General features: G+C 49.3%; 5 protein-coding genes and 2 non-coding genes across 10 annotated transcripts; all 7 read right to left on the minus strand.

The window, feature by feature from the left end:
- Positions 1-667: 667 nt before the first annotated feature.
- ITIH4 (inter-alpha-trypsin inhibitor heavy chain 4) lies at positions 668-17,854 on the minus strand. 2 transcript variants are annotated; one of them, XM_055134176.1, is made up of 23 exons: positions 17,754-17,854; positions 16,792-16,952; positions 15,375-15,479; positions 15,111-15,273; positions 14,902-15,012; positions 14,254-14,382; positions 13,327-13,443; positions 12,968-13,136; positions 12,774-12,899; positions 12,456-12,637; positions 12,184-12,369; positions 9,082-9,221; positions 8,733-8,887; positions 8,462-8,488; positions 8,202-8,255; positions 7,695-7,796; positions 7,182-7,229; positions 7,002-7,028; positions 6,808-6,924; positions 3,874-4,048; positions 1,325-1,479; positions 1,146-1,242; positions 668-876 (listed from the first exon to the last, which is right to left on the minus strand). In XM_055134176.1, the coding sequence occupies exons 1-23, from the start codon at positions 17,835-17,837 to the stop codon at positions 807-809; spliced, it is 2,700 nt and encodes an 899-aa protein (XP_054990151.1). In that variant the 5' UTR covers positions 17,838-17,854; the 3' UTR covers positions 668-806. The 2 variants fall into 2 exon arrangements, with proteins under 2 accessions (XP_054990151.1, XP_054990150.1); XM_055134175.1 differs by having other exon boundaries at positions 7,002-7,229.
- A 1,859-nt stretch (positions 17,855-19,713) lies between these two features.
- MUSTN1 (musculoskeletal, embryonic nuclear protein 1) lies at positions 19,714-22,194 on the minus strand. Its single transcript, XM_055134180.1, has 3 exons — positions 22,062-22,194; positions 20,936-21,068; positions 19,714-20,794 (listed from the first exon to the last, which is right to left on the minus strand). Exons 1-3 carry the CDS (start codon positions 22,068-22,070, stop codon positions 20,688-20,690), a joined length of 249 nt encoding a protein of 82 aa, XP_054990155.1. The 5' UTR covers positions 22,071-22,194; the 3' UTR covers positions 19,714-20,687.
- A 1,505-nt stretch (positions 22,195-23,699) lies between these two features.
- STIMATE (STIM activating enhancer) lies at positions 23,700-71,522 on the minus strand. The gene is made up of 8 exons (XM_055134179.1): positions 71,307-71,522; positions 40,771-40,819; positions 38,722-38,817; positions 34,897-35,018; positions 30,686-30,798; positions 29,237-29,314; positions 28,626-28,775; positions 23,700-26,767 (listed from the first exon to the last, which is right to left on the minus strand). The coding sequence occupies exons 1-8, from the start codon at positions 71,464-71,466 to the stop codon at positions 26,651-26,653; spliced, it is 885 nt and encodes a 294-aa protein (XP_054990154.1). The 5' UTR covers positions 71,467-71,522; the 3' UTR covers positions 23,700-26,650.
- A 2,216-nt stretch (positions 71,523-73,738) lies between these two features.
- On the minus strand, positions 73,739-201,040 carry SFMBT1 (Scm like with four mbt domains 1). Of its 3 annotated transcripts, none has more exons than XM_055136228.1 (21): positions 200,751-201,040; positions 134,700-134,837; positions 128,269-128,363; positions 119,268-119,508; positions 115,354-115,442; positions 112,313-112,559; positions 111,170-111,264; positions 109,944-110,045; positions 108,418-108,568; positions 106,140-106,222; positions 100,725-100,851; positions 98,778-98,891; positions 95,991-96,033; positions 93,046-93,110; positions 89,945-90,084; positions 88,762-88,871; positions 87,142-87,317; positions 82,126-82,304; positions 81,696-81,941; positions 80,964-81,092; positions 73,739-79,728 (listed from the first exon to the last, which is right to left on the minus strand). In XM_055136228.1, exons 2-21 carry the CDS (start codon positions 134,725-134,727, stop codon positions 79,588-79,590), a joined length of 2,601 nt encoding a protein of 866 aa, XP_054992203.1. In that variant the 5' UTR covers positions 134,728-134,837; positions 200,751-201,040; the 3' UTR covers positions 73,739-79,587. The 3 variants fall into 3 exon arrangements, with proteins under 3 accessions (XP_054992203.1, XP_054992204.1, XP_054992205.1); XM_055136229.1 differs by lacking the exon at positions 200,751-201,040 and adding an exon at positions 199,427-200,056; XM_055136230.1 differs by lacking the exon at positions 200,751-201,040 and adding an exon at positions 196,649-196,680.
- LOC129404686 (small nucleolar RNA SNORA58) lies at positions 130,110-130,240 on the minus strand. The gene has a single exon (XR_008630055.1). It is a non-coding gene; the product is annotated as a small nucleolar RNA SNORA58 (small nucleolar RNA).
- Positions 201,041-208,306: 7,266 nt separating the features above from the next.
- LOC129404569 (U6 spliceosomal RNA) lies at positions 208,307-208,417 on the minus strand. Its single transcript, XR_008629962.1, has one exon. It is a non-coding gene; the product is annotated as a U6 spliceosomal RNA (small nuclear RNA).
- A 27,825-nt stretch (positions 208,418-236,242) lies between these two features.
- Positions 236,243-277,353, minus strand: RFT1 (RFT1 homolog). Its single transcript, XM_004615096.2, has 13 exons — positions 277,239-277,353; positions 272,502-272,587; positions 270,515-270,631; positions 269,131-269,320; positions 266,900-267,001; positions 260,475-260,609; positions 254,942-255,020; positions 251,498-251,548; positions 249,578-249,708; positions 248,111-248,255; positions 242,984-243,089; positions 238,434-238,683; positions 236,243-238,256 (listed from the first exon to the last, which is right to left on the minus strand). The coding sequence occupies exons 1-13, from the start codon at positions 277,299-277,301 to the stop codon at positions 238,089-238,091; spliced, it is 1,623 nt and encodes a 540-aa protein (XP_004615153.2). The 5' UTR covers positions 277,302-277,353; the 3' UTR covers positions 236,243-238,088.
- Between the last annotated feature and the right edge of the window lie 10,268 nt (positions 277,354-287,621).

Here is a 287,621-nt window from a genome sequence, read left to right on the forward strand (position 1 = left end):
GGTGGTGCGGGGATTTGTGCAGTGACAGTGCTCTAAACCGGGGTTTGGCACCAGCTAGCCTTGTTGCTCTACCATTTGAACTATCTCTTTGGCCTTTCATTTTATTGATCATCTACTAATCATCAATCTATGGTCTATCTATCACCTGTCTCTTATCTGTCTATCTATCTATCTATCTATCTATCTATCTATCTATCTATCTATCTATCTAGTGTCAGAGATCCAACCCGAGGCCTTGCATCTTCAAGGCAGTGTTGTGTTGTGTTGTATTGTGTTGTGTTGCACTGTGTTGTGTGTTGTGTTGTATTTGGGGGCCTCCTACGTTGGCCATCTAGGCCGGCTGAGGCCATGCTCAGCCTAGGCTCGGGGGCCTCCCGGGCAAGACCCAGACATGCTGGTTTGACCATGCTATCACCCCTGGGTCAGCTATGCACCTTAATTCTGACCCATCTCCCTGGCTCCCTGCAGTGGGTTCTTAAATTGGGAATCCAATTCCCCCAGTCTTAGTTTAATCTGTGTCTGGAGTAAAGGGCTGACACTGAAGCCTCCATGGGTCAGTCCCAGGCCTTGGCGAGCTGACCCTGGAAGATTCTACTGCTCCACAAGTGATTGGTGACTTGTGTTCCAGTGATGAGACTGAGGCCGGTGGCCACAGAAGCAGAGACACTCCCTGGGGTCACTCGGCCTATTTTAATTAGTAGTGGGAGGGGCGTCCCACCCGGCACAGTCCAGGCCCCACAGGCAGACACAGGATGGCATGGGGGGTGGGGGAGGCGTCTGGGGAGGGGCACAGGCTTCGGAGGAAACTACAGCTCCACACACCAGCAGGAGATCTCTGCTCCCGGGGGCCCCTCCTGGTAATCCAACTTTTGCTCTCTGGGGTGGAGAGAAAGATGGGCCGTCAGCAAGTCTCAGGAGGAAAGAGACAGACAGACAGACACGGAGGGTACCCAGAACCCCCCAGCCAGGCTGACCAGACGCAGAGCCCCGGGGACCCCACTGTGTGTGACCCCAGGTCCCAGGGCAGGAGTTTGGGGTGTGAAGGAGTTTCCTCTGGTCTCTGGCTGTTTCTAGCTCCAGACAAGAACTGGGGAGGGGGTGTCCCAGCCCCCACCCTCGGGCTCGTGGCCTGCCCGCACTGTCACCTGTGAGCAGAGAGGTCCTGTCCCTGAACGGTCAGCGTGCGCTTGCTGCCATCTGTCTCTTCCGGGGGCCCCCAGACCACATTCTGGTAAAACTGACCTGGGAGAGAAAGGGAGGGTCTCGAGGGAGAAGGACAGAGACGGGGGACACAGAGGCTGCCTGAGGGCTGTCGGCTGCATACCAAGCGTCCCACCGACGTGGCTGGAGAAACGATCAGTGTCCCGCAGAAGGAGCCGCAGGCCCTTCCTGGGGCCCTGCCACAGCCGCAGGCCCACGGTCACTCCATCCGGGATACTGAGCAGAAGGAGCCCCTCCTTGTCCATGGTCATCTTCACGCTGCGGAGAACAGTCGAGCCCTGAGCAGGGGTGAAGGCAGACGGTGCCGCAGTGGGCAGGGTTGGGCTGCAGGAGCAGCTCCTGTGTCCCAAGACGGGACTTACACTCACTAAGTGACAGAGGGCCCCCAGCACCTATGGAGGGGACAAATGTCCTGGCCCTCTTGGCCCTCAGACTTGGTTTCTCATGAATCTGATATAATTGGTGGGGGTTCTCTGGTTTGGGGGACCTCCCTCAGGCAACCAGGCCAGTGGGCCCGTGCTGAAGCCTGAGGAAGTGTTGCCAGAGACCCCCAGGGCCAGCTCAGAGGGCCTCCAGGGTAAGGAAGTATCTGCTGTCAGTGTTCAGACCCGGTCCCAGCCACTGAGCCATCTCTCCAGCCCTGCCCCCCACACACCTTTTATTTTTTTCTTAAATTAAATCACTGTGAGATAGTTACAAAACTTTCATGTTTAAGTTTTAGTCATACAATGATCGAACATGCATCCCCCCACCAGTGTACATTTTCTGTACACTGCATCCCTCCACCAATGTCCCCAGTATCCTTCCCCCGGCCCCCGCCCATCCTACCCCTGCCTCTATGGCAGACAATTTCCCTCTTACTCTCCTTCTACTTATGGGCATTGTAATTTGCAATACATATTCTGAGAGGTCACCATAATCCGTCCTTTATCTACTTTCAGCTCACATCTCCCATGCCAAGCAATCCCTCCAACTATCATTGGCTTAGTGGTCCCTTCTCTGTCCCAGCTGCCTTCTCCCCTGGACCCTTTTGTTTTTATGAGTAATGCTACTCTCTCACTCGTTTTGGGCCACACCTGGGACCATTCCCGGTGATGCTCCGGGGACAAAGCAGCACCAGGGATGGAACCTGGGCCTCCTCCCTTATGCAAAGTTGAGCCACCGCTAGTGCCACCTCCTTTTGATGATTAATGTTTGTTTATATTGGTTTGGGGGCTGCACCCGATGATGCTCAGGGGTTACTCCTGGCTCTGCACTCAGGAATTACTCCTGGCGGGGCTCAGGGGACCATATGGGATGCTGGGAATCGAATCTGGGTTGACCACGTGCAAGACAAGAGCCCTGCCTGCTGTACCATCTTCCCACCTATTGATCCTTTGTGTTGAATCTTGTTTATTAATATCCAGAAGGGCAAAAACAAACAAACAAAAGACCTTCTTCTCTCCTCTTTCCTTTTTATTTAAAATAATCTTCCAAATTCCTGCACTTCTACTTGTCTTGGGAATGTTAGTTGCTTTCTAGCACTTTGATTAAGACCCTGATCTTCCCCTGAGCCCCTTTCAAGTGGAATTTCCTGGAAGCTATGATGTCCTCAACGCCTGTGAAAGCCGCACTCTCTCCCTCTTTGGGACTCCGCTCAGGAGCATGGAGACTATCAGCATGGTTCGTAGGAATTCTTTTATCTTAGTTTTTGCTTTTGCGGCCACACCCACCTGTGTTCCGGGCTTACTCCTGGCTCTGCACTCAGGGGTCGCTCCTGGCAAGTGAGAGGACCACATGTGGTGCCAGGGATTGAACCCAGGTGGGACACGTGCCAGGAGAGTGCCCTACCAGCTGTACCATCTCTTTGGCCCCTCGTAGGAATTCTTCACAGGAATTATTCCATTTTCTGACCGGTATGTCCAAGGGACTTGGATGCCATCAGTCTTTCGATATTTACCAGGCAGTAGGAAACTAAGGCTTTCTATGAAACGGTCCTTTTCATGGGGGGCCTCACTCGTCAAGGGCCCAGGAGAGGACGGGCAGGTTCAGAGACAGGACAAGTGGGGGAGGACATGGGCTGGGCCCTGATCAAAGAGCACTGGGTCCTTGCACTCTCCTTGGCCCGTGTCCAGAGCCCCAAGTCACCCCAGAAGACTCTGGAGGGAGCAGCCTCCCAGGACAGGAGGCCCTCTCCGCGGCCCTCCAGCTGCCCGGGAGTTGCTGTTATGTGGGTCCTGAGTCTCTCACCAGAGTTCCAAGCAACGTGCCCAGGACAGTCTCCAGAACCAAGCCTGGAGGAGCCCCCAGTGTTACCTGGCGTCACAGAGGCTGAGCACCCACACCCACCGTCTCACGCTTCCCTGCACTCTCTCTGCCCCCCACCCCCCATCTCCCACTCAGTTCTGCAATCGGGGCTGGCTCCTGGCCTCCCGCCACCAGGGAGGACACTGAGCTTAGCAGGGTCGAACACCTGCCCAGGGCCCCGTGGGGTTCGCCGCAGAGCTGGCATAGTTGTGCAGGCAGCCACGGAATCCCCCCTCGGTGCTCTCGGAGCAGAGGGGAGTGTACAGGGCTCTGTGCTTCTCCACCTTCTGTGGGTGCAGCCCTCGGCAGAGCACCCCTACCCAGCCACCCTGTTCCTCAGGCCTGGTGCCCCTGCTCTGGGCTCACCCGGGCATCACGGAGAACAGCGTGTCCTTCCACTTGTAGGCCGAGCTCCTGCGATCCCGCATCACCACCACCTGCTCAGGGGTCGCCCGGACCTGCAGCTGGAGGTTCTTGAAGGTCACCTCGATCCATGAGAAGTGGCCCTTCTGCGCCTCGTACTGGGCCGTCACCTGGAGCCCTGGGAACAGTGGCCAGAGCCAGCTGGATGGGGGCGGCCTCCCCGCCTGGCCCCGCCACTCCTTGGCTTCCCCGCACACCCTGGCCTGCTTCCTACCAGCTTCTCTCTCACGCCCACTTTTCCTCAGGCTTTGTTTGGGTTTGTTTGTTTTTTTTTCTTGGTGGGGGGAAGGCAGAGGTGGCAGTACTCAGGGCTTTCTTCCGGCTCTGTGCTCAGGGATCACTCCTGGCGTGGCTGGTGGCATCAGAGGTGGTGCCAGAGACCGACTGCACAAAGCAAGCCCCTGACCCTGTGCTATCTCTCTGGCCTAAGGAAAGTTCCCTGACCGGTAAACAAACCCGCTGAGGCGTTGGAGGCGCCCCGGTTCTTGTCTACAGCCTCTCCAAATGTGTGGCCCTTCTGAAAGGGGACGTCCCACCTCAAGTCCAGCAGGGTTGAGAAAGCCCTGAGTCCCCAGCCCCAGGGAGCAGGGCCTGGCGCCATCAAGTGGGAGATCCCTGAGCTGGGGGACAAGGGAGCTGCAGGGGTGCTGGGTGAGCATCTGCTCAGTCCTTCGGGGCACCCGGGAGGTCTGGACAGCACCCCTCCTTCTCCCAGCCTCTTCCCACCCTGACAAGTCCACCAGTTTTGGCAGGCTCTGATCTGGTTTCCCGCTCCCTCTGCCCCGTAATACCCTGCTTCACCCCTGTCTCAAGGCCCCGGCAGCCTCCCAGCCCTCACACTGCTCTTGTCTCCTCTGGGCTCGGCTCCTGTGCTCCAGGGCCTGATCCCTGTGGTCACTACACTCAGGCTTTTCTGTCCCCTGACCTAGAGCAGTGCCTGAGAGTGAGCTCATGTCTGGACAACCTGGAGCACCCAGGTTCCTGATGTGTGACCAACCTGCACCTGTGGGGCCATGGAGGTGTGTGAATGTGACAGTGAGAGTCAGGGTGAGTATGAGAGTGAGTGTGAGAGTCAGAATGTGAGGGTGCGTAAGCGTGAGAGTGAATCAGAGTGTGAGTGCATGAGTGTGAGTTGGTGAGTGAGAGTGAGAGTGACTGTAAGAGATTGCAAGTTTGAGAATGAGAGTAATTCAGAGTGAGTGTAAGTGTGAGAGCGAGTGTGAGTGTGAGTGCATGTGAGAATCAGTGAGTGTGTGAGAGTGAGAGTGATTCAGAGTAAGTGTGAAAGTATGAGAGTGCAAATCAGAGTGAATGTGAGTATGTGTGAGAGTGTGAGTGTGAGTGTGAATCAGAGTGAGTGTGAGAGTCTGAGTTTGAGAGTGAGAGTAAGTCAGTGAGTGTGACAGTGAGAATCAGAGGGAGTGTGAAAGTGAGTGTGAGTCAGAGGGAGTGTGAGAGGGAGTGTGAGTGTGAGAGTAAGTATGAGAGTGAGTGTGTGCTGTCATACGAGTGTGATGTCAGTGAGTATGTGAGTATGAATGTGATAATATGAAGAGTGTGAGAATGTGTGAGCGTGAGCATGTGTGAGTGTGAACATGAGAATGTGAGAGTGAATGTAAGTATTGTGTGAGAATGTGTGACAGTGAGCATGATCATGTGTGAGTGTGCACGTGAGAGTGTGAGAGTGAGTGTGGGCATGTGGGTGTGAATGTGTGAGAGTGTGTGAATGTGTGAGAGTGAGTGTGAGCATGTGTGTGAATGTGTGAGAGTGTGAGCATGTGTATATGTGTGAGAGTGAGTGTGAACGTGCGTGAATGTGTGAGAGTGAGTGTGAGCATGTGTGTGAATGTGTGAGTGAGTATGGGCGTGTGTATATGTGTGAGAGTGAGTATGAGCATGTGTGTGAATGTGTGAGAGTGAGTATGGGCGTGTGTATATGTGTGAGAGTGAGTGTGAGTGTGTGAATGTGTGAGAGTGAGTGTGAGCATGTGCGGGGAATGTGTGAGAGTGAGTGTGAGCGTGTGTATATGTGTGAGAGTGAGTGTGAGTGTGTGAGTGTGTATGTGTGAGAGTGAGTGTGAGCATGTGTGAGTGTGAATGTGAGAATGTGTGAGAATGTGAGCATGTGTGTGAATGTGTGGGAGTGAATGTGAGCATGTGTGAGTGTGAATGTGAGAATGTGTGAGAGTGTGAGCATGTGTGTGAATGTGTGGGAGTGAGTGTGAGCATGTTTGAGTGTGAATGTGAGAATGTGTTGTGTGAGAGTGTGAGCATGTGTGAATGTGTGAGAGTGAGTGTGAGAGTGTGTATATATGTGAGAGTGAGTGTGAGTGTGTGAATGTGTGAGAGTGAGTGTGAGCATGTGCGGGAATGCGTGAGAGTGAGTGTGAGCGTGTGTATATGTGTGAGAGTGAGTGTGAGTGTGTGAGTGTGTATGTGTGAGAGTGTGAGCATGTGTGAGTGTGAATGTGAGAATGTGTGAGAGTGTGAGCGTGTGTGTGAATGTGTGGGAGTGAGTGTGAGCATGTGTGAGTGTGAATGTGAGAGTGTGAGCATGTGTGTGAATGTGTGGGAGTGAGTGTGAGCATGTTTGAGTGTGAATGTGAGAATGTGTGAGAGTGTGAGCGTGTGTGAATGTGTGAGAGTGAGTGTGAGTGTGTATGTGAATGTGAGAGTGAGTGTGAGTGTGTATGTGTGAGTGTGAGCGTGTGTGAGTGTGAATGTGAGAATGTGAGAGTGAGCGTGTGTGAGTGAGTGCGCAGGGTTGCAGCCGGTCTGTCTGTGAGTCCTGCCATCCTGGCTCCCAGGGGTCTCCCGTTGTGGTCCAGGGCGTGCAGGTGACAGTGAGTGGTCTTTGGGTCTGTTCAGGGGATTCACCTTGCTCAGGGTCCGAGAGCAGCTCCATGGGCTCCTGAGAGCCCTTGAAGGTCACACAGAGCTGATCCTCCCTCTGTCCAGGCAGCGGCAGGATGACGAGCGGGGCCTGGACGGGGGCTGGACAGCAGGGACTGTTCAGGGCCACTTAGAGCCACCACAGTCCAGAAGGGGAGGCGGGGGAGCAGCCACCGTACCTGCAGTTGGAGCTACCAAGACTGGTGCTGAAAGGAGCAAAGGTGGGTTTAGGAAGGGGGTGCGGCGGGGAGGAGAGGATGGGGCTGGCTGGGCTCCCTCTCTGCTTCCACCCCGAGGCCCCCAGGGTTTCCCTGCTACAGGGCCGGGACGGACTGCAGAGACTCTGGTCTGGAAGGCACCTGCGGTTTCCAGCTTCACACTGTAGTAGTCACTGGGGAAGGGATCCACTAAGGATGTTGAGGCAGGCATTTGTGTTGCACCAACAAGAAACACAAAAGGAAAAGACTGTTGACATTCAGAGTCTCATCCCGCACCCTCCAGCCTATAATCCCTGCACACATAAGCCCCCGCCCAGGAGATCTGCAGAGAAAGGAAAAATGCACGTTTGGGGGGCAGGGGTGGGTGTGGGTGGTCGTTCCCTGGGACTGAGTTTGCAAACTCAGTTTGCAGAAGGGACCCTGTTGGCTTTGTGAATGGAAGCAACCTTCTCTTTCCAGAATGTTCCATCTGGAGGCAGTTTCCAGTGGAATGAACCCATCCCAGTGAAAACAAAGGACATCCTATTAATGTCACAGACCCAACAACTGTGCCTAGGCCCACCCCAGAGCCGGGGGGCTGGTCTCACTCGATCATCTGGGTCTATTCCAGCACGGATGAGAGGGACTGGGGCCCAGGGCATCCCCGGTGCTCACCCATCTGTCTGGACATTTGTGGTGGGCTGTAGGAAAGCACGTAGGAAGAGCCGATCGGGTCCAACATTCTCATCGGCATGCCGGCTGACTTGAAACTCTTAGCTTGGAAGAGGGGTCACGAGCGGTCTTCTCTCAAGCAGACACATGACCCCCACTGCTGGGGCTCCTGGGTCCTGCTCCCAATCCCCTCCCCCCACCCCGACAGGAGAAATCCAAGGCTGGAATGGTGGGTCCTTCTTGAATGCACCCCACTGGACTGGCAGGCGCACCTGTCCCTAGCTCCACAGGGCCCCTCACGCCCTGGCCCTTAGAGATGCTTCTTTCAGGAGGAGAGGGACCCCGCGGCGCCCCCCAACCACTTACCTGACTGCTTACCCCCAACCTCCCACTCAGGCAGGTCCCAGCCCTGCCCCCCAGCCAGGTGGACCCATCAGAACTCCCCTGGCCCACACCCACTCCCCAGGCCGGTCAAGGCTCTGCCCGCTGCCCCTTGCCTGCCCAGCCTACCTCTGTTGCTGGGCCTTGGCGGGCCTGGGCTGAAGAGTCTGAGTGACGGAAGACCTGGAAAATCAGGGCCGGGTTTGCTCTGGGCAGTGCTTGTCGGGCCCCCCCGGCTGTCCTTAGCGGGCAGGACCGAGCCTGAGTGGCCGCCAGAGTCCAGATGAGCCCGTGACCGCGTGTGCTGCAGTGCGGGTGGCCTCGGGCGGCAGCGGCCCCTGAGGCAGCCACCCAGGCCCAGGCCGGACCTGGCAGCCCCCGGGCTTTACCTGGGCGCCTTCTGCTGTCTCTCTCTTCTGGATAAAATAACAGAGAAAGCAGGGGTTAGCCTGACTCCCCACTACTCCACGTGGCACAGAGAATTCAGGGGGGTCAGTAGGCCTTGCCTTCTCCTAGGGCCGCATGCATGATATGGGGTACCCAGGAGTCGGGGTGGCAGGTCTGGGGTCCGGGTAGGGCGATGGGGCGAGGGCGGGGGTCTGGGAGAGGGTTGGGTCACAATTGTTCCCAAGGGGCCTGGGACCCCGTGGTCACACTCACCCTTCTCCACGGGCTTATGGACGACCTGGGACTGTTCCTGGCCTTCGGGTTTGGTGACCACCATGGACGTGAGTGGCGTGACAAAGCTGTAGTTGAGCGACAGGCCCAGCGCTCGTGCCTCCAGGGCCGGCTTCTCTGCGTCTGAGGCAGAAACCCTGCGAGTTGGAGACACTGGCTCAGCCCCAGGGGAGCTCCTTCCCTCTGAGACCCCCCTGGGGTGCCCGCAGGTGGACAATGTGTATGCTCCCCCCTTTGCGGGCCCAGCAGAGGGCCCCAGGCCAGCCAGGCCCCGTTCAGCCTGGCGAGCCCTGGAGGCGGGTGCCAGCCCAGGGGCGACGCAGCCACCCACATCTGCTCCAGGAGCTGCTGGATGGTCAGGTATGCCCAGAGCCTCTCCATGAAGCCGTGGAAGATGTACTTGAGGCTCCGGAACTGCGCCTCCTGCTCGGCCACGCTGGGCTCCATCTGGAAGGTGATGTTCTGCATGGGCTGGAGGGGGGAGGCAATGCCGGGCTGTGAGGGCTGCAGAGCCCCTGGGGACGAGAAGGGACCCCGGGGCGGGTGGGCCTTGGGGAGAAGGGGAGGGTCTGAGCCCCAGATCGGCTCCCAAGCAGCTGCAGTAGGTAAGGCCGTGCCCACTGGGTGGGTCGGGGCCCAGGTGCAGCCCTCACTGGGCCTCACTTGGGCTGGGCCTTCAGGGGGGCGGGGAGGGGGGTTGGGGTCTCCTCTCCCCACCTGGGCCTGTCCCCTGCCCACGCTGGTGCCCCCTACTGGGCACTGTGCATGTGGCCCTGAGGGTGGCCCCAGGAGGAGGGTATTGAGGGTCTGGTCTCCCCGGGGGATGGAGGATTCCGGGTGCTCACAGTGGTATCATGTGTCTCTGCAGGGGGCAGCCCCTGCACCCCTGTGGGGCCACCCCCCACCTCTTTCCCGGAGCTTTCCCACACGCAGGCTGCTGCCGGCTGGTTTCCCTCAGATGAAGTTTGTTGTCGGGGGTGTAGGTGTCAAGCCCCCTACAGGCAAGCCACTCGGGGACCACCAGGACAGGAGACAGGCGTGCTCGGGATCCAAGTCAGGGCCTCAGCCCTGCCAGCAGGCGCTCTGACACCTGCGCGTCCTCCTCGCCCTGGACTAATACTCTCTCTTAACCTCGGCCTAAGAAATAGTATTTGTGAAATCTTGGTGTTGTTGGGTTTTTTGTTTTTTTTGCCCAAACCTGTGGTGTTCAAGACTTGGCTCTGGTTTGGCACTCGGGGATCACTCTTGGTGGAGCTCAAGGGGCCATACGGGGTGCCGGGGATTGAACCCAGGCCGGGTGCGGGCAAGGCAAATACCCTACCCACTTGACTCTCTCTCCAGCCCCATATTTGTGAAATCTTTGGTCTGTCTTATTCAGAACACACGTTCCAATAAACGTACTGAAACAAAGATGTGAAGGTTGAGAGGGAGTACAGGGGTCAAGGTTTGGTCCCCACACTCAGTACCGCACGGTCTCCTGAATCTCACTGGGTGTGGCCCTCAACTGTCACCACAGCAACGGAGCAGCAAAGCTCTGGGGGCGAGATGCTGCTGAGAGGGCCCTCGGGCCTCCTGAGCACCACTGGGTGGACCAAAACTAACTCTTGAACTAGCGCACCCACCCACCTATCCAACTAACTAATCAAGTCAATCGAAGATGCGCTGGTTCACTATTCACAACAGCCAGAACCTGGAAACAACCTGAGTGCCCAAGAACAGACGAATGAATAAAGAAACTATGGCACACCTACCCAATGGACTATGCAGCTGTTAGGAGAATGAAGTCATAAAATTTGCTTATAAATTTGCTTATAAATGACATGGAGAATGTCAAGTGGAATGAGTCAGAAGGAGAGGGATAGGTATAGAATGACTGCATTCATTCATTCATATATATATATAATGAGATTAATATCCAAGGTGAGGGTAAAGGAGCTAGAAGAACAGGTCGATGATTGGAAGCTTGACACAAGGGTGTCGGGTGCGGTGGGTGCTGGTGAAGGGCACAGGGAAAGGGATATGAGAGAGAGAGAAAGAGAGAGAGGGAGAGAGAGAGGGAGGGAGGGAGGGAGAGAGAGGAGGCAGGGAGGGAGGAAGGGAGACAGAGAGCGAGAGGGAGGGAGGGAGAGAGAGAAGAGACAGGGAGAGAGAGGGAGAGGGGGAGAGAGAGAGGGAGGAAGAGAAAGAGAGAGAGAGAAAGGGAGAGAGAGGGAGGGAGGGAAAGAGAGAGGAGACAGGGAGAGAGAGAGGAGACGGAGAGAGAGAGGGGACAGGGAGAGAGAGGAGAGAGAGAGGAGAGAGAGAGAGAGAGAGAGAGAGAGAGAGAGAGAGAGAGAGAGAGAGAGAGAGGGAGAGGGAGAGGGAGAGAGACGAGTGCCTGCCGGAGTGACAGGCGGTGTGGGGGCAGGAGGGAAACTGGGACCACTGGTGCACTGTGGTGGGAAAAGTACCCTGGGGAAGGGACGGGTGTTGGAACATTATATGACTGAAATTCAATCATGTACAACTTTGTAAATGTGTATGTCACTGTGATTCCATTAAAAATAAATACATAAATGGGGGGGATAAGATGCTCTGGTTCGTGAACAAGTGACTGTGGGTCCTCACGTGGGAAGCTCCTGGCCTCCGGGACATCAGTGCAGACAGCTCTGGCAAGTTCTCTGGGACCAGGTGCCATGGGAGGGGCGTCACCCCTTCACCCAGGGCCACACTGCCGCCTCGGCCCTGTCTCACATCATCGTTAGGATTGAGGCCAGGCTGGCTGACCGGGGGCAGACGGCGCCCACCCTCCCGCGTGGTTGCATCTGAGACGGGCTCGTCCCCCGCACACTCCTACTTCTCCCCCCTGCCTGCCCCCCTGCCTGTGCCGTCCACAGCCCAGAAACCTGCACCCCGTATCAGCTGGGAACATTCATTCATGCCTCCTGGTCTGACCTCTGCCCTCCCCCACCTCCCTTCAGTCTCGAGGTTTTGGGGATTGGGGTGGGGGTGGGCAGGAGCTTTCTGGAGGAGGCCCACCCCCAGGCCAGCTCAGGCTGCTCAGTGCTGCTCGCCCAAGCACCCGGGTTTATCCTGTCCGGGTGGCCTGGCCGCGCCCTCTCCTGGGAGGCAGCGTCCCCGTGGGTGAGCCTGGGCCTCAGGCGGCTCGGCGGTGAGGAGGAAGCAGCCTTCCCAGACTGACTGAGCGCCCCCTCCGAGGCTGGCACGAGGATGGGCGGGGATGGCAGGCACTGGTGGCCCAGAGACAGCAGGGACACAGTGGGACTCGGAGTGGGCCTTGTCACCTCTGTGATGCCCACCATGAGTGGTGGGAGACGGGACCACCCACCAGGGGCCACGGAGACTTTGTGGGGTAGGTCAACGGCGTGAACCCTGAGGCTGAGCACTGTCAGCCCCGCCGTGCTGGCCCTGGGCGACCAGCGGCCACGCTCACCTGCTTCCCGCTGACCTTGGCCCGGAGCACATCCGGGCCGCCGCCCCGGAGCTTCCCGGCCACCACCATCTCCGCACCCTGGAAGAGCAGCCGGAAGTTGTCCTGTGTGACCTCCTCCACGGCGTTGCTCGGGTACTCGAAGGTCACTGCTGTCACCAGTGGGTTGGCCACCTCCTGGTAGAAGTCCTGCGGGGTGGGCGGGGGGGAGCGGGCACCGTGAGGGCCGGCGCGGGCTGCTGGGCCGGGGCTGCCCCTCTGGGCCAAGGCGGCACCTGCAGCTGCAGGTTGGAGTCGGAGTCCTCGTAGATGCGCCGCGCCAGGCCGCCGTTCTCCAGCGCCATCTTCTCCAGGAAGTCGTAGCTGACGTCAAAGCCGAAGCCGAGGCAGAAGAGGCTGTACTGGCCGGCGATGGCTTCCTGCACGTTCTTCTGAATGTTCTGAGGGTTGGTCTCCCCTGGGGAGGGAGGGAGAAAAGGGCGACTCCTTCTTCCGTGGACATTCGTGGGGTTTCGGAGCCTCCCCTCCCAGCCACAGCCCCCTCGAGCCAGCGGGGCGGTGCCTGGGCGGCTCCCTGGGGGCTGCGCCCTCACCCTCTGTGGGGTCCCCGTCCGTGAGCAGGATGATGATGGACACGCTCCCAGCGGGCAGCTGCTCCTCCCGGTTGGCGTCATCCAGCAGCTTCACGGCCATCAGCATGGCCTCATTGATGTTGGTCCCTGCGGGCGGGGCACTCAGGGGGGCTCCTGGCCGCCTGCCCCCCTCCCCCTCCCTGCGGGACACTCACCTCCATGGGCCCGGATGTTGGCAGCGTACTGCTTGGCCTTGTTCACGTACTCGGCCGAGGCGGGCACCAGGGACGGCTCCCACTTCTTGGCGTGCCTGCTGAACTCCACGAGGTTGAACTGGTCTTCGGGGCTGAGGTCACCCAGGATCTTGATGAGGGCTTCCCGGGTCTGCTCAGGGGGAGAGGAGGTGAGGGGGGGTGTCGCTGGGGACCCCGTGGGCCCTTGGGCTGGCCTCCCCGGTGGGGGCGGTGAGCACACGGCACCGGCTCTGAAGGCCAGCCTGGACCCGAGGGGGTCGGTGCTTCCTTCCGGGCTCCGTGACATGGAGACCTGGCTCAGGGCCTCCCGCGGGACCCACCTGCTGGATTTTCTTGCCCAGCATGGAGCCGCTCTTGTCAATGACAAAGATGACGTTCTTGGGAATGGTGGGCAGGCCCTCAGGAGCGAAGTAGTGCACAAAGTAGCCGTTCTCGATCTGTGGGAGTGAGACACACGCCCCCCTCGCAGTGAAGGGAGCTGCCCCCCACCCCCGGCTGCCTCCTCGCTCGCCCTCAGTCCTGAGGCCCCTGATTTTTCTGCTCCAGCCCCTTCTACCCTGCCCCCAAACCCTTGCCGCCTCCTCGGGTCTGGCCGGCCCTCTCCTGCTGCCTGGCTCTCCAGAGCCTCACCTCCGCTTGCTCTACCTCCTCTCTCAGTATCTGAGGCACCTGATAGCCAGGTGTGTAACATGGTAAACCCAAGGTCTGTCGAGAGAGCAAAGACTCCCGAAACAAGGTCTATTCGGAGAGTAAAGGGAAGGCCCAGTGATGCCAGAGACAGAGATGAAGAAAACTACTGGGAGGGAGCAGGAAGCTGGGCTCAGTGCTCCAGCAGCCGGGCACGGAGGGACGCTGCAGGTGGAAAGGAGCTGCTTTGGGGCTCCAAACAGATTTTAATTTATTTTATGTTTGGTTTGGGGGCCATGGCTGGTGATGCTCAGCTCTCAGGTGGCCCTGCACTCAGGACTTACTCCTGGGAACTCTATGGGATGCTGGGGACCAAACCCAGAGTGGCTGCACCAGGGCAAACGCCCTACCCACTGTACTATCTCTCCAGCCCCTCTGAAAGGATCTTAGGGATAATACAACTCCTTGTTGTCACCTTCTCTGGCCCCTGGGACAGTGTTAAGGAGAATGATTTTGCCTTGGGCCTCTAACAGCCCCAGGCTTACGCCCTGGAGGATGGGTGCGTTTCCCTGTACCTCCATCTCCATCAGACAACACCCCCCCGCCCCCCCCCCACACACCTGAATGGAGCCCCCAGAGAGGCTCCGGTTCACGTCGTAGCGGACGATGAAGTGGCCGTCCAGGACAATGCCCTGCTGCTCTGGAGATGTTTGCTGCTGGGTGAGTGTGGGCTTGAACTGGATGTGAGCCTGCGGGGGCGGCAGAGGCTGGAGTTGGAGGGAGCAACCAGGCCGACCCAGCCCCACGCCCGGCCCTGACGGCGGGGAAGGTGATGGGATGTGGCCTTGGGTGCAGAGCCGGGGACGTTCCTCTCAGACCCGGGCTCAGGGGCTGATCTAGCCGAGTGTCCTGCTCTCTGTTGGCTGCAGCAGGGTCTGGGCCCCCCCCACAGGCCTCTGGCCAAGCCAGTGCCCCCATCCTGGGTTCACACCGGCACCCCTGCCCTACTCCAGGCCCCGCCCACCCTGTCGGCCACATGACAGAGCCCTGTACCCCCCACTCCCAATACACACTGGGTCCAGCTCAGAGGGAGCCCCGGGGATTCTGTGGGCTCTGAGCCATGCTGACCCCCACCCCGTGCCGTCACCAAGGCCCTGAGTGGCCTCAGTCCCCTGAGCCTCAGAGCTCCGGGGCTCTGTGCCACTGTTCCACCTGCTGCATGGTGGAACTGTGGCTAGCCCCTGACCCACACGCGGGGGCCGGCCCACCTTGGTCTCATTCTGGGAGGTGATGAGGGCCTCCGCCAGCTCATTGGTCATGAAGGAGCTCTCAGTCTCCAGGGAGCTGATGCCCTGAGGCTCGAAGATGTGAATGTCCATCTGGAGGCAAGACATGTGTCGGGGGGTCAGCCAGGAGCCAGGGGCCAGCCTGGCCGGGGCCAACCAGGAGGCCTCCTTAGGAGGAGGCGGCCGGGTACCTGCAAGTGCTGGAGCGGCTGCTGGGGCTGGACTTTCAGCAGCAGCTCGTACATGCCCAGCTGCCGCTGGAGCAGCTCCTCGTACACCAGCTCGAAGGTGACCTTGGCAGCAGGGGCCACATTGACCGACACCTGGAACTGTTCCGTCTTCCTCCCGGTGGCCCTGGCAGAGGCGGGTCTCAGGCTGGCGCTCGGGGCCAGATGCAGGTGGGCCCCGGCGCAGGACCGAGCCCTCCCCGTAGCCCCCCAAGCTCCTCCGCTCACTTGACCAGGCCAGCACTCTCTCCACGGGCCACGGCGGCGCTGTACTGCTCCTGGGCCTTCTCCTTCTCCTTGATGTTCCCTGGGTAGGTCACCCCGTCAATGACCCTGCACAGAGGCGAGGTGGCGAGAGTCTGGCGGGGAGGGGGAGGCAAGAGGCCCGCTCTCTGCCCACTTTCCTGGACCTCTCTCTGCGTCCCCCCCCGAGCCGCCCCTGCCTTACCACGCACCTCCCGTCAGGAGCCCGTGGTGCAGGTGCACCCCAGGGAGCGGGGTGGGGGAGGGGTGGGGGCAGAGCCCTCTGCACCCTCCACGCCCCTTCCCTGCAGGCCGTGCCAAGCTAGGGGGCGGGGAAGGTACAGCAGGAAGGCGGGAGGGAGAAAAGCAACCAGCTTGCCCCTGGGTCCCCCGACTTAGGGCAGGACCCTCCACACAGAGGCTGGTCTGGGGAGTCCAGGGGGACGGACCAGTCTTGGGGTCGAGTCGAGCTCGTCTATGGAGCATTCAGATGAGGAAGGAAGGACGAGTGAGGTGGGGCTGCAGGGTGGGAGCTGAGGGCAGGAGGGAGGGGACAGCCAGCCCCTCACTGCTCTCCGTTCTCCAATGAGTAGGTGTGGGGGCCCCAAGGCTCCTCCCCGATGCCCAGGGGGCTCCCGGCCAAGTCAGGGCACCCAGCCTCCGGCTCCCACATGCTGTTTCCTGCAGCCCAGAGAGGGGTCAGCCCTGGCCCTGAGCAGCCCGGATGGAACCTGGTGAGCTGTGGACATGGCCCCGTGTGGGTGGCGGACAGAATGCTCTGGCGGGTGGGAGCACCCCAGCCCTGGGGACCCAACTCCTTCCAGGTCTCCAGAGGCCCTGGGCTACATCGAGAAGCTCTGTCATTGCCCCCGCCGAGTCCACCTGACTGCTGGGACCAGCCCCTCAGGTGGCCCTGTCACTGCCTCTCCCCCGAGGCCAGGCAAACATTGCAAAACCCCGTGGGAGGACAAGAAAGGACACGTTGGGGGTCAGTATGGCTCAGAGTCCACAGAATCCCCGGGGCTTTCTCTGTGGTCTCCGGCCCGGCCCTGGACGCCAGTGTATGTGTGTGTGTGTGTGTGTGTGTGTGTGTGTGTGCGAGCACGTGTGCGCATGACAGCAGGGAGGCTGGGGCTAGCAACTGTGTTGCACTGGGGGTGGCCCTGGGGCTAGGGCACTTTTGCTCTCTGTGCCCAAGGCCCCAGCTGGACTCCTCCCAGGAACAGACCCCAAGTGACTTCGTTCTCTGCGTGCCACCCAATGGGCATTGAGGGATGGTGAACGGATGGACGGGCAGATGGGCAGGTAAAGGGTGGGACGAGGCCGGTGGTGCCCCTTCAGGCACACCCCCTGGCCCAGGGGGGCCGCGGGCAGTGATGATGATGATGGCCATGGCACTTACATAGAGAAGTTGGTGATGAAGGCTTTCTTGGGCAGCTCCATCTGGAACGTGGCCTCACGTGTCGAGTCAGCCCTGTTGACCACCCGGCTGGTGACCACCGTGTGCGCGAACCGGGAGGTGACCCTGGAGTCCACGGTGAGGCTGTAGATGTCGATGTCATTCTGGGAGTGGAGGAGGCGAGGTGATGGCTCGAGGCCACTGTCTCTCCCAGGAACGGGCCTGACGCTGGCCCTGACCCTGAGTGAGCCCGACATCCAGCTGTGCCTCAGACCCCCGAGTCCCACGGCAGGAGCCCCTCTGCCTCGCTGAGTGTGGGGCGGGACCCGAGCCCCAGAGTGTCTGAGGGGGACGCAGGCTGCAGCTCTGGGAGGGGGGCCAGGGCCCCCGCTGGCAAATGCTCTTTCAGCGTGGAGCCTTTGACTCCTGCAGAACTGGGAGAAACTGTCCCCCACCAGGGTGAGGCCATGGGAGGGTCTCCAAGCACTGGAAGTCTTCTTCATCCCCTTTTCCTGTTCCCGCTACCTGAGCCCACAGGGTAGCCCCCAGCCACCTGCTCTCTCCCCCTCCCCCCAGAAAACACACGCGTGCACACATGTGGAGCCTCACAGACGCTCGCCTGCTCTAGTCACGTGAGCACGCCCGGCTCTGCTTAGCTGCACCTGCGGGCAGCCAGGCCACACCGGCTCTGTGGCACGTCCCGGGCTAAGCCTTGTAGAGCGCGTGTAGGCAGGCTGCATCGCCACGACCAACCTGGCTGCATCCCGCCCTGCCCACACCTGGTGTGGCGAGGGGGTGTGAGAGGGCTGCCCTCCCAGGAGCCAAGACACTGTCCGTCCAGTGCCGAGAGCCGGTTCTCGTCCCTGTCATGTCCTCTAAACTGCGCGCACTTGGACCCGAAGCCACAGGAGCCCCCTCCCTGCCACACGCAGGCACACACACACGAGCCCCCTGACACCGGCTACCTTCGTGGCAGTGGTGGCCTGCAGGACTGCCAGCAGGGACAGCAGGAGCAGCCCCCGGCTGTGGGCCTGGCCGGGACTCTTCATTGCAGCTCCCGCACCTGTCCGGCTGCATCTGAGCCGTAGCAGAATTGGGGGTAAATTAATAACTTGTCCCCCTCCCTCCCCACCCCTGCGGGGGCGGGTTCTGGGAAACTGCTGCCAAGCCGGGAACTGGGCCGCAGTGGCTGATGAACTGGCTGGGCTGACTGGGTCTCCTGTGGACTTTGGCTGGACAAGGCAACCAGGGCAGGCACTGGGTGTTGCAGCCCCTTCTGAAAGCTACACACACACACACACACACACACACACACACACACACACACACACACACACACACACACACACCCTGACAAGCTTCCTGGGGATGAAGCGGAGATGGCCAACTCTCTCCGCTGGTCCAGCCTGCAGGAAACAGGGAGGAGGGCAGAGGGGGACTGCACAGAGGCTGTGAGTGTGGCCAGGCTGTGAGTGGGGCCCGGAAGAGAAGCCCTGGGGCTCTCTGCATGGTGCCAAAGCCGTGTGGAGATGCCAGTTCCGGGCTGAGAGGGAGGAGCCCTTCTCTCCCGGGCGTGGGCCCCTTGGCTCCAGCAGCTGGGTCTTTCTGTTCGACTGCCTCGGGCCCCACAGTAGAACCTGCAGTGGGGCAGCGTGGCTGGGAGCCCCCAGCAGGCTCCTGGTGTGGGGCAGGGGGGTCCTGCTCCTGGGAACTTATACACAGAAAGGAAAGTGAGCAGGGCGGGCCCCTGACCCCTGCAGGAGGACTTCAGGGTGGCGAGTACACCCAGGGGCCTTCGGGGGTCAGCAGGGCCCGCGGCGGCCGGGAGTCGGGGCTTACATGAGGAAGGATGGTGACCCCCCAGGGCAGAGGGGTCACCAGCACCTCTTCCAATTTTTCTTCAACAAGATTGAAGTGCTGCTCTTACAACAACGAGCAGGAGCCTGAAGAAACAGGGAGTCGCCTGCGGGCAGGTGGAGCCAGGGACAGCTCCTGGTCCAGAGTGGCCACGACAGGGAAAGATGCTTCTGGAAAGTGTGGTCAGGGGCCAAACGCTTGGTCGGGGAAAGGATGGCTTGGTGACACTGGCCTGGCGGTGTGAGTGTGTGTATACGTGTGCCCTACTGTGTGTGCATGTACCAGTGTGTATGTGTGTGTGCACACTTAGTGTGTGTTTGTGTATGTGTGTGTGTGCATACTTAGTGTGTGTTTGTGTATGTGTGTGTGTGTGCACACTTAGTGTGTGTTTGTGTGTGTATGTGTGTGTGTGTGTGAATGAGGGTGTGCACTAGTGTGTGGTCCCTCGGGCCTTAGGTGGGGCCCTGGGCAGGGTCACCTCCATCAGCCCTGCTGCCATCCATGCTGGCAGCGTCGTGCCCCGGGGAAGGGAGGGACCGTGGCTCCGAGTAAAGGCCTCTCTCCCTAAGCTTGACAGCCGTCAGAAGAAGCCCCGCCTTCGTGCGTGCGTCCCATCGCCAGCCCTCTTGGCTCTGGGTTCCTGGGGCTACACAGGGCGACGTGCCCCTTCAGCAGGCTGGGGGCCAGGAGCCCTCAGGAACCAGGGAGCAGGTTCGGGCCTCGCCCCCACGAGAAGCCTAGCTCCCTTGGGGTGCAGAGCCTGGGTCCAGCCTGGACGCCTCTACAGGAGGCGGTCAGGGGGCTGGGAACGTGGGAAAGGCGCCAGCAGCCGGCTCCAGCCCTGCCCGGGGATGGGCGGGCTTCCCTGGAGGGCCCAGCCTGGAGCCAGGCCTGGCAGCCACTGTCGGCCACCATCAGCCTGTCGGTGTTCTTGCCGCCCAGTGGGCCTCTGTATGCCCCTTGTGGCTGGAGAACCCGGAGGGTCCTGAGGGTCTTGTTTAACCTGGTCTAGAAGGTTCTGGATGGGAACAGAGAGGGGAACGGCGAGGAAGACAGACACACAGCAAGGGTGAGCAAGAAGTCCTGTTTATTGCCAAGCTCCAGGACAGGGGGAGAGCAGGCCGGTGCCCCCAGGGAGGAGCGCGCTGTGTGTGGGGGGGGGATGGGGGCGGGGGGACAGGGGTTTGCTCTGTCCCTGCTCCCACTGTGGGGTGGGGCCGGTGGGCATGGTGGGAGCAGGGTGGACCTATTTGTGCCGATACCAGCACAGATTTTATTCTGTGCTTCACTTCTGCGGGGCTGGGGTCAGGTGTGGGGCCCCTCTTCTCTGACTTGCCCGTGCCAGCCTAGCACCCCAGGAGGCGGGTCACGGGGTGGTCGGCTGTGAGCATAGCGAGTCCCTCAGCACAGGGGGCAGAGGGTTCCAGGAACTGAGCAGGGTTTTGTTTTCCTGTATCCTGTCCTACCCCCGAGTTTCCTGTGATGGATGGCCTTGGTGGGGCTCGGCCTTCTGCCTGCTGCACGTACTTGTGGAGGCCGGGTTCCCTGGAGGGGCTCCAGCTATCCTCCCCCACCCCCCTCAGGCCAGGGAAGGCTGGAGCTGGGCCCTGACCAGTTACATCTGGACCTGTCGCTGGGTCTGTGTCAGGCCACAGGCTCCAGCTCAATTCCTTTGAGGTACAGAAGGGGAAACTGAGGCTTAGAAGAGGGAAGAAAGCCTGAAGCCCCAGAGGTCCCTCAGGACGAGGCCTCTGCCCCCACAGCTGTGCTAGCACGAGGCTGGGACTGTGCGGGCAGCTGCCTTGTCCTCTGGGGTGACCTGAAAGCCCGCGCCCCACCCTCCCTGCCCCTGCCTCAGTGACCCCCCGCAACCCTCCCCTGCGGGACCCTCGTTGTTGCCCATGGTGCTGTGTGAGACGGGGGCGGGGGGCGGGGGGTGCTGGTCCCAGAGGCAGCGGCTGCGAGGCTGTCTGGCGTTGGCAGTCTGGGAAAGGCCCTGGGCTCCGGTCTCTGCGTGCGGCGGGCGGACCTGTGGGCGCTTCTCAGCCAAAGACACTCTTGGCGGGCTCGGCCCTGGGCTTCTCAAAGACGGTCTCAGTGCCCGTGCGGGCTCGGCTGAACACGGAGGGGGCGGGACAGCCAGCCTGTTCTGTGCCGGCCCGGGGAGGAGGGGTCAGGGGTCACCGCTTCCTGGAGGTGAAGGCCCCTTTTGTGGGGGCATCCCCTCCACCCCCGGGAAACGGCCCAGGGGCCGCCCCTCCCCGCTTCCCCACCGCACATGGACACTCACCGCACTCCCGCATGACCTGGTAGGTCTTGGACTTGATCTCCTGGTTCCTGCCCAGGCTCCCTCGAGCCCCCTTCAGGTCCTCCTCCTTCACGGGGGGCCGCTTCTTCTTGACGGGGGCTTCCTGAGCGCCAGCCTGGGAGAGCCAGAGAGACCCGCTCACTCCAGCCGCCTCCTGCCCCTCCCTCCTGCCTCTCCTCCCGGGCCAGAGACCCTCCCCTGCCCCTGCACCCCAGCCGTCCCAAGCACCCCTCCGCTCCCAGGAGCCCCTCACAGTGCCCAGACAGGGCCCCTGGGGTGCAGCTGCAGCCGACGGCCGGCGGGCGGCTGAGGGGCAGCGGCTCGGAGCCGGCGTCCAGGGTTTGTGCAAAGCGCCAGCGTGTTCGGGTGGGAGCGGGCAGAGCAGTCAGACGCCACGTCCAGCCGGAATGCGCACATGGCACAGGGGAAGGACAGTCCTGCCCAGACAGGCGTCCTGGGTCCATGGCCTCATTCCTTCCTAAGCCAGGGCAGGTGCGGGGACTCCCTGGCCTCTGGGGCTCACAACACCTCTCACCGGACACTGATGTGTGCCCACAACTCCTGCCCAGTGTGTACATACTCTCTCTCTCTCACACTCTCACATACACACTTCCTCTCACACACAACACACACTCACACTTTCTCTTTCCCTCGCACACAATACACACTCTCACACACACATTCTCTCACACATACTCTCACCCTCTCTCTCACACACACACTCACATATACTTTTTCTCACACACACTTTCTCACCCCCACCTCTCTCTCTCTCTCTCTCTCTCTCTCTCACACACACACACACACACACACACACACACACACACTCACATACACAGATCTACAAACATCCGAATGTCACACAGCCACCCCAGCAGCCCCGCACACACAGAGGCACCCGCCAAGGCCCCGGCTTCCCTCTCACGCTTCCTGGCGATCCATGAGCGCCACCAAACCCAGGCTAAACAGGAATTCACGGGGGAAGCCGGGGCCAGGGCTGTTTCCCCTCCGCCCCCAGCCACGACCGCTCCCCCCCCACCCCCGTAACCCCTGTGTCCATGCCAGGGATGGCAGAGTCCCGTTCCCGACCCGCACTGGACACTCGTACCTGCGACATGGTGGGTGCGGGAGCGTCCGTCCTGAGGCCAGCTGTGGCGGGGCTGTGAGTGCGGCACTCTGCACGGGGTTTATATAGCGCCCGCCCCGCTCCTTCCGCACTCCCGATGACGATTCAGTCCCACAGCCGCTGGCTTCAGAGTTTATTCTGGGAGATGAGAGGCCGGCCAAGCACTGCGGGGGGCTGCAGACAGTGGGGGGGGGGGCAGACAGCGGGGAGCCCTGCCCAGGGCACAGCTGCTGGTGCAGGTGGGAGGTGCTGGCTGCCCCGCTGCTGATGGATGTGGGCCCAGGAATCTGCAGGGCAGCCCCGCCTGCCTGGGTCTAGCTGTCCCTGCGCCATCGCCCACAGGGGTTCCCCCAGGAAGGGGAAGCCCAGGCCTGAGGGGCACAGCGCTGAGCTCCTTTCCCTCCTCCCCCATCCCTGGACTCCAGAGGAAGCCCAGGCTCCCCCGCTCACAGCCGGGGGTCACGAAGTCTGTTTCTGCTGACGCCCCGTCCCCTCTGGCGGGGCACCCAGAGCCCATTTAGCCAAGGGATGAAGAAAGTGGGTGGGTGGGGAGAACCGGAGGGAGAGGTAAGGCAGCTTTGGGTGAGGGGCCCGAGAGCCGGGCAGAGGTGGCAGAGGGCTGGCCTGACAGGCTGGGGTGCTGCCAGGGCTCCCCCGAGGTGTCCCTTCTGTCTCCTTTTGGCTAGAGGCCTCCACAAGTGGCGCCTTCGAGATGCAACCCCTGAGGAGCGTGGCAAGCCTCCGAGTCTGGAGGGTGGGGAGGCGCCCCCCACCACCCGACTCCCCCCAGCCTCCCAGTCAGATGCACCCAAGATCCTGTCAGTCTGTGATTATTTTTATCCTTGAAGGCTCCGGACAGACAGCACCCGACTCACCCTGACATTTGGCTGTTCCGGCCGCCCCACGGCCAGGCCACGGCTGCCAGGCTCCAGCCCAGAGACAGGTGCTGACATGAGGCACGCCAGGGGGGACGGCCGTGGGCACAAACAGACTCACCACGGGGCCAAGAGGCAGCTGAGGGCAGGCCCAGAGGGGGCTGAGCCTGGCCTGTGTCTCGCCGTGGGACACTCCGGGGCCCGCCACAGCCCACGCCCGAGGCAGGCGCAGAGCTCGCGTGGGGGTGGTCAGCCGCAGTGCTGGCCCTGTGGCGGGCGCAGTACCCGCTAGGCACATGCTCCGCCACTGCCACTGCTGAACGTCGCAAGAACGGGAACACAGGAGCCTGCCTGTTGCCCTCGGCAGGGGTGGCGCTGGCGTCTGCGGGCATCGAGCTGACGCCCTTCCCCACCCGTTTCTGGGAACTTCTAACTCATGAGGGACATGCTTTGGACACCCCCTCCCCCCAAAAAAAACCCCCCATTTTAACTCTAGAGACACACCACACAATGATGTTTCCTCTATTATGATTTTGGTTTAGGGGGTCACACTCAGCCATGCTCAGGGCTTACCCCTGGCTCTGCACTCAGAAATCACTCCTGGCGGTGCTCGGGGACCATACGGGACACGAGGGATCAAACCCAGGTGGGCCATGGGCAAGGCAAGCAGCCTACCTACCCACTACTGTCTCTCGGGCCCCACCATGGTTAAGTTTACAACAAACAACGAAAGACACAACAAACAGGTAGTCAGATACTGGACTTTTATTGTAAACCACTTTACAATATAAGTACATCCTCTTCCCTTTCATTTCAGAAATGTGCTCCCCAGGCCCCCGCGGACTCCCAACCTCCGGGGTACGGGGGACAGGCTGGGGAGCCTTCACAGGTCTGATCTCTGACACATTTCACGAAACAAGAAATCAAATGGCGCCCTCCTTCCCTCCGGCCCACCCAGGTGCTGGGGCCGCGAGCAGGTCCCCAGCGAGCTAGCAGGTCCCGCAGCCGGACAGCCCCACAGCCGGGGGGCACGAGAACCTTCTCCCTCTCCGAGCCAGCACCATCCGCTTTTTCAGCTGCTTGGGGGTGCACAGTGTGGAGGGCCGGGGGGGCTGCTGGCCGTCCCCAGGGTCCCAGCTCCATCACACCTCCGAGGGGCATTACCACGATTACCCCTGGGATGTGAGCCATCACCCAGGGGGCCCATCTTTCCATTTCCCTGGAGGGCCAGCACTACTGCCACCCCCCGACTCCCCACTGACAGGGAGAAGCCCAAGCTGAAGTTCCAGGGAGGAGGCCACCTGCAAGGTCTTCAGACTGTGGACCAAGAAGGCACTGCCTCCTCACTGCCAGCCCCCGCCAGCTCGGGCAGCCGGGGCCTCTTCCCCCCAGAGATGTTCCACCTCGCCAGGCAGACGGCACCGTGACCCTGACTTGTGTGTGTGTGTGCGTAGGTGTGTGTATGTGGGGGTGGGGGTGGGGGTAATGCTCGACCAAGGCCCAAATGGACAGCCAACAAGCGGTGGCGGTGGTGGTCCCTGGCTTCTCAAGTGCGTGGTCAGGGTCAGGAGAGCTGTCCCTCGTAAGGCACCTCGGAGCAGGTGGTGAGGAAACTTTGGGGTGGGGGGGACGGGACGAGACGGGATGGGAAGGGCAGCTCAGGAGGAAGCCCTGACCACGGTCTTTGCCATCCGCTCTGGAGGGCACTGCACCACGCCCGCCGAGATTGCAGGAGGGCTTCCGGGGGGATGCAGGCTGTGCGTGCCACGTGTGGCTGCGCACGTTCACGTCAGTGTGTGCGTGTGTGTCAATGTGTGTGCGGGCCAGCTTTTGTGAGGACGGGCCACGCAGCCCGCTCAGACGCTGCTCCAGGACTACCACGGAGAGCCGGGAGGCAGGGAAGCCACCGCTCACCGTGGCCTGCTCAGGCCCCCAGACCAAGAGATCACGTGGGGTTTACAGCCCCTCTCTCACCCAGAATGGAAACACCAGGAACCCCAGAGCAAGAGGGAAGCCAGGTGTGGTGAGGTTCGAACCTGCAGCCCCGAGACCGTGAGGGCAGTGGCCGTGGGCACGGGCTGCTCAAACCAAAACGGAAGGGGAGGAGCTGGCGGCACCCCGGGGCAGCCACCCAGGAACATTGGTCCCCGTTTCCCTAAAGTGATTCCCGGCCACCCTCCTCCCGCCCCCAGTTCCCCCCCACTAACACGGCTGAGAGCGGAAAGATGCGACTGTGACTCAGTTCCCCACCTCTTGGCAGCAGACGCCCCCAGACAAGTCACCCTGCAGTTTGGATCCTGACTGCTCAGTCTTGCGGAGCCCACGGGCGAGAGTCCCCCAGGCTCCCTTGTCCCGCCCCGGACAGGCACTGCGTGTGATGGGGGGACGCCTCTTCCCCGCGAGGCCCCCACACCAGTCAGAGCCACTAGTCCGCGTGAACACGCCCCTGTGTGGGGTCTGAGAGAAGCTTCCTCGGGTTTGTGGCCTCCGGCACCTGTCTCACAGCCCACGCCTCGCCGGTGCCACTTCTGTTCCTGCGTGTCCATGCTGCCTGGGGGTGGTGACACATGCCACTGTCCCGTGCTGCCCCCACAGCAGGGCCAGCACCCGGGCAGCCAGCCAGTCTCTCCCAGAGCCTCAGAGGGGGCCACTGCCCTCGCAGGGCCCCGAGTAGACGCAAGAAGCAACCCTCAAGCAGTGCCCTGCAGTGACAAGCACCCTTGGTCAGGCATTCTTCAGGCCCACAGGGAGGGGACAAACCCTGCCCAGGCCCTGGGCGCTCCCAGGCTGGGGGTGAGACGGAGTATCAGGCCTGGAGGCTCTGGAGAGGCAGGAGCACAGGACGGTCTGGGGGTGAAGGGGGTCTCGATTTCTTGGACACAAGCCCCCTATGTCCCCCACCTGGACACTCGGGCCGACTCCCTGAAGCCTGTGCCCCTGGTCCATATCCAACCCGGGATCAGTTGGAACCTGCTCCCTCCCGCTCAGCCAACCTCGGCCAGGTCCCAGGTTGCCGGTTTCAGACAACCGGCCACTTTCTCCGCCTGCGCCCAGGATCAGCCACCTCGTCTGAGTGGACATCACCTAACGGTCTTCCAAATCGAACACTCCCGACTTCTCCCTTTACCAGTTCACATCCCACGAAAGGCAAAGAAACCCATGTCTTTGGAGGGATTAAAAAGAGTTTTTAAATACAATAGTATGAAAATATAACTTAAAAATATAAAAGTCAACAGCTTATGGAAGACTTAAAAATCTATGTTCTGCCCCGTCGTCCCAGAGGGGCGGGACGCAGACTCGAGAAAGCGTGAACACGGGTGCGCTCAGAAAACCAGGCTTCAGGAGTCGGCACAGGGCCCGGAGAGCCGGAGAGCACTGCAGAGCGAGCTACGTCCACCCCCAGCATGCCTGGTCCTCGTGCTCCCTGAGCCCGTGCGGGTGCCCCCACTCGGACCTCCGTCAGATACTGGACGGGGCTCTGCCCTCCCCCGCCCCCCGCCAGGCCACGCCAAGCGGGGCCTGGACAACAAACAACGGCTCGCTTGCATATTTGGTCAGTATTTGTAGTGCAATGGGGCGGGCCCTCTGCAGCCCCCGCCCCACGGTGCTGGCTAAGTCACGGCGGCCTGGCAGCGGGCAGAGTCGGCGAGGGCGGAGGTAGAAGAGGAGGGGCAGAGGGGCGGGTGGCCCGGGCCCTCACACAGGCAGCCCGAAGCGGTGCTTCTTCTTCTTGGCGGGCTTCAGGGGCGTGAGTCTGCGGAGGTCCTCCTCCACGTCCGACTCCTCCATCTCGTCGTCGGCGGAGATCAGGATCTGCGGGGCGGGGACAGGCCTGGCCCTGAGCCTCCTCCGCTCAGGCGCTTCTCCCCACCCTGTCCGGGCCCCGGCACCCGCGCCCGCCCGCACCTCCAGGAGGGCCCCCAGGCGCACCCCGGACCTCACTGTCCCTCTCAGGAGGCTGAAGCCGGCCCGCGTGCCTCGTCCCCCCCCACCCCAGGGCCCGCTCCTCTCCGTACTGTCCACCTGGGTCACGCTGCCAGCAGGGACGCACCCTAATACTGCCCAGGTTTCTGTCCTCTCACAAAAATCCAATCTTTTTGGGGGTTGGGGCTTGGGGAAGCCAGGGCCACTTTTGGGGGTACTTGGCCTTCCTGTGGGAGCCTGGAGGTTTGGCTCATGGGGCAGGCAGTGCTGAGGGGGCCACCAGGGCTATACCTGGCGGTGCTGGGTAGAGAACATGCAGTAGCTGGGAATGAACTTGGGGCAGCTGGTGTGTGCACTCCAGCCTCCTCACCCCCCCCAACACACAGACATGCACACACCACATACACACCCACACACATGCACATACACACAGACATGTACACACCACATACACACCCACACACATGCACATACACACAGACATGTACACACCACATACACACCCACACACATGCACATACACAGACATGCACACACCACATACACACCCACACACATGCACATACACAGACATGCACACACCACACACATCCCCCACACTCCCATGCACACCCTACACATGCACATATGCACACACCCCATACCCATACACATGCACATACACAGACATACACCACACACCACACACATACCCCACACACATGCACATATGCAGACATGCACACACCACACACACACCCCACACCCCACATACACACACACACAAACCCTGCACCCCACACGCACCCTCCCCACACATGCACATACACATACACACATGCACATACACACAGACATGGACACCACACACCTCACACCCCCATCTGCTCTCAGGAGTCCCAGACCCTGGAAGCCGCAGAAGCAAACACACGCCCCTCCCAAACGGAAAAGACAACCGCTGTGGCCACACGGCTCTGGACCCTGGAGTGGCCGCCCTGAGCCCCTGTCACCACTTTGGAAGACAAACAGCACCTGTGCTCCCCTGAGCCCCCCAAAACGTGTGTGGGGCCAACAGGTTCATTGACGCCACCTGTGAGACCCCGTGGTGCCCTGCTCCCCAGCGGGGCACAGGCCAGGACGAGAGGCCCGGGGAGCAGCCACGCTGGGGGGTGGGGCGGGGCAGGGGGGATCTGCCCCTGGAAACGGCCAGCACCAGCACAGCCGATTCCCTCGCCACAGGTCACCATGCCCCTGCCCACCCACTCAGCCCCGTGTTTCCCAGCCCCCCCACCTTTGTGTGCTTCCCTGGGCACCCCAAGTCTCACGCCACCCACACCCCAAACCCTGTGTGCAGCTGTGGGGCCGAACTCGGCTTCCCGGGGCACAGAGCCTGCTCAGCGCCCGCTCCTTTCTAGGGACCACCTGAGGGCCAACCTCTGAACTCGGGAACTTGAAAAGGAGGAGCCAAGGCTCCCCTGGGATGTCCAGGGAAGTCCAGCCTTCTAGAAGTTACCAGCTGGCTTATCTCGCTTCTTCTCTGGCAGGCCACAGGGATTTAAACACATTAAAGCTTAAAGGTTCCCTGGAACAAGCCCCTCAGCAGACACCCCACCCCGCTGCCATCGCCGAGGTCCCAGAGCGGCAGGCCCGGGGCCGGCTGGGTACAGCCCTGGCCTCGTCTTCCTCCCCGGCAGCCGATGGGCGCGGAAGCCCCCCGCCCCCTGTGCCCCCTCCAACAGGGCAGGCAGGGGGATGGGGGTGGCCCCACCTCAGACTCCGACTCCTCGTGCGACGCTGCCCTCCGGTAGCGGACCCGGCTGCCGTTCCTCGAGTCCTGGCTGGCGCCTCTCTCTTCCAGCTTAGCTTTCGTCCTTCCCTTTCTCATGAGGAAATTGTCCACGACCCAGAACATGAAAGCCTGAGGGAGGGAAAGCGCAGGTCACATGGGCACAGGGCCCTGTCGCCCTGCGCCCTCTGACCTTCAACGTCGGCAGGGCCTCCGGGGAAGGGAGGCCTCGCCGCGGTCCCTGTCCTTCCTCTGTGCCCATTCCCCATTGGAAGCAGCCAAGACCACGCCCAAGGGCCGTATGACCAAGAGACCGGACAGCCTGGCCTGAGCCCTGCCCAGCCGGGGGCAGGAGGGGCGGGGGACCAAGGGGTCTGTCTCTGGCCCAGGAACCTCCCCCCAGTCTCCCCCAGGCACCAGCCCCCAGCAGGAGTGAACTGCAGAGGGTCTGCCCTCCCCTGGGACTCTGCAGCTGCAGGCCTGAGGGTGGAGGGGGGGCTGGGAGGTGAGTGTGTGTGGGGACACGGGAGACGCAGGGCGGGGGGCTGCAGGAACGCCAGCTGGAGGGGCCCAGAGGGGTAAGAGCCACTGACGTTGACAAAGAAGGGCACGATCAGCATGACGATGGCCAGCTTCAGGTCGGGGTTCTCGATGGGGTTCAGCAGGGCCACCTGGGAAGAGAGGCACACGGGAGGTGGGGGACAGGCAGGACGGGGGCGCTGAGAACATTCCACACAGCCTCAGGGAGCGGTTTGGCTCCGTGCCCCACACCCCGGCCCCTGCAGGAGCCTGGGGGGCAGTTAGTGCTCGAGCAGCCCCCGTCCCCTCCCTCTGCATGTGGGGAGCACAGCATGCCTACCCCCTACCCCTGGGGAATAGAGGGTGAGGTCTGGGGGCTGGAGGGGGGAGGGCCGGGGGCTCCCAAGCACTTGCTGGGGAAACCCTGCCCCCATCTGCCCCTGCAAGGCCCCTCCTGGAGATGCACAGCCAGCCCAGCCACCCAACGCTGGGGTCCAAGGGCGGGGCAGGGGGCGCTTTTCCCGTCTGGTGGTGGTCAGGGGACCCCCAGCTCCAAAGGCCAGACTTGGGTTCCGGCATGCATGCAAAGCCTGCGCCCTGACCCCACGACTCTCCCCAGCCTGGCTTATTTTCTTAAGAAATAAATCTGAGCCATAAATGAAAGCAAAAGGGAGGAGAAAATCCAAGCTGCCAGTTCCTGAGGCTGGCTCCTGGGCGGCTCCCTGGCAGGCATGTGGGGCAGGAGGCAGAGCTGACCCGGACCACCCGGGGGCCGGAGGGCAAAGGACAGGGCCGGGAGCCGTGGTTCCCACGTGGGGTCAGCACACTGGCAGCTGCTGATGGTGGCGCCGAGCTGCCCTGTTATGCCGAGGGGACCAGGAAAGAGGGGTGCTGAGTGCTCCTGCCCCCGGGCCGACGGGCTGAGGACTCGGGCTCACAGGAGCTGACCTGGGGTGCGGACTGGGCGTTCCTCACTATTCCCTGGCTCGAGCTTGAGCATCTCTGTGACGGGAGTGGGTGGGTACTCAGTACGAAAGGGACAAGTTGCCACTCTTCGGGGGAGGGTGGGTTCTCCTGGTGCTCAGGGCAATGTGCGTGCTGAGGGTGGAACCCGGCGCCTGCTCCAGCCCCGGGACCCCGCTCCACAGCAGGCGGGTCCTGAGGGGCGAGAGCGGTAGTACGGTGGGGCTGCTTGCCTTGCAGACAGCCGACCTGGGATCAACACCCGGCACCCCGCGGGGTCCTCGAGCACCAGCAGGAGCGACTCCTGAGCGCAGAGCCAGGAGTAACTCCTGAGCATCCCCAGGTGTGGCGCCCCAAAACACAAAACAGAATAAGAAAAAAAGGAGGAAAAAACAACAACTATAGCTGCCAAACTGGACCAAAGTTGAGTATACGGCCAGAGTTGGGGAAAAAAGAAACCAAACCCAGAGACTTTCCAACAGGCTTGGGGGGGCAGGGAGGTGGGGGAGAAGGACCGGCCTGGCCCTGTAGGGTGCTCGGGGAGGGGTGGGACAGCAGACCTTCTTCCACTGCAGTATGAGGAGGACGATGAAGACGACGGACTTCTCGAACACCATGATGATGATGTAGAGCGCGCACTGGCCCACCCAGGCTCCGCACTGCAGAGGGTCTCCTGCGGGGAGGGGCCGAGACACGCAGGCTACGTCCTCCCTCCCCCGCCCCGCCCCGTCCTGCCTTCTTCAGGCTGACGTGGCGGAGAGCCCCCCTCCCCAGAGCTGGAGCCCACGGGCCCCGAAACGGTGGGTGTTTGAAACCACATCAGAGAACAGGAATTTTATTTGAAGGGATCCTAAGCGGACCCTCAGACAGCGGGCTGGGCTCGCGGGGCTGTGTGCACGGAGTGCAGGATCTCTGGAGAAGCAAGACTGCTATTATTATCCAGTGTTGATGTTTCTGCCACCCGGCCATCCATCCCGCCTCGCCTCCACTCGGGCGGGGGGGGGGGGGACTGGACTGGACGGTTTGGAATCAACAAAGGCCTCAAACAGCTTCTTTGTCTCCTGTCCTGCCTCCCGCCCCGCCCACCTTGCTGTCCCCAGCTGGCTCAGAAGAAGGGAATGAGCCTGGAGGGACACGGACTGCAGGGGGGCACCCCAAACACCCTGTGCTGAGAAACAGAGACAAGAGAAAAGCCCTCGAGGCAAGGAGGGGGGGGGGCGGGCGGCTGTGACAAAGGCCTAGTGGAGACCCCATCAGTCACCCAGCCCGAGAAGCGGAGAAATCGAGTCCTCACTGTGGGCGGCCCGGGTCCAGGGGACTGGGTGCAGGTGGAGGACTGGCCCTTCCAGGGAACCAGGTACCCTCAGAGACAAGCCCCACTCCTGGGGCAGGCCCTGGGGAGCCACACAGCCTCCCCTAGGTAGGAGAAGCAGAGGAGGGGGGGCACAGGGAACTTGCTAGAAACTCTGCAGCTTCTGGGCCACAGTAGACCAGGGGGTGGGGAGGGACATTCCTGGGGCAGCAAAGGCCCCCTGCAAACCAGGGGCTGAGAATCTGGCCTGAAAACAAACTGCCGGGTTTCCCTTGGATTCTGCGGTCTGGGTGGGGATCCAGCCCCAGCCCACCGGCCGCCCCTGGGGAGCCGGCTCCTCCCGGGGCCGCAGGGACATACCAAGTCATTGCCTTTTCTGGAAACCCTCGGGAGAAGCGTGCGGAAGGCATGCAGAAAAACACTGCAGCCTCTGCGGGCATCCGGCCCCTTTCACTGTGTGCTCAGGGCTCGCCCGGGCCAAAACGCCCGCTCCGAAGCACGTGTTTGCCCCGGCACAGTTCTAATGGCATTTTGTAATCCGCAAACGGTCTGACCTCACTGAGGAAAGTTCGCAAACACATCGGATCAAAATAGTTTCTGGAAACCATTAAGTAAGACCATGGTGGGGGTGGGTGTAGTGGAGTGCGTGTGGGGGGGATGCAGCTCAGACACACACTGGCAGGGAACACCCCCTGGGTGGGGGCTGGAGCAGAGACAGCAGAAGGTAAGCCACAACCTGCTGGGTGCTTGTTACCCAAAGAAAAATCAGCACGTGGCGTGGACCGGGCAGAGCACAGGCGTCACCTCTACTGGGCCCGGGCCGCACCCCACGCACCCCACACCCCAACCAACCTGCCCTCCGCCTACTGGGCCTGTTTGCACGGACGTTCCCAGCAGAGGCCAGAAGCCTCCTGCTGGCCTGGGGCCCGCCTCCTGCTGTCCCTCCCCCTTCCCGCGGGAGTCAGCTGGTCCTGCCAGCTGCTCTCCTGGGCAGACCCAGGAAGGGGAAAGTCTCAGGCTTCACACTCTCCCCTCCCATTTGTAAATGTAATACTTCCCAGGGTCACCCCAGGCTCCTCCCTTTTATGAGCCGGGCACCCTTTGGGGCAGGGGTGGGGAGGGAGGGGGGTGAGAGTGGGTGTCTGTTAAATTAACTCCTAGGGTAACCTGCAGGGGGTGGGGCCCAAAGGAAGACACTGTGCGGGAGAGGCTTCCAGAAGGGGAGTAGGACCAGGGCAGGTGGCCCGGGGCTTTCCCTGGGGAGGGGCAGCAGGTAGCAGACACCAGGCCTGGCCCAGAGCTGCTGTGCGTGCCCTCGGGGTGGGGGGCTGACCCCCACCCCCAGCCCTGTGATCTGAGGGGCCACTTTGCCTTCTCTTCCCCGTCCAAGGCAGCACTGCAAAGCCAGCCTTTCTTCTTCCTTTCCTGGGACAGGAGCGCTGCCTGCAGCAGGTGGGGGTCGGGGGGGGGGGCTGGCAGACGGGGCAGCAGCTCTGGGGCCCACACGCTTGCCCGCAGCTTAGTCTTGGAACCGGGGGACAGTGCATGGCGTGGCAGAGGGCATGAAGGGCGCATAGCCGCAGACTCTGAGACGAGGAGCGTGTCTCAGGGGAGCCAGTGTGCCCAGTAAGCTGTCACCCCTTATCCAGGGAACCCACGCACTGCCCGAGGTGGGGATGGCAGGGCCTCGTGTGAGGGCACTGCCACGTGCAGCTGCTGGGCACGAGCCGGAATGCAGGCGGGCCCCTTGCCCAGTGGCCGCTGGAACCACGGGGCTTGTGGTGGGCAGGGCGGTCGGCCCCCGGAGTGCAACGAGGGGGAGCGTGTGAAGGGGTCTTTCTACACTTACTGAGAGAAGGAAGATGTGGGGAATGGGACGCTGAGTGGGGGGCTGGGTTGGGTCGGTTCCTGAAATGAGGCAGGAAGCCAAGTGAGTCTGGGAACCTCTGCTCGAGAAGTTCAAGAGGGGAAAAAAAAAACAAACCAAAAAAAACCCAAAACTGGATCATCTCCTAGAGGTGCCACAAGGAACCAGGAAGTCCTGGTTCCAGCCCACGGGGCTCAGGTCGGACTTCCGAACCGGGAAGATAACGAGTGTATTGTTTTAAGTCAGGGATTTTTGTGGTGACGTGTGAAGCAGCAACAGAGAACAACAGAGCCGGACATGGACCACGGGTCACCTGGACAGAGGAGGGGCGGGGGCGCCCAGGAGGGTCCCCGGGAGAGGGTGGTGCCCTCTGGCCCCCGGGGGGCTGTCGTGAGACACTCGTGCCTGATGGCAGAGGGGGCAGACCTGAGGGTGACGCGGCAAGGCCCCGGGAACAGGGGCCAGCGTGGTGCCCGGAGGATCTGACCTCATCTGCTCTGCATGCCGGCTGCACGGCGCTGAAGGGCAGGCAACTGGCAGTGAGTGGACCCGCCCCACCCAGCACCGGGCAGCCACGGCTGAGTCAGGAGTCTTCTAGAAGGGATCCGACCAGCCAAGAAGTGGCCATGAGCACTGTTCTGGGAGAAGCAGAACAGTGTCTGGTGTCTGCAGCAGGCCTGCCCCCCTCCCCCCACCCCACTGGACCCCCATGCACAGCGGGGTCACTCCCTGTACCCTTTCCCCCAGGGGGCGGCCGCCACCTGCCCTGGTGACACACGGCTTCCCCCGGCGTCACCGGCACACGCACCGGGCGTCGGACACTATCTTGGGTCGGTGACTCACCAGGCTTCCACCAGCAGGACTAAGAAAAGCCCTTCCTGAGCTCACCGCCCCTCCGCGGAGACAAACAATTACTTCAGATTTCTAGAAATACCCGGGTGCTCACAGCTGGCCCTGCACACTGGCTCCCCCCACGGCGCCAGTGCCCCTGGGTGCTGCGGACCAGATGCGGGGGCTGGCGGCGGGGGGGCCGGCAAGGAGAGCAGCCCCAGAGTCCTGCTGGCGTCTCCGCCCCGATCCCCGCTGGGCTCCGTGAGAAGCGCCCGCCTGTCCCGAGACAGCCGTGCCCGGCGGTGATGTGGCGTGAGAAGCTGTCACCCCTTATTCTGAGCCCCCAGAGGGCAGCAAGACCCCAAGAGGCGCCTCTTAGCAGCAGGCCTGGGAGGCCACATTGATGCTTCACTGGGGGTGGCCGGAAGAGGCATCTCACTCAGGGTCTGGGCGGACAGCACCCGCAGGTCCCCTGCTCCGGGCACGGCCCCGTTCCCAGCACAGACATGTAGCTCAGACCCAGAGCGGCCCCGGCTTCCCCACAGGGCAGGAGTGTGGGAGGCAGCCTGGCAGAGGCGTGAGGTGGCAACATCAGGCTGGCCCCCACGTCCTGGCCGCCTCAGCAGGGATGGTGTGTGTGTGGGGAGTTCTCAGGTCCCAGGGTCCCGCAGGAGCACAGGCTGGGGTACACAGCACGCACACAGGCCACCCCCCCACCCTGCAAGCCCCTTGGCTCCCCGACCCTGGGCTGTGGGTGTTACCGTATTCGCCAAAGCGCAGGGACTCCCACTGCTGCCACTCCACCAGGACGCTGACGGCGCGAACGCCCACGTAGATGAGCAGCATGCCCACCGTGGCGTCCAGGAGGAAGTTGATGAGGTACCTGCAAGGAGAGGCGAGTCACGGAGGGGTCCCGGGGCACCAGGCTACCAGCCAGGTCCCCGGAGGCCGGGCTGAGCTGCTGGGTGTGGGGAGGGGGCGTCAGAGGGCCTGGAGGTGTCCTGGCCAGTGCTACTCAGCTCAGGGTGCGCCAGGAACGTGCCCCCGGGACAGCGAGATGACACCCACTGCAGCTGGGAGCTATGGGGGACCCTCAAAGACCTCCACTATTCCTCCAGCGGAGACGCTGTCTGAGAGCAGCCGGAGAAGCAGGTGAGCAGAAATCCACAGCGGTTTGCTCCAGCTGGAGAGAGTGCCGGTAGGCCTCGCCCCACATGGGACCACCTGGGCCTGACTCCCAGCCCCCCAGAGGGTCTGCAAGCACCGTCAGGAGTAGCCTAATCACCCACCCGACCACCAACCCTCCCAAGTCTGTTCAGACACACAGAGGCTCAGCGGGCCGGAGCACACACTTTTGACTGTAGGAGGCCGGGTACCATCCCTGGCACCGCAGGGCCCCGGAGCAACTGAGTACCTGGGTGCGGTCCCCAAACAAAAAGAAACAACCCCCCCTGCTCAGGGCCAGAGGTTGTACAGAGGGAAAATGTTTGTCCTGCATGCAGCTGGCCTGGGTTGGGTCCCCGGCACCCAGGTGGTTCCCTGAGTCTGCCAGGAGAGATCCCTGAGCACAGAGCCAAGAGTAAGTCCTGAGCACCGCCGGGTGTGACTCCCCCCAAACAAAAACCAAACAAACAAAACCCCTGGTCCATGATTCTGCCCTTCCCTGCAGTGCTGTGGTGCCAGCGCTGTCCAGGAATCGAGCTCTGACGTTTCCTAGACCTGAGGCCAGGTCTGCAAACCCTTCCACAGAGACCACTGGCCTGACGTGGGGAGCTTCTCCCGGGGAGAAGGGGAAGCGGGTACGTGTGTGTGTGTGTGTGTGTGTGTGTGTGAGGGGTTGGGGAGGGCTAATGATGGGGAAGCACGCGCGCGCGTGCGTGTGTGTGTGTGTGCGCACTGTGCTGTGCTAGGAGAAATCCTCACTGCCCACCCACTCTGTCCTCTCAGGAATGAGCCCCTCACTCACCGGCCTCCCCTGGGCCCCATACACAGATCCAGCTGGGTTTCTGCCACCACAGGCCCCAGCGGCCCAGGCAAGGCAGGAGATAAGCCCCCTGAGGGCTGTCACTAACTCACCTGGGACTCCATGTGGCCCGGGGCACACCCGCCCCAGAGCCATGCAGATTCCTAAGGGGCTGTTCAGAAGCAGCCAGAGAACCTGCGGGAAGGGGCAGGAGGCTCTCCAGCCTGCCCTTCCTCCTGCGGATCACCAGGGGTCACTCTCAGACCAGTGCTGGAAGGAATAGCGGGGCCCTTGCTCACAGCTGAGCCCGGGCCCCATGTGAGGCTGCATCTTGGGACCACCTGATATGGGAACTCACATGTGTGGGCAGACACACACACACACACACATACACACCCACACACACACCCACACACAACACACACACACACGCGCCCGCACACACACAGCTGAGCACACTCATACATAGTCACATAAACACACATGCATATACACGCACACACACACCTGAGCATTCATACACACATACACAGAGAAACACAGACACAAAGCTACACACACCTGAGCATACTCACACACACACTTGCGTTCACACTCACACACACTCACACACTCTCGCCTGGACTACCCACTCACCAAACCCTGTTGCCTGGTATGTGCCACGCCTGGAGTAACGCCAGAGAGCTCTGTGCTCTGTCCCAGGCACGGCCAAGGGCAGTGGACACAGGCCTCTCTGGAGGCCCCGGGGACCACAGACAGGTCAAGTCCCAGTGCATCACTCCTGCACTGTGTGAACCTCCCTCAGTCCGAGGGACCCTGGCCTCAGGAGCCCACCGTAGAAGGGTAGAGTGTCTACACGGCAGGGCTGTTAGGGCGAAACCAGACTGCTGGCACTGATCGGCTTCTTCCTCCCAACATGCAGAAGAAGCATGAAATGTGTGTCATGAGAACTGCAGCCCCTCAGGGGCACAGAGGCCTGGACGTCGCCAACATCTGCCCAAAGCAGCACGGCCTGCAGGGGTCTGGCCAGGCACAGGAAGCGGCCCCTTCCCCAGCCAGCCCCGTGACTCCCAGGATGCCTGGGCCTGGCCCGCTCCTCACCCTCCGCCAACAAGGCTTCTCCTTGCCCCAGGCTTCCCCCGAGTGCCCCGCCGACACACACACACCCCACGTGCCCCCCCCCCCCCCACACACACCACGTGCCATCTGGGGCAGCCCCACAGGCTGACACTCAGGGTCTGTCAACAGCCGCCTCTGTCCCCGCCCGGGAGTCTGTCTGTACACACACACACACACACACACACACACACACACACACACACACACACACACACACACACACAGACACACACACACAGACAGACACACACACGACACACACACAGACAGACAGACACACAGACACACAGACAGACACACACACAGACACACAGACAGACAGACAGACAGACACACACACACACACACACACACACACACACACACACACACACACACACACCACGTGCCGTGCCGTCTGGGGTAGCCCTGCAGGCTGACACTCAGGGTCTGTCAACAGCCGCCTCTGTCCCCGCTGGGAGTCCGTCTGTCCACCCCCCAGCCCCAGCCCCCTTCTATTTCTTTGTTTTCTGTTTGGGGGCCATGCCTGGCTCTGTGCTTGGGGATCGTGCCCAGCAGTGCTCGGGGGACTCCCGGATCGTGGCCACAGCTGCCTGCTGGGCAAGCACCGTAACCTCGTGCTGGCGCCCTGCCAGTCAGTGTCCCCTGGAGGGCGTGTCCCTCCTCCCCCTAGCAGAGGGGCAGCGGCGGCCATGGCAGCCCCTCCCCGCCTGCTGCAATGAGCATCGGCCCCTGACGTGCTGAGGTGTCAGAGTGCGGAGGGCTGGGCTGTCTCCCAACCCCCTCCCCCAGGGAGACCCCCTTCCTGTCCCTCGCTTTGGGGCCACACCCGAACACCTCAGGAGACCGTGCCACCTGCCAGGTGTTGAGAGTCAGGGAGGGAGGCCTCATGCCCTCATCCGGGAAAAGCTCCAAGGCCACAGTGCCGCCCCCGCCCCCCCAGAGGGAAAGCTTGGAGGAGTCCTCAGCCCCCCTGTCCCGGGTGAACCCCAGGAGCCTCCCATCCTCTCTGTCCACCTTCTTCCAGCCAGGCGACACATGGGCAAAGGTGGCACAGCAAGAGCCCCAGACAAGGCAGGAAGGTGGGCAATGGCGGTGGGGGGGGTTTCTTCCTTCCCGTGCCCGCCCTCTGGCTGGAGGCAGTGACCCCTCAGAAGGGCAGGGACAAGCCGGCGGGCAGCCGGGCCAGGTGGAGGGCCCTGGGCACTGACAAGCTGGTGCTGTCCCTGGCTCTGACCCTGAGCGGAGGGCTGTGGGGTCAGGGGGCACCCCACCTAGCAGACACCCTGGGGCACCGCCCCCACTCCGCCCCCCCGGCCACCACAGGGAAAGCCATGGCACACACCGGATGGAGGAGGAGAGCTGGCCCAGGGCAAGGCTCGGGCACAGCCCCCAGGGCCCGGTGACAGCCGTGGCAGGTGCCTGGGGGGCAGCAACAGAGGCCTCGTGCTCAGAGCAGGGGCGTGGGGGGACGGGCGCCCGCCGTGCGCCAAGGGCCACTTACAGTGAGCAAGGGTCCTCTTCCGTGAGATCCGCCAGGTACACGTTTGCGAAGTGGATGAAGAGCATCCCTATGGCTTGCTTGGAGGTGTCTAGGAACCTGCCCGGCAGGAGCAGCAGGCGTTACCGCGGCGACGGGAGGCAGAGTGGGAGTCACACAGCAGGGAGGCTGCCCGGGACCGGGGCCAGTCTGCTGCTCACTCCTCCAGGGAGCCTGCAGCCCTTCAAACCCCTCAAAACCAAGGCCCGAGGCCCCCAAAGGCACTGGCACATTAACACATTTACAACAGTGGTTTTTTTGTTGTTGTTTGTTTGCTTTTTGGGTCACACCCAGCAAAGCTCAGGGGTTACTCGGCAGTACCAGCCAGATGCAGCCCCCTGGAAAGACGCTTTTGGGGGTTACCATGTTGTCCTACTGGGCTGGCTGTCTCCTTTCAAGTGACTTTTGGTTTTTTTTGGCTTTTTGGGTCACACCCAGCGATGCCCAGGGGTTACTCCTGGCTCTGCACTCAGGAATCACGCCTGGTGGTGCTCAGGGGACCATATGGGATGCTGGGGATTGAACCTGTGTCGGCCACATGCAAGGCAAACGCCCTACCTGCTGTACTATAGCCTGGGCCCCTGTTTTTTCCCCCCTCTCTCTCTACTTTTGTCTCTGGAAACTATTTCTTTTTATTGGTAAAATGTTTATTATGACATCATGATTTACCAAGTTGTTCATAACACTGTTGTTTCAGGCATTAAATGTTTCCACACCGATCCCACCACCAGTGCGCTTCCCTCCACCAGTGTCCCCAGTCTCCCCCCACCACCCCAGCCTGCCCCTTGCAGGCACAAACAAGTTTACTTTATATTGTTCGTTACAACACAAAAGCAATGGAAGCATCAATCTTAGACCAGCAGGAGTGACTCTGGGTCTCGTTGGGGGGAGGAAAGGGCCGGCTCCACCCCCATCCCGTGAGGCCTCACCTGTCTCATCACTGTTGGCCCCTACCTGACTGCCCACTGGCCTCTGGAAGATGGCCGCCACCGGAAAGGCCCCTCTGGCTACTGATCAGGCTGCTTAATGGACATCATATGCTATTCATAATCAGCAACAGGAAACAAATGGTCTAATATCGCCTTTTCCGTAGATCTGAGTGTTGGGGTAAAATCCTAAATAATAATGGTGGGTCTGGTGTCGACATATTGAATGCAATCAAAGTAGAGAGAGAGTAAAGTGGAAATCATCTGCAGGATGGGGGGTGGGATGGGGGCATACCGGGGCTCTTGGTGGTGGAACATGTGCACTGGTGAAGGGACGGGTGTCTGATCACTGTATGACCGAGACTTAAGCCCGAGAGCTTCGTAACTGCTCTCACGGTGATTCCATAAATTTATACATAAAAAAGGAGTGACTGTGGTCACTGTTACATCTCAGAGGATGTTACCGAAGTCGCCGTCTGAGGACCCGCTGTGCTGGCTGGTGTGAGCCGAGCCTGTGGGTCACTGCTCAGGCCCACGGAGCTCGGTGGCTCTACACAACTCAGAAGCGACTTCTGAGGCTTTCCCACCACGTGCGTGAAGGAAAAACAGCCACTTGGCCACTGTGGGGCCCAGAAAGTCATTTCAAAACAAGTCTTCACTGGTCTCCCCAGTCTCCAAGCCCAGCTTAGTTTGTTTTGGAGCGAGGACCCATCCCCAGTGATGCTCGGGGCTTGGTCCTGGCTCTGTATACAGGGGTCACTCCTGGAGGGCTTGGGGGGACCATATGGGACGCCACGGAGTGAACCCAGGTCAGCTGTGTGCAAGCAAGTGCCTATCCGCTGCACTATCGCTCCAGTCCTCAGCTTTTCTCTATCAGTATTATTATTATTTTGCCTTTGCATATGGGCCCTGGATCCCGGGATTTAAGGCAACCCAGCAGGGAGACGAAACCAAAGTGACGTGCAGAAGAGGCGCAGGCTGGGCCTGATGACCTGTCTGCTCACTCCAAGCCACACTGGTGACACGGAGGGGGAAAGACAGAGTTACTGGAGAAACACAGCACACGCAGTGACCGCCGAATACTTACCATATTCTCCATGGCCGTCTTTCGTGCTTTGGCTCTCGGAAGCGTTTCACTGAAAGGGCGGAAAAAAAAACTATTCAGTAGCTTGCCAGGGTGAAAAGGAAGCAATAAAAAGCACATTAGAGGTTGGGGTGCTGGGACTAGAGTGATAGCACAGCGGGTAGGACATTTGCCTTGTACGCGGCCAACCTGGGTTCGATTCCCAGCATCCCATATGGTCCCCTGAGCACTGCCAGGGGTAATTCCTGAGTGTATGAGGCGGGAGTGACCCCTGTGCATCGCTGGTTGTGACAAAGCAAAAAACCCCCAAAAAAACAAACAAAAGGTTGGGCTGCTGGGGGACGCTGCGTCTTGCCCACCAAGTCAGGGCACGTGCTCTTATTAGTAGGTGACAATGTCCAGCACACAGAGGGGGCCAGGACGGCACACCTGGGAAGGAGCTTTATAGGAAAATGGCCTTTTCTTCTCTGGGACTCAGCCGTCCCGGACAGGAGCTGAAGTCACAGGGGAGCACCTCTCACTTCAGGACGGGCTCTGCCAGCCCTCCGTCCACCCACACGCCCCAGTGGGGAGCCGAGGAGCAGGAGGGCAGACAGCGCAGTGGTCAGTGCGAGGAAGAGGCGGGGAGGGCGTGGAGCTGAGCGTCACCCTGGCCTGGCTGGAGGCAGCTGCTGGTCAGCTGAAGCAGCTCAGGGAGGGGGTGGCCAGGGCACACCTGCAGGGCATGCAGGGCACAGATGTCCAGCATGACCCGACTGGCCTTCGTGGAGGGGGGGACAGAGCTGGGCACCTGCGGCAGACGCCTGGAACGAATCCCAAGGAGGAGCAGACACAAGGGAAGGGGGCAAGGCCGAGCCCGAGGATTTCACTGGGACTGCTGGCGAGGGTGGGCACCAGGGGAGGGTGGGGAAGCCTGGGGCACAGGGCCAGGTTCGGTGCTTCCAGGCACAGAGGTCAGAGGGGCTGGGGGGCGGGGGTGCTCATTCTGCAAGAGCCTAATCAACCCGGCGGATTAAGAGCTCCTCAATCCGTGCCTTTACCCCAGTCACGCTGTTACTTCAAATTTGCAGATACAACTATTTGAGCAAAAAAAAAGGAAACCGAGTTTCCAAGCGTCCCCTCCACGGCTGAGCTGGGCCAGAGGGTTCCTATAAGCCTCCAACAGTAAGCAATGTGGCAGGCAGGACAGGGGGCAAGCCCAGAGGTGGCCTCGCTCCCCTGTGAAGCAGCAGGCACGCTGTGTGCCAGGGGCACAGGCTGGAAGGGGCGGCTGGTGCTCAAACACCTCCTCTCTTCTCTGGAGGACATGGCGCTGCTGGGGCCTGAGCAAGCACTGTCCTGCAGGAAGCCTGGGGGAGCCGGAGCCACAGTACAGCAGGGAGCACATTTGCCTCGCACACGCCCGGCCCAAGTTCTATCCCCAGCGTCCCACAGCACCGCCAGGAGTGATGCCTGAGCGCAGAGCCAGGAGTACCTGAGCATCGCCAGATATGGCCTCAAAAACACCAAAGAACTAACAACCATCAGAAGGAAGCCTGGGGCACAGAAAGCAGCGGCAGGAGGATGTGTAGCACGGCTGTCCCTCCTGACACACCACAGGAGCCAACGCAGCAACGGGCGTGGCAGGGCAGAGGGCCTGCCTCTGTGGGCGTCAGGCTGCGGGCTTGGCCCTCGCACCCCCAGCTCCACTGGCTGCCCCGACAGCGACCAAGTGTGGGACACCCGTGTGCCCCGACTGCGGCCACCTCCAGAGGCAGGCAGCTTCCTGTGACGTCACATCTGGTGCTTCCTGTGATGTCACGAGAGGGGAACACCAGGTGAAGCGGACAGTCTCACCTCTGGAGGTGGGAGGAAAATCGTTTCTTTACATCTTCAGAAACCGAGTCACCAGCTCGGGTTCAAAGCACTGCTTTGAAATGACACCAGAAGCCGGAGGGACTCGAGAAATGAGGGGGAGCAAGTGTTGTCCGGGCCTGGGGAACGGCTGGGGGCAGCACCAGCACCACCCCCTCACCTGATGATTCCCCGCTCAGTGACGCGGTGCCCCAAGTGTCCCCGCCGCTGGGACCGCCCCCACAGAAAGGCGCTGGGAACCGGGCGGGCGTGGGGCCGAGAAAATTCACGGAGGCACTCATGCACAAGAAGCGTGGGCGGGTTTCTCAGGGTCCTGGTCACACCGGAGGTGCGCAGGGCTGGCTCCTGTGCTCAGGGATCACTCCTGGCGGGGGCTCGGGGACATGCGGGGTGCGGGGACTGAACTGGGTCCACTGCGTGCAAGGCCAGCAAGCACTGAAACCCCTATGCTCTCTCTCCATCTCATCAGGTTTGTGTTCTTACAGTTACACTGTGTGTGTGTGTGTGTGTGTGTGTGTGTGTGTGTATGTGTGTGAGGCAGGGGAAATGGCTCGCATGGCAAGTGTGAGGCAGGAGTTCAGCCTCAGACCTGCCCATGTGGCTCCAACGTGATCCCAGTAGCTCAGCCATGTCTGGGACCCACGTCACACACACACACACACACACACACACACACACACACACGCATGCACGCACACTCCCAGCGCTGCCAGAGTGAGTGATCTCCCGCGCACCACAAGCAGGATTGTGCAGAGACACTGTGCAAGTGGACACCATGACGGGACCTGCTGGAGCACGTGGCCGGCAGGGCTGCCCACGCCAGTGTGGGGGCACCTGAGCACGGCGGCTGCGCATGCCTCACTACCCAGTGAACAAGGAAACCAAGAGTGAGGGTGACAAATCTACCACGTTGTGCTGGGGCGATAGATAGGACAGCGGGTAGGGCACTGGCCTTGCATGCGGTCAACCCCGGTTCAGTCCCCAGACCCCATGTGGTCTCCCAAGCACCGGCAGGAGTGACCCCTGAGTGCAGCGTTAGGTGTGAGCCCGGAGCACCGCTGGGTGTGGCCCAAACCAAACCAAAACGAAACAGCAACACAGTGACACCTGGAAGCAGAGGCCACCCCAGACCAAGCAGTGGCCTCCCAGGAGCAGGCACAGTAGAAAGGGGCTTGTGTGTGTGTGTGTGTGTGGGGGGGGTCCCTACACAAGCTGCAGGCCAGGTGACACAGGTGCTTCCCAGGTGATTCCCAGGATATGAAACCAGAGGCCTCGGAGCATGCTCAGGGAGGGGCCCCGTGGGACCGGCTCAGTTTCCTGTCACTCAGGATGTCAGCGGTGCCTAAAACCTGAATGCTTCTAACTCCTTCCCTCTGCTGAGGGCCTTCAGTGTGGCCCACCCCACACTCCTGGCGCCCCCTGCGACAACACAGGCTCCGCAGTCAACAGGGCCAATGCGAGCAGCCACCCACAGGCAGCAGCACAGGTTTGAGGGCCGGAGGGAGAACGGGCAGCTGGCACGGGGGCTGTGGGGTGCAATCCCCTCGAAGCGAAGGTCAGGGGAAGTGACCACGCTCTGGCCAGAGCCTCTGTGGACTTGGCACTGAAGCTGGGACAAAGCCAAGTCACAGGACCAGGGAGATGGCACAGAGGGCCCGAGACACTGCCCGCCCCCGCCCCCCGCCCCCCAGCACCAGAGGGTCAAGGCCCCAGACGGGGGTTTCCGGGGAAGTTACAACATCCGCCCACTGGCTGGTTGAAAGAACCCAGTCCAGGAACCCAGCACTGATAAAGAACAGATGACGCCCTGGGGCAGCGGGCAAAAGCACCCTCACAGGTGAAGCCACGAATCCAGGAACACCCAGGGGGGGCTGTACTTTCTCTAGATTCGACGTGATGGGAGCCCCAACGGCCAACGTCCCCGCCAAACCTCCTTAGCGCCCTCTGGTGGCGAGAAAACACATTGCACATGTTGTCGTTTCCCTCCCTCCCCACCCCCAGCTTCTTTGTGGTAAGGAAAAGGGAAGAAATCCCATCCCTGGGATTTTAAATCCCATCCCCGGTATCTTTGAGGCCTACCAGAGGTCACCTCCCCACCGGCCCATGCTCCTCTTTCTCCCTCCCAGGCGAAATTCTTCTGCTGGGCAGCTACAGACCACAGGCCACCTCAGGGACATCGCAGGCTTGGTCCCGGACCACCACAACAAAGCAGATGCTAAAATAAAGTGAGTCACACACCAGTGCATACAAAAGCTAAGCTTACACTCTTACGCCGTTCTCTTCTCTACTGCACGTGCATTAGTAGAGTGTTTACAGAAACCTTAATTAACAATTCATCACTCCCAGGCTGGAGAGAGGAATACGGGGGTTCAGGTCCTTGCCTTGCACGCAGCCGACCCTAGTCTGATCCCCAGCACTGCAGACGGTCCCCAAAGCATCACCTGGAGTGACCCCTGAGCACAGAGGCAGGGCTGCAAAGGACTGTAGAGCCCCCGAGCACTGACCAGGTGGGGCCCAAACCCTTCTCCCCTCCCTGCAAATTCTACCTTACTCCTAAAAACATCTGTCTGAGAGCTGCGTATTCCACTGTGTATATAAACTACAACTTTTTCATCTAAGTAGATGCAGTTTGGGCTGTCCCCAGACCCCGGCAATTGGACTTAGCAGCGCGTGAGCCGTATGAATCTGTTCCAGTATGTGCTTTTGTGGCCCTGGGCTCAGATGCCAAGGAGAGGAATCACTGGACCAAGTTGGAGTTCTACTAAAACATTTTTGAGATGTCTCCACACTATGTTCCAAAGAGGCTGAGCCAGATGATGTGCCACCAACGGTGCATGAATGAAGGCTCCTTTAGCTCCTGCCTGCACTGAACATTCTGGACTTTTTGAGGAGATCATTCTTACTGGGGTCACGTGGTATCTCAGTGGAGTTCTGATTTACGTTTCCCTGATTATCAGTGATGACTAAGACTTTTCCATATGGGGGCCAGAGCAATAGTACAGCGGATAGGGTGTTTGCCTTGCATGTGGCTGACCTGGGTTTAATACCCAGCATCCCATATGGTCCCCCAAACACCTCGAGGAGTAATTCCTGAGTGCAGAGCCAGAAGTAACCCCTGAGCATCGCTGGGTGTAACCCAAAGATCCAGGGCTGGAGTGACAGCACAGTGGGTAGGGCGTTTGCCTTGTACGCGGCCAACCCGGGTTCGATTCCCAGCATCCCATATGGTCCCCTGAGCACCGCCAGGAGTAATTCCTGAGTGCAGAGCCAGGAGTAACCTCTGTGCATTGCTGGTGTGACCCAAAAAGCAAAAACAAACAAACAAAAATAAAACCAAAGAGACTTTCCCATATGCCTGGTGGCCATCCTGTGTCTTCCTTGAGGAAATGTCAATTCATCTCCTCTCCTAATTTTTTTTTCCTCGCCATACCCCCATGGTGTTCAGGGATCACTCACGGTGCTGCTGGGGGGACTCTAAACAGTGCCGGGGATCAAACCCAGGTTGGCCATATACCAGGCAAGCCCCCTCGGCCCCTGTACTTTCTCTCTGGTCCTTCTCTCCCCACTTTTGGATGGGACTGTGGGGTTTTTGTTGTTGTTGCTGAGGCTTGTAAGAGCTTTACAGACCCTCAGTCTCAGCTCTCGGCTGGACGTGTGGTTTGCGAGTATTCCCTTCCACCCCGTGGGGTGTCTTTTCCCAAGTTTTTTTTCTAAGATGCAGGCGTTCTTTCACTGCAGGGGAATAGTACAAGCTCGACCTGAGAGGACGAGCTGAGTGGTCAGTGAACCAACCTTTTGGGGACTCAGGCCACAGGAGAGGGGCGGTGATGTGGGAGACTCGGGGAGGGGGAGGGCCCAGGTCTCTAAGAATCACAGAGGAGGAGCTGGAGACCCAAAGGCCTTGACCGTGGCCGCTGAGGAAGGGCCATCCTGGAGGGACCCTCTGCTGAGAGCTGGTGTCCTGGGGGGGCAGCTGGCCCTTGAGCTCTGGGGGCCCCAGAAACGCCTGCCCAGGCTGCTGCCCTCCACATTCCCGGGGCCAACCCATGGGGGAAGTCATCTGGCCTTGGGGATGCGCGTGGTTCCCCGTGTCAGCCGGCAGAGAAGCCACAGCAGCTGCACTTGGCGACACTCAGGAGTTGGAACATGCATGCACTGTGACCCAGAGACTTCACGACCGGGAATTTCTGCTACAGCGACACTCGTACCACCTCTGGCTGACAGAGCGGCACTGTCTGTAGTAATACAAGGCAACTACGCAGAGGCAGGGCTGGGGCGGCTGGGGGAGGCCCTCCCGGACACCCAACCCATGTGGTAAGCGGCTACACTCTCCCTCTTGCGTGTGTGCTGGCAGGGGTCACCTGCATCTCCACATGAGGTCCCCCCGAGGGAGAAAACTGTTTTCTCTCTCAAAGGCATCTCTCTCTCTCTCCTCGAACTTCATAAAAAAAAAAAAAACAAAAAAACCCAAAGCTCTTTCATTTTAAGGCCAGAGTGTAGCAGGTAAGGTGCTGGCTTGAGTCTGATCAGCCACCACATATGGTTCCCTGAGTACCTCCAGAGGTGGCCTTAAGCACAGAGCCAGGAGTAAACCCTGAGCAACGCTGGGTATGGTCCAAAAGCCAAAACCAAAATTAAAAAAAAAATTTTTTACTTAGAAAAAAAAAGTGGCTGAGTGACACGTAATAAATAGCCTTGTTCTCCCTCTTGGAGAACCTGACAAGCTACCAAGAGTCTACTGCCCGCATGGGAGAGCCTTGCAAGCTTCCCATGGTGTATTCATATCCCAAAACACAGTAACAGATATATGCATAACTCTCGGAGAGCCCAGCAAGCTACCGAGAGTATCCTGCCCACACGGCAAAGCCTGGCAAGCTACCCGTGGTGCATTCAATATGCCAAAAACAGTAATGATAGGTCTCATTCCCCTGACCCTGAAAGAGCCTCCAATTGTTGGGAAAGGTGAGTAAGGAGAGGCTGCTAAAGTCTCAGGGCTGAGTGTAATAGAGAAGTTACTGGTGTCCACTCGAATAAATCGACGAACAATGGGATGACAGTGACAGTGACAGAAAAAAACCAACAAAGTTTAAAGCCATCAAAATCAGTAAGGAAGGGGTTAGGTGTGAATGATAAACAATGGAATTCAAAAGCATCAAAGTGAGGCAGCGGGGCCAGAGAGGGAAGAGGGGTAAGGTACTTGCCCTGCACGTGGCCGACTAGTTTGAATCCCTGCCACCATGTACTGTCCCTGCCAAGCACGGCCAGGGTCACTCTCGAGTACAGAGCCAGGAACGGTCACTGAGCACTGCTGGGTGTGACCCAGCCCCTATGGCTACAGAGAAAACTAATACAATAAATGACAGTGCAGGCACTTGCTTAACTGGGACCAGTCATGTGTCAGGGCTTCTGGAAGGTCTCAGGGTGTGTCCCCATGGGAGCATGTACTCACAGATGGGCCCGTCCCCCGCCGTCCCCCGCAGGAGACACAGGGTACCACCACGTGTCAGCAGAAGAATCTGAGGCTCCGAGCGGCTAAGGTACCTTGCCACCTCTGACCCCCAGCCCCATCACACGAGCGGTGGAGCTGTGCCTCACCGAGGGGGTGCACAGCGGTGAGACGGATGCAGACAGCGTCCTCGGGTGTCAGCAGCAGCCCCCAGGGCTGGGAACTGAAGCCCAGAAATCCAGCCGGGGAGGGGGGAGCCCAACAATGGGGTGAGCAGCGGGTTTCTAGGACATGGCATAAGATTGATCCTGAACTTCCACACTTGGTGAAAAGTCAAGCATGTTTTCTTTTTACTTGAAAAAAAAAAAAGGTTTTAAAGTATCAGAGGCCTCCCCAGTCGTGTTTAAGGGGCCCGGTGGAAGCTCCTGGTTCAACTTGGCCAACTGGACCGGAAGGTTCCATCCCCAGGGGTGATGCTGCTGGCGGCCTGGGTAGTTCTATTATTTGTGTTTGCCGCAACTGCCAGTTGTACTCAGCCAGGTGTGGGCAAGCACCACACAAGGGCAGGGGCGACTCCGGTGAGTATCAAAGATGCCCAGACGGACAGTGGCAGGCCCTGGGGAGTCCCTGTGTGACAGCCAGCACCATGGTCAGCACTGTTCTGCTCCAACCCAGTATGCCTGCGTCCCCTGCAACCAAGGGTGCGGCCCCCACCAGCGCCACAGTTTAGACTGTGCCCACGCCATGCCAGTCGTGTGCCACCCCATCACGGCACAGCGAAACAGCTACATCAATGACCAAGGAAGGAGAAGGGAGAGTCCCTAAACCATGAGGGTTATGGCGGCACCAGTGGGTTTGTGTGTGTGTGTGTGTGTGTGTGTGTGTGTGTGTGTGTGTGTGTGTGTGGCAGGGGGTAGGACGGCCCATGGTTTCTAGCTGAACGATCTTTCTTGCTGAGACCAGAGAGGCACCCTGGGGACCTCCGAGTTCCACTGGTGGCGGGGATCTACTACCGTGGGTGCTCTCAGCAGAAGTGCTCGTACACAAGCCTTTTGTTTTGTTTGCGGCCACACCTGGCCCTGCTCAGGGGTCACTCCTGGCTCTGCACTCAGGAATCACTCCTGGTGGTGCTCACGGGACCATATGGGATGCAGGGGATCAAACCTGGGTCGGCCTCGTGCAAGGCAAGTGCCCTACTCGCCGCGCTATCTCTCTGGCCCAGAGGCCAACTGTTCAAACACCAGACTCATAACTATCCAAGACCGACTCCAGCGCGTCTCAACCCAGCGCTGGTGGAACCAGAATCTTTTCTTCCTGGACAAGTCACAGAAACAGCCAAGATGGGAGCTCAAAAGAGATGAGAGTCATCTCCTCAGGCCCAGAATGTGAGAATCCTGCAGCGGGGAGCAGAGGGCAGCTGGGGACACCTCAACCCTCGAGGGCGACTCTGACTGCAAGTGGGATCTTCCTCAAAGAAGTCATGGGTGCCCACGGGCAGGGAAACCTGAGAGCCGCCTGGCTTGCCTCAGTTTCCCACCTACCCTGGCCAGAGGCAATCAGCTGCACTCCTCCACCAGAGGCAGAACAGGCGGGCTGGGAGGAGGGGAGGGCGGGAGGAGTGGGGGCCAGCTCCCAGGAAGGCGGGCAGGGTAGGAGCCGGACCTGGGAACACCGACGTTCTGGGAAGCCGGTCTGGGGTACAGTGGCGCCCCCTGAGGCTCCCGTTCAGGCTGCTCTTCCAGCTGCTGGCAACTGCTTCCCCTTCCCCGAGGGAAGAACTGTGAGCACCCGAGGGCCTCGGGAGAGCCAGGGTGCTGGACACTGAGTGGCCTGGCCAGAAGTCCAGACAGGCCGGGAAGAAGGTCCTGCGGGCTTGGAGCTGCAGTTGCACAGAGTATGGGAAAGCGCCCAAGCACTAGGGCAGAGGGAAAGTGTTTGGGGGGTGATTTCTGGGGGCGCCTCACCACTGTGGCCTCCCTGATTATGGCCTGTCAAGACGCACAGGACAAACTTAAACTGACCCCAGAGGGTCGGCGTGCCCGGGCCTAGCGGCTCCTCACCTGGGGAGCCTGCCTGTGCCAGGGTCATGATGCCAGAGGAGGAGAGGAGATACAGGCCCCACCCGCTCCGTGGAACAATGGAACAATGGAACAATGCCCGAGCAGGGCCCCTCCGGCCTGTCGCTGCCGGATGCTGCTCCAACACTGCTGGGAGCACCAAGGACAAGGCCCAGAGCAGTTTCCTCTGTCACTTGGTCCACCCAAGTGACCACCAGGACAGCAGGGCCACGCCTCAGGACATACCAGAGCCTGGCACGGGCAGGTGGGCGCCCCAGGTAGGCCCACTCGGGCTCCGCTGGGAGGAGCAGAGTAAGCCTTCCTCTCCCTGCACGCGAGCGCACTTCTGAAGGCAGGGAAAGGGGAAGATCCATCAACTCGCCTCCTCGCAGAACAAGTCGGGGAAAACATTAAAAAGCCACCGGGCACCAAATGAGCAAGTCTGTTTCAATTATAGCCCCTGTCTGACTCCCACGTAACTCACAGGCTCATTATACAACCAATTAGTCAGAAATTCATCTTGTTGGACAATCAGGTCTGGATTGCAGGCACGAGGCAGGGCTGTGGATGGTCGATTTCCTTCCAGGTCCAACAAAGAGGGAGGGAGGGAGGGTGTGTGTGTGTGTGTGTGTGTGTGTGTGTGTGTGGTCCAACAAAGAGGGAGGGAGGGAGGGTGTGTGTGTGTGTGTGTGTGTGTGTGTGTGTGTGTGTGTGTGTGTGTGTGTGTGTTTGCGCGTGCGGGAATAGGGGGAGGGTTGGCAGCGGCAGCCCAGTGAGCCACAGAAGCAGAGGCTCCTGTTCACTGGCTCCCACGGCACTCTGGCCAGCTGTGGCCACAGCCCCGCCCCACAGGGTGAAACCCACCCCCAAAGTTCAGAGTTTGACTTTGATTGTTTCGCACACAAACCTGGCTCACCCGTGGCTCGTGCAACTGCTGTCTTGGTAGATCACAGGTCCTTGACGAGCAGTCAAGTGCCCAAACGTGTCTGACACTCACTGCCACCTGCACCACCACCCTACTGCTGCCCTATGAGAAATGATTCCACCACTCACGGGCTTGAGATGACAGACACCGACTGTCAGCTGAGCGGGGGCATTTCTGGCTCACGGTCTCCTTAAAGCTGCAAACTTTAGGGAGGCCCGGTCTGAAACCCTGACTACAGGGGGCTGAAGGACCCCTTCTGAGAATGCATGCATGCATTCATGCACACACATGCACACGCACACTACACACACACAGGATCCCTCCTGAGAACACACACATGTATCCATCACGCACACACGTGAACGCACATACACAGGATCCCTTCTGTGAAAGCACATACATGCATTCACGTGTGCACACACATACTCACAGGACCCCTTCTGAGAAAGCATGTGTGCATACACACAGGACCCCATGTGTGCATAAAACACACAGGGCACACATGCATGCATTTGTACGCAGGCACGCACGCACACACACACACACACACACACACACACTGCTGGTGGGTGGTCTTGGCTTCTCATGGCCTGGGACCCTCTCTAACCACCCTTCTTAACCTGCTGTGGGTCATGGGACTGGAGCCATAGCACAGTGGGTAGAGCATTTGCCTTGCACGGGGCCGACCCGGGTTTGATTCCCAGAATCCCATATGGTCCCTGAGCACTACCAGGGATAATTCCTGAGTGCAGAGCCAGGAGTAACCCCTGTGCAGTGCCAGGTGTGACTCAAAAAGCCAAAAAAAAAAAAAAACAAACCACCAAACTGTGGGTTGTGTCCCAGGATGCGTGGTCATGAAAAATGTGGCAACAGGAAAGAGTTTCTGAATGGCGCAGTGACCGACATTAACTGAGTATCAGGGGTGCCATGGCTGTGGGGGGTCCTGGCAGTGCTCACCCAGGCCACATTTCTCGGGCACGGAGGGGCAGAGTGGGAGATGCTGAAGCAGCCCAGGGTCTGTGTGACCCTGAACCCCATGTAAGCAGTGAGGCGGAGATGAGCCCGGACACCGGGGGGGGGGGCGGGGGGGGCGGGAGGACACGATGTGTCAGGAGTGACCCAGGGCCTGTCGGGCTGACTTCCAGGGAACCCTAACTGCACAAGGAGAGCGGGTGCCTGGGCGGGGCTCAGCTTCTCAGCTGACACCCTCCTGCTCCCCACAGGCCTTGCAGTCCAGTGGTCGTCCCAGGCACGGAGGAAAGAACGAGGCCCTGAAGCTGTCACCAGCGCCTCTGGGCTTCCCCAATTCTGACCCAACAAGTGCAAAGGCTGTTCTACAGCCGAACTCTCTCCTCACGCAAACCAGCAGCGTAGCGAGGCCCACACACAGACCAGGGCAGGTGAATTCAGACGAGGGCTCTGGAGGTGGGCGCGGGTCTGGTCCGCAGGGAATTTCCCAGCAGAGCAGGGGAGGGGGGAGGAATCGGCCAGAAAGAGGGCCTGGGGCCACAGGACTTCCCCGAACTGCCTGGAGAAGCACAAGCCACACAGCTGCACTGCTTTTTTTTCCTTTTTTCCAGTAAGTGTAGTAGTAAGAGTTTCTAAAAATAGGAAAGCAACAAACTGTCTCTCCAGCTACTACTTCGTTATCGCCGTTATTGTCAGGCCTAACTGAGAGCCGAACTATAAGATGACAAGCGCGCACAGGAAGCCAGGTGGTGAGCTGGCATGGCATTCTGAAGAGGTTTCCGGGGCTGGAGAGATAGCTCAGTGGTTAGGGCACATTGCACCCCGTCCCCAACCTGGGTTTGATTCCACGTGGCTCCCAGAGCTTTGCTGGGCATAACCCTGGAGGCCCGAGCACCACTAGGCGTAGCCTCAAGGCCCCGGCGCTGCCCAGGTAGCCTCAGTACCTCTGGCACTGCACCATCCAAGAGGCATCACTGAGAATCAGCAGTGCTGCTCCCAGGTGTTCTGAGCAAGTCTTGGACCCCCTTGCAAAGATGTGTTTCAGGGCTCCAGGGGTAGCTCAAGGGGCCGGGCGCTTTTGCAGGTGGGAAGGATGGGTTAGATCGCGACACTACATGTCCCCCTGAGCACCACCAGGAGTGCCCCGAGTGTCGTGTGGAGAGTATTCTCTGAGCACACACGTCACTGCACTGTCTTCCGGCTCGAATGACTGGCTGAAAGTTTCGACTGGCTCCCGTGTTTATTTCCTGTATGCCATGTCTTTGACTTCCGGCCACGTTAGCAATTTCCTTTTTATTGCTGTCCTTGGGAAATTTGATTATGATGTGGTTAGTGGGCTGACACTGTGTTTATTCTGCCTGAGGGTGACTGAACTGCTAGGAACCCTGTGTGTATAGTTTTCATCAACTTTGGGAAACTGCTTAGTGACTAATCTACAAATATTTGTTTCTGTCCTTTTTTTTCCCTACTTCTAGAAATCCTCAGACCTTTGCATTTTCCATGGGGCACTGAAGGTGTGTTTATTTATTTATTTATTTATTTATTGCTTTTTGGGTGACACCTGGCGATGCACAGGGGTTACTCCTGGCTCAGCACTCAGGAATTACTCCTGGCAGTGCTCAGGGGACCATATGGGATGCTGGGAATTGAACCCGGGTCAGCTGCGTGCCAGGCAAACGTCCTACCCGCTGTGCTATCCAACCCTAAGGTATGTTTATTATTTTTTTTCTTGTCTTCTCTCTGTGCTTCAAGGCCTAGTGCCATGTTTTCAAGTTCATGAATCTATTCTTCTGCAGAGTCTAATCAGGATCAGCCAGCAAATTGCTCAGAAATTGCATCTGCAGCTCCAGACACTTCCCTGGCTTCACATTTTACATCTTTCGTCATCTGTCTCCCTCATCAGGATCCATGCTTTCCTCCTTTACAGTCGTATGCACAGTTATTGGCACTGGCGTATGTTGTAAAGTCCTTTCCGGAGAGTGGCCTGTCTCCCCCACTTCCCAGTGCCTTTCTATTGACTGACTTTTCCCCTAATTATAGGTCACAATTTCCTGCTTCTTGACAGCCTCATTATTTTTATGAGGCTCTGCATTACGACCGCAGGGCGCTGTTCAACGTTTGGGATTTGTTGCCCTCGTGTAGAAGGTCAGGGGCTTCTGTGAGTGAGCGGTTAAGCTGTGGAACAGTGTGACCACTCTGAGAAAGGCAGAGACGGAACCCTGCCACCAAGATCCAGAGTTCCCATCACCGCCCCCCTCTCCAGTACTCACTCTACTATCACTCCGGCCCCCGGAAATTTGGGTTTTGCATTTACATTGATCTCCAGGGCTGGTGTGTGTGTGTGTGTATGGGTGTAGTGTATATGTGATATGTGTGCATGTGGTATGTATGTGGGTGTGTGTGTATGTGTGTAGGGTGTGTGTATGTAGTGTATATGTGGTATGTGTTGTGCATGTGGTATGTGTGTGTGTGTGTACATGTGTGGTACCTGAGATTCACTGGGCCACCTGGGTCACATCCCAGCTCTCACTGACTTGTACACACACACACACACACACACACACACACACACACACATGCTCTCAAGGCTCATGCCCCCTGTCCCCTGCTACACTTTGTTGTAGCTGTTGCTGTGATGGCTCTGGAGGGGCGACACACCCCTGGCTGTAGTGCTCATCAAGGAACACCAGCTGCAGTGCTCATGCTCTTCTCTGCAGTGCCTCAGGGACCTGTGGTGGTGCCGGGGGTCCACCTGGATCAGCCTCCTGTCAGCCAGGCCCGAGCTCAGCCACTGAGCCACCTCTCTGGCCCTCGGGGCTGAGGTCTGAACTATCAGCTCTTTCTTCCTGCAAGTTAGCACCCATCTCCTGGGAGGTGTCCACCCCCGGTGTTCAAGTCTCGCACTTGAACGGGAAAGAAAACCGTCTCCCAGGCCTGGAAACAGTTCAGCTAATGGCGCTTCCTCACAAACAGCTCTTTGTCTTGCCTCAGGAATTCCACCCAGTGCACACAGAGTAATGTTCCCAGAAAGACTCAAAGGGCCAGAAGACAGGGCAGTGACAAGGCGCGTGCCTTGCCTGCAGCTGACCCTGGTTCATTCCCTGGCACGGCATCCGGTCTCCCAGCACTGCCAGGGTGGCCCAACCCAAGCCCCCTGTCTCCAAGAGACACAGAAACCCCTAAGCAAATGCCTGGATCTTTCTACCGACACCCCTCTTTTCTCTCCACACTGTGACGGGCAAATTCTGACTGCCTGGGCCTTTTCAACTGTCTTCTCAACTCACACTGGCGCTGGCCTCATCACTGCAAGGCAGAGCAACAGTCTCTGCAGGAAGCAGCAGCAGCCAGGGCCTCACCTCACTGCATTCCTTCCCGGGACCCTCAGGCTGGGCTGCTGTGGTCCGATATCCATCAATAGCTTTTTTTTTTTTTCTTTTTGGGTCACACCCGATGATGCACAGGAGGTACTCCTGGCTTTGCACTCAGGAATTACTCCTGGCAGTGTTCAGGGGACCATATGGGATGCTGGGAATTGAACCCAGGTCGGCTGCGTGCAAGGCAAACGCCCTACCCGCTGCTATTGCTCCAGCCCCACCATCAATAGCTTTTGTCCTGTTCCTGGTTGTGTGTAGAAGCGCAAACTGTTGACTATTCCTTCACTGGCAAGCCACGTCATCCTCACTTGCGGAGGCTAAACTAATCCCCCCAGAAAAGAGTCCTCAGTTACGATGACAAGCCACGCTGGGTACCGATATCAAGTCAAAAGCATCTGGCTCTTTCCCCCTCTCCTTCCTTCTTGGTTCACCTGCGATGCCCAGAGAAAGCGCTAATAACGACTCTCAGAGAAGCGCAGGCACAGCCGAGTGAGCCCCAGATGCAGAGGCGTGAGACTGGGCCCCAAGCCCTGTGGGAAGGAACATGGCGCGGGGCTGGCAGGCAGGTGCGCCCAGAGCAGGGCAGGAGCCGCAAGCCTGGATTCTCGTATTCCTGGTGCTTCTGCCATCCGACACTTCATTTAACCTCTCTGTTCCCGTTTCCCGAGGTATGGAAGAAAGCGATGTCCCTGTCTCCCTCGGCTAACCTGAGATCGGGTGGGGTGGCAGGTAGTCCTCAGAGAAGACCGGCACCACCACGTCAGAAACCCGCCGGACAGAGCTGCGTGACACAGAACAGCAGGAGGGGCGCTTGCCTCGCACACAGCTGACCGGGTTCCGTCCCCAGCATCCCACATGGTCTCCTGAGCACCACCCAGGCATGATCCCTGAGTGCAGGGCCAGGAGTGAGCCAAGCTCTGGGCACCACCCAGTGTGCCCCCCCCCCCCAAAACCAAACCAAACCACAACAACAACAACAACAAAACGACTCAAGCACCTTCAGGGCCTCTGACCGACTTCCCGCCAGGGGACTTCAAAGACAAAACTGGAAACAGATCCTGTGCCCACTTGGTCTCAAAATATCTCCCTGGGGACCTCTTATTCATCACAAAGGGAAAACTGTAACTTCCAGTGCGGCCACCTGGCAGAGCCTCCGTGCCCATGTGGTCGTCGAGGAAAGCTCGATCCGCACCGGGATCAATCAAGCCCCGCAGCCTCAGGAGGCGCCCAGCGCCCCCACCCCAAACATGGAGCCTGATGCAACGATGAGCAAGCAGCGAGCCCCACCCCGGAGAGGCCACAAAACCACCCACCAGTGCACCCAACAGTGTCAGGGCTAGGAAAAACTCAGGAAGGCTCCTCGGTCATTCCGGGCCAAAGGGGAGTGGCGAGGGAGCGCAAAGTCCACACCCGGACAGGGAAGGCGACCGGGGCACTGGCCGGTGAGAAGGCCGGTATGCGGGCGGAGTGTGCACGTGGCCTGTGGGTGACCCTCAGCTGTGCAGCTACGTTTCCTTGGTTTTTCCGCCACTGTCCTGCGGTTATGGAAGAGAGCGCCTGTGTCCTTAGAGAGCGCCAGGAGAACGCTTTAGAAAAGACAAGACCTGCCTCTCACCACCTCCCAGGTCTCCTTGTTCTCTTCAGGACGGACGTCCTGGTAGGAAGCCCCAGGCCAGAGCCCCTGAGGGGCCAGCTCCCGCCTGGCCCGCAAGCTGGACCTGGCCCAAGGGCCTGAGGCTGGCCCGGGCCGACAGACCATAGACAGACTACCTATCCCAGAGACGTCAACGGAGAAGAAACAGTTCCTCGAAGGATGGGGAGGAGATGGCTGACAGGGGAGGGGGCAGAAAGGCATGGAGAGAAGGAGGAATGAGGGTGGGCGGGGGGGCGGGGACAGACAGGAGGACATTTGGCAGCTTCGGGCATGGAGGAGAGCAGACCTGGACATTCTGCTGCAGCCCCGTGTCTTGGTCACTTGGCTGGTGTCCACTGCCCGGGGCTCCAGGGCTCCTGGGTAAACTGTGGTGGCCACAATGTCTGCGGCACAGAAACAGCCCAAAAGGCGGGTGTGGAGGCACCCGGTGGAGGAGCCCCGTGGTTCCTGCTGGCTGCCAGGTGCCAGGATGCCACCTGAAGTCTCAAGCAGAGGCCACCCACCCCCCAACACTGCTGGGGGCTCCAGCCAGCCAGGCCTGGGGGGCATTTTGTTCAGCAGGTCACAGGCGACAGCCCTTCAGAACGCTCTCATTCACCTGCACAGCACCACAGCACAAAGTTCATGTCCGCAGTGAACCAGCCCGCGGACCCGTTATTCAGAAAACGAGTCCGCACACGTCTGTACCCAGACCACAGCCCCGTTCACAGCAGGGCCCTTGAGTCCGCGTCCACAGTGAGGCCCTCTGGACGTTCCCCTGAAGATTCTCCCGAGACAGGGTTTGAGTAATTACTTCACTTAAATGCACTGAAAGAAAACACATGTAATCTGCTAGCGGACAGAAAATGTAACACTCCTGCTATCTTGATTTTAAATAACAAGAACTGGAAAATTTTGTTGGTTTTGGGAATCATACCCACAGTGCTCAGAGGATTCACTGCTGGTGATGTTTGGGGGACCTTCTGGGATGCCAGGGGCCACTCATGGAAGGCAAGTGCCCTACCCACTACACTATCATCTCTCCAGCCCGAATCAGAAAATTGGTTCTGGTGTTAGAACCAACCCCCACTGCGACGCAGGTCTTGTACCATTCAGACACCACTTGCCACTGGAAATGGTTTGTCTCTGCCAATAGCAGGAAATTTCTCACCTTTGGGACCCGAATTACAAAGCCAGGGCTCGATGGAAAGGCCAGGTCACTCACGAGTCCAATCGCTTCCCTCCTCGGTGTCTCAGATGAGAGGCTCCCACAGGAGGGCAGCAGGGTCCCAAGCTGCCATTTTTGATGGCCAACCCCCAGCAAGCGAGGGACCCTCTGACCCCCTCTGACCCCACCCACGCGATGCTGCACACAGGCAGCCCCCCTCCTTGAACAGGCCGCCTGCCGGGCGTCCCTCCCAAACCCCTACGCTGACGTGAAACGTGCTCTCGGCCGCCCAGGCTGCACTGGGGAGGGGTCTCCCGCGGGGGCACCTCAGGACCACCACAGCTCCCTGCTTCATCTCTCCAGCTGGGAAGATCAGGGGTCGGCTCACACACCGGAAGGCCAAGGGAGGAACACTGGTGAGCCGAAGCGGCCCAACCAGCTAGCAACAGGGCGGTCGGTCAGGGGGCGCATCCTGAGAAACGCAAGGAAATAACAGGCCCGAGGCTGGGTGGCCTGTGTGTGCGGGCCACAGTGCCATGACTTCCCTCGTGGCCTGGGTGGCTGTAGAATGACGCATGCACACGGCAGCACTCCATTCAGCACCTGGGAAGGTTCTGGGAGTCGTGGGAAACAAGGTTTGAATGGTCAGCTACGGTAGGCCATTGTGCTTGGGCTGGACGGGGGGAAAACACACCAAAGTTCTGGCCACTTGCCTGGGCCGGTAACAGGGAGAGTCACAAGAACTGGGCACAAAGTCTTTAAAAGGAGCCACAGCAGGGGCTGGAGCGATAGCACAGCAGGGAGGGCGTTTGCCTTGTACATGGCCAACCGGGGTTCGATTCCCAGCATCCCATATGGTCCCCTGAGCACTGCCATGAGTAATTCCTGAGTGCAGAGCCAGGAGTAACCCCTATGCAACGCTGGGTGTGACCCAAAAAGAAAAAAAAAAAAGAGCCAAAGCAAACACCAAGGGCTCCAGCCTCTTCCTCCTTCCTCCCAGCTTCCTCTGCGCCAGGGGGAAGGGTGTGCATGGACCCCACAACAGCACAAAGTACTGCCAATGGGTGGGGGCCACATCTGAGGGCTGGAGGCTAAGGGGGGTATAGCTCGAGTGAGCAGTCTTCTCAGAGGCCCAAAGACAAGTACTGTTCAGTTTGGTAGCTACAGGATCTCTCTCTCTCTCTCTCTCTCTCTCTTTTTAGGTCACACCTGGCGGTACTCAGGAGTTACTCCTGGCTCTGCACTCAGGAACTACTCCTGGTAGTGCTCGGGGACGATATGGGATGCCGGGGATCGAACTCAGGTCGGCTGCGTGCAAGGAAAACACCCTCCCTGCTATCCTATGGCTCCAGCCCCTTTACAGGACTTCTAGAATGTGCAGACAACTGAGAGAGGACTTTTACTTGTTTTTGAGCCAGGCACAGCAGTGCTCAGGGACCAGACAGGATGCTGGAGATAGACCCCAGGTCAATCATGGTCAAGGCAACTGCGCTACCCGCTCGCTGTACTCTCCTGCCCAAGAGAGGTTCTTTTGCAGAGCCAACCCATCAGTGTGTGGGAGCACAGAAGGGGTCAGCAGACTGGGGAGCTTGGATCCGCCCTGGCATTAGCCTATGAACACACCTGACACGTTGGCGAGGGGGAGCAGCGCCCCCTCCCTGCACCCTTCAGGTAGTGGCTTCCCCTGGGCAGAACCTCCCTGGAACTGGTGTGCGAAGTACCTGACCCTCGGGCTAGCCCCAGGGGCCTGGCACAGAGCGATCATTGCACCATCTCCTTTAGGGGCACTGCCAGGGCAGAGCCGACCTGGAGGTCACTGGGTCCCTGTTTCTCCAGCAGCTCCCAAGAGACAAATAACTAGGTGAGCCTCACAGGGACCCCATAAGCTCTCCAAGGGGCATGGGGACAAACTGCTTTCAAAGAAAGGTCCCCAAAGACATAGCTCAAACAGAACCGGATGTAAACTCAACTCAGACCAGCCAGTGGGGTGTCACTGATTCCCTGCCCTCTGTGGGCTTCACTGGCCCAGTCTCTGACCCCCCGAGCTGGTGGCATGTCTCCCATGACTGAGCCTCCCTCCAGAATCTCTCCTGCAAAGCCGAAAAACTTCTCCCAGCCCCTGCACCCCGGCCCTCTGGGTCGCCACCACTGAGAGCAAGGGGTCTCAGCTCCATCACAGCAGACTGGGCCCAGGGCAGAGCCCGGCACCCCCCTTTCCCCGCTGGCCGCCTGCTGCCCACTGCCCGAGACTCTGCTGCCCCAGCCCCCACCATGGGGACCTCTGACCATGTCAGATGTCGTGAGCTGTCACAAGGGTGGGAAAGAAGCCAGAGGGCTGGCTGGACAGACTGCCAGACACAGGACAGCCCCCATCCTGCCCCAAATGCTAGCAGAGTAAGCGGAGAAATGCGGGGCCATGTCTGAGGTGGACGTGTCATGGGGTGGACGGCATGGCTGTCCCCTTAGGCCCGAGGGCCAGAGTTCCTGGTGTCACATTCTGGGAAAAACAACGGGAACTGGAAACCCCAGGTCCCTGCGAACGCCAACACCCCACCCCTGGAAGGCCTCTTCCTGCTCCGGGGCGGCAGCACGTCAGGCCCTGAACTGGGCTCTGGGGTACAAGCACCCTCCCGCTGGGGCCGACGATGAGCCTCCCCAATGCGCAGCTCGGAGAAGTGGTCATGAAGCGAAACTCAGGCGGCAAACAGCAGGGAGGTCAGGCCAAGATTTCCACAGAACGCAGAAAAGCCATCTGCACTCCCCCACTCACCGCAGCACTGCTGACAACAGCCAGAAGCCAGAAACAACACAAGCGCCCGAGAACAGACAAGCAGGTAAAGAAACCAAGGTACAGCTACACAACGGAACACTATGCGGCGCTAGGAAAAATAAAGTCACGAAATTTGCTTATATATGGATGGACATGAGAGTATCATGCTGAATGAAATGAGTCGGGGGGAGAGGAACCAACATAGAGTGACTGCATTCATTTGTGATATATGTATATGGACTGGAGTGATAGCATAGCGGGTAGGCATTTGCCTGCCACGTGGCCGACCCAGGTTAGATTCCTCCATCCCCCTCGGAGAGCCCGGCAAGCTACTGACAGTATCTCATCCACACAGCAGAGCCTGGCATATTGAATATGCCAAAAATATGCCCGTGGCGTATTGAATATGCCAAAAACAGTCACAACAAGTCTCACAATGGAGACGTTACTGGTGCCCGCTTGAGCAAATCCATGAACAATGGGACGATAGTGCAGTGCTATGTGTGTGTGTGTATTTATATATATATATATATGTACATATATATGTATATAAATAAACAGCTTGTGAATAATACCCAAAGACAGTAGAAACAAGGGCAGGGAGGAGAGGTCCATGGTAGGAAGTTTGCCACCAAGGAGGAAGGGAAGTGCAATTAGGACAGAGAAGGGACAATTATGACAATGATCATTGGTAATGATCACTCTGAACAGAACTGAGTGCTGAAAGGAGGTAAAGTGATAGCAGGATACCCTTTCAGTAACAGTATTGCAAACCACAGTGCCTAAAAGGAAAATGAGAGAGAGAGAGAGAGAGAGAGACAGAGAGAGAGAGAGAGAGAGAGAGGAGAAAATAGAGGGGGGAAGAGAGAGAAAGAGGGAGAGAGAGAGGGAGGGAGAAGAGGGGGGAGAGAGAGAGAGTGAGAGAGAGGTGCCTACCATAGAGGTCAGCTGGTCAGCTGCTTTGGGGGATGGGCAATTTCCACTGGAGGGAAACTGGGAACATAGGCTGGAAATATACACTGGTGAAGGAATTACACTGGCTACAGTGCTCAGGAACCATAAATGAAGCCAGGGATGGAACCTGGATTAGTAACATACAAGAAAGCACTTGCCTTAACCCCTGTACTATCTTTCAGGCTCTCAAGTATTTTGGTGTTTTTTTTTTTTTTTTTTTTGCTTTTTGGGCCACACTCGGCAACAAACAAGGGTTACTCCTGGCTCTGCACTCAGGAATTACTCCTAGTGGTGCTCAGGGGACCATATGGAATGCTGGGAATTGAACTTGGGTTGGCTGCGTGCAAGGCAAACTCCCTACCCGCTGTGCTATTGCTCCAGCCCCTCAAGTTGTTTTTTTTTTAAATTTTTCTTTTTTTTCTTTTTGGGTCACACCCAGCAGTGCACAGGGGTTACTCCTGGCTCTGCACTCAGGAATTACTCCTGGCAGCGCTGGGGGACCATATGGGATTCTGCTTGCCTTGCATGTGGCCCACTCTGGTTGGATCCTGGATACTGCAGAAGGCCACCCGAGTACCACCAATGTGGCCCAACGCCCTCCCTATCAAAAAGGAAAAAAATCAGAACAGCTAAACAGGAAAACATGAGGCACAGCAGGCAGGGAGCGAAACTAATAGGGAAGTGCTTCCAGGAAGTGGGGGGCAGGGCGAGGCCTCGGGCCCAGCGCCAGCCTCAGTCCTGGGCCCACACTGTGCCCACGCCCAGGCACTGCCACTTCCAAGTAAGCAGACCAGTGCTGGGCGCTGGCATGGGCACCCTGGGGACACGGGCACGCTGCAGGACACGAGCCCGCACCGCCAGGAGGACAGGGGGCAGAGCCGGGGGGAGGGAGGAGGAGCAGTTCCCGGGACGAGGCCTTGGCAGACTTCCCCCACTCACCGCCCTTTCATGCCCCAAGAATGCTTATGAGACGCCGGGTGCATAGGGATGCGGAACTGACACATGCAGCCAGCACTGATGGATCACAGATCAGGGAACGATGTAGTTTAATACTACCTCCACAGCCGGTGGCTGGGTGCCACGGGAGTCAGGGCGCAGAGTAGGTGCCGGCCCTGGGGTGGAAGAGACAGTACTGGGGCTAAGGACCCCCGCCCTCGCACCCCCAGCACGTAGAGGTGGGGCCCAAGTGTCAAAAATACAATGCAATGGAACAGGGGCTGGGGAGACAGAACAGCAGGTAGGGTGCTTGCCTTGCACGTGGCCGTCCTGGGTTTGATCCCCAGCACCCCACATGGCCCCCTGAGCACTGCAAGGAGTGATCCCCAAGTGCAGAGGTAGGAGTCAGCCCAGAGCATGGCCAGGTGTCACTCCCTCCCAAAGAAACAGAAACAATAATGAATAAAGGGCCAGGGCCTATAGGGCCGTGCTAACTGCAAGTGTCAGTTGTTCATCCCTATTCACCGGCCTGCACGGTGGGCGGCGGGGCGCTGTTTTACATACTGTGTACACAGCCTCTGAGAAGGGCCCGGAGGACAGATGTTGAACAAACAAGGCCTAGAGGCGTATGTTTGACTTAGTCCACAGAACAAATGACTTAAACCCTTCTGACACATCCTTCAATGGGGCTCCTGGATGCTCCCCTGCCCAGAAGCAGTTGGGCGAGGACATCTCCCTCCCCACCCCCTCAGGAGGGTCTAGCAGACCCTCAGATCTGGCTTCTTCACCCACAGTCCCAGAAAAGTGATTGCTCCCCTCTTCCTGGGGAGGGGGCTGAAGCCTCAGGGAAGAGCGGCCAGGCGGCTCAAGGGCAGCACGGGGCAGCAGCCGAGGGGCCAGGCCAGGCCTGAGTCAGGGGTCCTGCTCCTTTAACTGGAAAACTCCTGGGACACCGCCACATCTTTATGCGGATGTGACCCTGAACGCCAAGAATGTCCAACCGATCACTACAGCTGTGCAGGCAGGGCCAGGGGCCAGAGTGATAGTACTTCGTGTAGGACGCTTGCCGTGCATGTGGCTGACCTGGGTTTGATTCTTGGCATTCCATAGTGTCTCCCAAGTAGTGTCAGAAATGATCCTGAGGGCGCAGAGTAGGTGCGGGGCTGGAGCGATAGCACAGCGGGTAGGGCATTTGCCTTGCACGCGGCCGACCCGGGTTCGACTCCCAGCATCCCATATGGTCCCCTGAGCACCGCCAGGAGTAATTCCTGAGTGCAAAGCCAGGAGTAACCCCTGTGCATCGCTGGGCCCCCCCCAAAAAAAAGATCCCTGAGTGTAGAGCCAGGGGTAAACCCTTAGCACCACAGGGTGTGGCCCCAAAAACAAAAAACAAAAAACAAAACAGTAAAGATTTGATAGGCAATACTGACAAATGGACGTGTTTAAAAGGGTAAAAAAAAAATACATTAGATTATTCTGTAATTCAGAATATCCCACAATTCAGACAACTGGGTAGTTATTTAATACCAAATTAATAAAGCTTTATTATAAATAAAACAGAGCACCCTTAAAGATGATGATGATGGAGGGACCAGAGCGATAGCACAGTGGGTAGGGCGTTTGCCTTGCATGCAGCCAACCCGGGTTCAATCCCCGGCATCCCATATGGTCCACTGAGCAGTCAGAAGTAATTCCCAAGTGTAGAGCCAAGAATAACCCGGCGACCCCTGGATGTGGCTCCCAAAACGAAACAAAAGATAAATAATAAAGACAGGAAATCGGATAAATCATCATTAAAAAAATCTTCTAATGGGGGCTGGAGCGATAGCACAGCGGGTAGGGCGTTTGCCTTGCACGCGGCCGACCTGGGGTTGGTTCCCAGCATCCCATAAGGTCCCCTGAGCACCACCAGGGGTAATTCCTGAGTGCAGCGTCAGGAGTGACCCCTGTGCATCGCCAGATGTGACCCAAAAAAAGCAAACAAAACAAAACAAAACAAAACAAAATCTTCTAAAAGTACAGACTGGGAGAAACAGTGCAGAGGCTGAGTGCACCTGTCCTGCAAGCATACGGTTGTAAGTCCAAGACCTGGTGTCCCGCAGAGAGATCCCAGCAGCTCTGCTCTGCCATCTGCAGTCCCTGGTGTGGTGGCATATTCCTGGCTGCACTGGTGCCCGGTATGTGTGAGCACCACAAAGAGGAGTGCAAACCCCAGTGAGCAACATACCTCAACAGATGTGCAAGCTCCAAGGCCAAGAAGTGCGACCCCTGGCGAGCATGTGTGTGAGCACAACTGTAACTTATGCGCCTCAACTAAGAGCCCAGAAAGGAAAGCTCAGAGCTGGGGAGACGGCTCCAAGGGCTGGAGCACCTGCTTTGCACGGAGGATCCAGCACGGCACCCTATCCCCCGGCACTGCACAGTCCCCATGCACCCGTGCACACACAGCTCCAGCAGGAGTGACCACCCCCCAGCCCCTGCCCCAAAGGAGGGCAAACCTCCAGCACTGCGGCCAAGCGCCTGAGGGTCACAGACAGAGCCGTGGTCGTGGTTGGTGGTCGCTGCAACCACTAATGGTGGGGCTCCTGGATACAAATAAACAAATCAGTCATGTAGGGGAAAAGCAAGATGCGGGGCTCTGGCGCACTCCTGGGGCACGTTAGCACCTGGGACAGAAAAGGACAAGTGGTTCCTTTGCCATGGGTGGCACTGCGGACGGAGAGCGGAAACCAGACACAGTGAGAGTGAGTGCCAACTGCAACAGCCACCGTCCTGGGCCCTGATCACCAGGGGCCACACTCACGGAGCGGCAAGTTACCAGAAGAGGAACTTCGCCTGGTTTCCAGGGAGCACCCCAGTCCAAGTACTCACTGCAAGGGGGAAAGGCATCTCTACAGGTGGGAGCTGGGGACTCTCCCCGCCCCCAGGAGTGGAGCTCCAGACCATGTGGGGGTGGGGGGAGCTGAGTGACAGGCTTCCCTAGAGCTGTGATGCTTCCAGTGAGCAGGGAAAAGAACCAGATAAAACAGGGGCCAGAGTGATAGTCCAGAGGCTCTCGGGAACTTGCCTTGCATGTAGCCGACCCAGGTTCAAACCCGTCACCCCGTAGGATCCCAATTTCCGCCAGGAATGATTCCTGAGGAGCCAGAAACAAGCCCAGAGCACTGCTAGGTATAGCCTCCAAACCAAAACCAGCCAAACAAACAAAAACAAGATTAAAAAAAAAAAAAGCTACCGGGGGCAGGGGGCAGGGGACGGGGGCAATGCAGGTTCTCCGGAAGGGAACAGAGAGAACAGAGGAGCCAGCTAGCTGTAAAGACAGGGCAGACCGTGACTGCATTCTTCTCTACTCCTTATGTGTCTGGTGCTGGTTTGCTTCTCCTTTTGCTTTGGGTCATGCCTAGGTAGCTCAGGAGCTACTCCCAGCTTACTACTCAGGCCCGTGAGGTGCTGAGGACCCAGGCCTTCCACATACAAACCATGCCTTACCCACCGAGCTCTCTGGTCCTGTGCAGCAGTCTTAAAGAACCGGGAGAGAGGCACTGGAGAGACAGCACAGTGGATGGAATGCTTGCCTCGCACATGGTGGATCTGAGTCCAATTCCCAGCATCCCGAGTGATCCCCCCAGGCCTGCCAGGAATGATCCCTAAGTGTAGAGCCCAGAGTAAGTTCTGAGCACTGAGTGTGGCTCATAAAACAAACAAAAATGAATTGGGATAGAATAGGCCCAGGCAAGGCTAGCCTGGGCAGCAGGGAGCCAGCTGGGCCAGGGGCAGTCACCTGGGCCTCTTATTTGAATAGTTTATCTAATTCACTGATTTACTGGTGGTGCAGGAACTCCAGCCGGGCGCACATATCGCACATATGCAAGGCCAGTGCCTCTCCTGACAGCCTAGTCCCAGGGCCTCCAGAGACTTTTGCTGGAGATTAACATTTCAAAGCTGGGGGAACTGGTTTGGACTGGTTTAGGATGTTACTTTGGGCCTCTGGTGAAATATTTCTCAATGCCAGCAAGGGTTTTGGAAAACAATGGTCCCCCCACCCCCATCTGGCTACTTCCCTAATCTGTAACAGGAAAACATGCAGATCCATTTACCCAAGTTCCTAGATGCTGGCCTAGTTCGGGTCAATTCTGCCTGGGGCAGGGGGCAAGAGAATAAAAGACTGGGGTCTGATCCTCAGCACCCACTATGGTCTGAGCACCAACAGGAGTGACCCCTGAGCACAGGGCCAGGAGTCAGTCCTGAGCATCACCAGGTGTGACCCCAAACTGCACTGTAGCACTGTTGTAGCACTGTGGTCCCATTGTTCATCGATTTGCTCGAGCGGGCACCAGTAACATCTCCATTGTGAGATGAGACTTATTGTTACTGTTTTTCACATATTGAATACGCCACGGGGAGCCTGCCAGGCTCTGCCATGCAGGCGAGATACTCGGTAGCTTGCCAGGCTCTCCGAGAGGGACGGAGGAATCGAATCTGGGTCGGCTGTGTGCAAGGCCCTACCCGCTGTGCTATGGCTCCAGTGGCCCCAAAACTAAAAACAAAACAAACCCAGTTCTGCCTATATCAGACGAGACCCTGGCTGTGCACCATGAAGGAAACAATTGTATGCCTTGCACCCACGTCCTGAGAGAAAACACACCTAAACAGTGGCAGACACACCGGCCAGGACCAGCCTTCAGCGGGCAGCGGGGTGTGTGCTGACCACGTGGCTCTGCTCAGCTCGCTGGTCTGGGCTGCTCCATCACACGGTGCAGAGAAGGGACAGAAGGAGAGCGCCTGAGGGCTGGAGCACTGGCTTTGCTCGCAGGAGGCCTGGGCTGGTCTCTGGGTGTGGCCCCCAAATTAAGAAAATTAAAGAGAACCTGCTGAGTGGGCCGGTCCCAGCAAAGCTCCTGGTCACCGGAGCAAGGGGTGCCCCCAGAAGCCTGCCCTGCATCGTCCACTCCTCATTCATCCCGGAGCTGGCGCTCACCCACAGAACAAGGTGCCCCCGGGGCCACCTGCAGTGGTGGCCCGTGACAGTCTGTATGTCTAGGCAGTTTGAATTGGCCACGAATATCACTGGCAGACAAACTCTCGTCTGAAACCATCCGAGCCCCACCCCAGGGCTCCAGCTCGAGGCCCCAGAATGAAGCAAGCAAGCGCGGGATGAAAACTCTTTCTGAGAACCAAAATCCTCCCGTGACAAAACCCAGAGGCCAGGAGGAGGGGCCAGGGTGGGAGCAGAGCAGCTAAGGTGCACTCACGGCGTGCAGCCTGGCCCTGAGCCTTGCTGGGTGCAGCCCGAGAGTCCCCCAAACAATTCCAAGGTGGTCCTGGTGGTCCCTGGCCACGCAAGGCCTGGGCAGCACCGCATCCTTGGAACTTGCATTAAACTTCCGGCCAAGTGTCCCAGGCAGTGGGTCCTGAGCAGCACTTGGGGGGTGCTCCCCTCACCCCCAAGCACACAGCAATGTTACACTGAGGAGAGGGGTTTTCTGGGTAAAAAGCAACATCAGGAGTGGTCAGGGGATTCTCCCAGCTCAGGGAGGTGGGAGGGAAGGAAGAGCACTGGGTCTGTGTGCAGGGAACTGGCCCACACAAACAGGAGCCTGCGTCCTGCCTTCTAGCCAGTGACATGTGGGGGAAACAGAGCTGCAAGCACAAAAGCACTGGCAGCAAAGCCTGTCACCCCCCCACCCCCACCACACACACACACCCCAAAGAGGTTAGGGATGGCGTGTAACCTGCTGGGGGAGGCATGTTTAGAGCAGGCGTGAGAAAGGGTGGAACAAACTTCTGGCAGCAGCTCAGACTCTGATGGGGGGCAAAGGAGCCCTTTTTCCCCTTTTGTCATGGCACTGGGGATCCAACCTGAGGTCTCCCACATACGAAACACATGCAAAGCCAGTGCTCTGCTGCTCAGAGCTCACCCCCGTCCCGTCCCGTGTGGACTCTTGTCAGGGGAGCCTGGGGCTCATTTTAAAAATTGACTCTGCACTCAGGGATCACTCCTGGCGGTGTTTGGGGGACCATGTGGGATGCGGAGGATTGAAACTGGGTTGACTGTGTGCAAGGCAAGTGCCCTACCCGCTGTGCTATCACTCTGGCCCCTTGCTTTTTAATTATAAAAGGATAATTGCCAACGTGGCTGACCCGGCACGGTGCACCAGCAGGAACCAGGGCTGCAAGGGGGTGCGGGGTATCCATCTCGGGGTTCTGCACAGACTCTACACTGAGCCATCACCCCTGCCTGAGCCTGGACTCCTGCGAGCTGCTCTGCCAGACTGAGCACGAGAGCTGGGAGACCAAGGGCCCGGCAGAGCCAGAGCTTGCAGGCGTCGGTCCTCCAGGAGAGCAGCCTCTTCTTCCCGCCCCATTTGCTTCACAGCCACAGAACCACCTAGGTTTCCAGAGGAAGCGCGTCCCTGGCTGCTCCGGGCCGAGCGCCGGTGCCCCTCCCCACTCCTGTCCCAGAGCACGCAGGGCTCTGCCCGGCGCTCCCACTCCCGGCTGCTTCCCCACCCTCCAGGTGCGCCTCACACCGCGTGAGACTGGGGGGGTCCAGCGCGCACCTCCCAAGACACACAGGAGTCCCAGCGGTGGGTCGGGCCGCCGTGTCCCCGTCAGCAGAATCACAGCTTCCCCGGGAAATGGCATCTCGAGCCCGAGGGACTCAGCCAGGCCATCAGCATCCATCAAACCCTCATAAATGGCCAGAGTGGAGCTAAGAAATAGGCGGGTGGGGAGCAAAACAATCCCCCGGGCCTGTGGCTGCCTGCGAGAACTGGGGAGGGGAGGGCATCCTGGCGGGGGGCGGCGGGAGAGCGGGCGCAGTGTCCCCACACACTCAGACAGCGGGTTTTGGCCAAGTCATCGCTCAGGGCTCGCTCCGGAAAACAAGTGGCTATTTGTTCGGCAGGGAACGCGGTGAGGCCGGGCGGAAGAGGGAAGAAAGGGGGCAAACCCACACCCTCAGGGGCCGAGAGAAAGCAGGGGCTCCCCCACAAGCACCGACAAGGTGGTCCCAGGTTACACACCGGAGGCCCCACCTTTCACAGCTGCGGTGGCTAGGACTCTGAAAACCTCTGCTACTCCAGCAAGTGGACGGTACCAGAACCACGTGTACGGGGCAGTGTAAGGAGCAGTGTTCCAGAGGCTCGGCCCGCTGGCCCGGAAACAGCCAGGAGCAAGTCATCCTGGGATCAATGCCTCAGCTGCCGGCACCCTCCTCTCACCCCAGTGCAACCGAGGGACGCCTGCAGACCTCCAGCAAACTGAAGCTTCTGGTTCCGTTAATTAAGGGGAAGGACGGGCATTCAGAAAACACCCCCAACCTCCCACCCCGTGCCTCCATGTCCCACCCCGTGCCTCCATGTCCCACCCCTCACCCTGCCCAGGCACACTGGACAACAGGGCGGACCATCCGATCTTCCAGAAGGATCATCTGGAGCTGTCCTCTCCTGAGACCCTGCAGGAGGGTCACGGGGAATTCTGAGAACTCCGCAGCCCCTCTGACACCCTTCCCCAGGAGACCGCCTGCCCAAGTCTCACCGGAAAAAGAAAATAACTTGATACTGTGGACTTGGGAACGGGGCCAGCCAGCAGAGACTCGGGAAGCAACTTGATTTGGGAATCTCGGGGAATGGGGATGGAACAGGTGGGCCTGTGGATCCAGGAAGCGGAAGAGGCAAGGGGCAAGCAAGGTGGGCACACGGCAGTCTGGGTGGGTCCCGCCAGACCAAGTGAGAGAAGACAAAGGAGGGGGGAGTGTGGGAGTCTGTGTGTGTGGTCTGTGTGTGTGTGTGTGTGTGTGTGTGTGTGTGTGTGTGTGTGTGTGTGTGTGTGTGTGTGTGTGTGTGAGAGAGAGAGAGAGAGTCAGGGGTGGGGTGGGGAGCAAGGGGTGGCTGGTGGCGTGCAAGGGAGAATACAAAGCCAGGAAGGGACTAAGGGACTTAACAATGCTGGTCCAGCGAGGTGGCAGCGGCACCGGACTGCCAATGCAAGCTCAGGAGGGTGAAGGAGTGAAGGTGCAGAGGAAAGCCTCGGCCTGAGCCGAGCACTTAGCGGTGGTGTGCAAAGCGCCAGGAGAAAGCCAAGAAGAGCCCCCCAAAAGGGGGCAGAAAGGAGTGTGCCAACCTGGGCGGCGGCGGCCCCGACTGGGAAGTGGGGTGACCTCAACTTGGCTGTGACAGGTGGGAAGGAAGCAAGATCCCGGCGCGTACCTCCAGAGACAGATGGGTGCCTGTGTGTGTGCGCGAGAGACAGGGGCAGGGGTGACCCCTGGCTGGAGGCTGCGGCTAAGGCGCGGGGGCTCAGGAGCCTGCCTGCGGGTGGGGCGGGGGGTGGGGGCGAGCTCCCCCGCCCCCAGCCTCAGAATCCCCGCCCCGCTCTCGCGGGCGGGCGGGCGGGCAGGCGCTTCCAAGCCAAGGGTCCCGGTTCCCACCGGGCCGGGGTCCCGGACTCACGCATCAACGTGCTGAAGGCCACGACGCCGAGAAGCCCCTGCAGGAAGATGCCGAAACTGTGCATGAGCGCGCCGCTCTCGCAGCGGCCCGCCGCGGACGCCACCGTGGCAGGCGGCGCGCCCGCCACCCCGCGGCTCGCGTTCCCGCCGGGGCCCTGCATGGCGCGCCCGGCGCGAGGGGCGCCGCGGCCCGGCCCGCCTGGCCGCCTGCTGGGGGACGCGCCGCCGAGCCCCGCGCCGGGCACCCGCGCCCCGCGCCGGTCCCTCCGCCCGGCCGCCGACTCGGCGCCGCGCGTCACCCGACGTCTGAGATCGCAGCGCCCGATTGGTCCAGCCCGGCGTGGGGGCGGGCCTCGCCCGCTCGGGCTCTGCCCCGCCTCCGGGGCGGGGCTCCGGGCCGCCTCCGGGGCGGGACCAGGGAGAAGGCCAGGTGCAACAGGTGAGCGGGACCGCACGGGCCTCCGGGTTCCACCCCCGACGCGAGCTGAGTCTGGGACTAAACTTTTCCTCTCCGGGGTAAATCGCTCCCCTTGCAGAATTGATTGAATTGAGGATTTAATAGTCACTCTGGTTCGATTATGGATTGTGATGTAAGGCCTAACGATCTGCATTTTCAGCGAGCAGCCTGAATTCTTCTGGCGAGCATAAGCAACCCAAGACGGTGCACACGGGCATACCCCCTTCCAACGCAGATTCCTTCTGCTTTGTTAGTACCAGCGTCCCGACCAAAGATGTCTCAGATTCATCAATCAGACTCCAGCGGATCTTTTGCCCCCTACAATGCAATTTAAGGGCTGGAGAGATAGTCCAGCGGGTAAGCGGACTGACTGCCTTGCACCGGGACGATCCAGGTTTGATCCCCAGTATTGCCAGGAGCAATCCCGGAGCAGTGTCAGGACTGAGCCCTGAACACTGTCAGATGTGGCCCCCAAGCTGACAAACAAAAATTAAATGTAACCTAAATGGATATTTTAATCCAATGCCTTAGAAATGTATAACGTTTGTATTTTTAAAAAAAGAAAGGTTAACATATTTCCTTCTTGTCGAAGTTGAGTACAATTCACAAAAGAAAGTAAAATTGTTGGTGTTTGCCAGTTTCCAACCACTCCCTCTGTACAGACATTGACTTGAACCGGATCCTCTGATCCTGGCAACCTGTTCTCTCCTAGTCCTCCCCACCCCACACATCACACTCTGCCCTACTGGCTTTTCTCCAGACTTTTCCTAGAAGCCCAACTGCACTGCAGCAAGCACTTGTTGCTGGTGTACTTTCATTCCTGTACATACTGGGCAGTATTTTGTGAAGAAATACCATATCTAGAAAATTTTTTCCTAAAGCATAGCCACCAAGAAATTCAATTTTATAGATGGTAAGTGCTATCCAAAAGCTTTCTTGGTTCACAAGAATATTATAATTTGATTATCCAGAAGACAAAAATGTTGACTCCCTGGCCTTCTCTTCCTAGTTTTGTATTTCACTCTTCTGTGCCTTGCAGTGGTCTAGCTGTGGCTTCCCATGCCATGCTTTAAGGAATGCCTGACCCTCTGTCCTTACTTGCTTCCACATCATCTCCTGCTCCGCTGCCAACATCTCAGACTGTTCCATCAGATGGCTCTTCCTGCCTCTGGCACACACCACTGAGTGGGCGCCTCTGGGAGGGCAGTTTTCATTGACCCTGGGATCCCACAGTCCCTAGCACAGAGGACATGCTACAACATGCTGTTAAAATTAAACTGAGATTTAATTTATAAAATTAAAAACTCTCCACAACTATTGACCATAGGAATATACAGCAAGAATATCAAAAGGGGAAACTGCCATCACTGTCTCTGAAAGATCTTTAATGGAGATGCTCAAGAGATATAGTCCATACTCGGAAAGGACCAAGTAAGAGAATGTATACCTAGCGCAGAAGATATTCTGGTTGGGTTATAGGAAACAGCTCAGGCATCTTGCATAATGCCTAACACAAGGCTTTTGACAAAGCTCTGCTCTGCTCATCCAGGTGCAGAGGAGTCCAGAAGGCCAAGGTAAATGTCCATCAGCAAGAAGCGTGTCAAGAGCTCAAGGGCAGGAACGTGGTCATAAGGGAAATTCTGTTCTTTCCTTAGCTAGGCTACCTGAATCCAGCGGGGACTGGATTAGATAGCAGGAGAGGGAGGCTTCTGGAAAGGCTCACCTTATTAAAGCAGGAAAAAACTTTCTCCTCCATTCATAGATATGTCTCTGAGGTCTCACTGGAAAGTTTTAATAGATTAACTACTATGGCTAAAATGCCTTCTTGCTGTCAAATGAAGTTAGACATAGCTTAGGACCTGATTTCCTTACAACCACTTATACGGTCATACCATGTTTATGTATATTCTTGTTTACCAAAACAAAACAAACAGAACCAAAAAACCCACCCAAACCAAAAAACACACAGTAGAGTCTCCAAAATAGTTATTTTTTAATCCCTTGAAGTTATACTATCAAACTTGATGGGAGTTATTTTAATATGTATTCTTGTGCATATTTCTCCTTAAGTATATGTTATCCTCTTTTAAAGTTAAAAGAAAAACAGCAAGCAGGAAGGATACAATGCAATATGCATTTTTTTTCCAAACAAGCATCGTAGGGGAGGGGAAAAAAAGGACAAAACACATGAAACAAAGTGCATCTGTTGCAGTGAGTTAGTACTAGAAAGAGGCTTGAGGGCAGTGCTGTAGCCAGCTAGAAGGCCTGGCCAGCAAGCCACTGATTGTCTTCAGAGGATTTTCTACCAAAAAGGGGCAGAGGGAGCAGAAAAAAGAAATGAGCACTTTCAGAGCCCACGAGAACATTCAAACTACACTTTCCCAGAGACTTCTTGCAAAAGCAGTCATGGAAGTGCCCAGCTTTAACTTTCTAATTGCCCTCATCATCAGCTTCTGACTTTACTTGTGCCCCAGGCTTGCCCTCAGGGTTTCTACACTCTGCCTTCCTCCACCTGCAAGCGCTGAGGTGGAGTTAGCATTAGACGGAGTTTACACACATACATCCTGCAAACAGGCCCCCATCCGAGTGGCATCACGTCTCTAGTCAGTGCCATCTGTGCTCTCTAGAAACAGCCGTCCCCCTCTGCCTGTCCAGCTTAGGGTTAACACTTGACGGCTACCGGGAAGCTGCATCCTGCAAGCTTGTGTCTTGCTTCCCTTTTTAAGGCTGTCCCTCGGGTAAGCAGGAGTCCCACACAGACACAGTGTGCAGTCAGGAGACACATCTAGGTTTTTCAGGCCCACATCTCCGTTCCCCCAGCCCCTATGCCTAGTTATCACTTCTGAAAAAAATGAAGACGAGCGACATACCTGAACCAAGAAACCAGTCTCCAGTGCACTGACCACCCACTACCTGCCCTGTGTTTCCAGAGTAGGTACTGCCCCTCAGAGGATGCTGCAACCATCAGGGGTGGCAGTAGCTGCAAGGCCAACGGGGAAGGGGGTGGGGGTGGGGGTGGGAGGCAGGGTGTCACTTTGGGTTTGTTTGCTTTAAGAAAGGTTTCCAAGGAGACACTGCTCTTACCCCCCACAGAAGGGGGTGGTAGACAAATAAATAAATAAATCCGGGAAGCTCTGTTTTATACATTCACCCCATGAGAGCCCTCAGAGTCCAATCTACCTCTGTGGGCTGCGGAAACCACTCCAAATGAGGGGGCTGGGGCCAGACCCATTTGGAATGGGCTTTGAGTACTGAATTATTCTGCAAAAATCTCCAAGTTTATAAGTAGCTTTTTTGGATGAATCCAAAACTCCAAAGTATGTACATTTTCACACAATGGGTGAGAGTCATTAAAATTCACTAGCAAAATCTTATCAAGTGAAAAGGAACTGTGATTACATGAAAGTGATCTTCTTGGCTTCACAGGCGGCTCTGGCCTACAGTGAGCTTCTGAGTCAGTACTAGGAGCTTGGTATTCAGCTACCTACAGTGGATGCAGGACCAAAAGTAACTCACACTTAAAAAGGAGTGCCTGGTCCCAACCAATATTTATGCTTCATTCCTCTTAGTGATGTTTTTTTCCTTCATCTTCAAAAAGGCCAACTGGTAACACAGAACACTTTTGAACTTACATGTGTATATTTACACACATATACACTAACCTCAAGATATATCGCCAGAGTTGGTGGGTTTTTTTTTTTTTTTGCTTTTTGCTTTTTGGGTCACACCCAGCAATGCACAGGGGTTACTCCTGGCTCTGCACTCAGGAATTACTCCTGGCAGTGCTGGGGAACCATATGGGATGCTGGGAATTGATCCTGGGTCAGCTGCGTGCAAGGCAAACACCCTACCCGCTCCAGCCCTTATATCGCCAGAGTTTAAACCCAGAATGTAGTCCCACTGTTGAGGTTAAATTCCTAACACCTCTCTCAAAACTTCCGGGGAAATCAAAGGTGTCTTAAACAGTCTTTGGTGATAGGGGCTACATAAATGTGAGTTCCCGTGACAGTTCTCACAAAGTTCCCATCTACATCAATCTTACCTACTGGTGACAATTCCTTCATGTTCTGTGCCCTCCAGAAATACTTTTCAACTTGAGAGAAGATAATGGCTCTGAGTCAAACCCCACCTAAGGCCTCCTAAAGCCTATAACCTGTTTTCAGGTAGCACATTAGTAACTAAACTAATATAAAACCACAAGTAAAATGTATTCAAGCTCAGGCCTGAGTGATAGTACAGCAGGGAGGGCACTCGCCTTGCACACAGGCAGCCCAGGTTGTGAAACCCAGCATCCAATATAGGTCCCCCGAGCACTGCCTTGAGTAATTCCTGAGTGCAGAACCAAGAGTAAGCCACGAGCACCACCAGCTGTGGCCCCAAAACAAAACAGAGCAAACAAACAAAGCCCCCACAGAACCCCAAAAAACAACATCCCCCAAGTCCCCCACACAAAAAAAGGTATCTGGAAATGATGGTCCAATGGCATCTCTCTTAGAGTGAGAATAACTTTACTTCAAAGAGAAGAGTTATGAACTGGTTTTCTCTCGTTACTATCATAGTTCAATAAATATCAATAAAGCACTCTCCCCGGCATGAATCCCTCCCTGACCTTTAGATTTATAATGCAGTAGATATGGGGAGCCTCCTCCTACATTAAAAATAAAATAAAATAAAAAGCAGGCCAAAGACCAGTGTTAATACAATCTCTGCATTAATCATTTCAACTCTTTTTCAATGAGAATAAGGTGATTTATAATAGAAAATAGTATAGTTCCCAGAAGTTCATGAGATATAGGTAAAATGTCGTAGCCATCTTCACGCTAAAGGTGTCACTAATACACTAATATCATGATAACAGGTTGATAACTGTCAACCATTTCAAGTGAAGGCTCAAGAGGATGATGTAGTCTGCTCACTTGTTACCAAGGTTGCCAATTCAGAATTAAAACCGGATCGTGGAAATCTTTCTGATCTCAAGACAGGCTGTGCTGCCAGCTAGTTGAGGTGAAATCCAGACAAATGTAGTCCATTTATAATGTAGCACATAAATCTTTAAAAATCATTTAAAAACACAGATCATGTTCCTAAGTACAAGACACATTTTTGCCCCAAGATGATCAGCTATTAAAATCTGCTTTAGAATCACAGGAAATCAGACTGTCACTTCAGTCCAGTCCCAGAAGTCTTTAACATTTTATACTAAAAAAAAAAAAAGGCATCAAATTCCAGGACAATGATCCTTTCGTATATAATATCTGGAAGTGAGGGTTAGAAGTAGGTCATCATCCCTTAACGCACTACCTAATAAGCCATCTCAGCATCAGTGTTCACGAGACACTCAGAGAAACCCTACTATGTCTGTAAGAAGCTGAGCACGAACAACGATGTTCCTGATTCTCCAGACCCGACTACTCAGGACTCTGTGTGGTTCTAAAAATCTATGGTTTCTGGGAAAGTAGCGAGGATTAGACAAAGGAAGGTTTCTTCTTGTTTTGGTCAATTTCCTCTAGGAGGAAATCTCATTTTCCTGAGTAAGTCAACAGTGTTCATTAGTTCCAGAAATTTCCTGTTCCGCTTATCTACAAGAAGCCCTCCTTGACTGCTGAGCTCTTAGGGAATGTTATTATGAGATACGCCCCCTCCCAAAAGTCTATGTGCTGAATGCTAGTTGTTTCTAAGTCCCTTATCTTTGCTTTCCTTCCACAGGCACAAATTAATCAGAATTTGAAAAACTGAATTTCTGAGTAAGTAAATTCAAACATATTAACTTTTTGGGGGGAGGCGAGGGGGGGTCTGGCCCAATACATGGTTTATTTGTTGGTTTATCTCGACCAGGATCTCAGCAAGCATGTGCTTGAGGTTTTAGATGGTTCACTGAGGTGCTCGACCTCGCACACTCAGGGTAATGGCCATGGACTGGACTAAGCTCCGGCCCACCCTGCTCCGGTCTGCACAAGCCCACGCAATAAGGTCAAACATATTAACTTTTACTTAAGTGATGCTTCCTTCCAGTGCTCTGGTAGCAATCAAAATAGTAGATGCTCTAATATGACTTGGCTTGCAGGGCTTCAAGTGGTTCCTAAATTATCCAATGAAAAGAGGGCTCAGAGTATAGGATGCGTGTCAGTGGTCATAAAAGTGTGTGTGTGTTGAAGTTAAGAAAAGGTATAATCAATGTCAATAACATTATTTTATATTTGTATAGCTAATTAAAATGTACTCAGTATGTAGCTTAAATTTTTTTTAAAATATTGAAAACGAATAATTAGGTTATAAATTCGCAAATGACTAGGACAATTTTTAAAAAATACTCAGCAGAGCTGAAATGTGGCTCACTGGCAAAGTGCATGCTCTGCATGCATGAGACCTGGGTTTGATCCCCAGCACAAAAATAAAAACAAAAATAATCACACAAAACAAAAAAAGAAAATAGCAAAGCAAATCATGTGAAGGAGGTAACCTATATAATTTTTTTTCTCTCATTCTTCATGGCTGGTACATGGAATATTGCTAATTTTCTAATTCCATAATAGCGCTAAAAATCATAAATGAAAATTCAACCAGAATGGTTTCATGTCAACTTGAACTGGGTGAAAAGAAACACCTAAGATAAAAACAAGTCCCTGATTGTGATTCTGTTCAACTAAAAGGTTTAAAAATATAAACAACAAAAAAGAAAACAAGTAAAATCTTTGACTGCACAAAGCTATTACCCAAACCTTAACTACTTCTCAGCCTCCTCCAGCCACAGAGGGAATCCATACACGGTACCACCCTCCCAAACATTCCCTCTGTTGCCCCTTCTGTATGAACTGCCTGACAACGCAAAGGAGGGAAAGTGGGCCTTACTATATGTCCAAGAGCACTGACTGATAGTTCCCTAAAGTGAGGATTCTAGAAATTAAACAGTAAGACAAACAACTGAAGAGAAAAGCAAACACAAATAAACAGCAAGGACGCCCTCTGGAATCACTGGAGAGAGAGCAATTAGGCTGAAAAACAACAATCTATACTACTGTGAATCGGATAAACCCAAGCTGGGTCAAGGTGGAAAACCAGGGATCTGGTCAGTTAAAGGAAGTGGTGTAAATGCTCATACAATGTTTGCGAGAAAGCCGTGTTCCCCAGACTCCAACTTCTTTTTAGTTTAGTGTTCTTGGAGCTTCAAAGTGGCATCATACCAAAAATCCTCAGACATGGCTATAAGCTCTCTTATCAACAGAGGTAGTAAACAAAGGAACTCCTAAGAATAGGTTTTAAAATGATTCAAAGTGTGACTGTACATTCAAAACCCTAGAGCCACGTGATCATCCCCAAAATGAACTTGTTTTAATTTAAAAAAAGCTTAAAAACACGATGACAATGAAGCACTGATATGCCTTAGGCACAGTCCCAAATCAGTGCTGACTTAAAGCTATGTCCTCTCTTTCTAAGAAAGAGAAAGCAGAGAACAAAGTTCAATCTACAATGGGAAGGAACAAACAAACACAAAAAAATCCCAAAAGGGGTGCTTTCCAACAGTCTAGATTATTCTTCATTTTCAGGCCACATCACTGGAAATGCTTATTCTTCTTATGAGTCTTTTCTTCACAACCTTAATTTTTTAAAAACTGCGATCTGAAGAGAAGCCCCCATGGTCCCTGGCAGGAGAGCGACTTCGTGCAGTTTCTGCTCCCTCTCTGGATCCTCCTCCCCTGAAAGTGCAGAGCAAGCAAGCTGACACCCAGGGCCCCCAGCCCCAGGCCGTTTCAGCTCCCTTGGTAGAATGGGCGAAGGATTTGCTGTATTTGTGCTTCAAAGATACAGCTCGCTTTGGTTGTCCTTCTCAGTTGGCAAACTGCTCATAAAAAGCAAACTTGATTCTCTCTATGTGATGGCAAAGTTTGATAGCAGGGCCCAGTTTCAAGTCCATGCACTCTTGAACGGTGGGGAGGGTGAGAAGCAACAGGGCCTGCCCATCAATTTCCTGTGAAAGCACAAAATACAGATGATGTGCATGTGACTGGCACATGTTCACAACAGCCCTTGTTCACTATGGCTTTGTCAAAATCACTGTCCCTGTGTTTTACTTACATTTCTCTTCTCCTTCAAACTAGTAGCACACATTTTTTAAAAAAAACTTTGCACAGGCCTCCATAGTAATGGACCTCATAATTAATAAGGTCTTAACAAGGATAAGAATTCATCCTACAATTTCTGCAATAAATCAGTCTTGTAACTAATGACAAAATGTGCCCAAAAGAAATATTTTAAACTCTAACTTCCTGTAATACATGTATTTCGTTTTTTGGGGTAGCACCTATTTGTGCTCAGGCTCTGTGTTCAGAAATCACTCCTTGTGGAGCTTGGGGGATCATATGGGATGCCGGGGACTAAACCCACATTACCTGCATGCAAAGCAAGTGCTCTACCTACTGTACTATCACTCCAGCCCCCTCAGGAAAATCTTAGCTATAAATTTCAACGTTTTGTTACTCTGTAAATAAAAGATTGATAAAACTCTTCAAAGATGTTCAGGGTAGGGGCCAGAGAGATTGTACAGGGATTAAGGCATTTGTCTTGCACACAGCTGGCCCTCACTTGAACCCCTGGTGCCATGTGGTCCTTCCCAAGCACTATCAACAACGATCCCTGAGCACAAAACTAGAATTAAATCCCAAGCACTGCTATGTGTGGCCCCCAAACAAAACAACAACAACAAAAAAACATAAAGTAACAGAACATTTGCTTAAAATTGATCACCACTCCTTAGCCTAACACACTAGTTATTACATTTGTAGGGACCTTGGGCCATACCCAGTGATGTTCAGGGCTCACTCCTGGCAGTGCTGGGGTTGGCCATGTGCAAGGCAAGAGGTTTAACCCCTGCATTCTCTCAAACCCCAGTTATTATTAATTTATTAAAAATATACTATTTTGGAAAAAAGGACAATTAAGCATGATATGCTTGATTTTAAACCACCCAAACACGTGGAGAGAAGAAATAAATTCTGAGGAGAAATGGGACATGTCTCAACCATGAGAGAAGTCAGCAAAGTCACCCTTTTAAATCATCTTTCTACCCCTAAAAGCAAAACTAAAATAGCATTTGACCTATGTGACAGAAATACTTTTCCTAACACTTACAAATAAATTGTCATTACGCCCGAAGTACTTGGCTGCAGAGACAGACTCCTAAAGGGGCAGACGCCCTGGGATTACCTGGTCTAGGAATATCCGCGCTAGCGGAGCACAGTCGGTGGATCTGATGAACCGCACGACGTCCGCCACGCTCCACTTCAGCGGGTTACTGTCCAAGTGCAGCCTCTCAGCAACTTCGATCCTTATTTCCTTGATGGCCCACAACAAACCAAACCAAATGTCAGTGTAGGAGGTATTTTATTCTAAAGATGTCTCTCTCTCTAGACTCATAACCCTCCAAAGGCTGACTTACACATGACATGCGTGGCCTTTTGGGTTACGCCTAGCTTGGGGGTTACTACCGGCTCTAAGTCAGAGGTCACTGGGTAGTGCCTGAACTCCAGGCCTGTACTACTTTTTCTTTAAAACAAGAAGCCACTCTGAAAGAGACTCTCCTCCTATAATCTGAGACAAGAGACCCGCACTGCATTTGGAAAGGGTTAAAAAGGAACCCAGGGGAAGGATACTGGGAACACTGGTGGTGGAGAATGGGCACTGGTGGAGGGATGGGTACTTGAACATTGTTGACTGGAACGCAATCATGAAAGTTTATAAGTCTGTATCTCACGGTGATTCATTTCAATAAAACAAAATATATTTTAAGATGGGCTTTAAAAAAAATTTTTTTTAAATAAAAATAAAAATGAACCCAGACAACTGAGCTGAAACTGAGATAAGTGGAATGCCAACATCATTTACAAGCAGATGCTCGTGGGAACTTCCCTTTCACCAGTACTAGGAAAATCTGAGTACCTTTGGTGAAGGAGGTTTATTCTCATCATCAGAAAACGAAAAGGTGCGGAGCTCTCTCTTTCTCCTCTGTCTGTCGAGGGGCAGCGACGTGGAGACCTCGCTCTGGGTGGGTGAAGAGGAGCAGGACTTCTTCTCTGACAGTTCCGACTCCTCCTGCAGCTCGTCCTGCTGCTCAGATGTACTGCCCTCACTGAGGGAGTCATCCTCCCCTTCATCAGGGTCATCGTCCTCTTCACCCCCACTTCCCTGCAGGAAAGAACAATGGGACCACACTGAAATTCAAGAGAGACCATTCCCCACACCCCGAAAGCAAGCATCTTCTCCAGGGTCAGAGACCTGATGGGAGAGGCCGAGGTGCTTTTCCTGTCTGTACGCTAGTGCAGCGGTCTCCGGGCTCCTAGGTATGGGAGGGGCAGCACGGGTCTCATACCTGGGGAGAGCCTGCGGGCGTATTGTCAACAGATGCAGAAGAGCGCTTCTTCTTATGAACAAAGACATTTTTCCGCCTCTTTCTCCTCTTACTGGCTTTTTTCAGGACACATGCTAAGTTACTATGCCCGCCGGGTGGCCTTCCAATTCTTTTATTTTTCTTCTTTCCATAATAGTGTGCTAAATGTGAATGACAAAGGAAAATCAAGTTGCTTCAGACACACAAGAGATTCTATTAGCACAGCAGAAAACAGACTACATGTAAGGTTGAAATTCTATACGGTGAAATGATCTTACACATATAGGTATCAAATGTATTAAATGTATAGTTTGATCCTATACAGTGGAATGATCTTAAACATACAGGTATTAAATGTATAGTTTGATTAGTACTGACAAATGCATACCTCTGAATAATTCTTTTCCCTTCATGATGCGAACATCTTTATCAACCTAGAAAACTCCAAGTATCTCTTCTACTCATTCCCTTTCACCAGAAACAATCACAATTCTGATTTCCATCACTATAGATTATTTTTGCATCATTTAAGAAACCATTCAGTAGGTACTTCCTTTGTACCTGGCTTCTTTCACTCAGCATAATGTTTTTGAATTTCATTTATGCTATTGTGTGTATGCATAGCTGTTTCTTTTATATTGATGAATAGCACTCCATTACATAAACCAGTTGATTTATTCTGTTGATGAGCACCTGGATATTTCCAAGTTTTAGTTATTATTAAAGTGTAACAAACATTCTTATAACAGGCTTTTCGTAGGCAAGTTTTCATTTTCTTGGATAAATCACTAGGAATGGAATTGCTGGGCCAAAAGTGAGATATACGATAAACGTTTTAAGAAACTGCCAAATAGTTTTCCAAAAGGGAAATGTAACTTTATATTCCCACCAGTAACATTAAGAGATCTAATCATTAGATTACCAATACGCAGAATTGTCAGTCTTTACCATTTTAGTTGCCTTTGGACTGCAGCGATAGCACAGCGGGTAGGCGTTTGCCTTGTACAAGGCTGACGAGGATTCAATTCCTCTGTCCCTCTTGGAGAGCCCGGCAAGCTACCGAGAGTATCCCGCCCGCCCAGCAGAGCCCAGCAAGCTACCCGTGGCATATTTGATATGCGAAAAACAGTAACAACAAGTCTCACAACGTAGATGTTACTGGTGCCCACTCGAGCAAATTGATGAACAATGGGACGACAGTGATACAGTGATGCCATTTTAGCCTATCTAGTGGGTATGTAATAATTTCTTCTTGTATTTTAAAATTATAGGATACTTAGCACATTTTCATGTACTTTTTGGCTACTTTCATATCTTCTTTGTCAAAATGTCAATTAATTTTTTTGCCTCATTTTTTGGGGTGGTGGTGGTGATGGGGTTAAGGGGATTTCTGGATATGCGTGGAGCCCAGTGGTGCTTGAGTTGGTGGTGAAGCGACCCACCCTGGCAAGGCCTGGTAACACTTGGGGAGCCACAGAGAGCTGGGACTAACCCCAGGACCTCACACAGGCGAGGCACTTGAGATACATCCCCAGTGCTTTCATTTTCATTTCCTTGGGTTTGAGGACCAGGCCTGGTGGGGCTTGACTGTGTTGAGGGCTCATTCTAATGATGCTCAGGGGCCACACGCAGTGCTGGGGAATCAAACCTGGGTTGGCTGCATGCAAGGCAAGGCAAGCATCTTACCTTGCCTTGTACAATTTCTTGGGTTCATTTCATTTTTTTTAATAGTTACCGCCTCTCGAGGTGCTGGGAGAGGAGCACAATACTCAGCTCTTGACTATTACAGCACTACAGTAAACTGAGGGCAGAGAGCACACATTCTCAAGCTAGATCCTGTTTTTCAAGTTGTCATGGAGGGGTTTTTTTGTTTTGTTTTATTTTGTTGTTTTTTTTTTTAACAGCATCAAGATCAAACTGTACTTTTCTTCAGAACTGTTTTTGTCAATCGTAATTCCTTTGAATTTTCATTTACATTTTGGACTATACATAATAACTTGTACCTGAAACTCTAGCTTTGTTATATACTAAAACAGAATTTAACATTTTGCAAAAGCTAAATTCTTCAGAAGTGTTTAAATTCTTCAAAGGTATGTAGATACAGGGGCTGGAGTGATAGCACAGCGGGTAGGGCGTTTGCTTTGCACGCGGCCAACCCGGGTTCGAATCCCAGCATCCCATATGGTCCCCTGAGCACCGCCAGGGATGATTCCTGAGTGAAGAGCCAGGAGTGACCCCTGTGCATCGCCGGGTGTGACCCAAAAACCAAAAAAAAAAAAAAAAGGTATGTAGATACAAATCAAGAAAAACTATAAGCTCTCTCCTACGCTCCACAGGCTGGAGTGCATGCAGGAGGCCCCGTTCAGTCCCTGGCACCACACGGTCTCCTGAACACTGCTGGACGCAAGCCCCGAGCAAGGAGCTAGGAAGCATTTCCTGAGCACTGCCAGGCGAGGGCCGAAAACAAAAAAATAACAAAAACAAACAGGTTCTCTCCCAACAATCTAGGCTAATTTTAACTAAATCACTGTGAATAGATTTTTTAAAAAGCATAATAAAATCTGCACATCTCCCAAGGTTCCATGTGGTATGAGATGTATGAATAGAGTATTTCACTTAGCTACTAATAGTTACAACATGCTAAACTGCCAAAGCCAACAATAATAAGAGGATCCTTAATCTTCTATTTTCTTCAAAATTCATTAATTCATTCACCACTGTTAAGGAGTTTACAAGCCAAGTAAATAGAAATGCGAAGTGCAGCTGCTCATATGACTTGCAATACTGACCAGGAAGGTCATCACGTTAGTCGTGGACCCTGGGTCAGAAGCATAAGCAACATCTGGGAACTTTTTGGAAATGCATAAAGTCAGGTCCCACATGGGACCAGACAGATAGCGCGCAGGGTTTGCCTTGCACGCAATCAGCCCAGGTTTATTCCCTTAAAAGTGCATATAGTCCCCTGAGCAGTACCAGGACCAACACCTAAACAAAGTTCCACGAAAAATCCTGAGCACCTCCAGGTTCGGCCACCAACCTCCACCTCCAGGTTCGGCCACCAACCTCCCCCTCCACCGCCCTCTGCCCCAAAAAGCTAAGTTACAGAGACACACATATTTGATGATTCAGAACCCCATTTTTAACAAGATGAACTAAATATATGGTAAACCTTAAGAGGAACAAAATTAGAAATTCCAATTTAAAGTAAGGCATAATCCTACTCTGTATTCTTTCAAGTGACATCAGGGCTTATAAAATTTTTTAAAAGGTAGGATCAAAATTTTGTCTTTTATTAATAATATTTTGACGGCACTCCAAATTGAAAATTTTATCCTGTGTGACATTTTTTCTTTTCTTCTTCTTTTTTTTTTTTTAAAGAAGGGGTGGTAGGGGTAACTTCACAAGGGAGAAAGTAAGCAATGAGAAGGGAACAGGTGTTGTTCTGACAGGTCAGAAGCCTCCAAATATCCTTTTCCTACTCTTGGCTTTTGGGGACACATCCTGTGATGCTCAGAGGTTACTCCTGGCTTTACACTCGAGAATTATTCCTGGTGGCGCTATGGGATGCTGGAGATGGAACCCAGGTCAGCTGTGTGCAAGGAAACGCCCTACCTGTTGTATTGCTGTATTATCCCCTCCTGCTGTGCCTCCGGGGCCCCTCACTGCTGCTCTGCTGCTCCCCACTGCCACCGAGCAGGCTCCGCACTCAGGTGGTACACTTGCTGCCTCTCACCCCCACGCCCCAGCACCATCACCCAGATGTCTGCACAACTGGCTGGCAGATGGCACCTGTTTAAACTGCACCCCCCTTCCTAGCCTTTCTCACTCTCTTACTTTGCTTATCTTGCTTCATTCTCTCCATAGTATTATTTCACACTATTTCTTCCCTTATTATCTGTCTTCCACATGAAAAAGTAAACTTAAAGACAGAAATTTTTGTTGTTGTTGTTAGAACAATGGGAGCACACAGTGGGAACAAAATATTTGCCAATCATATAAATGGCTTATCCATCTTATTAGATATACTATATGTAAGATATCATATGTACAAGTTATATGTGTGTTGTCAAACTAAGTTCTTTTTTTTTTCAAACTAAGTTCTATGGATGAAATATGACTCAAGGTCTTTTTTTAGTATCATCTTCAAAACAAAAACTTTTTCCTTTTTTTGGGTGGGCCACATCTAGAATGCTAGGGGGACCACGTGGTGCCAGGGATCAAACCTGGGCCTCCCAAATACAAAGAAGCATGCATTCAGTTCTTTGAGCTATCTCTCCATTCTAGCTTTTACTTCCTTTCTGCTGTTTTAGTTTGTTTTGAGGCCACACCCAGTGTAGCTAAGGGGCTATCTCTAGCTCTGTGCCCAGGAGTGACCCTTGGAAGTACCCGGGGGACCATATGGAGTACTGGGGATCAAATAGGTTGGCCACATGCAAGGTGAGTGTCTCAGCCCTGTACTATCTCTCAGACCCTCTGGTTTTGCATTTTAAAAACTATAGCCCAGCAAGCTACCGGGAGTATCCCGCCTGCACGGCAGAGCCTGGCAAGCTACCCGTGTAGTATTCGATATGCCAAAAACAGTAACAAGTCTCACAATGGAGATGTTACTGGTGCCCACTCAAGCAAATAGATGAACAACGGAATGACAGTGCAGTGCTTCTGTAAAAATAAAGAACTAGAATGTAGCTTTGTGATAATGCACATGTTCCAGGCTTGAGCCAATCCCTGGCACCAAAGGGCTTCCTGGGTACTGCCAGGTCTGCCCCAGGCGCCCCCCCCCCCACCACCAGCAAGCCAGGATCAAAGTGGACTCTACAAAAATAAACAACAACAAAATACAAAACAAAAATGAAATATACAACAGAGAACATACAACCTGTAGTATAACATATTGCCTGGCTTTAACAGATAAAAGTGTTTGTCTACCTATATTGTAGATTAATGGCTGTAAGATAAAGCATTTTTCCAGGCTCTAACACCTTTGAGAAGATGACTCACTATATTTGGTCTTTGTAAGTACAGAGCAGTTCTCAGAACACTTATCCAGAACCATCCGTGGACCAAAAAGATTAGGACAGCACTCCAGTTTGATACAAGTTTGCCGGCAGAATTCAGTCACCCGGTCTGCTGTTTTCACTATTTCAACAGTAGCACGATAACTCTTTCCTTTGTATCTGCCATTGGAAGAGAACAGGCACCAAGTTTGATGAGACATGACGATGCAGTAGAAAAGTAAAAGCATGACCTGAAAATTATTTTTATTTCTTTTAAAATTAATTTTTATTAAAAACACTATGATTTACAAAGTTGTTCATCATACAGTTTCAAGCATCTAGTGTTCCACACCACCAGTGTGATTTTCCCTCCACCAATATTCCCAATTTCCCTCCCAATCCCAACCTGCCCTCTTAGGCACTTAACAAATTTACTTTATATTAGTTATTCCAACAAAACCTAAAGAAATGATAAAAAGAATGATCTGAAAATAAATCAGTAAGAGCCAATTTGTGATTACTATATGATTTTGACCTATATAAATAAGAAAACCAAAACCATTTAATATAATAATATTTTTATTTATTTATTTTTTGCTTTTTGGGTCATACCCGGCAATGCACAGGGGTTACTCCTGGCTCTGCACTCAGGAACCACCCCTGGCAGTGCTCAGGGGACCATATGGGATGCTGGGAATTGAACCCGGGTTGGCCGCATGCAAGGCAAACGCCCTACCCACTGTGCTATCGCTCCAGCCCCATATTGTTATTTCTTAATAATCCATATTATTTAAAGTTTTAAGATGCTGAAAATAAATTTGAGCATATTAGCAAATCAAATTTAAAATACAGTGAGCAATGAAAACCAAAAGCTTAATTATTTAAATTGACAAAATAACCTTTCGCCTTATTTCCTAAGCTTAAGATTTTCAAATAATAACCACCAAAAGGGAAAGTGGCCATCATTAGTTTTTCTTTACCCTCAGCAGTGGGTGGCCCATCAATCAGTATAATCTGTTAAATGTCATTCATCTATGACAGATCAAGTCAGAAACAAGAGTAAATGTTTGTAAACTTATTTATTTGCCAAAGTAATTTTATGACCCTTAAATCTAGTAATGAAACATGTCCTTGCATTTGTTTGCTTTGGGGCCACAGCCAGCGGTACTCGGGGGACTATGCAGTTCCGAGTGCACAGCCCGCACTCAGCTCGTGAGCTCTTCCTCTGGCCCAGTAAACAAGTTTTCTACTTCACCCCCTTTTCCCTTTTATTTTCACTTTTATGTCTTTCAAGTCTCATATTTCTTACACATCATTTTTACCATATTTTATAAGAACACTGTCTAATTACAGAATAGAAACATAAAAGACTTGGGCAGAGCAATAGCACAGTGGGCAGGGCACTTGCCTTGCACGAACAGCCAGCCACCTTGGGTTAGATCCCCGACATCCCATATGGGGAACTGGGGGGGATGGGTATAAAAGAGAGACCACAAAACTGCTTTTTCATCACAAATAGTTGAAAAACCACCCAAGGGAACATGGGTATCTTAATATTACCCGTGGGAGAGCTGAGCCTGTCACCTGCCCAGGGGGAGTAGGAGTAACACAGGGACCTACTCACTTGGCTTTGAGGATTTCCCCGCATCCATGCCACACCGAGTCTTTGTCCAGCTGCAACTCTCGAAGGACACGACTGGGTTTATAGGCTGCATTGATAAGTAAAGTAAGGACCTGGATTCCATTTTAAAATGAGAAACACGGGGTGGGCAAGAGAAAAGCAGATCATTAGAACCTCGCTATTTCCTAAAATATCACATAAGGTATGATGCTTGTCTTACCACAATTCCTATCTTATAACAACATTATGTAAGAACACTGAAGATACGCCAGCTGACTAGAGCTGCAAATTAGGAGAATAACCGGACTCATAAGTTCATTTAAAATGTTATGGTCACCCCCCCACCCCAGAAAAAAAGAAGGGGACAAAAGCAGGTGGAGAGAGATAAGTTGCCTCCCTAGCGCAGTAGGCAGCGCATCAGGTCTCATCATCTGAAAAGAGACAGTGGTGCTTGAGGTGCACTTGGCTGGCTCAGTTTCGAGCCCCAGCACTACATGCTTCCCGAAGCAACACCAGGACTAACCCCTGAGCACAGAGTCTGGAGTAAGCCCTGAGTACCACTGGGTGAGGTCCCAAAACAAACAAACAAAAAAAAACAGAAAACCAAACAAAAAAAAAAAAGAGCAAAAAAAGAAAAAAGAAAAAAAGTAAATCATTATGGTCAAGAAAAAGTAGGCTGCAGGAATTACAATTCACTTTAGCACATGTTTGGAAGGCTTTTCCAGGTCTCGCTGCACCCAGAAAGCTGTATTTATTTGCAACATTTTGTAGAGTGCTGAGGCTTTCTGAGGCTGGAGGAGCTGGGCACAGGAGCACCGGCTCCCACCTGCAGGGCAGAAAGGCCTCAGTCCTTTCCTGGGTTCCTGGCGGCACCAAAGGCTGGAAAGCTCCGTGACTCCAGCAGACAGGGGCGCTGCTCTGCCCCCCCCTTCCCCTGCACCCAACAGCCTCGCAGCCTCACACCCCTGCACACTGACCTTTGCTCAGTTCCCATGTGGGCTCTGGTGGGCGCCAGCAGAGGTAAGCCTGCTGTGTGTAGGAGCTGAAAGGTAACTCAGGTGATGCCAGGGAGCAGAAACAATCAGGTGCCCAGTCCCGTGTCCAAACATGAAAAAAGTTAGTCACTACTGAAAAAACGAGTCTCACGGGAATGACACGCAGATGGTTGTAGGAATGAGGTCCTTACCTCTCGAAGGACCAGAACACAGTTCCCAGGTCCTACACATTGAGGCAGCTCAGCAATTCTTCCTTTGTTAAGATATGGCCCTGAGAAACAACGGTGGTTGAAGTATATCTTTGGACAGCAGTATTTTCCATTAATCATAACTGGGAAATAAAAAGAAGCAAATAGTCACAAGTCAGTCCCCAGCCTAAGTGGCCGAAACTATTACTACTGTGGTTAGAAAACTAGTATATGGGGCTGGAGAGATAGTACAGTAGGCAGGGCACTTGTCCTGCTTGTGCCCAACCTGGGCTCATTCCCCAGCACCCCATGCGGTCCCCTGAGCCCACCAGGAGTGTGGGCAGAGCCAGGAGTAAGCCTTTTAGCACCTCTGGGTATGGGCCCCCTCCCAAAAAGAAATTAAATTAAATAAAAATTAGCAAATTTTTAAAAGCATACCCATTATCTTATCAAGTTAGAAAACATATTTTGAAGTTTAACACATTGTCTGAGTACCCTGAAAATAAAGATATCTATTAAAATATTTTTGTATGTATATATTTATTTATTTGGGGAAGGAAGTTGGGCCACACTGGTGTTGCTCAGGGCTTACTCCTGCTGGTGCTCAAGGGACAATATGCAGTGCCAGACAATGAATGGGGACAGGGGGGCAGGAGGGATGAGGGGTTGACCCTGTGCTAAGCAATTGCCGTAATTCCTGCACTATCTCTCCAGTCCCCCTCCCCTGGAAGTACTTTACATTTACAACATAGCTATAGCACTTATCACTCTGCTGAGATCAAATGATATCCTGAATTATGTATAGCTTAACTGCTGTATTAAAGGTGACCGGTTCAAACAATCCATTATTTCTAACAACAAACAAAGGAAATGAAAACTTTACTCCAATAATCCATGACAGCTCACAGAACTGGGAGGCAGAGGTATAATCCCAGGCTCTGCAAGTCCATCGTGAACTATTGTAGTGACCCCCAGCAGGGAGCCAGCACTAGCTCCTTAGTCAATGAGTGTGAACCAAAAGCTAAAGGAAAAAGAACCCGTGGTGATTTTTGATGGTAATTACACAATAATCTGGAATATTTCTAAGAAGTGACGGTAAATATTATCCAATACTATCCTCTTAAGCCATTAAAATAGTCTTATCAGCAGGCAATATTGTGAGTCCTTCTATTTCTGGGATTCTTCAGAGTACTGAAAGTACACTCTAACCATATCTTTTAAATTTTTTTAGTTCTATAAAGTGTAGCAGCCTCTGTTTTTCAGTATGAACACTGTATTTCAATGAAATGTTGTTGGATTTTTATTTTCCTTATAATGACAAGCAATTCAACTACTAAAATGCAAAAAATTCAGAGAGGGGGCCAGAAAGAAAGTACAGCAAGCAGGGTACTTGCTTTGCACATGACCCACCCAGGTTTGATTTCTGGCACCCTAAATGAGCCCTGCCAGAGTGATCCCTGAGTGCAGAGCCAGGAGTGAGCCCTGCAATCAGCTGGATGTGGCCCAAAATCAAATTCCAAAACACAGAGAAAACCCTTGGCTGAGGTCTTATGGGAGATATGTCTTATCCATAGTTTCAATTTATATTAGAATGGCCAGTGATATATCAAACACAAGAAACTATATGTGCTATATTACCTTACCTTTTGTTACCAAATCAAAACCACAATGAGACAATAATGGTTGTTTGAATGGTATTATTATTATTATTATTATTATTATTATTATTATTATTATTATTATTTTGCTTTTTGGGTCACACCCAGCGATGCTCAGGGGTTACTCCTGGCTTTGCACTCAGGAATTACTCCTGGCAGTGCTCAGGGGACCATATGGGATGCCGGGGATCGAACCCGGGTCGGCCGCGTGCAAGGCAAACGCCCTACCCGATGTGCTATCGCTCCGGCCCCTGAATGGTATTATTGAAAAGACAGGAAGTACCAAGTGTTGACAAGGATATGGAGAAAATGCAGCCCTTAGGCACTGTTGGTATGAACATAAGCCGGTAGGGCCATTACAGAAAATAATGAGAGCTTCCTCAAAAGTTTGAAATAGAACCACTGTATATGTTTGACGCCTTAAGTTTAACCCCCAGCACCAAAAAACAAGCAAGCAAACAACTACTATATGAACCCAGCGATTCCACCTCCGGTTGTCTATCTGAATGAAAATACTCACTGGGAAGGCACTGCTCAGCCCCATATTCATTGCATCATTGTTTGTAATTGCCAAGACAAGTAAACAACCTAAATCCCCATTCACGTATGAGTGGATAGAGAAAATATGATGTGATATAATGTGTGGATATGCGTGTGTGCACATACATAATAGGATCCTGTTTAGTCACAGAAAGAAGGAAAGTTTACCATTCATGACGGAAGGCCCTGAGGGTGTTGTACTAAGTGAAACAAGTATGAGAAAGACACATATAGGTAGGATTTTTTTTTTTTTAATAGAAGGGATGGCTAGAGAGATAGCTCAACAGGCTGTGCACATGTTTTGCGTTTGGAGGCCTGGGTTCAACCCCTGGCACCACATACTATCCCTAGCACAGCTAGGAGCAACCTCTGAGCACTGCCAGGTGTGGCCCCAAAACAAAACAAAAAATCTTTAAAAAGGTTCAGGGCCAAGCATGTGACTCAGTGTTGAAGCAGCTGCCTTGCATTTTCAAGGCCCTGGCTTGATTCCCAGCCCTACAACTGGATGTACAGCCCCTGACCATCACAACAATGAAGGGCCCAGAGAGGCCGCTCAAAGGGCTGAGTGCAAAGGCCACGTGCAAGAGGCCTGAGTTCACCGCCCAGGACCACATGGTCCCCAGAGCAAGACTGGGAGCCGCCCTGTGCGCACTGAGCTGAAATTAGCCCCTGACCATGGCTGGCTGTGGCTCAATCTCCCCCCTCCCTTAGCCCCCTATAAATAGCAATGATGGGAAGGGGTGTGATGGGAGGGAATTTTTATAAAGAGCATAAAAAAAACCAAACAATTATCTCACAATTAATAGACACCTCTAAGAAGCATATGTGAGAAATCAAGTATATCATTTAATGTGTTTTAAGTCCATTAAAAGAAACTAAATGTCCTTTTTTAAAAAAAAAAAATACCTGAGTCTGTGGAATTCAGCTCCTGGTTCTTCAGGCCTTCATGGACAGTCCTTGAAGACGGTATTCTGGGTCAAGAAAACACAACAAATAGTGAGAAAACTCTCACGGTCAGTAAAGTGTGAGAAATAATTTGTTTCAAACCGAAGAAAGCAAATATATCAGATCATAAAATCTCTACATCAGCTGCTTCCTTGATCAGGCGTGTGTTTGTGTGTATATCTGTGTATATGTGATTACCTGTTTTTTTTCTTTAACATTTCATTACAAAAAACTTCAAATGCCCTTGACGGTAAGAAAGACTCTACAAAGAATTCTAATGGACACATCACCATATCTGACAATCATAAATATTCACTTGCTTCAGCTGTTTTTCCCAGGCTGAAGTATTTTCTAGTAAGCTCAAGGTTAACATTTCACCTTAACATTTCACCTCCAGATACTTCATTAAGAGTCTCAACGACTTAATGCCCATTTCTTAAAATGATCCCAAATCCTTCAACTACACAGATGACAGGTGAACAACCACCACAATAACATGCAGTTTCTCAACTGTTCCCTGGTCTTTTGTACCATTCTCAGAAAGCTCCTTTTGAATTTGTCCTTTCCACTACATTCCCAGTGTCACTCATGCAGTGAGATGGGAGATCAATCTTTTAATTAATCTGACCAACATCTTGATCCTTCTTTTTGTTATAAAGCAAAATAGTATGTAGGGCTTGAGGTGCCTTTTAAATATTTTTTATTGGAAAATAACTTCAGATATACATAAAAGCTGTAGACATAAACCACCATGCTAATTGCCCTGTTATCAAACTTCCCATTTGTGAGCATTTCTGCATAGTAACTGCAGGCATCGTGGTTCATCGCCCTTAATATTCCAGTGAAAAACAGTAACTGTTGGGGCTGGAGCACATGCCTTGCACATGGGAGGCCCAGGCTTGACCCCTGGCACTGCACAGTTCTCCAACTGGAAGCACCCCCCCAAACACTATCAGGTATGGCCCCAGAACCAAAATAAAAAATAATAGCAATTGTTTTTAAAACTATGTACACATGTAATGTATACATTTGACATATAAAAAGCCAATGGACCGTGCTATTATACTACAGGTTCGAGTAATTTATTATTTTTAATATTTATTTATTGCTTTTTGGGCCATACCCGGCAGTGTTCAGGGCTTCTTGCTGGCTCCACACTCAGGGATCACTCTCTGAGTTACTCAGGGGACCCATTGTATTATTATTCTAGTCAGTAATTTGTCTTTTTAGAATATTTCCTGCTAAAATTTTGAATCAGGCTTGACATCTAAAGGAAAAGCCCAAGTCAAATTTGTTTTTAATCATTGTTATCTCACTTTTATACATGGCCAAGAATTTTTTGTCCTTTTCCTCAACTTCTATTGTCAGTTCTATTACTCACATACCCACAAAGGTCACCTATACATTATATAGATTTCATGTTCCTTAAATTTAATACATTGATGACCTAACCCTCAATGTAACTATATTTGGAGATAAGAATTTGAAGGGTAAATAAGGTTGGGGCTCTAATCCAATAGGATTGTTGGTTTTTTAAGAAGAGGAGGAGAGGGGTCGGAGTGATAGTACAGTAGTACAGGGTGTTTGCCCTGCATGCAGGTGACCAAGGTTGGATCTCTCCAGCACCCCATATGGTCCCCTGAGACACATCTCCCTTGAATGTGACCCCCAAGCAAAACAAAACCAAAAAGAGGAGAGAAAGCTCTCCCTTGCTTTCTCCCTTGCTGAGTGAGAACACAGCAGAGAAAAGGACCTTCTGCAAGATAAGAGGAGAGCCTCTGGCTAGGAACGTGCAGCCTCCAGGGGCGCGTAGAAAATTTCTGTTGTTCAAGTCACCCACTCTGCAGTATTTTGTAATGGCAGCCCAAGCAAACTAGTATAGAACTTAAGATCCAACGTTTAACGCGCGCGCACACACACACACACACACACACACACACACACACACACACACACACACACGTCAGTTAGCTTTTTAGCTTTTTTTTTTGTGGGGAGCACTGCCAACAATGCTCTGGAGGCTCCAAGGCTAGCAGGAGAGCAATGTGATTCCAGGGATGGAAGCCAGGATAGAACCCAGGATGGAACCCTACACACTCGGGCACTTGAGACACATCCCCAGTACTAACTAATCCAAGTAATTTTATTTTTCAAAGTAAAATTTTATTTTTCAAAGTAGTTTACTCAAAGAAATGTACTTATAAATGTGGGAGGGAGTGTGTGTGTGGGGAGAGAGAGAGAGAGAGAGAGAGAGATGCACAAGTGAACACTAGCTTCTCCAGAATGGAAACATTTACCCATATACTTTTTGTGGGGTGGTGGGAGGGGGTGTCCCTCCTGGTGGTGCTCAGGGGACCATAGGGGATAGAACCCAGGACTCCCAAAGCTTGTGCTCCAGCCCTTTGAACCATCTCCCCAGACCATGACCCTTGAATTTTTCAGAGCTGTATTGGTGAACTGTTTCTCAAAAGCTGTGTATGAAGCTGTGCTACAAAGGGCATCTTGAACGGATACACAGGTACTTTTTTGAGTCTTTTTTCTTTTAGAGTTGGCTTCTATTTCAAGATTTGTGTTTTCCACTGTGACAAATCATATCCAGACTTACAATTTTTGCCCTTCCTCAACACATACCAGTATAGAGATTCTATTTTCTTTTTCTTATTCAAATGCCACCAGGCACCAAAAGCCAAAAGACTATTTGTAGAATATTCCAAGAATGTTCTTTACCCTTTTGTATATTGCTCCAATTTAATAAATGCATACCCTATCAGAAGAAGCATGTAAATGTTAAATTAAATGGTAATGCTTCTGAGAAAATAACATCACAGGTGAGAAACTCTTATTATTTTCTTCTAGCTATTCTAACTTTCAAATGTCAATTGCAGAAATAGTATTGCATTACTTACTGTTTTTCTGGCTGAACCACGGCAATTTTCCTCTGTTTGTATACTGTAAGAAATTTAAACATATACATATATATTCAAGAAAAAAAGACAAAGGGAAAGTTTTGAAAGTGCTGATACATACATACAACTATCTAGACCATGGCACAGTTTTTGGTTATGATCTTTATCTGGAGGTCAAACAATGCTTTTGGGTCAGAGAGATAAGACAGGGGTGTGTGCTTGCTATGCATGTGGCCATTCCTGGCTTTATCTGGGTCCTACACGCTTCTCCAAGTACTGCTGGGAGGAAAGCCCAAGCACAGGGTCAGGAATAGACCCTGACCACCTCGAGGTTGGGCTGAAACCTCACCTTCTCAAAATAGTACTTTCAGAGTTTCCCAGGGTCATTCACATTATATAGATAGATAGACATAATTTTTATTAAATTATTTATTAATTAATTTATTTATTTGCTTTTTGGGTCACACCCACTGATGCATAGGGGTTAATCTTGGCTCTGCACTCAGGAATCACTCCTGGCAGTGCTCAGGGGACCATATGAGATGCTAGGAATCGAATCTAGGTTGACCGCATGCAAGGCAAATGCTGTACCCGCTGTGCTATAGCTCCAGCCCCATAATTTTTATTATTTATTTATTTTACTTTCTGGGTCACACCTGGCGATGCACAGGGGTTACTCCTGGCTCTGCACTCAGGAACCACTCCTGGCGGTGCTCAGGGGACCATATGGGATGCTGGGAATCGAACCTGGGTCAGCCGCAGGCAAGGCAAACGCCCTACCCACTGTGGTATATCACTCCAGCCCCACCCCTCATAATGTTTAATACTTATGGCTCGGGGCCATATCCAGCAGTGCTTAGGGCTTACTTCTGGCTCTGTGCTTAGGGGTCACTCCTGGCAGGGCTCAAGGGACTATATTTAGATGCCAGAATTCAAACCTGGGTCAGACATGCGCAAGGCAAAAGCCTTTACCACTATGCTATCTCTCTGGCCCCTTTATCCTCTATTTTCTAAATAGGAACAGATTGCCTGATTTTTACATGGGTGGGGAAAGGACACATTTTTTTAACTGAATCACCATGAGACACACAGTTACAAAGTTGTTCATGACTGGGTTTCAGTCATGAGACGGTCCAACAGCCATCCCTTTATCAATGTACCTACCACAAATGAGTAGAGATTTTTCATCAAATGATGTTAGAGAAACTTAATATTCATCTGAATAATCTTGAGCCCTTAGTTTATACCATGCATAAAAATGAACTAAAAATGGGTCCAAATAAATAAAATAAAGTTAAATATAAGAGCTGAAACTATAAAAATCCTCTCAGAGGGGCTGGAGAGATGGCTCAAAGGGTCAGCGCATACGCCTGGGCATGCGGGGGCCCTGGGCTGGTTCTTGGCACTGCATGGCTCCTGAACACAGACACCCTGGGCTGGAGCAGCGGCACCGGGAGTGGCCTACTGAGTACACTGCTTGGGAAACGCCCCCGCCGCCCCCTCATATTAAAGGAAACAGGGTGCAATCTTCACAACACAACACTGGATCTGGCACCGACACCAAAAGAACAGGCAACATAAGACAAAACCACACACTAGACTTAAATGAGAATCTTTTATATATCAAAGGATACTATTTTTTTGGGGGGGGGTTACTACTGGCTCATGCACTCAGGAATTACTCTTGGCAGTTCTCGGGGGACCATATGGGTTGCTGGGAACCAAACCCAAGTGCTATTGCTCCAGCCCATCAAAGGATACTATTAAAGAGAAAAAAAGGGACCCAAAAATCGGTAGATTTATTTATACATCATATGCTTGATAAGGGATTGACATCTAGAAAATACTTTTAAAAGGCTATAACAAATTTTTTTCATAGACAAAGGACTTAAGACAATATCTCCAAAGAAATACACTGATAGCCAATTAGTACTGGAAAAGGTCTCAATATAACTAATTATAAGGGAAATGCAAATTAAAACCACTCCAAGATAACATCAACAGGATGGTTATGATAACAAAAATAGCCAGGGGCTGGAGAAATAGTACCGCAGGTAAGGCACTAGCCTTGGCACACAGCTGACCTGGGTTTGATCCCTCTTCCCCCTTATGGCCCCCAAGTGCTGCCAGAAGTATTCTCTGAGTTCAGAGCCAGTGGTAACCCCTGAGCATTGTCAGGTGTGGCCTAAACACCCGCTCCCTGCTAGCTAGGGTCCAGGGACCAACTCAAAGACCCTAAGTATTTTCGTTTTGTTCTTTGTTTTTTTGGCCATTCCTAGAGGTGATCAGGAATAACTCCTAGTGGTGCTTGGGGAATGGTCAGGGGACCAAACTGGAGTTAGCCTCATGCGAGGTAAGTGTCCCAACCCCTGCACTACCCCTCTGATCTCCAGGCATTTTAAAGGTCAGATTATAAAAACACTCTTCCTTCTCTCTTGCTCAAGCTCTCTATCACTGGCTCTGAGACGCCCTAAGGAGGCAGGCAACAGAGGCAGGGAACTGCGTCCTCTGAAGGTCCATGAGGAAACAAACTGTCTGAGTGAGCGCAGGAGCAGACCCTGGCTGGGCGAGAGCTCCGGTTGACATCTTGATCACAGCCAGGCAAGAGATTCAGATCCCGAATCTGGGCCCCACCTGAGATTCCTGACAAATACTGATTAAGAACATCATTTGCTAAGAAGAAAAAGACCTCATTTTGGCCTTCTCTGAGATGTCCAGAGCCACTGTAGTCAGAGCCACATGGCAGACTATTCAGCCCTCACTTCTGACCCAGAAACAGATAACTACCACGAGTTCTTCTAGGCGCGCTGAGCGGGTGGCCATTCGTCTCACACCAGCCCAAAGGAAATATGTCCATGGACTCCGCACTCACAATACATTCAGGGATGGGCTTCTTGGAACCTGTTGAATTAGAAAAATATTTTAGACCATTAAACAGCCTTTTTCATAAACCAATCCTAGATAGCATTCCAATACTGCAGCAATATAGAATCTCTTGGGCAAGTTTCTTTTGCACAAGGAATTTGTGTTTTATCACATACTTTTTTCATATGTGACAAACATAAAAGAAAAATAGCAAACTGTCTCCCATACATAACTATGTAAACACCAAATAGGTAATTTTTATTTTTTTAAGTTTTTGGGTCACATACCCAGAGATGCCCAGGGGTTACTACTGGCTCTGCACTCAGGAATTACTCCTGGCACTATTCGGGGGTCCATGTGGGATGTGGGGGATCAAATCCAAGTCGGGCAATCTAGGCAAGTGCCTTACCTACTATACTATCTCTCCAGCCACCCCAAATGGGTAATTAATATCACGGTGACCCTCAGTTGGGAAAAGCAAATAAGCAATTGAAACTACCAATAGCACATTCAGATATTGAAAAGAAAAATAGTCAATGAAATAATTAGAAACCAAAACTTAAAAAAAAAACAGTTATATTCACAAGGTATATTGGTGTTGATATTTGAAACAAAGGAGCAAACCAGTAGACAGAGAACTGATGAGGAAGAGACAGGCAAATTGCTCTGCAGAGTTGTATAAAAGCCAACATCAAAGTACCAGAGAGAGTACAAAGGCTAAGGCACCTGCATGCAGCAGATCCCAGTCTACCAGGTGATGTTGGAAATCAGACTAGGGTAATGCCAGCATAACATGGTACTATGAGCACCACCAGGGAGTGAGAACTGAGCACAAAGTCAGAAGAAGCCTCTCTCCAACCAGCACCCCTAGGTGCAGCCCAGCACCTCCCAACCCCCCACCCAACACACACGTCTACAGTCAACACAGTCCTCTGATATCTTCATTCAGTGTAAATTCTACAAACTGGACACAGTACTATTTGCACTGTCTGCACTGTAGCACTGTCATCCCATTGTTCATCGATCTGCTCGAGCGGGCACCAGTAACATCTCCACTGTAAGACTTGTTACTGTTTTTGGCATATCGAATACACCACGGGTAGCTTGCCAGGCTCTGCTGTGCGGGCAGGATGCTCTCGGTAGCTTGCCAGGCTCTCTGAGAGGGACGGAGGAATCGAACCCGGGTCGGCTGCGTGCAAGGCAAACGCCCTACATGCTGTGCTACTGCTCTAGTCCAGTACGATTTGCAGCTGAGTAAAAAAGAAACTTAGGCAACATACAATGTAGCATTAAATACTCACATGTGATTTCCATCTACAAATCTGTCCAATCATTGATTAATGCTTTTATGTAAATTTTCATAATGTTTTTTTCTATTCTACATCCTTTTTGACTCTATTTGTTGGGGGCAAGCAAAATGTTAACCTCTCAGATAAGGGAGGCATTGATGTTCAGGTTCACATATTCTGATCACAACCAATTATAAGTTACTGGGGAGGGTTGGGGCCACACCCGGGAACGCTCAAGGGCTACTCCCAGCTCTGTGTTTCGGAGTGACTCTTAGCAAAGTTCAGGAGACCATGTGGTACTGGGGACTGGACCCCAACCTCCTGCGTGCTGAGCACACACTAGCCATTTGGGTTATCTCCCCAGTCCCAAACACGTGATATTTGACCTGGACTTTCCCTTCCAAGGCAGTAGGGAACAACTGCTGCAAACGGTTTCCATTCCACATTCATTTCCCAAAATTTGAAATTCAGGGTCAGGTAAACAAATGTTTAGCCTTAAACCTTATATTGCAAATTAGATTTCTCTAGACCAGACCTCCATTTAGCTAACATCGTACTAGAGAGGGGTGTTGGCACTGACCTTCAAGCTGGAGCCACAGGTAGGAACCTCTCACTGCAGTGATGGTGGCGACGCACACTTCCTCAGGGAGAAGCGGGTTCACCGCCTCAAGCTTCATATTCTCCTTAAATTCATGCTCAGGGACTGACTAGGAATAAAGCAAGCAAATATATAGACAGCGTTATCTCATGCTCATCCCCTCTGAGTCTTTGTTCTGCATTTAATATTAATCTTCACATTTTATATTGATTTCAATATTAAACTGAATATCCCCCATTTTCCAGTAGGTTGGCAGTCACACCCACACACTGCCCCGGCACCATGTAAGCCCATCAACAGCCAAGATCCAGAGACTGTAAAACAAAGCTCCTGGAAAGGAGCGATGCAGAGTCTCCTGCCCCTACGCCTGGCTGTCTTCACAGGGGCCCCGTGGCTTCAGTTTCCCTCCCTGCCCCGAAGCAGAGCCCCGGGGCGGAGATCTCCAAGCCTGCTCTGATCAGGACTGGGCCTCCTCCACCCGAATCCCCCTTTCACCAGTAGGTAGGCAATAACACCTACAAACTGTCCCAGTGCCATGTCATACTATCAATGGCCAAGATCCAGAGACTATAAAACAGCGCTCCTCGGAGGCACAGCGGCATTCGCAGTCCCACGACCTCTTTAGAGTCTAGTTCCCCCTCTCAGAGAACCAGGCAAGCTACTGAGAGTTTCCTGCCTGCACAGCAGAGCCTGGCAAGCTCCCCGTGGTGTATTCAATATGCCAGATACAGTAACAATGATGGGTTTCATTCCCCTGAGTCTGAAAGAGCCTCCAATGCAGCACCATTGGGAAAGACGAGTAAAGAGAAGCTTCCAAAATCTCAGGGCTAGGATGAATGGAGAAGTTACTGGTGCCCACTCGAGCAAATTGATGAACAACAGGATGACAGTGATACAGTGATATTAAATTGAGGAACTCAAAGGCCGCACTCTTTCCTTCCTTCCTTCCTTCCTTCCTTCCTTCCTTCCTTCCTTCCTTCCTTCCTTCCTTCCTTCCTTCCTTCCTTCCTTCCTTCCTTCCTTCCTTCCTTTCCTTTCCTTTCCTTTCCTTTCCTTCCTTCCTTCATAGTGCCTGGGGGCCACGAGGGTCACACATTGGTGGTGCTCAGAGTTGAATGCAGGACCTCACACATGCAACAGACGCTCTACTACATGAGCCACATTTCTGGGCCCTTGCTTTTTTTCTTAGTGAAACAAAGAAAACATGTCTCTCTCGGTGTATAGGCAGTTAAACCTGAATTATTATTCTGTGTGGCCCTTTTACCAATTGTGTAATCTGTCTCAATTTCTTCAGCTGTCAGATCACACTGGAAAAACACCTCTTATTTTGGATTATATTGCAAGGATCAGTGAAAGAGAGTACCCAGGAGCCGGAGAGAGAGTCGGCTGGCCAAGCTCAGTTCAGTTCAACCCCTGGCACCCCAGGTGGTCCCCAAGCACCATCAGGAGTGATCCCCAAGCATGGAGCCAGGATTAAGCCCCGAGCACCACTGGTGTGAACCAACCACCAACACCTCCGCCCCGGCCCCTGCAATAAATGAAAGACTACCTAAAATTCTGCCAGAACCAACAGCTCACAGCGTGGGCTCGCTTCCCTCCCTGAAAAGGGTTCTGTCATGCCATAAACACTAACATCTGTGAACACCAAAAAAGGCAGTCCACATAAATAATGATTGTCCATAGGAGGGTCACTTAAAATAAATGTTTTAGAAATGTGCAGCCTCTGGATCAAAATTGCTGTATTTGGTTGTCATCTCTTCTTTCGAAGAATCCAGAAAAAACTAAAGTTTGAGTTTTTTCTTTAGTAAACAAAATATTTTTATTGAGATGAATATGGGGGTGGAGAGAAGGAAGAAAGGAGAGAGGGAGGGACGTGGGGGGGACAGAACAAACATGCTTCTCTCCAGAGCAGCAAGCCAAGGGCACAAATCTCCATGATAAAGAATGTGCTAAATTGGGGGCTTTTTGGTGGGGGATGGAGGAGGGGGTTTGGGGCCACACTTGGCTGTGCTCAGGGATCACCCCTTACAGTGCTCTGGGACCAAATGAAGTACTGGAGATCAAACCCGGGTTGGCAGTGTACAAAGCAAGTGCTTTACGAGCTGTGCTCTCTCTCTGGCCCCAAGCTCGTGTCCTTAAATACATAGAGCTACCTAGAAAGACATAACGAGAGAACAGACATTGCAATTCAGAACAGTACCTAGAACTACCTTGATTAAAACTAAGAAACAGAAAACAAGAGAAAAACACTAGAGGCCTGATTCAGAGAACCGACATCTAAATAAAAGAACTCATAAAGAAGAGAAAGAAAATGCAAGGGAAGAAATCAAAAGAAGGGATTCCAGAGAAAGCAGAGAAAGGCACCATTGTACAGAAAGATGATGGTCACTGAGCAGCCAGCCCATGGGTGAAGACACACCACTTCCAAGACGCTGGGAAATGTGGTGACAAAAAAATGCTGTAACTTTACAAAAAGGAGAGCAAAAAAAGGTAAGTCATCTATAAAAGAGCATGAGGAAGAATGGCTTTTGATTTCTGAAGAACAACACAAGGTAGGAAACAGCTGATAAATGTTCAAAAGACTCTAAAGCACTGGGTCAGAGAGATAGGAAAGGGCTCAAGGGGCTTGCCTTGCTTATGGCTGACCCTGGTTTGATATCTGGCACCACAAATGGTCCACCACCAGAAGTGACCCCTGAGCAGAGCCAGGAATAAGTCCTGAGCACCACCAGAAGTGACCCTAAAATAAAACCAAATTCTAAGTGGGGGCCAGAGAGATAGCACAGCGTCCTGAGAGTTCATAGTCTGTCATCAGGAGGCGCCGGAGTGCCAGGAGTGAATGCTGAGAAGAGCCGGAAGTAGCACCAAACACTGTCAGAGCTGGCCTGAGCCATTATTCTAAAGGAAAACAACATCTATCAATCAAGTTAGTAGATCAAGGATATTTTCAGTAATGCAAAGTTTTTACCTTCCTTGCATCCCATTTCAGAAAGCTGAGAGAGAACTATTAAAGGGGAGTAAACCTTGGGGCTGGAGCAATAGCACAGCAGGGAGGACATTTGCCTTGCACGTGGCCGAACCAGGTTCGATTCCCAGCATCCCATATGGTCCCCCGAGGACCACCAGGAGTAATTCCTGAGTGCATGAGCCAGAAGTAACCCCTGCGCGTCACCAGGTGTGACCCAAAAAGAAAAAAAAAAAAGGAGTAAACCAAGAACTAGAAATCATGTAAATAAGAACCCAAAATCATGTAAGCAAACAAATGTAAACAAGAACCCCAAATCCTGAGATGGGGGAGACAATTCCATGGAGAGCACTGATCAAACAGACTCTACGTCATGCCTGGAAAGCAACTCACCCAGGGAAAAAGAGAACGGAGGTTTCTAGGGATTGTCTCTAAGGAAAACACGAGAACTGACAGTTTCCTGATGAGGTTTCCTCTGTGGAACAATTATGAGAGACTTCTGGAAGCATGGGAAGAACTACCTATCAAAACAAAATTAATTCCACACATTGCCAGGTGTGGCTCAAAAAAAAAAAAAAGTGTGAGTGGGCTATATGGCTCGCAGCATTGTACAGCAGGTTAAGGTGTTTGCCTTGCACACAGCCAACCTGTGTTTGATCTCCAGCACCCCAGATGGTCCCCCGAACACAGCCACAATTCCTGAGTACAGAGTTGGGAGTAAGCCCTGAGTATCATCAGATGCACAACCCCCCTAACTAAAGAAACCAATTGGGCTGGAGAGATAGTACAGCAAGCAGGTAAGGTGCTTGCCTCGCCCGAACCCCACCAAGTTCAATCCCCAGCACCACATATGGTCCCCTCAGCACCGCCAGGAGTGGTCCCTGAGCACAGTCAGGAATTATCCCTGAGCACCAATGGGTGTGGTCCAAAATCCAAACATAAGAGTAGAGGATAGCACAGCCTGTAGACCCTTTGCCTTGCATGCAGTCAACCCAGAGTTGATGCCTGCCATCCCCCAAGCACCGCAAGGAGTGATTCCGGGGTGCAGAGCCAGGAGTAACATCTGAACATTGCCAGGTGTGGCCCTAAAATTAAGTTAATAAAATAGTAAGGAACAAGGTTAAAAACTGTTATGTTGCTTAGGGAACAAACCTTGGGCCTCCCACGTTTAATGCATGAGCTCTACTACCGGGCTATATCCCCAGTCTCACATGGCGATCATTAAAAAAAGGACAAATGAAAAAAACAATCACAATATATTGCAATGCTCAGCTGTGAATATGTGAGTACATATAATAATGCAAATATTCCATTAAGATTTAACCAAAAATTAGAACAGAATTCTTATAGGAAGAAGAGGTGGGTAAGACAGGAGTAAGGTGATATTAATAGCTAATACTGATATACTATAATAGAGAAGCAATACACCTTGTCTAAAATTAGTGACTCAGAAGACATCAAAATATTATTTTAAAATTAAATGCATATAAACATCAAAACATAAAAACAACAAGAACAAGAAGTAAATACTTCTAGAAAGAGAGACAATATAAAGAGAGAAGCAGGGAAGCACATTTTAAATTTTAAGTCTTTTACTGTTTGGTTTTATAAGCCATGTGAATATGTTGATAGTGTATTTAAATAATTTTTCCACTGTGTTTTAACATATTCTCACATTATTGAACTATCAATAATGGGTGAGGGGGGCCTCTAGGTGCACAAAAGCACTAAGATGTCACTACTGCCAGTACCAACAAGAGTGTACTGGGGTTCCCCAAATACTGCTGGGAGGGGCCCCACAAACACTTCTGAAGGTTTAAGGATGTGGCTTAGTAGTAGAGTAGGTGCCTCACATATGTGAGGGCTTGTATACCATCCCCGGTACCTCAAAAAGATTTAAAAAAAAAAAAGGAAAGAAATGGACTAACACTTTTAATTCATATCATATTAACTAATAAAAATATTTTTAAAATTTTTAAAAATAAATTTTTTAAATTCAAATTTAATAAGTTCTAAATAATTTTAATTTATTCTTTTGTTTTTTCTTTTTGGGTCACACCCAGCGATGCTCAAGGGTTACTCCTGGCTCTGCACTCAGGAATCACCCCTGGCGATGCTTAGGGGAACATATGGGATGCTGGGAATCGAACTCGGGTTGGCCGTGTGCAAGGCAAACGCCCTACCCGCCGTGCTATCACTCCAGCCCCAGTTCTAAATAATTTTAGCTTTTTTTAATTTGAAAAGGACATCTTTCTTATTAAATTAAAAATTAACTTCTGGTATAAAGATTCCCTTGGACCAGTTTATTCTGAATGACGAGATATCTGTTTGGTTTGAGTAACAGAGCTGACCTCAGAGTAATAAACATACAAACATAAGAAACAGAGCCCCCAGGAGCCCAGAGCAGGGCCACGAGGAAAGCGGGTTCTCACCGAGGGAAAGCACCTCTGTGGGGCAGCTTCAGCACCACACTGTTTGAGGTAGTCGGCCCAGTCGAAGTCCTGGCTCGGGTAGCCTAGACGGGGACAAGAGAACAGTGACTCGCACCACACCACAGGGCTGCCTGGCACAGACTCTGCCACGTCTCTACCCAAAGCCTCTAACTTTGCTCATCTGATGCTTTTTTTCCTTGTTTTTGGTTGGTTTGTTTGTTTGTTGGGTCACATTCATCGATGCTCAGGGGTTACTCCTGGCCCTGCACTCAGGAATTAGTCCTGAGTGGTTGGGGCACGATATGGGATGCTGGGAATTGAACCTGGGTTGGCCACATGTAAGGCAAACACCTTACCCGCTGTACTACTGTTCCGGTTCTTGGAACTGATCATCTTAGAGAAGGGGTAAAACACCCTAAAAATGCAAACCATTGATAGAGACTTTTGTAAAACAGAGTCATTCTGGTCGGTTAGAAGAATAAAACAAAATTCTCTGGACACAGGTGTGTGTGCAGGGCTTCACACATTTTACCACTGAGCTACATTCCCAGTACCTCTGAATATAGATTTAAACTTAAAAGTCTCAAACCATGCAATTACCTTGAGCAATATTTTTTGTAACTAGCTGTTGGCAATTTACCAAAATAATTTCAGATAATTATGATTGGATCTGGTTTATACTAACAAATCCAGTTTTATTACCATTTCTATTATGGTATTGGGCTATAAAGGTAAAAATCTATAAAACTACTAAGTCAGTAAAGAATTTTCATAATGTATATGAATGTATACATGAATATAGTATATATATACATATATATATATATGGGCTGAGTCCGGCAGCCCCTAGCTCAGCTCTCTGCCCAATGAGACTGTTTTCCCCTGCTGCCACATCAACTCCTCATGGTAGATTACCTGCCTTTCTGACTACCTAATTCATCTCCAGGCCAAAAGATCTAGTTTAGTTATTGTGTCTGTGTATTCTCCTTTTCACGTAAAGGCAGCAGTCAGAATAAAGAGCGTGCAGTTCCCAGGGCTTTCTTGCAAAGTGGGAACTTCTGGCTGTCGATGTGCCCCGAGCCAGCCCCCTGGGCAGGAGTCTCCACTGTGCCCACTGATGAAGGAGAAACTGGGACACTCCGCCTTCCCCTTCCTGCTCCTTAAAGCAACTGCTTATGTGCACTTTTGTCCCCTAGTCACTAGCCCACGCCTGATTTTCAGCAAACATTCTGTAAATGCTCATCAGATGAATAACGCCTAACTAAAAGGCAAATGCTCTGGATTTATGACCAGTTAACACTGCCACGCCAGGGCTTCAGCTGTGGGCATTTACAAAGCTTGGCTATGCCAACAGTCTAAACTCCAGGATACAGACTGTCAAGCCCTTATTTTGAAATTTAATCAGATAACTGTTATCTCCAGATACTCTAAATTAAAAAAATAATTAAAATTTCAATCAAGTTCAACTAGGCTTTTTTTTTTTAAAGTTCAACTAGGTTTTATTTAAGGTATCATCTAAGAGTCTCAATCAGGGTCTGGGGAATTGGTACAGCGGGTAAGGTGCTTGCCTGCATGCAGCTGACTTTTGGTTCGGCGCCCAACATCCAATATCACATACAGTTGCCTGAGTACTGTATGTGATGTCACTAGGAGTGATTCAGGAGTCCAGAGCCAGGGGTAACCCCTGAGCATAGCTGGGTGTGGTCCAGCCTGGCACCCCCCCCCACGCTCCCACAAACAAAAAATCTTGATCAAAGGATCAAATATGATATTTTACAAATACTAGGAAAATAATACAAAGAAAAGAAACTGCTACTTTCCTAAGCATAGCCTCAGTGGACCCTACTCTGGACACAAGCCCGCTTCAGGAGTCTGCAGATTATCCCTCTCGGCTGAGGCCCAGAAACCTCAATCATCTCTACTATCCTTCCTCCCAGCTCTGGTTTTCATAACCAACCCCCCAACAATCAATGCACATCTTGTCCTCCCAAAACACAGAGGACAGAATAAATTAAGGTGCCATCAAGGAGCCTCAGGTTGGTATGGAAATACATGTCAAGGTGGGAGTATAGAATATTCTTTAACAGCTTATTAGATTAATTTCTAACTTTCAGATACGTAAATTGGTGGGACCTAGGTCACTCCTTATACTTTTCTTAGGTGCCCAAAAGCTTAAGGACAGCTTGAGCTGGGGCATGAGGAGAAAGGAGATAAGAGATCCAACTAAAGGCATCTGATGAAACTTCTTTTGAACAATCAGAAGGAAATCGATGCACACCAGGAGGGGGGCTGATGTGTAAACCATTCTTGAGACTCCACTGCACAGGGAAAATCCCAGGGCTGTCAACATGACACACAAAAGATCGTCGAGCACGCGTCTCCGGTCGCAAATCATCCATCTCCACCAGAAAGTACTTCTCATCAAAAACCTGTGTGACATAACACACAAAACAGGAAGATGATATTATGTGTATGTAGATAAACACAAACACAGAGTTTCACATGCCAAACAGGTAACAAAACTCAGTGTGAATTAGTAATGTCTTTAATTATTAGCGAGTAATAATTAAAGTACCTCTCAGTTATTAAATTCAATTTTAATATTCCTAATAAAATAATGAAGTAGGTACCTTTATAGCCTCGGAAACTTAGTTTAAAAGAGATTAAAGAACATGCCCCATGTGATATTGTCATGAAGCAGAACCTGGATTCAAATCCAAATATTTGGCTCCAAATAAAGTTTAGTTTAGCTTAATGAGAATTAAAGTTCACTATATACTAGATTTTTAGATCCTAGTCCACTTTTATTTATTTTGGTTTGGGGGCCACCCCAAGAGTAAGGCTAAAGCTAACTCCTGGTTCTGTACTCAGAGATCACTCCTGGCAGGGCTTAAGGGACCACATACAGTGCTGGGGATTAAATCCATGTTGGTCATGTGCAAGGCAAGCGCCCTACCTGCTGTACTCTCTTTAGTTCACCTAGTCACTTTGAAATGCCAAAGAGAAGGTTTTCAAGGATCGCCTCTGACTCCCTACTGTCCTGTAGCCCTTTACATTCCAAACAGTTTTCTGATGCCACTGCAGTTCAGAGTCCCTCCTTGATCCAATTTTCTTCTTCCAAAGCAAGAATTTAAATCTTTACAGGACAAATGACTTAGCATTTCTGATGATTGTACTATTTTTTGATTTCACTTTTGGTTCTACTTTTTTACAGGGAGTTTTTTTTTTTTTATTCTAAAACTGAAATCTTTTGGTTCTACTTTCTTACAGGGAGTTTTTTTATTCTTAAACTGAAATCTTCACTCTTATGCTTCAGTTCTCTCACTGAGTCACTCGAACTTAATAACTTGCTAAGTTCTCCTGGTTAGTCCTGACTGCAATCTTCCAGAAGATTCACATCTGAATCTAGGATCCTTGGCTGGAGCAAGCCTACTGGGACACCAATCACTTCATACTTTCCAGATACCATGACTTGTCAGGGGGTTAAAGCTCGCTACATAAGGATGGCTAAATCTGCCCCCAGAGAACATGCCCCCAGTCTTGTCCACTGCCGTAGTGACCTACGCAGCCTGCTCTGGTTGGCTGGGGCTTCCAGGCACTGAGGAAAAAGGGACCATGGGGAGCTGGACTGTGCACAGAACTAATTATAGCCTCACAATGTAGAAAAAAAAAAAAACCAAATTGGACTAGCAGGCTCTAATGATCAAAACACTACCAATTCCCTGAAATAGTCACCCTCACAGTAGTTCTTACCAAGAGTTGTCCCATAATTTTACCTTAGGGCACAGGCAAAGATGGCTTTACCTTAACAACTGTAGCAGGAGAGATCCCAAAAGGAGACCAGGGGTCCACAGCTTCCAATTTCATATTCACAGAGAATGAATGAGTGCTAATCACTTGTTTGTCCTGAAATGCAAATACCAAGAGGAAAACACTGTAATTTCACTTCAGTTTTATATATTCACATACAGCTGAATACTACTCTTAATTAAAATAATGGGACTATTTGGTTTCTGGTAAATGATCTGAGCCTACCATTTTCTTCACCAGAAAAAAATTCTGGGGGGGAACCTCAGGAAATCCAACTTTCTGTCTTTAGAACACAGAGGTACTGAGAGAGACTCAGCAGCTCACCGGAGATCTCTCCCGACCCCGAGCCGAGCCAATCCCAACGGGGCACCTCAGATGGAGCAGGTGTGCCCTCTCTGCCCGCTCCAGATGAAACCCCGGCGGCCACGAGCTTCCAGAAGCAGGACGCAGGTATGCGGTTCCAGGACTAAGACGCCAGGCCTCAGTGGTGGCACAGGAGTCGGGCTGTCACGCCCACAGTCTGCCTCCAGGCGCCATCTCAGCACACCAATGGCCTTGGTCCAGAGACTCCCAAATAAATCCCACAATGGATTAGCGCCCTACGGAGATGTCTCTGGGCCCCACCCATTTATGGTGGGGTCTCTCCATGATATTCAGAGTGAGCAATAGAAAATAAATTGTCTAGTGTCTGCCCTGGCAGGCAGGCTTAAATGGTTTAAATGGTGGTGGGAAAATTCGAGCAAACTATGATGCCTCAAAGTAGAGACAGAGTATGGGGATGGGGGAAACTGTCTGCCAGAGAGGCAAGGGAAGGGTGGCATAGGGTGGGGGATCCTGGGGACATTGGTGGTGGAAAATGTTGACTGATGGAGGGAGGGGTGTTAGATCATGGTATGACTGAAACTCAAACATGAAAGCTTTGCAACTGTTATCTCACGGTGATTCAATTAAAAAAGAAAAGGTACTGAGAAGGAAAATAAGTTTGTAAAACATATGTAAGACAGAAAACAGTAAAAACGCCTTTGGAGAACTTTTAGAAAATCTAGACTACCATTAGAAGGGAGAAAAGGCGGCTCATCATTCCAGCTTTAAACCTCTTTCCTCCATCAGACCGTGCACAGGATTCAGGGTCATTTTATGCTTTTGTACCGCCCCAAACTGCTTCACTCTTCTATGTAAGATAAATTCCTGTCTTTCATATGTTTTAGTTTGCTTTTTACCTTAAATAAATATGATGGTAATGGCTCTTCTTCCTCCGCTCTCACTTTGGCCAAGATTTCTTGCCACTCAGTTTCATTTTTCATATGCCTGATGGCTTTAGCAAAATAAGATAGAATACTTTAAGTTATGAGAAAACATATTCTACAACTATTTCAGTAACAGTCACATAAAATAAAAAGTAACTTTGTATGTTTGTGTGGGGGCGGGGGGGGGGGAATGGGGGTTGGGCCACACCTGGTGATGCTCAGGGACTACTCCTGGCTTTGCACTCAGGAATTACTCCTGGCAGTGCTCAGGGGCTAGCTATATGGGATGCCATGAATCGAACCCAGGTCAGCAACATGCAAAGCAAATGCTCTACCTGCTATACTATTACTCCAATCCCTAAAACCTTTCTGCTAGTAAAAGGAAAAGACCCAAAAACTCTTCACTCAAAGAGCTTGCACCTTACTTTTGTTACCTGAATAAATAGTAATTTTTGTGAATATACCAATGGTAAGAGCCCAAGGACTGCTGTAGCCCCAAATAATGCAATACAAACATGGAAGCTGGGGTAATAAATAATAATAAATACAAACTGACTTAAATAGTAACTCCAACTTTTAGTATTAATGGAATTTTTTTAAATCAACAGTTTGCTTCAAACTCAAGAATTCTTTGAATCCTTGAGTTTGATTCAAATAGCTATTTGAGGGGCTGGAGGGATAGTACAGCGGGTAGGGCGTTTGCCTTGCACGTGGCCGACCCGGGTTCGAATCCCAGCATCCCACGGCCAGGGGTAATTCCTGAGTGCAGAGCCAGGAGTAACCCCTGTGCATTGCCAGGTGTGACCCCCCCCCCAAAAAAAAAAAACGCAAATAGCTATTTGAATACTACATAGATTTTCCCTAATTTTGGTAAGAGGTCACCATGAGTTGGGGCAAAAGTCTATGAGGTATTTGGATATGTACAGCAAAGTATAAAAGCAACAAAATCTAAGAAAAAGTACTTAATTTAATAATTATGTGTTCCCTGCTTTTACAATTATCTTTACAAGCAAACAAGTGCTATTTTAACATGCAAAAATATACTTACGTCTCATAAATACCAATAAAACATAAAGCAACAACCTAATAATTAAAAGAAAATTTTACATTCTTTACCTAACGGGGGCTGAAGGTCATATCCTTGTTGAGCAGCCCAACCAACATGATGAAGAAACGGATCCAAGTAATACAGCCAGTGTTCCAAACGGTCAGAACTTTCAAGTCCTTCGTAACGTAGTTTCAGCCTTCCCCCGATGTTTTCTACCACAGTAACAATCCAAGTGCTTAAGGAGTCCCGGAAAGCCTGACATTCCAGCCTGGAACCTGGAGCAATGAGATCTAAAGGGTTCCTCCCATTACGGAGCTGCAGGTAAAACACAGTAAATACGTAAGTAAGAGCAGTTAATGTGACTTAAAATAATTTTTAATTTCGGGGGTTGGGGTTGGGGGGTGGGCCACACCTAGTGTTGCTCAGGGCTTATTCCTGGCTCTGTGCTCAAGGATCAGTTCTGGTGGTTCTCTGCAATCCGTATGTGGTGCTGGGGATCAAACCCAAGTCAGCCAAATGCAAGGCAAGTATGGACTATAACTTTGGTACCCACAGTATTTTTGTAAATCAGGATTTAAAGATTTCACGCTAGGCTTTTTTATATTTACCCACTCATATTCAGTGACACTGTGTTATCTGATACTATTCTCTATGTCTAGGTGACTTAAAAATGGGCCCAGGAGATGGCTAGGAAGGTGGGTACTGAGGCACGTGCAGGATGTGGGAGCTCTGGGTTCAACCCCCGACACCACAGGGTCTGCCAGCACTAACACACCACAACCTGGCATCACAGGGTCTGCCAGCACTAAACTAACATACCACAACCTGGTAACACATGGTCTGCCAGCACTAACATACCACAACCGTCTTACTATCATATGTATATTCTTTCTTTTAAACTGTTTTATTAATATTCTATATTACAAACATTAATTTAAAAATTGCATTACAAATGTATCCACTGAATGATATATCAGCTAGTTCTAAATTTTTACTTCTTTTACATGATATCTTTATGATACAGCAAGTGTTCTGATTATATTAAGAGAAGCTAAAGACATATTTCTCACTACTTAGGTATATATTAAAAGCTACAGTAAAGAATAAAAAGTAACACTGATTCTATCATTATAACTAGACTAATATTCAAATTTATGTTTTTTCCTGTTAAGAATCACTCTGTGATAGTCACATATTCACATGTATGCAGTAAAACATAAGAATAAATGGTACACAATCACAACTAGAGATTAGGGTGGGAGAATCACGGTCTGTGCCTAGTACGCGATTTATTAATTCATTTGGTCTTTAATTCATTAAAATTTTACTGGTATTGGGGCTGGAGCAATAGCACAGCGGGTAGGGCATTTGCTTTGTACGCGGCCAACCTGGGTTCGATTCCCAGCATCCCATATGGTCCCCCAAGAGTAATTCCTGAGTGCAGAGCCTGGAGTAATCCCTGAGCATCACTACGTGTGACCCAAAAAGAAAAAAAAAATTACTGGTATTTGGTATGTGCCAGACTCTGGTTAAACATAAAACAAGTAGTCAGAATACAACATACAGATGGACACGAAATAAAGTATTCACCAATCAGTCTTTGACGGGGGATGTAAATGGAGCATGGAACTAACTTGAAGAAAGCAAAGGAGTAAATCTTGTGACTTTGGGTTAAAATTCTCATGGATACGACACCAAAAGCATAAGCAACAAAAGCAAAAAAACAAACATACTTTTTAAAATATATGAAAATTTAACCTTTTATTCTACAAACAATACCAAGAAATAAAAAACAGGAAAAAAACATTCCAAAGATAGAAGAAAATATTTATCTGATCTGGACTTGTAACCAGAATTTGTAATTAGTTCTTACAAATTCTTGTAACTCAAAATAAACAGAAAAATCAATTTATAAGGGGGCATTTATTTCTCAAAAAGTCAAATGGCCAATAAACATACAAAAAGATGCCCAATATCCTGAGTCATTCAGGAAACGCAAACCAAAATGAGGTATTACTTCACACCCAGGGATACTAATAAGCAAAAAGAGAAGAGCGCAGGCATAGAGGAAGAGAAACTGAAATACACTGCATTTCACCTTTGCCACAGAGAATGTTACTCAATGACAGAAAGTAACTGTCAATCAATAAACAAATTTCACAAAACAATAGCTCCACACTCATTAATAAGCTACAAAGCTATACTAATTAGAAAGTACTGCTGAAAGTAAACAGTAAGAGTCTACAGTAAGTAAACAGTAAGAGGCCCAGTGTCTTCTGAGTAAAGGAGTAGAGGGTCTCAATTCGCCTGGTGTAGGGGTTCAAAGTGCCAACCCTGGGGTCAGGGTGTTGCCTGAGTGATGGAGCACAGACCTACACTCTGTCCGACACCCTGTGTTCAATCTCTGGTACTACATGGGCCCCCGAACACTTTCAGGCATGACCCCTCAGGGTGATTTTTTTTCATGGGCCAATACTGAGTTAGAATCAACTTCTGCTCAACTCTAGAACGAGAGTCCCAAAAGGTCATGCTTTCTACACAAGAATCCAAAAACTTAGGATCCAGAATAAGAGTAAATCAGGTAGGGCATTTGCCTTGCATGCGACTGACCTGGGTTTGATCCCTGGCAAACCATATGTGAGCCTGCCCAGAGTGATCCCTGGGTGCAGAGCCAGCAGTCAGACCTGAGCACCACTGGGTGTAGCAATAATATATATATATATATATATATATATATATATATATACACACACACATACATACATATATATAATCTATATTTTTGTGAATTAGCAATTAATTCAGAACAGTTTATTTTGTGTTTGTATACCCGGGATTGACCCCATGGCTTCAAACATGCAAAGCACATATCTACCAGAGAGGCCGTGTTCCTTGGTCCTCACTTGGAACACTAAGCAAGCACTAAGCAAGCCACTAGTGTGTAACTCCTGCAGGTTAAGTTTATATCCCCCAATACTCATGCTTTGGTCTATAATGCTTATTTGCGTTGGAGTGGTAAATAAGCAACCAATTTGATTCCTCGGACAGGAAATATCACTGAAAATGAGATTTTTTTTTCCACACTGATCCTGCAGGCAGTAATACTCACGCCCTCTAGCAGTGAAACAGGAGGACTACACGCTCCCCTCAGGGTCTGCTGCAGAAACTCGTCCCAATCAGACACTTTATCTCTGATGCCTAGATGAGGGAAGAAATGACCGATTACTCAAAATGTCAGCCATTGAACACAGAGAAACTAAAAAGAAAATAGAGACACTAAACCAATGAAAATAATTCAGAAGTGCATTTATTATTGAATTTCGAAAAGCCCAACATATTCTTTTAATAGAAATTAAAAATAACCCCCCTCTTAGGAGACAAAATAGCTCAAAGAGTTGGGGCACATGCTTTGCCCCAACATAAGTTTGATTCCTAATACCGCATGGTCCCTGAAGCACACCACTTTGGGATGTGACCCAAACAAAACAAAACTACAAAACAGACTCCAAACAACCCCTTAGAAATATCTATTGGTTAGGGTAGTTAAGAGTTGGATTCTGAACAAAAAAATAAGCCCAACTCTACTATAATCTTATCCAAAGGGTATAAACTCAGGGGCTGAGGAAACAGCAACGGGGTCATGGATGTGTGCTTTGCCCGCTTGGGATTCCAGTTCAATCCCTGGCATTTCATGGTCCCCAGCCCTGGAGGTCACCTGAGCACTGTTGGCATGACCCTGATAGCACCCACCCAGCATAGCCTTGCAAGCATGACAATCCCCAAAGCTTCCCATAGGGCCCAAGCATGGTCCCAGCAACTCTGAAGTGGACGGAAAATCATATATTGTGGCAGTGACAGACAACAGTATGTGATTTCCAGTCCACTGCAGCCAGGGAGTTGTGAGCAACTAAAAGTAATCGGCCCTGAGCAGGATTGCAACCTCTAGCAAGCACGTGTGTCAGCACCATAGTGACCCCTGGTGAGTATAAGAGCCAGGCTGTGTGCACGCACCACGAGTAAAGGGTACAAGCACCACCACCAAATGTGCAACCTACACCATGGTGATCGGCACAACCAAATGTATGTGTGACCCACATCACTGCAACAACAGCGCAGCGAAAGGGAAGCGATCAACATTAAATAGGCAGAGAATCAAGGAGGTTGTGCATGTAAAAAGCAGTCTTCGTGGCACTTAAAAAAGGGCAGGGGCAAGGAGATGGTTCAGAGAGCAGATACTCTGCATGCACGAGCTCTGAGTTCAACCCGCAGCGCCATCGTTCCCTGAGCATCACTGGGTGGATACCACCCTCCCCACCCCAAGCGGAGGCCACAGGTGTGTCCCTCCGACCAAACAAAGAAAGGTAGAGTTGAGCAGTTACTGTAGTATTTCAGTTTGGAAAACCTGCAATGTTGAGGACAGTGAGACAGTATGGTGTGACTCCCCAAAAAGAGAAGAAGAGAAACTGAAAGAAATATGTTATCCCCTGGTCTTCTTCTGGCAGAAAGCATGTTGTCAGTCTGATGATAATCTCATTTTCCTTTCTTTACAGAAACTTACGTCTTCCTGCCTAAATGATCAAGGGCCTATCTTTTATTTTAGAGATCAACAGTCTCCTTGGGTTCAGCCCCCAACACTGCTAAATAAATTGAACAAATGAAGTTCAATAGCTTTCTAAGCATGCATCTTAGTTGCTGCACTCAGTGACTTCATCTCCCTATTCACATTGTGAGCCTTTTCAATGTGGATTTCAAATCTAATTTTATTTCAGTGATGTTTTCTTGAATTTTAGAACTTTATTGTTTTGCTGCTTTCATTTTCTTCTTCAGGGGCACCTAGTGAATGTTAATCATAATTAGTATCTAAATTATTTTTCCTACATTCTTCCCTACTTGAGTGTGGGGGCCACTCCGAGCAGGTGCTCAGAGGGTTCAGAGGGCCAGGGCTCAAAACTAGAGCCAATTCGGTCCCACATGAGCCAGATCCTCAGCCCTCTATTTCTCCTTTTGATTTATTTAAAATTTTTTCCTCTTTGGGGGATGGAGAAATGGTACAAAGATTAAGGTATTTGCCTAGCATATGGCTGCTGCAGTGACCTTGGTTCAAACCCCAAGACTACAAACAGTTCCCCTAACACCACCAGGCCTGAGCACAAAGCCAGGTAAAGGTGGATTTTCCTATACTCTTGAGACAGTGAACCAGGTAGTTTCATGTCCAGAGCGTCTTCTTAATAGTGTTTTCTCACAAAATTTTAAAAATAGTCCACTAAGAGCCATAGACATGCTAAGATGCTGGGGACCCAAATCTTCCTATCTAAATATCATTCTTCATCAACAGAAACCAGAATTTCTTGAAGCAATGGTTGATTTCATGGCTGAAGCAGAGAAATGCTTTTTGAATCCCAAAATTAGAAACTACACTAAGAATGATGGGCACAGAGTACACAGATACATTGACCAGAATGAAGGAGTGCCCACTGACCAGATCTAGAGTATCAAAATAACTAAGACTAGAACTATAGCCAAGATCTGGAAACAACCTAAGTGCCCAACTACAGATAACAGAGACACTGTTGTATAAATGCACAACAGAAATATTTCTCAGCTGGAAGACAAGGTGTAATCTTGTCTTCTGCTACAACATGAATGGAACTTAAAGGTATTGTGCTAGTGAAGTAAGTCAGAAAGAGAAACACAAATAGATCATACCATCAATCACTCATAGATGGTATAAAATGAATAAAGCACAGGACTAGTCAATGTCCAATAAAAACAAACAATAAGATTCCAAGACTGAGGTTATCAAATGAAGGGAACAGCAGGAAGTGGTGATGGGGTATGAATACCATGGTGGTGTACTTGTGATAATAGTATAACCCCAAAACATAAAAACATTTACATTCTTGTAAACCAATGTTACATTAAAAAAAATCTAACCATTTATGAAAAAATGCAAAGGAAGGATTACATCCCACTGAATAAGAAACTTAAATCTATACATACATTTATGGTATGCATAAATGTATGGTATACAAGGAAAAAGAAAGAGCTTTCTATGGTAGAAATCCACTGATAAACTGCAAATAGAATTTAAAACCACTATTTGGTAATCATCAAAGTAGTAACTATTCAGATAAAAACTACCAACGGAGGCTCAAAATATCTTTCCATAAGATTTACTAATTTAAAAGGTTAAAAGTGATTTCACAATGGAAAAATCTAACAGACATCAACCATCAGTGATAAGAGTTGGGGTCATTCATTCCGGGACATAGCTGCAGCATGCATTTCCTCATTTATACAGCAGGAGGAATATATCTAAAGTATCACGCCTGCATTTTTCCTACCAAAAGTACACAAACTAAGTATAAGAAAACACCAGAAAAGCTCAAATTATGGGTCATTCCAAAATAAATAAATAGGGGCTGGAGCAATAGCACAGTGGGTAGGGCATTTGCTTTGCATGCAGCCGACCCAGGTTTGATTCCCAGCATCCCATATGGTCCTCTGAGTACCGCAAGGGGTGATTCCTGAGTGCAGAGCCAGGAGTAACCCCTCTGCATTGCCAGGTGTGACCCATAAAGCAAATAAATAAATAAATAAATAAATAAATAGCTGGCCTGTACTTTTTCCTTTTGGTTACTGGGTCACACTCAGCTCTGTATTCAGGGATCGTTCCTGGCAGGGGGTGGGGGACCATATGTGGCACTGAGGATCAAATCCAGTTGGCCATTTACAAGGCAAGTACCTCACCCATTTTACCATCTACCTGGCCAGCCAGAAAATAGTACTGAATAGAAATTATTGGGGAGAGGGTAAGAAAAAAAAGAAATTACTTAAAGTATATTATCATTATGGATATTTTCATTCAAAATGCTAGCCCCTAGACATTAAAATCTGTATCTCTTAAAACTGGACATCTATGCCAGGTGACACATTAAAGAAGGGAAAGAAAAAGCAGGTGACTATGGACAGCGCCAGGTTTCTGACAATACAGCCGAGCTTGGTAGGAAATATTGAGATTACCTTCCGGGGCTTCGAGGGTCTTCTTGTTCTGCTCACACCACCCAATGGGGTAGAGGCCAGCCTTCCTGATGTCACACCAGAAGTCGGCGCTGCGGTCCTCGCCATAGCCGTCATAGCGCAAGAGCAGCAGCTGCTCACAGGTGGTGATGACGGTGGCCACCCAGTACGTTTCAGGGTCTGCCTTCACAGCCACCTCCAGCTTCATCCCAGGTGCAAAGCCATTTTGCAAACGCGTGTCCACCTGGACAAGAAATGTTGCCATACTTCAAATGGGCATCTCTTTGCTGTACATTCCTGTTTTTTTTTTTTTTCTGAGTCACACCCAGGAGGAGTTACTCTTGCCTCTGCACTCAGGAATCACTCCTGGAAGTGCTCAGGGACCAAATGGGATGCTGGGAATTGAATGAGTCAGCCGTGTGCAAGGCAAGACCCTACCCTCGGTGCTATCTCTCTGGCCCCCAGTACACATTCTGATTGTTTGCTTTGGGGGCCACACCTGGTTGTACTTAGGAGCTATTCCTGACTCTGTGCTCAAGAGTTGCTGAGAGGGATCATGGGGTGTCCAGAACTGAACCAGAGCCTCCAATATGCAAAGCACGTGCTATATCTTCACCCAACATTCTTAAAAAAAAAAAAACCCCTAAATTCTGAAGCACTAAAGGTATTAATTTGCTTATAAGGAACCTAATACTAATACATTCTAAGTTATAGTAATGATCCAGACAAAATAGAATAGCAATAACTTCTGTTTCATCTTACTATAAAGAAATTTAATAGATCTCAATGTGTTCACCAAGGCAATCTGTTATAAGTACAGAAAATGTTTCCTATTAAGCACAATTTTTTTTTTGCTTGTTGGGTCACACCCAGTGATGCACAGGGCTTACTCCTGGCTTTGCACTCAGGAATTACTCCTGGCAGTGCTCGGGGGACCATATGGGATGCTGGGAATCGAACTTGGGTTGGCGGCGTGCAAAGCAAGCACCCTACCTGCCACTATACTATCGCTCCAGCCCCAAGTATAAAACTTCTTAAATGTCCATCATTTTAACAGTCTTCAACATATTAACTTTTCAAGAGGAAATTCCAGATAATTAAAAAGAAAATCAATGAATTAAAAAAAGACAAAATAAGTCATAATGACAAGCTAGCAAAATTATGTACAGTGTAAGAAGCTATACCTCTCAGTTTCTTGAAACACTGTTTACACTTGTCATCTGTGAATAATTTTAAAATTCTCCCTTTATGTCCGACCCAGGTTCGATTCCTCTATCCCTCTCGGAGAGCCCAGCAAGCTACCGAAAGTATCCTGCCCGAATGGCAGGGCCTGGCAAGCTACCTGTGGCATATTCAATATGCCAAAAACAGTAACAAGTTTCACAATGGAGATGTTACTGGTGCCCGCTGAAGCAAATCAATGAATAACGGGACAACAGTGCTACAATGCTAAAACCTAAAAATGTAGCAATATAGGTGATAAATAATATGGTCACAAAGGAATGCTTGGCAATTCTGGAACTATCATATAGCATATACTATGATTAAGTAATTAAATATATTGTGAGAAATAAGTGCCAGACTTCTGACTATGGGAGGAATAAGTAAAAAAAAGTCAAAGAGAGTTCTGGAGAGACAGTACGGAGATTAAAAAGGCATGTGCCTTCTTGTATGTGATTGACCTCAATTCAGTCCTCAGTACCACAAATGGCTCCCCAAGCACCAATGGAAGTAACCCGTGAGCACAAATCCAGGAGTAGTCCCTGAGCACCTCTAAGTGTGACCCTACCCAGAATGTATAGAGGTTGCTTTTTGTTTGGTTTGTTTTTTTTTTGGGGGGAGTGGGGTGTTATACCCAGCAACGCTCATGGCTTACCCCTGACCCTACATTCAGGGGTCATTCCTGACATTTGCTGGGGACTATATGGGATGCCAGGGACTGAACCCATATCAGCTGCATGAAAATTTTAACCTTCATTCCCCTACTCTCTTTGGGGGGCCATTCAAAGTCAGTGGGCAAGCATCCTACCCACTGTACTATCTGTCCATCCTAAAATTCTACAGTTTGGGGGGCTAGAGAGAGAACTTCCACACAGCTGACCTGGTTTGATCCCCAGCCTCCCCTCAGCCCCTGTGCCTGCCAGGAGTGACGGCTGAGTGCAGTGCCAGGAGGAGGCCCTGAGCACAGCGCTCTGCCCGCCCCTCCCGCGCTCCCCCACCCCTGCCCTGCTGCCGCCAAAGCCAAAATTCTACAGTTTTGTTTGAGGAAGTGTTAATTTCACTGGTTGTAAAATTATAAGTTGGTCAGTTCTTTTCCTTTCAGTAAAAATGTTTATTTTCCTTTCAGTAATAAATATATATATTATATATATATTATTTCACTCTCTTCTTATTTACATTGTTTCTGAAGAGAAATCTGGTATAATTTTTATCACTGTTTTTTGATAGTTGCTTTACCCCCCTTTTCGTCTCTCAGGGTTTTTTCAACTTTCCCCTGCAGTTTGATTATGATAAGCCTATGCTTGATATGGCTATGTATGGATATAGGATGCAGGATATCTGTCCTGTCTGGTGCTCTCTGAGCTTTCGGATTCAGATTTTGGTACCTATGATTTATTTCGGGAAATTCTCCATCATTATTCCTTCAAATATATTTTCTGTGTCTCCTTCTCCTAGTATTCTTTTACACATTACACATTTTTGGGATCAATTTACAATTCCATATTTTTTTCTGTTTACCTATTAGACTTTTTTTGCTCTTTGGGCCACACACAGCAGTGCTCAGGAGTTACTCCTGACTCTGCACTCAGGAATTACTCCTGGTGGTGCTCAAGGGACCAATATGTGATGCTGGGGATCAAACCTAGGTTGGTCACATGGAAGGCAAATGCCCTACCAGTTGTACTATCACTCCAGTACCTGTTTCAGTCCCTTAAAAAAAAAAAATCTTTTTATTACTACTTAGGAAAATGATTACAATAGAGTTAAATTTTACTTATTTTAAACTGTGAACCTAGGGCCTTTCCTTACAATTCCACACTGTCAGTGCTGGATTGGGGTATGAGGTGAGTGTGTGGTACCAGGGATCAAATTCAGGGCCTCGCATGCGATAGAACATGTGCTGCCACTGGAGCGATCTCTCACGCCACTCTTCAGTTCCTATGGACACGTCTTCTTCCTACCTCACCGACTGCCGTTTCACAGAGCCAGGAAATACACGTGTCAGTCCTCGGGGCTTCCGGGTACTGAAGGAGAGACTCCCTCACCAGGCAGCTGGTTCTATGAGCTAGAGTGTATGCTTCCCACGCAGGGGTCCCACGTTTCATCCCACCACCAGCAGGCTGCCTGCGCCCTACCAGACAAGGCCCTCCCAAAATTAATTAGAAACTAGAAACTTCTCAGTGATGCCCTCACTCCAAACTGAGAGGCCTTTAATATTCCAGCTTGTATTCTTCCCCCGTCCCAGGGGCAAAGGTCATTTCCCCATTTTTTCCCCCTGTTCTATTCTCAGACTGTAGTGAGTCTCATCTTTGCCCTAAAGTTTATAGGTATGCATCCTTTGTCTTTTTAAAATTAATCCTTTTCTACTCGCAAGTGTTAATTTCTAATTCATTTCTCATCCTTTTGGTATCTTCTTTCTTTTTCCAAGCTGGGCTGTAAATAACTCTTGCCAAAAGCTTGCATATCCATCTCCACTGTTCTGGAGATATCATTTCCGCAAGCTTTGCCTGCAAGATAGCCACACACAACCCTTCTCAGAGCCTACAGCCACACACGGTTCTCACTCTATCTTGCAGTCAATCACTGCATACTCATTCAGGTTTATGAATATATCTGAAGTTTGACAATAAGAATATCTTTATTTTCTAGCAGTAACAATTAAAACAGCATGGTACTGGAACAAAGGCAGAGCCATAGACCAATGGAACAGGGTGGAATATCCCTACACACAACCCCAAATGTATGACCATCTAATCTTTGATAAGGGAGCAAGAGATGTGAAGTGGAGCAAGGAAAGCCTCTTTAACAAATGGTGCTGGCACAACTGGACAATCACATGCAAAAAAATGGGATTAGACCTTGACCTGACTCCATGCACAAAAGTCAGATCAAAATGGATTAAAGACCTCAACATTAGACCACAAACCATAAGGTACATTGAAGACAATGTCGGCGAAACCCTCCACGATATTGAAGATAAAGGTATCTTCAAAGGTGACACGGAACTAAGCAATCTAGTAAAAACAGAGATCAACAAATGGGACTACATTAAACTAAAAAGCTTCTGCACCGCAAGAGATACAGTGACCAGAATACAAAGACTATCCACAGAATGGGAAAGGATATTTACACAATACCCATCAGATAAGGGGTTGATATCAATGGTATATAAAGCACTGGTTGAACTCTACAAGAAGAAAACATCCAACCCCATCAAAAAATGGGGCGAAGAAATGAACAGAAACTTTACCAAGGAAGAAATACGAATGGCCAAAAGGCACATGAAAAAGTGCTCTGCATCACTAATCATCAGAGAGATGCAGATCAAAACAACCATGAGATACCACCTCACACCACAGAGACTAGCACACATCCAAAAGAACAAAAGCAACCGCTGTTGGAGAGGATGTGGGGAGAAAGGGACCCTTCTTCACTGCTGGTGGGAATGCCGACTGGTTCAGCCCTTCTGGAAAACAATTTGGACGATTCTCAAAAAATTAGATATTGAATTCCCATTTGACCCAGCAATACCACTGCTGGGAATATATCCCAGAGAGGCAAAAAAGTACAATCGAAACAACATCTGCACATGTATGTTCATCGCAGCACTGTTTACAATAGCCAGAATCTGGAAAAAACCCGAATGCCCCAGAACGGATGACTGGTTGAGGAAACTTTGGTACATCTATACAATGGAATACTATGCAGCTGTTAGAAAAAAGGAGGTCAAGAATTTTGTAGTTAAGTGGATGGGCATGAAAAGTTTCATGCTGAGTGAAATGAGTCAGAAAGAGAGAGACAGACATAGAAAGATTGCACTCATCTATGGTATATAGAATAACAGAGTGGGAGACTATCACCCAAGAACTGTAGAAATAAGTACCAGGAGGTTGACTCCATGGCTTCGAGGCTGGCCTCACGTTCCGGGGAAAGGTCAACTCAGAGAAGCGATCACCAACTACATTGTAGTCGAAGGCCATGTGGGGGAAGGGAGTTGCGGGCTGAATGAGGGCTAGAGACTGAGCACAGCGGCCACTCAACACCTTTATTGCAAACCACAACAGCTAATTAGAGAGAGAGAACAGAAGGGAATGCCTTGCCACAGTGGCAGGGTGGGGTGGGGGGGAGATGGGATTGGGGAGGGTGGGAGGGACGCTGGGTTTACGGGTGGTGGAGAATGGGCACTGGTGAAGGGATGGGTTCCCGAACTTTGTATGAGGGAAGTATAAGCACAAAAGTGTATAAATCTGTAACTGTACCCTCACGGTGATTCTCTAATTAAAAATAAATAAATTTAATTAAAAAAAAAAGTATAAACTAGGAAAATAAAACATTCTATTTTAATTGAAAAAAAAAAAAAAAGAATATCTTTATTTTCTAAAAATGTGGTATCGATCTCTTCAAAGTGGCATTTTGAGTCCAGAATTTTGTTCAAGGAATTTGTCTTCCAATTTTCATTTTATAGCACAGCAGGTAGGGCGTTTGCCTTGCACACAGCTGACCCAGGTTCAATTCCTCCGCCCCTCGGAGCCTGGCAAGCTACCAAGAGTATCTCGCCCGCCCAGCAGAGCCTGGCAAGCTACCTGTGGTGTATTCGATATGCCAAAAACAGTAAAAACAAGTCTCACAATGGAGACATTACTGGTGCCTGCTCGAGCAAATCGATGAGCAACGGGATGACAGTGATACAGTGATACAGATGCATACATATTTGTAAATATTTATCAGAATGGTAAAAATTGTTCGTTATAGCAAGAATTCAAAAGCATCACATGATGGCTAGAAGGCTTTGGAAAAAAAATTACATATAAAATATATAAAATAATTTTAAAAGATAAGCCAATACAATAAAAACTATATCCTTAACTAAATACATAATTCCTAAGGCAGACTGAAGGGACAGAGACAACATGACATAAGCAGTTTTAGAAACAACACTTCTGTGCATTTTTAAAGGGAATTTAGATGATTTGGGAGATGTTTCAGAAGGGCATGTGCCTCACATGTGCAAGGACCCAGGTAGATCTCTGCCACAAATGGCCACCCAAACACTTTGGGTGTGTCTCTGGTGACTCTCTGAGCACTGCTTGTGAGGCCCAAAGCCCAAAATGTTTTAAAAAAAGAAAGAATTTAGAATAAAAGGTTAAACAACTAGACTTAAATTTAACTTAACAAAACATGCAGTGTTTTTTTATACTCTAAATGTATCACACAGAACAAATACAATTGCTCATTGATTAACCATTCAATTGGGTTATTAGGTCATAAAACTATATTTCAGAGAAACAAACTATTATTTATGTTTCGGCCCAATATGAGAGAAAGAAGTATTAAAATCATTTCCAATAAGCAAACAAACAGCCACAGAATGTTATAAATTATAAACCATTTTTGGGCCAGAGAGATAGCACATAGGTTTAGTTGTCTTGCCCATGGCCAACCTCAGTTTGTTCGGAAATAATAAAATCGTTTCCAATGAGCGAAGGAACAGTCATAAAATGCTATGTTATAAATCACAGTAAACCATGTTTAGTACACGGGTTTATGTGCTCGCCTTGCACTTGGCCAACTTCAGTTTTCTCCCTCACACTACATAATGGCCCTAAAGCACTGCCAGGAGGGAATCCTGAGCACAAAGCCAGAAGTGAACCCTGAACACAGCAAGTGTGTCCAATTCCTATCCCCCCTCAAAAAAAAAATTGCAAAAGCAAAAACAAAAATAGGTTTTTTAAGAGAAAAAGAAAACATATCATTATCTTCAATTTATAAAGATTTTTTTTGCAAAAGTAATCATGAGCAGCCAGATACCCAAGATATACATTGAATGGTAGAAAAATATATAAAACTTAAAAAACTTAGTATGTCAAGTTTTCTTAATGATGGTGGCAAGGAAAGGAAAGAAAAAGGGACTTTCCTTCTTGAAAATTCTACACTTAAAAAGCTCTAGGGCCGGACATTTAAGCACAGAGCCATGTGGGGACGCTCCTTTCCGGCCCCGCGCGAGATCGACCCCGGAGGCAACTGAACCACTTTGGACACGAGCGGCGCCCCCCAAATGCCTCCAAACTGTGTGCTGGGAGCTTCTGGCCCAGGCGCTGCCGTCGAGTGATGCAATTACAAAAAGAATTTTCCTTGGACTTCATATAGAAATCCAAAACCTCGCGGCTGCTATAGACCTAATATCTCTTGATTGTCAGCAACGTGTAATGTAAATGTTCCTTTTTGGCAGGGCTTACCGTGGGGGGAAACTCCAAACAATAGTACTAAGTTTTTTGTTAAAGGGTAAAAGATTGTAGCGATAGAATTTTAGGCAGAATTTTCCCTGGACTTTAACGGGTCGGACTTTGGTGTGATATCCTAACAAGAATAGTAAGTCTTTTGCTGAAATATTGAAGGCCACCAAAGTGGTTGCCATCTCTATAGACTGAACTAAGCCATATCCCCACGCCGGCTGAGAAGAAATATCCTTCTTTCTCGGGAAAAAAACGCCGCGTGGCGTTAACCATAGTATGATGTCCATTAAGCTGACACGGACCTGGTGGCGTGGGAATCGGATACAAGGGAATAAATTATTATGTACTTGGAACAGCGGGACGCTGGTGGAATCTTGAGCCGGGCCGATACCAGCGTATTACTTTTGGTTCCAGAAACTGCTTGCAGACATTCTACCAGACTATCAACTAAGCTAGAGCCCCACGCCGGCTGATGACGAGAAATAACCATCTCTTTTGGTTTGTTTTCCCTTTGTCAGGCAGCGTGGTGATTACTAAACAGGCGTGATCTCGGTGGCGCGGGACAAGGGGGGAAAAAAATAGAAAAGTTATGTAACAAACAGCGGGACTTAATATCTCTACATTCTCAGCAATGGAGAGCCATCAAATGCTTCCTTGACAGTGGGACTGTCTTCTCTTTTTTGGGGGGAAACCCTAGCAACAATAGTGAATTATGTGTTGAAACATGGACTGTAACCAAGATAAAGCGTAAACGAAGTGAAACTTATCACTTACAAGGGCGGGGACTGGGGGGGTGGGAGGGGGCGGGAGGTATAATCTGGTGGTTGGTGATGGAATATGGGCACGGGTGAAGGGAAGGGTGTTTGAGTACTGTATAACTGACATAATCCTGAGAACTTTGTAACCCTCCACATGGTGATTCAATAAAATTTAAATTTAAAAAAAAAAAAAAAAAGGTTAGTGTGCATGCCTTTCATAAGCCTGACCGTGAACTCAGTCCCCGGCACCACATGGTACCCAAGCATTAATAAATGAGCCCTGGAGGTGCCCAGACATTCCCAGTGTGGTCCCAGAGGCCCTACACATGCTGGATGGTGCAGGTGGCCCCTGACGCTTTTTTTTTTTTTTTTTTTTTGGTTTTTGGTTTTTGGGTCACACCTGGCGATGCACAGGGGTTACTCCTGGCTCATGCACTCAGGAATTACTCCTGGCGGTGCTGGGGGACCATATGGGATGCTAGGAATCGAAGCCGGGTCGGCCACGTGCAAGGCAAACGCCCTACCCGCTGTGCTATCGCTCCAGCCCCTCCTGACACTTAAGAGATTCAGCAGCACTAGAGTGCCCAAGCAGCACTACACGCTCAGGCCCTCAGTCAACTGTTTTCATGTCTGGCTGGCAAAGGGTCAGTCACTGAGACTGGCCCCAGGTTCCCTGAGCACCATGCAGAAGACCACCCATTTCTACCTCCCAAACCCTCCAGGGTCTCTACTGATAGTACAGTGAGTCAAAGGAAACGGTGACAGTGAGTAGAGAATCCAACTACTGCTTACATGTTTGAATGACCCATAAGGAACTGCAGAGGACCCTGTCTCTTCGAGGTAATCTTCCCAGCTTAATTCAACTTCTTCCACTCCAGATCCAGCATCTGGAATTAAAATCAAACAGAGCAAAAGTCATTTGTAAGCAAGTTCCAATGAAAGGAAACATCCAAAAACACAAATTTAGTAAACCTAGCTTAAAATTATTTTTAAACAAGCAAATTTAATACACAAACAAAGCTGTCAAATCTTCCTCTAAATGGTAGCATCTCTTAGTGTACTGCTGCTAATGAATCTCAGCAGTACAGAAGTGTGCAAGCTACTGCCTGCTGGGATCTTTCTGGGGCTCACCAAGACACATCAGGTAAAACTGTTCAAAGTATGATGATGACAATCACTTTGGGATGTAATTTAGCACCATTGTTAATGGACAATTTGAACTTAAAGTTACATTCTTACTTTCCTTAGTACTCTCTGAACAAAAATAGTCAATATTTTATCTAAATTCTAAAACAACATGGAGTTACCCTTCCTCTCCCTTTAAAACATACTCTAAGTATAATCTTCCACCATATATATATATATATATATATTTACTATTTCTCTACTTCAAGAGCTCGTCATAATACCATTTACCATTTAATCACACTTACAATAAAATCTAAAGTCTTTATAAGAACACAGAGGCCTTACATGACCTGGTTGGAGCACTACCACCTTGGGGTTTGAGAGATAGTACTACAGGTAAGGCGCGGACCTTGTATGTGGCTAACCCATCGAGATACCCAGCAACCACTCCCCATCCCCTGCCAGGAGTGATTCCTGAGCTAAGAGAAAGCCCTGAGCACTGCGGGCGTGGTCCCCAAACCAAAAAGCAACAAGAAAAATAGAACAAAACAAAAAGATTCAAACAAACTATAAAACAATAATCCTGCTGCACATTAAAAAGAACAGGGTTTTATTAACAATTTGGCTCCAGGGCTTAAAAGAGTGTCTGATACTGGCAAGTTGATAACAAATGATTGGTGAATGATTATGTGTTCATCACAAAGAAACACAAACCACCAACTGTCATCACAAAACACAAGAAGAAAAGTACAATATTTTCACCTCAGCACTGTTTATATTAGCAACAGACAAGCAATCAATAGGAGTATAGATAAATTATATCAAGTCCACAGTGGGGGACTACATACAGCAATTGAAATGAACAAATCACTTCTGTTTTGTTTTGTTTTGTTTTGTAGGTCACACCTGATGGTGCTCAGGGCTTTCTCCTGACTCTGTGCTCAGGGATCACTCCTGGTGGGCTCAGGGGACCATATGGGTTGCCAGAGATCAAACCCAGGTCAGCAGCATCCAAGGCAAGCGCTGTATGGCTGTACTATCTCTCTGGCCCTAGATAAACTAGTATTGACAAAAAAAATTTTTTTTTCATCTTATTAAGGAACTATCAACTATAGTAGCTACAGAATGAAAAGTACAGCAAGATACAATTTGGACTTCAAAACAAACGTCTACAGTGTAAAGGTTATAAACATAATCGTATTAATAAGACTACAAAACAAGTATGGAAAAATATATATCAACTTTGACAGTTCTATCTTTGAAGATGGAAAGAAGAAAGTTGGATTAGAAGGGAAACAAAAGAGGTTTATTGTTTTATTTTCTAAATGGAAATAATATGAAAACAAACTCTTTAAAACAAACATCTTTAGGAACATATGAATCATAACCACAACAAGGTATCATTTCACATCTATTAGGATGACTATAATAACAATAAAAAAGAAATATGTATTGGCAAAGATGTGAGAATTGGAATTTTTATGCACTTTTTTGGTTGTTGTTGAGAATGTAGGAGTATTTCAATTTACTCAGCCACTAATTAAGCTGACTAGACCTGACACCAACTCCAAATTACTCTTACATATACTGTCTCCCTGCCTCTCCACGAATAGTCAGTCGGTCTGTGGGTAGGCCCTCTTTATGCACTTCTGCTGTAAGAATCCAACAATATTGTGGTTCCTCAAAAAACTAAAAACACAATTACTCTATGACCTAGCAATTCATCTTATAAGTATATATCCAAAAAGAACTTAAAATAGGAATTCAACAAAGTATTGTTTGTTTACTGAGTCAAACCCGACACTGCTCAGGGCTTACTCCTGGCTTTGCACTCAAGGATCACCCCTACTGGGGTTTGGGAGACCACATGTTGTGCTAGGGCTCAAACGTGGGCCATGTACAAGGAAAGCACCCTACCTGCTGTACTATTGCTCCAGCCCCTCAAATAGGTATTTATAAACAAATATTCATAGCAGCATTAAACAATAGCCAAAGCCAGATTAAACCTGAGTTTAATGATAGATGGAAATATAAACTGCATTTAGACATGAAATTATAAAAAAAATCCCAAAGTTTGGCAACACATTCTATTCTGAGGCTATCCTTAGGCAGGTAAGGCATAATGACAATTCTGGTGAAAGGCAAAGGGGCAATTCACAGATACAATGTGTGTGAGCATGTGTCTACTGACAGGGATTGAACCCAGGGTCACACATGTAAGGCAAGTTTTCTACCATGGGGCATAGTGTGGGTGCTATATTTAGGGACCTACCCCAGAGATATTCTCAACAAAAATACAAAACTACAAATGTCCAGGGATTGGAAGGGTAGTACGGGGTGAGTAAAGTTTATATTTTGCACAATGCAATCCCAGGTCAAACTTGGCATCAAAGGGCCTAGTATGAACTCAGTTAATACAGTATCACTAGGAGTGGCCTCTGAAACCCTGATCATAGCTGGAGAATCCTCCCTCCGCTCTAAAAGAAAAAAAAATTAAGAATAATATAAGATAAAAACAAAAAGGTTATGATATTAACATCATTATAAAATAATTTATTTTCAAAACAGAAGAGACAAAACTAAGGAAATAAAGACTAAATTATTATTGCAAGCAAATAAAAACATCTGTTTTCCTTCAAAAGTTGTGTAGTTTGGGGAACCAATAAGTGCAACATCTGGAACACATATTTTATATGCAGGAGGCGTGGGTTCAGTCCCTTACACAGCATGGTCCCCCAAGTACCAAGCTGGAAGTAGGCTCTGAACACACAAGTTGTGGCCCCCACAAATAAATTAATTAATTAAAAGATTGTATATTTAAGTTATGTCTGTGAATAGATAAGACCTAAAAGAAATGACAATTTAGTATCAATAAGTACCCTAAATAACACAAAAACATGAGAGAAAAAAAATCCTCAGTAAAGTTTCAGGTTACAAGGAACAAGAAATATGTTTTTTTTTTTTTTTTTTTTTTTTTTGCTTTTTGGGTCACACCTGGCGATGCACAGGGGTTACTCCTGGCTCTGCACTCAGGAATTACCCCTGGCTGTGCTCAGGGGACCCTATGGGATGCTGGGATTTGAACCCGGGTCGGCCGCGTGCAAGGCAAACGCCCTACCCGCTGTGCTATCTCTCCAGCCCCAAGGAACAAGAAATATGCACTCAGACATGGGAAGCTTACTACCCAGAAAGCAACGATACAAACTATCAGAGAGAAGACTTCACAATTTTGTTTTAATTTTTTCTTCACATTTTTTAAGTACCTTGGTTTACACTACTGTTAATCATATTTTTTATGCATCATTAGTGCCAACACAGTCTCAGAAAAATAGGAAGGAAGGTTGGAAGCTAGTACGAGAGTTCACAGTGTGCATGGAAGATACTGGGGTCAGTCTACCACAATGTGGTCCCAAGCACCTCTGGGTGTGGCCCAGAAACCAAGGGGGGTAAAAAGAGTATTTGAGGGATGCAGAGATAATACAGGGGATAAAATGCTTGCCCTTCACAAGGAGTCAGGAATGGGCAGCCCTCCCTCCCCCCCATCGCCCTGTGCTTCCAGTAGCCTGGCAGTCACGCCCACGAGCCGCCTCTGGTGCCATCTAAGCTCAATAGTGGCCATGATCCAGAGACTCACAAATAAATCTCTCGGAAGAGAGCATCACAGAGCGATACGCCATGGAGATGCCTCCATACCTGGCACCAGGCTGTCTCATCTGGGGCAATCCAGAGGGAGGGCAGGTGAGTTCACCTTCCCGCCCCAGCTCAGCCCCAGCAGCCGAAAACCTCCAGAACTCAATCATCACTGTGCTCAAGGCCACTCTCCACAGGCTCAGACAGCCCCATCCATGAATGAATCTGCTGGCAAGCCCAGGAATGCGGGACTTGTGACTGAACTCTCCAGACTTGCCCAGAATTGGGAATGGACGACCTGCCCCCATCTCCCTGCCCTTCCGGCAGCCTGGCAGTCACACACAGGAACTGCCGCTGGCACCATAGAAGCTCATTAACAGCCATGATCCAGAGACATGCAAATAAATCTCTCAGAACGATATGCCTCAGGGATGCCTCAGGACCCCAAAGTCGCCATTCAGTTAAAAAAAAATTAAATCAACCTTAGCTATACTCAAAATTTTAGAATATCTGAAGTGGGCAGCCGTATTTGTAGCCACACAACATTTTACATATTGGTAATCTCTTATACAAGGGCTTACTGGCTCCAGGGTGAGATACAACAATCTTGACACATTTTCCCGTAAGAAAACTTTTTGGATCATTTTTAGCAGATTATTCATAATAAATTATTTAGGTCCTGCTTTGGGGGCAGGGTTTGGGGGTTGGCGTGGAAACATTCAAAATATGGTGGTGGGTAGGTGTAATGGTGGTGGGATTGGAATATTAAACGTAACCAATTATTGTGAATAACTTTTAAAAGTAAAAATGCTTGCCTTGCACCTCAGTTAGATCCCTGGCACCACAGAAGGTTCCCCAAGCACCAGGAGAGGTGATCCTTGAGCACAGAGCCAGAAATAGCCTCTTAGGACTGCCTGGCTCCACATACCCTATCCCTCCACCCCACACCTGCCTTGGGCAAAGTATTTAAAAATATGAATAGAAAAAAACTTCCAAACTGGGTGAGATATATACTTATAGTTTCAAGAAGCCAAGAGAACCTCACATGCTATAAACCCAAGAAAACCCATGCAAACATACAGAGGCAGGGGTGAGAGAAGCAGTACAGTACAGTGGACACAAACAGTGTTTGTCTTTCACACTGTTGATACAGTTCTATCCCAGCACCACATATGGTCCCCCCAAGTCCCACCAGGAGCGATTCCTGAGCAAAGAGCCAACAGAGCCATGAGTAAACCACTAGGTGTTGCTCAAAAATAAATAGTCAATTAATTAAATAAAATAGAAGGGGGTAGGAAAAAACAATACTGGAGTTAAGATACATCCTTGTATGAGGCTGGCCCTCGTTTGATTCCCTACACCATACGATGTCCTGAGCATCAGAAGGAGTAGCCCAGGAGGTATGCGCACCACACAGTCTGACTCTGGAGGCCAAGGCACCTGGGGTGACCTAGGCAGGCCCCCACGGCAGGATCTGAGCAGCACCACAGCATCCAGGCCTTGCACTGAAGCACCACCTGATAAACCAAAAATTGCCCAGAAGGAACCCACCAAAATAATAAACAGGAATGAATGGCAAAATCAAGACACTCTCAGATGAAGGTAAAACAAGACTTTTGTTACCAAGACAAACATTTTTTAATGGCTAAAAGAAATTTTAGAAACAGAAATGAAATGACAAAAGAAAGACTACTGTATAACCAAGCAATGATTCCTAAGTACAGAGTCAGGATTAAGCCCTGACTACAGCCAGGTGTGGCCCAACTTAAAAAAAAAAAAAAAATTTAAAGTCCTGCATGTTGACAGAGATGGTGGTTACAGGAATCTATATCCTTTCTAAAATGCTGCAAGACTATATACATTTTATACAGTCCTTTCTGGCTTTCAGACTATACTGTTATGAGATATTGATTAATGGTAGAAACTGGGCAAAGGGTCCACAAGACCTGCTAATAATATCTTTGAACTTTCCTATATAACCGTAACTATTTAAATAAATAACAAACAAATAATTACCAAAATTAAAATGCATTTTTATGGGGAGTGGGTGTTTGGGCCACATCCTGCAGCGCTCAGGTTTTACTCCAGGCTCTGCAGTCAGGGAATACTCCTAGCAGTGCTCAAGGTGGTGTTGGGGATTGAACCTCATTCAGCTGCATGTACGGCAAGCATCTTACATGAGGCAGAAGCCAGTTAGATCCCACTTATATTCCAGACCCCAGTTAGATAGTACATGATGTACTATCTCTCTGGCTCCAACGCTATAATTTTAAAGCTTTAATCATAAAATGCACTTTTAAAGCAAACCAATTATCCCATTAGTGCCAGGTTCTCTGCAGGTGCAGAGAAGGGTATCTCATGTCTTCAAAGACTCTCACATTCAGTGGCAGAAAGATAAGTCAGATAATGTAAATAAAATGACTCCACCCTCTGAAGAATGTATTCTATTCAGCAAGCCCAGTTACCTGTGTCAAGCTGCTGCTCCCCGTTCATGTCCACGGCACATGGGCTATCGCTTCCCCAAATGAAAGACAGGTTGTGGTTCCACTACTTGCAGATTTCAAGTGTCTTTTCAGTGAGCAGTAAGCGTCCAGATGAAAATGCTAAAAAATAAAAAGCAACACAGAATCAACCTGATGTCCATGTGTTATTTATTCATTTCTAAGATATGGCATTTAAAGGAGTTCAGAGGCAGATAAACAAAGTAAGCAGAACAGATGACATTCCGATGAGAAAACTCTGAGATTTCTAATACTAAAGACTGTGTATGGAGGGAATGGAGGGTTGAGGGAGCAAACTAGATCCAGGCTGAAAATCACAACAAATTAACGTGTATATCAACCACTAACCTTTAAACTTAGGTTATAATATTTAGCACCATGATATCTAACCACAAAACACCATATCCTAATGATTCCCTGGGGCCGAGAGGAAAGACTTAGCTTCCAATGCTTTTTTCAGAAAACAAACAAGATTCAAGATTTTTTTAAAAAGCAATAAACAAAAAACTCTCAAAAATCAGATAAATAAAGCATGGGGTGAAGGCATTTGCTAACTCCAGTTTGAATCCCTAACACCACAAATGGTCCACCAAGCACCGCCAGAGGCCACTCCTGGGCAGAGCCAGGAATAGCCCTGCGAGTTGCTAAGTGTGCTCTCCCACAGAAAGGAAGAGAGAGAAAGAGAGTGAGTGAGTTAGCAAGCAAGCACCCTCCATCCAGAGGTTACATGAACTTAAAGTACCACTGTGGCTCTCCCCTCCCTGCAGCCAGCCTCTCGGGAAGGAGGCCTTGGAGGCCCCTTTCAGCAGGTGGGTCCTGTGTGGTCTAGTGGTCTATTCTGTGCGCCTCCATACAGGCCTTCCCGGCACCCCCACCCTGCCCTGTCCTTGGAGCAGCCAATCAGTCCTTGCCAGTGGGTAGCTTCCGCAGGTATGATCCTGACCATCACTCTGCAGCCCCTTCATCCCACAGGATTTTCTCCCATCTCCTATGGCTCCCCATTCTGGAGCTGCTTGCTACCGCACCCCTGCAGAAGTGAGGTTCTGAAAAACGACATCAAGTCCAAGGGGACTGCTCAACCCACGGTGGTTGTCCTGCCCACATCTCAATAAACAGCTCATGGATTAAAGTGGTCTCAAAACAATTTAGGACATCACATATTACTTTATGTAGTTTTCCATCCCGTTTATCTAGAATATCACACAGAACAAGTGTAACTATATTATTCTACAGTTACACAGGTTTAAAAAAAAAATCCTGGGGCCGGAGCGATAGCACAGCGGGTAGGGCGTTTGCCTTGCACGCGGCCGACCCGGGTTCGATCCCCGGCATCCCATATGGTCCCCCAAGCACCGCCAGGTGAATTCCTGAGTGCAAAGCCAGGAGTAACCCCTGAGCATAGCTGGGTGTGACCCAAAAAGAAAAAAAAAAAATCCTCCAAAGTTAGCTCTAAAGTGGTAGAGCCCTGCCTTGCATGTGTAAAGCCCCAGGTTCAGCCCATGGCACTGCCAGCACTATCAGAAGGAAAAACAAAAAAACAAAAAAAAACCCAACTCTGAGCTCATTTACAGTTTTGTTTTTTTTAAAAAATAGCTTAATTGGGATAATAGTCCGTATGCCAAATTTCCTACTTTAAGTGTACTATTTAATAATGTTTAGTAAATTTAGACTAAAGTTGTATAACGATCACCATAATCCAATTTTAGAATAAATTTAAGATTGCTCTTGTGGGCTGAAGAGTTAGTACAAGCGTACAAGGGGACACCTGTCTTGCGTGTGGCTGGCCCTGGCTCGATCCTCGGTCGTGCGCCGGCACCCGAGCATGATGGGAGTAAGCCCCGGTCAAGAGAGGGAATAGATCCCAAGTCCTGCAGGATGTGGCCCAAAACCACACCCTGGGGAAAAAAACTGGTTGAGCTGTTGGGCAGTGCTCAGGCGTCAGTCCTAGCTCTGTACTGAGGGGAACCCTATGTGATGCTGGGATAGAACTCGGGTCAGCTGTGTGTAAGGCAAGCACCCTCCCCACTATACTATCTCTCTGCCCCACCTCACTGTTTTAATTGCTCTTGTAATGCAACAGAAGAAAAATATGTAATTAACCTATGTTTTTAAAAATCAGAGCTAATAGACAATGAGAAAACTTGGAAGCACAAATTGGTGTCACTTTGGTGGAGGGAGGAACTTAACGTAGAAACTTAAACTGTAAATGTCATCAATCTTAGTAGCACTGTAGCACTGTCTTTGTTCATCGATTTGTTTGAGCGGGCACCAGTAACATCTCCATTGTGAGACTTGTTATTGTTTTTTGGCATATCAAAAACACCACGGGTAGCTTGCCAGGCTCTGCTGTGCGGGCAGGATATTCTCGGTAGCTTGCCAGGCTCTCTGAGAGGGACAGAGGAATCGAACTCGGGTCAGCCACATGCAAGGCAAACGCCCTACCTGCTGTGCTACCGCTCCAGTCCATCGATCTTAGTAGTAAAAAAAATGAGATTTGGGGTGTTTATGGGGTTTATTTATTTATTTATTAAATCTCCTTGAGATTACAAAGTTATTCATGATTGGAATTTAGGTATACATTGTTCCAACACCAATCCCTTCACCAGTGTCTGCTTCCTTCCACCAATTCCCCCCATTCCCCCTTTTGCCTCCCACCCACCAGTTTGCCTCTGCAAGGAGCACTTTTTTAAATATATGTTTCTGCACTGTAGTTGACAGTACTGTTGCTGACAGGGTTTCATACACACATACACACACTTTTACCACATGACAGCACCTCCTCCTCCCAGCTGAATGCTTCCTTCTTCCACAGTCGTTGCCCCCTCCCTGTCCCATTCCCCAGCCCCTCAGGTGGCATATTTCAGTTAACTTTGATTTACCAGTTTTCATGCTTCTTGCTTTAAAGAAAATTCGTTTTGGGGATGGAGCAATAGCACGATAGCACAGCGGGTAGGGCGTTTGCCTTGCACGAGGCCGACCCTGGTTCAATTCCCAGCATCCCGTATGGTCCCCTGCGCACTGCCAGGGGTAATTCCTGAGTGCAGAGCCAGGAGTAACCCCTGTGCATTGCCAGGTGTGACTCAAAAAGAAAAAAAAAAAGTTTTGACTACATACTTTTAAATATTTAGATTGTTTTAAAACTAAATGTTGTTGTTGTTTTTTAAGAACTGGAGCAATGGAGTACAATAAGAAGAATCTGCCTTGCACACAGTGGACCTGGGTTCGATCCACCATACTGCATATGGTCCTGTGAGCACAGCCAGGAGTGATCCCTGAGCACAGAGCCAGATGCCCTGAGCACAGACAGGTGTGGCCCAACCCCTCCAAGCTAAATAATAAAATTAATGTTTTTCTCTCCCTCTCCAGATGGGCTGAGTATTACTAGGACTGGCCCTTTGGCACTGGTGGGAGACACCTCCGAAATGTATAAAGGACACATAATTAATGATAATTGTTACAGTATGATCTTTAACAAGGCTTCTTACAGTTTTTCAAGTTGCAGCCCCTTTCAGCAGAAGGTCATCTGGATGGGGGCTCCCCTCAGGTGGTGCTCAGTACGCACGGCTTTGTGCTCGAGACCACACTGTGACCGGGACACTACATAAGCCCTCCACATGCAAAGCATTCAGTCCTATCTCTCCTGCCCACACCTGAGAAATTTCACAAGATCCTGGGTATTTTGGTATATGGAATAAGTATACAAACAAAAAGGTTATGTTTGTATACTTGTGTATCATAACAAAAAATTATGACAATAACATTAATAAATCATAAGGAAATATATTTTGGAAAAATATTTTAATAAGAAAACTTATTTTGGAAAAATATTTATATGGGTTGTGACCCACAATATAAGAAGCTCTATAACAGTGGATTCTGTAACAGTAAGAAACCAGAGCAACTTTTCATCTGCTGAATGAGAATGAAATGTCACATCATCATGGCACTAGAAATGTCTATAATCATTAGAAAAACTGGGGTATATCCACAGGCACCTAAAACTACTCTCTATAATACAGACAAAAAAATAGAAAGTTCTTTATATTAACATGTAATGCAGAACAAAAAAGAAAGTTCTTTATATTAACCTTTAAAAAATTGGATTCCATTTTTCACTTGGCTTTGTGACTTCAAAAAAATAACTTACTTGTGTCCATGGATACATAAATAAAAGGGGTTATCAGTACTTTAGCTTCCTCATAGGACTACTATGAGGATAAGTAAGATAATCCAGGAGCAGTATTTAGCATAAAGCTGGCTACACAGTAAATGCTAAATTAATATTGTTATTCAAAATTGAACTATTCAAGCTTCTCTGGCATTAACACATAGCAAATCACCTCTACACATGACCATAAAACTTCATCCTGGTTTAAAGTAACAAAGCAAGTCCTAATGCTGGCTCACTAGGTTCTGAAGAAGTTATCCACTACTCATGTCCATAAACTCTTAGAATGTCAACATATTCTGTGCAGAGCAATGAAGCTTAAAATAATAAATAGTGACTACTTAAAGTCCAAATACTTAAGATGGAAAAAATTCAAATCATGTATAACTGAAAGTTATCTTTGACATTTTTCAATTTTACATTATTTTTCAATTTTATATTTAGATTTTAATCAATGAACAATCAGTTTGTTATTTTGATAGACCATGATAAACTGATGAAGATGTTATTTATTTGCTATGTTATACCTGCTTGACTTCTCTATTTATTGCTAGTATTGATTTACTGCTAGTCTGCTGCCTTTTTATGCAGTGTGGAAAAAAGTAAGTTAAATATCTAGGAGCCTAGAATGTAGAAATCTGGGCCACTTTTCATTATTTTCTTTAATTTCCTACTCCTGTTAGATTACTTTACTGTCTTCATTCCTTTTATCACTGATTTTAGTATTCTGATTCTCCCTTCTGACCATAATATATTGAGGTATTTATACTTATTAGAAATTAGTTCATGGAGAAGTTATAATAATTCAAGAGAAATTTCTATAGGAAGGATCTTTAGCCAAATGATTAACAAGTTCTAGCATAAGTAACTTCCAAAGTGCTTAGGAAGAAGACAAAAACTCAGTGACTCTCCAGAGATTCATTCCGGGCCATAGATGCAACAGAGCACACTGGAAGGAGCGCCAGCCCCAGGCACCACTTTGAGTTGACAAGTATCAGACAGTTCAGAGGATCTTCCCACTGGAATTAACTTTTTGATTTATACTCTTATCCCCTAATTCAAGAGATGGGAGTCCAGTAATAATTTCAAGTATGATGCTGAATATATTAAATACTAATAGTAGAGACAATATTTTTGGTTGCTAATTGGGCCTAGACTTCTGTTAGCATGTCATACTTCAATTGCTGAGTAATGTTTCCTCCCTTATCCTGCACATGATCTACCCGGCAGATCATGTACACACTAAATGGATTGTGTGATTACATCTACCAAACATTTTAGGGGGAGAAATCTATTATTTCAGAGATCATTTTTTTTTAAATCCACCACTATATTTCTAAGGAGTGTACACACACACACACACACACACACACACACACACACACACACACACACAAAACCATCTATTTCTCCAGGTATACAGATAGGGATGTAGATCAGTAGCAGAGCACGTCTTCCATATTTGAGACTCTGGATTTCATCTCCAGCACAATAATGTGTGTGTGTATATGTGTATGTGTGTAAAAAAAAGAACCAAAAAACAAAAACAGAATATGGAGGGAGGAAAAGAGGAAGTGACGGAAGGAGACAGAAGGACAGGGAGAAGGAGAGGAGAGGGAGAGAGACAGAGAGACAGAGACAGGCATGGTGTGGAGGGATGCAGTCAAACATCACCTCTGACAGGGGACAACTCAGTGGCAGAGTGCATGCCTTACAGGCATGATGCCCAAGTTCAATCCCCAGCACTGTCTCACATGCTGAATGCAACCCAGGAGTCACCACACTGTTGGCACTGCCATTGAGATTCCTGGTGCCACAATTATCTTTGCTACAACCACGTAGGTGAAACTCCATCATCACAAGAAATAAACTAAGAAATAGGTGAATTTTTAAAAAATCAATGCCTTGCTTACCTCTTGGAGAGTGAAAGGCAGAGACAAAGCAAAATGGAATTTTTGTGTGCCATGGGGGTGGCCGGGGCCCACACCTGACAGTGCTGGAGGGCACAGGGCTTTTCCTGGTGTGGTGCATATGGGTCACTCCTGACAGTTCCTGAGGACCATGCAGTGATGGGCCTGAACCTGGGACTCCTGCATGAAAAGAACACACTCCAGCCCTCCGATCCATCTTCCCCACCTAAAAGGGAATTTCCGCTTTATCTGTATGGCATATACTTTTTAAGGATTAGTAGTGCTTAAATGTTTGCTTCTGTGATTTAAAATTTCATTTTCAGGAGAATGGATTTATTGACATGAATATTATTTAGTCAGCAAGTACTACCAAAAAATTACTCTGTTGGACTTTATCAGAATATTAGAAACATATCTAAAGTAAACAGTACAAAATATCTAACATTATGAAGTTTTTTTCAGTAAGAGGGGAAAAGTAGAGAACTTTTCTAAATGCCAAAAATGATAGAGCTAAGCAGGGATGAAGACTTCTCTGAAAAGGAATGAGATGGGCAAAGAAGTGAAGGAGAAACAAGTGCTGAGAGGATGTGACGAATAAGGAGCCCTTGAAAATTCCTGATAGGAATTGGTGCAGATGCTATGGAAAACAGTATGAAGGTTTCTCAAAATATTAAAAATTGATCTACCACATGATTCAGCAATTCCACTCCATAGTATCTAGTCAAAGAATATATAAACCCTAGTTCAAAACTATACCTCATGTACAGTGGGTAATGTCACTTGCGTTGCTTTTGGATAACCCATATGTGATCCCTGACCCCCCATATGGTTCCTAAGCACTACTAGGAGAGATTCCTGAGCATTGCTGGGTATGGCCCCCCCACAAAAACAAAGATTGTTATTGGGGCCAGAGCTACAGTACAGTGGATAGGGTACTTGCCTTGCACATGGCCAACCCAGGTTTGATCCCCAGTATTCCCATATGGTCCCTAAGCCTGCTAGGAGTGATTTCTGAATGTGATCAGGAGTAAGCCCTGTGTATCACCAGCTGTGGGCGAAATAATGAAGAAGAAGAAGAAGAATAGTAATAATAATAATAATATACCTCAACTGTGTTCATTACAGATTTATAATAGACAAGATATAGGAAAAAAACAAAAGTCCAACAACAAATGAGTGGATAAAGATGGGGTGGATGTTCATAATGGAATCGTATGCAGCTATAAAACAAGAAAAATTGTGCCTTTTGCAACAACAAGGCTAAAACTAGAGGAGATTACAGTTTGGGGGAGGGCTTCTTTAGTGGGGAAGGTAAGGTATTGAGTCACACCCACCTGTGCTCAGGGATCACTCACTCCTGGTGGTGTTCAAGAAACCCTATGCAGTACCAGGATTTGAACTGGGGCCAGCCATGTGCAAGGCAAGTATCTTAACCCCAGTACTATCCTCTCTGTCCCAGAAGGGGTCATGTAAGTTAAGTCATTTAAAGGACAAAGATAAATAGTATAATGATGATTTCAAAAATATAAAGACATAAAGAAATAAACCAAGAGAATAGATAGTACCAAAGCAAAACAAACCCATGGATTTTCACTGCAATCACCAGATTAAAATCACCAGCGGGAGAGAGCAAAGTAGGAACAAAAGGGGCCCAGATGGTCCAATAGACTGTGATGTAGGGAGACTGGGACTTTGATGGAGGCATGGTACAGGAACTTACATTAAGGAGGTATGAAATTGTACCCCTAAAAGATACATTCTGCCATCATTACATTAGCAACTATACCTCAATTTTAAAAAAAAAAAAAGGTGATCAAGGCCAGAGTGATAGTACATTGGGTAGTGTGCTTGCCATGCACATAGCCAACATGAGTTCAATTCCCAGCATCCCATAAGGTCCCCAGAGCATGCCAGGAATAATTCTAGAGTGCAAAGCCAAGAGTTACTCCTGAGAACCACCAGCTGTGACCCAAAAATAAAATAAAATAAAATTTTAAAAAATGTTTTAATTAAGAAGGTGATCAAAGGGCTGGAGTGATAGCACAGCGGGTAGAGTGTTTGCCTTGCACATGGCCGACCCGGGTTCAATTCCCAGCATCCCATATGGTCCCCCAGCACCGCCAGGAGTAATTCCTGAGTGTAGAGCCAGGAGTAACCCCTGTGCATGGCTGGGTGTGACCGAAAAGCAAAAAAAAGGTGATCAAAGGTTTAGTGATGGGTGACATGAGCCAACATCTTAGAAAAGTAAACAATGTATGTGGTACCTGGGTAGGAACTTTTCATCCAGAAAGAACAAGAAAGTCAAAAGGACCGGAAGCGGGCCCTTGTGCAGCATGTCTGTGGTGATGATGATGGTTAAGGATCACGAAGGCAGAGATGAGGCAAAGGTACCAAGCATCCAGGAGAAGAGCAGAGCAGGCAGCAGGGCTATATATACACTTGCAGGCCGCTGAGAAAATTTTAGTTTGGAAACCATTAGAGGAATTTGAGCAGAGAAGAGATATTATTTTACCTATTTTTTTCAAAGAATCACCCTGCAGATCTATTTAAGTTAGCCTGTAAGTGGGCAAGAGCAGCAGCGAGCAGTCTGATTTAGATGGTCGTGGAGTGCTGTGGTGCTGGTGGCGAGATCCAGGAAGAAAGCAGGGAAAGTGCTGCACAGGGTAAAGGCTGTACGAGCCAGCAGGAACTGGGCTCACTGAAACGGCCTTGGCTCTAGAAATGAAATAACCACTAGCAGAAGAGGAGTGCTTTGAGAAGTGAAAACTAGCTATGGACATTTTCTTTACTACTGATGATTTGTTCTTTTTCAGGAAAAAAAAATTGCCTATCAAGAAAAGAACAATTATTGTACATATATATATATATACACTTGCACAGCAGAGCCTGGCAAGCTACCCATGACGTATTCTATATGCCAAAAATAGTAACAAGTCTCACAATGGAGACGTTACTGGTGCCCGCTCAAGCAAATCGATAAGCAATGGGATGACAGTGATACAGTGATATGTACACTATTTCAAATATATTCGGTATTTTCCTCTGGTATGCTTCATGTGAGCTTAATTAAAACTCTGAGGTTGTCAGACTATTCACTTTTTTAAAAAAAATATTAAAAAAATATATTGGGAGGCTGGAGCGATAGTACAGCAGGTAGGGCATTTGCCTTGCATGCAGCTGACCCAGGTTTGAATTCCAGCATCCCATATGGTCCCCTGAGCACCGCCAGGAGTAATTCCTGAGTGCAGAGCCAGGAGTACTCCTATGCATTGCCGGGTGTGACCCAAAAATAAAAAAAAATAAAAATATATATATATATATTGGGGTTGAAGCGACAGTACAGCAGGTAGGGCATTTGCCTTGCACTCAGCCAACCAGGGTTCAATTCCCAGCATCCCATTATGGTCCCCCGAGCACCACCAGGAGCAATTCCTAGGTGCAGAGCCAGAGGTAACTCCTGAGCATCACAGAATATGACCCAAAAAGCCAAAAACAAACAAACAAAAATTTATTATGACACCATGATTTACTCCACGATGCTCATCATACAGTTGTTTCAGGCATTAAATGTTCCCACACCGATCCCACCACCAGTGCGCCCTTCCCTCCACCAGTGTCCCCAGTCTCCCCCCACCACCCCAGCCTGCCCCTTGCAGGCACAAACAAGTTTACTTTATATTGTTCGTTACAACACACAAGCAATGGAAGCATCAATCTTAGACCAGTAAGAGTGACTCTGTGGTCACTGTTACATCTCACGGGATGTTACTGACGTCGCCTCTGAGGACCTGCTGTGCTGGCTGGTGAGCTGAGCCCCTGGGTCACTGCTCAGGCTCACGGAGCTCAGGGGCTCTACACAACATTCCCCCAGGTCCTTTTCTACACCTTGTGGGACTTGTCAGCTTCACAGTCACAGAATTCACACTTTTTCTTGGTTAACCATTCATAAAAGCAAAGGCATTTTCTGGGGGCTGGAGTGATAGCACAGCGGGTTTGATTCCCAGCATCCCCTATGGTCCCCTGAGCACTGCCAGGAGTAATTCCTGAGTGCATGAGGCAGGAGTAACCCCTGTGCATTGCCAGGTGTAACTCAAAAAGAAAAAAAAAAAGGCATTTTCTGATACCAACTCATTAGTTAAAATATCTTATTAATACTCCATTCTAATACCCACAAAATTTCCCCCAAAAAAGCATTTCAATGTCAAACTGTGTCTTTTTTTTTTTTTTTTGCTTTTTGGGTCACACCCAGGAATGCTCAGGGGTTACTTCTGGCTTTGCACTCAGAAATTACTCCTGGCAGTGCTTGGGGGACCATATGGGATGCCGGGGATCGAACCCGGGTCGGCCGCGTACAAGGCAAACGCCCTACCCGCTGTGCTATCGCTCCGGCCCCTGTCTTTTTTAATATATCTCTTGCAAATTTTCAGTGTACTTTTTATTTGATATATACCATACATTTAAAAAACTGACACTAGGGCCAGAGAGATGGTACAGTGGGCAAGGCATTTGTTTTTATATGGCTGACCTGGGTTTGATCCCTGGCACCCCATATGGCAGCCCCCACAAGCCCTGTCAGGAGTGATCCCTGAGCACAAAGCCAGGAGTAAGCTCTGACTAAACAATGCAAGGTGTAGGTCAAAAACCAAACCAAACAAAAACCTGGCTCTACACTTTCATACTATAATGAAGTTGAACATTCCATGTTAATGAATTTTTAAACAATCTCTGTTTCAAAGTTTATAACCACTTTATAGCCCAATTTCCTAGGCAATTGCTAATTAGCACCAGAGGATTAAGTACCTCCTATATGCCAGATACCAAAAGTACCCGATGATGTTTTGAAATTATCATTCACTGCACCAAAATAAAACACAAAAAAATTAAAAATCATGCCTTCTTCTGTATATTACCTTGTAAGCTAAAAACTGGTAGATCTTCTGGAATTAAACTATAATTGCACTGATTACAGGCTTTGTTTATAGAAGTCAAAAATATGAACACATGTTGAAACAGTCAATATGTCTTTGTTCTGATTAAATCAGGAGGCATTTGATTCACCAACATGTACCACTTTGACTATGAAAAAGGGAACAGACTATGTTCAGTTATGAAATGCCTTGAAACTGTTCTGTAACTTAATTGTTGCTATTTCTCAGCCATCTTGTGTCAAATGGCAGATCACAAGGTTCATCCCAACTCCACAAATGCTTGATAACCATTTATCAAGACCGGGGGCAGGGGAGCTGGAGAGAATAGTCAAGGGGTTAACATGCTTGCCTTGCACATGGTCAGTCCATGTTCAGTCCCTTGCCTTGTAAGTGATCCGTTGAGTGCAGAGACAGGAGTAAGTTCTGAGCATAGCTGGGTACACCCCCCATAAAAAAAAGAAAACACATAATAAATTCATGTGAGAGAATAAAAGACTCAGGCTGGGGAGAAAGCACAAAGAGCTGGAGACACATTTGCATGTGGGGAAGCCTGGGTTCAATCCCTTGCACCACATGTTCCCCAGAGTACCACCAGAAGTGATCCCCAAGCACCATGCCAGGAGTAACCCTGACCATCCCCTGAACACTGCAGGGCATTGCCAATAAAACAAAAAATGATGCAAAAGAAGGAATTAAAATAGAGGCTCTAGGATCCAGGGATGTAGCTCAGTGGGAGGATCCAATTAGGATCCAACCACAATTAGCATCGCAGGGCTAAGTTCATGTATGAGCTCATGCGGGGCACCATGTCACACCAGCAGCACTGCTCTCTATGACCCCTGTGCTTGGTGTGTAAGCTCCAGCACACACAGAGCACCTCCCCACACCCACACCCCAAAGTATCACAACCAGGCCTGTGAGCACTGAAACCAATATATGTACATGTCTATGGCACAGAGCCCATAAATCCTGAAATAACTCGATTCCAAGTGTGAGCTTTGCCTTTCCAGGAAAAAAATTAAGGGGTCAGAGCAGTAACACAATCTTGGGTATGGTGCTTGCATGTAGCCAACTCAGGTTTGCTCCCAGCATCCAACATGGTTCCCAAGCCTGCCAGGAGTGATCCCTGAGTGCAGAGTTAGGAGTAAGTCCTGAGCACTGCCAAAGGTGGCCCCAAGCAAAAAATCAAACAAAAATCTTTGATCATCAATCATCTCATCAAAGCAGAGATTTCCAAAGGAGAGATTAAGGGAAATCCTAGATTAGCACATCCTACAACATTAGGAGAAAACAACGTATCCCCATGCAGAAATTAAGTCTTCCTCTTCAAAATTACCACTACGCTTCATAGAACATTCTAAGAGAAGAACTCGCCTTCAGTGAGGCCTGTCTGTTCCACAAGTTTTGGCACTGCACTGGTCTTTCTGATTTGGCACCGTGCCGCCTTACCCCAATAAGCATGCAATGTAGGTCAGCAGAATGAAACTGGCAGTTCGTCTGTCCTTTATCTGATAGATTTTGAGTCTCAGCTCTCAATACTTTTTATAATCATCCTTTTTTTGAAATGGCTGCTGGAAAACAAAAATAGCTCTTGAAAAATATTTCAATTTTTGAAAGTATGATGCCTTACCAATTTGAAAAAAAGAATTTCCAAAATATCACAAAAGGGGAATAATAAACACAAAAACATTGTTTTCTAAGCAAAAGTCTTATTATTCAAAACTCCAACTGAAAAGCCATAACAACCTAACTTTTGTACTTCAGCCCAGCTAAACTGACATGTATAAATATAGGTTTGGGGGCAGGATCTTTTATTTGTAGCATAGTAATTACATGTGATACTTTATATTTCATATAAAAGTCCATTTTTAACTACTTCATTGCTTATTTTGTTTTGAGGATACACCTGGGAGTGCTCAGGAGCTACTCCAGGCATGGTGCTTGGTGGTCAGTCCTGGTGGTGCCCAGGGGAAGCAGGCCGGGCATGGACCCCAGACAGGTGCTCTAGTCCACTGGGCTCTCTCCAATTCTTAAATCTCTAACATCTGATCTAGCATACTATCTGGAACAGATCTGTTGGGATTTTTTTTGGGGGGAGGAAGCAGGGGGCACCACCCCATGCCACACAGGGGTGCTGTACTCACACAATGCTCAGAGTATCAGATATAGTGCTAGGGACCCAACTAGATTAACCACAGGCAGGGCAAATATATGCTTTAACTCTAGTACTACTAACTCCAGTCCCGACTGTACTGTTTAAATGACTGTCTACATTCATTTAGAAAACATGATTTCTATGTGCTGGATCTACATCGTTTAAGAACTAATTCTAAATTGATCAATAAGCACACAAGCCTTCCCTACACTGGACCCCATCACTTCAATTAGCTCTGAAAATTCTAACCACCTACTACAAATAGTTTCTAACAGGATGTATACCTACTTATGAAACATTACCAAGTTATGGTGACATTATAGATAAAACCAATCTCCAGATTACACGACATCTAATAGCCTAGTTCTCCCTCTTGGAGAACCTGACAAGCTACCGAGAGTCTACTGCCTGCAAAGCAGAGCCTGGGATATGGCGTATTTATATCCCAAATACAGTAACAGATATATACATACCTCTCAGAGAGCCCAGCAAGCTACCGAGAGCATCCCACCTGCATGGCAGAGCCTGGCAAGCTACCCGTGGCGTATTTGATATGCCAAAAACAGTAATGATAGGTCTCATTCCCCTGTAAGAGCCTCCAATCGTTGGGAAAGATGAGTGAGGAGATGCTGCTAAAATCTCAGGGCTGAGTATAATAGAGATGTTACTGGTGCGCACTCAAGTAAATCACCGAACAATGGGATGACAGTGATAGAGTGATGGTGACATTAGACCACTGTTTAAAGTAGATGCACTGATAGACTTTGTAATTCAACTTCGTAATTCATGGTGATTCTATTTTTAAAAATTTTTTTTAAATATTGGGGGCTGGAGCGATAGCACAGCGGGTTGGGTGTTTGCCTTGTATGCAGCCATACTGGGTTCAATTCCCAGGATCCCATATGGTCCCCCGAGCACTGCCAGGAGTAATTCCTGAGTGCATGAGCCAGGAGTAACCCCTATGCAACTCTGGGTGTGACCCAAAAAGAAAAAATGTTTTTTAATATATTGGGGGTGAGAGAACATATACAGAAAATCTTTTCATAACAATAAATCAGCAAGAGACAGCAGCAGCATAAATCACAGGTTAGGGGAAAAGCAAACAATTACCATTATATTCCCTACAGAATAGTGTTAGGTCAAAATTGCAATTTGCTCCTCTATAGCAGTTATTCAATCTGATAAGCAAAGCAGGATTTTTAAGAGCCAAGAAGAAAACTATGTAGTTTCCAACAGAAAAGTCTGTTCATAAGTCAGGTAATGAAGACAAACAAAAAAAGTTCAAGTTGCTAATTAGTTAAAACTGTTTGCCAATTCAACTGGGAAATAGTGTATTAGAAAAACTACTTACCTCAAATTTGTTTAATAGTCATTGTATGTACAATCAAATAGATTATAGATAAATTATATATCCCTGGTTAACATAAGTTTTTTTTAATGAAAGCAATCCAATAATTGAAGGACAAAATCTCATAAAACTAAAAGATCTAAGTATTGGCAATAAGAGCTTATATCACAATTCAAGAGATAATTTGAAATAGTATGTACTCCCTGACAGAACATAAAACCAACTACAAAAAAAGCCTTACAAAAATAGGTAAACCTGACTCAGACTGAACTTCTAGATCCAAAAAAAAAAAGAGCAGAGTCAGAGAGTTCAGTAGGGTGAGCACATATTTTGCATAAGTGAGGCCCTGGTTTAACCTCCATAAGTTCATGGTCCGCGAGCACTCCTGGAGCCCAGCACAGAGCCAGGAGCAACCCCCAAGCCTCACTGTACAGAGCCCCAAGACCCTATCCCGCAAAAAAACTAGTGACGAGGAAATTTTCTTGATTCCACACAATGAAACTCAAAATGAGGGTGCCGGAGAGACAGGGCAGAAAGTCAAGTGTCTGCCTTGATGGAGCAGACGCCAATTTGATTAACTGAGTACCACCAGAGGTCACCCCTGAGCACAGAGCAGGACCAGCCCCCTGAGCACTGCTGGACATGGCCTCAAAGTTCCCCACCACAGAAAGACAAAAATGAGGGGGGGGGGTGGAAATACCTCAAAATGAATATAAACATGAGCTAAAATTAGAAATATATGACAACAATCTTTTTTGACCTGGGTTGGCAAAGAATAAAAGTAATAAATTGGGATTGTACCAAAGTTGAAAATATTTTGCTCTTAAAATTTTTATTGGTGGGGCTGTAGCGATAGCACAGCGGCTAGTGAGTTTGCCTTGCACGTGGCCAACCCCGGTTCGATTCCCAGCATCCCATGTGGTCCCCTGAGCACCGCCAGGAGTAATTACTGAGTGCAAAGCCAGGGGTAACCCCTGTGCATCGCCAGGTGTGACCCAAAAAGCCAAAAAAAAAATAAAATTTTATTGGTGGGCCAGAGCAATAGTACAATGGGTAGAGCATTTGTTTCACAGGTGGCCAAAGCAGGTTGGATCCTCAGCAACCCATATGGTCCCTGAGTCTTCCTGGAGTGATTCCTGAGTGCAGAGCCAGGAGTAAGCCCTGAGCACTGTCAGGTATAATCCAAAACCAAAAACTTAACAAGACAAATATCTGTATTATGGGGCTAGAGAGATAATAGAACGGGTAAGATGCTTGTTTTGCATGCAGCTGGCCTGGGTTTGATCCCCTGAACCAAATATGGTCCCCATAAGGAGTGAATCCGGAACACAGAGCAATGAGCAAGTCCTGAGCACTGCCAGGAGTGACACAGGGTCTCTGAGTGAGGGCCCTATTGAAAAAAGAAAACCAGGAAGGAATGGTAGGACAGTGGGGAGGGCGTTTGCCTTGCAAGCGGCTCACACCAGTTTGATCCCCAGCATCCCATATGGTCCCCCAAGTGCCACCGGGAGTAATTCCTGAGTGCAGAGCCAGGAGTAACCCCTGAGAATTGCCGGGTGTGACCGAAAAAGCAAAACAAATAAATCATTAAAAAAAATTTTAACGAAAAGAAAAGCCTCGACAAAATATCATTCATTACACCCCAAGTGGTGCTGGGAAACGTAGGCAGCAACAGCAAAGAAATGAACTCAGACCTCTTTCCAAAAGTCAAATCAGAATGCACAAAAGTCAAATCAAAATGGATTAAAGGCCTCAATATCAGACCTGAATCTATAAGGTTTACAGAGGAAATTGTAGGCAGAACTCCATATGACACTGAAGTTAAAAGCATCTTCAAGGATGAAACACCACTGACCAAGCAAAGATAAACAAATGGGACTACATTAAACTAAGAAGCTCCAGCACTTCAAAGGAAATAATGACCAAGATATAAAGACATCCCGCCAAAAGGGAAAAATTATTTACCCAACACTGATCTGATAAGGGATTAATATCAAAGTATTAATATCAAAGATTAGTATCAAAGCAATAGTAGAATTTTACAAGGAAAAAAATCCAATCCCACAAAAAAAAAAAATGGGGAGAAGATAAACTTCAAAGAAGAACACAAATGGCCAAAAGGCACATGAAAAACTGCTCTACATCACTAATCAGCAGGGAAATGCAAATCAAAACAACACTGAGATACCATCTCATGCCACGGAGACTGGCACACATCAACAAGAACAGCCAGTGCTGGCGCAGATACAGGGAAAAGAGGACTCTCATTCACCGCTGGTGGGAATGCATATAGGGCCAGTCTTTTTGGAAAACAACATGGGAATTCCTCAAAAAACTAGAAATTGGCCTTCCATATAACCCAGCAATACCACTCCTGGTAATATAACTGTCACTGTCATCCCATTGCTCATCGATTTGTTCGAGCGGGCACCAGTAACGTCTCTCATTGTGAGACTTATTGTTACTGTTTTTGGCATACCCAATAATACGCCACAGGTAGCTTGTAGGCACGGTAATATAACTAGGGGCCAAAAATACACTGCAGAAAACCATCTGCACCTTTCTGTTCACTGCAGCACTATCTACAATAGCCAGGATCTGGAAGCAACCCAACTGCCAAGAAGAGATGAATGGATAAAGAAATCATGATACATCTACACAATGGGATACTACACAGCCATTAGAAAATATGAAATGTGCTTTTATACATGGATAGATATGAAGAATATCATGCTAAGTGAAATAAGTCAGAGAGAAGGACAGACATAGAATGATTGTACTCATAAAGGGATATATATATACATATCTATCTATATATATAGATATATATAAACAGTATGAGACTAATAAGGGCCAGAAGGACTGGGCCAAGTTGGAATCTTGCCACAAGTGTGGGGAGAGAGAGTGCCGTTAGGACAGAGAAGGGGCCACTTTGACAACGATTGTTGGAAATTATCATGCTGGACAAGAATGGAGTGCTGAAAGGAGGTAAAGTGATATATATGATAACCAGTCGGTACCTGTATTGCAATCCACAATGCCTAAAGGAAAGGAAAGGGAAAAAAAGAAAAGTGTTTGTCTGCCACAGAGGCAAGCTGGGATGGGGGCGGGGGTGGGAGCAGGTGGGCAGAAGGGAAACTGGAAACACTGGGGGTGGAAAATGTACAATGATGAAGGATCAGGTATTGAGACATTGTATGATTAAAACTCAATCATAAAAATCTTTATATCTCATGGTGATTCAATAAAAATGTTTTTTAAAGAATGTTTAAGAAACAATGAAATGAACAGCCAATAGAACACAAGAGGATATGAGTACAGAAATGAGAAAGCTACAAGCAGTTTTAGTTTTAGACAGAACTAAAAAATTTGGTAGGTGAAAAGAAAAATTCACTGACAGGCCTCAGCAACAGAGTAACAGCAGTTGAGGACAGAATCAGTAAGCTCCAAGATGAGATGCAGAAAACCTCCCCATAGTAGAAGATGGGGAAAAGACTCAAAATAAATGCCGCAGACAAAAGAACTGAGATAAATTCAAAAGGAACAACATTAAGACTTATCAGGGTCCCAGAGTCCCAGGAAGGCAATTCCGATGAAGAAGTACTGGTCAAAAAAATCATCAGAAGTTTCCAGAATTAAAGAGTACCAAATTCAAGAGGCCTAAAGGCTACCAGCTAAAAGAGACCCAAATAAACAGACTCCAAGATACATCCTAGTCATAACGACAAAAGCCATATATAGAAGGCTGGAGCGCCTTTCCGACCCTGCGCGAGATCGACCCGGGAGGCAACTGAACCACTTTGGACACGAGCGGCGCCCCCAAAATGCCTCCAAACTGTGTGCCCGGAGCTTCTGGCCCAGGCGCTGCCAGCGGGGTATGCTCTTTCCTCTCTCAACTCTTTCTTTTTGAATGCAGCGAGGCAATAGCCGGTTTTTAGACTATGCAGGAAGCCCGGGAAAGCCGATGGGGCGGGACTTCCGGATCCGCCCTGTGCCGGCCGACATTTAAGCACAGAGCCATGTGGGGACGCTCCTTTCCGGCCCTGCGCGAGATCGACCCCGGAGGCAACTGAACCACTTTGGACACGAGCGGCGTCCCCAAAATGCCTCCAAACTGTGTGCTCGGAGCTTCTGGCCCAGGCACTGCCAGCAAGTGATGCAATTACCAAAAGAATTTTCCTCGGACTTCATATAGAAATCCAAAACCTAATATCTCTTGATTGTCAGCAACGTGTAAATGTTCCTTTTTGGCAGGGCTTACCGTGGGGGGAAACTCCAAACAATAGTATTGAGTTTTTTGTTGAAGGGTAAAAAATTGTAACGATAGAATTTTAGGCAGAATTTTCCCTGGACTTTATATAGAAACCCAAAACCACGCGGCCTCGGCAGCCTAATGTCATCTAATCATCTGCAATATGAAATGGTTCCTTTGTAATGGGTTGGACTTTGGGGGGACCATAATAGGGTTAAAGTTTGTAGCGACGTGTAATTTCTGGCTGTACTTTCCCTGGACTTTATACAGAAATTCAAAGCCGCGAGGCCACTGCCATTGCCGCGCAACCTATTGTCATTTAATCATCACCAATATGAAATGGTTCCTTCTTAACGGGTCGGACTTTGGTGGGAAATCCTAACAAGAATAGTAAGTCTTTTGCTGAAATATTGAAGGCTACCAAAGTGGTAGCCATCTCTATAGACTGAACTAAGCCATATCCCCATGCCGGCTGAGAAGAAATATCCTTCTTTCTCGGGAAGAAACTCGGCGTGGCGTTAACCATAGTATGATGTCCATTAAGCTGACACGGACCTGGTGGCGTGGGAATCGGATACAAGGGAATAAATTATTATGTACTTGGAACAGCGGGACGCTGGTGGAATCTCGAGCCGGGGCCGATACCAGCGTATAACCTTTGCTTACAGAAACTGCTTGCAGACATTCTATCAGGCTATCAACTAAGCCAGAGCCCCACGCCGGCTGATGACGGGAAATAACCATCTTTTTTGGTTTGTTTTCCCTTTGTCAGGCAGCGTGGTGATTACTAAACAGGCGTGATCTCGGTGGCGCGGGACGAGGGGGGAAAAAAATAGAAAAGTTATGTAAAAAACAGCGGGACTTAATATCTCTACATTCTCAGCAATGGAGAGCCATCAAATGCTTCCTTGACAGTGGGACTGTCTTTTCTTTTTTGGGGGAAACCCTAGCAACAATAGTGAGTTATGTGTTGAAACATGGACTGTAACCAAGATAAAGCGTAAACGAAGTGAAACTTATCATTTACAAGGGCGGGCACTGGGGGGGCGGAAGGGGGCGGGAGGTTTAATGGGTTGGTTGGTGATGGAATATGGGCACGGGTGAAGGGAAGGGTGTTTGAGTATTGTATAACTGACATAATCCTGAGAACTATGTAACCCTCTACATGGTGATTCAATAAAATTTAAATTTAAAAAAAAAAAGAAGGTTGGAGCAATAGCACAGTGGGTAGGGCGTTTGCCTTGCACTTGACCGACCCGGGTTTGATCCCCAGCATCCCATATGGTCCCCTGAGTGCCGCCAGGGGTAATTCCTGAGTGCAGAGCCAGGAGTAACCCCTAAGCACCGCCAGGTGTGACCCAAAAAGCAAAAAAAAAAAAAAAAAAAAGCCATAGAAATAGAATACTGAAAGCAGCAAAATCAACGATGAAAATCATATACAAAGAAGTGTCCTTAAGACTTATAGCAGATTTAGGGGCTGGAGCAATAGTACATCGGGTAGGGCATTTGCCTTGCACGCGGCCACCTCGGGTTCAATTCCCAGCATCCCATATGGTCCCTTGAGCACTGCCAGGAGTGATTCCTGAGTGTAGAGCCAGGAGTCAGCCCTGAATATCATCGGGTGTGACCCAAACCCCCCCCCAAAAAAAAAAAAAAAGACTTATAGCAGATTTATCAAACACCTTGAGGTCCCAAAGACAATGATGGGATATAGTTTTTAAAAAGAAAGACTTCAATGAAATAAATGCCAAAAACACTTTACTGAGCCAATCTTTCAACAATACAAAACTTCACGGATAATCAATAGCTAAGGAACTTTATAGATTCAAAAACAACTTTACATGAACTGAAGGAGCTACTTTAAGACAAGACAAATCTCACAGGGCTGGAGCAATAGCACAGCAGGTGGGGCGTTTGCCTTGCGTGCGGCTGACCCAGCATTCAATTCCCATATTCAATTCAATATGGCCCCCTGAGCACTGCCAGGGGGTTCCTGAGTGCAGAGTCAGAAGTGACCCCTGTGCATCGAGGGGTGTGATCCAAAAAAGCAAAAACAACAACAACAAAAAGACAAGACAAATCTCACAGACACGCCAAACTTCTATAGGAAGATGAAATGAAACTGCATGAAAAACATCTCACTCAATGTCAATAGCCTAAATTTACTAATAAGAGACACAGAGTGGCAGAATGGATTAGAAAGTTGAATCTAATCTGTTGCTGCTTACAATAAACACATTTCACCAGTAAGGGTAAACACACACTCAGAGTCAAAGGTTGGAAGACAATATTTCAAACAACCCCCATTAAAAGGCCAGGGTGGCCATACTTGTATCAGAAAACATCAACTTCAGGTTTAAACAAAGTTAAAAGAGACAGAGAGGGTCATTTTTTTAATAGTCAAGGGATATGTACACATTAGGAAGAACTCACATTCCTAAACATATATGCACCAATCAGGGGACCAGAAAAATACTGGGAACAACTGTTGGTAGACTTGAAGGAAGACACTGATAGGAACAAAATAATAGCTGGAGACTTCAACACCACTCTGTCACATCTGAACAGATCAACTAGACTAAAATTCAGCAAGGAAATACTGGTTTTGAAGGAAGAAATGGGAGAGAGGGGGGTTTAGTATATTTTATATATGATTTTTCATCTCCCAAAAGCTGAATACACATTCTTCCCCAATGCACATCAATTATTCTCCAATAAACACATGATGGACCATAAAACATACCTTCATAAAGTCAAGACACGCCAAATGTCTTGACAGTTGATAGAAATCATATCAACTATCTTCTCGGACCATGATGCACTGAAAACAGAAGTTAATAGCAAACCCAAACGGATAAATAACTCAAAACACCTGGAAATTAAACTGTACTCTATTGAAATTAGGTCAGAAAGAAAATTGAAAGATTCCTGGGAACAAACAAGAATGAGAACATGAGCCACCTGAACTTTTGGAAAATAGCCAAGAGGAGAATCTCGTTTATTGCTATGCAAGCATTCATCAGGAAAAAAAAGAAAGGGTCCACATTAATAACTTCACTACACAGCTTAAGAAGCTGAAAAACAACTAACAAAAGGAGCCCAAAGCAGGCAGGAGGAAAGAAATAATAAAATTTAGAGCCAAAATTAATGAATTGGAATTTTAAAAATCCAAAAGATTAATGAAACCAAGAGCTGTTTTTTTATAAAAAAAATTAAAAGGTTGATAAATCACTAGCAAGATTCACCAAAATAAAGAGAACTCTAGTTACCAAATCAGACATGAAAGGGGAGACATCACAACAGATACCACAGAAATCCAAAGGCTCATCAAGGATTACTTCGAAAATCTTTGTGCAAAGAAATGAGACTCCAGGAGAAATAAACAAAAAAATGGATAAATTCTTGGACTGCTATAACCTCCAAGGCTGAACCAAGAAGATATGGAACACTTAAACAGTTCTATCAGTACTGGGGAAATATAAATGGTAATCAAAAATCTCCCATAAAACAAAAGCGCAGGTTCCAGATGGTTCACTAGTGAGTTCTTTCAAACCTTTAAAGATGAGCACTGCCAATCCTTTTCAGTCTCTTTCAGTAAATAAAAAAAACAAAACAGAAACATTCTCATTCTGTAAAGCAAACATTACCCTGATACCTAAAGCAGACAGAAACATCACAAGAGAGGAGAATTACAAACCACTATCCCGGATAAATACAGACACAAAGATTCTAAAAATACTAACAAAATGAGTCCAACAACTCATCAGAAAAATCATCCACCATGACAAAGTGAGATTCATCCTGGGGATGTTTAACACATGGAGCCAGAGAAATAGTACAGCAGGTAGGGTGCTTGCTTTGCATGCTGCTGACCCAGGTTTGATCCCTGATATCCCATATGGTCCCTCAAGCACTGACAGGGGCAATCCCAGATCCCCTGGGAGTACTCCATCAAGAAGTAAGCCCTGAGCATTGCCAGGTGTAGCCAAACAGAAATTTAAAATAAACTGTAAACAAGGGCTGGAGCAATAGTATAGGTAGGGCATTTGCCTGCACACAGTGGACACAGGTTCAATCCCCGGTATCCCATGTGGTCCCCCAAGCACCACCAGGAGTAATTCCTGAGCACAGAGCCACGACTAATCCCTGAGTGTTGCTGGGTGTGACCCCCCCCCAAAAAAAGAAGAAACTGTAAATAACATATACAAGTCAATCAACATAATACATCATATAAATACAAGGGAAAAAATCATATGATCTTATCAATAGATTTAAGGAAAGCATTTGACAAGATTGTGATAAAATAAATATCCCATTCGTGATAAAATAAATAAATCATTAAAATGCTCAATAAAATAGGAATTGAAGGAATAGTCAAAGTCATTTACCACAAGCCCACAGCAAACATTATATACAGTAGAGAAAACTAAAAGATCAGTTTTAGATCAGGCACAAGACAAGGTTGCCCATTCTCACCATTTCTATTCAATATAATACTGGAAGTACTTGCCATAGCCATTAGGCAAGAAAAAGATATTAAGGGCAGCCAGATGGGAAAGGAAGAAGTCAAATTTTCATGATTTGCTGATAGTATATTTAGAAACCCCAAAGATTCTACAAAAGAGATCCTAGAAACAATAGATTTGTAAAGTGTAAAACAATAGATTGTAAAGTGGTACAAAATAGATTTGTAAACAATGAATTTGTTTAATACACAAAATTCCATGGTTTTCTACATGCAAATAATAGAAGAGATTTTTTTTAAAAATCTCATTCATAATTGTGCATCAGAAAATCAAGGATTGGCTTTATTAAAGAGGCAAAGACTTAGAAAACTACAAAATACTACTTAAAGGAATGAAAAGAGGACACAAAGAAATGAAAATATATCTCCTGGAAAGGATTGACTGTAAACAAGTATTGTCAAAATGGCAATACTTCCCAAAGCATTATACAGATTCAATACAATCCTCTGTAGGAATACCCAAAACATTTTTCAAAGAAATAGATCAAACACTCCTGAAATTCATATAGAACAATAAACACTCCCCCAAATGGCCAGAGAAGTGTATCTCATGGTGATTCAATTAAAAAATAAAATTAGCCAAGCAATTTCTGAGAAAAAGAAGATGGAAAGCATCACCTTCCCCAACTTCAACCTCTACTACAAAGCAGCAGTAATTAAAACAGCTTGATACTGAAATAAAGGCAGACAACAGAGCAGTGCAACAGAATTGCAAATCCAGAAACAGACCCTCCAGTATATATTCAGTTAATCTTCCATAAAGGGACAAAAAGTATGTAGTGGAATAAGGAAATTCTCTTTAATAAATGGTGCTGGGAGAGCTAGCTGGTCACATGCAAGAAGTAAATAAAAGAACTCAGACCTCTTTCTAATGCCACACATAAAAGCCAAATCAAAATGGATTCAAGACCTTGATATCAGAACTAAATTCATAAATACACAGTGGAAAATATAGATAGAACTTTCTATGAGATTGAAGTTAGAGGCATCTTTAAGGATAAAATGCCACTGATCAGACAAGTGAAAGCAAAGATAAACAAATAGGACTACATTAAATTAAGGAACTGGGGCTGGAGTGATAGCACAGCGGGTAGGGCGTTTGCCTTGCACGCGGCCGACCCGGGTTCGAATCCCAGCATCCCATATGGTCCCCTGAGCACCGCCAGGGGTGATTCCTGAGTGCAGAGCCAGGAGTAACCCCTGAGCATCGCCAGGTGTGACCCAAAAAGCAAAAAAAAAAATAAAAAAATAAATAAAAAAATAAATTAAGGAACTTCTGAATCTCAAAGGAAACAATAACCAAAATACAAATACAGCCCACAGACTGGGAAAAATTATTTGCCCACCACTCTTCCAATAATTGGTTAATATCTAAGATACATAAAGCACTGATAGAACTTTACACACACAAAGACAACATACCCCATCAAAAAAAAAAAAGGGAAGAGATGAACAAATAAACAAAACTTGCTCAAAGAAGAAATATAAATGGCCAAAAAACGTGAGAAAGTGCTTTATGTCATTTAACATCAGGGAAATGCAAATCAAAAATTAAAACAATAAGACATCACCTCACACCACAGAGACTGAAATTCATCAAAAATAATAATAATAACAACCAGTGTTTGCACAGATGAGGAAAAAAAGGACTCTCATTTACTGCTGATAGGAATGTCAACTAGTTCAGCCTTTTTCGTAGACAATATGGAAATTCCTCAAAGAATTATAAGTTAATTGAGTTTTATGACCCAGTAAAATCACTCCTAGAAATATAAAAGGACCCAAAACCACAACACTGAAAAGACATCTGCACTCCTATGCTAATTGCAGCACTGTTCACAACAAACAGCCCAAATCTGGAAACAACTCAAGTGCTCAAGAACAGATGACTGGAAAAAGAAACTACGGTACATACACACAATGGAATACAACTTGGCCATAAGAAAAGATAAAGTCGGGGCTGGAGCGATAGCACAGCGGGTAGGGTGTTTGCCTTGCACGTGGCCGACGCGGGTTCAATTGCCAACATTCCATACGGTCCCCTGAGCACCGCCAGGAGTAATTCCTGAGTGCAGAGTCAGGAATAACCCTTGTGCATTTCCAGGTGGGACCCAAAAAGCAAAAACATTAAAAAATTTTAAAAAGATAAAAGTCATGATACTTGCTGATGCAGTAGATAGATCTGGAGAGTATCACGTGAAGTGAAAAGTCAGAGGAAGAGGGACAGATACAGAATGATCTCACTATATGCAAGATATAAAGAAACATAGAACAACTAATGCCCCAAATCAAAAGAAACAAAGAGCAGGAGAACTGGCTGGAAGCTTGCCATTGTGTTGGGGGTGTGAGAGAGGGACTGGTCAGGAAGGGGACTATTATGACAATGACAGAGGGAAGTGGTCACTGGAGGAGGCATGGGTGCTGAAAGGTGGTAAAAGTGACACACAGGATACCTTTCCAGTAACAGTACATTTGTGTCTAACAGAAAAAAGAAAACAAAAACAAGTGTCTGACACAGAGGCGGGCTCAGGGGTAGAATGGACACTGGGGACATGGGTGGAGGAAAATGGACAATGGGGAAGGGATTGATGTTAGAACAGAACAGAGTACACCTGAAACGGAATCATGTGCAACTTTATAATTCTGTAATTCACAGAGATTCCATTTTTAAAATTTTAATAGCAGGAAGAAAATAATATTAAAGAATGAGAAAATTAAGAAATTTTTACATGTGATAAAATATGATAAAAATAATCAGTTTAGAGATAAATACAATTAGTTCATTGAGAGAACTGATAAAATACTCAAGATATGCTATAAAATGATGAAATGTAGGGAGACAAAATTATGTGCATTTATCATAAAGTACAGATAAAATTAGCCAGTTATACATTTATCTGATTATATATTTTTTTTCTTTTTGGGTCACACCCGGCGATGCACAGGGGTTATTCCTGGCTTTGCACTCAGGAATTACTCCTGGCGGTGCTCAGGGGACCATATGGGATGCTGGGAATCGAACCTGGGTGGGCCGTGTGCAAGGCAAACACCCTACCCGCTGTGCTATCACTCCCGCTCCTGATTATATTTTTAAACAAAATACTAGAAAGTCTATGTTTCTTATGTTGAAATATGATTATAATAAAAAGCAAAACACAAAATAAAATTATAGTGATAAAATCAGCCTTTCAGAAGTTACAAATAGTAGTATTATTGTCTTCAACAAAAATAAAACACGTGTACAGTAACCAACATGACATCTGTGGATGCTACTCTCTATCGAGAAACTGCTTCATTCTCATCACACAAGAGATGACTGCCATAATTAAGATCCAAAATTCTATCAAGCTATGTAAAAAATACATCCTCTATTTCAGACATTTATCTGGAAAGTCAACAACATGTAATAATTACATATTGACTATATGATCATTGGATATTTCCAATTTCTAAGCAATCATAAACAATCTAGTCTTTCAACAGTTGAAAGTTCAAACTAGAACAGTAAAGAAAAAACATTTTACCTTTGGGATTCCACATTCTGAACTTGCAGGTCTAATAGGAGAGTTTAACTCAAAAGTAAGCAACATCATTGAAATCGTACCTAATACAAAAAAAATTCATGCTTCCTTCAATTTTGTGTTCTCATAACATAAGACACTTCTCCTTCACAGCACTCAGAGACATTTCCTGGGTTTTGTGGCTTTATCTGTTTTTCTGAATGATTTTTTCTTTTAATGTGCAAGGAGGGAGGGTGCTATTTTGTTTTGTTTTTGTGAATGAACTTCTTTTAATGACTAAGGCAGTTTTATTCCGCACATGCAGATGCACTGTTGAGCAAAGCCAGGACCTAATACAAGGGAAGCATGCACTCTACCACTAAGCTACATTCCATCCTGATTACACCAGATAATGAAGTGGCAGGTTCCAGAAATTTTGACACAATTTCCCTATTGCTCATACACCAAAGATTAACGTTGGGTCTTATCTCAAGTCCCTTACTAAACTTTCAGCTATACCATCCTTCATTTGTTTCTCCATGGGCAGCCAGCCTGGCCCCAGTCAATACACTACTTAAACTGAAATAGTCCGCCTGCACTACCAAAATGGGTCAAAAGGGAGAGATAACATTCTGTATATTTTTTTTAATTGCTGATAGTAAATCTTAAACAGTCTCATCACAAGAAAAACACATGGCGACAGATAATAACTAAACTTACTATGATGATCATTCCACAATGTACACAAATTTGTGGCACATCTGAATGAATACAAAGTTATACGTTAATTATAACTCAATAAAAAGGGGGGGGGGAAGGCAGGACAAAAGAGGCTGCCCTTGCCTTAGTATGAAGTCACCTCTTTTAAAAAAAAAAAAATTATTGAGGTACTGTAATTTACAAAGTTATTCATAGCTCCCACCTTTACAGTCAGTCAAGATCAAATTCCATATGTATGTATGGTTTACCCGACCTCAGATCTCAACCTCATCACACATCACTCCCGCCTGGGCTCTGGGGCCATATGGGGTGCCAGGGACCGAACCCGGATCAGCCGCATTGCGAGGCAAATGCCGTAACTGCTGTCCTATCACTGTGGCTCCTGAAGTCATCCTCTTGACAACAATATTCTCACAAAACAGGACTGAGGCAAGAAACAGTTCATCCAGATGTGCCAAATCTGTAAAAAGTGAATTTTTTATTTCCAGAAAAAATTCAGGTTGTTGGTTTTTTTGAAAAATCAAGAGTTTTCTTTTTAAAATTCTGTGGAGGGGCTGGAGTGATAGCACAGCAGGTCGGGCATTTGCCTTGCACGCGGCCAACCCGGGTTTGATTCCCAGCATCCCATATGGTCCCCCGAGCACTGCCAGGAGTAATTCTTAAGTGCAAAGCCAGGAGTAAAGAAGTAACCCCTGTGCATTGCTCAGTGTGACTCAAAAAGCAAATAATAATAATAATAATAATAATAATAATAATAAATTTAATTTAATTTAAAAAATTAAAATAAAATAAATAAAAATAAAAATTCTATGGAGTAACCCCTGAGCATCAATGGGTGTGACCCAAAAGGAAAAAAAAATTCCGTGGAGTAGAGCTGAATGACATCTGGTAAATTTTCTTACCAAATGGCAATAAAAACATAGAATTCCCAGATGGGAAACACACACCCAGGTCTGATAAGGTGTCCATACACTGAGAGCATCTAGAGGTCATATGATGGCTCCCAGATGCTTTGGACTGTCCACGTGACTGGAGAAAGGTACAGGAGACCTTGGTTTAAGCCAGGTTCAGAAAGAGAACATAATTTTACAATATCAGGATGATGACAATAGTGCAGGCAGGATATGAAGGTCAGAGCACAGAGGGGGACAGGGCAATGTGGGCCTGCAGGGAGATAACGGCTCGGGCGTCAGGAGCACACGCCTTGCAAGTCAGGGATCTGAGTTTGAGTCCTGGTACATGGCTTGCCACCTCCCTGCCCCAGCGAGACTGGTAGCCCTGTACCAACTGCCCTGAGCATCACCAAACATCAATGGGGGCTATACCTCAGCCTCCTGAGCGTTGCTGAGGAGCTCCCCACACCCCTGCAATAACAACAAAATAAAATAGTTTGTTTTGGGGGGGGCGGATACTGGCTTTCTCCTGGCTCTGTGCTCAGGGATCACTCCTGACCGAGCGCCATATGGGGCACTAGAGATTGAACCAGGTTGGCTGCATGCAAGGCAGCCCCACCCACTGTATCATCTCTCCAGCGCCCCAGCCAAAAGAACAATCATGTTTTCAAAGAATGAAATGTGTATTTCAGACACAGAACTATACCAGTAAGATCTGGATTAAGGGCATCAAGACCAAAACAAAACAAAACAAAATACAAGAATTAAAAAAAAACTAGGCTGGCAGTAACCAGAAAGCCTGATCCTCAAATCTAAAGAAAATATAGAAACACTCAAGGTTATTGAGCAGGATTAAGTGTCATTAAGGAAAGTGGCAGTATAATGATGGGGAGTGATGCTCAGTATGGAATCAAAGATCAGAAGGTATTTAATTAGCAATTCTAAAAAGACCAGTAACACCAGGAGATCTGAGAAATAGGATACTTGAATCAAATAATATGCTACAGTACTAAGGACTTTGACTTAAATAAGCTAATGCTACCCTTAGAGCAATTTATAAGGGAAAGGGTCTGCTAGTTACCTTATAACAAGCTTCTGCTCACAGTATTTGGGGCTTGGGGTTGGCACGCTTTAGGGTTTACTCCTACACTATGTTTGAGGACCATGCAGTCTTAGAGATCCAACACAGGGTTCCTGATGCAAAGTATGGACTCCAGCCCTTTGAGCCATCTCCACCACCCCTAGGTTATTTCTTTTTTATGACTGCCTGTGCATGTTTCTTTATGGAACTACTTATCTTTGGGGACAGGGAGAAGGACAGCTGTTAGGGGTTCTAGGGATCAAACCCTGAGCCTTAGGCAAAGGAAGGGCTCTCTGCTTAGCCCCACCCCTGGCCTCTGCCTACGTGTCTCTTACCCATCAGACTCTACTCCATGAGGGCATGCAGGGTGATGCAGATGGTTGCTTGCCCTGGTCTCCACTGCCGGCACAGAGGCCTGTCTGGTGTCTGGCTCTGGTGGAGATGCAGTGAAGACAGAGGAATGAACAGAGGAAGAGCACTCCTCCCCTTCCAGAGATACTGAAATGCTATTGGACCAAAAGTATTTTTATTTTGTATTACTTTGTTTCACTTGGGGGGGGGGGGAACTGGACTAACTGGTGACACTGACAATTACCTCTTTTTCAGAACTACCTAGACAAAAAGACCCCTTTCTTCACCTAGCCATAAAAAAAGGGAAAGTGAAGAGGGAATGTCAGACTCTGCTCCCTTCACAACAGTATCAAAAAGTCACTCCTGGGATACAAAAAGGGTTAATATCTGGCAGTGATTTTTTTCCCAAAAACTTCTATTTTCTTGTAGAATGAAATGGGACAAAGATAATTATGTATAGTAACATTTACAATGCTGAAGGAACAAAACCTGGGCCAAACACATTCAAGAAACCCAGAAAATGGTCAAATGAACAATGGAGAAATCTCAAAAGAACACAGAAGCCAGCCTGAAAAGGTCTCCACTAGCTAAATCTGGGCCAATTAAGCACAGATTTAAAAAAAAGAAAAAATATATATATATACATAGAGAGAGGGACTGGAGTGATACAATAGCGGGTAGGGCGCTTGCCTTGCACTCGGGTCTGCACAGGTTTGATTCCCCGCATCCCATATGATCTCCTGAGTACCACAAGGAGTAATTCTTGAATGCAGAGCCAGAAATAACCCCTGAGCATCACGAAATGAGGCCCAGTAACCAAAAAGGAGAAAAGAATTGGGGCCAAGGAGATAGATAATTCAGTGAGTAGGATGTTTGCCTTGCACATGATCAGCCCGGGTTTGATCCCCAGCACTCCCAAATGGTTCCCTGAACCACCAGGAGAGATCCTGAAGCACAGAACCAGGAGTAAGTTCTGAACACCACCAGGTGTGCCCCTTAAAACTTTAATAAGTGAAATAAGAATAACCAAATTTTAGCTCATTGGATAAAATAGGAAACCATGATAACATGTTTATATAAATTAGTGAGACAGTTAAGTAGACAGTTAACTAGATAGTTAAGTGAGAATAGCAAGAGGGGTAGGGCACATTAGAGGCCTATTTGATCCCTGGCATCATTATGACCCCCCCCAGGGGGCTCTGCTGGGTGTAGCTCTTGGGCCCCCCAACACCACTGCATGGCCCTGGCAGTCCCAGGCATTGAAGGGCCCAAGCAGGCACACATCACAGCACTAGTTCCCAGCCAAACCGGCCAAGTATTGCAAGGGGTGGCCCCTGGTATACACACTATACCCTAAGCACCCCACTGGGGACCCCTGCAAAAAAGAAAAACACACATACTTACCCAAAAGACAACTCACAAGTGGAAAAGCCAGTGAAGCCAGAAACTACCTTAAGCAACTGACGATCAAAAATAGAACAAACAGACATTTAAACCATCTTGTAGGCTACAATAAGGCACAGTGTCATTTCTGTGATATTTCCATCCAAGATATACAACTTGAGTTTAATCTCGAGAAAACATCAAACTCAAATTCTACATTCCACAAAATAACTGGCCTATAATCTTCAAATACATCAGAACATGAAAATCATGAAAATTTTAAAAAGGCTAAAACAGATGTAAATGCAAAGCTTGATTCTGAAACTAAATCCGTTTGCTCTTACTAACAAAAGGTGAGGGAGAGGGGAACAAACTTCAACATGGTCTGAGAACTATTTGATGGTGATAATGTGTATGTTAATTAACTGACTTTGAAGGATGCCCTTAGCATAGTAAACACATACTCCAGTATTCCAGAGTATCCCAACAGCAGATGGATGAGTTTCTGTCACAGGGTGAATGTGAGGATGAGTTTCTTCTATACTACACTCACAACCTTACTGTTTCTCTTTTGTGTCAATGCCTTTAAATATTTTTAAATGCCTGCTATCTCTTCACAATGCAAGTGATTGATAAAATATCAATGTATACATATGTATTCTTTCCAATGACTGTTCTCTTAAGAATACTGAGTGAATTCTTTCATTTGGTCACTAGAGAAGTAATATGCAATAGAGCTGCACAACACACACCCAAAAAAATGACTTTACACTTAATAACCTTAGCTTCAAACTTCGGAGTATCACATATAAATTCATGATCTGGAGGACTTTTTACTCTTCTGGGTCTCAATATCTTATAGTGGTTTTTATTACATCGCATTTTAAAGAGAATGGCTCTGAGGATGAAATAAGGTGGCATGTTTGAGAATGCATCCAGATAATAAGTACTCACAACTACTTCTCTCCCATTTCCAAGCAATCTATTTACAGCTTGCACATAGTTAATAGCTTGCATCTTAGCAAGTCTAAGAAATAGGCTACATCAAACAACTTTTTAGGTTAACTTTTTACTCCCCTACCATTGATAGATAAGGAAAATGAGCCTTTACAAAGAGATCCTATGCAAAAGCAACCCCCCTCCCCCAGGCCAGAAAAAGGAGTACTGCTCAGGTTCTAAGCACTCTCATTTCATATTCACAGAACTCTAAAGCAAGCATTATAATGCCTTTACAAGAGAGAAGCCAATGCTTGCTTAAGCAGGATTAAGAATTTTATTTAGGCACTATGTGTAGCCAGCCTATGCACATGGTGTCTGAATGCACATATCACCCACATCTCCCCTTTGTAGATTTGTATTTACATACCATCATACTTTAATGCTGGGATGTAGACTGGGGCTCTCTCTCCACTCTGGAAAAGTCCACACCTCTCTGGAGTACTTCTCTCTGAAGTGGCGCTCTCTCTCTCTCTCTCTCTCTCTCTCTCTCTCTCTCTCTCTCTCTCTCTCTCTCTCTCTCTCTCTCCTCTCGCTCTCCTGTGTGCTCTCTTGTGCGCTCTCTCTCTCTCTCTCTCTTGTTCTCTCTCTTTCTCTCTTCCCCTCCCCTCACTTGCTTACTCTTTCTCTCCCTTCCTTAAAACTTTCAAATAAAACCTGCGGTTTACTTTGAAAAAAATTCTTATTTAAATTCAGGTCACTCTGACTCCACTTAATTTTTTACTAAACGCTATTGTAACCATGTCACAAACATAATGGAGAAACATGAGGGGCTGGAGCAACAGTACAGCAGGTAGGGAGTTTGTCTTGCATGCAGCTGATCAAGTTTGATCCCCGGCATCCCATATGGTCCCCTGAGCACAGCCAGAAGTAATTTCTGAGTGCAGAGTCAGGAGTAACCCCTGACCATTGCTGTGTGTGACCCAAAAAGAAAAGAAAAGGAAGAGAAAAATGGGGCTGGAGTGATAGCATAGCGGGTAGGGTGTTTGCCTTGCACACGGCCGACCCAGGTTTGGTTCCCAGCATCCCATATGGTCCCCTGAGCACCATCAGGGTTAATTCCTAAATGCAGAGCCAGGACTAACCCCTGTGTATCGCTGGGTGTGACCCCCCCCCCAAAAAAAAATGAAGAGAAAAGAAAAAAAAAAGAATATGATTAAGGAGCTGGTGGTGTATAGCTCAGCTATAGCTCAGCAATAGAGCACTTGCCTTATATGTATAAGATCAAACCCCATGCAGAAAGACACTATACACAAATGTCTAAGAGGTTCTTCTGTGCCCTGCACATTCAACAAATTACTTGCTTACCCCCACAGCTCCCAAAATGATAACACTGCAGAGCATATACTTTTTTAAACTGAAACTTAACTAGTCTTGTCATTCATCAACAAACTCAAAACCTTATGATAATATTGTCCACACTTACCTACCATCTGTTACTAAAGACCAACAATAGTGCTAGGGGGAAAAAACCGCCAAAAGCCTGCCTGGTTTTAGCTTCTCTTATTCCTACTGTTCTGAGTGAGGCTGTTGGCCTGAAGCCCTAGGATCACAGAGAACTACTCTGGATTGTGAATGTGGACGAGAGAATGCTTTTACTCTTTTTTCACTGACCTCAAATTGAAATCTAAGACTTCCTTCAAATATATATGTGCAAATTGCAGCAATTTTAATAGTAACTCATCACAGAAAGAACGGATGTTTTCAAATCATATTACAGTCATTACAGTCCTATATAACTGATTTTAGGTGGGGGAAGAGGTTGGAACATACCTGGTGGTACGAGACAACTCCCAGGGAGGCGCGTGGGGTTCAGCTCCTGGCGGCACACAGGGAACCACGTGGTCCAGAAACAGAATCCAGAGCCCTCACATACAAGCGGGCACTGAAGACCTTTGAGCTCTCTCTCTGCAAGTATTTTTTCCTCTTTGGTTTCCAGTGTAATTCATTTACTTGAAATCATTAATATGAGAATGGGTCTATACCTGTTTACCACAACAGTTTACTAGGCTTTCAAAAGGCTTTTGAAAAGCCTGGTTTTGAAACACAAGGTCATAAGTCTGCAAATAAGTGAAATAAATATAAATGAAAGATCTGACTCTTAAATATATGAATCACCCATTCAGTACATATTTGATTCCTATGTTGATTCTACTATGCACAAACTGCAAAGATAAAGCATTACTCCTTTACTTCAAACTAACAGGAAGGAGATAAATCCAAGGAGCAAAGAAGGATGTCTTAAATCCTAAAGCAGGAGAAAAGAGACCTTTGACCTCCTAAATCCCAAAGGAGAATAAGAATAGAAACCTTTGGGAGAGATTGTCTCCTTCTTACCAAACAAAGACAGCACCTTAGAGCAGAGGAGAGAAGAATCAGAAAAACAATTCCAGCTCTAAATTGTTCCTGCAGCCCAGAGGGCTGAGGGGCTCAGGCCACCCCATCACCAAAAGGCAAGGAGGATGAAGGGAGACAGATTGCAAGAGGGAGTGGCTGGGCAGTGACTGGACAACTGCTGCCCCTCAGGGTAGTTCAAAGATCCAGATTTAACTCTCTCCATAGCAGGTGACCAAGGACTTTCTACTCCAGCTCTGGGAAACAATATTACACAAGAAATTTTCTTGGGGCCAGAGTGGTACACGGGGAATAGAGTGCTTGCTTGCCTTGGACCTAAAAAATCAAAACCTTAGTTTGATTCCCAGCACCCCATACGGTCCCCAAGCCTGCCACGAATGATCCCTGAGCACAGAGGCAACAGTAAGCCCTGAGCACTGCAGATGTGCCCCAAAGGCAAACAAAATATCTTTCTATTTTCATAATATAACTGGTAAAATGCACAAATAGATTAAGTGAGTCATGTTTCAAAGATGACATTCACTTAAAATTTTGTATAGCTAAAATATGTCATTTTGTTCACAGAACAGAATTTATTTCACAAGAGCTGAGAAAGTAGTAAATGAATCTCTCTCTATAGATATATATGTATATACACATATATATATATATATATATCAAGAAACATAACTTTTTTTTTTTTTTTTGCTTTTTGGGTCACACCCAGCGATGCACAGAGGTTACTCCTGGCTCATGCACTCAGGAATTACTCCCGGCAGTGCTGAGGGGACCATATGGGATGCTGGGAATCGAACCCGGGTTGGCCGAGTGCAAGGCAAACGCCCTACCTGCTGTGCTATTGCTCCAGCCCCAAAACTTATAAAGTGTTTAAGTGATCATTTAAATCTCCCCCAGTCATATCCGTATTGCAAACCATAAAGCCCAAAAGGTGAGAGAGAGAGAAAGAGAGAGAGAGAGAAGGAAAGTGCATGACACACAAACAGGCTGGGGGTGGGGGTAAAGGGGTGGTGGGAGGAGAGAAACTGGGGACACTGGTGGTGGGAAATGTAAACTGGAGGGAAGGGTATTGAAACACTGTATGACTGAAACCTGATCATGAACACCTTTGTAACTGTGTATCACACGGTGATTCAATTTTTAAAAAAATTTTTTAATCTCTGCCAGTCATATATTTTTTTAGATGAGGTACCAAACCAAAGATAGGACAGAGTGCTCACACTGCACAGGGTTCAGTCCCTGGCACCATAATATCATCCCCTGAGTACCACCAGGCGTGATCTCTGGGCAGAGCCAGGACTAAGACCTAAGTACCTGAGTGTAGCTCAAAAATACAAACCCAAGAGAGGTACCCCTATGCCACACACACACACACACACACACACACACACACACACACACACATTTAATTCCACAGTATTTGACATCATTACAAGAAAATACCAGGTAAAAGATAAAATTATCCTGGGAAAATACCACTAGCACACAGACATTATATTTTTGTCGTCATAATGAGCTTCACAATTAGAAAATATGTCTACAATGTTTTCTTGAAAATTTATCTCCTTCTACTATGACTGGATGCTGAAGCACTTTACAGTTATAGTTAGAACCACTGGAGTGATAGCACAGAAGTAGGGCATTTGCCTTGCATGCCCCCAACCTGGGTTTGATTCCTCCACTCCTCTTGGAGAGCCTGGCAAGCTACCCAGAGTATCTCTCTCACACGGCAGCCTGGCAAGCTACCCATGGCATATTCGATATGCCAAAAACAGTAACAAGTCTCACAATGGACACGTTACTGGTGCCTGCTCGAGCAAATCGATGAACAATGAGACGACAGTGACAGTGACAGTTAGTACCACTGAAAGGTGTTTGTTTTAATTTTAGGGGACTGGTTTGGGCCATACCAAGTGATGTTCAGGGCTTACTCCTGGCTCCGCACTCAGGCATTAGTTCTAGTGGTGTTTGTGGGATTCTGGAAATCGAATTCTGGTCAGCCACATGCAAGGGAAGCGCCTTACCTGCTATGCTACTGCTCTGGCCCTAGAAGAGTTTTTAAATATCAGGCACTTAAAAAAATAGCTACAGGGTTTGAGTGATAGTACAGTAGGTAGGGTGCTGGCCTCACATGGCCTGGGTTGGATCCCTGTACCACATCTGGTCTCCTGAACCCTGCTACACATGATCCCAGAGCAAAGAGTCAGTGCTTAAGCCCTATGTACCTGTGGGGGTGGCTCTAATAAACAAAAAGAAGAATGGGCCGTGGGGGCTGAGAAAATAGCTCAAAGACCGGAGCACAGGCTCTGCACACAGAGGCTAAAGTTCAATTCCCAGTACTGCAGGGTCTCCGGAGCACCACCGGGAACAACCCCCAAGCACCAAAGTAGGGGCATCCCCTGAGTATTGCTGGGTGTGGCCCTAAAACAAGCACACAAAAGGTGAGCCACTAGGGTGGCTCATATATGCAAGCCACCTCACTTGCATGTATGAACCCAGGGCTTAACACCCAGCACTGCAGTGACCAGGAGGAGTGCAGTGTGTGACCCCACAGCATACTGCAAACAAATCTTTTTGCAGAACATACAATGAAGCAGTATGCAGACTCCAGCGACTACAGTGAGGTGCAAGTGGACATCACAACAAATGTGGCCCCCAACACTGCAACAACAAAACACTAATTCAAAACAACACATGCATCGTATTTTTTTATTATGACACTGTTTATAATAAGCAAGATACGAAAATAACCTAAGTATTAATTAACAGAAAAGTAGAAAAAGATATGATATTGTAAGCAGGAGAGAGAGATCCTCAGGCTGAGCCAATGGTTCGCATGTGAGAGGCATGGGTTCAAACCCTGGCTATTTGAACACTATTATTCAACGATCCAGGAGTAACTCCCAGGCACATGGGTGCAGTTCAAAAACAAACAAAAGATTTTGTATAGCCAAAATACTGCATATAATAAAGCAATGCTCCATTCAGAAAGAATGAAATCTTGGAGTAGAGAGATAGCTCAGAAGGTTAAATGCATCCTTTGCACACAGGAGGCCCAGGTTTGATCCCCAGCACAACATGGTCCTCTGAGTGCTGCTGGGAACAAACCCAGATCACAGAGCAGGGAGTAGCACCTGAGCATTGCCAGGTGTGACCCGAAGAAAATTGAAAAACTAAAATCTTGACATTTAAATAACATGAATAGATCCTGAAGGTATTATGCTAAATAAAATAAGTCAAACTAAAAAGACAAATACCACATCTTTTCACCCAAATGCAGAATTGGAAACAGCTGCAAAGAACAGACAGGAGGTCTCTAGATCGAGGAAGGGGGTTGGGTAGGTGAAACCATTTGCAAAGAGGGCTAATTCTATCATGATGGATAAAAAACTAGACTTTTCATAGCAATTACATAGTAGTGAAATTATAATGGTGTATATCACCATCATCATCATCATCCTGTTGATCATTGATTTTCTCGAGTGGTCTCAGTATGTTTTCATTCATCCTAGCCCTGAGATTTTGGAAGTCTCTCATTACTTGTCCTTCCCAACAGTGCTGCATTGGAGGCTTTTTCAGGGTCAGTGGAATGAGACTTTAGTTACAGTTACTGTTTCTGGCATATCAAATACGCCATGGGGAACTTGCCAGGCTCTGCCGTGCGGGCAGGATACTCTCAGTAGCATGTCTGGTTCTCTGAGAGGGAAAACTAGACTATAAGAGATTGCAGGGCCATGAATGCCAACACACCTCCAGGAGCATTGTTTTATAGTCTCTGAATCTTGGCCATTAATGGGATTATATGGCGCTGGGACAGTTGTGGGTGTGATTGCCTAGCTACTGGAGAAAGGGGGATCTGGGTGGAGGAGGCCCAGTCCCAATCCGAGCAGGTTTGGAGATCTCAGCCCCAGGTACCGCACACCTGGGTTCCTCTGCCAGTTTCTTCATGCATGAGACTCATCCAAACGTGCGGAGAGGGGCTTTGAGCATGGGTGTGGCTGGGTTCCAGAGGTCTTTGGCTGCCAGGGCTCTGCTCGGAGTGGGGAAGGAAACTCAACCCACCACTTCTGAGGGGCCCCAGTCAAGACAGCCAGGCACAGGGGCAAGAGAGATATATAAAACTTAAACAATGTCATAAACTAAATACCGCCCCAATTTAAAAAGAAAAAAGTGGATGAGAAGTGAAATAAGGATAATAGTGGGGGATTCTTGACTTACTGGGGGCAGAGGTGCAATCTATACACCAAAAGCACAAACAATTGAAAAAATTAAATTAAAAAAAAGCCACGTTTTCACTTTGAGGATGCTATAAACACTAACCAAGTCCACTAAAATATTAAGTTTACCTTATTGCAATAGTTAATTTACTCATTTGTGTAACAGGTAGTTATTGGGTGTCTCTCACCTGGTAGGCATTGTACTAGTTCATGGAAATCAAATGGTGAGCAAAACACAGTCTATTCTCTGGGGACTTCAAGTCTAATGTAGTCTCCTATGTCTCTTCTAGGAAACTCAGTCTTACATACTTGATAAAGAAAACCTTTTCAGGATCCAGAAAGACAGTACAGTGGGTAGGGTGCTTGCCTTGTACATAGCCGATCCCCGGCATCCCATATGGTCCCCCAAGCATTGTCAGGAGTAAGTCCTGAGTGCAGAAGCAAAAGAAACCACTGAGTATCACCTGGTGTGGACCCAAAACTAATAAAGAAAACCTCTTCAGATAACAGTTTTGACAGAACTGCAAAAAGTTTGGCAGGACCATAAACTGTCAAGTTTAAGGTTGAATTTAAATAGCACAAGTCATAATGACAAAACCACACAAACTAAAGCTTCCACATGCCTCTTGCTTCCTCCATTACCTTATACCTTCACATTTATTTTTTATTTTAATTTTATTTTTTGTTTGTTTGTTTTTTTGGGTCACACCCGTCGATCCTCAGGGGTTACTCCTGGCTCATGCACTCAGGAATTACTCCTGGCGGTGCTCGGGGGACCATATGGGATGCTGGAATCTGAACCTGGGTCGGCCGCGTGCAAGGCAAACGCCCTACCCGCTGTGCTATTGCTCCAGCCCCTATTTTAATTTTATTTTTCTAAGGCTGTTCACAATAATTTACTACATTCAATATCCCAATACCAATCCCACCTCCATTACACCTTCCCACCACCATTATTTCAAATGTTCCCAACCACCACCCAAGCCTGCCCCAATAGCCCTAAATAATTTATTATGTATTGCTTGTTATGAATAATTTGCTAAAAATGATCCACAAAAGTTTCCTTAGAAGAAAGTGTGTGAAGATTGTTGTACCTCACCCTAGAGCCACTGAACCCTCATAAAGAGATTACTAACATGTTTACAGGTTGAATCTTGTGTGCTAATTTTTTTTAATTGAGATTGGTGGCCTTTTATGTTACATTCTATCCAATGTGTGCTACTCCTGGTACACCAGTGGGATAGAGTTTGAGATGTTGCGCAGCCGCAAATGGGGATGTGTGACATACACGTATCTCACAACTCTAATGTTGGAATTCCTCAAAGTCGGATACTGAATTCTCTCTCTCTCCCCCTCTTTCAACATAACACACACACATACATTCTCTTCCTAGACGATGTCTTGCCAATTTGTGGCTATAATAGTATGGCTATTACGAAGACTTACTCCCAGATCTCCGGACACATATATCCGACCACTGCTTTGTAATCACCATTTTAAAGCTGCACATGCAACCAAAACTGAACAAATACTTTACAAACCCAACACTCCCAGGCTTCCACATCTCCGTACTACACAAGTAACCAAGCCAGACTTCAAACTTGGAGACCTGTATCAATGACTCCCTTGTCTTTATCTTGTCCATTAGCAAATCAGTGGTTTGGGGACCACATAAAGTAGTTGTTTAGGCTCCTCCCAGCTCAGGGTTCAGGGGTGGCTCCCAGGCTTTTCAGGGGACCCTGCAGTGTCAGGGATGGGATTAGGGCCCTAGTATGCACTCCAGTCATTTGAGCTATCTCCCAGGACATAGCAAATCTGTCATCAGACATCTTGAAATCAAACATGCTCTCAAAATTCACTGCCATCATCCTAATACAAGACTTCTGGGCTGTTGCTCAGAGCCAGGAGTAATAAGCCCTGAGCATCACTGGGTGTAGCCTCCACAAAAAGAGGGGAGATCAGATCAATAGTATATTGGAGGTAGGTTACTTGCCTTGCACGTGGCAGACCCAGGTTCAACCCCCAGCATCCTATAAGGTCCCGCAAGCACTGGCAAGAGTAATCCTTGAGTGCAGAGCCAAAAGTAACACCCCTGAGCAATGCTGAATGTGGCCCAAAAAGGAAAAAAAAAAAAACAGTTGCCATCCATGGGACTGGAACTATGACACGGGCCTTGCATGTGTGAAGTCCTGGATTTGATGGCCAGTGCTTATCAATAACTTAAAATGTTGCATTCCCTAATCAAAAACACACCTGTGGCAGATTCATTAAGTACTGACAAGCAGTGAACATGAATATATGTAACAATCAAGTAAATCTAGGCCGCCGTAGTGTCTGAGAAAGAGATGCAATACTTCAAAGGGGAGTGGGATACAAGAGGTGACTTGAGTAGCATGTGGAGGAACGCTTATTCAGATCCCATAAATACAAGCCCATCACATCTTGAACAAGCTGGACTCTGAGTAATAACTCTGTAATAAGATTAGGAAAGGCCAGCATGATTCTTTAGGTGACAGAGATCTAATCTGAGACAGAACCAAGCCTAAACAGAGATTTACTGAACTCACGGAAATGAGCACTTAATCACACTAAGAGATCACAGCCACACTGAAGATATGCTTCCTGTAATGTTCCATTTCTAGGGGCTGAGCTCAGCTTTGTGGTTCAACACATGGATACAACTAGGCTAAACTGGGATTTAATTCTTAGCTTTCTAATGTTTCACTCATGATCTAAGATCTTACACTACGCTATTAATTTGGCAACATAGACTCAAACCACTTAATTTAGTTTGTCTTACATCTGAATTTATCTTCACACATGAATTAAATAAATACCACCTGTGCTATGTATGTAGTTTATGTTGGGGATTAACCCCACACCTAACTTCTAGACAAAAGATTTCCAAAGTTATTTCACCTACTGCCCCTTTTATAGGAAAAAAAAAGGTCATTCAACAGTGCCCCCCCCCAGGACATCTACCTTCTTTAAGCAAACAAAGTGACACCCCAATTGTATTTGCGGTTCCCACTGAACCCCCTCTGTTATTCCAGCATGCCCCTGAGAGGTGGTATTGCCTACTTTGGGAAACACTGCCCTCCCCCAAACACTAGGACTGAAATCCCCCTTATACCCCCTTGCTAGCTGTGCCTCCACATGCGAGCTCTCACCATCAGTTAGTTTGCTGCACTGAAGCCCACCATCAGAGTTCATGAAAACAGAAATTCATGGGCTCCGGTAACACCAACTCCCTCCTTTTGTTCCTCAAGTCTTTTCTTTTTAACACCATTTTTATTTAAAGACCATGATTTACAAAGTTGTTGATAGCTGAGTTTTAAGCATATAATGTTCTAGCACCAATCCTTCCACCGGTGTCAGTTTCCCTCCACCAGCAGAGTTCCCATGTTCCCTCCCATCTTCTCTGGGTACAATTCCAAGCATTACATTCCCTTTGAATGAAGCACCTGGAGTGGTTTCCTAGACAATGAGAGTCAAATGCAAAATTTATAGAATTCACAGAACAGGACTGGGAGCAATGGGTGAGATCATGTTCTAAATACTTAAGATATGGTAAAAAACACTACAAAATCCCTTGTCCTCAGGAAGATTACATTCCAGTGTAAACAAAAATACACCACATAGATAAATAAAATAGAACAGAATATATAATAATGACCATTTGGGGGTGGGGGCAGGCCGACTAAGCACAGGAAGGAATACAAAATGTCAGAAGGCTGGAAATGAATTTTGTGCGTGGTGCTGGGAATAGATCCCAGGGTCTTACACATGCAAAGGAAGTATTCCTCTTAACCAGCATTAACCCAATGCTGATTTACACCCCCAGCCAATGAGTTAAAATTTTAGATATGCAGGTTATTGATTTATGGGAAAGAATCCAAGTAAACTTAAAAAACAATCATGCACATATCTACAAGAAGAGCATTCCAGGCAAAGGAGCAACATATGAAACATCCCTATGGAGGGAGCCCCTGTGACAAGAGGGGGAATAGCAGGAATCCTCTATGGCGGGAGCAGACGGGGCCGGTGGGAGTCTTAGAGGCGATGGGGACCGGATTGTGGGAGCACTGTGGGTATAATAATCTATAGCCATAGGTTCCAAGCAGATAAGCTACATCCTCTGACTTACCAGTTAACAGAAACCTTGACTAGAGGAGGCAAGAGAGGGAGGGAAGGGGGCTGGAGCGATAGCACAGCGGGTAGGGCCTTGCACGCGGCCAACCCGGGTTCGAATCCCAGCATCCCATATGGTCCCCTGAGCACCGCCAGGGGTAATTTCTGAGTGCAGAGCCAGGAGTAATTCCTGTGCATCGCCAGGTGTGACCCAAAAAGAAAAGAAAAAAAAAAAAAGAGTGGGAGGGAAGCAGTTGCGACACTACTGACACAATACATATGAGATTGGATGACGTAGAGAAGTAGAGAGGTAACAGTGAAGATGCTGGGAAAATTGTGAATGGTTTCACTCCTATCTGATTCTTAAAATGTTAAGTGCTCATCTTAAACCTTGCTCCTTGAACCTTATATAAATACCTATGTCTATGAAAATATAACAGCTTTAGTTATGGAAAATTTAGCAACTGCAGGACTAGAGTACAAGCTTTGCAAGTGGAAGGCCTGGATTCAGGTCCAGCTCACCACATGGTCCCCTGACCACTACAGGGGTGACCTCCAGGCACAGAGCTGGGAAGCAGCCCCTGAGTTATGCTAGGTGTGGTCCCAAAACAACAACGACAACAAAATCACCAACATTTTCCAATTACAAGTTACCAATTTTAATAGCAAATATAGGGGAAATAAATGTTAGTTATACATTTTTAACATTTTATAGATTTTAAATAGTATAACAATACCTATGAATTCATTAGCTATCAAATCAGAGATAAAGTGTTACCATGGGTTATCATAATAGCTACTTCCAAGAGAAAATCATCACACATAAGTTTTCTCCAGAGCAAGGAAGTTTAAATCTAGAAATGCCAGGGCTGGAGTGATAGAACAGCAGGTTAGGTGCTTGCCTTGCACATAGCTGACCTGGATTCAATCCCTCACACTCTGTATGATCTCCCGAGCACTGTCAGGAGTGATCCCTGAGCACACTTTTGGGTTCAACCACAAACCAAAAATTTATTTTTTATTATTATTATTTTAAAAACTAGAAATACCTGTAAGACTCATCTCCTTCATTTTTGGATCAAGGTAATAATGACAGATGTTAACAAAGCTAAGTACTTCTTCAATCATCAAAATATATTTTTGGGTTAAGAAGACAACTCAAAGAGCAAGTGCACATGCTTTGCATGCAGGAGGCCGAGATTCTATTGCCAGGACTGCATAGTTCCCCAAGCACCACCAGGAGCGACACCCAAGCACCAAATCAGGAGCACTGACAGGTGTGACCCACACCCCTACCCCCAAATATATGCTTTAATAATGGATGGAAATATCTCTAAAATGTGTTGCTTCCTTATATAATTTTTTTTTTTTGGCTTCTGGTAACACCTGGCGGTATTCAGGGCTTGCTCTTGGCTCAGGGCTTAGAGGTCACTTCTGGCAGTGCTCAAAGAACCATATGTAGTGTTGGAAATCAAACTGGGATCTCTGGCATACAATGTATGTGTTCCAGCCTGTTTGAGCTATATCTCTGGCCCTACTTCCTTATTTTCTTAAGTGCACTTTTTTGGGCTGGAGCGATGGTACAGCGGGTAAGACATTTGCCTTGCATGTGGCCAAACCAGGTTTGATCCCCACCATCCCATATAGTCCCCCACACCGCCAGGAGTAATTCCTGAGTGCAGAGCCAGGAGTAACCCCTGAGCATTGCTGGGTATGACCCAAAAAGCCAAAAAACAAAAGAATGCACTATTCAGGATGGAGAGACAGGAAAGGGTTAAATCCGTTCAGGCAGCTGACCCATCTTGATCCCTGGCACTATCCAGTCCCCCAATCACCATCAGGAGTGATCCCTGAGCACAGAACCAGAAATAAGCCCAGAGCATCACTCATATGGCTCCCCAAAAAACCAAAAAAAAAAAAAAAGCCTTGCACTCATAACTCCAGCCTTTCAAAATTACTATTATTCTACACACCCAGGTGAAATGCTAGGCTTTCTAACTGCTGCCAACCTTTGTAGCTCAATTTCTATGCAGAAGCCTCAATCTCTATGCAGAAGCCTGCCACTGATGATCTCTGATAGAAGACTGAAAAATAGTTAAGAACCATACATGAGTAAAAGCAATCCTGAGTAAGAACCAAAGAAGCAAAAGGCTCAGCTTCATAACAAGAACTTCAAAACAATTAATGCCAAAAAATCAATTTTTATTGTTTGAGAGACTGAGCTGTGTTCAGAGGATTTTTTTTTTTAAAAAAAGCCCCAACTGGGGGCTGGAGTGATAGCACAGCGGGTAGGGCGTTTGCCTTGCACGCGGCCGACCCGGGTTCGATTCCCAGCATCCCATATGGTCCCCTGAGCACCGCCAGGGGTAATTCCTGAGTGCAGAGCCAGGAGTGACCCTTGTGCATCGCCAGGTGTGACCCAAAAAGCAAAAAATAAAAAAAAATAAAAAATAAAATAAAAAAAGCCCCAATTGGGGGCTGGAGCGATAGCACAGCGGGTAGGGCGTTTGCCTTGCACGCGGCCGACCCGGGTTCGAATCCCAGCATCCCATATGGTCCCCTGAGCACGGCCAGGGGTGATTCCTGAGTGCAGAGCCAGGAGTAACCCCTGTGCATCGCCAGGTGTGACCCAAAAAGCAAAAAAAAAAAAAAAAAAAAAAAAAGCCCCAACTGAGTGGCTGAAAAAAGCTGTATGTACAGCTCCTTAGGTCTGAGGATGGCTCAGTAAAAGAGTAACTATCTTGCAGGTAGGAAGCAGTGAGTTCAAGCCCAGCACTACACCATATGCCAACATGTCAAAAAGTCTGTGACTTCTGACACATCACAAGCAAGTGTGTGCAACTACCACAGCCATGTGAGCACTGTAACAAAGAATGAGAATGAACACCTAAACTAAAGCATAATAGCACCAGGACACAGAGTGCAAGCATGACAACCAAGGTTACTGCAACAATAACAATAAAGGGAGGGCACTAGGGGAGTTCTGCCCTCAAAAGTCATTCATCACTTTTGAGGAAATGCCAAGTTTAAAAAGCAGCCTAAAGAGAAATTAAGTTTCAGAGGCTGGAGTGACAGTATACAGGGTGGGGCAGAGAACTCAGATTCGATCCCCAGCGCCACACATAATTCCCCAGCCCCATCAGGAGTGATGCCAGAGTGCAGAACCAAAAGTAAGCCCTGAGCACCACTGATTGTGGCAAAAAAAACAAAACAAAAACAAAAAAACAGAAATTAGACTTCTGATTATCAGTACTATACATCAGTACATAAAAAAAAATTGCTAAGGCTGGACAGTCTGATAGGACTGGAATGCATGATTTGCATGTGAGAAGCCCAAGATCAGTCTCCAGTACCATATAGACTACTGAGCACTGTCAGAAATGAACCCTAAGCAGTGAACTGGGAGTAGCTCCTGACCACTGCCAGATATAGCCCAAAAGCAAAACAGACATAGACAAGATAATATTGACAATTCAAACAAGCAACAACTTACACATATAAATCAGAGTCCAGGAAGTACAGAGTTTAAGGGGCTTGCCTTGCATGGAGCCCATCCCTGGTTTGATCCCTGGCATCACACAAAGGCCCCTGAGCACCACCAGGCTTGATCCATGAGCAGAGTCAGGAGTAAGCCCTGAGCACTCCAGAGTATCATCCCCAAAGCAAAATAAATAAAAATACAGATAGGATGAGTCCATTCATGCTGTGGGTTTAAGGGACTTGCCCTGCATGCAGCCAATCCTGGTTTGATCCCCAGCACTGCTATGGTCCCCTGAGCACCACTGGATGTGTCCCCAAAGCCCGTGGGTATTAGTGTACACACACACACACACACACACACACACACACACACACACACACACACACAAAGAGGAACATTAGCTGTAATGAAAGGCTCCTCATTTATCCCAAAACCTCCTATATCCCACCCAAAATTCTTTAGTAATACAACATAAGCTCTGTTTTCTAATAATCCCTTTTCTACTATTCTACCAAAACTTTTTTTATTTTTTTGCAATGGCAAAGACTAAACCCAGGGTCCTACATGTGCAAGGCACTTGCTTTACTACTAAGCTACTCTCCAGACAATTTATTTACTTTTTTCTGAGCTATTTTTTGAGAGATGTGGGGAGCCACACCCAGTGGTAATCAGGCCTTCCTCTTGGCTCTCTGCTTGGGGATCACTCCTGCCAATGCTCAGGAGACCACATACAGTACCAGAGACTGAACCAGGGTCTGCTGTATGCAAGGCAAGCTCCTTAACTCTTATATTATCTCTGCAGGCCCCCAGCTATCTTTGAAAAAGTAGTAAGTGCCAGGAAAAATGGCTTAAAGGGCTGAGGACATGCTTTGTCTACAGAAACGCAGACATGGTTCCCCACACAAGCACTACCAAGGTGGCCCCTAAAACAACAACATTAGAATTAGTCTATACAAAAGGGAAGAGTCACAAAATGGAACCATAAATCAAAATAGCAGAAGACACACATAAAAGCAGTTACTGAGCATCATAACCTCCCTCAGCAATTAAAGGGCAAATAGGGAAAATCAGCAGATAGTAAATATTAAGATAAAAGCTGGAGATCCATTCAGAATAAATTATAATTCATGCCACCCCACATACAATTCAACGAAGTCCACCCAGCCACCCCCCACCCTCAAGCCCTGACTGCTGCTCCCTCCAGTGCCAGCTGGGGGCCTGCCTGCAGTTCCAACTATAACAGCCTGGGATCACTAGAGCGAGTTCTACCATCAAAGAGAAGGAGTTGGCAAGAATCTCACCAGGATGCTGGTGAGATTACTCCTAAGCAGCATTAGGAGTAAGCAGCAACCAAATCGAGATAATGGTCTATTAAGGGATTTGGAAAGGAAAAGTACAGAGTTACTTTCTTATTTTACACTGAGCCATTTAAAAATAAAATGCTGGGGCCAGGGATGTAGCTCAGTGGCAAAGCACATACCAGCCTTGCATGTACACAGCCCTGGGTTCAATCCCCAGAACTAAAAAAGGTGGAATATTTGAACATGTTAGAAATTCATACATTAACAATACATGAGTAAGTACCCACATTGCGCTAGCTCCCTTATTACACAAAAATCATTTCTAAACAATGTGCTACAATGATGGTAGTAGCACCACACCTCTGTCAAAATACCTTCCATAGCACTGCAGAGATTGTTCACTGAGATATAGTGCATGCTTTGTGTGCAGGAGGCACAAAAGACTCCAAGCACATCCAGGAATGACCATCCCCTTTCTGCCCCCAACTCTGTCTAAACGGAAGTAGCCCCCAGCACTGCCAGGGACAACCCTAAGCACAGAGCTGGGTGTAGCCACTGAGCGCAGTGGTCCAAAAACAAACAAAAAGTCTTCCATAATAGGTACTGTGTCATTTTGACATCACTCAAAACACAAGCTATTACTGTATCGTATTTAATCTGAATTCTGAAAGGGAGGGAACTCCAACTTTCATTCCTAAATCCCTGCACCACTGCTTGATTCACAGCTAGTCAATCTAAGTGAATTTCTGTGTATTTCCCCTGTGCACTTTTCTAACACAGTAGTGGTACTGCTACATGCAAGAAGGGAGACCATGAGGCTCACAAGAGAAGGAAATTCAGTGTCTTCCATCTGTCTGGAGGCTATAACTTCTAACTTGTATGTACACTAGCCAGTCAGGAGTGCACTCTAAAAATAAGGGAAAAAAGATGACTGATAAGTCATCAAAGCAAAGTCCCTATGTAAATTTATTACACAAGAGCCTTAGACAATTTGCTTGCACTTCAGACTTCTTCAAATACTGAGTTAAAATTATGGCCTTCATGTCATTTGTTTCTTCCACCTGTTCTTTAAGTCTGTGGTTTTCAACTGCCAGTGAACACAGTGAAGAGGTGTAAAAAAGGTTCAAACCACTCAAACCATCAATTGTCCAATTTGCAGTTTGCCCTGATGCTTAATAATCTTTTACCAAAAAAAAAAAAAACTTGATTAAACCCTAATTGCCTACTGATTTCTAAACTTGCATCTTAGAACTTTTTGTTTGGGCAGTACATCTGGTACAGTGCTTCAAGTCACAGCTGACAAAGCTCAAAGTCCATATAGTGCCAGGGGTCAGACCGGAGGCTCCCACATCATGGACTCCAACCCGCTCTCTGGCCTTCAGACCACTTTGTAAGAGTAACTTCTTGGTGCTGGGAATGTAGCTCGGGAAGAGAGCACAGGCCTTGTGATGTATGAGGCCCTGGTTTGATCCCCAGCACTGGAAGCTCTGTCCTTTTACCTTCACAGGTCAAACTTGCTCACTGGAAAATAAAAGGCATGGCAGAGGAGCCAGAGCAATAGTATGGCAGGCAGAATGCTTGCTTGCATGCAGCTGGCCTGTGTTTGATCCCCAGCACCCTCCACTCCCCCAGCAGGGCTCCCTGAGCACAGAGCAAGGAGTAAACCCCGGGCACCACCAGATGTGCCTTTCCCCAACCCCCAACACACACACACACACACACACACACACACACACACACACACACACACACACACACACCATGGCAGAATGAAGACTATAGTGGAGTGGAGCCACCTGACTCAGGAAAGCCCAGTAGGACACTCAGATTAAAAGCCCTTGCAGGAAAGGACTCTAGTGCTCACAAACCTGAAGTTCAAATTCAGCTGCTTCAAAAAGAACTGAGCTGGAACGGGGCATCAAGTTAAAAATTCCTTACCAAGGGGCTGGAGCAACAGCACAGCAGGTAGGGCATTTGCCTTGCATGCGGCCGACCTGGGTTCGATTCCCAGCATCCCATATGGTGACTGAGCACCGCCAGGAGTAATTCCTGAGTGCAGAGCCAGGAGTATCCCCGAGCATCACCAGGTGTGACCCAAAAAAACAGAAAAAAAAAAGTCCTCACCAAGTAGTTCAGGGCCAGGAGAAAGCTCAAAGGACTTGAGCACATGTCTGCATGCATATGACCCTAGGTTCTATCCCAAGCACTCTTTGGCCTCCAAACACAGTGGGGTGTACCCCTGATGGTCCCCAGCACTGCTGGGGTGACCCAAAAAGAGAAATCAAAACAAAAATCAACAGGTCTCAGCTGGCAAGGTAGATCAAGTGGTAGAGCACAGGCCTAGCATGCTGGAGACAAGAGCCCTGGGCCCCTGGGTCCACCCCCAGCACCACCTGCCTCCAAGTGGCATCAGGTCAAGAAGCACTGCATCCAGGGGCCCAAGCACCAAACTGTCAGGCCAGAACCTCCGAGCTCACTACCACAGGAGTGGACCCAAATACTAGCTGCAGGCCCAGAGCCCGGAGATAGTAGAGCACAGTGTGACACCCGAATCCCACCTTACATTGCAGGATGAGTTTGATCCCTGAGTTACCCATGCCCTCCCACCTCCAACACAAAAATGCTGGGCTGGGAATGAGACCTAAATAAAAAATTTTAAAGGGGCCAGAAATGTGCTTCAGTGGCAAAACACAAAGGTGCAGGAGACCTGGGTTCAATCCTTGGCACAGTGGTGGGAAGGAAAGTGAGTAGAGTTAAAGCCCTTCAACGCGACTTTCATTGATAAAAATGCAATTGCTGAAAGTCTAAAGATCTTCAGTTATCTTATCAAAAGTGATATTAAAAGTTAATATGACAGGGCCAGAGAGATAGTACAGTAGGTAGGGAACTTGCCTTACAAGCAATGGCCTGGTTTGATCCCTGGGATTCCAGGGGTCTCCCAAGCTCTAACAGGAGGGGTCCCTGAGTGAAGACATAGGAGGAAGACTTGAACACCACAAAGTGTGGCTTAAAAGTCTGTGTGTGTGTGTGTGTGGTGTGTGTGTGTGTGTGTGTGTGTGTGTGAGAGAGAGAGAGAGAGACAGAAAAATGAAGTTGAATAAAGAAATTTTACTGACCTAAAACATTAATCTCTCAAAACAGAAAAGATGACAAAATACTTTTTGGTTTTTAAGTTTTCTGAACATTCAGAACTAAATTACAGAACCAGGGGAACAGTATAAGCGGCAAGGCAAGTTGTCTTGCACACGGCCCACCCAGAAGGATCCCAGCACTACATATCATCCTGCCAGAAATGGTCCCTGAGCACAGAATCAGGAGTAAGCTCTCAGTACCATAAGGTATGGCCCAAAAACAAAGCAGACAAAAATACAGAACTAAACTAAACACTACACAAAAATCTCTATGCTTGGGAGACTTGAGGAGGAAACTATTCCTAAGGTCACTTGCAAGGTGGCAATTTATTCATAACTCCATTTAATACATGTGCTATTTGCCATGTGCAGTTCTCAGGACAAGAAACGCTGTGCAGATTCAAGACTGACCTGGTTCCTGCCTTCACAGAATTTACAACAGTAAACACAGGAAATAATGCTGCAGTGCACTGTCTCTTCTTCCACAAGAACAGTAATGTAAAACATCCTCTTAGCAGGTTTTCATATAGAGTGTGGCTTCAAAGACGTTTATAACACATTAAAATATTAAAATGAGGTTTTTTTAATTTGCGATTTCCCAAGAGTTGTGAATTACTACAAAGGATACCAAACAGCCGTAAGAAAGAAGTGTCTGAAAGAAGTGTCATCATTGGGCTGAACCCTCTACGGTGAAAAGGAAGGAAGTATAATGAACAGTACACTTCAAAGGACAGGAAACCCATGAAGCTGGATTATGGGAAAGTGGTACAAGTGAGCAGAAAACAAATCACAACAGGAATTACAATTCATTAAAAAAAAATTGGAGTAGGGGGGAGGGAGGGAAACAGGGGGACACTGGTGGTAGGAAATGTACACTGGTGAAGGGACAGGTGTTGGAACATTGTATGACTGAAACCCAACCACAAAAACTTTGTGTATCTCAGTGATTGCATTTTTTAAAAATTAATTTTTTTTAAAAAAAGAAGTTTGGAGTGGGCCAGAGAGATAGCACAGTGGGCAGGACACTTACCTTGCACACGGTTGGCCCAGGTTCAATCCCAGCACCCCAGATAGTCCCCTAGGCCCCGCCAGGATTGATCCTTGAGTACAGAGCCAAGAGTTAAGCCCTGAGCATTGGCCCAAAAACAAACAAAAAGTGTGTTTAAGAAACCAGGAGAAGGGCTGGAGCAATAGCATAGCGGGTAGGGCGTTTGCCTTGCATGCAGTCAACCCGGGTTCGATTCCCAGCATCCCATATGGTCCCCTAAGCACCACCAGGAGCACAGAGCCAGGAGTAACCCCTGTGAATAACCGGATGTGACCCAAAAAGCAAAAAACAAACAAACAAAAAACCAGGAGAGAGCACAGTGGTTGGGGTACATGACTAGCATGTGCCCAGCCAGGTTTTCCCAATTGGCCCCACATGGTTCCTTAAGCACTGAGTAGGCAGGGTGCGGCCCTGAAGGCTGTGGCCCTGGGAGTACCCAGCACCACAAAGGCAGCCTGCGTTAACCCTGACCCCACAGGACTCTAGCAACAGCACACCCTCAGAAACTGGCACTACACCAGCCTACCAGACCAAGAACTGTTGATGGTCGACCGAGTTTGATCCCAAGCATCCCATATGGTCCCCTGAGCATCACTGGGCATGGCCCAAAAGGCACATAATAATGATGATTATGATGAGGATGCTGATGTCAGTGGTGATGGCTGTGGTATTAGGGGTCAGAGACATAGTAAAGCGGATAGGGCACTTGCCTTGCATGCAGCTAATATTGGTTCAGTTCCCAGCACCCCACATGGTCCTGAGCCCCCACCAGAAGTGATCCCTGATGCAGAGCCAGGAATAAGCCCGAATAAGCCCTGAGCACCACCAGGTGTGGCCCATAAAACAAAACAAATAAACAGGGGCTGGAGCAATAGCACAGCAAGTAGGTCGTTTGCCTTGCACTCGGCCAACCCGAGTTCGATTCCCAGCATCCCATATGGTCTCCTGAGCACCGCCAGGGGTGATTCCTGAGTGCAGAGCCAGGAGTAACCCCTGTGAGTCACCAGGTGTGACCCAACAAGGAAAAAATTAAATTATATTAAATTAAAAAATAAACAAACAAAAAAGAATAAAGGCATTCTCGGCCAAAGAACCATAGCATGGTTGTTTGCCTTGTATATGGCCACAGGGTTCAATCCCCAAGCACTACCAGCAATGAGTGATTCCTGAATCCCAATACTGCCAAGCATAACCCACAAAATTAAGGGTATTCTCATATTCAATTTCATTATCACAATTAAAAAAAAAATCAGAGCTTTTAACAATACCTACTATCAGGTACATTTTTATACATTTTTATAAGTATAAAAGTTTTGTCAAAAACCTTACTGAAAAATTAAAATGTATATCACTTGAATTTAATATTTAAAAATTTTTAATTAATATTTAAAAGTTAATTTTTTTAAAATCTATTTGAGGGGGATTGGAAGATATAGTACAGGGGTTAAGCCATTTCTAGTTTGATCCTTGGCACCACATGGCCCCCTAAGCACCCACAGTGCAGCCCTGGGGTACCTGAGCACTTCTGGGTATGGTCCTGGGGGTCCCCAAGCAATGTCAAGTTGGTCCTGGTGGTCCGTGGCACAACCTCTGGCCCTAGCATTGAACCACCAATCTGGTGAATCAAATATTCCTAAGCACAGCAAAAATAATCAATTTTACGGCTGGGGAGAGAGCTCAAAGGGCTAAAGTGTATGTTTTGCATCCAGAAGGCACGGGTTCTATTCCTGGCACTGAGTGGCCTCCTAAGCTCTGCCTCCTAAGCTCTGCCTACGGCATAGGCCAGTCTGTAGGGAAATTTTTAAAAGATAAAATCAAGTCTGTTTAGAAAAACCTATCTGGATGCAGTGTTTTACACAGACATAGACAAGAGAAGAGACATAGAAGGATCATTTGGAGGCAACAGAACAATTTATTTCAGATATGTGGTATAATATACACATGATTTACATACAACATGCATTTTTATTGTATTATGAATTGAATAAACCTGCTATACTGTTTTTTTTAAAAAAAGAGCAAAACCAAGTTTATATTGTATATTTGTGTTATAGAAATGTGCCTTGAAGACAGAACTTTTTTAAAGAAATCCTTGAGCACCACTGAAGGTTTCAGCATTAATGGAGCTGGCTTTTCTAAAACTCTAGTTTCAGTTTCCAAAATGACTTTCTCCTATTACTCGGCAAGACTCAACACTGGCAATAATTTTATGGCTATCGGTCACAATTAAAAATAAAATTTCCAAAGGAAAACAATGGGAAAGAGGTGGGGGTGTGGTGTAGATAAAGCAGAGTTGGAATATGAGTGTGCCCTCAGGACACCAGGGAGCTCCAATCACGAGGGGGGAGGGGCGGGAGAGGGGAAGCTGTCCCGAGAACAGACGCCAGCTCCATGGTAAAGGACGAAGAGGTACAGAGAGACAAGCCACAGGAGAGGAGGCTGGCCGTGGGGCCCCTTCTACCCAAACTCTAGTTCTGACTATTTTACATATTGGGATTTCTAGAAATCTTTCATTTGAACACAGGGCTCCAATCAAGTTTCAAAGCCAGGAGGTGATTTGGAGGTGATAACCAAACAAACACCATCACTGCAGAACAAGGTAAAGAAAGAGCCTTAGGCAGATGGATCTAGCAAGTTTTTTTACAGCATTAGGATAGAATGAGGCCGGAAGGACTGACTGGGACCTGTGGATGCTGTGGTGACAGCGGGGCATTCACACTGAAGAAGGGTCAGAGATGTAGCTCAGCAGAGGGGGCAGGGACATGTCCCCTGGACACGTAGGAGGCCCTGGGTTTGATCCCCGAAACTGCAAAATAAAAGGAAAAACCAAAAGGAAAACATTAAAGGGTTCAGGGGTTCAGATCATAAATAACTATAACACCATCCATTTTTCAACTGTCTAGCTTTAGCTACAAGGTCATATACTCCTGACTACTCTGCTTAATAGTAGAAATAAAGGAAATGGAATAATCACTAATTAAAAGAAAACCATATTTCTGGAAAATTCACCAACATACCCATTTTTAATTTTAAAGAATGCCTAACAATTTAATTAGAAGCTCCAATTTCTGGTTTAAAAATTAATAGACTCTGGCATATAAGCCAAACTTTTCATAATACTTAGCTATCAATTCAAAAGTATCAATTATACACAATGAGGACAGACTAATACAATAAAAGAGATGCTTGCTAGTGCCCCAGGGATAGTATCTTGCCAAAGAACCTGATAGTTTCGGAAAAACCCAAGTGAAACAACTTTCCACTCTGGTTTTTTTTGGGGGGAGGGGCAGGGGGTTAGGAAACTACTAACAACTCTGATTTTTTGTTTGTTTTTATTATGGGGCTACACCAGGTGGTGCTCAGGAATTAACTCCTGGTGGTGCTCGAGAGACCATATGGGATGCTGAGGAACAGAACCCAGTCACTATGTGTAAGGAAAGGGCCCTACCCTCTGTACTATCTCTTTGCCTTTACTCTGATTTTCTTAAAACTACGTAATGGTCCAGGAATGTAGCTCAGTGGTAAAGTGCACACTTCACATGTTTGAGGCTTTAGGTTCAATCCCCAGGCACTAAATAAATAAATAATGTATTGGGGGGGGGGTGTTTGGATGGTTTTGTTTGTCTGTTTGTTTGTTTTGCTTTTTGGGTCACACCCAGAGATGCACAGGGGTTACTCCTGGCTCATGCATTCAGAATTACTACTGACGGTGCTCGGGGAACCATATGGGATGCCAGGAATCGAACCTAGATCAGTTGTATGCAAGGCAAATACCCTACCCTACCCTCTATGCTATCACTCCAGTCCCATAAGTAATGTTTTAAGGCACACAAACAAACAAAAAAAAGGTGAAGTTTCATGATACCAATTGTCAATTCTTCAAGGATTTCAAGAGAAATAGTCAAAAGCACTCCTACAGAGTCAAGAAGATGATTCAAAGGACTCAAGAATATCCTCTGCATACAGGCAGCCCAGGTTTAATCTCCAGAACTACACAGTCCCCTGAGCACCAAATCAGAATAATCCCCCAAGAGTCAGGAAGATAGTCCAGGAAGTGAGAGCATGCACAGCCTTGCTGCTGCCTCAGCTTCAGCTTCACCCAGGTGCTACATATGGTTCCTGGAGCACAGCACAGGCCACTCCTGAGACTGAACCAGGAATAAGTCCTGAGTGCCAATGGGTGTGGCCCCCCAAACAAAGAAAAAATTAAAGTCATCCCCAGCACTGCCAGATATGGCCCCAAAACAAACAAAAAAGCAGGTTTGCAAGAACAAAAGTGGGGCAGGGGAAGGTGGAATTTCATTCACACGGTATTATTAGGTGTCTGCGCTTCCCTAATAACAAATAGTATGTGGGCATTAAAAATAATACAGATTATGTTTGCTATTACATCCTTCAGTCATTCTCAAAGTGCTTAACTACTCAACTCTGATCCTTATTTCTGTCAAATCTGTTGTGTCTCTGTAACTGGACATCCATACCTATATTTCATAGGTACAGACCATAATAATCTAAAATATAAATCATATAGAATTACTATGTAAACCACTGAGCCTCTTTAATACTCACATTAATATTCCATTAATACAGAAGTAACAGTCAAATATGGCAAAATTCCAACTAATAATAACTGGTAAATGAGTCATTGAATAATCATGCCTCTCAGCCAGGTAAACGGCTTGTTTATAACTAGGACACTCAGACTTTTCTGGTTAAGTGTCCTGGAGAGGCCAACATTGTGACATCAACATCACAGAAAGGGACCCGACCCCTCACAAAACTCTCTCCCTAGAGCCCTGACTACACTGACTTTCATCCCTGTCTTCCAACCTACAGTCACACCCAGCTTCTATGCCCTGCATCCAATAAAGAACCATGTAGGTCCTTAACGCACAGAAGGTGAATCTGGACCTCACAGCTCTGGGGGCAACAAAGAGTCCGTCTAAGAAAAGTAAACAAGTTTTGGACTATGCGATTCTGTAACCAATACCTACCTGCTGTAGAAATTCTTATAAAAATGTATATTCTCAAAACCTCTGACACATGTCACAACATGAATGACCTCTTGAGGACATTTTGACTGAAATGAACAAGCCAACAGAGGTCAAATGCCATGTAATTCCACTTATATTAGATAACTAATCTGGTGAAATTCAAAGTTAGAGTAAGGAAGCTGCATTGTACCCACTTGACTAGTTCAATCCCTGGCACTATACATGGTCCCCCAAGCACCTCTAAGAGTAAGCTCTGAACACTACTGGTTACAGTAAAAATAAATAAAATTCACCTTTATAAGTATAAATTTAGAGGTGGGGGATGTAGTTCAGTGCTAGAACATTTGCCTTTCATGTGTTGAGACTCAAGAGTTCAATTTCCAGCACCACAAACACAAAAACGTATAATAAAAACATATGTGCCAGGGAGACAGTACAGCGGCTAGTGTGCATGCCTTGCATGCAGCCAAACCTGGCCTAGTCCCTGCACCACATAGCGCATTGCCAGACAGAGCCCCTAAGTCCTGCCAGATACAGTCCTGGGAGCCCCCAGCACCACAGGGCCCTGAAATAAATAGATAAACTGGGGTGTGACTAAGTGGGTTCCTCACATGTGTGAGTCCCCAGACACCATCCACAGTATTAAAATTAAAAAATTAAATATCAAAAGTGACAAATTTAGATTATGTATTTTATTCACTGTATGTATTTTGTATTTGTATTTTATTCTGTATGTATTTTATATATATTTTGTATTATGCATTTTATTCACTAATTTATTCACTATATCACTGACATCCCGTTGTTCATCGATTTGCCTGAGCAAATGCCAGTAACGTCTCCATTCGTCCTTGTCACGTACTAGTGTAGCCTGATTGCATATTGGGGGCTCTTCCAGGGTCAGGGGAATGAGGATCATCATTGTTACTGTTTTTGGCATAGAGTACAGTACTACCTGGCAAGGTAGCTTGCCAGGCTCTGCTGTGCGGGCGGGATACTCTCAGTAGCTTGCTGGGTTAATTTATTAGAGTAATAAAAATTTATCACTCATTGTTTACAAGGATCGAGACAGGTGATATGTTAAGTGTATCAGTATTGGGGTCACACAGCTCAATGGGAGGAACACATTTTGCATGGAGGAGGCCCAGGTTCAGTCCCCAATACCACATGGTCCCCTGAGCACTGCTAGGAGCAATCCTTGAGCACAGAGTCTTGCGTAGTCCCTAAGGACACTGGAAGTAGACAAAAAATTAAAACTAAATGTGTATCCATGTTATTACTACTTCAAGAATATTTTATAATAACATGAATAAATGTTTGTCAAAAGGGTATTTTAAAATTATGATTCCAGAGGCTGGAGTAGGTAGGACATCACCTTCCATGCAGCTGACCCAGGTTCTGTCCCTGACATCCCATATCACCCCTGAGCACTACTAGGAGTAATTCCTGCGTGCAAAGCAAGGAGTAGCCCCTGGGAATCACTGGAATTGCCCAAAAACAATCAAATCAAAATTATGATTCCAAAAGTTATCATATTATACTTTTGCCATGAAAAAGCATATTTTGGGACCGGAGCGATAGCACATGCATGTGGCTGACCTGGGTTCGATCCCCGGCATCCCATATGGTCCCCCAAGCACTGCCAGGAGTAATTCCTGAGTGCAAAGCCAGGAGTAACCCCTGAGCATCGCTGGGTGTGACCCAAAAAGCAAAAAGAAAAAAAAAGAAAAAAAGAAAAAGCATATTTTATAGAAACTGATCCACAAGAAGGAACATTAGCAAAAGCTAAGAAAATAAATATTCTAACCCAAGTAATAAATTAGCATGAGAAGAAATGAAAAACCAGTGGAAACTCAACAGATCTTACACAGAACAAATATTGCAGAACAGCCACTTCAAGTATTATTTTAAAACTAGAGTAAATAATAATAATAATATTGGGAATTAAAAGTATTTGTTGGTTAGCACTCTCAACTGAACTTTAGTTAAAATAACTCAAGCTATTTTAATAAGTGCTAAATTTCTCAACCTTTCTTGGGTTGTCATTCCAATTATTGTCCTGTACTTCCAGCAGCTGACAAACCACCTTCTCTCATCTAAGACCCTCTCCCAATGTCATCTCAGACCAAAAACCGACTTTCCCAGACCATGTAAGTACTCTCACCTGCCCTATCCATCCCAAATCTGTCTGGTTACAGTCGTCCTGCTAGAATAAGCAACATCACAAAAGAATCAATATATGCAGCCCTATTTGCCACATAAAAATGCTCCATTACAAACAGTTCTGACATTACTATCAAAACACCAAGTTCAACAGAAACTTGACATAAAAAACAATGCACTTTTTGTTTTTAAATAAAGTCCTTGAGTGATCACCTAAGATTTTTTTTTTTTTTTTTGCTTTTTAGGGTTCACACCAAGAAGTGCTCAAGGCTTGTTCCTGGATCAGTGTTCACAGGTCACTCCTAACATACACAGTGCCAGGGTTCTAACCTGGGTCAGCTGCATGCAAGACAAGTACCTTACCCACTGTACTATCTTTCTGGCCCTCACCTAAGAGCTTTAGATGATCTAAAGGAAACAGAATAAAATTATGAATATCCTTGAGTAAAAAACTAAAAAAAGGGGCTGGAGCGATAGAACAGCAGGTAGGGTGTTTGCCTTGCATGTGGCCAACCCAGGTTTGATTCCCAGCATCCCATATGGTGCCCCGAGCACCGCCAGGAGTAATTCCTGAGTGCATGAGCCAGGAGCAACCCCTGTGCATCGCTGGGTGTGACCCAAAAAGCAAAACAAACAAACGAACAAAAAAAACCTAAAAAAATAATCACACAGGGACATTCCAGTAGGACACTTCCCTTGCATACTGCCAACCCTGGTTCAATACCTGGCACCACATGTGGTCTCCCCTAAACCCTACCAGAAGAGATCCCTGAGAAAGAGCCAGGAGTGAGCCTTGAGCACTGCCACATATAGCCCCAAAAGCAAACAAAATACCCCCACCAATCATACTATAAAAATATTCAGGTGCCGGGGGCTGGAGCAATAGCACAGAGGGTAGGGCATTTGCCTTGCATGCAGTCAACCCGGCTTCGGTTCCCAGCATCCCATATGGTCCCCTGAGCACCGCCACGAGTAATTCTTGCGTGCAAAGCCAGGAGTAACCCCTGTGCATCACTGAATATGACCCAAAAAGAAAAAAAAAAATCCAGGTGCCTCTGAGTTATAGGCAAAGGTTTATAATCAAACACTTTGCTTGTTTATTTGAGGGCCACATCCAATTGTGTTCAGGGTGTGGCCCCTGACCCAGTGTCCCATCTCTCCAGCTCTTATAATCAAACTCTCTAAAACTTCTGCAGTGAAGTCATATTTTTCTATGAACTTGTCTTTGTTCTTATTCTCTATGCCACTGTCATAAAACTTAAAAATGAACTTGCAAAACCTGACCACATCCTTTCTATTTTAAGTCTTTTTCCAATGGGGCTAGTACAGCTTAAGTGAAGAAGCATAAAGTCAGATCAAAATCCCACTCCCTGAAGTCTAATGGTTCAGAATCTCCCAGGTAACCAAAATCCCCAGAGACTTCTACCCAATTTAACGACTATGTATAAGGAGAAGTATTTTTTCAATTATTAAGTATGCCAATTACATAGCAAATGCTTTGACTAATAAAATACCCTACTATAATAAAGCAGTATCATTTACTATTACAGGTTTTTTATTTTATTTAAATTCTTCTGAAATATTAATGAATAAATCATTACAGAAAGTAAGGTCTCATAAAATTATAAAACTTTTTGGTGGGTCAGAGTAAATAGTACCATGGGTATATTTTTATTACTCATTTTCAGGGGCTAGGGCACTTACCTTGCACATAGCCAGCCAGGGTTCAATTCTGGCACCCCATAATGGTCTTCTCCATTTGGGGAACTGTAGTCATTCATTTAATATGAACATAGTATGGTTATAATAGCACTGCACTCTAGCACTGTCGTCCCATTGTTCATCGATTTGCTCAAGTGGGCACCAGTAACATCTCCATAGTCAGACTTGTTGTTACTGTTTTTGGCATATCTAGTACGCCACAGGTAGCCTGCCAGGCTCTGCCGTGTGGGCAGGATACTCTCGGTAGCTTGCTAGGCTCTCCAAGAGGGAAGGAGGAATAGAACCTGGGTCGGCTTCGTGCAAGGGAAACGCCCTACTCGCTGTGCTATCGCTCCATACCATGGTTATAATAAAAACAAAAAATAATAAAATCTGGATAAATTATCAATTTTACACATTTTTTCTCCAGTGGGGGGCCTCCAGACAATCTACCAGTTCAATGCAAGGGCCAAGGGATGCTGCTAGGGTCCCTCAGTGCTGTCCAGGACTACCTGGGGCTCCAAGGCGGTGCTCTGGGACTGTCAGGACTGCACCTGTGATTCCTGGGGTACATGCTGAGTCAGGGATCAAGTCAGAGTTGGCCATATGCAGAGCACATGCCTTAACCCCTATACTCTCTACCTACCCTCTATACATTTTTAGAGGCAAATTACATCTGCTTCCACACCACCATTCTGAAGGTAAACCCATCTAATTACGACTGTAAAAGGAAAAACACCCTACAGAGGCAGTAAGACCACGAACAGGAAGTGTTTAAATGAGAAAAATCAAATGCTTAGAAATATTCCAAAAGAGAAAAATCCTTTTCATATGAATTTTACTTAACCTACCTATCTCAAATTTGTATCTTAAAATTTGTAATAACGTTTAAGCTAAATGTATTATAATGCAAAAGCTAAAATCTAAAAAGTCAAAATGGTGAATAATAAAATGACCAATTATTCTCTTTGCTGGTGATGCTATTAATCTTTAGATAGATAGCATCTAAATTTAGGTAGAGCAACTAAATCCAAATTTAGTTGCTGATCACTGGCTAACTTAAGCACAGAATAGAATTACTGTAGGTGAAGTACAGTGGGTAGGACACTTGCCTTGCACACAGCCGACACCAGTTCAATCCCCAGTATCCCATATGGTCCTTTGAGCCCCACTAGGAGACATACCTGAACAAAAAGCCAGGAGTAAGCCATGAGCACTGCCAAGTGTGGCCCAAAGCAAAAAAAAGAAAAACAGGAGTATTTAGCAGAATCATTTCACAAAAGAACTCTATAACTTTGTAGATCATGCCCCATATATCCCATATATCACAAGTCTGAGGCAATTCCCAATGTTCTATTACAAAGAATAAAAGACAAAGACCTATATGAGGAAATAACTAAAATCCACTTACAAATTCTCACTCCTCTCCTTTAGTAGGGAAACAAGATACAAAAATAAATTAAAAAGCATTTGTGAGAGGATATCCAAATTGCTTTAGTGGAGAATATAAGAAACAAATTCCTGGATGTCTAATATAAAAAAGTATCTTAATCATATTTAATGTTTTAATCACCTAATATAATTTTTAATTACCTTTTGTTTTTCTTTTATTGCAAGAGTTTAATGACTTGATAAACCAGGTGAATATCATGCACATATAAATCAACTTAATTGATGTCATTTAAAAGGTTGTTAAAGCTTTATACCCATTCTTTAATTCACTGAACTAAAAAAAAAATCAATTTTCATTCAATATTTTTTCAGCAAATTCTAAGCTTTCAGGAACTGATTCATCTACTGACACCATAAAACTCTAACTTGCTGGGAAAGTTCATGATTCATCCTTCAAACCCACGGTCTGCAAATACACCTGTACTCCAAAAGCAGGACAGATGAATACCTGGCCTGTGACCACAAATATTTCTAAGAACCACAAGTCCAAACCTACATATTATTGCCTCAGCTAAAAAAGTGATCTTCTGAATGAGAAGTCCCCCAGATCAGTTTTATTCTAGGTAGTAAAAAATAAGAGGCTTTAGGATCCCAGTAAAAATAGCCATAACACCAAGTTTACACACAGTTGCCGTTCAGCTTAATTATTAACATTGCCATCTCTCACCCTCAAAGGGCCTTGTTTTGAAACAAAACACACCAGTGGTGACAGAAGTCAATGATGGTAGCTTAGGGAGTGAGGAGATAGAGTGGGAATATGAAGAGAGCCCTTTGGGAGCATGAAAAATCTGCATCTTGATCTGGGTGTGTTTATCGGGGCATACACATATGGAAAAATTCACTGAATTGGGGGTCAGAGAGATAGTACAGGGGTTAAGGCACTTGTCTTGCATACAGCCAACCCCAGTGGATCCCGGGAATCACACATGGTCCCTTGGTGCCACCAGGACTCTTTTCCCTGAGAACAACAGGGTGTGGCCTAAACACCACCCTCCCTCAATAAAGGTCATTGAATTGTACTACTAAGATCTTACTGGAAGTTATTCCCAAGTAAAACAATTTTAAACACATTTTTAAATGTATGTACGATCACATTTTAAAATTATGCATGTAAGGGTAATTAAAATTATCCTAGATACAGCTACCAAGATTTTTTTCTAAGTATATTTTAGTAGCTGCATAATGACCACTTTTATGGACTTCCTTTCAAAATGTGGGGCTAGAATGGTAGTAAGCAGCAGGAAGATGCCTTGCATATATAGGGTTGACCTGGGCTCAATCCCTGGTATCCCATTTGGTTTCCTGAGCCTCACCAGGAGTGAGAGCTGAGTGCAGAGCCAGGAGTAAACCCTGAGTGCACAGCTGGGTGTGCACCTACCCAAAAAAAATTAAAACTACAGACTGTGACTCTTCAAAAAATATTTTATTTTAAAAAGTTGCAAAGGAACTAGAGGGATAGTACAGTAGGTAGGGCACTTGCCTTGCACTTGACCATGCTAGTTCAATCCCAGCACCCCAAATGATGCCCAAGCCCACCAGGAGTTATCCCTGAGCACAGAAACAGGAATAAACCCTAAGTACCACCAGATGTAGCCCAAACACCAAAATAATAAGTAAAATAAAAAGCTACCAAGGGGACCAGAGAGATAGTACAGAGGGTCGGACACTTGCCTTGCATACAACCAACCGAGGTTCAATCCCCAGTACCCCGTATGTTTCCCAAGTACTGCCAGGAGTGGTCCCTAATCATAGAGCCAGGAGTAAACCCTAAGCACCACCAGGTGTATCCCAAAAAACAAAATTAAATTAAAATATAAAAAGAACTAAAAGCTGCCCAAGTCCAGAGGAGCGGTACAGTGCTTAGAGAATCTGTCATGAGTGCCACATCCACTGAGCTCAGGCCGGGCAGCTGTGCTGTGTGACGGCGGGCACCACAGGCGACTGCAGCAGAACTGCAGCCGGTGCGTGAACACCCAAAGAAGGGGCGCCACCACGGTGAACAATGAACCTAAAACGAAGTGCAAGGGCCACGGCCAAGAAGAACAACTTTTGGTGAGCACTTGGGTGGACACAACTATATGTGCCTCAACTAGGAGTGTGACCACCCGCGAACAGTTGCATGCACCCCGGCTAAAGTTGCAAGCACGACAAGTAAAAAGTGCAAATCTCAGTGAACAAAAAAAAAAGGACAAGCACCAAGCCAGACCTATAAGCCCCTATCACAGCAACATCAACAACTTGACGAGAGTGGTTAATGTTTTTCAAGTAGGAATAGCGAGGAATATCTCTTAAAGCAGAGAAATTAAGAGTCGCCGAATTTTATAAGTGCAAATAAGGAAAAGCAAATCGGTAAAGGCTAAGGTACCCGGAGAGGGGTGGCGGGAAGCACTGACTGATCTGAGTCAACGACAAAGGTAGTAACAGGGCTGCTTCCTGATCTTAGGCCACTCCCGTTTCCACCAGGCCGTTACTTTCCTGACAGTGTAAACAAATCTGAACTCTGGGGCTACCTGCCGCCTAGAAGAATCCAACCTCTGCCTCACAAGCCCAGCTCCCCGGGCCCGGCGGTACACGCGAGGGCTCAGAGGTCCCTCGTCCTCCGCAGGCAGCTGGCAGGCGGACAATCCGACGTCCGGGGCGTTCTGCTTCCCATGCACCGACGTCCCTCTGACAGCTGCCCATCGCGGTGGGTGCGAGAGTCGGCAGGGACGGACTTGGGCTCCCCCGTGACTTGGTCCTCAAAGCTGTGATCGCCGCTGAGCAGCAGTCGGAAAGCACCAGCACGGGCTTGGAGGGAGCCGCGCGAGGACCCTGCGCCAACCAGAAAGCGCCCTTTCTCCCGCCGGGGGTGCCCGAGTGCGCGGCCGGCCCCCGGCGAGCGCGGCGGCGGCGGCTCCGTCCCACACCCGCGCCTCCCGGGCCGACCTCTCGGAACAAACTTAGCGTGCACCCCTTTCCGCGGGAATTTATTTCCTCGCCTCCCCAGGCGCCTCCGCTCCCCGCGGAGCAGGCCTCGCTTCTCAGGACCCCGCGCCGCGCCTCGCCATCGCCGCCGCCTCTCCGGGTCCCGGGCGAGGGCCTCCGGGGCTCGGACCTCGGGACGGCCCCGAGCCCGGGCGGCGGCAGGTCCGCGCCGGGCCGGGCACGGCGGGTTCCGGGCGAGCCCACGGCCCGTTCGCGCGCGCGCCGCCGCCGCCGCCGCCAGGCCCGACACGCCGCACCACGCCGGCCCGAAGCAACCGGTTGTAGCGGCCGCTAGACGCGCCGCCAGCGGCGCGGCGGCCGCCGCCTCGGCCCTCGGAAGTTGGGACCCGCGGCGCGGGGGGCGCGCCCCCGGCCCCGGCTGCGGGTTCGCGCCCCGACCCCGGAGCGAGCCCGGGGGGCGGGTCCGCGGGGGCTCGGCGGGCGGGAGCGCGGGGCGCGCGGGGAGGGGCGGCGCGGCGGGCCCGGCGCGCCGGGGAACTTGGGCGCCCGCCCGTGCCGCCGCCCGGCCACCCCGCCCTCACGCCCGCCCGCGCGGGCCGGCCCGGACGCGGCGCTGCGCCCGGGCGCGCTCGTGCCGGCCCCGGCGGCCGGTGCGCGGGGGCGCGGAGGCGCGCCAGGCCGCGCGCGGGCGCCGCGCTGCCCCCCGCCCCGCCCCCGCCCCCAACGTGCCGCCGCCCGTTGGCGCCTCAGCCCGCGCGCCCGCCGCCCGCCGGCGCCCGGCCGCGCTGGGGTTGGCAAAGTTGTGCGGCCGCCTGCCGGGGGGCGCCGCGCCGTGCCCGCCGCCGCGCCGCCGCCGCCCCTTCAGGCCGCCGCGCGGGAAGGCCCAGCCGGGCGGCCCCGCTTTTTTACCTGCCGGGAGTTTTCCGCGCGCGCGCTCGCTCGCTCAATCGCTCCTCTTCTTTGCCCTTCTCTCGCGCTCGTTTTTCTCGCTGTTGTTCGGTTTTGGGGTGGTTTTTGTGTGTGTGTTTCTTTCTTTCCTTCTTGGCGCTCCCCCCACCCCGCGCGGGCGCGTTCCTGGCTCGCGCCGCCCGCGCTCGCCCGCTCGCGCCCTCCTTCCTGCTGGGCTCGGCGGAGCGGGGCGGCCCGCAGCTCTCCCCGCCCCCCTCCACCCGCGCTCCGGCGGAGGCGGCGGCGGCGGCGCTCCGCGCTCCGACTCATTCCAATATGGCACAGGCGCAGAGCGCATGCGCCCGCGCCCCCCCCCCTCCCCGCACCCGCGCTCCTCCCTGCAGCCCGCGCCCCTCGCGCCGCGCGCGTGGCGTCCCCCCGGCCGGGCCTCCTCGGCCGCCCGCGCGCCCGGCCGCCCGGCCCCCGGGGCGCTGGGGACGCGGGCCGGGAGATGCAGCGCCGTCGGCCCGCGCCGCCCCGCGGGGGGCCCCCCGCTCCGGCCCACAACTTGTCGCGGACACCTGGAGGGGGCCGCGGCGTTGGGCACGCGGCGGGGCCAGCCGACCCCGACGACGCCGCGGCCCCGCGCCCACGGGCCCCTGGGCGGGCGAGACGCGCGCCCGGACCCCCGGCCGCCCACCCCTGGCCCTCGCTCGGACCCGCCCGCGAAGGGCCTCCCCGCCCCGCGCTTCACCTCGGCGGCGGGACCGAGGCTCGGGGCGCGGGGCACAGTCCCCCGGGGCGCCGCGGGGGTCCGGGCCGGAGCCCTGCGCGCCGCTGTCGTCCGCACGTGACCGCCGCGGGCAAGATGGCATTAGCGGGGGGACGGACGGCGCGGCGGCCGCGGCATCCCGGCGCGTGTCGCCGCGGGAGGGGACGGCCGCCACGCGCGGGGCCCACGGCGACCGCACTCGGGCGCGCCCGCGGAGCCGGGGGAGGGCACCCAAGTGCCCCCTGTCTGCCACGGGAGAGTCGCGACCCCGGCGCGCCCGCGGGCTCCGCGCTTCCGCAGGAGGCACCCTGTCAATCCGCGCTTTCCTGCCGCTCGGGCCCCCGCGAGGGGGCAGCGGGACGGCTCCCGAATCGGGCCGGGCGTCCCCAGACGGCTCCGCAGCCCCGGCCCGTCGCCCGCGAGCGCAGGTGCGAATGGGGCACCCCCTGCCCCGCCTGCTCTGGAAAGTTCTCTCCGGAAGGGAGCCCGTGCGCCACCAAGATCCCGGAGTGCCCGGACGCCTGCGTCCCGGGAGGACGTCTGGGACGGGACCGCCGAGGGCCCTGGTCTCTCTCGAGGGAGGCGACCTCCGGCTCTTGACCATGAGGAGTGGACGGTGTCGGGGCCCCGGCTGCTTCCCGCTCACCCCCCACTGCGCTGGGAAATGTAACCCCCACTTAGAGGAAAACTTGTTCAAAGCCACTCGGCTAGCTGGATTTGAATCCAGATTTTTTTAATCACCACTCCAGACCCCTGGAGGATCAGAGAGCAAAAAGAAACAAGTGAAAGGGCTAAAGTAGCCATCGCACTACAGAATTGCAACTTTTCACGCACAAGTGTTTTTACCTAATACACGTCTTTACATAGTTGCAACTATAATCCTCTTTTGTTCACAAAAGTAACTTCTAGAGAGAGGAACTCAGAATTCAGGGGCAGGCAGTGGTACCTTGCAGGGATCTAACTATGGGGTCCTGGGTGCAACTATGACTCCAACACCTTTGACTCATCTCGCTTGCTCCACATAACTACATCACTGTTATATGTGTGTGTATATATATACATATATGTATATATATGTGTGTGTGTATATATATATATGTATATATATATATATATACTTGGGGGAGGGTTGACAGGGATCAAACCCAGGGCCTCACATGCAAGGCAAGAGCTAGGTTCTTTGCAATTGTTTACTAATATAATCTTTAATTCTGCACTTGGAAGTTCCTGGATGTTGACTAACCAACCAGAAGACAAAGAGGTGAAATAGTCTTAGGGAATTACACTCAGCAATGCTCAGGGGTTACTCTTAGCTCTGCACTCTAGAATAACTCCAGGTGATGCTCTAGGATTTTGGGATGCCAGAGATCAAGCAAGCAAGAAAAGCACCCTACCCGCTGTATTACTGCTCCAGCCCCAGGGGCAAGTAGTCTTGCTTCTTGGTTGCAAGTAACTTTTCCAAAGAGTAGTCTCTCTTCTACCTCATCCCAGAAACATGCTTGAAGGGAGTTAATACACATTTCAACTTGTCATTCTGTGTGGGATTTTTTTTTGGTTTTTTTTTTTCTTGAGGGGGAGTGTTAGTTTTGTTTAGTGCTAGCAAACTGAACCTTGTGCCCCACACCCCATCTGATAGTCTGTGTAACTTTTTCTTTTTCTTTCTTTTTGTTTTGGTTTTTGGGTTTTGGGCCACACCCGGCAATGCTCAGGGGCTACTCCATAAGGGGATACTAGGAATAGAACCTGGGTCAACTCTTTTGTATGGCAAATGCTTTACCCACTGTACTGTCTCTCTGTGCCCTCCCCACCCCTGACCCATGGTCTCCTTTCCAAGAGTTTCCTACAATTTTATTCACATGAAATTCTTTCATTGCAGGCTGGAGCAATAGTACAATGTTAGGGCGCTTACCTTCCACTTGGCCAACCTGGGTTTGATTCGCTAGTACCTTATATGGTCCCATGAACCCACCAGGAGTGATCCCTGACTACAAAGCCAGGAGTAAGCCCTAAGCACTGCTGGGTGTACCCCCCCACCAAAAAATGCCAAAAATAAATAAATTTTTTAATGATCATTCCAAGTTTGTTTTGCTATGTGAAATATAATAAGGATGTAACTCAACACCACCAATCTTTATTGCTTTTGCAATCACCACTTACTAAACCATTCTTCCTTTACCCCTTGTTTAGTAAAATCTACATTTATGTAAGATTTTTATTTTGGTTGGTCTATTTCTGTATTCTTCATTTTCTTTCATATACCTCAGTTTGAGCAAATGCCATATGGATCTAAATATTTATTTTTTAAAAATAGATGGAGAGATGGCTCAAAGGACTAGAGAACATGCTTTGCATGCAAGAGGCCCAGGTTCAACCTCCAGTACCACATGGTCTCCTGAGCATCACCAGGAACACTGGGAGTCATCCCTGAACACTGCCAACTATAACCCAAAAAATTCAAAATAAAAATAAGTTCTAATTTGCATGTATGTAAATATATGTGCTTGGAGGACCATGTAATGCTGGGGATCAAACTAGGGTCCTCTGCATGCAAGGCATACACCTACAGCCCTGTACTCTCCTGGGACACAGAAAACAAATTTCACTACCCCTCTCATTCAGTTACTTGACCACACATGGGGTCACAGCTCACAACTTAAGAAGCTAGGGACTGGACAGACAGCACAGGATTTAAGGCACTTGCCTTACCAGGTTCAATTCCTGACACTGCATCTGACACAATCCCCCTGCACTGCCAGAGTGATCCCCTAAGCACAGAGCCAGGAGTAAATCTTGAGAACTTCCAGGTGTGTGGAAGCCAAGGACTATACTGTGTGAATCCCTTATCCTCTAAAACTTTGCCTGCTACTTCTAAGCCGGCTTGCTCCTGCTGGTAATCTTTGACTCAGTCTCCTGACTGAGAATAAATCAGAGTGTGGAATTGTTTCCAACTTAAGAAGAACTTAGAGGATCGGAGTGATAGTACAGAGGTTAGGACGTTTGTCTTGCACATGGCTGACCCAGGATCGAATTCTTGTCTTCCAGGCTGCCCATTAGTCAGTTGCCCCACTGTCACCGACAAACAATGGCCTCATGTCAGCGCAACTCAAGCAAGCCACAGAATGAATTTCTATTGCTAATTATCCAAGTAATCACCATGCAGGTGGCCCTGGCACTGCCATAAGTCTTCCCAAAACCTGCCCTGTTACATCTCCATGTCTTGGCTCCTAACCACCCTCCCTCTCATTCCTGGCATCCATCACTCGCCCCCTGCGTTGTAAGAGAAAAGACAGTAGGTAAAGAAAAAAGAGAGAGAAAGAGAGAGTAAGAGAAAATACAGTGAAGAAAAGACTGTAAGAGAAAAGACAGCATGTAGCCTGAGCTCAGGTCCAGGGTGAATCACCTGTGATGAGACTTTATTTGGGGGGATCCTTTACCTCTCTGAGTCTCAGTTTCTGCTTCTATAAAATGGAAATGAAGTCACCCATTTCATTCACTGAGAATCCAAGAACACATATTCATAGATACTGTTTGCACAGAGTAAAGCACAACAGAAACAGAGAAATAATTGACTAAGCCCCCAAACCACCTTCTAGTATCTCGCCAGTTTCGTCTTTATTCACTGAGGCACTTAGCTGACTTTTCCCCAGTTGCCTACTAGGGGAAAAGTCCAAACCTCCTGACTCCACGTCCATTTTTGAGTGCCACAGAGCCGTGACCCGTTTCTTTCCCAGAGAACCCTCTCTGCCTCCACAGTCTGCTTTCCCCACTCAATGGGGAGTGAGGGAGTAATCAATGGACAGAAATGGACAGGAAACTCACTTTCAGACTAACAGAACCAGCACTTAGATCTTTGTGCACTTTCAATTTCTTATCTGCCAGTAAGAGCTCACAAGCACCAGAGAGGTGGCTAAGGAAATCAACAAAGCAGTGGAAACAGGGCTGAGGTTGGTGAAATGTTCTAAAATTAGATATGACAATGGTTGCACAACTTCATGACTTACTGAAAACCACAAAACTGTGCACTTTAAATGGGTGAATTTTATGGCACATGAATAATATCTAGAGTTTAAAATTGTAAGCATGGCCTGGAGTGATAGTATAGCAGTACTGCACTTGCATTGCATGCAGCCGACCCGGATTTGATCTCTGGCATCCCATATGGTACCCCCAGAACCCCCAGAAGTAATTCCTTTTTTTGTGCTTTTTTTGGGGGGGTCACACCCAGCAATGCTCAGGGGTTACTCCTGGCTTTACACTCAGGAACTACTCCTGGCGGTGCTTGGGGACCATATGGGATGCCGGGGATCGAACCCGGGTCGGCCGCGTGCAAAGCAAACGCCCTACCTGCTGAAAAGTAATTCCTGAATCAGGAGTAATTCCTAAATACAGAGCCAAGTGTGATCCCTGAGCATCACTGGGTATGGACCCAACCCCCCTCCTCTCCAAAATAATAATAGTAAGCATGGACCAGAGAGATAGCTTGTCCTGCATGCAAAGGACCTGGCGTCATCTCTAACACTCCATATGGTCCCCTGAGCCCATCTTGAGGGATCCCTGAGTGCAGAGCCAAGAATAAGTCTTAAACACTACTCACTGGGTGTGTCTCAAAAAAACAAACAAAATATTGTGAGGCTCAGAGATAATACAGCAGGTAAGATACTTCCCATGCATGTGACTGACCTGGGTTGATCTCTTACACTCCATTTGGTCCCCTGAGTCCGGACAAAAGTGATCTCTGAGCACAGAGCCAGAAATTAGCCCTGATCACTGCTGGATGTGGCCCAAAGTACAAAAACCAAAACCTTTAGTCCTTAGAGATAATAGTGGATAGGGCACTTGCTCTGCACAGGGCAGATCTGGGTTCTATCTGTGGCATCCCATATGATCCATAGAACTAGGAGGACCAAGCCCTGACTGAGCACTGCCAGGTGACATCCAAACAACAAAATAAAATAAAAGTTGTAGGCACAGGAAAAATCTACAGGGACAGCATGAAGGATACATTTCATGAGTTAAAGGTGGCCCATTTAGTGCTCTGCGTGGCTAGCATGATGATGTGTTTTGTTTTGTTACCATGGTCCTCTCTGGGTGAGGATATCTTCCCAAGCAGTGTTCAGGGTGCCCAGGGGCTACTCTTAGCCTGGCTGTGCCAGCCTCGTATTTTGGTCCTTGGGCCAAGCACTGCAGTGCTGCTGGAGGTCACCAGGGCCATACCCAGTGGTGCTGGAAATCGAACTTTGGGTTTAGTTCAGGCAAGCCGAGAACTCCAGCCCTTTGAGCTTTCCCTGGGGGCCTTCTTTCTATTTAATTTTTTTTAACTGTTTGGGGCTACACCCAGTGCTGCTGAGGGTTTGCTCCTAGGTGTGCTCTCAATAATTACTCCTGTCAGGGCTCCGGAGACCATGTAGGATGCCAGACGTCAAACCCGGGTCCATCGCATGCAAGGCAAGTGCCTACCTACTGTGCTATCTCTCTGGCCTCTCCTTCCTTTTAAAAGTATAATTTGCACAGAACCAAATGTATCTGCTTTATAAATGTGCATTTGTCTAATGCTGACAGAGATAACCTCCACCAAAATCAGTTCCAGAGGATTTGATCACCCCTGAAAGTTCCCCTCACCGCTCACCGCCTTCAGCGCTCCCCCACACACACAGGTAACTGCCAATCTGATTTCTAACCCACTGAATAGTTTTGTCTGTTCTTTAAAATCCACCATAGGGGTTTAATACTCTGTTTATGAGTTACTATTATTAAACGTATTGTTATTAAATGTACCAGGAGATTATTTCTTTTTTTTTCTTTTTTAATGTTCCACTCCTTTATTTCAGATTAAGTAATATTGTTCAAAAATACCAACTGCCCGAGGAATGGAGATGTAGCAGCTCTCTGTTCTGGTCTTCAAAATACTGTACCCATATCAGTAAAGTTTTGAACATACATCTTTCCTCCAGTATGCATTAATCATATTATTTTACACATATAGGCTACATTGCACACATTTCTAAAACACACACAATACTGAATCATTAAAAGAAAGAAGTACAGATGAGATGAATATTTTCATTTCAGTTTAGTTTAATTTAGATTTTTGGGCCACACCTGGCAGAACTGTACCTGGTGGTTAAATGCTATTTTAAAATTTAAAATACTCAACACTAACTCAAAGGGAAGGCAAAACCAAGGAAAGATAATGCAAAGGACCGGAACATATGTTTTGCTTATGGGAGGCCCTGTTTAATTCCCAGCCATAAGTACATGGTCCCCTGAGCATCCCTAAGAGCAACCCTCAAGCTCTGAGCGAGAAGTAGCACCTGAGCACCACTAGGTGTGGCCTAACACTGGGGAAAATTTTTAAATAATATTCCCTAGTTAAAAGACTTTGGCTAGCATGAATAGAACTTTTCAGGTTAGGGCTAATATGAATAGGACTGCTATGAACATTCACATACAAGTTTGTATGAACTTATATTTTCATTTCTCTTAGTAATGTATATATTATGTACTATATTGAAATTCAAATATACTAATATATAAATCATTTTGGTTAATAAAACACAATTATTGAACATATGTAATAAATGATAATATAATAAAATTAATTTAAGCAACAGAGATAGTACAGGGAATAAGGCATTGACTTATATGAGGCTAACTTTAGTTTATTTAAAAAAAAAAAAACATGTGGTCCCTTGAGCCTGCCAAGGAGTAAACCTTGATCCCTGAATGCAGAGCCAGGAGTAAGCCCTGAGTACTACCAGATGTGCCCCCCCCAAAAAAAAATAATAATAAGATAAAATAAATATTTTAAGTCATAGAACACTTCACGCATACCCCTGGGTGTCATCCTTATGCAGGGGCCATGCTAATAGCCTCTGTATTGTTCTAATTTTAGTATATATGCTGCTGAAGCAAGCACCAGAACCCAATTTAATCCTCAGGCACTGATATGATCGCCTTAGCACTACCAGGAGGTAATCTCTGAGTACAAAATAGTTACATACATACACACATACATAAATATATATATATATATATAAATTCATGTTACTTTTTTTTTCTGCTTTTTGGGTCACACCCGGTGATGCACAAGGGTTATTCCTGGCTCTACACTCAAGAATTACCCCTGGCGGTGCTCAGGGGACCATATGGGATGCTGGGAATCGAACCTGGGTTGGCCGCGTGCAAGGCAAGCGCCCTACCCGCTGTGCTATCTCTCCAGCCCCAATTCATATTACTTTAATGCTCATACATTTGGTTGGACACATGGTCCCATTCCCTATAGACTTCTACCTCCCTGCTTTAGCCACCACACTGGAAAAGCCATCCCCCAATCTCCACCCCAGAGAGGCCAGTTTCAATCCACCTGCAAGCCAGGACACAAAGGTTTACTGTGCTGGCTGCTTATGGCCAGGTGCCACGCTCAGGCACAGAGCCTTTTCCAAGGGGCCAGAGTGATAGTACAGCAGGGAGGGTGTTTGCCTTGCACTCAGCTGTCTCGGGTTTGATCCCCAACATCCCATATGTTCCCCCAGCACCACCAGGAGTAAGCCCTGGGCATTGCCGGATGTGACCTAAAAAGATTAAAAAAAAAAAAAGAAAAGAAAAAGCAAAGCTTTCTCCAAACCCGAGGAGATACAAACAAGAGGGCCAGGCTCTTAGAAAGAGGCATGTCAAGGCCAGCCCACCCAGGAAAGAAAAGGGTATAAAAGGAGCTATGACTATGGACACCAGTCTCTAAGGCTGCCTGCTGGGCCTGGGCAAGCACCATTGCCCACTCTGATACTGGCTTCGCCCCACCTGCTTGCCGTGATGGAGACCTCCTGGCCCATGCCGCCCAGCCCCCTCTGCCTCGGTACTCACTGCCAGTCCTCCTTTTCATTGTGATGATTATTACTAAGGTGTCATTTACATACTCTCACTGTTAGGATATTGGTATGGATCCATAAGATGTTGACGAGAACACCTGCTTTATGCCTGTGGTGCAATTTAAGTTTCTTAATTACAAGAGCCTCACAGCTCTAGGGTTTGGTTTAACAATCTAGTGTAGTGGGGGCCTATCTAGCCCTTGCCCCCCACCTGTGTGGCAGCAAGTCAGAGCTGGGTTATTGTCTGCATAGAGGCAGGCTGGGGCGGAGGGTGGGAGGGAAACTAGGGACATTGGTGGCAGCAAAGAGGGTGTTGGGACATTGTATGACTGACACTCAAATCATGAGCAATTTTGTAACTATGTATCTCACTGTGATTCAATTTAAAAAAAAAAGAAGAAGAAGAACTGGGTGGTTTTGGAAGGAAAGAGATTTCTACACAGAACAAACCATGCCAGGGGACATGCCGATGACCCTTGCTTTCCCCAGGAGCTCTCTACCAAATGCTTGATTCCACGCTGATCTCCCCCTTATGGACTTCAGAGGTCCTAGGTGGTCTTCCTCCTCCCTGTTGGGTTTGGCCCCTGAGGCCTCTCATTTCTATTCTCCACTGTTACCATCGAGTTTCTCTGTCAGTCTAGGGGACAACGCCTGAGATAGTCACTCAACCCGTGACATCCACCACTTTATTTCTTAAAATTCAGCTCGCAACTCTTGAGCAGAGCAGTGCACTCAGCGCTATCTAGAGGTTCTTTCAGCGCTGGGATGGGGCTTAAGCTGTGAACACATGTCTCTCCTTCCTCCTTCCTCTCTGCTGCCTGCTGAGTCCTGGCACCCAGGGACTGCCATGTCCAGAGCACCTCCCAGCTGAGTGAAGCCTCTCTGAGCTGGAAAGAGGCGGGGCTGGGGGTCACACCCAGGGATGCTGAGGGGCTGCTCCTGATTCGGTGCTCAGGAGATTCTCCCAAAAGTGCTCAGAGGGACAGTGTGGTGCCAGGGATCGATCCTGGCACTCCTGCACATGTTCCAGCGCCCTGAGCCATCTTGGGCTGATTTGATAGAAAATGGAATCAAAAGGGCCTCTGAATCAATCCTAAGGGTGAGGCCTGCGTCTCTCTCCTGGACTGGGAGTCCTTATCCGTGAGGGTGGGCACGTCTCCACTCTGTGAGGACTGGAGAGGGCAGAGGAAAGCTCAGGTATGTGTGGGGTTTTTTTTTAAGGGGGGTTTCCAGGGGGAGGGGCGGCACATGTGAGGCAGGTCCAGGATGACCTGAAGAACTGATGGCCCAGCCTTGCCAGGCACTGGGGCCAGCAGATGTGGCAGCTATACTGAGCTCCAGGCCCAGGGTCCCGTCCCCCCACCTCAGAGCTGCCCAAGCACCTGCCCGCCGACTACCTCTCAGCCTCCTCTTCCAAGGCTCCTTTGCCCCATTGTCTGTAGGCAGAAAGTGGAGCAGGAGAAAGAGCGTTTGCATACACCAACACAGAGGGCCAGGAAGGATGTTTCGCTCCAGTGGGCTCTGGGCCACGCCAGGCAATTTCTTCCTAGCTAGTCACCTGAGCAGAGTCACCCCCCCAGACAGTCGACCCCCTTGACAGGGGGCAGGGAGGGAGCTGAGCCGAGGTCCAGCCGGGAGGCGAGGGCTCAGCAAGCACCTGCCCTTGATCACCAGGACCTCATGCAGGGGCAGGGGCTAATGCACCCAGAGCTGGCAGAGCCTCCCCAGAGTTCCGGCCTCTGTCTGACCTAAAGCCCTTTGGGGAGGGGCAAGGTACCCCCCACCTCTGTAACGCGGACACATCATGCAGGGCAAGGCAGGAACAAGGCCCTGGGTGCACATCCCTGCTGTGCCCCATACATGACCTAAGAATGGGGATTGTCCCCTTCATTTCACAGGAAAGTCAATCTGGGCCCCAGGGGGGGCTTGTCCAGACAGGGACTTGATGCCAGGAATGATAATAATATACAGACACTAGGCCAGAGAGATAGGCTGGAGGGCACGTTTCCAGCACAGGGGGGCCAGTGATCCAGGCACTGCATGGTCCCCCAGCACCTCCAGTACTCCTGAGTGACCCCTCGGCTTAAAGCCTCAGAAGCACCTTGGGGTGTGGCCCCCAAATCATCATCATCATCATCATCATCATCATCGTAATGATACAGACACTGATGTAAACGGGACTCACTCCCATTTGGTTGAATGATGAAAAGGATCTTTGATCTCCATAGCAACTGCCAGAGATGGAAGTATTTGCGAGCTCCATTTTACAGCTCTGAACAGGAAGGTTGAGAAAGGGCCACACCTTGACCTAGTGCTTTCAGCCCCTGCCCTACTCCAAGGTCATGGCCTAGATTGGAATTTTCAGATACAGTAAAGAATTCCAGCAAAGAACTAAAAAAGCCAGGCATGCATTTTAGGAAGAAAGCATATGTTGGGCTTGGCTTTGCATGTGACTGGCCCTGATTCAATCCCCAGCACCACATGTGGTCCCTCAAGCACTCCCCAAGCACTGCAGGTGTGGCCCAAAACACCCCACCCCCCAAAATAAATATAATAAAACTCATAAGAATGAACAAAATCATGCAATGTGCAGCAACATGAACAGAACCAAGGCTATCATGCTGAGTGAAGTCAGTCAGAAAGAAAAGGATAGATACAGAATGATCTCTTGCAGGGCCAGAAAAATCATACAGAGTAGCCTCCAGCCCCCGCACCAGGCTCTCTCATTCAGGGCAACCCAGAGTGGGGTGGGTGACTCCCCACCCTGGCAGTCAAAAACCTCGAGAGCTCAATCCCTGCCAAGCTCACAACCTCTCTTCACAGGCTCAGATGAGCCTCAGACATAGTGAGTCTGCAGAAAAACCCAGATATGTGGGTGGGACTTGTGACTGAAAATTTCAGGCTCAAGGGAGTCGGGAGTGAGTGACCTCCCCCCATCTCCCTGTTTTTTTTCCAGCAGCTTGGCAGTCTCGCCCACAAACTGCCTCTGGTGCCATATAATCTCATTAACAGCCATGATCCAGAGACTGAGCAACAAATCTCTCGGAAGAGAGCACAGAATGATACTCTATAGAGATGCCTCCAGACCCTGTGCCAGCCTCTCAGCTGGGGCAACCCAGGAGGGAGCCAGGTGAGTTCCCTGCCCCACCCCAACAGAACCTCGGCAGCTGAAAATCTTCAGAATTCAATCGCCACCATGCTCATGACCACTCTCCACAGGCTTGGACAAGCCTCACCCATAAGTGAATCTGCTATATAACTGTGTTTTCACTTGTATCACCTGTCTTCCTGTTGATCTTCAATTTGCTCGAGCGGGCGCCAGTAACGTCTCCATTTGTCCCTGTCGTAGATAGTGTAGCCCAATGATATCTGCTCGCTCCAGGGACTGGAAGTGCCTCAAACAATTCATTCAGGGTTTTGATGAAGAAGTCTGACCATCTCGTTGGTGGGCGGCCACACGGTCTTTTGACATCCCGTAAAATCCAGTCCATAACAGCTCTAGTCTAGAGGTCATCTCTGAATCGCATTACATGTCCGGCCCATCTGATTTTTGATGTCTTGGCAAATGAGACAGCATCCCTTATTCTTGACCGTTGACGGAGGTCAGAACTCCAGATTCCTTCTCTCACTTGAGTGAGACGTGATACTCCTAGCATAGCTCTTTCGATTCCTCTTTCAGAGACCTGAATAGCGTTCTCATCCTGTATTCTTAGGGCCCAGGTCTCTGAGGCGTACGTTAGTGCAGGAATAACTGTGGAATCAAAAAGATGTGCCCAGAGCCGGAGATCCTTCGTCCTCTTAACAACTTCTTCAACATCTTGAAGGCTTTCCACGCTGCTCTCTTCCTCCTGCACAGTTCTGGAGCCAACTCGTTCCTCATGTTGAGTTCTCAACCCAGGTACACATAGCTTCTGCATTCGGAGATGTTCGTTCCACTGAGAGCAAATGGAGCGTCAGGGATTAGTTCATTTTTCATGAGCATCATCTTGTTGAGGTTCAGTTGCAGTCCAACCTTTCCACACTCATGGTGGAAGTCAGCCAGCATTTGTGCTGCTTGGCTAATGTTTGGCATTATGAGAACGATATCATCAGCAAAGCAGAGGTGGTGTACTTGCCAACCATCTATCTTCACTCCCATTCCTTCCCATTCCAGTCGTCGAATGACATTCTCGAGGGTGGCACTGAAGAGTTTCAGTGAAATGGTATCGCCCTACCAAACCCCTCTCTTTATGTCAATGATCACTTCCTTGTAGAATGGTGAGATCCTGGTGGTGAATCCACAACACAGCTCGCAGAGGATCTTGATGTACTGAGTTTGAACACCCTGTTTGGCCATGCATGCATGGTTGTCCTTTGTCTAGTGTTCTGCCTATTCTATTCAGGATGACACGAGTGAACAACTTGTAGACGACAGACAGCAGGCAGATTGGGTGATAGTTAATGATGTCGTGGATGTCTCCCTTCTTGTACAACAGAATGGTCCTACTGGTTTTCCACTGGGACGGAACTTTGTGTTCAGACAGGTAGCATGTGAAGAGCCAAGCCAGTGTATTGATGAGTAGTGGCGGCAGATTCTTCAGGTGTTCGGGTCTGACCTTGTCTGGACCGGGTGCTGTATGCATCTTTACCAATGAAATGGCGTGTCGGATTTCGGAAGGGAGGACGAGGGAACCACATATCCATCCTGCAGAATTTGGTATGTGGACAGGTGGACGTGGCTGTCGAAGAGATCCAAGTAGAAGTCTTGAATAATCCTCTCCATTGCCTTTCTGGAAGATGTGATAGTTCCATCAGGATGTCAAAGGGCAGTCATCTTGGTCTTGTAGTTGGCGAAGGACAGGAGAGGATTGCGAATACTTTTCCCAGCTTCTGCCGCATCGGCCAACACTGCTGCTCTTCTCTCTTTAAGGTCTTCCTTTATCACTTCTCTGCACAGTTTTGCAAGCTCGGACATTAGCTTGTGGTTGCCTGAGGCTTGCGCCAAACCACATTGAGAATGAGTTCAAGAGTTTCCAAAGACAGGCGTCTGTGACTTTTTCACTCTCAGCATTCTTCACGAAGTCATGGAAGTGCTGAACCAGTTGATCTTATTCCTCATCCATGTTGTCAAGGATGGCATCTTCCCACATTGACGCAATAGTGCTGAAGAGCTCCCAGTTGGTGGTCATTCTGGGAGTTCCCTTCTTAAACTTAAACTTTGCAGACCTTTCTCCCCGCTCTGTGAAGTAGAATTTTGCACGAAGGAGATGGTGGTCTGATTCCGTTTGGAATTTTGGGACAACAGCAACATAGGTCAGGCAAAACCTTTGATTGAATATGATGTGGTCAATTTCATTGTGGAACTGTCAACCGGGAGACTCCAATGTCCAGCGTTTAGATTCGGTCTTCTGGAACTGTGAGTTACCATGGATGGTCTTGGTCGACATGATAAACTCAGACAGTCTCTCACCCTGATTGTTCCATTCTAGGCCATGGGTCCCATGTGTTTTAAAGCTTAGAATTCCTGGAATGCGTGGCCGCAAATGCAACATCCCATACTTCATATACCAAGAGCAGCACACCACATTTGAAGGGTTTAAAGTATAAGGCAGTTTGGGGCTGGAATAGCATAGCGGGTAGGGTGTTTGCCTTGCTCACAGCCGATCGGGGTTCAATCCCCAACATCCCATATGGTCCCCCAAGCACTGCCAGGAGTAATTCCTGAGTGCAGAGCCAGGAGTAACCCCTGAGCATTGCTGGGTATGACCCAACAAGCAAAATTAAAAAACAAAATAAAATAAGATAAAGTAGAAGGCAGCCAGTCTTAGGGGGAAATATATATATATATATATGTATATATATTTTACATATATAGAGCAAGAGAGATGCATATAAGCATATAAGATACATATAAGCAGACAAGGCTCAACCTTTTAACAACATGTCAGTAATCTCTTATACAAGGGCTTAGTGGCTCCTGGGTGAAATACAACAATCTGGCACACTTTCCTTGAAGGAAACTTTCTGGGGATCATTTTTAGCAGATTATTCACAACAAACAATGCATAATAAATCACTTCGGTTCTGCTTTGGGGGCATGGTTTGGGGTTCAGGAAAGAAACATTTGAAATATGGTGGTGAGAAGGTGCAATGGTGGTGGGATTGGTGTTCAAATATTAAATGTAATCAAAATTGTGAACAACGATAAATTTTTATTTATAAAAAATAAAATAAAATTTAAAAATAGTACAGAGAGTAGGGCATTTGACTTGTATGTGGCTGGCCTGGGTTCAATCCCCGGCATCCAATATTGCTCCCTGAGCACCACCAGGTGTAATTCCTTAGTGTGGAGGCAGAAGTAACTCCTGAGCACCGCTGGGTATGGCCAAATTAGCAAACCAAAACAAAAATGAAAAATGATCTCACTCTTATGAGGCTTAAAGATACCCAGCAAAGTAACACCAAAGGCCAAAGGCAACACACAGGAGCATTGATCCACAGAGCTGAGTTGGGGAGTTTTAAAGGGAGAGAGAGGCACTGGGGTCCATGGGGGAGGGAGGCGGGTGATGGTTGTGGTGTTGGAATTATGTGCATAGAAAACCACCATTAACGGTACTATAAATGGGAGGGAAAAGGGAGGGGAACTCCTAGAAGAAAACTGGAGTAAACTCCTTGATGGTCTTGGCAATTATTATTATTATTTTAATTTTTGCTTTTTGGGTCACACCCAGCAATGCTCAGGAGTCACTCCTGGTTCTGCACTCAGGAATTACTCCTGGGGGCTTGGGGGGACCATATGGGATGTTGAGGATTGAACTTCGGTCAGCCTCGTACAAGGTAAATGCCCACCCGCTGTACTATTGCTCCGACCCAATTGGCAATTTTATTTTTCTTTTTGGGTCACACCCAGCGATACTCAGGGGTTACTCCTGGCTTTGCATTCAGGAATCACTCCTGGCAGTGCTCAGGAGACCATATGGGATGTTGGGAATCAAACCCAGGTCGGCTGCATGCAAGGCAAATGCCCTACCGCTGTGCTATTGCTCCAGCCCCCCAATTGGCAATTAAAAAAAAATTTGATAATAAAAGGCAACAAACACAAAACTAAATAAATTTAACAACATTGAACTAATAAGCTTCTGCCTAGCATCGAAACAAAGAGGTCGGGCCTTGAATATGACTTAGGGATGAAGCGATGGCACGCAGATGGAGGCGACGGGCTTGATCCCTGGCCCCTTCCAACATGCTGAGTGCGGCCCCAGTGGCACTGCCATATGTTGTCCCTGCACCACAGCAGGGTTGGCTATCTGAGGAAGGCAGCACCAGGTGTGTGCAAGCCTGGGCAAGCAACTGGACTAAGTGGAAGATGCCACAAGCAGGGGAGTGGCTTTTGATGAGCACAACAGCAATAAAGCGACAGGAACGGGGCAGAAAGGGTCACTGTGGGATGGGAGAAGATACTGCAAATCAGACACCCCACAGGGCTCACTATTCAGGCATAGAAAGAATCCAGACGACTCAATAGCAAGAAAAAAAAATGATTTCAAAAACAAGCAAAGGCTCTGAATAGGCATTTTCCCAAAGAAGACATACAATTGACTGGGGCAGATACATGAAAAGATGTTGAATTACACTAATTGTCAGGGAAATGCAAATCAAAAGCACGAGGAATGCCACGTCACACCTGTTAGCTATTAGCAGAAAGACAAGATGAGGCTGGAGAGAAAGAGCTCAGAAGACCAGGGAGACTGGAGCTCATGCCTTGCCTGTGGGAGCCGAGGTTCAATCCCTGATATGGCTGCAGAGTACGTCTGGTACAGCTGCAGAGCTGTACCAGGAGTGACCCCCAAATTCTGAGTTGAGAATAACACCCAAGCACCACCATCCTTGGGATATCCCAAGCACCACCAGAAACAAAGACAAGATATTAAAAGTGTTTGTGGGTGCCAGAGCAATTGTGCAGGATGTAAGGTATTTATTTGCCTTGCACTTGGCCAACCTGAGTTCAATCCCTGGGGCCTAATATGGTTCTCTGAGCACTGTCAGGAGTAATGCCTGAGTGCGCAGAGTCAGGAGTAAGCCCTGAGCATCACTGGGTGTGCCCTCCCCCTAAAAAGGGGGAGGGTCAGAGCAATAGTATAAAGCAGGTAGGGCACTTGTCTTGCACCCAGCAAACCCAGAGTCTATCCCCAGCAGTCCATATGATCCTCTGAGCACCAACAGGAGTAATTCCTGAGTGCAGAGCCAGGAATAACCCTGAGCATCACTGGGTGTGCCCTAAAAACAATCCAAAACATTTTTTTTTAAAGAATACATTCTTGAATCTCAACCCAGACTGGCAAGCCCTCTGTGGCGTATTTATATGCCAAATACAGTAACAATGATGGGTCTCATTCCCCTGACCCTGAAAGAGCCTCTAATGCAGCACCATTGGGAAGGACAAGTAAAGAAAGGCTGCTAAAATCTCAGGGCTAGGACGAATGGAGACGTTACTGTGCCTGCTCGAGCAAATCGATGATCAATGGGATGATAGTGATAGTGATAGTGATACATTCTGGAGGTGCTATGTACATTGACTGTAGGTAACAATACCATCCTGGATCCTTGAAATGTGCTGAAAGGTGACCAAGTGTGCAAAACAGGTAACTATGTAAGGCCATAAGGTGATGATTGGGTTAATTATCTTGAATGTGGTGATCATATTACAATGCATAGTGTATAAATTGATCAGACTGTACTTTTTTTGGTGGGTGGAGTCACACCCAGTGGGGGTTCACTCCCGGCTCTGTGCTCAGGAATCACTCCTGGCAGTGCTCGGTGAGGTCTGTATGTAGTACTGAGCATTGAACCCGAGTCAACTGTGTGCTAGGCAAGTTCCCGACCAGCTGTACTATCTCTCTAGTCCCTACATTTTAAATATAAGCCTCATAAACATAAATAAATTCAGAATGAACAGATTCATAGCCATGAGGGAGATTCACACTGAAAGGCTTTGGCAAGTACTGCTTCAGCGAGGGAGAGCAAGTGTCCTTTCCTGAACGTGACCGTGGGCCTCTGGCTTTTGGCTTTCCCTCTGTGCCAGGCAAGTGGTCTGTCTATAGCTGGGCGCCCCGGGTGAAAAGAACCTGGTGCGGAGTCTCTGGACTCAATGGGACCTGGAAGTAGAGATCCTCTGCCTGCTATCCCCCAATCTCTGGTGACCCGGATCACACCCATAAGCCACAGCCTGCCACACCCAGCCTCCTCGTTGGCCACCCTCCAGATCTCAACGGCTGCTCTTCCCAGACGGGAGTATAAAATGAGGCCCCCATGGTCATGCCACCGGACTCTGTGCCAGGCTGTTTTCACGTGGGCGCCCAAGAGGGGGGCAGGTGAGAGCCCTCCCCACCCCAGGGAACTCAGCCCCGGCAGCCGACCTCCACTACCCAACTGCCACCACGCTCCAGGGTGGTTTCTGGACCGCACAACACATTATAAGACACTTCCTACCCATTTTCCATAATTACCACATATATTTGATGGAGTTTAGACAGTAGGCAACAAATCATAGAGTATATACACATATAGCAGAATATATATATATATATATATATATATATATATATATATATATAAATACCTCTTGAAGAGCTCGGCAAGCTAACGAAAGTATCCCGCCCACTAAGGCAGAGCCTGGCAAGCTACCCGTGGCGTATTCGATATGCCAAAAACAGTAACGATAGGTCTCATTCCCCTGACCCTGAAAGAGCCTCCATCATTGGGAAAGACAAGTAAGGAGAGGCTGCTAAAATCTCCAGGCTGAGAGGAATAGAGACGTCACTGGTGCCCGCTCGAGTAAATCGATGAACAACGGGATGACAGTGATACAGTGATACAGTAAATGCTTTGGGGACCATATGAGATGCTGGGATTAAATCCAGGTTCTCTGCACCCAAGACAAGTCCCCAACCTACTATCTCTGGGCCCCAACATGGGCGTTTTGTAAGGGAGATTAGCACCTATCCCTCAGCTCACAATTCCAGTTCTCAGCGTTTCCCAAAGCGACCCCAGAGGGGATCAGCACAGAGCGGTCCGTGGGCAGGTCTGTTGGAACTTCCCACTGCAAAGAGCCAGAACAAGGGGAACGGACCAAGCCCCAGGGACAGAGGGAGGGAGACTTGGCTGGTGTGAGGCCAGGGGACCCTGGAGAGAGCCCTTCCCACTATTCCTCCCCAGAGAACAGGTCTGCAGGAAACAGGTACCTCTCCTCTGGGGCAGACATTTCCTGCAGGGGAGAAGGGGGCCTTCCTTACCTCCTCGCGCCTCTCCCTTCCAGATGGAACTGCAGAGTGGGGAGAAAGGATGCGCTGAGCTCTAAAAACAGGTTGAGGTCTGACCTGGTCAAGGAAAAGGATCGAGTGTTGAAACCAAACAAGGGGACTGAGCAAGGAGTGAGGGCACTGGGCATTATCCCTGCGCGTGGGCGGCCCCAGATGGAGGCACCCAGGACCATGCCTGCTTGCTGGCCATTCTGCAAGACAGATCACCCCGAACATGCATGCTGCTGACTTGCACTTGTTTCACTTACATTTGAATGATTTATTATGATTTTTTTCTTTTTGGGTCACACCTGGTGATGCACAGGGGTTACTCCTGGCTCATGCACTCAGGAATTACTCCTGGTGGTGCTCAGGGGGCCATATGGAATGCTGGGAATTGAACCTAGGCTGGCTGCGTGCAAGGCAAACGCCCTACCTGCTGTGCTATCGCTCCGGCCCCTGCGCCGTACTTTATCTCCAGTCCCTGATTTTTTGGGGGGGCCATATCTAACCATGCTCAGGGATTACTCCTGGTTCTGTACTCAGGGTTCACTTAACCCTGGCACTCTCTCTTCAGTCCAGATCAGTTTTTTGTTTTGTTTTGTTTTTTAGATATCTGGCTTAAGCAGCACGGAAGTTAGTCTCATTTTATAAAGAAATATCAAGCTTCTGACCATGTAAATCCTGAGCTTGCAGGCAACAAGTCCAAGGAGGCCTGTCACTTTTTGGTGTGACTTTTTTTGTTGTTGTTTTAATTTAATTTACTTCTGGGTTTTGGACCGTCTTCAGGGGACCATGCTGTGCTGAGGAGGCAGCCTGGGACTCCTACACGCAGAGCCCATGCTCCAGCCCCTGGACATCCCCTGACTATCCGTGTTTGGGGGGCGGGTGTTGGGGCCATGCCTGGCAGTGCTCGGGGGCTATTCCTGGCTCTATGCTCAGGAGTGACCCCTGCTCTGCCCAGGGAACCCTATGTGGTGCCAGGATTGAACTGAGCTCAGCATATGCAAAGCAAGGACCTTTCCCCCTGAACTATTTCTCCTGGATTATCTTTGTTTTATTTTGGTTTGGGGCCACACCCATTTGTGCTCGGGACTTACTCCTACTTTGCACTCAGGGGTCATTCCTAGCAGGGCTTGGGAGACCCTACGTGGCTCTGGGGATTGAACCCAGGCTGGTTCAATCAGGCACCTACCTTCTCTGCTATCTCTCCAGCCCCTGAGCTATCTTTTTAATAGAGAATTATGAATGCATTTCTTATGTAATAAAAACTGCTTAAGAAAGTTGTTGTTACAATGCCCTTGTCCTATTCATTTTGGTGCAGACACTTTTATTTATTTATTTATTTTTTAGTCCTGGCATTCTCTCAGCTTCCTGGGCTTCTTTTTTCTATATATTTTTTTCTTTTTTTGGTGGGGTTGGGGGGTCAAAAACACCTAGCGATGCTCAGGTGTTACTCCTGGCTCTGCACTACTCAGGAATTTCTCCTGGCGTTGCTCCGGAGACCATATAGGATGCCAGGGATAGAACCTGGGCTGGCTGCATGCAAGGCAAACGTCCTACCACTGTACTATCATTTCATTATTATTTCTTCATACTATTTTTCCTTATCTTCTCTCAGCTGTTGTTTCTTCAGTGCCCAGAGATCACACACTTGGGTGTGATGTTTCCGCGCTTATATTGCAGGGCTTGCCAGGGCTACGGCTTGGCTGTGGTGCTGGGGCTTCCCAACACCAGTGCACTGTAATTAAGGTTGGCTTGTGTGGAACCATGTCAGGGGTTTGATCTACACCCTCAAACCTGCAGGGTACACACACACACACAAAGAGCAGGCACATGCTGGAGCGATAGCACAGCGGGTAGGGCATTTGCCTTGCATGCAGCTGACCTGGGTTTGATTCCCAGCATCCCATGTGGTCCTCTGAGCACTGTCAGGGGTAATTCCTGAGTGCAGAGCCAGGATTAACCCCCATGCATCACCAGGTGTGCCCCAAAAATCAAAACAAAAAACAAAAACACAAAAAGAGCAGGCACTTTACCACTCTCCATGGCCAAGATATTTTTTTAATTGAGGGTTTTTTTTTGGGGGGGGGTATACTTGGTGGTGCTCAGGGATTACTCCTGGTGGTGCTCAGGGAACCATATGGAATGCCAGAGATTGAACCCAAGTTGATCACGTGCAAGGCAAACCCTATCCACTGTACTATTGCTTCAGCCCTAATTTAAATTTTTTAAAATTAAATACACACATATTTATATATTATGTAAATGGGACACAGCTCCACAGTGGAGCACTTGCTTTGCATGTATGTTTGATCTCTAGCATCACAGACCCTTGGGTTCTTCTGAGGCCATGGGCTGCCACCTGTTTCCTTAACGGACACCCACATCTTAGTGGCCACCACGTGAGCCAGTTCCCTTCCCAGCACCCTCAAAGGCAGGCAGGAGGGGTGTGGGCATCCTCGAGGAGAGGCGCTCCTATTGGCCGGACCATGGCCAGAGCCAGAGGAGAGACATTGGTGCAGAGTGTGTCATTCCTGTCCTTACAACCAGGCCCCTGTGGATACACACACACATTCAGATACACTCACAGAAATTCTCTTACTCACAGTCATACTCTCACAAACATATTCAGACACACCCCCACACACTCACACAAGTTCACATATACTCACATTCAGATACTCTCACATATATTAACACACACTCATATACTCATACACATATTCACACAGACACTCACACATATATTCACACACACATTCAGACATACAAACACTCACACATTAAATACACATTCACAAACTCACACACACTGTCACTGTCACTGTCATCCCGTTGCTCATCGATTTGTTCGAGCAGGCACCAGTAACGTCTCTCATTGTGAGACTTATTGTTACTGTTTTTGGCATATCCAATACGCCAGGGGTAGCTTGCCAGGCACTTCTGTGTGGGCGCGATACTCTCAGTAGCTTGCCGGGCTCTCCGAGAGGGGCGGAGGAATCGAACAAGGGTCAGCCGAGTGAAAGGCAAACGCCCCACCGCTGTGCTATTGCTCCAGCCCCTCACATACACACCCCCTCATATTTCATACACATATTCATACATACACAAACACATTTAGAAACTCTGACACACATCCACTCACACATATTAACACACACTCATATGCTCACACACATATTCACGCACATTCACTCACACACACCCACACATTTGACACACATATTCACACATGTGTGCTCGTGTATGTGTATGTATGTGCACACACATACACTCGTCTTCACTTCAGGAGGGTCACAGCAGGCTGACTCTGTGGCGTGAGCACCCAGCACAGTGCTCAAACACAGGCCCTGTTGTTCTCGTCCCGGGACTGGCCTTACACAGTTGTGGGAGCCAGGATCAGTCCTCAGGAAACATCTACTCCAACCCACAGGGTTAGTGAAGGGAGTTCTCCCCCGCCTCAGTTTCCTCCTGTACCCAAGGAGGCCGGAGGGCCTGTTCCCTGTGCCCCCGGCGCTGATGCTCTCAGGCGGGGCAGGCGCAGACACCAGCCTACAGGGGGTGAAAGAAGGCTTTCTTTCTTAATGATCCACCAGGTCTGGACGATCTTCCGGCCTGGGCCTGGAGGGCTCGGTCCCACACCAGCCTTGCTCTTAGTCCTTGTCCCCTGTGGCCCCCGCTCACATCAGGGGCTCCCAGTGGTGCTCAGGAGCCTGAGGGCCCGTGGGAGATTCTCAGTGAACTGGGCCAGGCGGTTCCATGCAAGGCGTGAGGATATGATGCTGCTCAGGCCCACGGTGCCCAGCTACCTGGGCCACTCTCGTGGTGCTGGGGACCTTCAGGCCCCCACCCGGTGACTCTGGGGAGGGGCCTCTGGGACGCCCTGAAATGCCAGGATCAAACCCAGGTCAGACGCGTGCGAAAGCCCCAACACTGTGCTAGCTCTCCAGCCCCACTCGGCCTTCAAAAATATTTCCTTCCCCAGCCCCTTGCTTACTGTTTTGGTGACGGATGCCACTGGGCTTGCACACATGCCCAGCTGTGCTCAGTTGGCACCACCCACCCTTCGGAGCAAACACATGGGAGTGCCCTGCCCCCTAGCGGCCACCCGTGGCCAGGCCTCCCTGCGACCCCTGGGCTGCTCCTGTCGGCTCCTCCTGAGCCGGCTGCCTGGGAATCTCAGCCCCCAGCACGGTCAGCCGAGGACTGAGGGCCTGGAGGCTCAGGCGCACAGAGGTATGCCTGACCTCAGGGACTGCGTGCTGGCAAACATCAACACAAGCAGCGCGGCTGGGCTGGGGAGCAGCTTTTCTCCGGCTCCCCCACCCCGCCCCGTATAGCTGTGCCCCATGGTTGGGGACTAGGAGTGCCACAGGCACTGAGGGTTGGGCCTGGCTCTCCAAGGAGAAGGGGCTTTGCCTCTGGGTACCCCATTCCACTACAAGCGACAGGAGGAGGGCGTGCCGGGGGGAGCAGAGGATGCTTGAGGGGAAGCACCCAGGCCCTGAAGCGCCTCTGCACCTTCATCCCCAAGGGAGGCTCATGTGTGTCTACCTGTCCCCCGCAGCCCCCCACGGTCCCCTCGAGGGGCCTCAGCTCTGAGTCTGAGACATCAGCTTGGCGGGGATGGGGCACCTGCCCTGCCCTGGGGGTGTTTGGCACTTGAGGTAGGAAGTGTGCAGTGAGAGCACCAGTCTTAAGCAGGATGGGACAGTGCAGCTCAGGGCCCGTGGGAGACACCCAAAGCTCTGGGCAAGGGCCTGTGCCAGGAAAGCTCTAGATTCTGACACAGATTTAGAACTCCAGAACCAATTTTCACAGACATGTGTGTGTGCGCACACACCACACACATGTGAGCACACATGCACACATGGACACATAAACATGCATGGACACATGCACGCCCACATGCATGTGCACACACATGTACAAGCACACATGCATGCATGCACTCACATGCACACATATACTCACACGCATAAATACAAACATGCTCATGCACTCACACATGTGTGCACACACATACACACATGCACAAGTACTCACGATGTGCTTGTACTTCCTGTTCCCAATTAACACTAATTGGACAAGCAGGAAAACCCAGACCACGTAGCAGAAGCTGTCAGGTGTGCAGGCCCGAGAGAGATACAGTCCCTCTCAGGGACCAGGGAGTCGGGCTCTGGAGGAGGGACCCGAGGGTGCCTCTCTCTCTCTGAGTGGGGATCGGGTGACAGGGCCCCATCTGCCAGCACTCCCCCCACCCCACACCGTCTCTCTGGAGAAGAGAGCTGCCGCAGGGCCAGGCAGCGGGGAGGGTCGAGCCTGGCCAACAGCAGCCCGTCTCTGTATGTGAGGCCCCCACCAGCTGCCCCCACCTGCTCTTGCATCTGCTTTCCACAGTGCCCATTCATTCACTCATTTGTTCATTTACTCACGTGCTCGTTTGCTTATTCATTCACTCATTTATTTGAACTTCCTTTGCTCCATCATTCTCTCACTTATTCACTCATTCATTCACTTGATCACGCATGCAGCATCCTCCTCAGCAGGTCCCGAGACAACAAAGATGGACACGTCGGGTTCAGCAGTCACGGGCCTTTGAGGCCCTCTGAGGAGCCAGGACTGGTCCGGGGGGCACTGGGTGGTCTAAGGCCGACCAGCGGTCAGGGGAGTTCCCGGTCTCTCCTTTCCTTCTGGAGCAGCCCTTCACTATAGTAGCCACCTCCCCCGGGCCTGGCCCAACTCGGCACTGACCAGGTGGGCCCAACAGTCCACACGGGGAGAAGAAAGCCAGCTGGCAGCAGCCTGGCGTGCCTGGGGGTGGGAGGACACTGAGGCTCTCAGAAGGACTCTGGGCCCCACAGTCCTTCGGGCTGGACTCGGGTACTCCCTGACCAGGCCGATGGGCACAGGCACTGCCGGGAAGGTCTAGGACTTGGGGGCAGGAGTAGCTCTGGGGGGCCTCATTCACACCGTTCCAGGGCATGGCTGGCCCATGGGCACAGAGGGGAAGCTGGTTGTCACAAAGGACCTGAGCGAAGTGGGCCCGAGGTCCCCTCCAGGCGTCAGCACCGGGCTGACGGTGCTGGGCTCAGGGCCCTGCTCGGAGCTGGGGTGTGAGGAAGGCTCTCCCCTCCCCTGCAGGCGTGGGACATCCCCCTCAGGGAGGCAGAGACTCAGCTCCGCTCCACTCCCTTCCCCACCTCAGAGATCAAACCAGGCACGGGCAATTTGGGGTTGCCACGGCAACCACACATTTTCTTCTTCCCTGCTTAGCAGATTGGAGCCCAGTGGCAGATTAAGTCCTGGTCGGAGTCTGTGTGGAAAGAGCGTGTGGCCGCTTGGAGGGCTGTCCGCGCCCCTTTCCCAGCTGCCCCATGCCCTCTCCTCGTCTCCTGGCAGCTCAGGGAGATGCCCTGACCAGGACCCCTGCCCCCTGGGTTGGCCCAGCCCAGGTGCCACAGCCCCCTGGCGGTCTGGCCTGCTGCTTGTGGGAACTTCCATGGACGGTGCGCATAGCCTCTGTGGTGAGCTGGACAGGGGTGCCCGGTCGCTGTGCCAGGTGGACTGTGGCTTCCAGCAAGGACTCTGGTCTTGGGCAGCTCTGGCCTCAGGCCTTGCACTGCCACTGGCAGTGTCTGGGTCCAGCTGGATGGTCCCGGAACCACGACGGCTTCTCTGGGAACTGACCTTAGTGACCCCCGACTGCAAGGACAGAGCTCCCTGGGCCTGGGGTCAGGACTCAGCCCCCAGTGAAGGAGACCAGGACAGAGAGTGACCTGGTCTGATGGGTGGAGCTCAAGGGACACAGGCCAGGCTGGCAGCTGGGTCGGGGGCTGCTTCATCGGGGGTTTTGGTTAGTGTGTGTGTGTGTGTGTGTGTGTGTGTGTGTGTGTCTGTGTGTGTGTGTGTCTGTGTGTCTGTGTGTGCGCGCACGTGCTTTTCCCCAGTGGTGGGGACTGAACCTCATGCAGATGGGGCACATACTTTGCTCCCTACCAGGCCCTGTTATAACCTGTTAAGAGGAGGCAGCTGTGGGCAGTCGGAGAAGTGTGTGGTGTGGGCTGGGCTGGTCACTGGCACCTTTTTGGATCTGCCTGGCACACGGACACAGGACAGGGTGAGGCTTACCAGGTGGGTCACTCAGGAGGGACGGGCAGACCCACTTTGATGCTGCTCCTCAGCTGGAAGGCTCTGTTCTGTGGCTATTTCTGCGACATGGAGTGGTCCAGCTCCCCGGCCACGGATCGAGCAGCCAATCAGAGACACCAGGATGGGCCAAGACAGACACGCCCGAGGGCTGGAGGAGGCCTCCGGGCCTGGCCTGCTCAGTCTGTCTAGGGCAACGGCAGGAAGGGTGGGCCCAGGGGCGATGAGTCAGCTCCCTGCTGATTCCTCAGGCCCCCCAGGCCACTCCCTTGCACCTGCCCTCCCCACCCCCCAACACAGGCTGTGGCTGAGGCTTCTCAGTGCCGTCTTCAGGGCGAGAAGGGCAGCCTCTCTGAGAAGTCTTTTGTGGGGTTGTTTGTGTGATTTCGGTTTCGACCACAGTGGGTGGTGTTGGAGGCTGCTCCCAGCATGGTGCTTGGGGGACCCCCGGGTTCCCAGGAAGGACCTCCCGTGTGTGCCCCAGTCCTTTGACCCACCTCCCGCCCCAGCTGGGGTCCTGTGGTTGTTATTTTGCTTGGGGGCCACACGAAGCAATGATCTGCACTCAGGAATCCCTCCAGGCAGTGCTCAGGGGACCAGAGGAGAAGCCAAGGATCAAACCCGGCTCGGCCATGTGCAAGGTAAGCACCCTCTCCGCTCTTCTGTCGCCCAGACCCCCTTGGATGTTTTCATTCTCCCAAATATTCCTGGTCCCCCTGACGTGGTTCAGGACTAGTGGCACATTTTCAGGCACCCACAGGAAGTCCAGGACCCTCAGAAAGGTCCTGGAACAGCAGTGACCGTCTGAAAGAGTTCCCCTGGGGAGCAATAGCACAGCGGGTAGGGTGTTAGCCTTGCACACGGCCGACCCGGGTTCGATTCCCAGCATCCCATATGGTCCCCTGAGCACTGCCAGGAGTAATTCCTGAGTGGAAAGCCAGGAGTAGCCCCTGTGCATTGCCAGGTGTGACTCAAAAAGTAAAAAAGAAAAAAGAAAAAAAAAAAAGAGTTCCCCTGGGAGTCCTCCTGTGTGATCTCAGCAGGAAGTGCATAGGGAGTGAGGAGCCATGGAGGTGCCCTGGGGCTTTCCTGACACACGCCTGGTCCTCCCGCCCCAGGGCTCTGGGGCAGCACCCGACATGGGTGCCACATCATTGGAAAGTGCGTCAGGCTCTCTCAGGCTGCTCCCTTGTCACCTCCCGTGTGATGGGGGCAGTTGTGTCTCATCAGCCTGTCACCTGCTCCGGCTGCGCTGACAGTGCAGGAGCCGCGTTAGCAGCCCCAGGTACAAGGGGAGGAGATGAAAGGACCGAGCAGTGCCAGGGGCAGGACCTTGGGGCCCATTTCTTGGGAGAGGAGAAAAATTAGTAGAGGTCTGGAAGATTCCTCCTCAAGCCAGCCTTCCTGTTGTGGGCCCTGTGAGGCTTCTCCGAGGCTGAAGGGGAGTCCCCAGCTGAGCCATGTCGCCTGCCCAGCCCTGTTCCCCACAAGGGTGGAGTTATGAGGTGAGAGACCAGGCACTCACCCAGCCGTTGCACAAAGAGAGCCTGAGCCACTTCCACCTTGTCCTCCCCATGCCCACCGAGAGGGTTTGCGCACAGAGCAAAGACTGAGAGAGGGAGAGTAGAGATTCAAGGTGGAGAAAGAAGGGACTGTCATCAATGAAAGAACTTGGCAGCAGCAGCTGGCCCTGGACACCATTCTACCCACCAGGCGGGTCACCCACTCTCAGGGCCCCAGGAGAGGGGAAAATCTCGGAGAGTGAAACCCTGGGGAGCAGAGAACCAGGAGCTGCCCCAGCGCCCAGCACGTGCCAGTCTCACAGACCCCTCTAGCTCCCCAACCCCCCAACACCTCTGCCCGTTTGTTTAGTCTTACAGAAGTGGTACCCAGGGCCTTTCAACTCTGCAGGCATCTGCAGAAATGTCTGACATGAGAACAAAAGTTACCAGTTACAAAATTCAAAGCTTCCAAATCAATACTTAAGTGTCTATAGAAAAGGAGGGGGCTGGCGTGATAGCACAGCGGGAAGGGCATTTGCCTTGCATGCAGCCAGCCCGGGCTTGATCCCTGGCATCCCATATGGTCCTCCAAGCACCACCAGGAGTAATCCCTGAGTACTCCTGGGTGTGGCCCTCAAACAAACAAACAAACAACAACAGGGGCTGGAGCAATAGCACAGTGGGTAGGGCGTTGGCCTTGCATGCGGCCGACCCGGGTTCGGTTCGATTCCCAGCATCCCATATGGTCCCCTGAGCACTGCCAGGGGGTAATTCCTGAGTGCAGAGCCAGGAGTAACCTGGTCACATCGCCGGGTGTGACCCAAAAATTAAAACAACAACAACAACAACAACAACAACACAAGGAAAGTATCTCTGGAAAAGGGCCGGGGAGATGGCGCAAAGGGCTGGTGCCCAGGCTGAACTCGCAGGTGGCCTGTGGGTTATCCCCAGCACTCCTGGGACCCACACCTGAGCACTGAGCTGGGGGTCTCTCTTGAGCACTGCCAGCTGTGGCCTCCCCAACCAAAAATAAATAATACTCACAGAGCACGCTGCTATGCGGGTAACCAGCAGCAAATCCAGCACACAAGGTACTGACGTCAGTGGAGTCTGTGCTCTGCATGGGTTTGACAAGCTGTGGAGAGACGGCCAGGTCGGGTGGGGGGCGTCGGGGGGTGTGGAGTGGGGAAGGAGCTCCAAAGTGGCCGAGTGTGCTGCAGCCACAGAGGCGGGGCTGAGCTAAGACTAAGCAGGCACTTGGTCGGTGAGAACCTGTCTCATGAGGGGGAAGACCCTCTCTGTCAGTTCTAGCACTTTCCACTTAAGCCACACTGCCCAAGGAGGTCCGAGAAATGAGCGGGGAAAGAATGACCTTTCCGGACAGGGCGCCCCATCTGGAGGGAAATAACCCTTGCACCCACAGCCCCGCAAAAAGGCACACTGCAGTAGGAGCCCCTTTTTCCAACTTGACTCGGACACACACCGACGCCTCTGGTTAAAGACAAATGGTTCTAAATAATGGGACTGACTACACTTCAGTAATTGGGGTTGTTAGATGATGTGAGTCAGTGAGACTTCCTCCCCTCTCCCCCTCAATTCTTTGAATAAAATCCTTCCTGTTACTCTGGAAAGTTAATTAGCAAATGAAATATTGACACCATTAAGGACTAATTCACCCAGGTACCATACATGGTAAAACAAATCATTTTTCAACTGCATCTGGTCAGTTGCCGAAGTCTCAGTCCCTTCCCGGAGAGCCACGAATAGGCCGTGAATAAAGTGAACTTCCAGGGCTGGAGAGGTAGTACAGCAGGTAGGGTACGTGCTGTGCAGGCAACTGACCGGGGTTCGATTCTCAGCACCCCGTATGGCTCCCCAAGCACCACCAGGAGTGATTCCTGAGTGCAGAGCCCAGAGTAACCCCCAAGCACTGCTGGGTGTGGCCCCAAACAAACAAAAAAGTGGAATTCCAGAGTAGACTTCTGGTTCAGTCGGATCTCAGGAGATTGTCTTCGAGAGGTTTCGAGGGGATCCCTGATTTGATGCCTCAGCTCATCTCTGCCCAAATCGGGTCCTTCTGACAAGCTCCACGGGCCTTCGGACTTTTAGTTTGCCTCCCAGACCCTCCCTTAGGGCCACAGAACCTCAGACAAGTAGTGTCCAGGGTCCATGGCTCACTCTATGGACTGCACTGTCACCAAGATGCCTCTGCCCCCCCCCACGCCCTCCCTCCCCACCCCCCACCCCCCCATCCCCGGGAGCAGCAACCGGTGGGCGCATCATGGGTTTCCCTGCTCTCTCCCTCCTTCTGGGCATGGCTTCTCCACGGCTGAGGATCACGTCCTGCCCCATTTTCTTGCTTCAACTGCCTTTGGTTTCGATACGTAGTTTTCTGCTTTTTTTTTTTTTTTTTTTTAAAATCCAGGACCTCACACAGGTGAGATCCGTGCTCTAACCACTAACCGGCACCCGCATCCTCTAACTGACCTCTGTCCACACAGGGCCACACAGCCACACTCGGCACCTCCCGCTCACCCAAGCGCCTTCTCCTGCAGCGCCTGGCTGCAGGTGGGTCTCGTCTCTTTCTCAACACCACCAGGTGCTCAGGAGAGAACCCCCAGCAGTGGGGCTATTTCACACCACAGAGACTTGAGGCGCCGAGTTCGGCTTTGGGGGAACTGGGTTTCCAGACTCTGCCCCAGCTAGGGAGAGCGGCCGTGGGGTGAGGACAGTCGCGGGTGCGGACTCCCGAAAACTCACACCGCCTCAAATCTCAGCCTGGCCCTCGTTGAACAAATTAATCCTGATCTGTCAGAACAAGTACTTCATTTTATTTATTTTTAAAATTTTTATTTAAAAAATTGTATTGAGGGGCTGGAGTGATAGCACAGCGGGTAGGGCATTTGCCTTGCACGCGGCCGACCCGGGTTCAAATCCCAGCATCCCATATGGTCCCCTGAGCACCGCCAGGGGTGATTCCTGAGTGCATGAGCCAGGAGTGACCCCTGTGCATTGCTGGGTGTGACCCAAAAAGCAAAAATAAATAAATAAATAAAATAAAAAATTGTATTGAATCACCACGAGATACAAAGCTTTCATGATTGAGTTTCAGTCATACAATCACCAGTGCACATTTTCCACCACGATTGTTCCCAGTATCCCTCCCGCCACCCCCACCCCACCCTACCTCCTGCCTCTGAGGCAATTTCCTTCTTACTTTCTCTCTACTTATGGGCATTACCTGTATTTGCAATACAGGTACTGAGAGGCCATCATGTTTGGTCCTTGATCTACTAAAAGCACACATCTCCCATCCCGAGCAATCCCCCCTTCTCCATTCCAGCTGCCTTTCCCCCCAGAACATGAGAAGCATGTCATTTTAAAGTGACCCGGTCAAAGACCAGGCCAGATAGAAGAGAAAAGAATAAGCGCTGTGGCCCCTTTCAAAGTCGGGAGTCAGGGCAGAGATACTATAGGGTTCAATCCCTGGCACCCCACTTGGTCCGCTAAGCCCCATCAGGAGTGATTTCTGAGAGCAGAGCTAGGACTAAGCCCTGAACACCGCTAGGTGTGACCCCAAAACAAAAACACCAACAAGTAATTAAAGTCAGGATTCACCATGTGGGCCCAGCCTGGGTGTAAAGAGAAATGCAACCAGGAGGAATGCAAATATGTCACGGGCTTTCTATTGGCCCACCTTCCTTTTAAAATTTTTTTTTTCTTTTTGGGTCACACCTGGTGATGCACAGGGTTACTCCTGGCTCTGCACTCAGGAATCACCCCTCACGGTGCTCAGGGGACTATACGGGATGCTGGGAATCGAACCCGGGTCAGCTGTGTGCAAGGCAAACGCCTTACCCGCTGTGCTATCGCTCCAGCCCCTTCCTTTTAAAATTTTAAGCATTTTTTCCCCCTTCTTGGAAGGAGGAGGGCTGTGAAAGTTCTTTACAAAGATGTAAAGGAAATCTTTGTTTAAAAATCAAGGGCATGCCACGAAGCCAGCAACACAGATGCATATTAAAAAGAATAAAAGAGCCAGGAAGAAGGCAGAATGAGGGTGTCTTCCCCCAGGGAATGGGCCAGGGACACACACAACCGCAGGGCCAGGTCACAGCCCAACTTTGTGGCACTCAGTCGTGTCACAACCCTCACTGGGGATGGGCCTCGTCTGAAGCTGACACATGTGCGGTTAGAGCAGCGCAGCTCACGAGAAGGAATCCTACCATTCTCACCACCAGAGGCGACTTCCTTGCCGAAAGGCAAGTGCTTTCGAGGTCTGTTTCCATGGGGAAGCGGCTATAGAGGTACCACAGAATTTTAAGTGATGCTTAAGGCTAAAGTGTGTTTCCCCACCACCACAATCCTTCCTGGGTAAAGTGAGGCACCTCAGCACACACAGGTGCCAGGGAAAGCACCAGCAGCTGCCTTCAGGCCCAGCTGGGTCAGAGGGTGCCGCCCTGCTAAGGACCTGGACCCACTGGGCCAAGAACCCAGAATGCCCAGGCTCGGTGGAGCAGGGAAACACTCAGGCTTGGGGGCGCACCTGGGCCATTTTCCCATTGCACCCCTCACCTTACCCTGCCCTTTTTTGTTGGTGGTGGTGACACTGGGAAGAGTGAGGGTCTCAGGGCATGAATAAATAAAGCTGGGGGATTTGGGAGGCAGGTAATGACACTGCCATCCAAGACGAATTTGTGCACACAGCTTCAATCGATAACCACGTTCCTCAAAGAACCCATACTCTAGCGAAAGGTGCCAGGGAAGCACGCTGGGTAAGTGGCAGACCCCCAGGCCCACCCCTCGTGTTCTGGGGCTGGAATTCAGGGGCGGTCTCCAGTGCTGGGTCAGAGGGCCTCACTCAGTAAGATGGACAGAGAATGTATGTAGTCTATATTCTGAGGAGCTGGGGCCGGAGTGATAGTACAACATGTAGTGTAGGGCGTGTGCCTTGCATGCAGATGACCCGGATCCAATCCTGGCGTCCCATATAGTCCCCCAAGCACCACCAGAGTAATTCCTGAGTGTAGAGCCAGGAGAAACCCCTAAGCATCGCTGGGTATGACATATATATATATGTATATATATGCATATATATGTATACATATGTATTTATATAAAAATTAAAATACACACTTATATATATTCTGAGGAGCAGAAAAGATATACCTACTCAAGTTATCATCTGTGCCATGCCACATAAGCAGCCACGTGCCAGAGAGATAGTCCAGCACTTAAGGCACTTGCCTTTCATGAGGCCAACCCCGGTTCAATCCCCAACACTACATATGGCCCCTCTGAGCACTGCCAGGAGTGTTCCCTGAGAGCAGAGCCAGGACTAAACCCTGAACATGACCAGGTGTGACCAAAGCAGCAGCTATGGCCACAGCTGGAGTAGCATGTGCGTACTGTCAGGTGTGGCTCAAAACCAGTTTTCTTCAAAATCCCCATTTCAAACTGCCAGACCAGAAGTTTTTATTTAGGGGGGTGGCTAAGTAGTGAAAGCTGTGGGGTCAGAGACTAGGGGCCACTCCCAGTGAGATTTGGTCTGGTCAACCGAACCAGATGACTGATTTTTTAAAGTATAATTTCTTTTTTCATGGTCTCATAAGATTACTGAGTTAGCAACAAGGAACAGAATCTAGAGGAGAGAAACAGATTCCCTAATCAAAGAAACATGACTTCAGATTTGTGGTGCCTTTTCACCTGCTGTGTGTTCAGGATCCTAGCATCCTACCTCAGGACACACGCATGCGTCTTGTGTCTCTCCTCACAGACCCAGCTTGGTTCTTCCCCAGTGCCTCCTCTTGGAATTGTACCTGATCTTGTTACCAGCCAGTTTTCATCCAAATCCATTGAGGAATGGGCCGATTCTGCTTTTGCTTCTTCTTCTTCTTCTTCTTTTTTTTTTTTTTTTGCTTTTTGGGTCACACCTAGTGATGCACAGGGGTTACTCCTGGCTTTTCACTCAGGAAATTACTCCTGGCAGTGCTCAGGGATGCTGGGACTCAAACCCGGGTTGGCCATGTGCCAGGGAAATGCCCTACCCGCTGTGCTATTGCTCCAGCCCCCTGCTTTTGCTTCTTGACAAGGAACTGCTTGATCCTGAAAGTCTTGTGGGAAGACTGGCAAGGAAATGCAACTCATTCAGACATTAGATGAGAGTCATTGTGCGTTTCCAAAGAAAAGGTGCACGGGCACACAAGTGTTCGGTGGCTGAGAGCAGCCTGCCCAGACCGGTCCACAGCAATGGACAAAAAACCCAGGGAACAGTGAAACAGGGCCGGCCAGGCCCTGGGCTGGCCGGTATATAGTTTCTCTCTCCTCCCTCGCATAGTCTGATCTCTCCTCTTCCAGCGCATTCATAGTCGTAGTTTTGGTCACAGACCCAGTCATCACAGTCCCATCATCCTAGTCTCCTCGTATACCTCAAAGACCTCTCCTTCATTCTGTTCTCTTTATCTCTTCTTCTCATCTCATTAGAGTCTCATAGTGCTCTACTTCCAGTCATCGTCATCACCCAGTCCTCCTTCTAGTCCCAAAGTCTCCAGAGTCTCAGTTCTCCTCGTCTTCAATGTCTCATCATCGACTTTCTAGTCGCCAAGATCTCAAAGTCCCTAAGTTCCCCTTCTCCTCCTCTAGTCTTCAACGTCTGGTCCTGACTTCCTAGTCCCCCGTTACAGCAGCTATACAGAAACCATGAAGGGTGGGGATACACAAAACTGGGACTGAACATTATCATAACAAACAGATGTAAAGTCACTCCTTTAGGAGACCAACTCAAGGACAAATTTTCATCTGAGGAGATTACTCCAGATTACTAGGAGATCCGCTCAAGGGTGGGATTCCACCCAGGGTGTATTGCTTTCTCCTTTCCTCAGCTGGTAACCCATTAAAAGTCATAATAAATTTACTTCTCATCATATTTCTAATCATAGTGTATGAACACAGTAAGAGGCATATTAAGCCACGCTTAAAGGTTGGCTCTTTCTGGGGACATCTTGCTACATATTCCAGACCACAGTCTTCAGGCCAAGTTAGTCTTTCCAACCCCTGCGGGGTCCTTATTCAGTTACTTCTTTTAGGGTCATGAGTTTGTCTATAAGTTAAGGGTCATAAGTTAAGTGCTCTAAACTTATAGTTAAGTATTATGGCACTTGGCCTGGCCCATTTCGGTGCTAGGGTAGCTCACAGCTTGCCCTGGGTCCATCAGTCCCACACTGGGACACTGCTTTTGGGGTGCTAGGAACTAAAGGCAACTGAGGCTTAAGCCAAGTAAATAGGAATGCCCAGGAGTAAATATTATTTTGGAGTCAATTAACTCCCATGTTACAAAGCATAGCATGAATTGTCTTCCTGTGTCTACATAAAAAAGGCATTGTTAAATAAACCATGCAAATGACATAAGGGAAAGAGAAAAGCAATATAGGATTATTAGTGCCTGATAGAATTGGGTATGCCTCAGGGGCACTGTTGTGGGAGTAGCTCAATAAACCTTAAGTTCCCCGTGGGAGGAGCAAGGACAACCCAATGTTATCCAGCAAGTCACGGTGAAGAGCCACATTCACACCATGATGATGGAGGAGAAAAGGAGAGAAAGTTGAGTATAATTTTAAAAATATGTGTAATTTCGGTGACATGATTTGAATAATGTTAACTTTTTTTTTTGCTTTTTGGATCACACCTAGTGATACTCAGGGGTTACTCTAAACTCTGCACTCAAGAATTACTCCTGGCAATGCTTGGGGGACCATGTGGGATCAAACACGGGTTGGCTGCATGCACAGCAAATGCCCTACCCACTATATTATCACTCCAGCCCCTAAACTTGCTGCCCCTTCACCTCCTTGTCCCCAACCCTCTGTCTCCATCCCTTCCCATCCTTCCCTTCACCCCGCCCCACCCCCCCCCCCCCACACACACACACACTGCCTGGTGGTATCAGTTTTGCAAGGGTTTGCCCTCCTTCAAATAATATCAATTCCCTTGTTCTGTTTCTCTGTATACCACAGATGGGGGCGGTCACCTGGTATTTGTCCTTCTCCCTCTGGCTTATCTAGATCAACAGGATACCTTCTGGTTCCATCCTCAGTGCAGTGAGCTGCTAAGATTTCATCTTTTCTCATGTTGCATTGTATTGCATTGTGTATACATATATATCCTTTTAAATTACTGTTTTTGTGTGTTCCTGAGATTTTTTCAAGGAGTGGAGTCACTGGGTCTAATGGAAGCTCAGTTTCCTGCAATCCCTCCACACCGCCCCCCCCCCAAAAAAAAAACCCTCAGAAGATAGTTTTATTTACAAAAGAAAAGAAAGGGGAAAGGCAGGACACCTCCCACAGAAAGGTCCCCTCCTCAGCAGGACTGCCTCACAGACGGTCCCCGACTGATCTGCACAGACACTAAACCAGACAACATCCCCGTCAATGGTGGATGAGGGCTCTTCTCACCGCACCCGGCAGCACTGGGCGAGGTGCCACTTTCACCGGTGTGAGACGGTATCTCGCTGTCATTCTGACTTGCACTTCTCTGGTAACAAGTCACAGTGAACGCTTTCCTGTGCCTGCTTGCTGTCCCTGCGCCTTCTCAGGGAAGTGCAGGCCAGGGTACTTACGCTCAGCTCTGGCAGGGGACTCCAGGGCCACACCTGCAGTGCTCAGGGCTGCTCTGAGGTCTTTTTTCTCGGGGGGCAATGGGGGAAAGGGGTTGGGCCATACCCAATGGTGCCCAGAGGCTGCTCCTGGCTCTGTGCTCAGAAGAGACCCAGTGTCCAGGGGACCATATGTGGCGCTGGGGATTTGAACCAGGGGCAGCTGCACGCAAGGCAAGCATCTTAACCCTGCATGACCTCTCTGGCCCTTCACTTGCATGTGCTCTTTTGAGCCACACCTGGCAGTGCTCAGGGGCTCAGTACTTGGTATATCACTCTGAGCAGTGCTAGGAATCAAACCTGGGCCTCTTGCATGTGGCTTTCACCTACTCTGGGGAGGCGTGTGCTGGCCCAGGGACAGGACCGTGGAGATGAGGCCTGACCACCCCCAACTCTGGGAAATGTAATCTGACAGACTTCACGTTTGCATCTCTCAGATTTCTCACTGAGTATTATTTTTCCTTCCCTAAAAACCCAGACCACAGTGTTGACAGGGGGGAAACCACAACTCCATTTGTTCTTGTTTGCTGCCTAACTCCCATCAGGCCTCTCCATCAACAAACTGTTCTGAGACAGAAATGCTCCACCTCTTATTCTGAGCCAGATGAATATTAACATAGTTTTGCTAGAGTCTGTAGATTCTAACAGCAGTCATATCCAAAGGAATGAACAGAAAGCTTGTAAGACAAAATGGTGAAAACAACAACACAACAAAAAAGAAAACCCAACCAGGGGCTGGAGCGACAGCACATCGGGTACAGCGTTTGCCTTGCACGTGGCTGACCCGGGTTCGATTCCCAGCATCCCATATGGTCCCCCGAGTACCACCAGGAGTAATTCCTGAGTGCAGAGCCAGGAGTAACCCCTGTGCATCGCCGGGTGTGACCCAAAAAGCAAAAACAAAACAAAACAAAAAACAAAACAAAAAAAAACCAACCAGTTGTGTCTATTCTGAAAGGCCTTCTTGGTACTTCCTTAGAAATGCAAATCCTCTGCGTTGGACACTTCTCATGGGCGACAGTGCTCGCCCCTCCCCTGGCACACCCCCAGTTGGTCTCATGCCGCTGTAGACCCCCAGCAGTCTCCTCATGGGAAGCACAGTCCACCCACCAACGGCCTGCAGTTGGTCTGGTGCCACAGGAAGTCATGTCCACTTACTGGAGAGTCTGGACGCCCCTAACTGAGTCCTAAGAAAGTGAATCAGTTTGGTCTCCGTAAGGAAGACTGTCCCCAGAGTAGCTGCCAAACACAAAGTCCCCACGGCGATGTGTGCCAGCCGGGCCAGCCAGCCGCGCTCACAGCAGAGGTACACCTGCGGAGAAAGCCCTGGTCAGCACCGTCTCTGCTCCCCCCTAACCCACCCCCACCCCCTTCCCAGGGGCCCTGCTGTCCCGGCCCAAGTGGGCAAGAAGGGAACGCCCGGTGTGGGGGATGGGGAACAGCTGGCAAAGGCTGCAGGAGCTCGGGGGGCGGGGTGGTGGTGTCTCACCTCTGAAACTTGGGTGATCCCACCACTGAGGACGAAGACCCCGAGCAGGGCTGGCGACAGGCGCAGGCTGGCCAGAGGCCTGTGGGGGCTCTTGCGGAAGTAGAGGTAGATAAAGTTGAGGCTCTGTGTGATCCGAATGCCCATGTTAAAGCAGTTGGCCAAGATGAAGCCCACGCTGCCAAACCAGTGGGTCAGGAAGTAGGCCGCCACCAGGAACGAACACGACAGGGCCAGCATGGTGCCATTGTACCTGGGGAGAGGAGACGGGCAGAGGCGGGCAGCGGGGGCCTGTTCCAACACGAGCTCACTACCCAGAGAAGTGGACTGACTCCAGGATTCCCAGGCAGCGCCCCAAGCGCCCACCACCCAACTGGTGTTTGTAAGAGACTGCCAGAGAGCATGGGACCGGCCCCCCACTCCCCAACGGAAGAGCAAGGACACGAGCAGGACACTGTAAGGGAAGGGTAGGAACACACAAGTCCCGGCCAGGGGCTGGGTGTGCCTCAGGGGTGGGGCGCAGACCATCTGGCAAGCCTGAAACTCCGGGTGTGATCTCTGGTACAACATGTCCTGCCAGCTGTGACCCTGGTGGTCCCTGAGTACCCCTGGGAATGGCCTCGGGTCCCCAGTCCCACTGGGTGTGATTCCCACACCAAGAACAAAAAGAAAGGAAGAACGTCTCACTGAACCTCGGGTCTCCTAAGTGAAGCAAAAGAATAGGCCTGACGCACGGGACGCTGCTTCTGGGACGGGACTGCGGTGAGCTGGGCTCACCCCGGTGCAGAGCACACACGGCCTTTCCCGGTCAGACAGACGCGGGGACAGACCCAGGATGTGGGAACTGCCAGAGCAGCGCTAACCCGATTTGGGGCCCTACGCCGGGCACCACTGCCTCTGGGGACTGTAGTGCCCTGTGCTCTCGGCGTGGGCCTTCCCCGTATGAAGTGCCGCCAGGGAGCGAGGCCGGAGTGGGCCGGCTGTCCCCTCGGCTCACTCGCGCCCAGCACTGCTCTCCGTCTCTCGATCTCTCTGGATTCTGGGTGAGGGGCACTGTGCCCTGCACTGCTATTCCACACAGCACACGGCTCAGGGGGCAGCAAAGGAAGGTGAGTTGAGCCGAGGCCGACCAGCTCCCTGAGACCTCCGAAGGGCCTGGACTGCCACAAACAAACGTCTCTAGTGCCCAGGGGGTACGCCAAGTATGGAGCTGTTGTTGGGGATACCAAATCCCGTAAGGCCCCCACGCAGTACCCGCTGGGTAAGGAAGCCTCAGGGGCCACCCCAGGCTCTGAAGCTGAGCTGGGCTATGAGAGCAAGCAGTCAGAAGCACATGCACACACATGCGCGCACACACACACAGGGAAGGGATGCTAGAACCCTCGAGAAGGAATTTATATGCTTCTCTGTTGAAAATCTTTATTTATTTGCAGCTGTAGGGACTCAACCCAGGAATTTACACTGCTAGGCAAGTGCTTGACCACTGAGTCATACCCCTGGCCCCAACGTAGGTGGCTTAATACTTTCTTCTTCTGATAGCGGGACCCATCAGAGGAGCAGTCCTGACTTTCTTTTCCAAATATATACAGATATGGGGGCCAGAAAGCTAGTACATCAGTAAGGTGCTTATTTTGTATACAGTCAATCTGGGTTGAATCCTCGGAACCCCATATGGTCTCGTGAGCCTGCCAGGAGTGATCCCTGAGTCCAGAGCCAGGAATAAGCCCTGAACACTGCCAAATGGGGCCCCCCAACACACACACACACACACACACACACACACACACACGTTTCCCCTCCCCTTTGGAAAGCAACTCAAAAATTAGTATTATGCTTGAAGGCAATAAAAAGTATAATTAAAAGAGAATGGCAGGTCTTACCAGAAAAAAAAAACAACAACAACAAGGTAATAGAGTAACTGCCTCAAGCAAAAGGCTTAATTTTTCTAAGATGAAAACAGCTCTTAGGTCTCACCTTCCTATTTTAATAATCATTAAGTGATTGATGCTAACAATATCTCTTCATGAGCCTGGCAAAAAATGACTACTTATATTATTTTTTCTTTTCTTTCTTTTTTCTTTCGATTACTTATATATTTAAGAGTATATAAGACAGTCAATATGTTTTACATAAAAAGTATTCTGAAAAATGGAAGTTCTAATTCATTTAAAAATTTTTTGGTTTTTGGGCTACACTAGGCCGTGCCCTGGCACCATTCCTGGTGGTGTGCGGGGGACTGTGTGTGCTGCCAGACCCAGGCCCAGGCCAGCTGTGTGCAAGGTGAGAGCCCTACCCGCTGTGCTATTGCTGCAGTCCCCCAAACAGAGCTCTTTACAATTAAACTTAGTTCTATTAAAATAGAACTTTTAATCTTTAAAATAAAGGGGGCGGGGGACGGGTAAAGAGTGAGTACAGGGGTTAAGCCACTTGCTTTGCACACAGCTAGCCCTGATTCAGTCCCCGGGGCTGGCTCTGGTCCCTTGAGCACAGAGCTAGGAGTAAGCCCTGAGCACTGCCAGGTGTGAATCCCCCAAATGAAAAGAAGATACGGACTTGGAGCATTTCTCTATAACTTTAACTATCTGAAGTAATAACCAGGTCTAGACTGCGGTTGTGGTCGTGAGCCAGAGACAGAAGGGAGGTAAGGCATTTGCCCTGCATGTGGCTAACTCCAGTCCAGCCCCCGGCACTGCTTATGGTCTTGAGTCCTGCCAGGAGTGATCCCTGAGCACAGGACCAGGAGTAAGCCTGAGCACTGCCAGCTGTTCCCCCAAAACCAACACGAAAAAACCTGCTTATAACCTACAAGCAGACGAGGAAGTCAACTCACTGGGCTGTGCCAGAGCAGGTCTAAGCACCGAAAAGCAAATAGAATCGCGTGGATGTCCTGTGAAGAGCTGGGGGCTGGCCGCCCCGTCAGCCAGCCCCACCAAAACACACTTCAGTGGTAGTGCTTGTCCATACTCTGACTGCAGGGCCCACTGGGGGTCACTGGGTACTCCCGCTCATGCTTGCCAGGGGCCGCACTCCTGGCTGCAGTGCTCCTGGTGTCCAGAGGTCGTAGTCACAAGGGGTTGCACAATGCAGTTGTGGTGCTTATGTGCAGGGATCACACACACTGCTTCCGCACTGGGGCCAAACAGCAGTGCTGGGGGTCAAACCTGGGTCGGCTTCATACAGGGAAAGTGCCCGACCCACTGTGCTCGCTTCTGGCTCTCAGTGTGTTTTTTCACTGGTTGTTCCTTTCTCACCAGAAACCTCCTGAATCTGGAAGATTCCATGGCCTCAGCATTTGTTGTTAGGAGGCCCAGGGAACCTGCCAGACTGGGCTGGGACCACTGCTCGAGGCTCTCATTCCCAACGATGATGGCTACAGAGACACAGCAAAGCCCCCAGCTTCCTGGCGAGGCAGAAGACCAAGGTGGGGAGCAGGAAGAGGCTGCTCTGGGTGACAGAACAGACTCCTCTTCCCTCATCCCCTCTTGTCCCCTTTGAATCAACCCTATCTTTTTTGGGGGAGGGAGGGGGCATACCTGATGATGCCCAGGGCTCATTCCTGGCACTGCCAAATGTGGGTCCTGTATTCAGGAATTACTCCTGGTGGTGCTCGGGGAACCATATGGTATGCTGGAGATCGAACCCAGGATGGCTGTGTGCCAGGCACGCACCCTACCTGGCGCAGGCCCTGAATCAATGCTTTCATCCCGCTCCGCCACTGGGCCCTGAGGACCCCCACAGCACTGAAGGATGCCAGAGGGTGCTTGGGAAGATGCATGGGCCCAGGCCTCAAAGGACAAGGCCTCACCAGGGCCGCCCGTTGTCCTCCCCGCACTCACCCTCCAACTCTCCCCTGCCGCTCCCTCTGCTTCCGTCCCCCTCTCACCCTGGACTGAAATGATGCCCTAAGACACTGCCTTGCCATTTTGTGGCATTTGAGAACCTGGACAGGGATGGTTTGGGGCATGGGTGAGAGGCCCAAAACCAGGGCTTTCTACCTGATTGCTGAGGAGTTTTTAAAAAGCGTTCCCAGGGGCTGGGGCCTGGTTCTGAGAGGGGAGTGGGAGAGAGAGATGGAAGTGGAGTGGGCTAGAACCTGCATTTCTAACAAACTCTGTGTGGGATTCAAATTCACACCTGGCATCAAACTCTGCCACAGGGTACGGGCCAGAGGTCCCGATTAGGATCAGTGGATGGAAAAGCCACCACAAATGTGTCTGCACATCTCGGTCTCTCTCCAGGGGGAGGAGTCACCCTCACCCCGACTCTCGATATCTCACAGGGGCCTCTGCTCTTCTGTCGGAGCACTGAGCAAGGAGAGAGAGGTGGGCTAGTTTGCTCGATGCCTGCCTCTGTGAACCTGAACCAATATACCCGTGAGGCGCAGGCTTCTTCCACAAAGCGGGTGAGAGCAGCCGCGGCCTGCTCTGCGGGCGAGGGGCCATGCGAGTCGCCGAGGGAGCACCCCAGAGAGCTTCTGCAACGCACGGCCAGGATGAGAGAGAGGACTGGCAAGGTTCTTCGATGTGAGTCAAGGTGTCTTCAGGGCTACCCACCTGTCAACCTCCTCTTTGCTCATGGCAGCAAACGTAAAGCACTCGGTCACTCCATTGACGGCAAGCAGCAGGACATAGAGACTGTAGGTACGCAGCAAAACAGGACCTGCACAAGGAAACAACCCGGAGAGACCCAGGGCTCAGAGAACACTGCCCCACACTGGCCCATGAGCCCCGCAGGCACCGTCAGGAGTGGAAGCAAGTCAACCCTCCGGTCGTGATGATCTGGATGGGCTCCCTGCATTCCACGCTCCCGAGTAAGACAAGCAGCTAAACACCAAAAGGAGGGTTGTAAGTAAGTGCAGGCCTCTTGCTTAATAACCGAAAGCGTATCTGGCCAGCAAGTAAATCTTCCCCTTTTTAGTCAACAGGAGAGACATGTAAGCTTGACCTCTCAACGGCTGTGGCGGCTCTTCCTGTTCAGAGAACCTCAGTGCAACAGGCCCTGAGAAGAGACTTTGAGGGAATGGGCGGAGCGATAGTACAGAGGGGAGAGCATTTGCCTGGCATGCGGCCGGCCTGTGTTCAATCCCTGGCATGCCATATGGTCCCCCAAGCACCACCAGGAGTAACTCCAAAGTGCAGAGCTGGGAGTAACCCCTGAGCATTGCAAGGTGTGACCCAAAAAGTCCAAAAGAAAAAAGAAAAAAAAAAAAAGAAAGACACTGGGGAGAAGCCTTGTGTCCCAAACAATAGGAAACTATGATAACAGAATCTGCAGAGAATCAGGGCCTCTGATGCTTTCTTCTAAAACAAAGTGATGTGGTTCTATAGCTAATTAACACACTTAGATAAAATTCGCTAATGAAAGTTCAGGCATTTTAAAACTGGGATTGATCCTCTCTTTGAAGGCATTCAAGCGGCAGCCAAACAATTTCTAATATAATAATCCATGTACATCCCACCTCTGGCCCAGCCACTGCACACCTAGGAACGCACCCAATCGCAGTGAACGCCCGCGTCCACAAAAACACTTGTACAGAAGCAGCTTTCTTCAAACTGATCACTGACAGGAAAAAAGAAACTGTGGGCCCTGCAAAGAAAATCTTGGAAATCAGGGGCTGGAGTGATAGCACAGGGGGTAGGGTGTTTGCCTTGCATTCAGTCGACCAGGGTTCGATTCCCAGCATCCCATATGGTCCCCTGAGCACTGCCGGGGGTAATTCCTGAAGTGCAGAGCCAGGAGTAACCCCTGAGCATCACCGGGTGTGACCCAAAAAGCAAAAAAGAAAAATATTAGAAATCAAAGAGAAGAAAACTACCAATCCATATGAAAACGCAAATCTCAAAATGTTTACATGAAGGGAAAAAGAAGTCACATACACCGAGAAAAAGGAGGTGCCATGTGACTCCATTTGCCTGAAAATCCTTTTCTGGAGCAACACTGATAATCTCCAGTGACAGAAACCGTAAGTGGCTGCCTCTGAGGTGGAGGGAGCAGCTGGCGGGGAGGGTCCCGGAGGCTTCTGCAGTGAGGGGGGATGTGCTGTTTCCATTTGGATGATGGTGGCATGGGGCACATATCTGGCCACATTTAATAAACTCCCCCTTACGGGTTCAGAATTTCAGTTCATGTACATGAGCCTCAATGAGGAAAAATAAAAATGCAACCACTGAAAAATGGGGCGAGGGGACTGCAGGTCCATAATCTCTTTCTTGTGGGTCAGTGGCCGTTCCCGTGCCTGGGCCCCTTGGCAGTGTGGCAGCAGTCAACAGCGACCAAAGCAGTGCCAACGGCACAGCCCTGGGACCCAACCAAAAGCTGTTCTCTGTGACTCTCTCTCTCGAGGCTGCATCTGAGGTCATGTCGCATTATTCCCCAGGTGGCTGCAGAAAGTGGCCTGTCCCCCACCCCAGCCAAAGGACCACCCTCAGGCCTGTGGCCAGTGTGAGGGTCTGCTCTTCTCTGTACTCCGCATCGGGCACTCCCGTGTGTCTGAGAGCAGGAGGCAGAGAGGCTGCAGCTGTGAGACTCGGGGATACAAAGTCTCGCAGGAAACCGTGATTCAAGAAAAGGGAAGTGAATCGATTTGGTGGAAAGAGGCTGAGACCGGGGAATTCAAGGACGGCACTTCAAGCCAGGGACTGTCTTGAGGGGAGTTACTGAAGGACTTACATCCCCTCCTCAGCCCCTGCTCCCACACAGGCGGAAATCCTAATCTCAGATATCTTCAAATAGGACATCACTTAGCAAGATAATCAGAGAAAGGTCACTAAGGATGGATCCTAACACCTTTGGATTCAGGCCTCCTTGTAAGCTGTGGGTATTCGGGGCGAAGACAGGTGTGTTTCCCAGTGGAAACTGAGGTGCAGAGTCCCGGGAAGTCACACCTGGCTGCAGGATGCCAGGTGAGCAGATGTGTCCAGGAAGCTGCCACCCAGCAAACATGCCACCCAGCCCCTTCTAGCCTCCAGGAAGCTGCCACCCAGCAAACATGCCACCCAGCCCCTTCTAGCCTCCAGGACGGGAAGATAACACATTGCTATCAGTTTTAAGTTATCTAAGTTATGGCATATTGTTACTGCAGCCCTAGGAAATGAATGTGAGGACCAAGAGGATGATTTTTTTTTCTTTTTGGGCCACAACCGGCGATACACAGGGGTTATTCCTGGCTCTGCACTCAGGAATTACCCCTGGCGGTGCTCAGCATATGGGATGCTGGGAATCAAATCCGGGTCGGCCGAGTGCAAGGCAAATGCCCTACCCGCTGTGCTATCACTCCAGCCCCTGATTTTTTTTTTTTTTTTAAGTAAAGGAAGCACAGGGGCTGGGGTCTATAGAAAGAGCGGGTGAGGTTCTGAGTCCCTGGCACCACACGGCCCTCGCAGAGCACTGCCAGTGTGGACCAAGCTCCAAGAGCAATGGGCCGTACCTTAAAAAATAGTAATGGTGTTAACAAAAGGAAAGGAAAGGAGTAAGAGAAGAGAAACACCTCTGGAATCTCAGACATAGGCGGGAGAATCCAGGGAGCCGCAGCTTTTCTCAAGAAGGGGAGTACTAGCGAGGACGAAGATGCGGAGAAACCTCCAGGGAACAGACACAGCCCGATTCTCTTCAGTCCCAAACAACACAAAGTGCAACCTCAGTGTCTCCAGGAGGGCCGGCCTGTGCAGCATCCCGTCCCCCGGGGGGACAGCAGACCTGAGGACAGCGTCTCAGTTCTAGTCCAGGCCAAGTCCATGAATGGGCAAAGACTGAGCGCCCCGGGGCCTGAGGACAGGGCCGCAAGACGCCCCCACCACCTCCCAGAGAGCTGCAGGCCTGGTGACAGGGCCTCGGAGAGCACAGCCTGCTGGGCGGGATACGAGGGATCTCGGGGCCAGGAAAAGATGACATTGGTCCTACAGGTGCCATGGTGGCACTCCACGACACTTGTGTCCATCAGCGACAGAGACGCCAGAGGCCAGACAGTTCTCTAGATCCCTCTCTCTGAAGAGAATCTTTCTGATCATACAATGATTTCAGTTATTTAACTTTTCTGTTTTGGTTTGGGGGTGATACTTAGCAGTTCTCAGGGCTTATTTCTGACTCTGCTCTATGCTCAGGGGTCACCCTGGTGGTGCTTGGGGGACCATATATGGTGCTGGAGATCAAATCAGGGCTGGCCGGCCATGTGCAAGTGCCCCCTGATTTGGAGGGCACTCCAGTCTCTAAATAAAGCATTAGCGATGATGACATCAATCATGGGGGTTCAGAATCACTGCCTAGGGGTTAGCCAGCATGGAGCTGCTCAGCACCTCACTGGGTCAGAGGGCTCCCACGGACAGTAGGCGCTCAGTGCCTCTGGGGGAGAAGCACTGCACATTAAATTGAGAGACAGCCCCCGCCAGGGATCACGCTCCACTGAAGGCTGGTCCTTGGTGCGTATTCTTCTGGAGTGGCAGGCCCACCTGCACACTGACATCGGAGAGCTGCCTGAGGTGGCCTCTGCAGAGGCTGACGGGAAAGGGCAAGCCCCAGAGAGCAGCCCCTGTACCGAGCGCATCCCCAATCAGCAACCTGTACCTGAGGGCAGTGTTTCCCAACGGAGCACGGGGGGCGGGGGGGGGGGGCCGGAAACACCAGGGGGTCAGGAGATGCAGGAAGGAAACATGGCCGGAAGGGGGCCAATGCTGGCAAAAGGTTGAGAAACTGCCGTGGTGTGGCAACTTGGCCCTTCCTTCCCTAGTACTCGGAGCTGGCGCTGAGGGTGACGACTGCACATGCCAATGAACGGGAGGAGGGCAAAGCCCTCCATGCTGAGACGAATGGCACTACCCAATGATGGAGGGTTAGAAATTCTCTACCGGGGGCTGGAGCAATAGCACAGCAGGTAGGGTGTTGGCCTTGCATGTGGCTGATGCACGTTTGATTTCTGGCACCCCGCCTGGTCCCCTGAGCCCCACCAGGGTAGATTCCTGAGCACCAGTCAGGAGTAAGCCCTGAGCACCAACAATTGTGGTCCAAAACAAACAAAAAATATACTGCCCCCTGCCAAAACAAAACAAAACAAAAAAACAGTTCTTGGGAGACCCAAGACAATGAAGCACTGCAAACAGCTGCCAGCTTATGGGCCAAGGCACTGGGACTCAGTTGTCTGGGCCCCCCGGTGCTGCGAAGCTCTCAGCAGCCTGGGTGCCAGGTGATTCGAAGTCAGACACTTTAGTACTTTTATCCCTCAAAAACCTAGCATCACCGGATTAAATACAAGCATTTTATTTGCTGAGATCAATTTTGTTCTCTGTGAATGGCTCTAGGTTAGCCCTCAGAGGCTTCATTGTGAGAATTATGTGGCTTTTACTATCTTCAGATGTGCTGAGCACCAAACAGAGATTCGTTAGCGCCTGCTCTCAGCCTTCCTCCCTCACCCCGAAGGGAACACTGGGAAGCACTTGGCAAGACGCATGTGAGGCCCGAGAGGAGAACCAGGGGTTTCTAACAGCTCCTCCAAATGAGGCTGGGGAATTGCTGGGCCTGGTGCCCAAGTCCCTGACGGCACCCTGGCAGGAGAGGCAGAAGCCCCACGGCCCCCACCCTGACAACTTGCCCTCTGCCACAAGATCAAAGGGGTGTCACACGAGTGCTGGGATTCACTGAGCTCTTGATTGCTATTCGCAAGTCAGAGGAAGACTCGGAAAACTGCATACCTGATCCCGAGCTCAGCATGGTCCCTCCGTAGATATCCAGAGCCAGCTGAGAATAGGCAAAACCAAACACAGTGATGGTCAGGCCAGTCAGGAGGGCCAATTTGAGCAGGGACTCCAAAACCACGGCAGCCACAGCAACGTCCTCCTGATGCGGGGGGGGGGGGGGAGGGCAGGGAGTGAGAGCAAGAGGAGAGGGAAGGAAGTTGCATGACTCATGAGCAAAGAGAGGTTCCACACCGGTCTTCTCCCTTTGCTGCTCTGGTGCTCACTCTCAACTTTTCCAACCAACGACAGCGTCACTCCTCTTCTGACCTTTGCTTCTGTCAACTGGCAAATGAAGGGGAAAACCTGCGCCTCCTTAGATAGCAGAAGGAGGTCTGGTTTTTGACTTATTTAGAATAAAATGGTCTTAAATGCTGCTTAAGAAACACTTGCTTTCCATTTTGATATTTAGTTTTAAGTGGACAGAAGTGTTTATGTTGCTAGTATTGTCAGTGCCCTGGGTTTTTTGTTTTTTGTGTTTTTTTAAATGCATTCTCAAAGCCCTAACATGAATGTCGATGTGCACTTAGGAAAATGTTCCTAGTAAGACACAGCCAGACGGGTCGGACCAGTAGTCCAGCCAGGAGGGCATCTGCCTTGTACACGGCTGACCCAAATTCAATGCCTGGTACCACATATGGTCTCCTGAGCCCCCCAAGAGTGACCCCTGAGTGCAGAGTCAGGAGCAAGCCCCTAGCACTACCGAAAATAAAAGACAGAGCCAGAGAAGCTCATTTTGAGGTACTGTGCTCTTTAGCTATGTTCTGTGAAATGTTTTCTATACCATGTAAGCAGACAATTTAGCTTGGCTTTGTTAATGTTGTTTTAGGGTCGCATCTGGCAGTGCTCAGAGGTTGCTCCTGGCAGGCTCAGGAGACCATATGTGGTGCTGGAAATCAAACCCAGTTTGGCCACATGCAAGGAAAACTCCCTATTCATTATATGATGGCTCTGGCCACTTAGCATGATTTTCATTCTAAGTCAGATATTGTGTGTGTGTGTGTGTGTGTGTGTGTGTGTGTGTGTGTGTGTGTGTGGGTGGGGTTGAACCCAGGGTCTCATCATGTACTCCACCATATCTCCTTTCCAATGGTTTTGGAAAAAGTGAAGATTGCACAATAAGATGACTCCTAAATTAAAACCTCTTCCTCTTCCCCTTCCAAACAACTAGCATGGAGAGATGATCAAGATCAGAATATAGCTCATGGCATTTCACGGTCTATAAGAAGTTTTAAAATCTGGCGTTTTTACCTCCCCTAAAAGAACTGAGCTCAGGGTCCTGCCATTTAAATGTGACTTTAAAAAAAAGAAAAAGAAAAAGAAATCAAGACAGAAATTTTAGCTCAAAGAGAAGGGAAAAACAACCTTTCTGTCTTACAATTAGAGTATTCACGTGCACAACGGAAATATAAAACCCAAGACTACCTGCTTCTGTTGCGTGGCCTTCTTTTCTCTCTCCAGCACTTTGGCGAAGAATATATAAAAACTTTCTTCTATCGGCTGGAAAACTATTCTGGGCATCAGGGAACCAAGATTATTCACTATGTCATATACACCTATAAAGCAAAAAGGAAGAACCAACAATCTTATTGTGTTTACTATTTGAAATTTCAGAGCCCTAATAATCTATTTCTCTAATTAAATTTGTTTGTTTTGAGGTCACACCCAGCAGTGCTCAGGGCTTACTCCTGGCTCGGCACTCATGGACCACTCCTGGCGGGGCTCAGGGACCGTATGGGCCGCTTGGCATCAAACTCAGGTCAGTCCCGTGCAAGGCAACTGCCCCACCGACTCTACCATCACTCTGGCCTCTTTACTCAACTCTTTTATTTTTTTTAACTAATTATTTTTATTGAAGATCCATGCGATAGATCATTACAAAGCTGTTCACCCTTCAATGTTCCAACACCCATCCTTCACCAGTGTACATTTCCCAGCACCAGTGTCCCCAGTTTCCCTCCCCCACCCCCTCCTCCACCCCCTACTTTTCTTCTCTCTCTTTGGGCATTGTGGTTTGCAACACAGATACTGAAAGGTTATCATGTATATCCCTTTATCTACTTTCAACACTCAGTTCTTGTCTGGGGTGATGATTTTTAACTAGCATTGCCATACTGGTTCCTTCTCTATCTTGACTACTCTCTGTCCCCCACACACTTGTGGCAGATTCCAACCACTGACCAATCCTCCTGCCCCATTTTCCCTGGCCTTGGATATTAGTCTAATACTATGGGTTTTTTTTTTTTTGTATACCACAAATGAATTCAGTCATTCTGTCTGTCCCTCTCCTTCTGACTCATTTCACTCAGCATGATACTCTCCAGGTTCACCCATTTATAAGTGAATTTCATAACTTCATTTTTCCTAGCAGCTGCACAGTATTCCATGTGTGGATATACCATAGTTTCTTTAACCAATTATCTGTTCTCGGGCACCAAATTCTGGCTATTGTGAATAGTGCTGTAATAAACACAGAAGTGAAGATGGTGTTTCTGCTGTGTTTTGAGGCCCCCCCGCCAGGTATATTCCCAGAAGTGGTATTGCTAGATCAAATGGGAGCTCAATTTCTAGTTTTTTGAGGAATGCCCATATTGTTTTCCAAAAGAGGCTGGCCCAATCAACATTCCCTCCAACATGAATAAGAGTCCCTTTCTCCCCGAATCTGCACCAGCACTGTCTGTTCTTGTTCTTTTGGATGTGTGCCAGTCTCTGTGGTATGAGATGATATCTCATTGTTATTTTGACTTATATCTCCCTGATGATAAGTGATGAAGAACATTTTTTAATCTGTCTTTTGGCCATCTGAATTTCTTCTTTGAGGAAGTTTCTGTTCATTTCTTCTCCCCATTTTTTGATGGCATTGAACTTTTTTTTTTTGTAAAGTTCTATCAGTGCCTTGTATATCTTTGATATTAACCCCTTAACAGATGGGTATTGGGTAAATAATTCATCCCATTCCATGGGCTGTATTTATATTGTGGTCACTGTTACTTTTGAGGTGCAGAAGCTTCTTGGTTTAATGTAGTCCCACTCACTCAGCTCTTTGAATTCTCTCCCCAACCCTGGATTTCCTTATTATAATGGTGACTCCCTGTCCTCTTAGCATATCTAACCCCTAAGACGAGCACCTGAGCTTTGCAGGAAGGAGGATAAGGTCAAGAGATCTCAATAGGGGGCCTGGAGCACAACTCACATTAGAGTGAACAATGCATTCACTAATTTTACAATGAACTGTAATGTGCAATCTTTAGGTCTATTTTTCACTATGTATGAAACCAGAGAAAAATATTAGAAAGAATCTACTGATATCTACCGAAAGCATTCATCTTATGTAAAACATCTTACCCTGGTCGCCAAAATTTAACACATTCAAAAATGTCATCACGTATCGCTCACCTATAAATGAAAAAGCAGAACAGCATTTCATTTCATACACACACTATTTTTCCCCCTTTCTCTTATCATCTACCAACTTTTCTAATTTGCAAATATTCTCAAAAGACAAAAATTCATCAGTTAAAAAAACTTGTTTCTTGGGTCAGAGAAATAGTACAGAGTGAGTGGGTAGGGCCTTGCACGGGGCTGACCTGGGTTCGATTCCCAGCATCTCGTACGGTCCCCTGAGTATCGCCAGGAGTAATTCCTGAGTGCAGAGCCAGGAGTAACCCCTGTGCATTGCCGGGTGTGACCCAAAAAAGCAAAAATTAAATAAATTTTTAATAAATAAATAAATAAAAACTTGTTTCTTGGGTCAGAGAAATAGTACAGTGGGGTAGGGCACTTGCCTTGAACGCAATGACCTGGGTTCAGATCCCAGCACCTTATATGGTCCCCTGAGCATAGCCAGACATGATCCCTGAGCAGAGAGCCAGGAGTAAGCCCTGGTACTTCTGGGTATGCCCTACACAAAGATATGTTTCTTATCCCAATGTTGATTTAAAATAATCTCAAAATAACAATAATTTAGAAAGTACTGGGATTTTTACTGACAAGTCTCCAAACCAAGGGGCTGGAGTGACAGCAAAGCGGGTAGGGCTTGTACGCCTTGTATGCGGCTGACCCGGGTTCAATTCCCAGCATTCCATATGGTCCCCTGAGCACTGCCAGGAGTAATTCCTGAGTACAAAGGCAGGAGTAACCCCTGTGCATCACCAGGTGTGACCCAAAAAGCAAAAAAAAAAAAAAAAAAAAACCCAAAAAACAAAACAAACAAACAAAACCAAAACAATTTAATACAAATCGTTTGGGGACGGGGGTGGGTAGGAGAAAGGCACTTGCCTTGCATATGGTTGCTTAGGTGCGACTCTGGTCAGGCCCCTGCACTGCATGTCTCCTGAGCACTGCCAAGGATTGCTCCTAAGCAGAGAGGCAGAAAGAGTCCCTGGGCACTACCAGGCATGGTCCCAAAACCTGTAGGGAAGTCAGGGGCCAGTCAGGGGCCAGAGAGATAGCTCAAAAGGCCGAGTGCACGCTGAGCTTAATCCCTACACCACATGGTCCTGGGCACTGCTGGGAGCCACCTCTGAGCAAGAGCACAGAACTTGGAACAGCCTCTAAGATCCACCAGGGGTACCCCCACCCCCAGCCCCCAAAGTAAACCAACAATCCAGTCTTTTTTTTTAAAAAGTATGAGATCACTAAAGTGTTAATAGTGAACATTACTGTCCCAAGATTTGGGGAGGTGGGCCTCCCAAGCAGTGTTCATGGGGCCCAGGGGTCCCTTCCCACAATACCTGCTTCACAGTCCCATGCCCAGGCCAGTGGTGCTGGGGGCCTCCAGGGTTACCCCTGGTAGTACTCAGGGGGCCATATGGTGCAGGGAATAGACCCAGGATTGGCCGTAGGCCAGGCAAGCGCCTCCACCCCTTTCAGGCCCCCCCTTGGTTCTGTTACCCACTGAGTTCATGCTTTTGGGCTCCCTTCCCCTGCCCCTCCTCAGTCTTACATTCTCACACTGCCACGCTCCAAGCACGCCCCAGCGGGCTGGCATACCCACCGCCGCCGCGCTCAAGCACACTGACACTGGCTGCTCCCCAGCTCTCTGCATCTGCACCCCCCCAACCATTTTTCCAGGGGGGGGTCTCCCTGACTCCTGGCACCGTGGGCTTCTCCCCTCATTCCCTAAGTTCCCAGAGGGCAGGAGTCACGTCCCAGTGTCTCCATGTCCCGGGCTTGCTGAGCCGAGTTCCGGGGACGGCGGGGCGGGCTGGTTCCACACACGCCCTCGGAGCCCTGCATTCAACACCCGAGGGTTGTGTCTCCTCGAGAGACGAGCTCCTGGAGGCTGTGGCCTCTGACTCACTCATCTGTGTACTCGCAGCACCTGGCACACAGCGTTCAGGAAATGTGGGGGCAGAGCCTAACAGCACAGGCGTGTGGGCTACAATAATGAATGATTTCCACATTTTTTTAGAGTTGTAGTTTTTAGATCAAAAGGGCCTGGGGGTCCTTGTCAAACCACCTCCATGTCCCCCAGCCAGTGAGGCCCCGTGGCCCAGGCACAGTACGCTCATGAAGCAAGCACACGGCAGGCACCGCCACAGTCCGTGCACGCTGGGCGGCTGGGCGCACCCCTGAGCCCTCCAGCCACCAAGGCAGGGCCTCAGCTCGGACTGACCCTTCAGTTCCTCTGAGATCAGAGCAGGAAAAAGCATTTCCTCCTCAGGGGATTTTTCTATTCTAACAAGAAGGTGAACCATCATAATACACATAATTTCACAGCCATTAGCTGTCTTTCTCCACAGAAGACTGCTCTCGTGGGGCAGGCTGGCAGGCTGAGACGGGCGGGACGGGCACACGCTCTGCTTCCCCAGCTGAGCAGCGGCCCTGTACTCGGCCCCTCCAGGCTCTGGCCCCTCGTTTCCAGGAGTCTGCCAATGCTTCCGCTTTCCTGGCAGTGCCGGTACAGACTCAGCTCTCAACAGCACCCCAAAGTCCCAAACCCTCACAGCCTGCTGGACCTCGACGCAGCTCACAGATGGGGAGAGGGAGCCCCAGGACCATCAGTCCCTCAGAAATATAACTAATGAGAAAGGGCAGACAGAAAATAACACGCTAATAAGAATGATGACAGTATTAGAGTGCTGGGATTGTATGCAACTTCTATTTCCAAATAATTAACTGAATGGGATTTTTCTGTCATTTCCTTTTTTATGGTTTTGTTATTTTGGGAGCCACACCAGCTGTGCTCAGTTCTGAACACAGAACAGTGCTTGGTTCTGCACTCATGGATCACTCCTGGTGGGACACAGGTGTGAATGTATGGGGTGCTGGGGATTGAACTCGGGGGCCCGTCCTGTACAAGGCAAGCACCCTAACCACTGTACTACTGCTACGGCTCAAGAAAATTATTTTTCAGGAACCTGGTTCAAAAATAAAAACTCTAAAGGACATAATGAGATAATGGGCAATTTTCTCCATTTTCCAGATTTTCTGTAATTGATAAAATACTTTTATTTCTCTCAGTGATAAATTGTGGGCTGGGGGGTTCAAGTCAAGGGAAGCTGCTCATCACTGTAGCACCTCCAGAAATCAGGGAGTTTCCCATCTCTGTTTCCTCAGCCTTAATAAAAAGCAACAATACTTTGCTTACACGGCTGTGGTGAGGTTTGAACCCGATGACTTAGAGAAGCATTGCAGTAAATGAATGTTAACTTTCTTCTCCTCACAGAGAGGTCCACAGGCTCAGGAGGCGCCCAGGGAGCTGGGCGGGCAGTTGGCAGCTCTATGAAATCCCAGCCCTTACCTCACACCGCGGTTTTTTGGGTGCCCACTGGGACCTTTACTTACCTTCGGTCAAAATCTGTTTCAGGAAAGATTGTTTGAAAAAACTCCACGTCAATTTAGCCTCTGTCCAGTTTATAAATGCCTAGAAAAGAAAACAAGACAGAAATCCAAAGTCCCCGGCATTGTGAGCCTTAGAAGACACTTGTGCTACATGATCGCCTCATTTTGGTCCCTACATCCCGACTTGGGTGGCTTCATGCTAAGCACACAGAATGGAGCTGACAAACTCTGGCAAGGGATTTACATCTTAAGGGCCAGGGATGTAGTTCAGGGGATGGGTGCTTGCCTTGCATGTGGCCAACCTGGGTTCGATCCCCAGCACCACATATGATGCTCTGAGTCCCGCCAGGAGTGATCCCTGAATGCACGGCCAGGAGTAAACCCTGAGAAGTGCTGGGTGTGGCCCAAAACCCAAAAGGGATTTAAAAAAAAAATGTGCTTTCCCTTTGGAGGCCCAGAGAATAAACGGGCCATATTGAATGGAAGCACGCACAGCAGATCTTTCCTTAAAAAACAAAACACTGTCCGGAGGGACAGGGAGACAGTACAGGAGTCTTGAATCCCATAGATCCAGTTCATTCCCTGGTGCCACATATGGTTCCTTGAGCAGTGCCAGGAATAAGTCCTGAACACAGAGTCAGAAGCAACTCCTGAGCACCACCAAGTGAGGCCCCAAAGCCAAAAACAAAACAAAAAGAGTCTAAAGTGGCCCAGAAGATGGCTTAGTGGTTTAAAGCTATTTTGTAAACTTGCCACCACGTCTGAAGCCATGAATTCAAACTCCAGTGTTTTCCGCCTGTTCTTATGTTACATACTGGGACCCCTACCTTCACCCCCACTGGAGAGAGGGCCTGGAAGAGGCCTCAGTGGTTTGAAAAGCACCCCGGGCAAAGATGAGGCGGTGAGCTCATGCCTCAGTGTACCGGGACGACCTGACGACCCTAAGAGCCCCAGAGGCCAGGGCTCCCCAGGGAGGGTAAGACTGTGTGTCTGGAGCAAGATGAACCTTGGGACAGACAACTCTGCTCTAAGGACGCCACATCTCAGTGTGATGCTGCATCTTTAGGGTCTGTTCCAGAGGGTCTGAGCTTAGTCCTCTGTTCCAAAATATTCCTCTTTCCCAGGGAGTGGAAATCACTCAGAACTGGTATGGCAGAAGAAACCGGTGGAGGGGTGGTGGTGGGGGTGTGGTATGGAGCCGGGGAGGGGGAGGGGGGTAGAAAACTGAAAGGGCTTTTCCAAAACTCCCACAGGGGCATCAACCCGCTCATTTCCTCAGGACAAGGGGGGCAAGAGGGAACAGACACTTAGGCAAGGAGAAGCCCAGTGTGTCAGAGAGCGGCGGCCCCCACCCTCCAGGCCAGCAGACCCCATAGAGGCAGCGTGGGGGCCAGCTGGACTTGGCTTCTTTCTCCCACCTCCCCAGGTCCTTCAAGGGCCCGGGCCCCACTCGTGCTAGACAGCAGGCTGTCCATTCCGGGTACCTGCCTCTGTAATGCTCTGGCTTGCTCCGAGTAAAGCGGGCTGTCAGCAGGCCCTCTGGGAGGGAGGGGGTGAGCCACAAAGGCCAGGCTACAGCCACCCCTCCAGAAGGTCGACTTTGGCTATAGAAGTTGGTCCAAAGGCAAGTCCTAGTCCCCTGGGCCCAGGCAAATGTCCCAAAGTCCCTCTGTGGAGAACAGTGCTGTCTAGGAGACACAGATGCAGTGACTTTTTTGCCCCCAGCAGCCAAATAAACAGCAAAAAAGGAACACATTAAAAAAAAAAAAAAGTTAATGTAGTTTATTTAAACCAAATCATCATTTTGGCATCTGATCAATTAAAATATACATACATATGTACTAGAGGCATTTTCACACTATTTTCCAACACAAGGTCTCTGAAATCAGAGTGCATTCTGTACTCAGCGTTCATCTTAATTCCAGTGAGCCCACGTTCCACACACTCTATAGCTCTAGGGCAAGACTAGTCTCAGAGAATCCTGAAAGCAAGAGTACTTTCTCCTGGCTCTAGAACCCTTCCCCCAGACACGGGGAGGGGGTCCTGGGTCTTCCCACACACTGCTGCAGCAGGCCGACAGGGAACCTGGAGCCTAGGCTGGCCCAGAAATGCCTTTTCCAGAACAAAGAGTGCTTGACCATCTGGAACCACTAGGTGGCCACCTCACACATGGATCTAGCCTTGCACTCGAAGGAGCCGGAGACAAAACCACTCTCACTCTTCGGCCCCCAGGCCCATGCCTTCGGAAGGGAAATCTTTTCAAAGAAAAAGAAAGAAAGAAGTAGGGGCTGAAGGAATAGCACAGTGGGTAGGGCGTTTGCGTGCTGCCTTGCACGGGGCCGACCCAGGTTTGAATCCCAGCATCCCATATGGTCCCCTGATCACCATCAGGGGTGATTCCTGAGTGCAGAGCCAGTAGTAACCCCTGTACATCGCTGGGTGTGAAAAAAGTACAATTGGGCTGTGAGGTTCTTATGAATGCCTACTTGCTGTAGGCTGTGGGTTTGGGAAGATGACAAAGCTTTTTTGTTTATTTTGGGGTCAAGCTTTTTTTTTGTTTTGGGGTGGTGGTCAGGGCTTACTACTAGTTTTGCACTCAGAGCTCACTCCCGCTGGGCTCAGGGGCCCATGACGGGTTCCAGGGAGCAAACCCAGGTCAGCTGCATGTAAGACAAGTGCTTTACCCACTGTACATTCTCTCCAGCCCCTTTGACACAGTCCTTTTTTAAAAAAGCTCTTTCCCTAAAAAACAAACAAACAAACCAATTTTTAAAAAAATAAGAAAAGAGTTCCTTAAGAGCGTGAAATTATGACAGTGTCTCTGATGTTTAAGCGCAGGCTTGAGGGGTCTTTCCCCTGATGCCCCTACACATGGCTCGGTGGTTCAGAAGAACGGTCCAAAATGGTCAGTAAGGATGAGCAGCTGGGAAGCGCCACTGAGGTGGCTGTTTGAGCTGCCAAGTGGGAGGAACGAGAGGATGCAGTTTATTAGGGTTACTATTCTACCCTGAGCGTGGCTGCCACTGGGGTACTCACAAGAGGCCTCTTTTCTTTCTCTTTAAACTAGGAGCCACACCTGGGGGCGTGTGGAGCTAATGGTGCTGGGGGTCACCAGACCACAGCTGGGGGGCAGAGAAACACGCAGTGCCCGGGATCAAACCCAGAGCCCCACTGCCACTGAAGCCACAACCCCGCCCACACAGGTCTGTTTTCAAGAACTGGGTTCCAATGCTAAGTGGGTCTGCAGAGTTACTAATTTCCCCAGGACCTCCCTACTCAACGAGCCATTCCTTGGCTCCTGAACTGACAGGGAAACTGAGGCCTCCATAAGAAGAGATTAAGTGCTGCCATTTGTCGCTAGGTGGAAGGACCTGGAAATATCTGGCTGAGTGACTTAGAGGGAGGGAGCAACACAGAACGGTCCCGCTCACAGGCGGGGAACAAGAAACATAGTTGGGGAATAATGAAGGCCCAAAGACAACGGAAACCAAGAACAGAACTGGTCTTCAGCAGGAAACACGCAGGCAGGGGGAGGCAGGGAGGGGCAAGACCACAATGGAGGGGTGCAAGGGAGATCAGCAGGAGGAGGAGACAGTAGGTGAAGCCGGCAAAGTGTTACATATGACACCCTATCGGCAACAGCACTATAAATCACCATGCCCCAACATTTCTTAAAGGAGTGCCCCTTAGAGGCAGACTGGTGGGTGAGAGGCTAAGGGGGGAGGGGAGGGGAAACTGGAGGAGAGAAGTGGGCACTAATGAAGGGGCTGGTGGTGAAACAATGTGTGCCCGAAACCCAATCATGAATAACTTTGTAATCTCACAGTGACTAATTCAAAATAAAAGAAGAAAGTCAAGAAACTGAGGCCTGGATGCTCTCGGCGGGATCTGGAACCAGAGCTGGGAGATGTACCCTGCTCTCACCTGAGTCACTCTTCCACCTTCCAAGCTCTTCTGACTCAGGACGGGAGATTCAGCCGTACTCTTATCACTGACATGAGTCACCGGGAACTCTGCCGCCAGCTCTCCATCACCTCCACACCCCACACTGCTCTCTTCCCTCCCTCTGGCAACAGGGCCAACAACACAGCCCAGCCTCCTTCAGCCTTGCTTGCATTTCCACTCATCAGCTTCACTGGAGTATTAGCAGATCTCTGCTATCCAATCACTCAGAGGCACCACAGAATGTAAAAGCAGTAAAAAGCAGGGCTAGAGTAACAGTGAAAGGGTTAATTAAGCCTCTCACCCGACATGCAGCGGATACCAGCTTGATCCCCAGCATCACATGGTGACCCCTAGGCACAGAGGGTCAAGCTTGGAGGTAGAAGCCTCCAAGCACTGCTGGGTGTGGCCCAACACCCCCTCCCAAATACATCAAGTACTCACTGTTTAAGGTGTCACTGATTTTTTGTTTTGTTTTGGGGTCACACTTAGCAGTGCTCAGGGCTTCCTCCTGACTAAGGAACACAGGGAAGTGACCTCTCGGCCTCTCAGGCCACTCTGGGCAGGTGAAGAGGCAATGCCCAGTCTCCACCTGCCTCTGTCCCCAGCCCCTAGGCCGCAGACGGGGCAGCAGGGTACCCAAACAGTTAGGTGACTCAGCGCTAAGGTCAGATGGAGTCCGTCCACACGGAGAATATAGTCACATGACATCAGGGGTTTCTTAAAATGCTATACAAGGTTCTGTTATTCTGAAACTCAAATCCCAAATATTTTACTTCTCGAGTAATCAAACATAGACTAAGGTGAAGACTAATCAACTGAACACAAGGAAAAGGGGACAGGGGGACTCGGGTCAGCCCTGGGCACCCTCAGAGGTCCAACTCCGGAGTCCCCCCACACAGCAGTCCTGAAGCCACAGAGCTGGGAGAGAGATACTAACAGCTGAGAGCTGGGGAAGCGAGCAGAAAGGTTCTGCCTGACTGAGTCCCCCATCAGTACCGAGGACCACGTGAGGGTCAGCCTGCCGGGCCAGCACTCAGCACGGAGAGGTGGGTTCCTCCTGGGGAAACAGGACACCCGGAGAAAGGAACGAGGAGCACCGGGAGTGACGTCTGTGCTGTGCTGGGTCCAAACCACTGCGGGTCCCTGTCCTTGTCTGAACTCACTGGGTCTAAGTCAGCCACTCTCAGTTCCCTGGGGCAGCTACGGCAACAGTGCTCGGGGACCTCATGTCAGAGTGGGCACTCTGCAGAGGCAAAGCCCAGGCCTCCCCGCCCTGGACACTGGCTGGATGTGGGGAGCGCTCTGGTGGTTCAGACTGGGGGTGAGGGTGATTACTACTAACATCCAGTAGGCAGAGCTCGGGAAAGGTGCCAAACATCCAACAATGCACAGGGTGGCCTCACCCAGCCTCTGAACATGAGAAGTGCCAAGCGTTAGAAAGCCTGACCCAGCACTCAAGAAGCGCTACGTAAATATGAGCCAACTTTCTCCACTATTATAATACAATAAACAATAAAGTGGCCGTTTCTTTCCCTCAAGAGCAACCAGCACCGGGAGATGGAAATGATAAGAAATGAAACCCATTACTTACTCCACTCCTCGTAATGCTGGGTAACAGGGCTGTCACGGTGGCGACTGGAAGAGTTTGTCTGCTTGATTCTGGGGAGCCCAATAACTTTGTGAAATAGAGAACGTAGCACAGCACCAGAACCACAGTGTAGAAAAGCTGAAAAGAGGAAACCATGGGCATATAAATTATACTGTTATGATAGGGGAAAACTGAGATACGCCTCTGAATTTGACCACAAAGGCCAAGCAAGAAACAGAACTTGCAGTTCACCTCCTATTGTGCAATGCCTTGCCCCTTGGAAATGGCGCTCAACAAACCTGAGACTCAGCTCCATGTAGGGTCTGAGAAAGTGCCGCACTCGGCCCTGACGGCAGCCAGAAGACCGTTTCCATGGCAGGCAGCTACTGATGCACACCACCACACCACACCACACCACACCGTGGGAAAGGGTATGGGAAGGTTTGTGATTGGCCAAGGAGCAACTCTCCTGCCTGAGAGCATACTGGAAGATCCGGGGACTTGCTGTCACCCAGGACTGGGGATTTTCCATATGCCCCGGAAATCTGTGACCTTCTGATTACAAAGCAGAACTGAGCGGCTGGCTGGCTCCTCTGCTCAGTTCTGGGTGAGGGTGAGAGGCCATCGGGATGGGGAGGAAGGGTGTGGTGACAAGAGGACCTGCCCCTCCCTCCACCAGCTGGGACAAAAGTGGGGCTTGGGGCCAGAAGCAGCAGCGAGGGGCCTTGTTTGCAAGCCAAGAAGGAGTATGCGAAGAGCCCTGTTCACCAGCGTCCTGCGCCCTCTTCCCAGGCCTTCCCCATGCTGCAGACACGTTCAAGAAGTGATGGGGAAAATGAAAGAAGAAGTGATGGGGCTTCCAGCCCCCTTCCCACCAAGAACCCCCCAGGGCACATTGGCAGTAGGGGCAGAGCCAGGAGAGAGGGAGGCAGGGGCCCCTCTGCTCAGCATTCACTCCTGCGTGCAGGCAGAGCTCAGCGCCCACTACCCCCCTGCTCGAGGGCCACGCAGTGCCGAGGGCAACAGGATGGACACACAACCTTTACAGACCTGCTTCCTCCCGTCTTCTAGCAGAGAAGCTGGGAAAACAGTGGCTGCCCGCTGGGTCCTGCTGCAGTGTAGACGTGTGCTATCCCCCCTCCTCCTTTGCTTTAGGAGGGTCACACCCAAGGGTGTTCAGGGGCTATTTATACCTTTAGCACTGAGGGGGCTTGGTGAAACTTGTGGTGCTGGGAACCAAACCCAGGGTCTCACACATGCAAGTCAAGTGCTCTACCACTGAGCCGCATCCCTGGCCCTATTTCCTCCTTCCATCCCCCCCTTTTTTTTTTGCTTTGGGTGTCACACAATGCTCAGGGGTTCCTCCTGACTCTGCACTGAGAAATTACTTCTGGCAGTGACTTCCTGCCCCTTCCCATGGTGTGGTGTGGTGGTGTGCATCAGTAGCTGCCTGCCATGGAAACGGTCTTCTGGCTGCCGTCAGGGCCGTGTGCAGAGCTTTCTCAGACCCTGCAGTGGAGCTGAGTCCCAGGGTTGTTGAGCGCCATTTCCAAGGGGCAAGGCATTGCACAATAGGAGGTGAACTGCAAGTTCTGTTTCTTGCTTGGCCTTTGTGGTCAAATTCAGAGGCGTGTCTCAGTTTTCCCCTATCATAACAGAAGTGCTTGGGGACCATATGAGATGCTGGAGATTGAACCCGGGTCGGCCGTATGCAAGGCGAACACCCTACCCACTGTGCTATTCCTCCAGCCCCCCCACCCCCTTTTTAAACTGAGAAAAGATCCATGTGGCCTAGTAAGAAGATACTAGCATCATTCTGAAGCACACAACGCAGCAATGCCTGGCATATCCACACGCTGTCCAACTACCACTGACTCCAGAATATTTCCCAGCATTCCAAACAATGGACTGTGTCCATTCAGTAGTCACTCTCCTTTGCCCCAGCCTCTGACACCCTCTAAGTTGCTCCGTCTTTATGCAGATGTCCGTTCTAGACAGCACACATGTGTCTATGCCTGGCTTTTCCCACCCAGTATCATGTTCTGAATTTCCTCTGCTATGGTGCATGTCTATCTGATATGGTGCATATCTGATTTTTGGTTTTGACATTATACCCAGAAGTGCTTGGGGGCAACTCCTGACTTCATGCTCAAAGGCTCTTGGGAGGTACCGTGTGGTGCCAGGAATTGAACCCAGGGCTCCTGCAGGCAGAGTACAATGTAATCAAGCTCTCTGAGCTATCTCCCAGGCCCACTACTTCATTTCTATGGCTGAATAACGCTCAAATGCATAATGCAATTTACTTATCTAGTCACCAGTTGGTAGGTATTTGGATTGGTTGCACCTTGGGGCTTCTGTGAATAGGGTTAGTATGAATATCTGTGTGCAAGTTTTTGTTTGAAGACCTGTCTTCAGTTCTTTCATATATCAACCTAGGATTGGAATTATAGTCACATGAAAAGTCTCTGTTTTCAGTTTCTTGAGGGACTGCCAAAATGCCTTCAACCACTATAAAATAGCTATACCATTTTACATTCGACTAGCAGTGAGGGTTCTATATTCTTACCAACACCTGTTATTTTGTCTGTTTTTTAAAAAATAAAAAGTGTGGCCACCTCTGACTAAGGTCAAGAAGTCATACCCAGGTCTCCGCTTGAGACCACACCTGGGGCTGCCCAGGGGACCATCTGCAGTGGCAGGACTCTAACCATTGCCACGGCATGCAAAACAAACGCCTCAACCCCTATGCTCTCTCCAGTCATTCTAACGATTTTTATAAGACAATCATCCCAGTGATTGTCAAATAGCTCATTAGAGTTCTAATTTACATTTCCCTAATGATTATACCCTTGAGTGATGTTTCTTGAGCTTGCTGGACTTTTAATTATGTATCTTCTCTAAAGAAATGCCTGTTTAGGTTCCTTACATACCTTTATTTGTTTGGTTTTGTTTCTCTTTTGCTTTTTGGGCCACCTGGCAATGGTCAGGGGTTACTCCTGCTCCACACTGAAGGATCATTCCTGGCAGGGCTTTGGAGGACCCTATGTGGTGCCAGGAATCACACCCAGGTCAGATGCATGCAAGGTAAGCATCTTTACCTGCTGTACTATAGCTCCAGGCCCATCTTCACATGTATATACATGTGTATACATAATTTTTAAAGAGATATTCTTTATGTTTTTTATTTATTTTTTGTTTTTGCTTTTGGGGTCACACCTGGCAGTGCTCAGGGGTTACTCCTGGCTCTGCACTCAAGAATTGCTACTGGCAGGTCCACTGGTATAGAAAGGCTGAAAACCACTGGGCCATCACCTAGATGATAACTGCCGGCCATGGACAGGTATGCAGGACAGGTGCCAGTCCAGACGTGCAAAGGCCAGAGAACATCACTCTAGAGTGACCCTTTTATTTGACAGATGCTGCCATAGTGAAGGAGGAATCTGGAAGTGGGCTGGACAAACGGGAATCCCAGGTCCTTGACTACTGACCCTTAGACCTCTCACACAGACAAGAGATTGTACCTGAGAAGAATCCTCTCAGAAATCCTATGAGAAGGAAACAAACATACCACCCCAACTGACACCCAAGCACCGAGCCAGGAGTGCCCCTGAGCACTGTTGGGTTTGGCCTCTAAAAAAGGAAGCAAAGAAACTAAGATCTGGCCCAACTAACCTACAACATGGGACGTGTCCTACGGAGGGAATGATGACAAAGAGAAGTCAGTGGGAAGACCCAACATCTGGGCATCTCTGGCCCTCCCTGCTAGGCTGAGCTCAGAGGGACAGCGATGGATCACGGAACAACAGCTCCGGATCTAATCAGACCTGGGAAAGTCACCACATATAGCTCCTCTTAAACATTTGGTCTCTCATTTTTAAACCTGGCTCACAAAAATCCTTGAAGTTTTTGCGTAGGCCACAGGAAGGGTTGTCACATAATTATTTAGAATTCTAGTTGTCAGTGCCAGAGATATAATTTGGCAGTAGAGCTCTTCACTTGCATGTGTGAGACCCTGCATTTGATCCCCTGCCCCACAAGAAAATAAATACATTGAGTCGAATAAATGCAGAGACAGCACAAAGGGCTGAGTGTGTGCTTTACCTGCAGGAGCCCAGGTTTTAGCTCCAGCACTGCGCGGTTCCCCAAGTATTCCCACTGGGTATGGTCTCAAACAACATGAAATATCTAAGAACTTTAAGCTGTTTTCCTTGACTTTTAAAAATGGAAAACTGGGGCCGGAGCGATAGCACAGCGGGTAGGGCGCGTTTGCCTTGCACGCGGCCGACCCGGGTTCAATCCCCGGCATCCCATATGGTCCCCCAAGCACCGCCAGGAGTAATTCCTGAGTGCAAAGCCAGGAGTAACCCCTGAGCATCGCTGGGTGTGACCCAAAACAAATAAATAAATAAATAAATAAATAAATAAGGAAAACTTCTGTATACTACAAGATTCTCTAACTTTAGGTTTAATATTTTTTAGATTATTATTTTTCTAATTTTAGGTACCATGATAGGTTTAATTTTTAAAAATTAGCTCTTGTATTAGAAACTACATTTTTGTTAGAACTAGAGACATTAACTAGAAGTAAAAAATGATAAGATGGAAATGAAGCCAAAACTGCCAAAGCTGAAAATGAATTGATTCATGCCCTCTGAATTATGTGAAATTTCAATCTAAGTTTAAAATGGGCTTGGCAGAGTTTCCTCCTATTCTAAAAACAATTGATTGAAATCCAGGAAAAATAACACACATGCAAGCTGATTCCCACCACACCCTTACTGTTTTTTTCCCTCCTCCGTAAGACAATCAAAGATCAGTTTGATAATGGCTTGCCACAGAAGGCTAAAGAACTTCTTTACACACACACACACACACACACACACACACACACACACACACACACATAGAGAGAGAGAGAGAGAAAGGAAGAGAGAGAGGAGAGAAGTGAGAAAGAGAGAAGAGAGAGCGAGGAGGAGATAGGGGAAGGGAAAGAGAGAGAGAGAGGAGGGAGAAAGAAGGGGCTAGAAGGAGAGAGGGGAGAGAGAGAGAGAGAGAGAGACAGAGACAGAGACAGAGACAGAGACAGAGAGAGAGAGAGGTCCCTCCCAGCAATGCTGGGAGGAGGCAGGGGTGTCAGGGGCTGAATTCAGGGCCTCCCATGGCTCTACCACTTGATCTGCATCCCCCAAATCTCATCCTGGTCCCCCCAGGACTTCTCAATTTGACGATGAGGTAAATGTTGTCAGGGCAAAAAGCTGATAGACAGGGCAACAGGAAGAGAAGCAGGTCAAGAATATCTCTCTAGACTAGTACACATCCAAAAGAACAAAAGCAACCGCTGTTGGAGAGGATGTGGGGAGAAAGGGACCCTTCTACACTGCTGGTGGGAATGTCGACTGGTTCAGTCCTTCTGGAAAACAATATGGACGATTCTCAAAAAATTAGATATTGAGCTCCCATTTGACCCAGCAATACCACTGCTGGGAATATATCCCAGAAAGGCAAAAAAGTATAATCGAAACGACATCTGCACATGTATGTTCATCGCAGCGTTATTTACAATAGCCAGAATCTGGAAAAAACCCGAATGCCCTAGAACGGATGACTGGTTGAGGAAACTCTGGTACATCTATACAATGGAATACTATGCAGCTATTAGAAAAAAGGAGGTCATGAATTTTGTATTTAAGTGGATCAGCATGAAAAGTTTCATGCTAAGTGAAATGAGTCAGAAAGAGAGAGACAGACATAGAAAGATTGCACTCATCTATGGCATATAGAATAACAGAGTGGGAGACTAACACCCAAGAATTGTAGAAATAAGTACCAGGAGGTTGACTCCATGGCTTGGAGGCTGACCTCACATTCTGGGGAAAGGGCAACTCAGAGAAGGGATCACCAACTATAATGTAGTCGAAGGCCATGCGGGGGAAGGGAGTTGTGGGCTGAATGAGGGCTAGAGACTGAGCACAGTGGCCACTCAACACCTTTATTGCAAACCTCAACAGCTAATTAGAGAGAGAGAACAGAAGGGAATGCACTATTTGAGAATATGAACCCATTATTTTCATTCAATCTTTAATAAATAAGGAGAAAATCAAAAAAAAAAAAAAGAACATCTCTCTAGAGCTTTTGGTCTTGCCTACATGCACAAACACTGTACACACAATGTGCCGAGTAATAAGAACAAGAGAAGGGGCTGGAGCAATAGCACAGCGGGTAGGGCGTTTGCCTTGCACACGGCCAACCCGGGTTCGATTCCCAGCATCCCATATGGTCCCCTGAGCACCGCCAGGAGTAATTCCTGAGTGCAGAGCCAGGAGTAACCTCTGAGCATAGCCAAGTGTGACCCAAAAAGCCAAAAAAAAAAAAAAAAAAAAGAACAAGAGAAACATGCATTATACCAAGCTAAAAGCCATGAACCTGACCTGGGCCAGAGAGAAAATGTGCAGTCCCCAGTGGGGCAGCCACAGCACAAGAAGAGCAGTCAGGACGCTCCTGAGGATGACGGACAGGCTGTCGGCAACCACCTGCAAACACACGGCAAAGGGTCAAGCACCACTGAAGACTGAAGATGCACAGAATGACAAAACCTGGAAAAGGAGTCAGTATGGGGACGGCAGTGGGCCCAAGGATGGGTAGTCCTAGTAAAGTTCTCCTTGGGTGAGCCGGTCTGTGACCTTCTGAGTAGTACCAGACTGTCTATGCATGTTGGGGCGGGAGAGATGACGCATCAAGCTGGAGCAAGCCAGAGGCCAGGGCTGAGTCCTCAGCACTGCCTGACCCCTGAACACAAAAACTGACATCAGAGCACAGCACCGGAACAGAGCCTGAACAATGCCGCGTGTACTCCCCTCTTTTTATTTACTTATATTTTAATTTCTGGGTCACACCCGGCGATGCTCAGGGGTTACTCCTGGCTCTGCACTCAGGAATTACTCCTGGTGGTGCTTGGGGAACCATACAGGATGCTGGGGATTAAACCCGGGTCAGCCGTGTGCAAGGCAAATGCCCTACCCATTGTACTATTGTCCAACCCCGTGTCTCCCTTCTGGAAGAAACATTTATATAAGTCATATTAATTCTTTTATATGAACCAAAAATGTACTTTAGGGTGAGAGAGACAGTGGGTAAGGCACTTGCTTTGCACACAGCAGGCCTGGGATTAATCCTTGGCACTATATACGGTTCCCTGAGCTCTACCAGGAGTGACCCTTGAGCACAGAACTAGGAGAAATCCCTGAGCCCAATCATTTGTGGCCTAAAAACAGAACAAACAGGGGCCAGAGAGGTAGTACAGTGGGTAGGGCACCTGTCTTGCATGCAGTAGTCCTGACACTCCATATGATCCCTAAGCACCATAAGGAGTGATCCCTGAACACAAGCGAGTCACAAGCAAACCCTGAGCACCAATGGGTATGGCCCCCAAATCAATCAACCAACTAAACAAAAACCAAAAAGGAACCCCCCAAAAAAACCCTAGAATAAATAATATACATATATATTCAAAAGACAATTTGAATAGCAGCATACAGAATTTAAATGATGCCTCTGCTACTAGCAAGTTTTTTTCATTAAAAGTATATCAGAGGGGGGCTGGAGTGATAGCCCAGCGGATAGGCTGCACGCAGCCAACCTGGATTGGATTCCCAGCATCCCATATGGTCCCTCGAGCACCGCCAGGAGTAATTCCTGAGTGCATGAGCCAGGAGTAACCCCTGTGCATCACTGGGTGTGACCCAAAAAGAAAAAAAATAAAAGTATATCAGAGGGACTGGAGTGATAGCACAGCAGGTAGGGCATTTGCCTTGCACGTAGCGAACCTGGATTCAATTCCCAGCATCCCATATGGTCCCCTGAGTACCGCCAGGAGTGATTCCTGAGTGCAGAGCCAGGAGTAACCCCTGTACATCGCTGGGTGTGACCCAAAAAGAAAAAAAAAAGTATATCAGAGATAAACTGTAGTCTAGTGCATCTGACAAACTTGAGGTCAATTAATTAAACTAATCATGTTGCCCTTTCCCAATTTTTTTTTTTGTCTTTTTGGGTCACATCCAGTGATGCTCAGGGGTTACTCCTGGCTCTACACTCCGAAATTACTCCTGGTGGTGCTCAGGGATGCTGGGGATCGAACTGGGGCAGCTGCATGCAAGGCCTGCAATGCCCTACCCGCTGTGCTATCACTCCAGCCCCTCAGATATTTTTTTTAAAGTCTAAAAAAAATCATTCTTGCGTATAATTGCTTTTACTTTATCAAGAGGGTGCTGGACCAGAGCTGGCAGTGTTCAGGGCCAACTCCTGGCTAAGCTTGGGGTACTGGGCAATATCAGAGACTGAACAGGGGTTAACTGCATGCAAGGCGAGTGCCTTTAATCTCTGTATGATATTTCCACCTCCTAAAGCTCCAATAAGTGATCTCCTCTTCTGTTTATTATTTCTGGTTTTGGGGCCATACCAGATGACACTAAGGGCTTACTCCTGGATATTCCTGGCAGGTTTGGGGGACCACATGTGATGCCATGGATTGAATCTGGGCGGGCCACATGCAAAGCAAATGCCCTACCCACTGTACTGTTGCTCCAGCCCCTAAGTGATCTCTGTTTAAAAGACCGCTCTTTCCCTTCCTCTTGCCACTTCCAATTCCAGGACACATACTGACCTTGAGCTTGACAAACATATGTGCTTGGGCCAAGACCCAGAGGGGCTCTCCCAGAAGTTCCACCACCGCTGAAAGACCAAAGACCACCACTCCAGTTCCATAGTGGGGTACGGTATTCGGGTCAGGTACTTCAAGCAAATGTAGCCAGACCCAGCCCAGGAACAAGGACCAAAACACACCCAGAGGGACTCTAGAAGAGGGGGGAGAGAGAGAGAGAGAGAGAGAGAGAGAGAGAGAGAGAGAGAGAGAGAGAGAGAGAGATTTTAATATGCTGTATATTAAACAGTAACACGGAACAGAAAAGAAACAGTCGTAAAAAATAGCTACCACTTATTAAGGCACTTACGACATGCCAAGCACTATGATTCACCCCTTTATCTCAGTGATCCCTCCAACAATCCTCTGTCATTACCCTCACTTAATGATGAGGAAACTAAGGCTGACAGGCACTGGGTAATGTGGCCAAGATCATAAATATAAATGAACACATAATGAATACACTAATGAAACATAATGAAGGGCAGAAGCAGAATCCAATCCTGTTCCAACTCCAAAACCTACAATCGGCTCCACCGTGTTCCACTAATTTAATAAAAAACAATGCCCGGACCTGTTGTTTATACTAACAATGCTAACAGACAGCATACAGCTGGTTCTTGCACCCCCAATAACCTAACAGTTCAGCGCGCCCTTCACATGTAGGCTGCCATCGAACCTGAACCTGAAGGAAGCCAATCGTCATCCCGCTAGTAAAATGCATCCCAGCAGCTCCTTGGACAGTCACTTCCATGAGGCGAGGCAGTCATGCATGAGCAGGCGGGAAACCAGCTCGGCACAGCCCTCCCTGCAGGGAGCTGCTGCAGGAAAGTCATTACAATTAGAGCCGATGGACTTGGTCTTCAGGAATATTCTAAAAGGCTCAGAACTGGAATCAACACACTAAAATTGAGGAAATATATAATGAAACCCATAAAAGGCTTTCAAAAAATTACGAAGTACTAAGTGGTTGCTGAAAGCACAGAAAGTACTGCCGGAGAAAGGCGGAGATTAGGGATGAAAAAGGAGGCCCAGTCCCTGTGGAACGCGGCGGCGGCTCTCGGGGCAAAGAGGAAATGACCAGCAGAGAGGGTGGACCAAGGCCAGAGCAATCTCTGGTGCCCAGAACCCCCAGTTAGGGTCCTCCCCTCAGCTCCTGGTCACACAGGGCAAAAGGACCAGGCAGCTCCTCCACATTGGCTCGCTCTGCCCACCCCACACCAGGTGCCCAGATGCCTGCAGGAAAACTGAGGCTGGAGACAACTGGGCTCCAGGCAAGCGCCCCCTTTCCGTCGAAATGCTCACTACTCCAGCGGCATGAACGGATGCCCCCAGAAGCACTACTCACGTCAGCCACAGGAGGTTGAGGGTCCGCCTCCAGTCTCGCTGGGCGCCCCCACTCAGACACGCCCTCCGGAAGGCCTCTCGGGCCAGGAAGACAGTCGTCGAGTAAAGCAGCGTCAGCCTGCGGAAGGAAAGCGGAAATCAGTTCGGGCCCTAGGGCAGGGAGAACGTCTAAGATCTGCCTGGCAATAGGGAGAAGACACATCCTGGTCAAGACGGGCTCGTGCAGGGCTGCCCACCAGGCCAGTCCTCCTGAACAAGCAGTGTGAGGACACAAATGAGGGTCTCATGTGCCTACCAGGTTGGAAATGGACAGGGGGGCCCAAAAGGCACTGTGAGCTTTCTGGCTACGGCAGGGAAGTGGCTCTGACCATGTGGAGAAGAGGCCCAGCTATAACTCCATAGCTAGGAGATGTCTCTGTCACCCTGACACTGACGTCCCAGTAACCCTTGTGAGAAACGATGAAGGGCTACTGAGCAGAGGCGGTGCCAGGACTGTCAGAACAGACTGTCCGGTGGGCGGTTACCCCCGAGGCAGGGCAGCCTGGGCCAGTCAGCAGGCTCCTTCCCAGAGGGCCCGGCGGCGGCCCCACTGAGACCAGAGTGGAGAGCGTGGCACCAAGGGCTCCAAGGCTCTCCAGCAACCACCCTGGCTTGACAGTATTTCTGCCCAACACTGTGACGAGGAGACTGAAGCTTCCTTCAACAGGGAGCAGGAAGGCACAAAGAGTCAACGCAAGGCCCTGCCAGCCACGAAGAGGCCCAACGGGCTTTGGCATCTGAGGACCTGGCCTTCTATTCCGGGGGTGGGGAGGCAGGAGCGGGACACACCCATCAGTGCTTGGGGCTACTCCCCGCTGTGTTCAGGGGACCAACAGCAAGGACTCAGATCCAACCGGCACCTCCAGCACACACACATGCTCCAGGCCGTTACGCGAGCTCTCTGGCCTCTCTTCCTTTCTATCAAAATGGTCCTTCTAAAAGTACGGTCCATCCTCCAAAAGAAATTTGTGAAAACACACTTGTCTGGGCTCCTCCTCGGCCCCACCTAGTGCAAAGCTCCCCAAGGGATTCCTCTGTGCACCAGAGCATGCTCGGGGAGTCCAAGTACACATTCGGTTGAGTGTCAGACACGAAATGTTGGGTCTGGAGAGACAGTATGGGGGTAAGGCGCTTGCCTTGTACGTGGCCAACTCCAGACTGTTCCTGAGCACTGCATATGATCCCCTGAACACAACCAGGAGTGACTCCTGAGCACTGCAAGGGGACCCTAATCCCACCCTCCAACAATAACATAAAACATACATGAAATGTTATCTGGAACATACTGTCGTGTTTAGCAGGAACAAAGGCACACCTGAGAAGCTGAGCTATTCTGAGCACTAGCATCCCCTCCTGTACTTACTTGTGTGTCATTTGTGAGTGTGTGTGGGTGTCCCTGAACAGAGAGGGTGAGAGCAGAGAAACAAAACTGAGTCTAAAAAGACAAAGCCATCAGCTCTGTAAGCCTCCCTGGAGCTAGTGATAAGAATTCAAGCCCTCATCCCAGCTACCATTTTCCAATTATAAACTGCACCGAAGAGGGTAGGAAGGTGGCTGCTGCAGCCCTGTAATTACAGAGCCCATCCTCACGAACTGCAGATTTCTTGCTTCCGTTGCTGTCAGCAGGACAAGAACACGGGATTGTACCTGAGACAGGGTTTGCTAGAAATTACTCCCACTCCTCCCCCAGGTTCTAGGCGCAGGCACACCGGAACAGGCGGCAGAGAAATGTACATTCAGAGGCAGCTAATGGAAAACACTCCATGAGTCCATTAAAAGCATCCCTGCCCGCTCATCCCTGCCCAGCAGGCTCGCTCCTCCTCGGCCCACTGCTCAAACACTGCTTCTGGAAAATGCTTTGCAAATAGCAGGGTGCCACACAAGTTCAAAGTCTGAAGAAAGCCTGGAGATGTGAGCTGTGGACAATGGCAGAGTACATTCCTTCTTACCTCACGTTCACTATGCCAACAATTTCCTTTGACAGGAAGCGAAGTATAAACGCATTCAAGACAAAGGTAATCAATCGAAACAATACCTACAAAAAAAATAAAACACATCAGAATAAATTATGCTGGGAATGTTTACTCTGCTGAAATGAAAACTATGTGACTGCTCTTCTAATGAGTCGGAAAGATACACAGTTTTGTCAGGGAGACTCCAAAACACTCACCCTGGGTGAGAAAGAAGTACAGCAGGCAGGGTGCTTGTCTTGGCACGCAGTAGACCAGGGCTTGGTCCCAGGTACCCCATGGGGTCCCCTGATCCCTGCCAGGAGTGAAACCTGAGCACAGAGCCAGGTGGAAGCCCTGAGCACCACCAGGTGTGATCCAAAAGGACAAAACAAATAAATAAATGCTCAATCTGTCTGCATTTCTTTTACTTACTTTTTTTGTTTGGGGGCCACGCCCTGTGGGACTGGGGGAATCACGCCCTGTTGTGCTCAGGGTCATGCCATGCCAGGGTCACGACAGGGATGCCTGCACACAAAGCCTGTGCTCCGATCCTCTGAGTTCTCACTGGGCCTCTGGCTCCATTTCTTTTTAGTTTATTTTAAAGAGGGGTCACACCCAGTTCTGTGCCATGAGTGCTCCCAGCAGCGCTGGATGAACATGCAGTACCTGGGATCATACTGGGGATCAAAGGGGTCTCACGCTCGCACAGCTTGTGTACTTGTTCATTTGTCTCAGGGCCTCCCAAGCAGTGCTCAGCGAGTCCTGACTTAGTTTAGCAGTTCAATGTGAGGGCAGGGCTGTGGTGCTGCAGTCCAGGGGTCACAAACAACTCCGGCAGTGCTCAGGGGCTTGTCAGTTCACTGCAGTCTGGAAATCTCCAGTGAAAGGGATGGACAGGAAGGGAGAGTGTCCGTCCAGTGTCACTGAACAGCCAGGCCTGCACAGCCAAGATAGTACAATTGGAATCTTTATAGAGTCAAAGGTGACCTTTTAGGAGTCTGACAAAAGCTTTGTAGTTCTCCTTAGAAACAGATACATAAATATAAACACACACAAATTCTGTACTCAATTTTCAAGGTTTGAAGCCAGTTCAAGAAGTTCTTAATGGAAAAAGCCCTCAGTCTAATGAATCTCAGCTCACATTTAGCTCTCAGGCCATTCATCCCCGAACGTTAATAAGCCTAATTTCCTTCTTTGTCAAATAAAGCAATCTTTCTTATAGAGCTGATTGAAAGGATCAAATGAGACCAAAAGGCAAAAGTACTTTTGAAAAATGATTACAAATAAAAGGCATTAATGTTTTTACTGTTTGGCTGCAAGTTAAGACAGAGAATGAATGTTCAAATTCTTGCAGAATACAACAAAATTGCAAAACTACCTCAAGTGTCTACATTATTATTTGAGAAGTCATACAGAACTAAATTAAAATTCTCAAAACCCAAAAGGCTATGGCTATTTTTTTTAAATATACATACATTTACATTGACTTCAAAGTCACCTAAGTTGTCCAAGAAATAAGGTCTCAGGTTCATTCCTCAGGCTTATCCAGTCTCCTGATTGGTATAAATAAAAGTTTCAGGGGCTGGAGTGATAGCAACAGCGGGTAGGGCGTTTGCCTTGCACTCGGCCAAACTGAGTTCGATTCCCAGCATCGTATATGGTCCCCTGAACACCGCCAGGGGCGATTCCTGAGTGCAAAGCCAGGAGTAACCCTTGTGCACTGCCAGGTATGACCCAAAAAGTAAAAATAAATAAATAAAATAAAATAAAATAAAAGTTTCAGCTAATGAGGTTCAGAGGCTACTGATTCTATTCAGACTATCACAATAAAGCGAGTTAGCTTTTTTCATCCTGCATATAAAGTTAATCAAACTTGAAAAAAAGCTAACTCCCTTTATTTGGACTGGAGCAATAGCACAGCGGGTAGGGCATTTGCCTTGCACGCAGCCGACCCGGGTTTGATTCCTTCATCCCTCTCGGAGAGCCTGGCAAGCTACCAAGAGTATCCCGTCTGCACAGCAGAGCCTGGCAAGCTACCTGTGGCATATTCAATATGCCAGAAACTGTAACAAGTCTCACAATGGAGACGTTACTGATGCCCACTCGGACAAATCAATAAACAATGGGACAACAGTGCTACAGTGCATATAAAGTTAGGATTTTACCATTCTATCAATATGCAACAGCACATCTAAAAAGCAATGTGCAGAGCTGGAGATATAATAGAGAAGGTAAGATGTTTGTCTTGCACATGGCTGAGCCAGATTTGATCCCTGACATTTCATATGGTCCTCCCAGCACCACCAGGAGTGATTTCCGAATGCAGAGCCAAAAGTAGCCCCTGAGCTTCTCCAGGTATTGTCCAAAAACAAAACAAAAAACAATGTGTGTACCATATTAAAAGACATTTTATTGCTAAAATATTCTAACCATTATTGATCCCTGAAGATAGTAATCTTTTAGTTGGGAGGTTACAATAGCAACATCAAATATCATTTTAACTGTGATGTAACAAAGTAATAATCACAGATAAGCATTAACAGGCATAACAATGAAAAAGTTTCAAATATAAAAATTATCAAACTGCTGCACAGAAATACGGAACATGTGCCTTATAAAAATGGCACTGAGGGGGGGGGCTGGAGTGATAGCACAGCGGGTAGGGCATTTGCCTTGCACTCGGCTGACCCGGGTTCGATTCCCAGCATCCCATATGGTCCCCCGAGCACTGCCAGGAGTGATTCCTGAGTGCATGAGCCAGGAGTAACCCCTGTGCATCGCCGGGTGTGACCCAAAAAAAAAAATGGCACTGAGGGGGGCTGGAGCCATAGGATAGAGGGAGGGTGCCTGCCTTGCATATGGCCACCCCAGGTTCAATCCCTGGCACCACATATGATCCCCAGAGCACCACCAGGACTGATCCCTGAGCACAGAGCCAGGAGTAAGTCCTGAGCACTGACAGATGTGGCCCCGAAATCAAAAACTGAATTTAGGTGAGAGCAATACTACAGTGGGTAAGGTGCTTGCCTTGCAGGGGGCTGATCGGGCTCAACCCCTGGCACACCATATGGTCCCCCGAGCCTGCCAGGAGTGATCCCTGAGCACAGAGCTAAGCTAAGATTAAGTCCTGAGCACCACAAGATGTGGCATTCCCCCCCAAAAAAAAGTACACTAAAAATTTTAAACATAAAAAAATTAAAATGATAGACTTGCTTGATGTAGTGTTGCAATGTAACCAGCATTTCATCTATGCTTCCTAACACCCGAGATTGAGGTTGCATTATGTTCTTATCTAAGAAGAGGAAACCGGGTTGGAGAAATAGCACGGATGGCAGGTGTTTGTCTTGCATGTGGCCAACCCAGGTTCAACCCCGGCATCCCATAAAGCTGTCTCCTGGGCCCTGTCAGGAGTGACCCCTGAGCACAAAGCCAGGAGTAAGCCGTGAGCACCACCTGGGTGTGGTGGCTCAAAATAACAAAAAAGATGAGAAAACCAAAATTCCTCACTCTCAGAAGTGACTTTCCTAAGAATAGGTGCTGGCAAGTGACAAGATCCAAATTTGAGCCCATCTGTGGGATTCTTTCTCCTAACTTCCAGCTGAAGTGGAATCACCTTTTAAAATAAGGGGGGAGATTCAGCACTTTTGTAAAGAAGGGTTGAATGACTCCAGTGAGCCACAGCTTAAAATGACCTAGTTTAGAATTAAAGAGCCTTGAGATCCCCTTTGGGCCATCTGAGAGATGTGAAAGTTAAGAGGCAAAAAGTTATGTGTCTTAGCAAGAAGTTATTGTCTCCAAGGACACAGAGCTAGAAGGAAGATGCAGCCAGCACTAAGAGTCAGGTACAGTGTTAAATGCAGTTTGCTGAATGATCCCAATATAACCTCATAGTTATCGTATGAGCCAGGTACTATTATCTATCACCACCCACAATTTCCTAATGAAGAGCTGAGCTTAGTAGGATGGCACCTTTCCTAGAACACCAGTATCGAATCCAGAACTGCTGGTTCTAAAAGGCTGAAGAGACAGTACAGTGCCTATGGGATTTGCCTTGCACGCAGCCGGCAAGGGTTCAATTCTGGCACCCGGTATGGTCCTGTGAGCCCCTCAGGAGTGATTCCTGAGCTCAGAGTCAAGGGCAATCCCTGAGCACTACCGATGTGGCCCCCAAACAAAATAAACAGAACTGCTGGCTCTAGGCTATGGTATATTGTCTCAAACGCAAAACACTGAGGTTCTGAGGCAGGCCACGGAAATTAACACAACCTTAAAAAAAAAAAAATCAGATTCGGCCCAGAGGAATAGCACAGCAGCGAGTAGGATGCTTGCCTTGCAATCCAGTCGAGCTGGGTTCGATCCCCGGCACCGCTAGGGATGATCCCCGGAGTGCAGAGCCAGGGTTAACCCCTGCGTACGGCCAGGTGTGGCCCCCACGCCCCCGCCCCCCACTCCCAAATAGCACCAGAGCTATCCCTGACGATCCTAACTGCCGGACGGGGCGAGGCGGTGCACAGAAGGAAAGTGGGGGAGCTCGCAGTCTCCCCAGCCAGGGCCACAGGCAAGTCTCCAACCCGGCACCGGTGCTGCCCACTCGGCCGCCGCGGCTGCCACTCGCTTCCCTCAGCCTCAGGGTCCACCCGCGCCAGAGCTGGGTCTTCTCTGGGGGGGATGGGGGCGCCGCTTCCCCGCGAATCCCGCCCAACACGGACGGGCTGGGGCCGGCCGGCCGAGTACCTGCAGGAGCAGCCCCGAGGAGGCCAGCCGGGCCGCCTGGCCCAGCACCTCCTGGCCCCGCATCGCCTCGGCGCCTGCGCTCCGTCACCAGGAAACGCGGCCGCGCGCCGGGGCCGTCGTCGCGAGAAGATTGCGTCACGGGGTGCTCGCGCGCCGATTGGTGCGCTCGGACGGCGGGGGCGGGGCTGAGGCGTCCTCTGACCTTTAAAGTTCGCCGGCCGGGGCTGCGAGCTGGGCGCTAGCTCTGGCCTTTGTTCTCGTACCTTCTTAGCTTTCTGTTCGCTCCTTCCGGTCCGAGGAAGTTAAACGGGACGGAGATGCTATAAAAGCAACTTTCCTCAGAGGCGCCCCGTCCCGTAGCCGAGAAACACTCCTGTGCCCCCAGGGGAACGGACCACCCGCCCACCTCGCTAGGAACATTCTCGCCCCCTTCAGCTCTCGCTTGCGAGGCCGCAGCTACAGTAGCTCTTCCCGGGAGTTAGGCTGGACCTGGACGTCCCCATTTCACCCCAGAAAAACCTTGTGAACCCGGGGTGCAATGCGGCATTTTCACCCGTGTGGTTTCTGTATAATCCTAAAGCTCGGAGAACCCGGCCCTGTTGAAATGAGACTTGGGGGTGCGAAGGGACTTACTCAGACCTGTCCAATTTATCGCGGGGCGGAGTGACCTCAGGATTCTGTCCTCAGCTTGCTACTTGTTGTTTGCATGTTAATGATTATGCGGACAGAGTGGCAGAAGGGTGGGAAGGCTCTGCTGGGAAAGCACCCCACCTGTCACTCATTAGCTGATCTGTCCTCTTACCCCACCCGCAGCTGGAGGAAGCCCTGATTTCCCTCACTATATTCAAGGCATTCTGTGATTTGACTCCAACCTCACCCACCTTGCACATACTCCTTTCACCCTTTCTAACACGGGGCTCTAGCCCTTCAGAGCTCTTAACATTCCTCAAGCAAAACATTCCATGGGGCTCTTGACCTTGCCACACTTTCCCCATGTGCCCTCTCTGGGCCCGAGAAACGGTGTAGGTGCCTGTCCTGCATGTGGCAGAGCCAGTCCCATCTACATGGTCCCCTCAGCACCTCAGATAGTGACTTCCCAGTGGGAAATTTCCCCTCACTCCCAACACTTCCAGGTGTGACCCAATCCCTCACCTCAAAAAAACAAACCCACAAGTTGCTTTCCTGAATAGTCAAGGGTGACTACCTTTTAGACCCCAGTGTTCTACCACTGAGCACCACCAGAGTCTCCTCTAAAAACAAAATATTTGCATTCTCCAAAGTCATCATTGAAGCCTTATTCATCAATGTGACGTTGTTTGGGAGGCAGAGCCTGAGAGGTCATTAGATTCCGAGTGGGGAGTTTCATGCTGACTCACATCGTCTGCAAACCAGGAAGACAGCTCTCACTAAGAAGAGAATCAGCGGGCACTTGATCTTGGACTTCCCAGCCTCCAGAACTGTGAGGAATAAATTCCTGTTGCTGAGGTCACCTGGATTGCTGCATGCAGTAACAGTAGCCCGGAGCAGACTCTTGGCAGCTCCCCCAGAGCACTCTGCAGCCCTCCATAGTCCCTAGCACAGTCTGTTTTGCAGACTAGAGTATGTGTCTCCAAGTAGCCTAGGAACTCAGCAAGGCAGGCGTGGGCCCTCTCTGGCTTTGCCCCCTGCAACCATGTCAGAGAACATTCCTGGGCCACTCATATCGTTGGGAGTCCTGATCGCTTATTGCTGCCGCTGGAACCTCCGTGGAGTTCAAGGCCTGAGCACTGTCTAGCCGCTCTTATTGGAAGAACCAAGTTAAATATGAACTCTCTCCCCAACACGACCAACAACAGCCCCTTCCCTGCGCCCATGCTGCTGGGGCTTAAACCCAGTACTTCACATGTGCAAAGGCCAGTGCTCTGCCGCTGAGCTACAGTGACTGGCCTGGCCCTGAATCCTCCCTCACTCTGCCACTCACTATACTCTTCTGTAGTCCATTTGGCCTGTGAAGGTGACTGTAAGGATGAAGGCAGAGAGAAGTTTGGTCCTTAGGGAGCTTCACTTGTAGTGGAAGGGAAACTTAAAAATGAGCCCCCAAACTAACAAACAAAGGTACCCCTGGTGATAAGTGCTCTGGAAGACTGAAGTCAGATAAGACCATGGAGGCTCCCGGGGGAGAAGGGTGGGGTGCCGTTCTGGAAGGCAGAACAAACCAGGCACCTGCCAGGGAAAGGAATCTACCTCAAGAGGAGAGCAAAGTATGGAGGGCCAAGGTATTTGACTTAATGATTGAGGTGCTCAAGCCTGGCCTGGGCAGCCTGCCGAACCCCACGGACCTTAGGCTGGCAGGTAAGGTAGACACCTACTTTTTTGACTCTAGCCCAGCAGCCCCTCCTCCACAGCGCTGCCCGGGAGCAGGACCAGCCACAAGCTCCCAACCCTGGCTGCTAGGCAGGCTGGCCTGGGAGAGGCAGGTCAGTTTGCTGGGAGCGAAGAGGGCATGCTCCAAGTTTAGTGCAAAAGGCAAGGCTGAGCTAGAAAGAGAGAGCACACAATAATTGGAGTGCGGGACCAGAGCGATAGCACAGCGGGTAGGGCATTTGCCTTGCACGCGGCCGACCCGGGTTCTATCCCCAGCATCCCATATGGTCCCCCAAGCACTGCCAGGAGTAATTCCTGAGTGCAAAGCCAGGAGTAACCCCTGAGCATCACTGGGTGTGACCCAAAAAGCAAAAAAAAAAAAAATAACTGGAGTGCATGCTTTGTATGCAGCACACCTGGATTCAACCCTCAGTTCCCTGAGCACGGCTTGGAACAGCTCTCAACACTGAGCTGGGAGGAGCCCTGAGCACTGCTTTGGTATGTCCTAAAAGCCTAAATAAATAAATTTTGTTTTGTTGGGGCTGGAGTGATAGCACAGCGGGTAGGGCGTTTGCCTTGCACGCGGCCGACCCTGGTTCTAATCCCAGCATCCCATATGGTCCCCTGAGCATCGCCAGGGGTGATTCCTGAGTGCATGAGCCAGGAGTAACCCCTGTGCATTGCTGGGTGTGACCCAAAAAGCAAAAAAAAAAAATTGTTTTGTATTTTGGGTCACACCCAGCAGTGGTTAGAGTTTACTCCTGTTTCTGTGCTCAGTGATCACTCCTGGCAGGGCTCGAGGGACCGAAAGAGGTTTAAACGATGCTGGGGATTAAACTATGTCAGCCATGTGCAAGGCAAGTGGCCTACTCACTATTACTCTGGCCCTTAGTAAACAAATGTTTGCAAAGGCAAAGCCTGCCAGCATCCAGGGACAAGAACCCAGGGGTCATTAAGCAAGGAATTGAGCATTTGTTCTCTCATTCTGAAGGGGACTCTTAGCAAAGAAAGACTGACACTGTGCCCCAGGGCTATCCTGAGTGCTGAGGGGTAGTGCTGAGAAGGAACAGGAGTAAGTACCAAGGAGCACAGACCACTGTGTGGCTAACCCATCTGAGCACTGTGCACACAGGCTCCCCTTCTCCATCCTTGCAACAGTCCCGGAAGAAGGCCTTACAGGGGCTGGAGCAATAACACAGCGGGTAGGGCGTTTGCTTTGCACGTGGCTGACCCGGGTTTGATTCCCAGCATCCCATATGGTCCCCTGAGCACCACCAGGAGTAATTCCTGAGTGCATGAGCCAGGAGTGACCCCTGTGCATCATCGGGTGTGACCCAAAAAGCAAAAAAAAAAAAAAAAAAATTAAAAAAGAGAAGGTCTTACAGATGAGGACACGGAGGGGCAAAGATGTGACCGATTCACCCCAGGCCATTTGGCTTGGGAGCCATGGAGCTAATATTTCAATCCACTTTTTTTTTTATGCCAAAGATGCTCAGAGTCCCACGCCTGTAGCACAGAGAATATACATAGCATAGAGGGCGCGCTCTGGGAGGGATGCAGTTTCCTCACTTCCACACCAAGCCTTTCCGCAGACCTCACTGTGCTGGAGGTTGGCACCAACAGAGCATGTCACCCTCCTTGTTCTTGCATGAGGGCTGAGTTCAGGGCTGGTGAGAGAGATAGAGTCTGTTGGCTATTGCCTGTTTTCTGTGGCCTGCAGCTAAAAATAGTTTTTACATTTTATGTATTTTTAAAATTTTTGCTAAATTTTGGTTTGGGCCCATACCCAACTGGACTCAGGGCTTATTCCCGGCTCTGTGCTTAGGGATCACTCCTGGCAAGCTTGGAGTACCAGATGGAGTGTCAGAGATTGAACACAGATAAGCTGTGTGCAAGGTAAATGCCTTACCCGCCATACTACGTCTCCAGCCCCCAGTTTTTACATTTTAATTTCTCTATTTTATTTATTTATTTATTTTTGGTTTGGAGGGCCACATCCAGCTGTACTCAGGGCGTATTCCTGATTCTGAGCTCAGGGATCAGCTGTGTGTGAAACAATTACTTTACCCGCTGGACTATCTCTCTGGCATAAGTTTTACATTTCTAAATGGTTGGGGAAAGAAATGAAATGAAACCTATTTCATGACATCTGAAGATCAGATGAAATTCAAATTACAGTGTCCACAAAGTCTTATCAGAACACCGTCAAATTGTTTGCCTACCATCAGCAGCTAAATCTTGCTGCAATAGCAGAGTACTTTGAACAGAAAAGGTGAAAATATTTACTCTCTGGCCTTTTATAGGGCAAGTTTTCCAATCCCTGGTAATCACCATTGAATTTCAGTGCATGGATAGAAAATGATGGAGGACTGGGGGAAAGGCAAGAAGAATAAGAAAGACACCAGGGGGCGGGGTGGGGTGGGGTCATTTGGTCTGGGCAGCGAGGGATCCCTGCAAATATCTGATTGAATTGGTGGTCACCGAGGGCACTCTTTCCCCAGGCTTCTGCCTCCTGCCCTCTGGGCCGGCTGGCCTCCCTGGCAGGGAAAGCTGACCCATGCCAGCTGGAGAGAGGGCCAGGGTTGATGCCAACCCAATTAGGTTTTCAGAGCAGCAGGGCAGGTAAGAAAGCTGGCAGAGGGCAGGGAAGGGGGGAGGATGCTATGGTAGGAGGGGCCTTGGATCAGCTAGAGTTGGGCAGTGCAGGCACAGAGAGGGCACAGAGTGGGCATAGTGCCAGGACGCTAGATGGCAGGATGTCTAGGGCTGGGGTTCTCCTGAAGCACAGAGGGCCCTCACCAAGGGGTCTCCTCACAGATGAGTCTCAAGGCACTGCCCCTCACTTCAAAGTCACTGGGCTGATGTGGTGCTAAAAATGCCCACATGGGCCCTGTGCAGGACCCGTCACTGTCATGGTCCCATTCTACACTCACGGCTGCCCACAAGCTTGGCATGCTTCCGGACCAGCACACTGAGCCCAGCGGGGTTAAGAGATTTGCCAATGGCCTGACAAGCTAGTATGGTGGGTAAGGCAACTGCCTTGCAGGAGACAGACCAGGGCTCAATAAACCTCAAAAAAAACCCAAGCATCTCCAGGAGTGATCCCTGAGCACAGAGCCAGGAGTAAAACCCAAGCACTGCTGGGTGTGGCCCCCACACAAAGAAAACAAAAGGGGAGGCAGAGATTTACCCAGAGATTAGCAAATGCTATGCCAGGATTTACACCACAAAGTGGGTTTCTCAGGTTTGAACCAGAACTAGAGTTTCTTTTTCATTGTTATTTAGTGATGGGTCCCTCCCTTCCTTTCATTGTGGCTGGTGTGGTTGTGACCACCAGGGTCACACACATACACACACACACACACAGCTGGCTGTGGTGCTCAGCAGGTGGATGTACACAGCTCTTGGACTTGCTCATGGGCCTCGCACACACACCCTTTGTTGCGGGGCTGGTACACATTCCCCCGGGCTCACACTGCAGGCAGCAGCACACAAGCCTTGATCAGGGGGTGCAGAGCTGCCCCCATGCACACCCACCTACCCACCAGGTGCAGCTCCTGGCCATGGCGCCACATCATTTTTGGTTTGTTTCTCTGGGGAGATTTGGGAGCACACCCAGTGATATCTGGGGCCACTCCTGGTCTGTGCGCAGAGGTCACGCCCAGCAGTGCTTGGGCACTATGTGCTGTGAGAGCTTGATCCTATAGCACCATGTGCTAGTCTGTGCTCCAGTCCTTTGAGCTCTGTCCCCTCGATCCTGATTTTGGACTGCACCTTGGAGAACCTGGTCCAACAGAGCACCAGGGCAAGGAGAGAGAATGGTAACAGCGAAGCTTCTGAGCAAACTTGCCAAGCCCATCAGGGGACCCAGAAATTAGTTTTGACATTCATTCAAAACAGACATTCTCACATCCACCAGTCTGCGGCCAGTGCCTGGCTGGTGACGGCCTGAGAGGAGGAACAAGTTCATGGCGTGGATGTCTGTGCGTGAATGAATGCAAGTTTAGGTATATGCGTTCACAGGGGGTAGGGGCGGGGGCAGGGGTGGAGTGGTGTGCTGGAATGTGTGCACAGACTGTCTGCCTCCTGAGGAGACAGCCCAGTTGAAGGTGTGCGAGTCCGTGCAGAAAGGGGGCATGCTTGTGGGTTATAAGTGAGTGTGCCTGAGAAAGCACAAGTATGAGATCGCACGTGGGCCAAGGCGGTGTAGGACACGCAGGTGTGCACGCTGGCAAGTGTGCAAAGGCATGAGCTGCATGGGGATCAGTTTCTGGTTCCTGATTCCGGGCTTGTGACCGCCCCTCCCCGCATGCAATCATAGTTAATGTCACAGAATCAGGCTCCCACTTTTCATGTACCACTTCAACCCACTCAGCAATCTTAGGAGATCTTCTCTCGGGACTTACTTTTCCCATTCTGCAGAGGATGATGATAATGCTGCCAGATGGGTTATAGTGAGAATTAAGTGAGGTAACACCTGAGATCAGACATGCTCTCTGTCTGCCATGTACTGGAAGTGAATGAGCTCAAGGTACAGAAGCTGTTAGTTTCATTTCAAGTGCTTGTTGCCCTGTGTGACCTTAGAAAATTATTTAGGGTTGAAAAGATAGTGCAGTGGGTAGGGTGCTTTCCTTGCATATGACTGGCCCTGGTTTTATTCTGGAACCACATGTGGTCCCCTGAGCTTCCCAGGAGCGATCCCTGAGTACCAGGAGTAAGCTCTAAGCACTGCTGGGTGTTGGAAAGAAAGAAAGAAAGAAAGAAAGAAAGAAAGAAAGAAAGAAAGAAAGAAAGAAAGAAAGAAAGAAAGAAAGAAAGAAAGAAAGAAAGAAAGAAAGAAAGAAGGAAAGAAAGAAGGAAAGAAAGAAGGAAAAGAAAGAAAGAGGGGCTGGAGTGATAGCACAGTGGGTAGGGCGTTTGCCTTGCACGCGGTCGACCCAGGTTCAAATCCCAGCATCCCATATGGTCCCCTGAGCACCGCCAGGAGTGATTCCTGAGTGCATGAGCCAGGAGTGACCCCTGTGCATTGCTAGGTGTGACCCAAAAAGCAGAAAAAAAAAAGAAAAAGAAAGAAAGAAAGAAAGAAAGAAAGAAAGAAAGAAAGAAAGAAAGAAAGAAAGAAAGAAAGAAAGAAAGAAAGAAAGAAAGAAAGAAAGAGAGAAAGAAAGAGAGAAAGAAAGAGAGAAAGAAAGAGAGAAAGAAAGAAAGAAAGAAAGAAAGAAAGAAAGAAAGAAAGAAAGAAAGAAAGAAAGAAAGAAAGAAAAGAAAAAGAGAAAGAGAGGGAGAAAGAAAGAACGAAAAGAAAGAAAAAGAGAAAGAAAGAAAGAAAGAAAGAAAGAGAGAGAGAGAGAGAGAGAGAGAGAGAGAAGGAAAGGAGGAGGAAGGAAGGAGCCCGTATTCACTAGAGGCCATTCCCTCCCCGTCTCTTCCCCTCACTGTCTCCATGACGGCCCGATCTCAGCATCACAGCAATGGAGTCAAAGAGAGTGAGGCCTTTCTCACTGGCTTCTTTCACTTAGCATAATGCATTTGAGTAATTCCTACTGTGGCGTATAATTCCTTTTATGATTGAATAAAATTCCATTTTATTGCTGTACTGCATTTTGCTCCTCCATTCATCAGCTGATGAACACCTGGGTTGCTTCCACTCTGGGGCTGGTATGAATCATGCTACCATAGGTGTGGAGTTATCTGCATGAACAAAGGTTTTCGGTTTTCTTAGAAGAAGTTGCTGGTCTCGTGAGAACTCTCCAGAGGCACTTCCAGGCATTTTCCACAATGGTGGTGCCATTTTTACATTCCTGCCTGCAGTGATGGTGGCTCCAATGCCTCTGTGACCTTATAAGTACTCTCCTACCCCTCTTCCTTTCCTCTCTTCTTGCTGCCATAACCCGGGTGGCACACATGCTTGATGGTGATGCTGGGGGGAGATAGGGCAGGGGTGGCACACCTGGCCGGTGTGTGCCAGCCGGGTCTCTGTGCTCACAGGGTTCAGACTCTTAGCTCCACTGCTCGTTTACTTCATGGTTATGGTGCTCCCTTGGGGTGGGGGAGGTGTTGTCATGCTCTCATCATGCTCCCCGGGTAACACACTCTGTGGTGGTCACACATGCCTGACTGTATGTGTGCCAGAGGCTGAGAGCAGAACTGCAGGAACCACACTCACTTGGCACAGGTGGGTGGGACTGAACCCGTGACCTCAGGCAGTTGCTTTTTGTTTTCTTTTCGGGTCACACCCGGTGATGCACTGGGGTTACTCTTGGCTCTTGGCTCTGCACTCAGGAATTACTCCTGGCGGTGCTTGGGGACCATATGAGATGCTGAGAATTGAACCTGGTTGGCCGTGTGCAAAGCAAACGCCTTACCCACTGTGCTATCGCTCCAGCCCCAGGCAGGTGCTTTTTCTGCTGAGCCAGCCCCTGCCTGCTTGTTATCTTTTGATTGTCTGGGGGCCATGCCCAGAGGTGCTCAAGACTTACCCCTGGTTCTGTACTCAGGGATCACTCCTGGAGGGGCTCAGGGGGATCATATGTGGTGCTAGTGATTGAAGCTGGGTCAGCCTCATGCAAGGCAACTGCCTGCCCACTGTAGTCTCTCTCCAGTCTCATTTGTATACATACATTTGAGATGTATTTATTCAAATCTTCACCCAATTTTTAGTGTAGCTTTTTTTTCACTTAATTTTTTTTTGGGGGAAGGGGTGTAGGCCATACCTCCTGTGCTCAGGGCTTACTCCTGATTCTGCGGCTCAGGGCTTCTTCCTGGTTCTGTGTTTGGGGGTTCCTCCCAGTAGTGCTCAGGGGACCACCAGTGTCAGGATCAAACTAGGATTGGCTACATCCAAGACAAGAGCCTATTCTCCAGCTCCTTTTTATCTGTTTTTACCTCACACTTATGGAGCACCTACCACAGTCCAGTGCTCTGGGGACTTAGACTGGACCATAGGACTGTGACCTCTGCTCGAAGCAGGACAGCTGCACCTGCTCTGCCCCCAGTGCTGTCACACGGCATGGTGACGCACTGTGCCTACTGGGAGGGACACTGCCCCGGAAGAGGAGGAAGTCTAGACCGAGGTCCTGGCTGTCAGATGCTCTGTCTGTGCCATCCCTGGCATCAGTGTGCATGCCCAGCAGTCAGAATGCAGCAGCCATGCTGACCACCGACTCAGGCACCCCTGCTCATTTAAAGTACCAGCACGCTGAAAGTAGACTATGAACCAAACATGATGGCTGCTTAGTACCTGTATTGCAAACCATGACACCCGAAGGGAGAGAAAGAGAGTTAGAGGGAATGTGCCTGCCACAGAGGCGGGGGCGAGGTGGGGGGGAAAGGGGCGGGGGTGGTGGGAGGGATACTGGGAATGTTGGTGTGGAGAATGGGCACTGGTGGAGGGATGGTACTCGATCATTTTATGATTGAAACGTAATCAAGTTTGTAAGCCTGTAACTGTATCTCATGGTGATTCATAAATAATATATTAATAATAATAATAAAGTACCAGCACGCAGCCTGCTCAGCCCTGTGGTCCCCGCCCCATAGAGGCTGCAGATGCAGAGTGAAAGTGCAGACTGTGAGGCCTCCAGAGTCTCAGCAATAGACACACAGTAAAACCCTGCTCTGTTCCTGCTGCTGTATACCTCATGCCTGTCTCCTGATTTAGCTGAGCCTCAGTTGTCTTGTCTGTGAAATGGAAGCTCACTAGTACTCTCTCTCGAGACGACGAGATAGAAATGAAAGGATGCATGCAGAGGGCTTTCTATGGGCTGGGGCAGAGGAAATCCTCCCTAAATATAAGTTGATAGTGTTTCTTTGTTTGTCATCTGCAAGACCCAGTTGATCTCTAAAAGGCACCATCCCCTTCTAGAAAAGAGAGGTGAAAGGAGCTAGGTGCATGAGGACAGGGCCCGTCTTCCCCAGCCACAGCTGCCTCTGGGGAGCAGCCACCCTGAGTTCAAGGAGACCCAAAAGAGAACGTCAGTGGCAGCAGCCCCAGATCAGGTGGCCAGGCCAGCCCAGATAGTCTCCTGATCTCCGGAGCTC

This window comes from Sorex araneus, chromosome 4 (genome assembly GCF_027595985.1).
Source record: "Sorex araneus isolate mSorAra2 chromosome 4, mSorAra2.pri, whole genome shotgun sequence".
Classification (NCBI taxonomy): domain Eukaryota; kingdom Metazoa; phylum Chordata; class Mammalia; order Eulipotyphla; family Soricidae; genus Sorex; species Sorex araneus.

Excerpts from the sequence above, each read along its gene's own strand:
- ITIH4 (XM_055134175.1), bottom strand. The coding sequence starts at position 17,837 with ATGAAGAGTCCCGGCCAGGCCCACAGCCGGGGGCTGCTCCTGCTGTCC. Across the intron at positions 7,230-7,694 it reads ACAAATGTCCAGACAGATGG|TGGATCCCTTCCCCAGTGAC; the intron begins GTGAGCACCGGG and ends CAACATCCTTAG. Across the intron at positions 6,925-7,001 it reads CTTGGTAGCTCCAACTGCAG|CCCCCGTCCAGGCCCCGCTC; the intron begins GTACGGTGGCTG and ends CCTGCTGTCCAG.
- MUSTN1 (XM_055134180.1), bottom strand. Across the intron at positions 20,795-20,935 it reads CCAGGTCATGCGGGAGTGCG|AACAGGCTGGCTGTCCCGCC; the intron begins GTGAGTGTCCAT and ends GGGCCGGCACAG.
- STIMATE (XM_055134179.1), bottom strand. The coding sequence starts at position 71,466 with ATGCAGGGCCCCGGCGGGAACGCGAGCCGCGGGGTGGCGGGCGCGCCG. Across the intron at positions 30,799-34,896 it reads CCTGCGCTTTGGCGAATACG|GAGACCCTCTGCAGTGCGGA; the intron begins GTAACACCCACA and ends CCCTCCCCGCAG. Across the intron at positions 26,768-28,625 it reads ACGAGGAGTCGGAGTCTGAG|ATCCTGATCTCCGCCGACGA; the intron begins GTGGGGCCACCC and ends CCCGCCCCGCAG.
- SFMBT1 (XM_055136228.1), bottom strand. The coding sequence starts at position 134,727 with ATGAACGGGGAGCAGCAGCTTGACACAG. Across the intron at positions 119,509-128,268 it reads CTTATGGGTCATTCAAACAT|GTGGACACGCGTTTGCAAAA; the intron begins GTAAGCAGTAGT and ends TTTCTTGTCCAG. Across the intron at positions 88,872-89,944 it reads GTGTTCTGGTCCTTCGAGAG|GTCCTTACTTTACTTATCAA; the intron begins GTAAGGACCTCA and ends AATGGAATCCAG.
- RFT1 (XM_004615096.2), bottom strand. The coding sequence starts at position 277,301 with ATGCGGGGCCAGGAGGTGCTGGGCCAGGCGGCCCGGCTGGCCTCCTCG. Across the intron at positions 243,090-248,110 it reads CATGCTGAGCTCGGGATCAG|GTCCTGTTTTGCTGCGTACC; the intron begins GTATGCAGTTTT and ends TTCCTTGTGCAG. Across the intron at positions 238,257-238,433 it reads GGATCACCCAAGTTTCAGAG|GTGTACCTCTGCTGTGAGCG; the intron begins GTGAGACACCAC and ends CTTTCTCCGCAG.